This window comes from Brienomyrus brachyistius, chromosome 20, assembly GCF_023856365.1.
Source record: "Brienomyrus brachyistius isolate T26 chromosome 20, BBRACH_0.4, whole genome shotgun sequence".
NCBI classification, from domain to species: Eukaryota; Metazoa; Chordata; class Actinopteri; order Osteoglossiformes; family Mormyridae; genus Brienomyrus; species Brienomyrus brachyistius.
In genome coordinates, this window is record NC_064552.1 from 10,725,242 (window position 1) to 10,931,227 (window position 205,986).

General features: G+C 42.1%; 9 protein-coding genes and 3 long non-coding RNA genes across 18 annotated transcripts; 6 read left to right on the forward strand and 6 right to left on the reverse strand.

The window, feature by feature from the left end:
• Positions 1-48,783: 48,783 nt before the first annotated feature.
• On the reverse strand, positions 48,784-62,330 carry ipmkb (inositol polyphosphate multikinase b). Its single transcript, XM_048987209.1, has 6 exons — positions 61,423-62,330; positions 59,397-59,482; positions 57,702-57,798; positions 56,821-56,993; positions 52,422-52,503; positions 48,784-52,082 (listed from the first exon to the last, which is right to left on the reverse strand). Exons 1-6 carry the CDS (start codon positions 61,631-61,633, stop codon positions 51,484-51,486), a joined length of 1,248 nt encoding a protein of 415 aa, XP_048843166.1. The 5' UTR covers positions 61,634-62,330; the 3' UTR covers positions 48,784-51,483.
• Positions 62,331-65,419: 3,089 nt separating this feature from the next.
• On the reverse strand, positions 65,420-67,878 carry cisd1 (CDGSH iron sulfur domain 1). Of its 2 annotated transcripts, XM_048987211.1 has the most exons (3): positions 67,739-67,878; positions 66,317-66,522; positions 65,420-66,033 (listed from the first exon to the last, which is right to left on the reverse strand). In XM_048987211.1, the coding sequence occupies exons 1-3, from the start codon at positions 67,761-67,763 to the stop codon at positions 65,944-65,946; spliced, it is 321 nt and encodes a 106-aa protein (XP_048843168.1). In that variant the 5' UTR covers positions 67,764-67,878; the 3' UTR covers positions 65,420-65,943. The 2 variants fall into 2 exon arrangements, with proteins under 2 accessions (XP_048843168.1, XP_048843167.1); XM_048987210.1 differs by lacking the exon at positions 67,739-67,878 and having other exon boundaries at positions 66,317-66,568.
• Positions 67,879-68,124: 246 nt separating this feature from the next.
• Positions 68,125-71,891, forward strand: ube2d1b (ubiquitin-conjugating enzyme E2D 1b). The gene is made up of 7 exons (XM_048987971.1): positions 68,125-68,342; positions 69,321-69,384; positions 69,473-69,504; positions 69,912-69,989; positions 70,075-70,180; positions 70,644-70,737; positions 71,489-71,891. Exons 1-7 carry the CDS (start codon positions 68,319-68,321, stop codon positions 71,532-71,534), a joined length of 444 nt encoding a protein of 147 aa, XP_048843928.1. The 5' UTR covers positions 68,125-68,318; the 3' UTR covers positions 71,535-71,891.
• A 1,353-nt stretch (positions 71,892-73,244) lies between these two features.
• LOC125715696 (transcription factor A, mitochondrial-like) lies at positions 73,245-75,991 on the forward strand. Its single transcript, XM_048987535.1, is given in 8 exon segments — positions 73,245-73,746; positions 74,024-74,145; positions 74,273-74,343; positions 74,603-74,752; positions 75,051-75,146; positions 75,241-75,297; positions 75,404-75,527; positions 75,530-75,991. Coding segments are annotated over 8 exon segments (795 nt in total). The 5' UTR covers positions 73,245-73,666; the 3' UTR covers positions 75,625-75,991.
• Positions 75,992-76,477: 486 nt separating this feature from the next.
• On the reverse strand, positions 76,478-77,679 carry LOC125715697 (uncharacterized). The gene is made up of 2 exons (XR_007384147.1): positions 77,547-77,679; positions 76,478-77,373 (listed from the first exon to the last, which is right to left on the reverse strand). It is a non-coding gene; the product is annotated as an uncharacterized LOC125715697 (long non-coding RNA).
• LOC125715695 (transcription factor A, mitochondrial-like) lies at positions 77,068-81,416 on the forward strand. The gene is made up of 7 exons (XM_048987534.1): positions 77,068-77,206; positions 77,530-77,657; positions 78,923-78,993; positions 79,490-79,639; positions 79,849-79,944; positions 80,239-80,295; positions 80,421-81,416. Exons 1-7 carry the CDS (start codon positions 77,124-77,126, stop codon positions 80,685-80,687), a joined length of 852 nt encoding a protein of 283 aa, XP_048843491.1. The 5' UTR covers positions 77,068-77,123; the 3' UTR covers positions 80,688-81,416.
• On the reverse strand, positions 80,964-85,388 carry zgc:171971 (uncharacterized protein LOC569690 homolog). The gene is made up of 9 exons (XM_048987533.1): positions 85,281-85,388; positions 84,671-84,848; positions 84,226-84,272; positions 83,834-83,988; positions 83,232-83,356; positions 82,823-82,928; positions 81,958-82,235; positions 81,619-81,771; positions 80,964-81,354 (listed from the first exon to the last, which is right to left on the reverse strand). Coding segments are annotated over exons 1-9 (1,194 nt in total). The 5' UTR covers positions 85,283-85,388; the 3' UTR covers positions 80,964-81,204.
• A 2,333-nt stretch (positions 85,389-87,721) lies between these two features.
• bicc1b (BicC family RNA binding protein 1b) lies at positions 87,722-151,658 on the forward strand. Of its 2 annotated transcripts, none has more exons than XM_048987116.1 (21): positions 87,722-88,220; positions 106,408-106,454; positions 115,202-115,271; positions 127,315-127,394; positions 129,426-129,584; positions 131,891-131,944; positions 135,496-135,684; positions 136,526-136,777; positions 137,564-137,695; positions 139,092-139,293; positions 139,737-139,925; positions 140,160-140,347; positions 141,545-141,686; positions 142,087-142,246; positions 143,750-143,906; positions 144,702-144,741; positions 145,267-145,421; positions 145,743-145,896; positions 146,649-146,809; positions 147,444-147,543; positions 149,014-151,658. In XM_048987116.1, the coding sequence occupies exons 1-21, from the start codon at positions 88,028-88,030 to the stop codon at positions 149,142-149,144; spliced, it is 2,955 nt and encodes a 984-aa protein (XP_048843073.1). In that variant the 5' UTR covers positions 87,722-88,027; the 3' UTR covers positions 149,145-151,658. The 2 variants fall into 2 exon arrangements, with proteins under 2 accessions (XP_048843073.1, XP_048843074.1); XM_048987117.1 differs by lacking the exon at positions 87,722-88,220 and adding an exon at positions 105,458-105,607.
• Positions 115,567-118,859, forward strand: LOC125715507 (uncharacterized). 2 transcript variants are annotated; one of them, XR_007384086.1, is made up of 3 exons: positions 115,567-116,518; positions 116,675-116,775; positions 117,018-118,859. It is a non-coding gene; the product is annotated as an uncharacterized LOC125715507 (long non-coding RNA). The 2 variants fall into 2 exon arrangements; XR_007384085.1 differs by having other exon boundaries at positions 116,675-118,859.
• Positions 151,573-159,064, reverse strand: LOC125715506 (uncharacterized). Its single transcript, XR_007384084.1, has 4 exons — positions 158,922-159,064; positions 158,688-158,783; positions 151,976-152,054; positions 151,573-151,821 (listed from the first exon to the last, which is right to left on the reverse strand). It is a non-coding gene; the product is annotated as an uncharacterized LOC125715506 (long non-coding RNA).
• Positions 159,065-159,204: 140 nt separating this feature from the next.
• Positions 159,205-192,831, forward strand: phyhiplb (phytanoyl-CoA 2-hydroxylase interacting protein-like b). Of its 4 annotated transcripts, none has more exons than XM_048987127.1 (6): positions 185,629-185,704; positions 185,841-185,921; positions 186,268-186,464; positions 187,958-188,132; positions 189,036-189,153; positions 190,524-192,831. In XM_048987127.1, exons 2-6 carry the CDS (start codon positions 185,873-185,875, stop codon positions 191,056-191,058), a joined length of 1,074 nt encoding a protein of 357 aa, XP_048843084.1. In that variant the 5' UTR covers positions 185,629-185,704; positions 185,841-185,872; the 3' UTR covers positions 191,059-192,831. The 4 variants fall into 4 exon arrangements, with proteins under 4 accessions (XP_048843086.1, XP_048843083.1, XP_048843084.1 ...); XM_048987128.1 differs by having other exon boundaries at positions 185,630-185,704; positions 185,841-185,916; XM_048987129.1 differs by lacking the exons at positions 185,629-185,704; positions 185,841-185,921 and adding an exon at positions 159,205-159,269.
• fam13c (family with sequence similarity 13 member C) lies at positions 192,823-200,347 on the reverse strand. The gene is made up of 10 exons (XM_048987125.1): positions 200,087-200,347; positions 197,985-198,192; positions 197,221-197,362; positions 196,203-196,284; positions 195,572-195,759; positions 195,032-195,115; positions 194,818-194,913; positions 194,246-194,445; positions 193,276-193,377; positions 192,823-192,965 (listed from the first exon to the last, which is right to left on the reverse strand). The coding sequence occupies exons 1-10, from the start codon at positions 200,253-200,255 to the stop codon at positions 192,842-192,844; spliced, it is 1,395 nt and encodes a 464-aa protein (XP_048843082.1). The 5' UTR covers positions 200,256-200,347; the 3' UTR covers positions 192,823-192,841.
• Between the last annotated feature and the right edge of the window lie 5,639 nt (positions 200,348-205,986).

Here is a 205,986-nt window from a genome sequence, read left to right on the forward strand (position 1 = left end):
AAAATACCCATGTACATGGGCCAATACATCTTGTAATTCTTTATCATTTATTTGAGTTTAAAACATCAAAAGTTCTCAAAATAAGTCTTAAATTGGCTAATATAACTTATGCAAGGATGAGCTATTAAAACCTTCCCATTTAAAATCCTTCATCATATAATGTATTTCAATATACTATCATTAAAATATTACTAATATTATAAATATTGGTTAGCTGTTAATGGTATTGTGAGAGATCTATACTGATCAAAAAAAGAGAGATATGGAAGGACTTTAGCATATTATTAATACAATGTGAATTGTGCTGACACACGAAGCCAGTCAAGAGTATCACAGCTTAATGAAAATAAAGCCGTCAGGAGCGTTGAGAATTATTACAGCTCAATTATTAATATATCACTGCCTCTTTAACCAGAACTTCTAATAGGACTGAACTTACAAAGTTCAGCTGCTTGCTTTACCACACCAGAACTTTATATATTCAGGAATGTAAAATGTAAATCAATTCGCATTCCTGGCCTATATCAGTGTTTTAAATTGTTATTTGTATTTTAATTTAAAAATCTGCACAGTCACAATAAAGAAGCTCATCTGCTGGGAAGTATATTTATTACTTTCTCGGTTTTGCAGAAGTTGAACGCTGACTAATGGGCATATTATGAACACAAATCATTGCGTATAAAGTCAGATTCCCTTAAAACCCCGCAACCGAATTATTTTATTCAGCCGCTCTCCTGTTCTTGCTTGCTTGTCCGATTCTCCCCATTATCTGTCCTCTTTCCTATTTTCTCCACATCAATATTTGTCAAAAGAAATATGCATAATTCATAGGTAACAGATTTATGCATTACGCATATATATACAAAATATAGCATAAGCATTTAGCTATGAAGAAAAGCATTAATCTCATAATCGCTGCTATGATTGTCATGGATTACGTTACAGACAGGATCATCTCGTAATGGTTCGAATGCGAGTCAGATACACTCCACTCGCTTTTTTTGGTCTCCTCAGCACTTTCCAGCTTTGTGGGCCAGTCAGTCTTTAGCTACTCATTCCTGGCTGTCTAAGTATTTTATATATCCTCTTCATTTCGCTTCTTTGTATCAACTTCAACCTCAATCAGTTCTCTCGCTGATCGGTATAATGCGCACACACACGCACACACCCACACACACACGCACACACACGCATACACACACAATGTTTAAATTGGCCACAATCATCCCCCCAAAAAACGAAATAAACGATTGTGTTTAAATTATTAATTTGCCCCCCCCCGCCCCTGATCTGTATACAGTATATATTGTCATCCTGTCAAATATATAAAATCTGTCAATTAATACAAATAGTTTACAATAGTTTATTGTATAGACTAACATAAAATGTCATCCTCTTCTGGCATAAAACACTACGGGGTGCAGAATTTCAGCTTTTTTCCATGAATGCAATGAGAAATAAGCCGCTTGACATCAAAGACACAATCCTATCAGTCACTTACTAACTTCACAATGTCATCAGAAGTTAGACTGTGGTTTTCATGTGCTGCCATAACCAGACATTGATTGTGTGGCACCTTGAGGGTCATTCTTATTACTAGATAAGTGAACCAAAGCAATGCTCTTCAAAATGTGCTTTTTTCAAAAACAAAAAAAGCAAATAGATGCTTTGACCAAAAAGTAGTACTTCCTGCCAGTTTATTTTTTATTTCTGTTTTGTTTGCGTTCTGTTTCTCCCCTGGGGGGGGGCGGGGGGGGTATTGAAGCTGAGCATGTGTAAACAAATGTAGTGGATAATGAGATAAAGGTACTTCTACCTACTGCACTTAGAAAGATCTGTAATGGAGGGTTTGGTTCTCCTCCCTTGCTGTGTAAGAAGACGCAGGAGCACCATTAAACATGACATGGGTGCTACTTGTGAACTACAATCTATCTGTTTTCTCTAGCTGCTTAGACAGCCAATCCTGGAAGCTACAGGCACAAGGCAGGGAACAAGCCAGAGTGAGGTGCCCACCCATTGTAGGGTGCAATGAAATGCCTTTCAGATGCATGCAAATGTTTATTTCTTCCAGTTCAAGCTGAGCGTGCACAATCCAGTAGGTCCAATTTACCTTAGCATGTCTTTGGACTTTGGACAACCCCACGACAACACGGTAAGAGCATGCAAGCTCCAAATACATGGAGCAATGGTGGAGACTCAAATCCGGGTCCCAGGGGTCACGGCAACTCCCCCCGAAATGTCATGTCTCCGTTAAAATCACAGCAAAGAAAAATAAAAAATCCGTGAGAAAATCAGACTGGTACTGAACCAATGAAATAACTTCTAGATTTTTTTCCCTCTTCATTTCATTCTCATCCAGTCTCATAAGTGAAATATGGAATTGCATTTCAAAGCAATTAAAATCCAAGTTTGGTCAGTTTTCATATGCATTGATGGCTATAAGGCTTGATAGATTCTCTGCATTTTTTAATAGTTTGTAATTCAAGGATGAAATTGGCTAAGCAGAGTTCAAAGAAATTGCATTCATTAGTCCAAATATTATTTCAGAGAGCATTTCAGTCATTTTTAATGAGATCCATGCTGCATTTCTCAGCTGGGATAAGTATCAATAAAATTAAAGACAAATATGGTAAGACCCAGACTGAGAGCTGGACCGGGACTGAGCACATGTGTGGGATGAATCCGTACTGATCTGAAAAAAGAACCATTGTTTTCTGATAAAAGTCACAGAGTGATGACTAAGATGACACTAGTTTGAGCATACTGTCCTGCTCTTTATGTAGATTTGCTTTACATATCAGGTTTTATAACCACTCCTGGATGGAACCACAATATGCTCTCGTTTGTTAATGGCAAAGCTTGGATATAGTTTACACAGGGAAGTTGTGTACCCGACAAGTCTGGCTTAGGAAGATCTTTGCACTAGCAGAAATTAAACTCAAATATTGAGACTTGCACACAGAATTCTATCTCACTGATTTCCCAGAATCATGGATATTATTTAGTTTGTTTTTCACCCTAACAAATGAAGCTGACATTCATTTTCCAGGCTTGGCCATGCAGTAACATTTTCTTTTTAAAGGTTTATAGACCAGGTTAACAACTCAGAACAATATTTGGTGACGCTTTACATTAACTTCACCTTCATAATGCTTTTATAACGCATTCATAAAACGTTCAGTGCACCTTCATAATGTATTCATTAAGTATTCATAAAACATTCATAAACGTCATGCATGTATACCTTACATCCTCACATCCCTTAACAGCTGTAATATACATTAATAACAAACATTATATAATAATAACAAACATTATAATTGTATAATCATGTAATGTTTGTTATTAATGTATATTAAAGCTGTTAAGGGATGTTAGGATGTTAAGGTGTACTTGCCATGCTGCTTATAAATGTTCTATGAATGCATAATGAATGCATTATGAAGGTGCACTTAATGTAAAGCATTTCCCAATATTTTTGCTCTGCTTGGTCCTTAATGAAATGAAAGTGATTATTGCAATTCAAAGGGAGAAAACGTCAGTGCAGGGGGGCATGCATTCCCCATCCATTGTCCCTACAGTTTTTCCAATACAAAGTGCCAGTTATAGCAATGCAATAATAATAATAATAACAATAATAATAATAGTAAATAATAAAGGATTTTTAAGTTAATTGTGCGAAAAGCAGAAGACATATTTAAAGAGCTTAGTAACCTCGAAGAACTCCAGCATATTATATGCTAATAATTCAGCTACTGATCGATACATTTTCATTGTTAATTTTCATTTTGACATTTTGTTGCCACTTTCACTGGTCAAAGTTTGCATTTAGCCCGACCACATCAGAAAGTTTAAGAGCTACTGTTCATTATCTGAGGGGTTCAGCTTCCTGTGCATACAGGAATGTTACATTTCATAAGGTTTACATCACTGGGAATTTTCTGTGAACACTATTAAGTTCTTAATTTGAAATCATTTTAACTCAAAGGAAATGTATCGCATGTCGTGTGACATTAGGGGCGGTTATACCTGCATTAGGTATTGTTACATGCAGCAAAGAAAGAAGGACCCAAGCATATAAATTCATGGTCAGTGCTATATTTGAAAATAGCAACATTGTATGCATTTTCGTGGGAGTTTGAAAGTAAATAGTATACCACAGTGCATGCAAGGCAGACATTTATTTTGTTCTAGAAAAATAATAACGGTTAATAATGATACAGGATGTGTTTTTTCCACAAGGTAACTATCAAAATGTACTGAAAAATGTTTCTTTTTTTTCCAAAAGTATGTGGGCAGAAAAGCAACTTTACTTTTTTAAATACCAACATGTCGTACAACATCTTTGTTTCCTTTTCACAACTTCCACATTTTAAATTTATATATTTTTTTTGTTTGTTTGCTGGTTTTATTTCATTTTGGATGAGAATGTCTCAATTTATGTAACAACACCGAAAAACAATTGCAATAAATTCCACAGACTATCAGTAGGTTTTTACTTCTAGTTCATATTACAAGTGCTATTTAATACAATGTTATTTTTGACTGCATGGAGGTTAATATTTATGTCCATAGATCAAACAAATGTGCTTATAATCATGCGAATAAATGATAAATATTGCCTATAAATGATACTGCAAAATTAAACTGTCAAAGGCATGCACACTTCTAGAATAATAGCAGGACTTGCACATTCATTAAAGCTTTATAATAAAAATTGTGAAGTAAATTAAATTTGGAAATTAACAGATGCTCCTTGTACTGCTTGTATAGTATTTTGCTTCATAATCCATCAAATCAGAAATGATATCAAACCAGTACTGATAATAGTATTACATACTATGATAATGTATATGTAGTAGGACACATGTTGTGTCTTCTGCCTGTGGACTCATGTGCTTACTGATGGCAGTGGAGAGCATGTGGTGTAACAAATATAACGTGAATGCCAGAGAGACAGAACTGGGCCAGAACTGTAACTGTTTCTCGGGGCTCCTGATGAGCCAGGATGCGGCACACAGGGGACACGCAACTAAGAGGTGGGTTTGATGATATTCCGGCGACGAGGGAAACACCTGTCACGTCGAGCTGACTGTTGCATCATGGGTACGACGCCTTCCCCTGTGTTGTCGCTGCGATGAGGGTAGATCTCCCTCATCACATCGACGCTGCTCGTTGAACTCAGACACGTGGGAAGGAAGGAGAATGAAAAAAAAAAAAAAAACGGCCTGAAGTGTGTTCTTTGGAATGGCTCCAGACGGATCAGGTAACTATAAAACAAGAGAAAAATGATGATGAAATTACATGAAATAACCTCTTCGGTTCTATGTCTACTTCAAAACTGCGTCTCAAAATGCTTTCTGAGGGCTTTGTTAAGGATATGAGTGACTTTTAAATGAACTTAACTATAAAGCTGAGTTAAATTACTGTATGAAATGATAGGGAAGCTGTGTTTTTGTAGTGAACAAATTAAATTCTCCTTTCTTGTATACAGGGCCAGTCAATCCTATAGGCGACATAGGCGACCACCCAGGGTACCGAATTCTGAGGGGGCGCTGACCTGCCAGCCTCTTTCACATGGCCTCGCACTGGGGGGGCAGCGGTGATGCTCACTTAGGTCACTACACTGACTAGGCCCGGTACTGCTTATACAACCTTGACCTTCAAATTCATTAGGTAAAATGAAAGTCATTAGAACATTGTTTTAAATAAAATCTCAATTATTATATTAGTGAGCTAATAATGGTTTGACATACGTCAGCAAAAGCAGAATTTTTGAAGGGCTAAAATTTTTTGTATATTATTGTAATTATTGTAAAATGCTTGAACTTTTTAAAATACATATTGCATACCCTATTCAACTGCAAATATTAAAGTACTAAACTGGGGGTTAAGTACCATAATCTCAGTAAATTCACAAACAAAGAGCTTTGTCCAGTTTGCTCTTGTCCCTTCCCACCTCGGACTGCTGCTCCAAAGGCTTATGAACGATGCTACAAAACCTCTGAAACAGAATCAAAAATCATTTCCAGACTCCTTTCCCATTGCAGTCTTCCTGGTCAACAAAAAAAAACCCTAAAATAATTACAGCCCCTCCGTACTCCCCTAAGCCTCACTTACATTCATTAGATATTCCCCTCTTGCCTGCACTTGTTACTTTGGAACAGACTGTCTGTATTTTTGCATTTTGTTTGTGTTAAATTGTACTAAGCTGTAATTCCATTATATGCATGTTTAGTTAATTGCACTTGTCTGCTTGTCTGAGCACAGTGTGTTGTCTTCACTGTTAATTGCATTGTATTTTAATACTGAGCACCATTAAATGTAAAGTGGCTTATACTGCAAAAAAAGTTTCGTCCTTTAAAAGAGGTAAACTTTTGTTACTGTTTTCTTACCGCCAATCATCCGCTGATCAAACCAAAATCTGAGAAAGGACCCAGATTTCCTTTTTTCAGAGGCTGTCAGAAATATCTTAAAAAGACAACACAGATGCGATTCATTTTCCAGCTCCCGGTTAATAAATGAACGGTAAGAATTTCTCTAAGCGGACATCCGCAAACAACCCTCTCTCAAACTTGCACAAATAAACATTTGCAAAAAGGAAACTCAAGTTTATAGCAAGTAAACAAAACTCCTGCTTTCTCCAGTGATTACTTATGATGCAGTTTTTGCCAGCATAATATTGAATGTTTATGTCCCATCTGACCAGAACTCACCTTCCTCTCGCTATTGTCTTGTGAAGGTCTGAAAAATGAGAAAGTTAGAGACATCATCATCTCTCTCCAGGGTCATTTTTGGATTTTGAGGGCAGATATGAATAAATTATGAAAGGCTTAACAAAGTAATGGCTTTCTTAAAAAATACATCCCGTAAAAGAAAGCTTGTTAGTAATAAATCTTTTTTTTATTGAGTCTATAATAAAGTAACCTGCTATTCAGGCTTGTATGTTCATAACTCTTGAGACTTATGACCACAGATCTTGGGAACTTGTACCATTATCTGTCTTTCACATGACAAAAAAATATATATTATAGGAAACTGGGGTTTAGGGAATCAGAAATTTCACACTGTTAACCTGCTATCCTTCTTTATATTTCTTTATGGGGAATCTCTAATTGAACTTTTTAATTAAGGCCTTATTTCACTTGCAGGCTAACAGTACCCATCTCATTGGTATGAATGAATGTACTATCCTGTTGTAAGTGCAAACTGCGTAGTAAAATACGAAAACTCTGCACACCAGCAACAGTAATCGCAGAGCAAAAAATTGCGATTCTTTCATCGATGTCCGTATGCAGAACACGACACACATGAACAGAAAAACGTACGCGACACTATCAGGAGGACTTCAGGAAATCCTGAAGGAGGCATCAGATTTGCAGCAGACAGGGTGTATTTCAATCGAATGGTTATTTGAGGCCACCTCTCAGATGGGGGGGGGGGGGGCACAATCTGCCCAGGGATTCTTCGAAATTCTTTGAGGATATTCTTCAAAATATCTAGACAGGTGTGAATAATCACACGGGGGCGAGACAAAGGTGGCCGATGAACCTCGCTTGCTTATCATCACCAGATCACTCGATTATAACGGAATATCGTCTATAACAGACGAGGTCCGCTGGTGCCGGCCGTGTGCCTTTAAGAACATGCAGGAAAAGCATTGGATATAGTGGACTCGCATATAACGGAATTCCACTTATAATGGACAAACAATTTGGTCCTGAGGGCCGCTTTTAGCTGTAGTTTTGTTCGCTATAACAGACATGCAGGCTGGCGTGCCAGTGATATCTAGTCGGGATTATTAATAGTCAGGCATTTTGTCAGGTAAACCTGGATTACTACATGTACAATATAATAATACCACAAGTGTGTCTGCTGGGGTGTGGCATGAGTAAATGGTGTCCTGTAGTTGTGTTCTGGGCATACAGCAAACCTGGATATAACGGACTTTGGATATAACGGACTGTTCTGCCAGGGCCCTTCAAGTCCGTTATAACTAGCTTTTACTGTACATTAAAAACAGGCGTGCATGTGAATCTGTGATGTTCTGAATGAACAAAACGATAAACCCCCATGTTTGAAAAGATATATCACGGGGACTGGCTAATATAAAGCTCCAGAGAACATAGTTTACATACTTCAACTAACCTGATTAACTGGTATATGTCCAGATGTGTTCTTCGGTATAATAATGTATCAGTATATCTATCCGTAAACATGTAATCTAGTGCAGGATCGCAGTAAGGCTACAGCCAGTATTTGAAAGCAAAGGGCATAGCCTGTGAATGATCTCCGTCCCTCACAGGGCATAAACATGCACTGTGAATGACCCCAGGTTACCTCAGTTATGTCTTTACGCCGTCAAATGACAGCAGAGCACCAAAGGACAGACCTGCAAACACAAGAACATGCAAACTTCCTAAGTAGGGAAGAGACATCAAACTCGCTACCCTAGAGGCACGAAGCCACAATGCTGCCCCAGCTCAGAAAATCAAACACTGATGTTAAAAAGCCTTGTCCGAGCTCAATCCATTTCCTTTAACCAGATATTTGCTTCTGATATATTGGGTGGGTATTTAAAAGTTTGGTAACACTTTACATTAAGTGCACCTTTATAATGCATTCATAATGCATTCATAGAACATTCAGTGCACCTTCATAATGCATTAATAGACAACACCTTAACATTCTAACACCCAGCATTAATATACATAAATAATAAACATTACATGATTATACAATTATAATGGTTGTAATTAATGTATATTACAGCTGTTAAGGGATGTTAGTATGTAAAGGTATACATGATGTTTATGAATGTTTTATGAATACTTAATGAATACATTACGAAGGTGCACTGAACGTTTCATGAATGCGATATAAAAGCATTATGAAGGTGAAGTTAATGTAAAGCGTTACCAAAAGTTCAAAGTTCCATTGGCCATGCAAATTATTACCCCTGCCCACAAAAGCCTGGGAGCTGGTTACCACACTGCAGAGGAGCTACCTAACAGGAAGCTGGATGGGCTACAAAACAACTTTTCAACTGCTGGATTTCAATGCAAGTTCTTAGCAAGTCAACACTGCCAAATGTATCAAACCACACACGAGGGGATGTGGAGGAAGAGATGTGGAGGAAGAGATGTGCCACCACCCATACACAAACCTCCAAAGCCATCCAAACCCTTACGTACTAAAATGACCCGGAGGCACGAGTAAAAATACCACATTGTGACTTGAAGCAGAGTTTAATCTTTGTAAGAACTTGTACGATTGATTTTTTTTTTTTCCTGCAGACACTCAGTGGCATAAATGCAGTTAACGAGAGCCCTTCAATGAAATGTAAACTGAAAAGGCTGAGCAGCACGACACATGACACCAGTCAAGTGTCCGCCAAGCTTTCAAAGTCCGACTGAATGCTCTTCCCATTTCCATACGGTGACATCACTGCCCGGACACATCGGCTTTCACGGCAGCAGCAAGCCGTTCAATAATCTAATAATCATTCTGTTTCCACACGTATGCAAAGAGTCATCCTTTGCCCTTTTTTGTACATTAAAGTCTATCGAAAAGCTTTTTGCCTTGGAAAAGTTCATATATCCAATAAAGGATGCATCATTTGGGAAGTAATGTGGTAGGAAGGAGTTTGGACTGTTTAAATGTATTTACTTACCAATGGTTACCTGTATTACAGCAATATCTTAGCATTCAGAATTCTCTTACCAGCTGGACATGCAAAATTGTAAATGCACGACAGAAGAGGCTAGAACCTACCACCACAGTAAATGATTCAACTTGTTGTTTTGTTTTTTTTTTTGAAGATGTAAAGTTGCTCATTGCAAATTATAATCCTTTTGAGGTTAGAAAGCCACAAATCTCTTAATACATGGTGAATTTTGTCGGTACATGCACTTCAAAGAAATGCATCACAAAACTGAAAGCTGTTATTTAGACTTTCAGTCCTTGTGCTGTTTTGGTGACTGAGAATTGAATTCTCTTGTATGAGAAGTTTTACTTGCACCACAACTGACACACACATCCCCTGAGAACAGGCAGACATGCTATTAATTGCATAAGTGCTTTGTCTGAATTATAAAGTTATGATTATCATCATTTTCCCCAAACATTTTTTTTTCTCTTGGGGACGGTCACAGTTATGATTGTTATGTGAATGATCAATCTGTTCCTTATGGTAGGTCTCAGACAGAGGTACATCATAATGCAATTAGTGGAGTAAATTATTTTGAAGTTCAAAAGACTGAGTTTTTGCAAAGCGAGCAGACTGCGAGTGTGAGAAAGTAAACACTTAACTGAAGCTTCATCCATCCATCCATCCATTTTCAAACCGCTTATCCTACTGGGTCGCGGGGGGTCCGGAGCCTATCCTGGAAGCAGTGGGTAACTGAAGCTTCAGACTATTGAATTTGGTCAATTTTTCAGCAAAGCTACCCACAGGCACACGAGTCTTAAATTTGAAAAATACAAATGACCTAAGGTGTGATACAGATGTCTAAAGGGGCAGTGGAGGGCTTAGAAAATCGCCGGTGCTCCCCCCAGTTGCTAGGCACCTGCAGTAAATCCTAACATATGGTTTCAACACATTGCTTGGACCGCCACTGTAAAGGGGTCACATGTAATCTATAAACCATTTCACATGAATCATTTGTTTTGTACGTACCTGAAACATGTCATTTATGCATTTCTGAAAAAGTCTCAGCTGAATAACATCAGGTAACCCTACATTGTACCCTGCCGCTGAACACTAACATCTGCGTCTGTCAAACGTGTTTGTGTCCGTCGGATGAGAGTCTCTGCAGGCGGGGATGAAGTGGCAGCTCTGTGGGCTGTGGGAGGTTATGAAGGCGTGTGTCGTGTGTCCTTCTTCAATTCACTGCTCCTCCTCATCCTCTCATTGACAAAGAGAGAAGGGGATAGATCTCTTTAGACTCATCTCAGGTGGGATGTGCGACTCACCAGCCAAAACAATGTTTTATCCCTGAGGGCCTGTCAACGAGTATCTAAAGTCACTCTCACATAGAAAATACTGATTCTGAAGAGCAACTGAAGCCGCAACAAATATTTTTTTTTTTATTCTCATGCTGTACCGATTATTAAGTATCTGTTGTCTATTTTTAGGATTCCGCGGAATGTTACCAAGGTTACCAGCCAGCATTTATGTCATGTGTCACACTTAGACACTCGCTAACTATCGACTTGGCTGGCTAATAAGTAAACATTAGCTTCAATTTGGTATCGACATGTCACCCTTCGGGAAGATGAACCCATAAAACGAAATATTTGACAGAGCATCCAATAATGTTATGGAGCAGAACAGCTATGATGACCCACTAAGCTCTTAAAGCTTCACCTGTCATACAAAGAGAACCCATATCAATGGCTCCACAAAAGGAAAGCGAGGGCAGGTGTAGCTACATAATAAAATACACTATTGATGACACCATTAATCTCCTCACGTTCCCTGCCCCTCCATTTTTGGGTCTTATTCAGCGCTGAAAATGCTGGTCTTGGTTCTCTTGGTTAATTCCTCCCATCTTACCTTAAAGGCAGACATCCTCCCCTCCCTAGAACACGATGACAGATTTTACAAAAGATGTTGCAAAGAAGACAGGACAGAAGTGCCAGGATCATGGGGTAACGTAAAGAGTCAGATCCCACATCCGAGACCGTCCCCTGCCGTGCTCAGCTTAGCCTCTCACCAGCTCACATCTGCTGAAACAGTTTGACAGGCCGACACTCCCAAACTGGGAAAATCCAACTTTGTTGACTTAATTAAATATAGCGAAACAAAGTTTGTTACTTGAACTAATTGTAACTGTTGAACAAATGTAATTGTCGGTGAGGCCCTGAATCTGCCACTCTGTGTTATAGAACAGCTGCCGTGGTAGACGATGGTGCTGGAATGCCAAAGATTTAAAGGGCACTTAGATTCAGATTTCAAAGAGAGGGCAGGTAGTGGGGGAAAAAAACTGACAAACGACGGCTGTGAAGCAGGTCAGCTATCTCCTTTCCTGGTTACACAACAGTCTCCTGTGAACACAGCCTAAGCCATTATGAGGTTGATCGAGATCAAGAGAAACTACTGTTGCCTCAGGCCTCAAGGGTTAGAGACTGGCACCCCTCCCCCAGCCTATGCGGAGTTTGCACCTTCTCCCCATGCTCAGCAAGTTTCCTCTAGCTATTCCAGGTTCCTCCCTCAGCCAAAGATATGAAGCAAGGCTAGAGTGAGTATGTGTGTGTGAGTTTATAGGTATGTTTGCGTCAATGGACTGGCATCCTGTCCCCAGCCTTGTGCCCTGTACTGCTTGGGGTCCACCCCCCCCCCCCCAAGGCCTTACTAGAATAAGCAGTTACTTGATGGATGGATGGATGGATGGATGGATGGATGGATGGATGGATGGATGGATGGATGGATCAAGTATTTTGTCTTCATATACATTCTATTAAAAGCTAAACAAAGTAGCATAGAAAAAAATGTCATCAGACTGGGGGTTTCCTAAAACAAAAAAATAAGTCTCAGAGAAACCCGGCGAATTACTTTTATTCTCATGTTAAAATTCATAGAACATTTCCAGGAGAATAGTATGCATACTGTAGTATGTCAGATCCACCCGAACACAGGATTTATTTAGCCTCCGTGTTCTGTTCTCTGTCGTCACGGTCCAATATTTCGCACTGCCTCGCCTACTGCACTGATGAAGTTCCCCACCTAGAGAATATTCTTGTCTTGCTGGCATAATCAGTGGCTGACAAGAACACACAGAAATGTGGTGACATCTGGAGGAACTGCTGGCAGTGAGGAATGGCCACGGCGGGGTGCGTGACAAGGTCCACGAGAGGAGAGCGTGTGCGGTTGAATCGCTGCCAGTCCGACGCGAAATTCTCGCAGGCGGCAAACGAGAAGTGCGGCACTCAGGAATCGGCCCTGGTGGAGGACTCGGGAAAAGGCACTTCACACTGCCAGAAGCCTTTACGTGCCATTGGCATATTGTGGGATCAGGGCGGCTTCTAGCCAATGAGAAGAAGGAGAGCAGTCAGTCTGATAAGAAGCACAGAATGCTGGAAGTAGCAATAATGGAAATGCTGACAAATGCCCGCAGACTCTGTCTACTATTATAATCAGCATTACTTTGGAATTAGTTTGCTACCCAGTATAAAGAAGTGACTAAGATCCTATTTTTGATAAAGGTGAAGGGACGGAAGAGATGATTCATCAAATAAGACCCGAGTGGGGGGTATTGAAAAGGAAAAGAGAGGCCAGCGGAAAGCAAAAGCAGCCAAAATAGGACTACAGGCAAGGGCAAAGTCAACTCCAGGATACAGAAGTCCTCCATACCGTTAGTATTAATACTGGCAACCACTGTCAACCGTGAAGAATTTTGAGAGCCAGTCTGAGGCAAAGACAAAGTGTCTGTCAATGGGTGAGGAGCAAAGCTGTTGGAATACCAACCAGTTGAGAATTTCCCTGTTCCGTTGTTCCATCCAGAACACAGACATTTTTTTTTCCAAGCGTTGAGTTTTTCTTTTTCAGACGTCTAACACCACAATGTAAGAACACAGCAGTAGAGCTGCAATTGTTATGCTTGGACCTTGCAAAGACACATTCCTCAATGCTCCATAAACTAATGAAGGTTACTGCAAAGGCAGGGAACTTAAACTGGATGACTACGGTAGTTTTAGCCTGATGACTGATGTCGTTTGTAATGTTGGTGTAGCACAAGACTAGAATATGAAATCACCACAACCTGAATCATTTACAAAATCATACTTCCCCTTGCAGATAATAATAATTAAAATTAGCTGCAATGCTATGGGAAGCTACCGGCGACAAGCACACAAGAGCAGCTTATAAAAGCACTCAGAGATGACCATCTACCCCCCCCCCTGACCCAGCTGGAGAAATCCACCATCTCGTCAACATTTCCAGCAGAATTCTGGTCCTCAAAAAGAAGGAAGTCCATTACAGGAGCACAGCGAAAAGCCTTTTCAACAGAAGAGATGAATTCAAAATTCACCATGACAACCAACCAGGACACAGACAACTGGCCAAGTTCATAGGTAAATAACAGTCAGGTGACCTCTCTTAAACGTTCTAAAACCTCTCCTTTTACGAAATTTAAGTTTTAATAGAACACGTGGATTGGCAGGTAATGAATGTGGCATGAGCTGCCGTAAAACCTAAGAAACCACTCCTTGTAGGGCTATTAAGAAGTGAAACATATGTAATCAGTGGACTCCTTCATGAGGGGCGAGCGTGGGGATTTAAGGGTTTCTGGCAATAAGTGCTACAGCGCTGATGAAAAGTTAAAAGCCAAAGGAGCTCTGTACTGTCAGGCTATGACAGATGAAGCTCGACTTAGGGCCAGGTTGCGAGAGGCGCTAAACTGCCAAAACCTGGACAGAAGGCCTCTTTTCATTTTTTGCTGTGGAGATCTTCTTAAGTCATTGTTGTTAACATCACGGTGTCACCTTCCACACCACCCCACAATGCACATTCTGAGGGGATACCCACAGGTTTAGAAAGATGCAAGTCTCTGTGTTCATTTGCTGTATAGGTGAGAGCCATTGTTCGCAGTGCCCACAAAGTACTCCATTTATATATTTTTTTACATTTACTGATATGGCAGCTTTACTCAAAGCTGAGGAAAGGGCTACCATTTATATGCTTTCATCTTGGAATTTGAACCCACAACCTACACGCTGTCAGTGCAATAATCTACTAAAGGAGGCACCTTATGTTATGGACATAAAGGAATAGAAACAAAAGCTCACGTGTGCATTTGCAAAATTTGTGTTTTTAATGTCTGACATGATCGACTCTGTTATTACCGTCTTGCATCATTATGGAATATAAATTTGATTTCAGTCCAAAAGGATGGTACCTTAAGGTATGAGTGCCTGAAGATAAGGGACATTTGTCAGAACCAGGCAGGAAAGCATGAAGCGTGGAAAAAGTCTGCTTTTTCCCAGCTCAGGCCTGGAAATGACTGTGGGAAATCAATAAGCACGACTAAGCACTGCCGTAACCTGGCCTAGCGAGGTAATGGAAAGCCAAATGGCCTACTTAGCCCATCAAACTCCTTCTGTTGCGACAGGTTCAGCTCACCAGCACATCCCCCGCGCCAGAAGAGGAGAACCCTTTAACACATCCATAGCGGTTGTCCGACGGTGCTGGGGCAAGGGTTCGACCATGGGATCCTGAGCCAGGTGCTCAGGACAGCTGCAGGAACATCTGTAAAGGCGTCGACCATAGTGCGCACATTTGGCCGTAAAAACCTTCCTTCTCATCCGAGCCAGGAAGTTACTGCAGTCGACTGTCAAAAACAGGACAGGCCCTTCCATCACAGAGGAGAAAGCTGGGCTGTCTGGTGTGGGCGTCTGATGTCGAAAGAAATGAAAGACCGTAAGACATCAGGTCACTTCGTGGATGATGTGTCAAAGAGCACCCAGACCTCTCATGCATGAATTATCATTTCATGAGATGCGATTTTTTTTTTCCTAATGTCTATTTTTTATATGCATCAGGATATCAACACAAATACATTTTAACACAATAAAAAGGAATTAAATGCAAGAAAAAAATTCTATATACTTTGTCTAAATAAAATCAATGTGAAAATAAGTAGTCCAATAACCATTATACTGGAACTGATTATAATTTTGTTTTCTTACAAAAACCAAACTTATCCTCATGATTTGTAAACCCTTGAGGCCACAAAAAAAAGCTTTCCTTCTACACAGTATGTTCTTTAGATTTTTACAGCACGTCTATTGTGGACCTTAAATGACAAGCACATATAAACATTTCGGGGTTCTGCACCCCAAAATCCCACATGTGGCGCCGTGCAGTGAAATCTCTCATCATCCGTCTGCCTATTGAAAGGCGTTATCAGTTCCGGCTGTCATGCCTTGCCTTCTCATTGCTGACACCTAACCTTCCGGTTTCATCTCTCCGTTTATCTGGGAGCTGCCCTACACCATTATATTACATCCTTGCAGGATATTTTGTCCCTTTACTACGCTCACTGCTTACAGAAATCCAAGAGGTGACCAGTGCAGCCTAAATGTTCTTTGCACTTATTCTTGTTATGTTTAATTGGCTGTCAATAGGTGAATAGACTTACAAAAAAAGAGGGAATTCTGCTTTGGATTTCAAACACACACACATTCTTAGTGATGGTCTCTGCATGAAGGATGAGATCATTTTTCATCTCCGATCGCAAGAATGTGCATTTTTGCTGACAGATAAGTGGCTGTTCCGTATTCCTGGATTATAATAAAAAATAAACAGTTAATATTAAGAAACCTTACAGTTCAGAAGAGGTCTTCCAGACTTTGGAATGCTCCTTCTTTGCAAAAAAAAATGAAACATGATTGGGATGTCAGCTAAATCAGTGATTCTCAAGCCAGTCCTCGAGGACCCCCAGGCAGTCTGCATTTTTGCTCTGGAAGGGAGGCAGGAAGCTGGGGGGTATGGAGCGTCTGGGGGGGTCCCCGAGGACCAGGCTGAGACTCACCGAGCTAAATTCTGACCACGACTGACCAAGAATTTGTTGTTAAGAGTGTTTGTGAATCCTGCGCCGGTGAGAACTCTAAAAGACAGACGGCAAAGTCAATAATTAAGGTACCCGATGGAACAAATCCCACATTGCAAACGGGGGTCCCTGCGACAGAGCCTTCCCACGAACAACAGTTATAATTAAAAAGGGGCGTGACAGTCCTTTGGATGGAATATCAATTCAAAACAATAATTTTTGTTCTTAATAAAGCAACGCTTTTTTATTAATTCAGTGCTCAAGCGTACTACAACGGGGTTACGAACTGTGCAACTACTACATTGGCCATTCGCATTTTTAAACAATGCAACATTGTTTCTTGTATTACCTTAAGAGACTGTATTTATCGTTACAATAAAACAAAACTGTATATGAAGGATTCCTTCTATTTTGTACTACAGATGTTTTTTATGGTGTTCACAGTGAATTATTTCTACCCAAGCCAGTACAGATAAATTTAAGATCAATCAATAAAGCAATTGTAACAAGTACCAATGGTCGCAGCCTAATGCTGTGGCACGAATAATTTATCGCTTAACGAGCAAGTGCCTGCAGGCATCAATTAACATGCCCGATGCACTTCAGCAACCTAAATGAGTCTCAGGTTGATGTTCAGATTGATTACTCCAGTGCACGTTCAAAAGACACCCAGGAGCAAAGAGCTCCGAGTGCATGTGTGGGTGTACTTCAGAGCGTATGTGTGTGATTCACGAACTTGCTATGATTTAATGAACACTGATCAAAGGAGAGCCAGCCACTATATCAGTTTGGTCGCAGTGCCGTTCACAGGAAACAAAGTAGGCTAGGTTAAGGACGTCCCATCAAGATAAGTGGCAGGTTCAGCTCTCAGGATTTGCAACTTACCACGCAAACGTAAAATATAACGTAAAAATAGAACGAGAATGTTCTCTTCTGGCAAGTTTACCTGCTGAAATCTCACTGGTTTGTACAACTGTTTTTTCCTTTGAGCCAGGGCATTGCGTACAGTCATTTTAATTAAGGTACAGACTGCATTATAATTTGACATCTAAATGTCGCAATTAATAAAAGATTAAATCAGAGCAACTTCGATTAAAAAAAAAGAAGACAACTCTGCAGGTTTTCTCAAGCCCGAATCCATGACGAGCAGCACGTTCAGGGGCATGACTGAATTGTTCCTTTTCTCTTTGAAAGCACATTCAGGCACTCTTGCCCACACACAGAAAATCAATATCAGGACCATCTAATAATAAGACTGCACCTCATGGCATGTACTGTCTTAGCGTCTTATAATAGAATTACAAAGATTGCCCTTAACTGTTAGTGTGATCGTAGCCTTATACTCAATGACAAGTTGGATGAAATGAGTATTTGTGTGTGTGTGTTTTTTTTATCTCCAGGTGAAATAAAGGCATGACTGGATGTTACACCTACAGGTTACACTCACCAAAGCACTTCTTCCATCAGAGTGCTTTCAGGAGCACATGGCACTGATGAATCGAGCTAGTGGTTGTTTTCCCTTTGGCCAGTAATTGAAGGCAGCGGAATTACTGCATTTTGGGAGCTTAAATGCGCAAATTAATAAAAAGAACAACTGGAACTGAAATGGCCTATTTGGAAATAATGAGTTTTTCTTTTTTTTGTCCCTGTCTGTGATTTGGCAGTAGAGTCCACAATCATACACATGCAGTACCTTTTACTGCACAAGCAATTAAAGGAAATTGAATGCTTCAAATGATATTTTTTTTATATATATTTTAAGATTGTATGAGGTCTATTAGCAAAATTTGTTCAACGGAATATTGATTAAATATAGCTTTCCCATTACTGCTTTGAAAAGTGTTGGTCCTTGAAATGTGTATTTCTCTGTTGAATAAACTGATTCAGTGAAAGTCAAGTCCCTTGAGTGAAAAACTGAAATCAATAACAAATTACTTTTCATATATATGACAGTTTATTTCTTTTATATATAAATCAGTGTCCTTTCTTCTTCACTGAAGTAAATGTTGATGCAGACCGGGGGTGGCCAATCTTACCCAGAAAGCGCCCTTTCCTATGCAGACTCTCACTGCAACTCCCTAATTAGATTATTAATTAGAGGACTGGTTGGATGAAGAATCCTCACACCTGAACAGCTGACCTAAAGGTGATCTCAGAACCCTAAATACACACTGGCCCTTTGCAGATAAGGTTGCCCACCCCTGTTGCGACCTAACAAGCCGAGAGATAATGGAATACTGTTCTTTGCTGGTTCAAATATGTAATTTAATTCAGCTGAGGGGAATATCGCAAGGGTTCAAGCTTTATTGTAAATCTCTTGTGTTGCTATCATGGGTAATTACCAATTGGGGGCAAATGGGTTACATATTTAATAAAGTCCAGCCTAGCTTAAATTATTTATTATTATGGTTTATTAGAGGGTCAAATTTGTAGCTTGGGTGAGTTTTTTTTTGTTTGTTTTTGGAAGAGAAGAACAACGGAAAGGGTGAAATATGTGTTTCGTCTGTACGCGGTTTATTTAGCTCGTTCTGCCATTTCACTTTGACTTCTCTAATGGCTACTCATCCCCTTCTTGTACCGGAACCCTGCTGTCCCGTGCCTTTGTCCTCTCTGATACAACCTGTCACATTCGTATCCGGCTGGGAAATTCGTCATTCCATTTCAAGCAGTGAATAAACTCCAAGCTGCAGCAGAAAAGAAAGAATGTAGCTGAATATTTGTGAGTTTTGAAAGGGAGGACATATATCTCTTATTATGGAAAGTATTTGTCGAACATATACGTACTGAATAGGGCACTAGGCTCATTGTCATCCTGCAGTGGATTTGCTGCAAGGAAGACAGGTAGATAGATGGATAGAAGATGGGTGTTCCAACTGGAGGTGGAGAGTTACAGATAATCTGCAGAATGTCTAGGACCTGATTTTATAGAATCTATGCATTCTAGATTATTCCATTGCTTATTATTACATTAAATTACTGGTAGAGTTTTTTTGATGACGTTCAGTAGAGATCCAAGTTAGATGGCTATCTTAATAAACTGCATAAACAAGTAAATAAAGGGAGTATTTTTTAAGTGAGGACATCTGTTGCAGATTAATATGCAGGTCAGTTTCTGAACTGTTTAAAAACAGCTTAGCGCAGTGGGCCACATACGTGATTGTGTAAATATTACAAGTAGGGATGCCTGGAAGACTGTTGACCATTGAGTCTTGTTTCTTTCGATAAATTTAAAGGTACATTATTATGCGATGACATGGTGGACGTGGCCTTAAATCAGCATGGCTGACAGGGCTGAGGGGAGTAACTGTGAGAAAGCTGTCAGTAGCTTTTTCTCCTAAGTAATGGACAGCCTGGGGGGGCAGCCGCTCAGCGGGGACTTCTGCCCTCAGACACTGCCGAACCGTGACGCAAGACCTGTACACGGCCGGCTGGAGAACAGACATCCCCTGACTCAGTCACCTACAGACTCCCAAACCAGCAAACCGTGCTCAATTACCCTCGCTGCGCGATCCATCTCGCCCAGAACACTACCTAGGTGTCCCCTACCCAAGCTGATCCCTAAATAAACACCCTTGGCCCAAACCAGACTGTTTTCCCCCCGCAATTTATCTCCTCTAATTTACCGGTTGAAATCACAAAATGGTTTAAAAGGAATCAGATTTACTCCACAGCTACTGTCCTTATCCATCATTTATATTGCATTTTGCTCCGAGGTAATGATAACACACGTCAGCGTTAACCGGAGAATTCCTGAAATGTTACACATAACACCAACTGGACTGTTCGTTACGGCACCAATTATTTTGACATGGCAGCCTCGTTTAATTGACAGGGGTCTGGGATTTTCTTAGCACTTTTATTGCCCCATTGTAAAATGTGGTATCAAAATGTTCAGAAGAAGATTTAATGTCTCAACAATGTGTAGATCTGATGTAAATCCAGTAGTGGTTCGATAATGAACTAAAGTTAATGTTCACGAGGAACGCCATTCACGAGACTGCATGCACTGGTGTAATACCAGCGTGTAAGGAGATCCCTCTCTTCTCTCTGTGCATTTTCAGCTCTCTTCCTCTGATTCTCTGGATGTTTTCCTCAAAAGCGTCCAGTCCTTTCTGGACACAGCGTGCTCTCCTGCCAGAGAGTCTCACTGTGTCATTATCCTCTGGCTGCCACGGGGGCCTCTCCACAGCTCTGGGGGGGGGGGGGGGGGGACAGGCCGCTCAGGCAGAGAAGAGCAACGCTGACAACAGCATTTTAACCGCGTGGGCTCTGCCAGGCAGCCAGAGTTGCACCCTTACAACAATCCATCATTTCTGAAATACAGCCAAGCTCCATCTAGGGCAATGCTATTATAGGGGTCTGGCTCGCGTTTGTTTTCTTAGCGTCTCAGGGCCAGATGTCATTTAAACAAAAAAAATAAATGTGAATTTAGTTGAGGCAACACCCATTCTACAAGATTGCCACCTATTCTGTTTTGCAGCCATTTTTGATAACGGATTTAAAGCAAGTTGTTACACGGGTGGTAATAAAACCAGTATTTCAATTGGATGCTGTTCTATAAGGGTCTGTGCACACACGTCATTCTCTCTTCTTGACAACCATTGTAATAACTATTGGGTCTTTCTTCTGTGTGACAGCTGGACCAGTAGAAATCTTTACAGTTTCTGGGATATTGGATTCTCTTCCTCACGTTATTGTGTTTTGTTTGTTTGTTTGTTTGTTTTTTGAACAAATCAACCCTTTCTTGTAAAGCCTTGAACTTTACCTCTGAAGAAACCGAAAGGATTTGCACAAAATATGCACGACAGCAACAGAGCCAGCTTCATTGATTTGCGATTGTGCTTACAATCGCATTCTTTTGCAGTATCAGCTGAAATTTCAGCAGGCATTGATTTGAAAAATGTCACTATTGTATTCCATAATGGTCTGGAGCATTCCTTTAATATTTTTTGTTGTATTGTTGATCTGAAACTAAAAGAATATTATCAGTTTTTCAAATTTCTCTCTCTGGTTCAGCGTTATTAGTAACATTTTTATGACTTTTTATGACTACATTAATAAAACGAAATTAGTTCGAGAACAGAAAAGATATCCATCAAAACAATTAAGCTGTTTACTTAAATAAACACCTTTATTTAAGTGGGAAAGACATATGGTTGCTACCAAACTTTTCTACGAATGGATTTTCATGTCAGGGTTTCACAAAAGAAAAGGAAAAGAGATATGAGGCAGAATCCCAGCAATATCTCTCTTTGCTGACCAGTATAAGTCGTGCTTCTTTATTTACCCACCTTAGGTTTCCCACTGTGGTAAAATACCGTGCATAAATTAACGACAGAATACGAGACCCCCTGTCTTTATTTCTGGTGACAAATTACCTGATCGGGGAGGTAAACTCCTCCCTCGTTGAATTGCTAGTAGGGAACTGTCACCATTGGCTACCTGGTGTATCTCCTGCCATACAGAAGCCTAAAGAGCAAGATTACATTTACAGGAGCCTGAAAATAAGAAGAAAAAATGCTCAAAGTGGGACATTAGTAATTTAAATGCCATTAGCCAGCATGCTTTGACTCGCTTCACATTTTCCCTGTACGTATCCTAGGAGATAGAGAGTCATAGTCAAGTTTTATGTGATTTTAAACCTGTGTTGCTATCCCAATTTTACTGTATTTCACTATATATGACAATTCATCCATCCATCCATTTTCCAAACCGCTTATCCTACTGGGTCGCGGGGGGTCCGGAGCCTATCCCGGAAGCAATGGGCACGAGGCAGGGAGCAACCTAGGATGGGGGGCCAGCCTCACACTCACACATGCACACCTATGGGCGATTTAGCAACTCCAATTAGCCTCAGCATGTCTTTGGACTGTGGGGGGAAACCGGAGTACCCGGAGGAAACCCCACGACGACACGGGGAGAACATGCAAACTCCACACACATGTGACCCAGACACTCGAACCCGGGTCCCAGAGGTGTGAGGCAACAGTGCTAACCACTGCACCACCATGCCGTCCTTATGACAATTCAATGCACTATATCATATATATATATATATATATATATATATATATATATATATATATATATATATATATATATATATATATATATATATATATATATATAATCATAATTGATTCCCATTATAGCTAATCTCAACTCCTACTATACCGAATATGACAAATGTCTTAGTGCTTCTCGTTTCACTGTAAATGTCCTATGACATAATATCATTCAGTAGTGTTGCACAGCACCAGCTGGAACAATAGTGGCGTACTGATCTCTCCACTAGGTGGAGTCATGAGCTGAATGCAAACAGATCCACACAGTTGCAGCTGTGTGCAGCATCACAAACCAGCGGCCAGTTTGGTAAGTCGCTGAATGCCGTGTATTAAATATCATTCAGGGTTATTTGGCTTTCATCCTTTTCATATTTATTACGCGTTTAATAAGTGGAATTTGAATTGCTGCGTATAACCTTTTATCTAAGTATACGCATTGTTAACCTCAGACGACCATGTGACATGGCTGCCTAAAAGTTTCAATTTGAGCCATACACTCACTAGGTCATGCACAGAGAAAAAAACGGCATCATTCTCTCTCTGGATACTGAATGCACAACATTTATTCTGAGTACGCGATATAGATTTACACAGCCTTGGATTTCCTCCCAGATTTCAGAAGTCTTTGATGCCGCCGTCTGCCTCATTACATCTGAATGTGCGTGAGTGGGATTCCCTTACCAGAGAGGGGGAGCGGTCTATAGTCGCGGATCTCACGTCACATATGATATTCAAGCCCGGCTAAAAACGCACAGCTACTGTCACAGAGCCCCGACCACACAAAGGAGTCATACTGCGCTGGAAATGCTCACTCAGCTGCAACAATTTGACTGCCAGCTTCAATTTGTAGTCAATTTTCTGCCTGCAAAATGCCCGAGAAAATGTTGCTCTTTCATGTGTCAGCTAATTGACAAATTCAACAATCACGGGGTGGGAGAATATGCAACCTGTTAAAAGCTAGTTCTGCTTCTCATGGTAGAGTGTGAGAAAGTCTCCAGAAAAAACGATATTATTTATATTTATATATCTACACGCACATATTATATACATATATACACATATACATATATACACATATACATATATACAAATATATATATGTACAGCTATACACACATATGAACACACATATACAGTATATATAATTAAATGTGTTTTGTGATAGAAGCACCAAATTCGGCACCATGCAGAGAAATCTGGACATTGAACCGTCGTGAATTTCCAACGTGGCGGCCATGACAGTCATTTTTAAAAATGGCTGCCAGCTACAGTTTTCTGAACTGCTTTCAAGTAGATGACGACTGAAATGGCAAAAACTGCATATATCAAGCTAGCTTTATTTGGTATACACAATTCTTGAGAATCATCAGTCGGATAACCCATGCTGCGTACCAGAAATTCAAAATGTCTGCCATTTTTCTCCAAGATGGTGGCCATAGCTGCAAGGTGTCACATATTGATATTTTTCTTTGCCAGTTGTTATTTAAGTTCTTGTCCTATCAAATGACAGTCTAATAGACTGCATACTAGAGCACAGCCAGAGCACACAGGCGACATCACTGCTGTGAAACTCAGCATAGGCTTCATTGTCAGCGGAATGCTCTACACTTGCTTAGCAAAATCCCAGCTAGACTAGAACTTCAAAAGGTCTGTGTGCGTCTGGTGTTCCATGCACTAACAGGCTGTGACACCGTTTCCAGTTTTGCTGGATGGGAGAAAAAGTGTGGGCTGTGTGACCTTCGCAGAGCTTACAGACGCCCCGTTAAGGCTGTCCTCTGCCCCATGACATGCTGCAGAACACCATGAGAGATTTGTCATCCTTCTGTATGACCGGACCAGCACATGCACAGAAGCGGACAAGGCAAGAAGAGAAGTATTTGTGAATGGGCACAGTGTGTAGTCAATTCCTCCAGCGAAAACTATTCACAGTTCACTACCTTTTTCTTGTAAGCAAGGCTGGTCAAAGACATCTAAGGGCCAGAGTGAACCGCTCCGGACAGATCTACCAGATGCAGGCCAGTCCAGCTACAAACTTGTCTCATGCAAATTTAGGAAGGGTTGCGTCTGGTACTGCCAGCGCAAGAAAGCTGATTTAAGCTATACTCCCCTGCTGAACACTCTTCCTTCCCCAAAATCTGACGTGTTTTATACTCTTGTGATATAGTTTTATCTGTCATTGCTGTCCAATGAAAAATGTTTTTCCAAAAATCCATTGCGCCAGGAGCATGAAAAAAATGCACTTCTCCCGCAACTACTTTATAAAATAAACGTAAAACAACGTAATGAGACAGTCTTAGCACCACAAAATAGAAATCTGTCCTTATACAGCTGTCAGTCAATGGTTTAATGTTTTAAATCGACTTCAGTGGACCGTTGTCAGTGCCAATTAGACGCAAACTAATTTCATGTTATATTGACAATTAAAATTTATGTTAGTTAACTAGCTATCTAGCTATCAACATTACGTTGCTAAAATTAGCAATATAAAATAAAATATACATGATCGTCATGAATACAAATGCTAACTAGTACATGCATAAATACTAGATGAGAATGGGCGTATCCCATCTATAGCAAAAAGTCACGATCCCCAAAAAGGGGACATACACGGTTTTCAATGGACAGCAACAGATCAACATTCAATTCTACATACTCAAAAGTACCAAGGTCAGGCTGTTTGAGAGTCAAATGTGTGTTTATTTATAAATAGACACACAGCTAAGTCATAATGCCTTTTTAGAGTCTAACCTTTAAGTTTTGCTGTTGTAAGTCATAAAAAAAGTGTTAATAATTATAGTATAGTTAATAATTGTAGACATGTGTGGCAATAGAGAGATTTTTGGTTTTTATCTCTAGGGGTTTGGCAGTACTTATTTATCAAATCTCCTTGGGTCAGCTTTGATAATTTTGATGGACCTCAAGTTGCAATGTATCCTAAAATAAACTTAGATTATGCTGAAATATGCTCTTTTTGCCATTTTATTTTGCATCTATCTGAAAACAGTTTGGGAAATAACTGTGGCTTGCAGCCATTTTGGAAAATGGCCGTCATGATCGAAATGCTGAAAATTCACGATGGCCCAATATCCACATTCTTTCGTATGCTCAATGGCTATAGACTTGGTGCTTTTATCACAAAATGCACGAACGTTATGGTTCTCTGCCCGGCTATCATGACAGTACAGTATACCACATATAATGCGATTCAAATCACAGGAGGAATTCCTGATCTGTACAGTTCATTTTACATAAACACCAGAAATATTTGTAAAAAAATGAGGAAAGAAGTCTAATGCTCCGCATGCATGTATGTGGATAGATTTTTTTTAATGATTTTGCCTGTCAGAAGAACGAAGTGTACAAACAATAGCATTTCTTTTGCTTGCATCAGAATCAGGAAATTAATATACAAACTGCTGTGATCGTTTTCCACCGGGATTCACTGTTCTTGGATTTCCCAGAATTTATTAGCATTGACTGCGGAAACAGGTTTAAAAAAACATAAGTCAGAGCAAATTAAGCCCTCCATTTGTCTTGTTGTGCAGTGACTGCTTCAAGTAAAAAGATAAAAGGAAGTCATGCCTGAATGTAGAGACAAAGGGGACACCCAAGATACCTGACACTGCTCAGTGGCGCCACCCACTGCCAGACTACGATTTATTCACCGTGATGCTCGGCCAGTTCTTATATTTGCTTCTCGAGTTTGCTTCATACATTATTGATCTGTTGTGCATCATCTACACCCACATCTCCTGTTTTTCCCAGTGTCATCCCAATGATTGTTGACCACAACTGAGATGAGAAGCCTGCAGATCACAGGGCAAGCTTCTTCATGGCTTTAAGGGTGATTCTACCCTCTTCCTTCGGAGGATCTTTGGCAGTATGTCCTTTCCTAGATAAAATGTATGACTGGGCCAGACCATCTCATCCTGCGCAACGTGGCTCTGACTGTGGGGCATTAAAGCCTCTGACTAAGAAATGTTTTTGCAAACATATACAGACTGATGTACCATGGCAGCATGGGGGGGGGCGCGGGTGGTCCTGGGCCCACCCAGATGAAAAACAATGCCGCCCATTCAGTGTTCACAGTGAGCGATACAGCATGATAAAACAATTGTGTCTGACAGTTATATATATATGTGTGTGTGTGTGTGTGTGTGTGTGTGTGTGTGTGTGTGTGTGTGGTTAGATCAATCCGAGGAAATGTGCTGTTGAGAGGCAAATAGATTTTTCTTTCTCTTTGTTTGATCTTAGTAATGCTCCGGATCATTTAAATACTGATATATATGATATATATATATATATATATATACATATATATGTAGCCGAGTCTGTAGTGTGATTTTGTCGCCAAGTGAAATATTATGGGACTGGCCCAGCTGATTTTCTGCCAGCTCACCCACATACGATTTCTGCCTCCGCTATTGAGTCTGATAGGCACCAGCTCTTTGTCAGACGTCTTTTTTTCTGAGAGGTTTCTGGGTACCTTGTGAATTTCAGTCATTCAGATTTAATGCAGGCAAACAGGCTTCACTCCTGGTGACATAGCAGCATATATAAGAGTGCTGACCACTAAAAAAAAAAGATTCTATGAAGAATAACAAAAGCGGGTTAAAACATCGTTTAATAAACGTCACACCACAGACATGTTTTGGCTTGAGCACACTGAGGTATCAACCGAAATGAGTGATGTTCTGTAACATTCAATTAAACAATATTAAGCAAAGCACTGCCTGTTTTTATGATTTTTTTTTTTATATAGTTATTCAAATTTACAATGACTGACACAAATCAGTCTTGATTGTTTACCAGGTATTCAAACAGCAAATACATTAAATGTTAATTAACTGGAAGGATGCCTTCCCCAGTAAACAAATACAAGAAGCATCACACTTTGTTCTTATCTACTATTTATATAGTACCCCGTTTATAAATCATCACAACCCACAAAAGACCTGACCTAAGCGAGTGTGAAAAATGTGAGAAAATGCCAAACCTCAGATGCTGTACAAACACCGTTTCCCAGTAGTTTTAAACCATTATTGGCAAGAATTGTTTGCCATACATAAGAATAAGTTACACTGATTTTTTTTTTTTTTTGTCATTTTTCTGTCCTGGATTAAACCACCTTTAGGAAATTTGGTCATCACATATTCAAAAGTACCGCCAAGCACTGCAAGCTTCCAAAATTTGCTGGATTCTGAGAATCATATGACGAATTCGCAGTGACGGAGTGAATTATTAGATATTTCAAAGATTCCAGTGGTGTGAGTATAAAGACTAAATTTGAATATTCATTGAAATAAACAACACAAACACTCCAAGGACCCTGTCCTAACATCCATCTCGTTATCATGTCACCTTACTGGTTGCTTAGCAGTATTTAAGTACACATGCACAGCCATGCACAGCGTAACAATGTTTTGGTCAATGACAGACTGCATATATAAGAGGTGCCATAAGATTATAATGGAGCTCCTAGTCATGTGTCACTCACATTTTGAATACTCTGTGACTCTTTATGCTCAACTGGTTGATTGAAACGAAATCCCGGTCTGGACTTTTCCTCTTTGGACCTGAAGTACCCAACTCGGTCAAAGAGCAATGGCAAAGCATCCACACAGGATGGCTGGTAGGCAGTTTATTGAGCACAATTAAAACCAAAGGCAGTAACAGGGAGGGAAGGTGGGTGGTGATGAGACACACTGGCCGATGCCATTGTCAGTGTCCAGTCCAAGGCTCGAATTCCAATGGGCAGAGAGGCAGGAATTTGAAATGCCAGAAGAGGGGTTTGTATCGTGAAGCGAGGGATTCTGGGAAGTGTCGTTAAAAACCCAGGATGTCACAGATATTGTAATTCAATCCAAAGTCGCGAACTACCTCTTGAGAAATGAGCCTTCAGCAGTGGTGGGTCTTGCTTATAAGCATATGAATAGGTTCACTGAGCATGCAAAACGGCAGCATGACTGTAAGGAAGGCAATAATGTGATTTCCAACAAGGCAGCTGACATTGCACTGAAACTAAAGACAGTCAGAATGCACAGTACGCAGACACATGGCCAGCTAGAAAACAGGAAGTGATGTGCTATTTTGAACAGCACAACCTCCAGATGTGTCTGTTTAATCAGTGGGAAAATGAGATTTTTATAACCCACATAGCTGACACAGATTTCTTCCTACTTATTTAATAATTAAGCATTCAGACAGCATAACATTAAGCATCGCAACAGAGTGTCTGGCCCGCAAAAGAATTCCAGAAAATCGCATCTTCATCGCAGAAATATGATGCTGCCAAAAAAAGCTGTAAAGTTCTGGTATGGCAATACATAGCTGTGTAAGAATTAGTTATAGCTCGACATGCAGTGCTGACCACAGCTGTTCAGGAAGGGATGACTGCATTAAAATTAGTTCATCAAACACCATAAAACACTGCCCTAAAATAGCAGGAGAGCAGCATTAGAGTGTCAAGCAACCGAAGATGGGCAACATGTTTAGGACCATAGGTAAGGTCAGGCCGGAAAACGAATGTAATTTAACCACCAAAATCATAAATGGGTTGTTATCTGAGGATTACGTTAGATAAACAAGATAATAAAATGAGGCTAATGAATGCAAAACTTGATGTTTTTCTTTTTAGATTTATTATAGGGTCTAGATTAATGTCAGGAAAATTTAGGGATTATAGACATGAAAATGCTGCAAGTAAGTCTACCAAATACAGTACAGCAACAATACTTAAGATCAAATTTCACTCCTCGGATAACGTGGATACTATACTCCTAATTGAAATATTAATGAGAAACTTAATGGTAAAATAATAATCCATTCATCCGTCTTCCAAATGTTTGCGAAGTACAGGGTCACTGGGGTCAAGTAATAATAATAATAAGTTTTATGATAAGAATAAAGTCACCAGCCTGATATAATTGCTGTAATAAATCATTATCACGATAAGTATCATATTATTAGCAATGGCTTTTGGCCTTCTTATTGCACACCACCTTTATACTCGACCAAAATCCGATGCAGCTGTCTGATATCAAGGAGGACACTGGGTCCCGTGTTGATTGTGGTTCATGAAACTAAAGGGGAAGAACAAGGCCTGAACAAAGAAAGAACTGGATCACTGCCAAGATGCATACATTACAATTGAGAAACTGAACCATTTCGTAGTCCTATCTGTATCCCTATCCAGTGAATGAACTAGGAATTGTAAAATAATTGGTTCAGAGAAATAACCAATCAGATTGTAGAAGAGGTGGGTCCAAGCAGCTAGAGGCAGGACCAACCATTCAGATGTCTTGGTCCCACCTCCTCTAGTTGCTTGGACACACCTCCTCTACAATCTGATTGGTTCAGAGAAATAACCGATTATTTTTTCTTCTGCCCTCAGAATATTTTTGTGTAAGAAAATTCCCACGAGTGTAATTTATTTGGTTGGTTGATGGTTTGTTTGTGTGTACAGATATATATGTGGCTGCTGTTAGACATCCTTCACTCCACTAAATAGTTATAAAACTCTTAAATTTACTTTAAAATTAGGAACGTAAAATTTAGAAAACACAGAATGGCAAATAATCCCTCTCTTGTGCCAATAAACATTTTCTTGCCCTTCAGACATGTTGTTCTTCAAATGTCAGTGACTCATATCCATCGGAGAACAAGAGAAATTCCACATATTTAAAAAAATGTAATTAAAAGAAAGACTTATTTTCTTTATTTTACATATAACCTTATAAACCTTCGGAATGTTTTAAAAATGTGTTTTAAATGTGATGTCAGTAGGTCCCTCATTCCTTTCTACAAGGTATTTAAATATTTGATGAAATGATTCTTTTTGAAGTTGGTCGTGTTGGAACCGTTTCATCTCTCTTAAGTATTAAAGTATTTTAAGAGTTTACAATAAACCTAAAAAATTAAAAACATGCAAGGATGATTTTAATATGAAATATGTTTTTAGAAATCATCTTGGAGGAGCACATATCAATAAATGTTTATTTCTTCATTATTTAATGTCCCGTTAGCAAAGATGAAATGGCAAAAACCAAGTGTGAGAAATTCTGATTCTTTTCATACGTTTTTAAAATATTATTGAAATATTTGTTTTTTCCACTGAAACATCAGCTGAAATCAATACACTTTATCTGTGGTCTCAACTGGAGTTAACTGGTCTGTATTACACTAGTGTATCTACAGGTGCTGGTACCAGTACAAGTACAATTTCTGACCCAAATCGTCAGACAAGTTGATAAATGTGTTTCAGGTCTATTGTAGATTGTACAGTTTTCCTGTAGTGTTGCCTTGGGGACTTCAAAGCAAGAAGATGGAAGGAGGGGTCTAAACATTTGTAAGCATCCAGATCATTCAGATGTTCCTAACTGCGGTTATGGGTAAAACTGATGAATGAGCAGTTCTATGTTGTCATTTCTGTGCTTTGTCTGACTAATAAAAACTCATACTTGCGAGTTTGCTCAGTTATGATATAGACTGCAAAAGAATGAAGACAAGCAAAGCACTGTAAGCAAAATGATTTCTGCAACAGTTGCATCTTGGGTTATTTTATAAGCTGAGCCACGGGCGGGGGGGTGCGCTACAGCCGAACTGTGAACCATTTTATCAACCCATATAACGGCAAATTACGACTGTCTGTGGCCTTCATGCATTTTTCATAAAGCTTATGATTGCAAAGGGGCCGTGGGATCCTGCGAGACTATGGATGGGCATTTATGCACTCATGCCAGTAACGGGTAATGAGCTTTGCCGTCAGAGAGGGAACTGTCGGACACGGCCAGAAAAACATAAGTGCACTTTATTGCTGGTATCATCATATACGTCTTATTTTTACTTGCTCTCCCTTAGCTGATGGGATCTTCATAACCCTCATTATACATAAGCATTCTTCCATATAACATGCCTCTTGTTTTCTCACCCGTTATGCCACAGCTCTGACTGCCGGCATAAAGCTAGACAACTTCAGCAACAGCTCTCTTAACAGTTTACTATGCACTATACCAGTCTATAGCCCAGGGCTATTCAAATCATAGCCCTCAGGGGCCCACACACCGCTGTACCCATGACCCAGCTAGGTATGAAGTAATTATTAAACTAAACTACCTGGGTGAAATGAAAACACGGCCTGGATTTGGAATCGTGGACCGGATTTGAATAGCTCTGGTATGGCACCTTTTAAAACGTCTTTAACACTCCATCTCTTCCATGATCAGAAGTAGACGGTCTAAGAAGTGGTGAAAAAGGGGTTAAAAAGAATTGCACCAGATTTTTTGTGTGTGTGTATTTCATAATACATATGCAACCTTTCTGTGTCAGTTTTTAGTCTATAACCACGGAGAATATATGTAGAATAAGTGTAAAACGGCACAGTGAGAGATACTCAAAGTTTATAATAATCTGGAAACAATTATGGTGTATATCTGTGTGTTTGGAGAGGCAGGGTGTAGTTATGTAAAGTTTACGAGTTGGATATAGAGGGTTGAGTTTAGAGTTAAAGCCTTAAAGCGCCTGAGCATCCTAAGCCGCAGTTTAAGGATGGATTTTGTAGTTGCATCCAGATGTTTTGGACACTTGAGCGAAGAGAGGAGCCGAGCTGTCAGCTGATCACCGCCTGGTGGCGAGCTGGATCCGATGGCAGCGGAAGATGTCATACTGACCTGGCAGACCCAAACGCATAGTCAGGGTTTGCTGGGAGCGTCTGGCGGAGGCCCCCGTCCGAGAGATCTTTAACTCACACCTCCGGCAGAACTTATGCCGCATCCCAAAGGAGTCAGGGGACATTAAGAATGAGAGTTCCGAGATTCCATTGCTGAGGCGGCAGTGCGGAGCTGTGGCTGTAAGGTTGCTGGTGCCTGTCGTGATGGAAATCCCCGGTCCCGGTGGTGGACACCAGCAGTAAAAGGAGCTGTCTGGCTGAAGGAGGAGGCCTTCCAAGAGCTCAGGTAGCTTGTGGGTCTCCTGAAGCAGCTGACAAGCACTGGCAGGCCAAGCAGGAAGTGGCTTTGGTGGTTGCCGAGGTAAAAACTCAGGCGTGGGAAGAGTTGGGTGAGGCTGTGGAGAAGGACTTTCTTTCAGCCTCCAAAGGATTCTGGCAAACCATCGGGTGACTGAGGAGAGGGAAGCAGGGATTTGCCCATGATACAGCATGGATGGAGAACTGGTTCCATGAAATGGGGACATAGTCAGGTGGTGGGAGGAATTTCGAAGACTTCTTGATTCCCACTGATACATCATCCTTGAAGGAAGGAAGTAGAGCTAGTAGACTCAGAGGGGCTCTTACCCATCTCTAGGGCTGAGGTCAACTGAAGCAGTAAAAAACAACAACAAAAAAAAAACTCTTTGGTGGCAAGGTAAGGTTTCAGGGTGGGGTGAGACTCCTCCTGAGCTTCTGAAAGATCTTGGGGGCAGAATGGTAGCCTTTTGTCACAGCACTGTTTATATACAGTACAGTTAATATCATAAGTCTGATTTTTTTTATTAAGCACGAGTGGCCTGGAGATATTCAAAACTGAATATTTTCAGAGGCAAGAGAAAATAATATTCCGAACACTGTTGTGCGCCTCTCTGTACAACGTCTTCAAAATTTAATGGCATTTTGAGTTTCTTCTACTTCTGAATTCAATCTAAGGAAGCAGCATCATATGTACAAAGTACAATGAAATTCTCCACAGACTACAGACAATTAACAAGACAGTGCACATTCCAATACAAAAAATATTAAGTAGGGCTGGGTGACGTGTGATATTAATATTGTCATTGCATCACAGCTTGGTTGAGATCAGGCTTATACAAAGTGTACAGACATTATACTGCAGTATAAGGTAAGTATAATAATATAAGGTAATTCAATATAGTTCCAGTACTTAGAATCCTTTAGATAAAATTTGCAGAGAGCAGAGGACTAACATTTCGCTAGAATATTTATATTCTGTTTTAGGAAACAAAACTCAGCATGCTTTGCAATTATAATAATTGTTCATTTTCAGGATTACCTAGTATATATTTGAAATTGGTTTACCACCACTAATTTTGCATATGCTCTGCAAGTGCTCTCCGAGCCAAACATTATCATTTTCATCCTTGCGGTTTAAATAACTCATAAACGCGTTTGTGAGAAATTGATATATTTTGAGCTCCTTTTTGCTTCATTAATATTGTAGTATTTATCACCAAACAATTTACTTTTTTCTGATATCTTGCAGCCATTATATAGCAAATACAAAATACTAACTACAATGATATATATCCAGGCGTGCACACAACTGGCACGCAAATACGCAGTCACCTTTAAGAACGATACGTGCGACAATCGGTTGTTTGTAAAAGCGCAAATGCGTACTCATTTTATGTGCATTTGCGCTGCTATGACAGGAAAATACCTTGCATTTTAACCCGTATACCGCAAATGAAGTCGAGTTAGCATATAAAGATTAAAATACATTATATTTTGTTTTGATGGCAGCGCAAATGCACATACAATAAGAACGCATTTGCGCTTTTACAAACAATCGATTGTCGCACGTAACGTTCTTAAATGTGACTGCGTACCAGTTATGTGCACCCCTGTATATAGCAACATATAGTGTAACATTCAATATGAGGTTGTTAAATGATATGTGGCAGAACAAAGCACCAGTATGAAGTGGAGCAGTGGGTAGAGAATGCAGCAGCAGTATCCCAGAATTAGCATTTTACTGTGGAGGCAGCGAGTGTACAGTCTTCTCGAAACAACCTCATACAAACAAGACCGGAAGCGAAGGAGCCAGCCGAGATGGTTCTCTCGCCCTGTGGTGGACATGACTTTTAACTCTCCAGATTGACGTAAACTATTCGTGCCGCCCCCAAGACCCGACCCCAAATGAGCACCAGATAATGGGTGAGTGATTGACAGAGTTTAGAACTTTTTTCCACTATCATGCCAAGCAGGAGCAAAAGACAAATAAAGCCAAAAGAGACTAAATGTGTGTATTTTTAATTGCAGTTGTAAAATACTGAATCTGGATCCATGTGCTGGTTGTAAAGTGATGAAAAGAGAAACAGCCCCTTTACCGATAAAATTATTGGTGAGGACTGGTCTTATGGGTTAGGGTCATGGAAACTAAATTCTCTCTTTATCCATCTTTGTCAAAATTGCGAGCATAAGAGATGTACTAATGTTATTCATTAAGGTTCTTTGGACGTAGGTGAAACTATGAAACCATGAAGGTAGCTGCTGTCAAAGGATGGTGAGCTTGCCCTGGGGGCCATCTTTGGGCAAGATTTTTGAAGGCCTTAAAACTTCGTTCGTGTTTTGGATTAGTGTTGATATTAGGATTAGAGGTATATGGTTTGGCTTTTAGGGCTGCCATAAGGGTAAGAACTGGGATTAGGGAGGCATTAAGTAGAGCACTTCGTAGTGTACACTAGGTAATGCACACTTCATAGTGTACACTTTGTTGTGTGCACTCGATAAGGCATACTCAGTAGGGTTACAGCTGGATTAGAGGTACCATTAGACTTAGTATTTACATAAGCACTTAGGCTATGTTTAGGCTTAGAGTTAGAGCTTGTGTTAGAGATAAAATAAGGGCCAAGGTTACTGCTATAGTGGTCATAGATCTAGAGCTATGATTAAGGTTGTCATAGGGTTTTGAGATAGGCATAGGTTCAGGGTTATGGTTACATCACAAAGTGTACACTTTAAAGTCTGGTGGCCGTGCCTCCACCCATGGGGTCCAGCCAGGCATAGCCTGAAGGGTAACATGGGTTCACCCTTCTGTGGGCCCACCACCTGCAGGGGGAGCCATGGGGGTCGGATGCAGTGTAGATCGGGTAGCAGTCGAAGGTAGGGACCTCAACGGACCTGTTGTCGGCTACCAAAAACTGGCACGTGACATTTCACTCTGTTCAGCAAGGCTCATCCAATAGGGTTAGAGTTGGGATTGCCATTTGGGTTTGTGTTGCCATTAGTATTGAGATTAGGTTTAGGGTTATTGTTAAGATTTGGGTTAGTGCTACAGTTGCATTACCATAAGGGTTAGAGTTGGGGTTCAGTTTAGAATTTCTGTAAAAGTGAGAGCTTGGGTTAGGCTTACCAAAAAGATTGATTTTAGCTTTATAGATAGGTTTAGGATTAAGATTGCCATTAGTATTACACCAAGTAGTAGGCACTTTGTATTGCCCACTTTGTTGTGCACACTGTGTTGTGAACTCTGGTAAAAATCTAGGGAACACAAAGTAAGGTTTAGAGTTGGGGTTGTGATTAGGGTTAGAGTTCCAGCATGTTGTGGTTAGGTTTGGGATTAGATTTTAGGTTGGTGTCATTTGGCACTCTCATTTGGGCTGTAGTTACATTTTTGGGTTGCTTTTGAGCCAATTGTATGTTTAGCCTTAGTTGGATTTAAGATTATCTTGTAAAGGAGCAATTTATGATTTACAGTATATAACAATATGCACAAAACATACAGTTTGAGTAGTCAGTTTTCTCCAATTTTGTTTATTTTGGAATTAAACACTTACAATCCCTCTAATTTCTGTGTTCAATATTCAGCTCGCAAAGCTTTATTCTATTCTTTTATACATAATTAACCTGTTACTTGTTTTGAACATAGGATTTGTTCAATTTAATCAATCAACAGGTTTTTTTGCTAATTAACCCTACAGACATTTATAACCGTCATATTTTCACTTGCTTGGGTGCATGTGTGGTTCTTGTTTGTTTTCGATTGCAGATTATCAGTTGCAGAGCAGTACAGTCATTTTGACAATTCTGAAACCGTTATTGAAATCCAGAAATATTTTTTTCCCAGTTCCTTTCAATGGAACTTCCCCCAACACGCACCATTCTTCTGAATTAATCCATGACCTTCTTATAAATTACTATTATTGTTAAAAGTAATGTGTTATTTTCATGTTTTGCTTCCATGGAGACTGTAACAATGTCATGTAGTTCTGGAAACATAGAAACCATAAACATTATCAAATATGTAAAGTGTTAATTGAAATCCAAGCATAATGCACTGTAAATGTTTTGCATGCATTTGAATACCTTAACAGCAAGAAAAGACTCTACACCTTGGAAGTGAGATGTTCATTCTTACACTAGAATTACATTTTGGTAAATCTTATTGAAGGAGACACTTTAAAAGCAAATGTACATACAAAATGTGTTTTACTTGTATGATTTCTGTTCAAATTCTCATTGACAACCCAGGTATACAATCATATATTCCGTTCTCTTATGCATTACATGTTTTTAAAGACACTTTGCTATATTATTTAAGCGCACATGGGTCATAATAAAGAACCAGGCACCTGGTGTAAATGTGAAGCATGGATTGTGACATTGGCCTGTGATGGTACTTTTCCCCTAGTGATACTTATAGATGTTCATCTTCACTTCTAGCCTCTATAACCATCATATAATGACACAGCCTTGGTACGCAGAATGACTTGAAAGGCAGACATTTCATCATTACCTTGTGTCATGGCAACGGAGCATGGTGCCCGGCAGGAAAAGATGGCGACCATCCGCTGGCGGCTCCGAGACACAAAAGGGGTTCATTACGGAAACTAAATACACTGCGTACGACTACAAAACAAAAGGACCACAAGGGGTCAAAAAGCAAAATGGGGAAAACAACTAACTACAAGAAATGACAAGGAAACAGGGTCCAGGAACAAGGCAACAATGGAACCGGGACCAGGCAAGGGACCGTAGCACAAACTCATAACACAGCGCAGAGTGACATCTGATACACTGATCCACTCAGGAAATGGACTGAACAAGGAACTTAAATACCCACAGAAAACCAGGGAAAACAAGGGACAGATGTAACTCATAATCAATTAACCAATTGAGGGAGGCGCAGGAACAATGAGGTAATAACTAATGGGAACAGAAACTAGGGAGTTTAACGAACACCAAAAAAACTAGGAGACATCAATTGGGAATATAAAGCAAGGCTATTCAATCAAAAGATACAAAGCAAAACGGAGTGTGAACTAAGTGCCGGAATTAAAGGCATAAAATAAAGAGAGGAACAGAAAACTAACATGTAATAGGTGAGGCGGGTCACTGGGCAGCCCAAACCCACGACATTGCTGAATCAGTATCCAAACCACACACTCAACCTGGTGAGCTAAGTGGCGATCTAGGGAGCAAGGTAAACAGGCAAGGGTTATGAGACAAGGAATGAGCAGACGGGATGGCCAGCGACACCTGCTGGCCAAACGGGGAAGAGGCGCGAAGGGCAGGATCAGACAGGTGCTGACCCTGATACCTTGTTCCTTTTTGGACCCCTCTATGAATCCATACTGGTGATATCTTAAGACAATCCATGACCCGTCTTATAATAAAGAATGACTCCTGACCACAAATAGATCTTTTGTAAAGCTATCTGGACAAATCACACTTGTACTACCCTCGTGCACTATTTTCCGAAACATTTTTTTTTTTGTAATAATAATTTGATGTATGGCCAGGACCATGTTTGGAGACAGGATTTCTGTCTGTGACCGATGAGAAAATGGTACATTTTAGCATAGACCAGTTTGTCAAACCAATTTCAAATGAAATCCCTGCTGATGTTAACACTGGTGGCTCACTGCTGGGAATCATAAACTCAAGTTTAACAAGGTTAATTTTAGAAGAAAACTAATGCACTGTAAGAAACATTCAAGGCCATCTTATTCATTCACATTCGCGCAGCAAGAATATAGTTATTAATTTTGATGTGACATAGTAATATAAATATCATTGACTATTTAATAAGGCTACATGCTGGTCTGCAACTGGAGGTACAATGTCCCAATATGCTTAGCAAATATGAAGGATGTCCCCTGTGTTACATCCCCCTACTTCCGAAAAAATGCTGAAGACTCATTATCAAGCATAAGCAGTTATGGAAAATATATGGGTGTGTGAATGAATTAATACAATTATGTGTATAGTCATGGGTCAAGCATTTAGATGCTTATTTTTTAAATTGTGCATCCTGATATTCGTTTGTTTGTATTCTCATTTACTTGTTTGTTTATAAACTTCCCACTTACCAGACTAAGCAAGTGATATTTGTCACTCACGCAAAACATTTGAAGCTGTACATATTTTAATTACTGCCATTCAGATAATTTTGCAGAACTTGCACTTTGGAATTTGATGGCGATGACAATAAATATTAATTTTACACACACAATCCATATTCCAGGAGAAATTCAATTACATTTTGAAACTAGAACACTTCTTCTGGACCAATAACATTTAATCATTTCAATTAGAGTCGATCTGACGCAGTGTGGTGCCGGTGAATGTAATTATTATACAAAGTTTCAAACTCCCTATTGATATGGAGGAGGAAGAAAATAATATCCCCAATAGTTGAGGAATGACTCGGTAGGGGGCGATAGAGTCCAATCCAGTGACACAGTAAATCAGGACAAGATTGAATTTCCAGGCTAATTCTGTCCATTACCTGTAGCATAAACATTATCTACGTTACCTTTGCACAAAAGTTGCTCCTGAATCAGGACCTCATTGCTTCAACAGAACCTTACTTTTGACTGAGAAAAGCACAAATGGCTTTAGACAAGTAAAGGGTGCAGTCTGGTTGACTCCTCTGAAAGCTATGAAGAAGTGTGCCACGTAAAATGTCAACTCCGATACCTTTATTTCAGAAAAGTGTGCTTGCATGCGCAGTCAGTCTCTGGTTATTGCAAAATGAAGGGGCTCTCTGCCCTGCCTGGACAGCGTCCTAGTCAGTCAGTGTAATGACTTGGAATTAACATTTTGTAGGAATAAATGTTCCCATATGCTGTCAAGCTATAGCATAGAAATACATAAATATCTTCATGAGCCATCATTGGGTGAACTTGGGAAAGAGGCATTGAGCTAAATCCATCCAATTTTCTATACTCAGCTGTTAACAGGCTCAAGGCAGGGAATAACCCAAGCCAGGGTGCCAGCCCTTCACAGGACACACTCACCATTCACACCTACGGACAACTTGTCATCTCCAAGTAACCTCCGCATGTTTTTGGACTGTCGGGGGAAACCGGAGAACCTGGTGGAAGCCCTACAGTGACACAGGAAGAGCATATAAACTCCAAACACACAGGCAGGGTTAGGGAGTTGATGCCACCCACAGTGAACCAAATTATTGGTAAATTAGTAAAAATAAGTCCAATATATAAATATTGACTTGCAGATTTAGCATAAAACAAGCGTTAAAAAGGGAATATAAAAATACAATGTTTATTTCAGGGTTTGATACCAAGTTAGCAATAACATAATGGGAAAGTCCAGGTTGCAATACTGATAGCTAAACAAAGACAAACGATACTGTCTTCTGCCCCGTTGTGCTGGTGGCTATCAGTCATTCCTTCCTTGCCACTTGAGCAGAGTGAGAGCGAACAAACCAGGCAGAGTGAACTCTGCCGCTAATTGGATTATCTGCAGATTGGCATTTGGTTTAAATGAGGAAGCTGCTCCGGGCAGGCGGCCACATATCAACCATGAACATAAACCTGTCCACCAATCAATGGCTTTGTGGGTCCCTGAATATTAATCAGCTGATGGGGGGGGGGGGGCATGGAACCCTTAAAAGGTCCAACTCAGCTATATCAGCACCAAACCTCAGACTGGCAGTTTTTATACTCACATCGATTGTACATTTCCAACCTGAGGTTTTCTTCAAAGGAGGATATCTCTCCACAGGAGACCTGCCTTCTCCGTTAGATCAACAAACTGCTGTGTGTCTTAAATGCTCATACACTGGAGATAAGCTTTATTTAAACAATCAAAGGCAAAGCTCAACCTGACTTCGTTCCCAAAGGACAAGTGTTGACTTTGGCTTGACAAAATAGTCCTATTTTGGCACCTTGGCATCAATTAAAATAAAACAGAAGTTGTTGGTTCAGTGTTGGCCTGTTAGTATGGGGTACGACGACAGTCCAGTTATGGTTTTTTTTATTGCCAATCCATCCATTGTCTGTCACTTATCCAGTGCTGAGCCGCAGGGGCAGCAGGCTAAGCAGGGATGCCCAGACTTCCCTCTCACTGGGGGAATACCAAGGCGTTCCCAGGCCAGCCGAGAGACATAATCTCTCCAGAGTGTCCTGGGTCTGCCCCAGGGTCTCCTCCTCATTGGACATGCCCGAAACACCTCCCCAGGGAGGTGTCCAGGAGGCATCTAGATAGATGACGACATTTTTAAAAAAGCATTTTTATTGCATGTGTTTTTCCTGGCGTGATAGAAACCTGCAGCCCTCTGCCTATCCTTTGAGGCAGAGCGTTCGAAATAATTCTTGAAAATGAAGCATATTCTCACCATTGAGTCCCTGCTTGAATCCTATCGGTGTCAGCATGTTATTTTATAGATTTTCAATTGAATGGCTTGTTGTGGTTAGGTCAGTGAAACAGTCTGGATAAGTAGACTAGGATCCACTTGTTCTCCCCTAAAGGAAGAACCATAAGCATATTTCCTGAATGTAAGTTCCTTTGGATATTGACACCTGGCTCATTAGCATTAGGCAGTATCAGTCCATTTGAGACTGAGGTCTGCTGGTTTTTCTGTTCTGTGCCGTTTGATTGACATTATTACTGGATAGTAAGTTACTTCATTTGACACACTAGACAATAATTATTTCAGATTGAGTGGAAGCTCTAAAAGCTTTGGATCTATGGCCCTTGGGGACGGTAGTCTAATGTAAGATGTGGTTATTCAATTTACATTTATTAATTCTTTGCTGAAGCATCAAGGTCGAGTTCGCACTGCCAGACAGAAGAGGGCTGTAATAATCTGGCCTTGGAGGTGGGAAAACGGTCGAGCACTTTGTACTATGCAGTGGACCTGGGAATTTCCAAACTGGGAAGGGCACTGTGAGTCGTTCGGACTTGAAAGGATTGCTGTATCGTCAAGGATCCCGCCTGCTTTCTCCGTTTGTCTCCTTAGCCAACAGTGAAATGGCTGGAGAGATTTAGCGTTATCAGCAATGAAGAGCTGAGCAGGTTTGGAGCTGCATGGGAGTCTTTGTTGAAGGCTAAGAAAAATCTCAGGCATTCCACGGCTGTGCTACTCAAGTGTTCTCATGGCGTCATGGTGCGAAAACGCAGCCTCCCTTATTAATGTTACCGAGAAAATTGGCAATAAAACACTGGGACTCTCTGCCCAGAATGAAGAGTTCTGCCAAGAAAACACAAGATAAGCAGGGTTTCATACAGATGCAAATATTTCGTCTCATTCGAAAAGCACAACATATTGGGAACTGGTTGCATAGCGAAAACTAGTTTGTCTTTTGGTCTTCTTTTGGTCTTTTGGTGATTGCTTTGTAACTTGCAAATTGAGGATTTTGCTAAAAGATACAAAAGTAGATGCAAAATGCAGGTGAATATACAGTGTATTCATTTTGTAAATGGTCATGTGACATCATGGAGTCAAGAACAGCATTTCATCATACTCTGTGTTCATATGCATCTAATGCAGAGTTTCCTAATCCAATCTGGTTCTTGGGGAACTGCAGACAGTCCACGTTTTTGCTACCTCCCAACTCCCAGTGGGATGCTGCAGTGAATCTCTGTTATGCTGATTCCTGCAATTCAATCAGAGATGATTGTTACATGAGTCATCAGGTCAACACAAGACACATTAATGTAAAGTTATCTTGTCCGAAGGCACAATGGTGAATTATAAACTCTTATTATTAAGAACATAAGAAGCCCTTTTAAAATGAGAATGTTTCACATATTCCTCTATATAATTGCATACTAAGTGGTACGATCCTTTTGCATTAAAAACAATATTAGGTGTGTCGCTGTCTTACACTAAATAATTTCTTGCCATGATTTTAAAGGCGCAAAGTGTTTTGGCGCCATCAAGAGGATAAACTGTACAGTGCATGGCTTTCCTTGAATTGTTTCTGTGCATTTTAATGAAGAAATAAAAACATTAATTAATCAATTAATTCTTACAGAAAATATACCCTATATTCATATTATTTTGGGACAGCAAGGTGGTGAATTCTAGAGATTGCGTGACTAATTTAAGTACAGCTAAATTTGTTTATACCAGGTCTTGAATACTCACTGCTTTATGATGAAATGGATTCTAGGGCAATTAGCCTGTACCTATTCAGCGCACTGAAGTTGATGTTATCCCCAGTGGTGCACTGGATAAAGTAAGGCACGTCTTAACTGCAAAAAGCTGAGTTAATTTCCCAGTGTGCCACATTAGCTTTCCGCAACGATGCCCAGAGAATGAAAATCGGCTGGTATTCCATCAGGTGGCTTAAGCATCTGGGTTCATCTCTCCCTTATCACACTACAGAGACCATCTACCATCTACTGAGCTTACAGGACCATGGGCAGAATCAGGCACTTTCCTTCAAGCGTGTTATGTTGCTTGATGAAGCTTGTAGCCTTTAGAGAGACAAGAATGAGTTGAATAAAACCAGATAAACTAGTGGAGGAGTCTGCTGGTCTCCATCCGCAGGTTGGAATGGATGTCACTTACAACGAGATTAACTGAAAGTTCCAAGCTGAGTATAAAAAAAATGGTAAGGAGGGATTATGGTTTGAGGCAGCATGGTGGTGCAGTGGTTAGCACTGTTGTTTCACACCTCTGGGACCCGGGTTAGAGTCCCCGCCTGGATCACATGTGTGTGGAGTTTGCATGTTCTCCCCATGTCGTTGTGGGGTTTCCTCCGGTTTCCCCCCACAGTCCAAAAACACGCTGAGGCTAATTGGAGTTACTAAATTGCCCGTAGGAGTGCATGTGTGAGTAAATGGTATGTGAGTGTGCCCTGCGATGGGCTGGCCCCCCATCCTGGGTTGTTCCCTGCCTCGTGCCCATTGCTTCCGGGATAGGCTCTGGACCCCCCGCGACCCAGTAGGATAAGCGGTTTGGAAAATGGATGGATGGATTATGGCTTATCACTGTAAATGTCACCTTGCTACTCAGAGTGTAGTTTCTAATGTAAGTGCTTTCTTTATTGGTTTTAAGCATTTAGTTTAGTACTAATGATAAAATGTAGCTAAACGTGACGAGAGAATTTGCGACTAGATTAGAACTGGCTGAAGTAGACATATAAAATATGAGGAGACACAAAGCAAAACCATTGCAAAATATTAAAATGTTTAGAAAACAGAAGCACAACAGAAACGTATAAGTCTTAAGAACTGCAAACAAATTGTCTGTGCCTTTGAATTCAAAGGGAAAGGTTGGACAGTAACAAGAATACTTGTTACAGCTATGTTTTATTGTCTGCAGTAGATTGTACACGTCTGGCTTAAGTTCCAGAGACATAAGCAGAATGGAGATTTAAGAGTGCAAAAGAATAGCACTTCATGTGCTTGGTACGATTATAAGTGATGGCAGGTTGGGAATGTTGGTAACTCCTGCGTGGTGGAACGTTTCATTTGCATGTCTAAATCCTGACACCCACAAAGTGCTCTCTGTTTGTCCTCGTGATGAGGTATTCTTTATTTCTGTACTGCCTGCCTTTGTTTCTTGTCAAAACCCTACAGTGTGCTTCAAAACTGAAAAGCATTTTATGCAGAACTGGGAACGGTGTACATTTTTCATATATTATCCTAAAAAACATGTCATGGTGGGGGGGGGGCAAACCCTATCCCAGTCAGTATAAGGTACAAGGCAAGGCTGCGTCCTGGACAGGACAGCAGATGCATGCAAACACTATTAGCCTCATTCGACCTCAGACACACTGAGGGAACATACGAGCTCTGCAGAAGCAGGCAGCCTGGAGGTGAGAGGCAGCCGCCGAGCCCCACACCCTTTGAGAATATAAATACACTTACCTCACTTTACTTATATACGGCATTAAAGCGCAGCCCTTATAAACATTAAAGTTAATTCCTAGACGTGGACTGTTATGGGAGCTCAGAACAAGTAAAATTTAGTCTTGTTTGCATAAATAATGAAAACGATAAGAAAACTAAAAAAGAAAATTGACAGTGAGAAGAGTGAACGCTGGAGAGAATGATAAAGAAATACACATGAAACATTCAGGAATGAAATAAAATGTGTCTAACTAGCCACAGTCTCTTTCATTTTGCCCTGGAGCGGAGTGACCCTTTCATCCACAATCCTGTATAAGTGCCTTAAAAGTTTGGTTGGCAAAGCATTGGGTAGGCAGACGGTCCATAGCCACGCCCCTGGGAGAGAGGGGCAGAATTTGTTTTACGATGAACTCCATCATTGAAAAAAAAAAAGCATGCAAATAAAATAAATGATGCTCTGGTGTCCTCGGTGGTTGTCGTTTTTGGGGAGGGGGCGGGGGGTTGAACCATTTGCTGTATTTTCTGACACCACTAGATGGTGCTCTTCATTCAAAAAAACAGCTCAGTGCATGCCCCACAGCAATCCAAGAGCGCCATCTAGAGGCGGGGAGGTCAAAAAAATGGCTCCTGAAGCTTCATTTGGCTGTCACTAGCATAGCCCACAAATGCTGCGCCCCCCATTGCCCTGTATGCCTGTACCTACAGATTGTATTGTTGAGGGAAGTTATGCTCAGCCCCAGTACTCTGTTAGCGTCCTGGCATGTGGGAGTAAACCGGGGAGACACGGCCATCTGGATTCCCCTTTTCAGGGGGCATATGGGAACAGGAAATTTGACTACATGACAAAAGTCTTAGGGTTTTGGAAAGAAAAATTGCTGCTTCAGTAGGGTAGGAACTGCTAACCCATGGCATGTACAGACCAGGCAAGAAGAGAGCTTGGGGCCTAGGTGAGCGTTCATGTATTTGAACCCTCCCAGTTCCCACATTTTTGCTGGATTGTCTGTGGGCCCCCGATTAGGAAACGCTGGTGTAGATCAATGGGAATAAGGGGCAGGTATGAACAAATTTACATGAACAACGACAGTCACCTGATTAACCTTCCAAGAAAAACAGCACCCGCCCCTCCGCCCTTTCTTGTCACAGCTAGTTACTGGTTAATTGAGTAGGTGAAGTTTGCTCCTTGGAACAGGTGTTGCTTTGTTGCACGCTGACGTCAATGCTGACTGTCTGTGCTGTGCTGCCCTGCCTTAGCATTCAAAGCTCATGCCAGACTGGGAAGGAAAGCTCATGCACTCAACCATGTAATCCACACTGACCCTTTCCGCCAAGAAATCTCTGTTTCGTCATACAGAGCCCAAGCTGGAAACAACTAACTGAGGAAAAGTGATTTCTGCTGAGATTCATTCTTTACATATTAAAGGGAAACACGGGATTTAAAGAATTTGTCTCTGAAACTTATTCATCCATTTTCCAAACCTATCCCAGAGGCAATGGGCATGAGGCAGGGAACAACCCAGGATGGGGGGCCAGCCCATCGCAGGGCACACTCACACACCATTTACTCACATCTATGGGCAATTTAGCAACTCCAATTAGCTTCAGCATGTTTGTGGACTGTGGGGGGGAAACCGGAGTACCTGGAGGAAACCCTACAACAACATGTGACCCAGGCGGAGATTCAAACCCGGGTCCCAGCGGTGTGAGGCAACAGTGCTAACCACTGCACCACCATGCCACCCCTAAACTTATTCAGTATAAGAAAAATAAGTATCATGATATTTTCCTCATTGGAGACTATGACACCAGACTATTAAATATAACCTTAATATGTTAGTTATCTCTCAGTATCACACATTCAGAGTTTATGTTTATAGAAAGATGTACAAAGTTGAACTATATCAATTGTCAGGTACTAGAAAATTGTCTAATTTTTCTATATTAAAAGTTAGTAAGAATGAAAGATTTGCTACCTGACTACCATTGTCTATAGTGCTAGTGCTGGGGGTGGGGGTGGGGATGCATAAAAAGGCTGTTTACACGGCTGCTGGTGCAGCTTGTGTCTGTCATAAATTTTTCCGCTTTTAATATCTTATGTCTGATTCTCATATAAATCTCTGTTGATCATGCTTTAGTTCTGGGGCACTCTAATAAAATTATTTATTGATGGTTTTTCTTGTGACAGCTTGTAATCGGTTTAATTGGCACATATGTCACTGTTTAGGGCCACTGTATGGAATAAGGAGGTTTTTTCGTTATTAATTTGATAAACGTTGCTAATTATAATCGCTTCTGTCATTGAGTGATCAACCTAAGTTAAGTCCGTATCAGTAATGAAGATTAAGAGTATTAGCTTATTAAGAGTATCTTCTATTTTTCCCAGTTAAAGTTTACCATATCTACAGTATAAGGTGAATATTCTTCATCAATTATACACTATTTGGATCGCATGGATATAATTCCACAGCAGCAAAGGCATCACAAGTTAATTTTGATTAGGTTGCTGTTGGGGGTCAGTTATATTTTTGGGGGTGTGTGCATCACACTATGCATATTCTATTGTTCCGCTTTGAACATAGAATAATGCATATTTAGTTTTTATTATTTTAGTGTGGGGTGGAAACAGCCCCCCCCAGCTACCTCATAGATCTTTTTCACATTCAGTGAAAATTCATGGTTGCCCACATGCATATTTACTACTCACCTTCAGAGCATGACACCTAACCGTCAGCACCGATAGTCATGATCTTAACCAGTGGATGATCTGCATAGCAAAAGCATTTGTTGCATTTTTTTTCATCTACAGCAGACTGACTGATGCTCACCAGACATTTTCTTGCTCCTACCTTGAGGAAGACGGGACACCCAACTTCTTCTTTACCGTTCTGCATCTTTCATCTTCACCTTCAGCTCTCCTCTGCTTACCTCAGGTCCTGCATTTCACCACATTTCGACATGTCCATCTTACAAAGTTTACTTTTTTTTCTGGGCCAGGGTAGTTTTGGGTGTCTTTAATGATTTAAAATGGCACGGTACCACTTTCAGTTTCCAGTAATAGCAATCATGCGAAAGGCAGAACATTTGCATATCCATGCATTTATTTTGGGCACATTAATTATGTTTATTAAGGGACGTTTGCATTATCTGACAATTTTTTTTTTATCTTATTTTCACAACAATACTAACTTCAATGTAGCCTTCATTTTAGAACATGGATAGTTTTTCACTTGAAGAAACATAAAATGATGAAGATGACTGGATACAATCAGAGGCAGACATTTTAGGTCCAGAAAATAAAAATCCAAACCAGGATTTTGTTTCCACCATAAAGAATAAAGAGTCACAGTCACAGAGACTCTGTGACTGTTTATGCTCAACTGGTTGGTTGGAACAAAATCCTGGTTTGGATTTTTACTTTCTGGACCTGAAATGTCTGCCTCTGGGTACAATATATACCAGAATATTGTTTCCCTTCAATTTTTATCTTGAGTATAATTTTTATTTAGATGTGTTCAGCAACAAATTTCATGCATCTGTATCTCACGTACACATAGCACGTCCATGCTTCTCCAGAAAAAAGAACTTCAGATTTTCAGGAGTCATCATACCAAACATTTAGCCAGGACTAATAATAATTTACAGATAATAGGTTTACATTGATTTTGCATGAGTGTTTTTTTTTAAGTTAGCTAAAAGATGTTTACGAGAGTTTAGTGACAGTCCATAATCATTTCGGTCTAGATAACATAGCAAACTATTTTTATACATTATAACTTTTTAATCTACATATTTTTTGTCTAGCAAAACAAAGATTTGCTGCAGGTGAACGCCCATTCCCAAGACACAGTAAGTACGCTCACTCACGGCTTCCTCTTTCCATTCGCAAACAAATACATTTCAAAGTAAATCGTTTCCCTTCTTAGCTCTTAATGGCAGTTGCTTCATGGCGGCTAAACAGCACTATCTAAAGAAGCACCATTATCCTGGAAGTTCTCTGGTAAATCACTGCGTTCTCAGAGCCACATTTGCTATTTCCGCATTCCACATTTCTTTTTCATTTCCCACACACGTGCAGCCGTACACTGCGACGCCGCTGCATTTGATGAGATAAAAAATTTCATTAGTGCGAAGATACAAATGAAATTTGATAGCTACGGACAGTGAAGGGCCAGAGTGAAATTCCCCCAGTGTCTCACTGTAAGGACTTCCTGCAGGAGCAGATGAAAAAACAAATGAAAAGGAAAAAGAAAAAAAACTATCGATGGAGCTTCTAGTAATGTTTTCTCTCAAAGGCACCACAACCCTGTACCAGCTAAGTAGATGGACAGATGCTTCCCTAAGAATACAAAGTGACCCCACACATCATAAATAAAACAGACAAACATTCCATCAGGAGCATATTTTATTAGTAATTTGAATTTGCCAAATATACAGGTATTATCTTTATCTAAATATTATATATATATATATGTATATATTTGATTTACAAAAGTAGTTCCTTTCACGTGATCAGAAGACAGAGCGAGAGAATAAAAGCTACTACACAAGAATCTTCCCCTGCATTTGTACGCATGTATTAAGCCAAATCTGGGACTCACCCTTCACAGTTGCAACAGAGAGACAATAAGCAGGGAAATGGCTCACGTCTGATACCGGGCTGCTTATTCCAGAACACCGAGAAATGGGAGATTCCAAGTCGAAGCCACAAATCGTTGCCAAATACGGTTTGATAACGGAATGAATACAGTTGCGATAACCTAGGTTCAAGCTCACGCAGGGTCATCGGTACAATATGCGAGTCATTGTTCGGCCTTAATGTGCTCAGTTCCTTAGGCGAAATCCAGTCGAGTCCCATGCATTTAAAGTGCCCGGGTCCGTCGCTTTTCATTCTCAGCTACCCGAAAGTCTAAAATCCGACTCCGTCGAACGTTGCCACAAAAAAAAAAAACCGCCACATGGGAGAGGGAAATATCATTGGTCAGTTCACAGCAAGAGGACAAGATTTCACACTTCAGGTTAACTTGATTCAGTGCATTAGAAAACAACAAGAACAGAAATCAGAGGAACACACACCCACCACTTCGCCATAAACATTAGCTTCCTGGACATGAATATTCACTACATTAATACACCTTTAACGAGCAAAATATATATGGAATGTAAACGCGATATTTCAATTATCAATGACATTGCTATAAATCAGCACACAGTTGACCGAAAGTAGCTGCAGTAAATGACCCTGCTTATTTACAGTATTAGGTACTGTATTGTCCCCTTAGCCCCATAAATTAACCTCTTCCACAGCAGTGACTAAGAGCTGCAACAGGAGTTATACAGTACGCAAGCTTTTCAGATACAACCCATCCATTCTTGGAAATTGTTTCATTTCTAGTAGTGTAATTATTAGGTAGATCGAGAAAATGCCTGTCAATTAAAATGGACACTATAACACGGAAGCATGTCACCGCGGATTTAAAAACACTGAGAAAAACACAAATCTCCTCTGTAAGTCCTTTCATCATAAGCAAAGGTTTCTCGAACATTAATGGAATAGTGGCTACGCCGTCTCATTGACTGCAAAGAACGATACACTGCAGTCACAATGTTTCTCATAAAGGAGTTACTTTCGGAGCTTTGCATTGCAAATCAAAATATAAAGAAGTGAAGTGTCTGAGTCATGTATGCATTCCTTCCACGGCTGTGAGGAGGACCCTCAAAATGTCAGAATGTGGAGTGTTCTGGGGTAGGATAGGCTACAGACCCCCATGACCCTGCATAGGACAAGCGGGTACAGAGGATGGATGGATGGATGTTCAAGAGTGCATAGCAGTCTGGAAGCCATTGACTAAAACCAGCTAAGATTTACAATCTTTACAATTTAAACGTTAGATTAAATAACCCTGTAGTGTTTTTTATCCTTTCAAATGTATGCAATATAATTTTTTGGGTAACTGAACTTCGTTTACGAAGTTCCTTAAGAGCAAATGATATTGCCAATAACTCGTTGCACTACACATGTTCATGTCCTAATGAAGGATACAGGAATGAGATAAGGGGCGATAAAACTTCGAAAGGGGGGGGGGGGGGGGGAGAAACATCATGTACAATGAAGAAATGGGATTTAAGGACACTGGTAAGTAAACAGGCATGATTACAATGACAAGTAGTTAAACGTAAAGTTCACATTATTTTTGGAAACAAAAGTTGTCCAGACAAAAAGGCATAAGTCAGGTCTCACATTTTAATTAGTGAATGTGGCCAGTAGCGGCTAGACGAGCAGGACACTGGCCTGGATGCATTCAGCATGGCGAAAGCACTGCTGCCGTACTCAGAGACCTGGATCACATTTACTCATGGTGTGACAGAACCTTCAGACACCTTCCTTAGCTGTATTCCTATAGGTCCTGCTCACATGAGAGCTCCTTTGGCAGAGCAAGTCACCGGGGGCAAAAAAAACATCACCACAAATAAATAAAAACAAGAAAAAAAATAACATCCAACTGTCTGTTATCGCCAAAAACAGCCACCTTGCATAAGATGACGTTCAAACATGTACAGTTTGGTAATTAACCAATAATGTTTTTAAAATAAACCAGTTCTTGAACAAGTAGTGTTACTGACAGCATGTCCTTATGTAAAAAATAAAAACATCTAAAATAAAATACCCTCCATTTAGTGAAAATCTCAGTACACAAATCACCTACACATTAAAAAAAAAAAGATAAAATCAGTAGTTTTAGCCAGTCATCTGGAATCACTTGTATACCATTAAATATTTCTATGAGAATCGCTGTGCAGTATAGAAAACGGGAACAAAAGAATTCCAGATATCGTGCACACGGGCACCTTTCACTGCAACACGCTGCTCTTTTGCGATGACTAACATGAGCATTCATACATTTACCTGAGTAGGATACTTTAAACTTTTACTCGCAGTTTAGAACAAGCCAGCGTAATGCACAAAGAAGTTAGTGCAGATTGCATCGCACGGAGGGGGGGGGGGCACATTTAGAATTGTGATGCCCTCCTTGCCACCCCCCCCCCCCCCCCCAATTCATCACAACAAACTCGATGCCAACGTTGTTTATTCGTTTAGAATCTGCTGCAGTGTAGACAGCAGGTTCTTCAGCCCAAAGATATAGCCGTCGTCACGGGTGGTGCTGGGGAAGACGTGCGCAAAGTCGATCATGCGGACCTGCACCTCACCGCATGCATTCGCCGAGTCGCACTCCAGGGGGCCGTCGTTGGCGTCCGGCCTCGGCTTCGTGCTGTTGCCGTTGGGCTGCTCGGGTGGGGCTTGGCCGGCGCATGTCCACGGGAGGCAGACGTCGACGCGGTGGTCCCGGCCGCAGCCCCTCTGGTGCAGCGCATACATGTTGGAGAGACCCTGATCCAGGGCCGCCGCCACATGCCCATTTTCCCGGGAGCCCACCTCGCCGATGTTGTTGTTGCATTCTGGGATACCCTCCTTCAGGGCAGCCACAGCTGGGAGTGTGCCGTTCCCAGCCAGGCCACCGCCGTCAAACTGGGGCGTACCCTCATACACAAACAGCAGGGAACTTGCATAAAAGTGTAACTGACTCTGGCCTTCAAACCACTGCAGGATCTTCTGAACCTTCTGGATGCTGCCCGCGACGGCGTCCTTCCTCAGGATTTTTCCATTGCGAAAGAATTTGGCGACCCCTACAGGCAGAGAAAGGGAAATGCAACAACAGCTCAGATAAGAAGAGCAAGACGTGCGTGACAAAGGTTAGCCATTTACATACCTCCAGCTACAACTCATTTTTAGTATAAATACCTGAATAAATTACCCCAAAAGGCTTTTAACAGCTCTGCCAACCCCTGACCACCTATCAGCCTCATACTCTCCAAACCACTGACACCACAGTCATTAAATAATAACACAGGTTTCTGCTATCAGGACCGGCCCTGACACCATACACTAAACAGCAGGCCTTTCGCAGGCGATCAGCATCAATCGCTCCGGCCCACGACATTAATATGCCTTGTGGAGATTCTTACCGTCTTTGATGGTGTCCTTCCCGAGACGTCGTCCGTAATATTGGTCGTGAGTGTCATATCGATCAGAGGTTACCTGGTATATCTAGAGGAGGGGGGCATGGAGGGGACAAGGATATCCTGAATTAATTTAGAGCTCTGAGCTTAAAACTATTCAAAGTCAGTTTGAAAAGTGATGAAATGACTGTCCTCAACAGGGGATGAAGAGGAATCCTTCAGCAGGCAGGAAAGGTGAAGGGAACCTTAAGCAGGGAGGTTCACACAGGGGGTAACGGGACGACGAATTGTTCATTTTCATGAGCAAAGTAATGTAACCTCTGACTTCTGAAGAAGCTGCTTTAAGTGAATTGTTTTTTTTTCCCCAACCCCCCCAATCCATAGACCAGTACCAACTTGGGGCTAATATTAGTTGCGAAACGCTGAGGTTTTAGGGAATGGGGCTGGTTAATTTCCGAAAACTATATTTTTTATAAACTATATAAAATCTGTTTGCAGCTTGAGGGGAAAAAATGCCCCATTTGACCAGATTTACTGCCAGCATTGCACCCCTCCCCCCCTGACTGACAAGTATTCCCACCAGCACCATAAGCCTGGTCAGCAAGTTTTACTGATCCATGAACTTGTTGCGCAACGTTTGCCGTCCGCAGGCAGCAAAAGCTTATGACCCCCCTACTCAACAACGTTCCTGCTAGGTCAAAATGTAAATAAGGGACAATAACATGAATACAGAAACCTCTGGAAAGCCGTCGTTGTTACAAAACGATGTTTACGGTGTTTGTTGCGGTTGAATATCAAGGCGGACTGAAATCAAGCTGCTTAGCATCAGAAAAGCTCACTGGAACAAAGACGACGGGCTGCATTCCAGCCGCTATCACGAGAATCAGCACTGCATTTACCAGTAATGAATCACTTTACTCTGTGGCCACACACAGCAAGTCTAAAGTGCAGGGGTGGGGTGAGACTCTCCCATTCTGTCTGCCAGATGCCCCCCCCCCACCCCACCCCCACTGTGGGTAGAGAGAAAGGTTGCACCCAGCGCTGCTTAGTTAGAGACACAACATCAGATACTACACTCCTAGCATGCATCTCAACACCAACGTGACACTGTGACCCCCACCAGGTGTAACTCAGCACCTTACAACAGATGTCAGGCATCCCCTTTGGAGCCATCGCCCCCACCCCCGCAAAAAAAGAGAGAGAGAGAAAAAAACTGCTGAAGTCCCTGGGAAACCTTTATGTCTGCAAAAGAGCGAGAATTCCCTGTTTACTGGCAGTGCAAATCTGCCTCATTTCTTTCCCTTGTTAATAGCAGTCAGCAAGCATTAGTCACACTACAAAAGGACCCGCGAGAGCCCTGGATGAATATGCAAGGACACAGAGAAGCAGAGCCTACAGCTCAGCACAGCCATTTCCCATCTGACTAATGCGAGGAGCCTTCATTTGTCTACAAATGGTGGGAACTCAAGGATGCCAGACTGTCACAGAAATCGTACAGTTAACCCCGTACAATGCATGAGTGAATTAAAACATTTGGCACTGCAGTTGGCTATGATGGACTGGCATCCCATCCAAGGTTGCCCCTAAACAGCCGGTGATAAGCTCATCCATGCCCCTGCTAGGATACGCAGTTGGAAGATAGACTGATGGTTCTTTTAGTGCTTTTCTCATTACCATACGTTAATGACTTATAAAGATATGGAACAGAATGGTTACATCTACAGGTGTCTGACATGACAGATATTAAAAATACTGTGTATACAGAGTGCATTTTTCACCATCACAGAAATGTATCCAATTTAGCATAAAAATTGTGACAGGCGATTTAGCCTAAACATTGTCACTCCAATTTAAAATTTCTATTTAAAATCCCTTTACCCATCAAAAGTTCCAACATATTATTAAAAAGACAGGATATCAGTTGCCAGGAGTGAAGGACAAACAAGGAGAAAAGGAAGAGAGAAAGAAATGAACATCGGAGCAAAACCCAACCACAAATCAGACATTTCCGGGATAAAAGCAGCTTTCTATTTATTCCACAGATTCCGCGGACAAGACAATGTCACATTCGGTTTATTCTGCAAATAAGAAAAATAAATCCGCCACAAATCCCACCGCCGTGAATTACACAGCACCAAGAAAAATCGATGGCGTGTTCTTCAGAGAGACCTGCCACTCGGTGATGTACAGCCAGTACGTTACAGGACGCTATACGGCGAGGGGGCCCACCGGGAAACGCCCCAATACGTACTTGATGGCACTTGATGCAGGCTTGTTTTTCTGTGAATTGCGTTTCTGTTGTCTCAGCACTATACTTTTATGAGTGTATCAGAGCAGGAGATATTGGAAAATGAAAGAAATGCGAGCTGGCAGGAACGACAGAACATTCTAAAGTTGAAAGGATTCACAGAAAAAGAAACCCACTTAAAAGACTAACACAGCCTAAGAGAAGTTGCTCAGTGGCTGAACACACGCCTTCTCAAATGTAGAACACGTCAAACCACTAATATAAATCAATTTAATACTGGATGCCTTATTTTACACTCTGAAATGAGCGTTCGCATTTTAAATGCGTCTGTGTTCTTTGACGTCCGTTTCCAGAGGTACACAACTGATGCCGGTATCGTATAAATGCAGTCTATGAATTAATAAACGATATTGTTACAGGGAACACAAAAAAAAAAAAGAGCTAGCATTTCCTCTGCCTTTTTTGTGAATTAAAATATGAACACATGCCATAGGAAAAGTTCGCAAGTAAACAAAAAACATCATTAATGTATGACCATAATATAGGAGGGCGGCAGATGGTCGGTCTCCACTGCAGCAATATCGACTGCAGAAAAAGCAGAGAGTCTCTGATTGGTGTTAGCAAACCAAGCGATTCCCATTTGGCCTGGGTAAATGCTCTGCTCCGGGATATGACTGGCTTGCCGATAATACAGTTGATACCATACTGGTTACCAATGAGCGATCCTCATTCCCCCAACAGACTTCCTATTCATGATTTAGTGAATCTGAGGACTGAAGGAGACAATCGTTACGCTTCCATGTAGAGATGCTGAGCGACAGTTGCAATGGTGGTTTAGACAGGACATGCCCAAGTAGCAGAGGTGATTGAGATCTCTTAGCCGTGTGACTCATTCGTCTAAAGGACAGTTTACGATTTCATCTTACACACCGGATACATGTCATCAACCCAAAGTAATTCTCAGAAGTTTAAGTCACAATTATTTAAAGAAGAGGTTCTTAACCTTTTTGCACCGCAACCCAAATACACCTCAGTTGCAGCCATATATCAAGTATAGGTCTAAATTAACACTATGAATAAGCATGCAGTGCACTCTGCAATTTACGCCAATCAATTCCTATCGCACAAATCCGATTGGTTGTGCCAGGGATTTTTAAATTAAGTATCTGTGCTTTGGCTTTTTGGATTGGTTGAGTGTCCACTAGTTTGCGCTAAGCATTTACACACCCAAGACCCATGTATATACGTTAATTCTAGGACTGGGGCTGGGAATTCTTGACATGGATCAGCAAAGGAGCTTGTTGGTTTTAAAATGCTTACATTTCCAACTCTGTCTCGTGACCTTTTCAGAACTTGGCATGACCTAAATGTTGGTCGCGACCCATGGGTTTAGAACTGCTGATGTAAAGCATGTCCTACGTATGTTCACCCTTATCGATTTAAAAATTCGCATCAACAGAACACAATTAATTTTAGCTGCACTGCAATAAATATTCAAGATACTTGAAAAAATCTGAATATGAAAAAATAGAAGGATAATCCAAATTCAAAGAAATGAATGAATCAACAAGATCTATTCACAGTTCATATTCTGACGGTGGCGCCAGTACACCTCTACGTGCAAGTAACACATAAGTAAATAAGCAGAAAACATAACGCCACGAGTCAAGATATTCCTCGTAAAATTGCTCAAGAGCACCCAAGAAAAATGGGAACATTTTCAAAATATCGAATTTTGCGATTTTCTGCAAAACCCAAATATGCAAATTTCTGAGCGAAAAATTCAGCCGATTAGTCGATTTCTGAAAATACTTCATAGCTACAGCCCTAGATTTTAGCGACATGCCAGTCTTCCCTTCAGCCAGCTCTCAAAGTACGTGCAATGATTTTTTTCAAAAAAGGTAACACCTCACACCAATTCGAGAAAACCAGTACATGAGCAAGTTATCAAAGAGATCCAGCGTTCAGGCCATCTCTGTTAGAGTACAGTAGTTACAAGAGGGTCAATTACTGATCGCTCTCCATCAAGCAAGGAAAACACAGAAAAAGGGCTAATTGTTACACTTCGTACACAGGTACAGCTTCAGCACCTGTGGTTTATATCAGGTGGGTTTGGGCCAAATGGCACTGAAGATAAAAGCATACGGACACACTTACCCTCATGCCCTGAACCAAGAAGCCAATCTCCTCCATCAGAGGATACTTCTGGATCTGCTGCTCTTTCTTCTCCTTGGAGGCGAACGGGTCATAGCTCCTCTGGCCGATCTTCACATCCATGATGCACGGCTTGTTGAATTTGCACGTCACGTCCTCCAGTTTTAGGTACAGAACTGCAGTGTGGGGGAAAGAATAGGGATCAAATAGGGAAACGGCCGAGAATCACGTCACTGGGGTACTGATGGAGTACTCACGGAGTACTGATGGAGTACTCACGGAGTACTCACGGAGTACTGATGGAGTACTGAGAATGGACCAAGTAAGAACAAAGGACAGAGTGCCTCCAACCCCTCCATAAGCCCCCTGTTCTGTGAGAGTGCTCCATTACTTAGAATGGAAAATTTCATACACAAGACTCAAAATATATCAAGACGACAGATTTTTAACATAACAAGCTAGCAGGCAGCAAAAGGCTCTGAAACATGGAGCCTGCAGCTCTGCCGTCAAAGCACGCCCTTTTCACATTTCCAAAGTGCACATTCAAGTCAGATCGTGTTTTTAAATTACAGCCAACTTCACCCTGACTACGAAAACCCCACCTTACAATGATATATTCATGCATTCAGAGCTGTTTAAGTCAGAAGCTTAAGTGAAAAGAAAATTTAAAAATAGCAAAAAGGTGACTTTTCGTAAGGTGGTGTTCGAGATTTAGAACAGTTTATGAGAGTTTTATTTCCACCGAGCGTATAAATACGTGAAGATGACTGTGGCCAAAAAATGGTCACAAATGAATTATGGTGTGAATGTTTGTCTATTAAGGGATATCATGAAAGGTGGAAAAGGTAAAAGGTTAAGCGAAAATGACGTTAAAATGTTTTTACCCGTTGGAGCATCAGGTGAAGACCAGGTGCCATAGTATTTTGGAAGATAATGCTGCAGGTCCGACAAGAGGAGGTCGTCAGAGTCTTCAGCATATACCTATTAAAGGCAATAAAACGTTCTATGAGATCTACTAATGTTCCATTAGGCTAATGGTGTCCATAGCTAGATCTCAGTGGCTTTTGGTTTGTTTCATTTACTTCGTAAACAAAAAAAAAGGTTTGAATATTTGCGCATTATGTTATGTTAATTACCAATTATTTGAAATTCAGGTATATCCCATGGAATTAAAGTATTTAAAATTTCCTGATTATGTGTCACAGATAAGGGCAAATTAGACAGCCATTATAAAACAGCATAACAGCGGCAAGAGGTCCGTCCAAGTTTATACCCTTCTGGGGCAGCCGTTGGCAAAATCAAAGCTGACCCACGGAGATTTGATAAAATAAAAAACAGTCAAAACCCCAAGAGATAAAAACCACTCGCGCACCTCGGGAACCATCTCTACATGGCCACGCACATCTGCAAATGAATCATTCCCATTTTTTAATTTTAAAATGACAACAGCAGAACTTAAAGGTTGGCCATTATCACCTAGCTGTGTATCTATTTATAACACACGCATCTGACTCTCAAACAGCCTGACCTCAGTGCAAGTTTTAACACATTTAATCAGGTTTGAGAAATGCATTAAACCACTTGCCTATTCCGGTGTTACTGCTTGTTAACACAGAGTTCAGACACATTTAAAAAGCACTTTGAAAAAAGTACTGCTTGCAGACCCTGGATTTTGGCATCTAAAGTTACCTAAAATCTCTGCCCAATGTGTTCAAATTTAATTATTAACATTGTAATGCAATTTTCAGCAAGCACGGTTATGTTATTCAAAAAGTAAAATAATGAAGAACACAGACTGGCAATATGGCATAAAATGCAGAAGTACAGATTCTCTCAACAATGGATTGTTGGACAATCAGAAACTCTGCTGTTAAATGACACATTAAAATTTCTTAAAACTTAACAATGCTCCTATGTGGGGGGGGAATAATTTATGAATGCCTTCTCCTGAGAAAGCACCCTTTTCTTCAAAAATCTGGAAGCGTTTCTTGCCAAATTCAGTTACAGCTGTTACAGCTATACATTTTTTCACATACATACATACATACATACATACATATAGCTGAAAAACATGAATACACCTAAAAATCTACAACTAAAAATTGATCTAACAAAATATAAACACTAGAATTATGATAAAGTCCTTATTATTCATATTTTCATTGACAAAAGGTTCTTAGTGAATCAACAAACTATATTTCAAAATATAATTCAAATATTTTCACTAAAAATGTATGTTTTCAACAATATTTTTTTCTAATTTCTGTTTAAACCTGCATATGAAAATCCATATTTACATTAGAAAAAGAGAAAAGCCTCTTCACTGCAATGTGACTTTAATTTAAAAAAAAATCCATGAAAATCAAGAATAATAAAAAATAAGGTTATATTGATGACGTAAATATTAAGTTTTCTAATTTATGTGAATTGATTTAAATGTCTAACAAATGTAATTTCAATGTCAGCTTCTTCTTTAGACCATCAATCCTCTTGGGAGATCTCGAAAATACTTCCTGCTGATTGTACTTCTCTCTTTCTGAGCGATGAACAAATAAGTAATGAGAATTCTCTGTTCTTACCTTCCTGTAGAACTGCATCTCCCTCTGCCCTCGAGGAGGGGGCTGGAGCTGTTTGAGAACGGTACCATCCGGGTGCTGCAGCATTCCTTTAAGAGACAATAACTTAAGAAACTAAAATATCTGACATACTAATTTCACATGAGTAAATAATGATTTATTTTTTTAAGTCATTTTTTCATTCATTCATTCATTCATTCATTCATTCATGTCATTCATTTTTTCCTAAAAGTTAAAAGGAAAAACAGCTTATTCATACAAGATTGTGGCAGTTATGGATAGATGGATGGATGGATGGTGGTAAAGACTGACTCAGCACCACCTAATTATCACATATCTGGCTTTGATGTATAGCTCCCTTATGCTCGGAATGGCAGCTGAGTGGGAACCTCCACGGTTGAGGGCTATGAATCCTGCTTATGCTGTGTGTGTGCATGAGGGTAGCTATTTGGGTTTCCTCCTGCAGGTCATCAAGTGTGTAACCAAGTCCTGGGCTCCATGCTGCCTGAGATAGACCCCCAGCCACCTTCTCATGACCCTGACTGGGACAAGCAGAGGAAGGATGGCTGGTTGGATGGATGGATGGATTTTGACTTGACAAGGTAAAAATCAGCTGAAAATCATCACCTACGTCAGACACCACTGACAGACCTTCATGGCTCTGCATCACCCCCCCCAAGTCGCCACACTGCTCACCTGTGAAGATTCCTCAGTGCAAAGCAATAATCTATAAAAATGTGTGTCAAATCAAATGCCCTAAGGGGAAATGCTGAGACGATGCCCTTTTTCATGTGTGAAGTCACGGATTCCACAAGATTACTTGCAATGGAAAATGGCCATTCTCACTGTCCCTTCAAAGTTATTGCACAACAGAATTGGCCTCAAATGGCCTAATGTTAGGCTTGAGCAATTATTTTTTTGTCTTCACACATCCTTACACACATTAACCGATAATCTGGAAGCACATTCTTCAGCCTAAGCATTAGCACTTCCATTATTGGAGGCAAAAGAATTTAAAGCAATTAGATACGATTACCGATTATTTGTTGAGTGAACCAATATGTTAATAGGTATGGAGAAGCTATCTGTAAAAAAAAAATAAATAAAACAGCAAACCTTCAACTCGTTAAACCACTGAACACATTCTCTCAGAGTTTCAACACCAAACCACAGACATTAAACACAAAATAAAACCTCTCTTGAGTTGTGCTGAAAACCGACTTCCTCTACTATCCCAGCTTTATATCTGCAAACCGATTAGGTCTATAGAGACGCCCATTTATACAGCTATTTTTATGAAACGCAAGCTGACAGAAGTACGTGTCAGAGTTAGAAGTACATGAACTCTGCACTCGGTTATTTCATCCTGCCTGCAATTAATATTCATAGAATATCATTCGTGCCTTTTCACCTTATATTTAGCTGCTATTTCTGGATTATTGCTTAAAACTGGAAAAAATTCTATCGAGTATATTTAAAATACATAAAATAGATGTTTTATATGGCAAATAAAAGACACAGCATAACCAATCTGGACTTCCAGTGACAGGATTTTATCATTTAAAAACATAACACTGAAAGCTTAATACTGACTGCATGTTTCGGTTTCTTTGGCTACGTAATATTCACTTCGCCCATTTATCAGAGCCACGAACGTCAAACTGCAGGCCCTAACATTAAGATTTGCATGTGCAAAACCTGTAAAAAAGTAAAACTTCATTTTAAACGTCACGGTAAACACGTCACCCGAGACATGCATATCTGTCCTAAAGAAAATCATCGTTCTTACGCATGCAGCTATCACCAGTTTATGAGACCATAAGTCATCTACTAAGTGTCATGCAATGTTATGCAATACGACTTGACTATGTGTTATTTTTGGTCGCATTTTCCTTAAATATATATTTTTTAATTTTGTAGTAAATGAAAATCCGGAAATGGCGAAGGAATACACATTATATATTTTTTTTTTTAAAGAACCAGTATGTCAGTAGAGCAATAAAAATAAAATGAAATAATGAGTACTGACCTGCTTTGTCACGGCCGTACTTATGGCCAGCCACCTGATGGGAGAGCGGCACGCACCCATAGAGGTGCGTCTTCTGTCCAGCTTGCACGTCCTTCTCATTTACGGGTCCGGAAAGGCCATGATCCTGACTCACCGCACCACTTTTTATTTCCAATCTTCCCAGTGATAGAGATGAGTCCATTATCTGGTGCTGAGTTGACATTTTAACCATTGAACTCTAATGGCTCCACTTTAAAAATACACTTAAAACATCCACATCAAAATTCGCATCTTCTCTTCATGCGCCCCATGTGACAACCCCCGGCAGCATTTCAAAGCATGCAGAAAGGAGTCATTTCCTTAGTTCAACGAGGAATCGTCAAGCGCCAGTCTTACTAGCCTACTTAAGGTTACAGTGTAACAGGAATCACAAACCTCCCCTACTAACATTTTCACATCTTAATCCGCAACACGAAACACAAGCCTGGCCACATCCCACTTCCTCAATCAGAGACGTCAAAACTCTCCTGTAGTTGAGATGATAACAGCGCCGAATAGCAAAGATCTAAAAATCTTGATTTCTTTTTTTAAAGCGGCGGGGGCATTCTGCAAACCTGCGATGTTCGCGAACTGCTGCAGCGATATATAACAGATAAATACGGAAACGAAGGGGCTGTTATTTGTTTCCAGTATCTACACATCCCAGCAGGCAAACCCCTGTGACGTCACCCCTGACGCACGGGGCTGTCCATGTCACTCCGGTGTAAAATCGACACGAAAGGAAGACGTGCAGGAAAACTGTAAGCGTGTTAGTGTTATAACGCAGAAGGGAGTCGCGTTCTGGTGCGTCGGCCAATATGGTGACGTTTAATCGAGTTCTGGCGTTATGACCGACTGCCGTCTTCCTATCGCCCGGCTGGCACTTTTGCGGCATTGCCGCTACTGTCGTAACAGCAGCCCACGAAATTCACGCCACTCCGTTTGTCCCGATGCATTTCTATGTAGGTTACTAAAATGGTAGATTATCATAGTCTATTAACCTAATCCGCGTAGACTTGTACGGAAGAAACATGTGCATACTAATATTGAGGGAGTCCCGTGTATGTTTAGGGAGCGGGGGGGTTCGGTCCCTATCAATGTTGATAACAGATCTACGCCCTTGCACGTGGAGAACACATGTTGACACCCGTCCTGCATGCAAAATGGCAGTCTACAAATATCACTCTGGGACATTTCGACGTTGTAACAAATGCAACGTGATTAAACGTGGGGTATCGTTTCTGAGGATGGATTCGTTGTGTTCTGGGAAATCGTGAGATGGATTTCCCCATCGGCCTGGAATTACAAAGAGGAGACATCAAAAATTGCAGTTAATTGGAGATAATATCTTCTTGTAATTGCATCCATAGTTTTTCCTGTGCGCATCCTGTTTCAGAAACTTAATTGCGGCTTGACAATTAGTTAGCTGTAATCTGACATGCAGTTACACCAGCAACGAATTTGACGACGTATCCAATTTTAACGTAAAATGACACTTTACAAATAATCTAACGTGATTTATAGTTGTATCAAATTACATATGTGTTATCCTAAACAGCTTGGTATGAAACTACATTTTTAATAAAACAGTGTCCGTACATTAATCCCAATAATTGTTAAATTATTAAAATATCACTTCCGTGTTTATCAATCCGTGTATATTTGTCATACATCTAGGGCTGTTAGGCTCATCGTATAAAAGCAGCGAAAGCAAAAATGGCGCACAAAAGTAGAAAACGCATAGAAGTAATTAAAAATTCTGTTCTGGCCTCGCCTCGGAAAAAAATCTTATCACGTTATCATGTTAGTTGCCTTATCTAAATATAAAATTGTCTGTTTACAAACAGTTCAATTTCTGGATGGTCTGAGAAAGGTTATTTAAAATAGGAATGGAAACTTGTAACCCCCTCAAGTACCTGGACATGTGACTGACGAACTGCTTTTGAAAATTTCATCTAATCTGTATTTTTAATCTGCTTTCCATGTCTTTGTTTACTGCACAATTTAAGAAATAATTAACTTGGCTTTGAAGTATCATTTCAAAATCCAGTGAATAATTCCTGTTACAGATCAATTATAAGAAGAAATTAAGTACTGCCTTAAAATCAGAAAGATGTACTGTAAAATCAGACGGCATTTTTTTAATGTAAGATGTATATTTCATTGTTAGGAGGAGATAGTAATTGTAAGTTAGTCTTGTTATTGGATTTGTAAAGTGTTCTCCTATTGCCAGTTTTCTCCGCCTTACTTATCAAAGATTTTACATTCAAGCGAACGTACTGAATGAGGGAAGAAGGCATCTTGTGAACCCAACAGCTGAAAACCCTACGACGTGCATATCAAATATAAATAACATTAAGATGGCATACTGCCCTCTGCTGGGAAATTTAATATAGGCAGTCCAGAAATCATTGGAGTTCAGGTGCGTCAACGAGAAAACTAATCAGATTGCATCCGAACTTTGTTTTTCAGGATAGAATTTGTGGCAGCATAACTTGGAGTGGAAAGGCAGCTGCTGAACGGAGATGGGAATGTTCGGATTTTATCATTTACTACACATAAAGTCAATGTAAAATATAAAACATTCACTCAGAGCTCCTCTGTTGACAATAATTGTTTTATATTCATGATTCACACTGCTCCGTGAAGTACAAAAAAGATATTTAGAGAAGATAAATGAAAAACTAAATGAAAAATAATATCCCATAAATTAAGCTGAGTAGAAGACTGAGAAACTAAAATGCATGTTTGCACAAAAGTCTTCACAAGAATCAAATGCAGATGTTATGAGGCTTAAGAATTTATTGACGAGGGTAAGTTTTCACTAAGGTCATCTATATTCCAAAACCCAGTCTTACTTTAAACAATAAATGCATATTATATATATATTTATTTAACTCACCACTTTTAACCATACCAAAACAATGATTTACACATTGTCTTCAGATAGCAACAAGACAACATCCAAAGAAAACATGAAAATAATTAAATGAGAATGCAACTAAAACTTAACCTGGTAGCATGGATAATTATACAAAAACATTTTCTTTATATTTTAATTTCCTGCATGTAACATCCATGAATCTTCTAACTGCTTATCCTAGTTAGTGTTATGGAGCATCTCTGTCTATAATTGCTGTTTTTAGAATTCTGGAGCTCACGGCACAGGGCTGAAGTACACCCTGGACGGGATGCTGGTCCATCACGGGACACAGGGCTGGGGTACACCCTGGACAGGATGCTAGTCTATCGGGCATATAGACAGACACTCTGCATCATCTATGGCTAATTCAACCTTATCGTTGTTAACATACATTTAGCCTTAAATCCAACAAGTTATCCGGCTAATCAAGAAATCCTTCTTTGTGAAACAGGCCCCTGGAGACACCAATTAGCCTAAATGTATATTTTTGGGCTACAGAATGAAACCCACATAACACAGGAAGACTAAGCAAATGCCACACACACACTGAACAGAGGTGGAATTTAAACTCTCGTGATGTGAGTCTATGTACCAACCACTGCATCAATACTTCACAGATTCAGCAAGTCTCTCTTAAAAAATAAAAACTTTACCACCCAACTGCAAGTTTCACAATTACATTTAACTAAACTGAAAATGTATCTAACCACATTATTGAACCTAGTAACAGTAAATTATAGGTATTCCAATACAAGAAGTTAACTTTATTATCAGTTAATAATCAATTATATATTGAACTTAAGGATTTCTGTCAGTTGGCACTTTCGGGGTTTAAGATAAGCAAGAACCCCCCCCCCCCCCCCCCCCAAAAAAAAGTAATTAAATAAATAAATAAATAAATAAATAAATAAATAAAAATAGGCAAACACATTCATGTTTAAGTTATTCAAATGAATTTCAATCATTCTGTGTAGAGAATATCAGTCTCGGTGATGGAGAACCAGGGAAAGTTCAGGTTTTGTCAGCATAAATGAGAATAAGGATGAATGAAGAAAGTTAATTCGAAAACTGCCTTTTTAATATATCAAAAAGGGGATGAGTGTTACAATTCCTGGTTCATTACATTTTTTCCTAATCTGAAATTTCACATTAGCGACGAGATCAGTTCGGCTAGTCGGCTGATCAATGAAATGAAGGCCAGTGTAGATGCAGAGTAGCACAGAATAATATGGTTAATAGGTTAAGCGACTATCAGTGATATTCTCAGTCAAGTAGGCATTTATTCAACATTTCGCCTTAGTGTATATGGTTTTATGTTTTGAGTAAAAGGTACTGTAACTAAACACATACAGATTTCCCACCTATGAACAAAACATACCCAACAAAACAATTGACACACCTCATGTGATGCACTGATATAATGTTCACACATTAGCCGGATATTAATGACACAATCCGTAGAACAGCTTGACAGTCATAGTGTATTAACAAAGAAGAAAAAAACCCAGAAAAACCACACACTTTGGGCAAGCAACAAAACCCAACATCTGCAGCAGCGTTCTTCCGATACAGGTGGATCTTCAAGCCTCTTTCCTCTTGATTATGAGAGGGCCGACATTATCACCAGTCTCTTCATTGTGTTTTGTATGGGAACCATCACACAATGGAAACTGAGAGAGAGAGAGAGCGAGCATTAAAACCAAAGTGAAAATTAATGAGCCTCAGATACTGGAGCGTGGATAATTTAAAATAACTTGAACAAAATGATAAGATAAATCATATTATTTTAAAAAAAATCTCAATGTCATCTTGCTGGGCAAATTGTAAGCCAAGAATCTGCCTTCAGCACATTCATTTCAAGTTTCACTACTCATATTATTCAAGTGGAAAAATCATATATGAAGGAGTAAAGGTGAACATAGATGGAAGGTGATAGCCTTGCATCATCATTACCTTCTTTGACCTCCAGCATCGACAGTACACAGCCTTATCCCCGAGATCCTCTATGTCAAAGGCGTGTACCACTTTGGGGTTGTCCTTCTGCAGATCCAAGTTTACCTTGGATTTGCAGCACTTGTCTTTAGAGAAGAAGGTCTTGTAGACCAGGATACCCACAGCTGTAGTTCCAGCTGCCAAGGAGATTGCTGCGATCCATTCAGCTACAGGGAGGAAAGGGGAGCCCGAGCTCATTTCTATAACTCCAATAACATCATTCTTATCAAGAATGGTTAATTAGTGTTGACGAGAAATATAAACATAGACACAAGACCTCTACATTATTGTCACCTTTAGATCCACCTCAGCCATTAAAGGCAGAAATTAATACCCAGAGATGTAGTAAATGTTATTTTCAAAATTGTATTTAATAAGTAGATGCCAACAAGAATAAGGTGGAAGTGGTGGAAAATACAAGGTGTTGTCTTAATTTGTTATTCCTTGGTTTTACATGAACACCTTGTTTATACAGACACACAGCCTGATAATAACACTATGTATTACACCACAAATACCAGCTCATTGTATATAAACAAAGCAGTATAAGCTTAATATTTTGATAACCTAAATGATCGTGTGTCTTCATATACTAGTTCTTACAGAGCAGAGAGTCCTTTAAAATCTATGGTTTAAATAATGTACTGCTTTATATATATCAAATAAGGTTTCGAAATGGCAAAAAAAAACAGAATTAATGGGGAAGAGCAGAGAAAGGCCAAAATTCCCCTAGGGGGATTAAAGTGTAAATAGTCAGGCCACAACAGGTAAAGGCTTTCCGGTTCTTGTTGACGAAGACCATGGAAGCAACACCATTTAGCGCACCTAGGCGTGGCATCTAAACCAGTATTTCGTAACCTCATAATCAAGTTTATAGTTTCAAAGAACAGGTTTGAGACGTGTTACAGGTGACTAGGCTAGCAAGATAAAATATGTTCTCATCATCTGATGTGGATTATTTAAATGGAAACACGCATCCGATGATCATATTAATTTTCATTATCAATATTCAAGTAATCCGTGCATAATCGTTCAGTAGCCAGGAAGAAATAACCGGATAAATAATAATCCCCAAATATCCGTTGCAAGAGAAAAAATAAAAGCAACGTAACAATGAAACAAAATGTTTACTTTCTTTAGTATAGCCATATAAACACATGCACACAACTATACTTACCTTGTTATATTGTGATATTACATTACAGACAGATCAAAACAATCAAACAGCAGCTGAACATCAGGGTCCAGCACGGCCAGAACCATGACAGGAAACCATTACTTGAAAAACCAGATTCAATCACAAACCCGCTGCAAATTATACTATATTGAAAGTGCAACCAAACTGGAAGTTACTAGATTACTAAGCGGTCAGACCAGCCCTACCTTTCGACATAGAATGTGAGCACATTTTTCCGGTAATGTTCAACTTAGTTGATCACCCTTTTATCCTGACAGTGAGTAAGGTCAGCGGCTCGCGGAAAGACGCATCCGCATACGCCAGGTATCACGTGACCCAAATGCGGCGCACGCTGACGTCAGAGCGAACGCGCAGTGTTGCGATTCTTAAAGGCGCAAGTCAGAATTAGTGGGTACAGATTGCGTTATATAAACGTCTTAATCTTTCCTCAGAGGCTAGACAGAAGTATTGGTTTAACGTAATTAACATAATTATTATTTTATGCTATTTTTTGTAATATTTAATTTAGGAAATATTTATTAACAAGGATAAACGATTGCGGCATTCCCTAAAGAGTTAAGAAGCGTAACTGAAATGTAAAACTTCAAGTCCCAGAATGCACTCGTTTTTACGCTCTTCTGAACAGAAAGCGGAAACAAAGGAAACCAAAATTGTAAAACACACCCTGGCGATCAGTGAAGAGAAATAGAAATCATCGTCTAGCTTTTAACAAAGATTATAGCTGTGCAGTGTATAAAATACGGACATTTGGCTACGTCTGTCGACATGGCTTTGAAAAGAATACAAAAGGTAAGTACATTTAACTACCAATATTAAAACAGAAAGATATTATGTGGCTATAGTTACAGGAGCCAAGAACTGGTATATGGAGGGTCAGATGCTGTTGGTTATAAAACTATGGTGACCTTGCTGCTGTCATATATGTATGGAGGATTACTGTTAATCTGTAAGATAACTGCTGAAGTGTTTAATTATAAGCATTATCCTACCTAATTAAGTGCGCCTTTTGGCCCTGGCATCAATGTATAGCAGGCAGACCAGATATGGAAGAAGGAAATAAACGGCCATTATTATTATTTTCGAATCATCGTGATAATTTACCATTACCACCTTTAATGTGTAGTCGATCGATAAATTGTTTATAATGATTATAGTGTTAACACGGTGCTGTTGGGCTACTTCCGTGTGCCCCATAACCCTCACCGAGATCTGGCGAAATAACAGCTCTATTTTTTCATTGCCACCTCTTGGGATTTCCACACAAAGGCACGTCACGACATTATTGGGTCGTTAGTAGGGATATTTGTGTGCTTATTTCATACAGCTGCATAGACTCTTATATTCTCCCTATTTATGGGCGCAGTCATTTTCAGATGATGTAATCCTGCTGTAGATGAACGCTAACATCCCACGTTAGATGTCCCGTCGCGTGTTCATTATACATTATTATATACTTTTCCCATGTCTGGTTGTTAGTTTTCTCACTTATGGCCAAACGCAACTGCTTTTTTTAGTCTGGTATTTTCCCAGTAAAACTATCTTTGTTTTTTTAAAATACAGTAGGACAAAAACGGTAATGAATAACACGGCTGTGTTTTTAAAGAATAAACCATGCTCAGCTGGCGGGGCATGTTTACGCATGTTTTTAATCTAGTGGTGACGTCTGATCTCTGCAAGCAGAACACATTCTTGCTGAATGAATTTTTTTAGAAAAACCGGAACGATCTGATTTTGTTTTTCAAGTTTATTTGGTCCTTTCCTTTCCAGGAGCTGCATGATTTACAAAGAGATCCGCCTGCCCAGTGTTCGGCAGGTCCAGTCGGAGAGGACTGTAAGCTTCTCATATTTTTTTCTTCTTATTTAAAATGTTATAGTATTTGATTCCCCGATGACAGATTTTCTTTCTCTTTACTGTGTAGTGTTTCACTGGCAAGCAACAATTATGGGGCCGGTAAGTACTGTTGGAATTCACCGTGTAGTTTTAAATCAGAATATAATGACCCAAATTTTAACACTGACCGTGCTTTCAATCGAAGTTAGAAAGCAGAGAATCATTTATTAATTTATAATATCAAGTAATTCTCCCCCTGCCTCGTGCCCATTGCTTCCGGGATAGGCTCCGGATCCCCCGCGACACAGTAGGATAAGCGGTTTGGAAGATGGATGGATGGAGTAATTCTCCTTTTCCAGTTATAGTTATTTATATGATTGCATCAGAAATACTGTGAAAATGCGCTGGTATCAGACTGGGGATGATTTGTCTTCAGAATGCTAGAAAAGATTATATTTAAATTGAGTATGATGCTGTGTGTTTTGCCATTCTACCGTTCAAAAATGCCCGGATGTGTCGTTTTGCAGGGTGACAGTCCATATCAAGGCGGAGTGTTCTTCCTCACAATCCACTTTCCTACAGACTATCCCTTCAAACCACCAAAGGTTAGAAATGTCGAACGCTTCCGAAATGTATCGGCGTTTTCGGCTCCACTGAAACTAACGGCTGACGTTCCTCCCATTTCATTAGGTAGCATTCACGACAAAAATATATCACCCAAACATAAACAGTAATGGAAGTATCTGCCTGGACATTCTGAGGTCACAGTGGTCACCAGCTCTAACAGTATCAAAAGGTAAGTCTTATATTAGCATTGTGTGTTTGTATGTATAACATTATGTTTGCCTAACAAGTACATATTTCAGGCATGGCATATATTGCCTAGTAACATTGAAGTCTTATTTATAAACCCAGCTTTATTCAATTAAATTCAATTTATTTACATTTTTCTATAATGCCTTTCTTGTCAGTGTCACCCCAAGGCGCTTAACAGGAGTGTGTTGTGATACATTGTAACATCATGGATCATTTATTAAATGATCCAACATGACCAACATAAATATATATCAGATTCAAGGCATAAAATATTTAATCTGCTCTCGACTGTCATTGTGACGCTTTGGGCTCCATTTTCAGCTGTTGCATTCAAGTAATGTCATAACCTCAACTGTTTTTTTATGTCTTATGTGCACTTACAAAGAGTATTTTTTTTTTGGGGGGGGGGAAATCTATCATTAACATTTTATCTTTTTTTACAGTTTTACTGTCCATATGTTCGTTGCTCTGCGATCCAAACCCAGATGACCCTTTAGTTCCAGATATAGCACACATCTACAAGTCTGACAAAGAAAAGTGAGTATGGTATTTAAATTTTTAATTATAATTGTTTGTCATACAAAATTGACTGAAAATCTGTTCTGCCTGTGTCACCCCACTGTTGTACGTCAGGGGAAATGAATATACTTACAAATCCTTTTAGTAAACAATTGTACACATAACAATCATTAAATGAAGCCAATTTTCTTATTACTTAGTAGCAACTTTAAACTGCAACAAAGGTGTTTGTTAACATGCACGAGTAATTTAGACTGTTTTGTTAAATCGCATTATTTTGGTAGCAGACAAAGTCTTAATTTTAGCCATCTGACTGTAAACACTGTCAGGTGAAATATTTGCTAGTAGTCTGTCAGACTTCAAGTGACTGCAGACAGGTTTGGGTACATTCTTCCTCAGAATGCCAGCCATCGTATCTACAGCAAAAGCTGTTATGTAATGTTCATTAGTTACCTAATATAATCTAAAATAACTTGACACATCTGATTTCTCCATGCGTGACTGAAATAAACCTTCATAATGCGTCTTACAAATCTTTTGTGCTGATCCAGTGTAGCTGATCACTGCATTGCTCGCTGGACTCATTTAACTGAATTTCCAAGGGGATGCAGAATTGGTTTGAAAAGTACTGTGAAATACTGGAAAGGTTTACTAATTAAAAGTTTAAATATGAAATTGCATCTGAAAGTGTGCTTTTGCTTGCTGTATGTATTATCCCTTTAGGTGTAATATGGTCTTTGTAATTTTTATTTTATTTTTTTGTGTACAGGTACAACAGACTGGCGAGAGAATGGACCCAAAAATATGCAATGTAAAAACTTAGCCAATAATTTCAAGTCACAAAGCACTGTAAATTCTAGAGCCTAAAAGCCCTTAGGTTATACTATTGAACATAATGTACTGTTAACATTTATCATACAAGCAATTTCAGTTGTATAAATTCACAAATGTAACATGTTCCTTTTTTTCCCTTCCCTAGTCATTGGGTCCATTTTTTAATTAAAAAAATAAATAAATTATGCAGTTTTTGCAACAAGCATCCATTAAGATTTTTTTTCTTTCCTTTCTGTGGGTAATTTCTTTTTTTCCATTTAGAAATTTTTATTGTATAGTACAAAACTGTTCTGGATCTATTTTTATTATTTTGCATTAAAAATTGTATAAAAACTGCATATGTAGGTTTGTGTGAACATCTTTTGTGTGAAATGGGAGGGTGCTGTGTGGATCAGGGGGTTAGTCTGAGTCTGTGGTCAGTGGTTCGAATCCCAGGGTCAGCAGAGTGATTCCATTGTGGGGCCCCTGAGTGAGGCCCTTAACGACCAGTTGCTCTTGGGACTGCCTCATCCTGCTGTCTCAAAAAATCTAAATTGTCATTTTCAAAAAAGGGTCGGTCTAATAAATGTAATGTAAAAAGTGTTTGTGGTAAAGGGGGCACTGTTTAAAAAGAGGACAGAGGGGGCAGGGAATACCCATGATACAATGGAGGGAATTTATTTTCTAACTATCTTGGGAATGCCTGTGGACCCACAGAATGTGCTAGAATCCATGGCTTTGGAAAGACGGGTCTGGTCTGATCCGCTTCATGTATTATCACCATAACCATCACCAAGAAATCAGTCTGGAAACCAGTGCATGCATCTTAGACTGTCAGAGGAAGGGTGCAAACCTGCTACAGTTTTGTTCCCCAAGGTACAAGCAACATTAATGTACCACCAATGGCACAAAAATGCTCCTCAGAGTCCAATTCTGTACCTTAGATTAAATTGTACGATTATGTACGGGTACAATTGACAGACCCTTGAGGGTAGAGCCCCAGTGACACGTAACTGTACCCTCAGAAGTAGTTTTGGTACTAAGTTGTACTTTGTCCTGACAGTGTATGGGGAAATATTTTGAAATGCTTGTATCAGAAAATCATCCTTTCTATCTATGTAATCTATCGCTAGCCACCAACTACAGTACATCTTTCTCAAGCTTAACACAAAGCTGATATTTAAAACAAATAATAATTTGGTTTGTTTTAGGTTGACTTTGTAGAAAGATGTTCTAACACTACGGAGACCTATCTCAGTTTATATGTATCTGGCCAGCCTGATTAAAATATTATTATTACATAATATATTATTCATGTTGTGAAGAGTAGTCTGTCAAACCACCCATGTGGTGTGTGTGCGTGACAACTTCAGAATTTGTAAGATCTAACACAGATACCAACAAGAAACAAACTGAGAACGTAAATGCTTTATTATAAATGTATACCTATCATATAGAAATATTACATAGAGGACTGCAAATAAAGTAATAAGTCACAAATACAGCTTCAAAATCGACTGATTTTCATTCAGAAAGAAAAATGAATATAAAAATAGACATACAGCAATGCAGCATTTTAAATGGAAGAGCTGAATATAGCGAAAGTACCAAATGAATCGAAGATCAGTTTACGTTCAGCTCAACCTTTCCCATAAGGCCATTTGATAACAACGCATAGATGTGCGACGGGATGAAGTTTGGGTTATAGAAACCGCGAAGAGTTCAGTTTTTTCATTGGACGTTTCTCAGAAATCATTGAAAAATCATTGGATCTACTGCATGACGTAGGCCAGACGGCGGCCTCTTATGTACATGTTTTGGCAATCTGATGAGTTTAAAGGATTCCTATAGTGGAAATTTCAGTTTGAAATATTCGCAAATACTCGTTTGTCTGGTGATTAGACTGTGTTGTCCACTTTTGTCAGAATGGAGACGTATGAAAGTGCAGGGATATTGGATTCGCAAATAATTTAAAAGACTGGTTCGCGGCTCGTAGACCTTTCTTTGGGACTGGCAGGTGTTTTACGGTCCATGCCGTATCCCGGAGGATGCAGGCGGCTGTACTCAGAACTACAGTCAACCGATCTGACGTTTTCTGAAGTATGTCTGCATAGATATAGGTTTTCAGGAAGACATGGCTCTCCTCGGTTTAGTTTCAGCTTGTAGCGGCTATCTAGTTAGACCTCTAAGTCTTATCTCAAGTGCGTGTTTAAGGTAAGTGGGAAGATGCGTTACGGGTCAAGAAATATTAAAAAGGCGTAGTCAGCACGATTGTGTATGCTGCATTAACGCTAAAGGCCATCGTCAAAGATGTTTAAGTGGTAATGTAAGCAGGAAGCGTTGATGTAAAGCAAATCAGTAGTATACAGTTAAGTGTAATATATGGCCACATTTCCTTGCGAGGTCGATATTTCTACTAGCAGGCCATCCCATTACAGTCTGCTTCGTAATATTATGATGCGTATTTCTGTCTCTCTCGGCATCTTGCAAGATGCATCGCCGTGGTTCCAGTAAAGGGGTTCGGCACTTCAGAGGGGCCTCCAAGAAAACCCATGAACGGGTACATGCTTTTCGCACAACAGCAACGTCCCGTCGTTGTCAGGCAGAACCCAGGTATAGAGTGATGCATTTTAATGTCACGGCTGATCAAAGAATACAAAATAAAGTCGCATAAATAAATGAATAAAGTTTCAATTACGTGTTTCGATGTAAAATTATTTTAATTGCCCTTTTTTTACAGGATTTAAGATCCTCGAGGTAACACAGAAAATTGCAATGCAATGGAGAGAACTTACACCTGAACAGAAAAAGGTAAGATGTTTCCATTTGTTTGCGTTGTTGGATAAACTCGCGAAATATGCGTATTTTGTGCACGCCATTGTTGACACTGGAGTTATCCATTCCTATGGCAAAACTAAGCTCACACCTGTATGTGAACACTACACAGAATGAGAGCAGGTGGAAGAAATCAGAATGACTCTGGTCACTTGGCAGATCCTATTGCCACTAAATAGCTTTGCTATGCATTTGGTTGCCATAACTTGAAGAATACATTACATTTCTTTAAAAGCCATTTGAGGAGGCATCAGCTGCGGCCAGGAAGCAGTATAATGCTGAGATGGAGCGGTACAAGGCCCAGCTCAGTCCATCTCAGGCTGCCGCTCTCAAGGAAGAAAAGAGGCAGAAATTGGCCAAAAAAGAGGCTATCAGGAAAAAGAGGGTGAGTGAATTGAGCGTGTATTCTGTGGAATACTACCCTTTGCTGCTCTTTGTCAAAAATGCTCAGATAAGAGATGAGTTTCAAAACACCTGGTTACTGCTTCATAATGTCTGTAATAGGTACCTAACCTTCATTGCGTTTTTAAAACATCAATCAGGTTAAATGGGTAAAATTGTGAGGTGCTAAGGATGAATATGTCAGCTTAGACAAATGCATAGTATCGTTATCCACAGTCCTCATGGGTGACATTTGTTGGAGGCGTTTTGTACCCGTTTCATTTGCTGCATAACATTTCCAGGAGCTGACGGATCTGGGAAAGCCCAAACGGCCAAGGACTGCTGTCAACATCTTTATGACGGAGCATTTTGAGGAGGCCGAAGGGGAAACGATGGTGGTGAGACGTCGTCTTTTTGTTTGTGTTTGTCATTCTCTATGAGTGACATTTGTGTCGCACTCTTCACATTTAGTTTCGTTTCATTCTTTATTAGGAGAAATCAAAAGCTTTGCTGGACATCTGGAAAAGTCTGAATGCCACACAGAAACAGGTGGATCTCGGCAATCTAACATGAATAATTTGACCAAATTCAGGCAAAGCTTGATATCGGTGATTGACATTGTCTCAATCTACATCTATGCCTTTGTGTTAATAAGGTCTACCAGCGACTAGCAGAGGATGATAAGATCCGCTACAAAGATGAGATGAACTCCTGGGAAGAGCATATGCAGGAGCTTGGGAGAGAGGACCTCATTCGACGAAAAGCTGCAGGAGTGAAACGACAAAAAGAGGGTGGGAAGGGGAATCCAGAGTCAACTCCGCTAAAACCAAGGTGACTGTGAAGCCAGGTGACAGTAAGGAATGGACTGAAATGTGACGAAATCCGTATGATTGAAGGTGAAAATCACTAGGTGCTAAAATGCTAAAGGATTTTTTACAGTCTCTTTTGTAGCCAGTTGTATAATTGTTCTGTTTCAAGTCCTTAGCCATTATAAATGCCAGGGACCTAACAGTAATTGCATATTAGAGGTTAGGAATTATCCACACACCCCAGAAAGGCCAACTTAAATTTGAATCTACACTTCATAGTGTATTTTCTAATTGTCACTAAACAAACTGTACTGTGAAAATGTCTCACAGGCAATATAAAAGTAACAATCATCTGTCCCTGAGTTGTTACAAAAGCCATTTGACATTTATTTTGTACTAATACTGTTTTCATTAAAGATTTTGATTTTACATTATTCAACTTGTACTTTGTTTCATTTTTGCAGTTCCATGGGTGGTAAATGGTATACATGAAATAATTATATCAATCAATTGATAAACATTTTCAGAAGAGCGTCAGAATCTAGGGGATGATGTAGTGTATTTGTAATCTTTCTCAAACAGAATAAATGTCATGACTGTAATGTAACTGGGTGGCATTTTCACAGGCAATATTGACATCTCTCCATCACAATGTTTTTCCATAAAAGACATTTGTTCAGTTTTCAATACTGTCACAAATCATACTGTTTTAGTGCAAGGATGAATTTTTTCTGTGAATCAGCAGTATGGTTCCAATAACAGCTGACACTTTTATATTCTCCTCAGTAAATCAGAAATTAGAAGTGTAAGTCATTTTAGATATGAAATAATCTTACTCTAAATAATGCCTGAACCAAATTTATCCTTAAAATATTTAGAAATGCTTATACTACATTTTATATTAAGGCAGCGTACATGCATTTCGAAACAGATACTATTTTATTGTTGAAATATAAAGATTTATTTAAGTCGTTAAAAACGTTATTGGTTTTATGGTGGAAAAAGTCTTCAAGAAAGTCTTTTCACGGATGTGGTGAACCACTGCAAAGCGTGCGAGATGTTGACAGGCCTTTTTACCTTCCCACAATGCAATTCGTCGAGAACGCGCGGCCTGGCGGTCCCATAAGAGCGCGGGGGGGAACCGCGGCTGCAGCTGCCCTTTGATTGGCCGCGAAACAGCAGGTCCATTTTCAAATCGAAGGCTTTTACAATTTTTATGTAGACCTTATTTACAGCATTTTGTACATTATATCGGGCAGTCGCTGAAAATGTTGAAAAGCCGCGCATATAATGAATTGCGCTGAAGTGCACGGCCCCTTAGACCGCGCCCACAGAGCTACGTCACTCTGAACGTGGAGACGCGGCGCGGTTCCTCGGCTCCCTAAGCGGGACAAGACAACGTTTTGAGCGCCTTTTTTGTTTTTTTTTTACCTCCATGTCTTGTCAAAAACGGTCGTTGGGGGTACAAGTCAACATTTTACCCAGATAAATAACTTTCCCGATTCAGTACATTGCTTTCTTTGTAATCTAGTGGTTGAATAGACGTTTGTTTTGAAGAACCAGAAAATGGTCTCCTTCAGCTTGATGTCAGTAGGGGCCAGCCTCCTGAGCAAGCCGCTGGGTTTCCTCACAGGCGTCTCCGTTTTCAGGTAAGATCCAGCAGACGGTAGCTTAGCTTGCTCTAGGGCTAGGTTGTCAGACCGCGTGGGCGTCTGTTGTATAGAAAAGATGCAATTTCCGAACTGGGGACACGCTCAAATCGTATGTGACACAAGCTGAACTCTGGTGTCATTGAACGCCGTCTTTGTTGGCTCTCCTGAAACAAATATTAAGATCAGGTCTGTTGACATTCAAGAAATGACAATGAGTACAATGCATTGTAATGATATTCAAATGACACTGCGTAGCACACACTGTAATGATTGCATTATTACGTGTTTTCGCTGTTCCCCCCGCCCGCCGGTATTATTAGGATCTCCGCCGCGGTACCTGCGATTAAAAGTTTCAGCAGCACATCGGACGGTCCGCCGAAGAGGCCCAAGACCAGCTACCTGCATTTCACGCAGCAGCAGTGGCCGGTCGTCTCCCGGCAGTATCCAGGTGAAGATGGCTGCTGCAGAGCAGGCCAGACTGGTCTTTAATGCGGAGGATGACGCATGATCTAGTTTTGCTCCAGGGACTTTCTATGCCAATAACAATGTAAAGATCACACCGCGGTAAAGATAGTTTGCATTTACATTGAGTGATGACACGTGAGCAAATGCATTTGGGAACCGTTTCGCAAATCACGTTTCGTCAAAAACAACACATTGTGATTTATGAGGGTATTTTCATTGTTAGTGAGGTTTATGTGTAAAAAAACAGTGTTTTTTCCCCCACCACCTGACCCTACACACTCTGACCTATGACTGACCACATTTGGTTTGGATTCACAAATCAGCCTGGTCAAAATTAGCCTAGTTTGATCCTTCTTGGTCACTTTTTAGGTAATATGCTATTAAATCTCCTTCAATTCCAATTATCCATAGAGCTCAATGAAGTGAAATGTGCAAAAATAAACAGATGTACTAAAACATGTTTGTAACTTTTTTCTACAAATCAGTTTTTTGTCCACTAAATGCTTTTTAATATGACTGACTGTGAGTTTTGGAAATAGGCTATTAACCTCTTCTGCCTCACATGTATCAGTCACTGGCAGACGAACTGGGGACTTCATAAATCAGACTGGTCAGTATGAGCCTGGTTGAACCTGCTTATATGATGAAGTTTTAATATTATTTCCGTTTGAAAATGAGGGCGGCATGGTGGTGCAGTGGTTAGCACTGTTGCCTCACACCTCTGGAACCCAGGTTCGAGTCCCCGCCTGGATCACATGTGTGCGGAGTTTGCATGTTCTCTGCATGTCGTCGTGGGATTTCCTCCGGGTACTCCGGTTTCCCCCCACAGTCCAAAGACATGCTGAGGCTAATTGGAGTTACTAAATTGCCCGTAGGTGTGCATGTGTGAGTACATGCTGTGTGAGTGTGCCCTGCGATGGGCTGGCCCCCCATCCTGGGTTGTTCCCTGCCTCGTGTACCCATTCCTTCCGGGATAGGCTCTGGACCCCCCACGACCCAGTAGGATAAGCGGTTTGGAAAATTAAAAAGCAAAGTATAATATCACCAGATTTCAGGGTGGGGGTGTCGTCATCCGAATTTGCAAATCATGAGTGGCATAATGCAACTCTTTTCCAGTGTACCTCACTGCATAGTCGAGGTAAATCAAGTGGAACCATGAATCACTAACTGCAAACTATCTTTGCTGCGGTAAAATTCCCATGCAATTATTGCCAATCCATAATAGGAATTAAATCTATGTCTCTTCAGATGTGAAAATTGTTGATTTAAGTCGAAAGATCGCACAGCAATGGAGGGAGTTGACACCCGAGCAGAAAAAGGTAAGGCATTTCAATGTGGCAAATTAAGACGATTGAGTGTGTGTGCCCTGTGATGGACTGGTATCAAGGATATGACTTTGGGTTGAGCATTTGGGTTGAGCATGGTTTCCACCCATTTAAGGTGGTTGCATTGTATGGTTTTGATTATTGGGGGAGTTACCATGCTCCCATCTCCCTATAATTTATGTCCGTGACTGGTGTCCTGTCTGGAGTGGGCTCCGAACTAATGCCCTGTGCCACCTGGTATAGGTTCCAGGCCCATCCTCCTGCGACCCTGACCAGAGTGAGCCTTTAGAAAAACATGGATGCATTTTTCATCCATAAATATTCTTTCCATAATTACATTTTTTTTACCCTTAGCCTGAATGTGATCATACAAAAAAAGTTAAAATTCACGAAACAGCAGGTGAAGTATTACCTGCGTAGTATTAAGGATTTGATCCTCTTGCCCTGAGACTATACATAACATTTGTCTCGGTCCATGTCATTCCTGTAGCCCTTCGAGGAGGCGTCAGCTGTCGCCAGGAAGCAGTATAATGCTGAGATGGAGAGGTACAAGGCCCAGCTCAGTCCATCTCAGGCCGCTGCGCTAAAGGAAGCCTGGAGAGTGAAAATGGCAAAGAGGAAAGCTGTCCGCAAGAGGAAGGTGGGGAAAAACTGGCACCTGTGTGGAATTTCGGGTGCAGATAAAGTAGGGAAGTGGTTAGTGCTCTCTGCGTGTGTGTTTGTAATCAAAAAGGTTCATCCGCTGGGAAGCGTGCCTGCTAGCCTGAACATATTTCCCTGAACATTGCAGCTGTGTTGGTTTGCATTCCATTTTTTTTTAAATGTACTTGGTTGCTTTGAAATTTTCAGGAGTTAAAAAGCCTGGGTAAGCCCAAAAGGCCCAAGACCGGCCTCTTCATCTTCATAGCGGCAAAATACGCAGAAACCAAGGGAGCCACAATGCTGGTGAGATTAACCTCACATTACATACATTCATTACATACATTAGGGTAAGTATTGTTAAAATGGGACGCTTTCTGGAAAAATTACCTCATTGTCTTCAATTTCCATTCTAAATACATTAATACCCCTTGAACACTGTTTAGCAAAGTATTACTAAACACACATATTAACTGTGAAGTTTAACTGTCCCATTTTCACAATAATCACCCTTCTATATTACAACCATGTTATAACCATGTGTAATCTTCATAGAATGTACTGTGGTAAATAAAAAAAAAAAAAAACTTCTTTTCTTAGACTAAGACAAAGACATTAATGGAGGAATGGAAGAAGCTGAATACCACACAGAAAGAGGTGGGTCTTGAACAGAGTTTGTGTGTGTGTGTGTGTGTGTGTGTGTGTTTATATGTGTGTGTGGCTTATTTCACAAAGTCACAGATTTGTTTGGGAACATGTCATCCTTGTACGTCCTTCCAAAGGTATACTTGCAGCAAGCTGAGGATGAGAAAATTCGCTACAAAAACGAAATGAAGGCGTGGGAGGAGCACATGCGAGAGATCGGAAGGGAGGACCTGATCCGGGGGTCCGTCAGCCGCGCGAAGAAGACGGCGTCCGCCAAGAGGCCGAAGAAGAAATCCAGAGTGAAAACTGTCAGGACTACGGGGACTGTAAGAACAGCAGGTGCTAAGACTGCAGCCACCTCCATCGCCAGCAAGACGGCGAGGAAAGGTAAAGCTGAAGAGTGACGTCACAGGGGGACATTTTCGGTCCAGAAAGAAAGGTTCCACCCTGAATAAAACCACTCTGCAACGATGTGCTCCTGAGTGTTAGCATGCCTGGCTACATGGCATCTTCACTTTATCTCAACCCATTTGAACCAGTGTCATAACGGATCAGTACACCTGATGCAGATTTGTAAATAATGGCAAATGAAGACTTTTTTTTTTCTTGTACTTCCAGTTGTCAAAAATGCTACAACACAGTATTGTGTAAAATGCGTTCTCTATTGACATAACCAGTATAAAAAAAAAAAAAAAAAACTAATTTAGTAGGTAAATACATTTAGTATGTGTTTGCGGTTAAAACGTCACATTTTTCACGTCTTTCAACGATTTAATAAATAACTATTTTCTACTGAATGCTTTTCACACAAATATTCCCAAACACAATACATTTTTTGCTACTTTTTGTAAATGGCTAGTTGTGTAGGTATCTAGTACAGGTAACCTGCTGACTTCTACAAACTGTGACACCGCTGCATGCCTATCCGTTCCCTGGGCATGCGGCAGAGGAGCGCGCGACGTCCTGCAAAAGCAGCTCAAAGTCCGGAGAGCACACCAACTTGTGCTTCACGTTTCCCAGGACACTCATTTCCCCGGTGAGGCCTTCGGATAAGCGGACAGACACAAGTTGCTGCAAAAATGCCAGAAAGATGTCAGATTCTAAGCTTTACTATAATAAAACTTTATTGTGCATTGTGGTGTTTAAGAAGGTATGTTGTCTCATCTCCTTAAATTGTTAAATGTAACAATTTAAGTGTCTTTGTGAGGTATGCTCTTGATCAGTGTTTCCCAATCCGGTCCACGTTTTTGCTCCCTGCCAGACAGTCCATATTTTTGCTCCCTCCCAGCTCCCGGTATTGGGAAACACTGCTCTTGACAGACCAAGTGCTTGTACCTGCAAAAAGGAAAATGCCGCCCCTTCCGAAACATCCAAGGCGACCTCCCCAAGGAGCAGCTGTACTTTGCCAGATTTTCTAATCTGCAGTTTTCCTACGAGTCCCTCGGAGAAATCCGATAGAACCGGGGGTCCTTCTTTCCCAACTGGGTCCTGTCGAATAGGATAAGGATAGGGTAAGAGAGTATGATTCTGAGTAATAAATGTGAAAATGCAAAACTTGAAAGAAACACAAGTGGTAATATTGGTTAGAGTACTGGTTAACGTTTGTAAAATTAATAGTGTCGGACTGGGCGCTTGGACCTTGGCTTAATGGGCAGGTATGATGGAGAAACTCACTCGCGCCTTTGCCTGAGCGGCTCGTTTCAGATCCTCTGCCTTGCTCTCTTTCTTCGCGGGCTTCTCGGCATTTGCCGCGGGCTGGCCGGGCATGCTGTCCGGAAGCTGGATGAACAGGAGGGCCTCTTCATCGCACACACTGAGCCGCTGGAACAGCTCTGCCACACTGGGCTGCTGAGGGGCCGGGCTGCATTTTGCTGCTGTGGGGGGCTGCTGCCTCTGTGCCTTTGTACCGGCAGCTTTCACGCTTGTACAGTCAAACGATGCTTCTTCTTTAACTGAAGAACAGTGCAAGAAGCACTTTGGTCACTGCAATCATCACCAGTACTGATGCACGTCTGGAGAAAACAGTGATGTGCCCAAATCAAGTAGATTTCGATTTCTTAGTTTTGTTCTATACATTTCAAATGTAAGGTTATTTTTGTGTTAGCAATAGTTTTACAGCACCATAGCTTTTAAGGTACTTAGAATATTCTGGGTTCACTGTTTTGTACTGCAATATATGCACTGTGTGTGGTTCAGTGGGTTAGAGCTCACTGCCCGTCACTGGAAGTTCGCTGCTTTGAGCACGGGCCTCGGCACAATAGCCACATCTTTATTGGGCCCTTGAGCAAGACCCATAATCCCCTGAAATGCTTCAGATGTGCCACATTAATGGCCCGACCCTGAGCTCAGACCCCAAGCTTTGCCCTAACTGTATATGTGTGTGTCTCTTGAAAGACAGCGGGATGTGATCTGTGGAGAAAGAGCATTGCAATGTACCTGTACTTGTGCAAATGGCAAATAAAGGACCTTTTCATTTCACTTACTGCAGGCCAGGATAAAAGGTTGGGAAGATAAGTGGATGAATAGTATGGGAACTTACTATGGGTGGTGGGCTCACTGGCATTGAAAAAATCACTGGACTTATACAGTGGAAGTTGAATTGGTCTGTTCCTTGCATCATTTTTCAGACCTGGGTCATCCAAAAACTATTAAAACGGAAAGGATGGAGTCAGATGGCCAATAATGACACGGGTGTTTAAAATAAATGGTAATTTAAACAGAAGTTAAATACGACAGATACTCCAGTGCTTGTAGCACGAGTGAATTCTGGAACGTCTGAAGCAAAGGTGACAGATGGCATCCGAAATGCAGCTCCTCACATGCTGACACATTTTTCACCGACCAAAGCATTTCGAAAGATTCTGGCGGACAAAACCGCTATTTCAGGTTCCTTATGCCAGGCTAATGGCCTGCAACGCTTGTCTCCTATCACCGCGGCCACGGCTTACATCGTCCCGATGGAGCTTTTGTAAAATCTCGTCCTCGTCATCTTCTGAAGTGCGTTTCTCCTTTTTGATGCATTTCAAGACGGGCGAAAGGCCCGACTCGCTCAATTCTGTTCTTTCCCAACTGCCTGGGGGGAAAAAAAGAGCTCAGTTAGGAACATTCATCAATCCAACTTTCAACCTGGGGCCTGGAGCCTGTCCCAGGCAGCAAGGCAGGGGAGCACCCTGGACGGGATGCCAGTCTATTGCATGGCACATGCACACACACACAGGGTGCACTGGCAACAGAAAGCAGCCTGGGAATTTGCCGTGAAGCGGCCCCATAATTTTGCCAATAACTAGGGGGTGAGGTCCCCCACAGTATAATTTGCTGCCAACTGACGAGGGGGGGGGTCTTCTACATATATAAGCCCAGTGTTGAGACAGAAAAACCTCACCCCACAAGACCAGCCCACTGAGAAATTTCCACCTTCAGGCTTTTGTACATCATGAAAAATCCCACACAAACACCCCTGAGAGTGAGGTTAAGAAAATATAAACTGGATATGCAATACACACTGCCCCAGTCAGACAAAGGCTCATTCTTCACTTCGAAATGTGTTTACCTATTTTCCTAAATGTATCAGCAGGACCTTGTTCAAATATGGAGTGTGACTGAATAGTCTGTGGTCTTTCTCTCCTCCTTCCTCTGTACTCTTTCGATCGCTCTTCCCGCTCTCTCTTTTCCTTCTTCGGCGCTGTGTGAGTTTCTTCCTTCAACCTCCAAATAAGATTAATAACACTTAAAAGCAGTATTTTTCCATGTTTACAAGGCAGTGCTATTTGACATGTACCATAAATATTAATTGAGAATTTTGTTTTTGTCACATAAGCCCAAAAACATCTCCATGTTTGGAGCCAGACTGTTTACTTTAGGGGCTGGAAGGGAACATTTTCCAGTAGGTCTAGTGTGTCATACTGGGATTTTAAAATTTAAGACCCCACAATCCATACTTACTCATCTTTTGTTTTCCTAATGGAATGCACATTTGGGACAAATGTTTTCTACAAGTGAAAAAGGAAAAAATAAAGACTTTAGAAGCAAGAATTAAAAACTATTTACACACAAACAGACGTCTTAGTGCTTATCTATGATTAATACGTTAATATACACTTAACTGAACTGCTTTCAACTTTAACCTATTACTTTTACAAATTTCTACTACATTTCGCAACATTATTTGTACATAATAAAATAAACCTGTCCCACACCACTATAAATAATGCACCCATATGGTGGACATATTTTCGTTATTTATTCCAGTATATTTTCAGTTTCTCTGGCGCGTTTCCTTCTCCAGCTGTAATGACTGACCCTCACGGCTGGAGTTAAGGTTTATCTATCAGCCACAGGAAATGGTGAAATGCGTGCACAAGGATGCTAACCTTCCGGCCAGGCTCACCTTTTTAAACCCGCCCAAGGTCAGGTCTCTGGAGCGCAAGGAGCTCAGTCTGCCTGGGGGGGGAGGAGGGGAGTTCAGGGACGTCCTTCCCGGGAGACTTCGACCCAAAGGGAAGCCCGGTCTGAGGGCGGATGCCGACGTGCTGGGACTGTTATCGCCATCGCGTGGATCGCTCATCCTTAATAAAATATATAAAAATTAAAAAACAATAAAGCTACAAAATAATCCGCGAGCGGATATACTTTGCTTGTAGTCTATAGTGCAGGGGCGCGCGCCTTGAAAGATAGTAGACTACGCCTCATCTTTTGTTCGCAAGGCGATTTTTTATTGCAAACCTAACGCCAAAAAACTACTTCCAACAGCGCAGTTATGCCGTTCTATATGAAATCCGTTCAACGCGGAAAGCAGCATTAATTTAACAAAAAATATAGCTATAGTAAGGTAGCTAGTCTCAACTGTAAACAAGAGCCTCCATTTTGTTCGCGATATATAACAAATGCATTTGCGCCTGCAAGACATTTAACGAGATTTCCCGTCGTCACAGGTACAAGCACGTCAAAATCTGCGCACAAATGTAAATAAAAAGGATATCTGTGCATCCAGTACGTACATAATTCACATTTACATCTGCATTGTGCATTTGCAGCGCCTCTCAGCTGCACTTCCTGAAGTGAACCGGCGATGGCTACGGAGTCTTTACGTAATAGAACTATAATATGACGTCCTGCAGTAACTACATACCAAAATGTGGGGGAGAGAACCGTGCGAGGATGAAACGCAGGTCGACCCTGCTTATGTCTTACGGCAGAAGGACGATCAGATATTACCTTAAGTTATTTCTGTAAAATGTGTTTAAATTAGCCATCATACATTAATTCTTTTTAATAAACCACATGGTGGCAGTATTTGCTAAGGTGCTAAGTCGACATAAAGAAATGGTTACTATTATGAAGTGAAATCGTTTAAAGCATCGCAAGAAATGTTTTCAATCTATAAAAGCTTCAGTTCACGGTCGTAAGTAAATGAATATATTAAATTAATAATTTTTATCTTTTGTTTCAGAAATCTTTAGATGTTTCAGAGTTTTCCGGATAAATTGCTAACGACACATTTAAATGACAACGCCTTAATGCCTGAGGCAGTGCCTAAGAATCAAACCTCTGTCAACAATTCAAATCAACAAGACATACACCTCGTGGAATGCACCATTACCTCTTTATAAGTTTGCATTTAGATATGCAACTGTCAGTTCATTCAGATTGTATGAAACTATATGATGGTAATACTTTCTTTATATAAAATTCTATTAGTAATATCGTCATTGTTTGTTTATGTGGCATATTGCATTGTCTAGGGTCATATCAGGAGCCTAAGTGAAATAAACTTGATAACAAAAGTAAGCTGTAGGATGATAAGACCTTTCAGGAGTAACAACACGGACATGGTACACAGATGGCAAATGGCAAATTTCAGTCCTTTTAAATTTCCAGTACAGGACACTTAGGGTGATTCCAGGGGCCCTGGGTGATAGGGGCCCTAAACATCTGGAACATAACTGGATTGGTCTGGGTTGGGGGCCCGATATGATAACGTTTCCTTCTAAGATTCACATGATCCCATTTTCTTTACATTCGTGGGACGCTGGTTATAAACCCGAATAAACTGAAGGGAGTTTCCCTTTAAAAATATGGGCACTTCATCTGATCCCTTTCTCCACTTCTTCCCATGCATCTCCTGCAACTAACCGATAACTAGTAACTAGGCGATTTTAAATCCTGATCTTATCAGCCAATCCCATTAAATCGCCCAGGCTACCACAGTACTCTCTCATCAGTAGACACTAACCTTGTGTTCAACCTCTGACCAGTTCTCCAAATTAGTGTTATTTTAGTTGTTTGTTCTGGATCTTACATAATTTAGGGCATTACACTTTATCCATTTATACAGCTGGGTACTGCTTTTTCCCACTCAGTTCAGGTTCATTACCTTCCTACAGGGTACAACTGCTGAGTACAACCTGGGCACCAACCTTTTTTAGTGGTTACCAATGGGCCCATCTGCTACCCTGTCACCTTTCTAAATATATACAGTATGTAAAGCCCTGTTGTCCTACAGCAAAAAAAAATCTTCTCCATCTAACTTTTGTCTCTTAATGGTCTTTCTTTATCAGAATGAACGGCCACCATTCGTCTGGATAATCGAGCGTCTTGCCAGATTTTGATGCACGCGGAAGTTTCACAAAACTCATTGTCTGATTCAGATTTGATTTGAAAATCGAGGCTTGCATGCATTTCTGACATGCCTGCATACGGGGCCTGTGTGGGTTTAATAGTGTCCTACGGTATTGTAATATGTGTGATGTCTCTTACTTTCCAAAACACGGTTTTATATATTTTATTACTTTCCATTTTAGATTAGTTATTTTCCAGTCTGGATAGATAATATAAGAAACAGCAGATCCACAAGTAACTATGTTTTCCTTTAATTCTGGCTGTTTTATTCATAATAAAAAAATGTTTCCATATTTTAAATTGAAGCGTACGTGTTCAGACCCTCAGACAAGGTATAAAACTTCTTTGTTGCTTTGTTCCCATTATTATTGTTTACTTTTACATCGTCAAGGGCATATTGCTTCCTCTTTTCCGCAGTTGAACCTCCTATGATTTCCTTAGGTTCCCCCAGAGTCCTCGCCACCGAGAAACATTCAAGGCGCTTTCTGTTTAAACTTCTGAAAGCGTGATAAGGCAGTCTACGCACGTGCCACTTATGATTAATCATAACTGTATCTTTTGGACTTTAGGTACAATAAAATATTAACGCATAGCGGGTTCTTAAGAGGCGTTTGCCTATTTTCTCCGTAACCCAAATAACACAGGCTAAATGTTAACTAAATGTAAAACAAGTCTTGTAAAACAACTTGAAAACTTTTTTTAAAAAATTGCACATGCCTGCAAAACTGTATTTTGTTTAAGCTTATTTTGTTTCAGGTTCATTCAGAATGCAACATCTGCTGCTTGTTTCCCAAAGGGCGCAGAGAAAGAAAAAAAAAAAACCTTGGGAGGAGTGTGGGTGAAGTAAGTTTTGACACATGTGAGAAAGCATTTGGGATGCGTGTCCCAGCTTTACTTCGGGATCTCAGCTGTGTGAAGTGGACTTTTAAGGGCGGCGCTGTACGGACGGACGGACGGATCTGTAGTTGGGAAGAAGCAGTGAATGAAAGATATAAAAAACAATGACTTTCACTTAGTTACAGAGGAATGCGAGGGGGGATGAGGGCGGCTGGTTTCTAAGTTTGGTATAGCTTTAACTCAGTTAGCGAGGAGCCCTGGCTTTTCGTAGCGGTGCTCTGCAGGCGCCATGGCTGCCCATTGCGACACCTTGAGCGGATACATGCAGCAGTCGGACCCGGGCTCGAACAGCGAGCGTAGCACCGATTCCCCGCTCCCCGTGTCTGAGGATGACTCCAGCGGACCGAAAGCCCCGTCCGACCCGGAGTGGACAGAGGAGCGCTTTCGCGTGGACCGCAAGAAACTGGAAGTCATGTTATTAGGTAAATCTGTTCATACATATCGGGTCATTTATTTACAGAAAGTTGCTTGCAAACTTTGGTCATTCGACTGGTCCGTGTTTGCAGGATTTGAACTTTGAAGTGTTGTGGTTTTAATATCTATTGTGTCTTGAATTGTGCATATTAAAAGTTTTAAATTATTTTACATTTAGCTGTAACTGAACGTGTGGGGTAGGAGAGTTATGCGTACTTAGATTTTCTCATAACGAAACGCATCAGTATTCGTCGCCCTGACGCTAAGCTATTCAGAAAAGCCGCACTATAATTACTCTGGAAAAGTCGTTTTTTTAGATAACAGATTGACATGATTTAGTAACTGTGGCTAAAGTTTGGACAGAGAAACTGTTTAACAGTCTCGACACCTAACCGTTTAGTTCTTTTCTATAGACATTTTGTGTTCTTTACTGTTAAGATGATATTTGTAATATAGGCGTTTTCCCCCATTCTTCTATAATTTAAGACTTTTGTTGAATTATTTTTGCTGGTAAAATTCGAATTCAAATTAATGATCCCATCCATCCATCCATCCATCCATCCATCCATCCATCCAGCTAACTTTTGGAGCCTGTCTTAGCCAGCACAAGGAGCAAGCCTGGGTAGACATGACCAATCAATGACGAGCACTTATGTGTGATTTATGTACCCTTATTATTTTAATTCATAGTACATTATGAGAAACATAAATAAGAAAAACATTTGTCAGCTTTTTTGGTGTTTGTCTAAAATGGTTGTTCGTGTATTAACGTCAGCAGGCCTATAATGTGTGGAGAAATGTATTTTATGTCTGCCTTCACAATGCGCTTTTGCAGAGAAAGTGATTTGTGATTTTGGACCAGAAATCCCGAAATTAGGGTCACGGGGTTTAAATTCCTAAAGGGTAATTATTTCTCAGAGTGAAAATAGTATGTATACAATAACTAAACCATGAAAACGGCCTGAGTACTGAAGTGATTGCGGTGTTTTTAGTGATTCTTCTCCAGTACTTATAAAACGGGGAATCGCTTCCTTGACACGTTTTAATGTTATTGTTAGTCGTGGTTAAAGTTAAGTACATTAATTAAATATCTCAGTTATGAGGTTACAGCCGTAGGTGATCATATCTGACATTTTATGTCACGTCTATCCTTATTCCAGTTTTTCACCCTTCCCGTTGACTGCTTGATGATTGATAGAGTAATGCAAGTGGTTGCATCCTTCAAATTCTTCTGTATAACATGAGAATAAGGCAAACGTGGCTGTTGATTACAGATGGCGCGGAAATATCAATTTGTATTATGACCTGACCAGTAGGGGTCCCTGTTGATTCTATAGCGCATGATTTACTCTACCTTTCCGGTAATCAAAAGCAATGCTTGCGGTACACTGTTTCAACTGTTTCATCAACACATTGTAGTAAATTAATATTTTCTTTAAAAATAATTAAATGTCATGACGTTGGAACCTATATTTAATGTAGACAATTCCACGCTGACATCCAAAAATAACTTCACAAAATAGCTTCTAAAATCATAGAATGTCTAGTGATTGGAGAAATGTGGCATTAAAGCCCACGTTATGTGGGAGTATTGTTTGCTTACTGACTGGTTTAAACCACTTTTTTTTGTTTCCTGGTGAAGTCAAACCAAGCGGTGTTTGAGAACACTGTAATTTCACTCACTGAAGGCTTCGAAGTCTTATTCCGTCCAGCGGTACATAGTATACAGGCGTCGTGTGCAGTATAAGCGACTCAGACGTACATACGTGTTTTTAAAGATGCTGGGATTCAGAGGCTCATGAAACACGGCTATTTATTGCTTAAGTCCTGGTTTGTTTTCGCTACTCCGCAGAGAGCGAGAAAAGTGACCTGGCTTTAATGAACTCTGTTGTAATTCATTGGCAGAATCAGAATCTGCATTCTTCTCGAGTGTCTCCATGCCGTGCGTGGGTCAGTGCTGGTGCAGAAACGCTAGTTATTTCTGATGCAAGTATGTGACGATGATGATATCATTATTAATAATAATAATACAAAACTTCCATCAGAAATAAGTGTAGATCGCCAATTTCTTCTTTCTATAGTTAAATGAAACACTGAATTGAACATGGTGCATTCTTTGGATTTGTTATGATAATGAACTCATTCTTAGTGTCATAAGCTTTTCTGTTACGTGAGCATGTAATCTGTATTACGTCATGTTCTTACAGACCTTACAAATCACACACTGTTTACCTTCGGAGAAATATAAGATATTGAAATATAGCTGTTGGGTAGGAGAGTGCAGCGTAGATGTTCGAGGATTTGCACAGTGATAGATGTTGGCCTAGATGTCCCTCAAACTGAAAAGCCCCCAACGTGTCAAATTAGGGTTACACGACATCCTAACTTTGCTTCTAGAAGAGCCGAGCCCTGGTAGAAAGTGCATCTACTGTGGGTGTTTGTCTCAGTTCTTTCTCTGACTCAACACTGTCGAGCCATACGGTATTTGCTTGAAGTGGCTTTTCTCTGCTGGAGGTAAGTTAATCTTCAACGGCTCATATTTTTCTCTCTCAAACTGCCGATCCTCCCTCTGCACATAGCAGAAAAATCTTGTTTGACACCCACTATATTATAGAAGAGGCAATGCTGACGAATATTCCAGTGTAAAGCAGTGGATTTTTTCCCCTTTAAATTCATAGGGTTAATGAATCAGTGTAGATTCAGTCACCTAGGCAAATGACAAAATACATTTTTAAATTGGAGCCTCTTTAAAGCAACGATGTGGCATTAAATTCATAAATTCAAAAGCCACTCTGTTCCATTAAGGTCACTGAATGAATCTACAATAAAGTGCACAGTATATGAGTGTTTTGTCGGTTAAACAATAGCAGTAGTATTTGTGGAACGTTTTTTTTTTTTTTTTTAAATCTAAGTGTAATAGCTTATGTCTGGAGGGGGAAAAATTCTCATTTGAAGGAGTCTCAACCTTTGTGCTTTCGTCCGATCAGATAAAGTATAAAGTAAGTGCATAATAGTTTATTTAGCCTGCTAAGGAATAAGGAAAAGATCAGTCTTTAAGAGTGCTGCAGGGCACTACCACAGCCAGTAAAGGATTAACAACACAAGACATTCTGCTGCTTTTCTCTGGGATGTTATGACAAAAAATTCTCATTAATTTAGTGCAGTGTGTGTTACTTTAAAATATTTGCTTTTTTTTGGACTGGGGTTTTGATTGTTTTTTTTGTGGGTGTGTTTTATATAAACACTTGGTTCATATACTTGCTGTATCTGATCTGTTTTACTTTAATTTCTGTGGTGTCCATCTTTTGCTTGTTTGCAGATGGTTGCGTGAGCGCGTGCACACATTTGCATTCTAAAGTATGACCGTTCTATTATACATTCCTATACCCAGAAGAATTTGTGCAATTTAAACGAAAAACAAATGGGTAAAATGGTCCATTCCAGAGAAGTTTATTGAGCATGCAAGTAAGGCTGTATTTTATTATTTTAATCTTTAATCTCTAGGCTTGAACACAAGCCAAGATATTCCAGCATTCCTAGCCAGCCGTCTTTACATTTTATGTATGTATTTTTGTCTTTTGTGAAGATTTTAACTTTGAGAAATCTGGCAGGTGACACTAAAGCCATACCAAGACATGCACCCAAGGTATTTCACAGATTCAGCATTTTAATCGTCTAGCAGCTGATTCATCCCTGTTGTATCACTGTTTACTCCTGTTCCGAGTACGTGGACATGTAGTAAGAGGGTTTTGCAGGACGTGTGCAGCTTGTGTAAGACCTCCTCTGTAAAGGGGCCTCCTAGTCTTGCTGAATCGTTGCTTCCAAAGGAGGCTGTCAGTTCCTGTTCCTTGAAGAACCCTTGGATAACGTCTAAGCAAAATAAATGTTCCAATCTCAAGGGTTGAAGAGGCACACAATTTTCGTCTGGAATCCTTTTCTTGTGCAATTCGTTTCTCTAAGAGTATCGTATCATTATTTCTTCAGACAGTATACAATGCTAATAGTAATCTGTCAGTTGTTTGTGGTTTGGCAGATTATAGGCTGTTGCTCCTGGTACTGTAGGTTCAATGTGTGGAGTGTGTGGTTGTTGTATGGATGTCCTAGACTGAACACATTTCAGAGTGTGTTCCTGAACCAGGTGACACATTTTCAGAAAGTACCTGAAACTTCCACTTTTGGAAGCTTGAGTGATTTCAGCTGCCGAATGTACCAGTTGAATTGTGGTCATTTGTGGATTAACAAAACATGGTAGGCGGGGCATATTACATTTTGCTATGCCAATTAGTCAGAGCCAGAAGGCCTCATGTTCTAACAAAAGCCTATTTTAAGCTCCAGATTTTTAAACAAGTAGGTGTGAGGGGGGGGGGGAATTCAATAAACTGAAATACATTTTTAATTTCTGAACTTCCTCAGAAACAAATGCATCTTCTGCAGATAACGTGTGACCCTAATGCAAACTACAAAGTAGCTTCCAGCAATTTTCTTTGGTGGACCGGTTTCTAAACTCCAGCTGGACTGAATTAAAATTCCGTTTATCTTTTTCTTCCACTAATGAGATACACTTTTCTATGTTATGACACGTAGTCAGTTTATCGATACATTTATGTATAATAGAATTAAAAAAAAAAAATTTCAACGGTCGACATCGTGCCACATTCCGCTCTTTTGTTTGTCTTTGTGCTTTTTTGTTGCTGGAAAAATCGCTCACTGAGGTGTCGAGTTAGTTTCCTGCATTTTCATCTGCTAAAATTCAGGTATGTTGTTTAGTTGATTGGATAGATTTCTTATTAAAAATGACACCTAATCACTTTAAAATCACATGCCAAAGAGGTGCTAATGTAACACCACCTAATTGTATTTTTAGTTTTCTAGAGGTAAATATAGTAGATAATCAGTCATCTCCCCCTCCTTTAAATGTGGTTCCAGCATGTATATTGCTTGAGAAATCTAGCTGGAATTCCCTCATCCCCCCCTTTCTCTTCCTTGTAAAGCATCTTTGGAAATTTGGGGGAAGCCAAAGTATTTGAGATGGGAGGGTTTTAAGGGAAGTCTAACCAGAGCGCAGGTCCCCGAACGTTAAAACCGCAGAGTTTAATGATGATGTTACCACATGCCCGTGAAGCCATCTCATCTCTTTGCATGGGTGTATTTTGCAACCTATTTCTATGTAAACTATGCTAATCAGTTTTCTTAAAAACCAAATTAGACATGTTTAAATTAAAATGATACCGGGACTGTATACAAGGGAAAGTTACCAAACCTGTAGTCAAGCTCGTCATTATTTACAGTTTGACTTTGTTTTCCTGTTCATACAATGATGCAACAGTCTCCTTGTCAAAGCCACAACAATCGAGCGTTTGTTGAGTCACCGTCTGATGCCTGTTTACATATGTGTTTACTCAGGGCTGTTTTCTATGTTTTGAGTGAAGCCAACAAGCAATTTCCAACATTACAGCTTTCCAAAAAAACGCAAAATAATTTGCCTCTTTCAAATGAGTAATATTTGAATGAAGAAGTGGAATGGAAAATTTTTCCCCTCTGTTTGGAAATGCCGCAGATGGGCTGCTCTGTCGTTCTGTTTCCATGGTGTCATGGATAAACATTATTGCATGGGCTGGGTAAGGCCAGTTTAAAGGTATATTTACATATGATGATGATGATGATGAATAGGGAGGAATATTTTTGTTTTGTTGTACACTTGAGATGCAGGGAGACCGGAGGATGTGCACATTGACCTCTAAATGTCAGATTAAGTTTCCCACCCGCAGTCGCCTGAATTTCAGTACAGATAATCCATCAATTCTCTGAAACTGCTTGTCCAATTCAGGGTCATGGGAGGTCTGGAACCTGTCCCGCAGGCTATGGGTGCAAGGGAGGGAGCAACCCAGGATGGGGCGCCAACCCATCACAGGGCACAAGGCAGGGAGCAACCCAGGATGGGGCGCCAACCCCATCACAGGGCACAAGGCAGGGAGCAACCCAGGATGGGGCGCCAACCCCATCACAGGGCACAAGGCAGGGAACAACCCAGGATGGGGCGCCAACCCATCACAGGGCGCACTCACACACCATTCACACCTACGGGCAATTTGGCAACTCCGGTTAACCTCAGCATGTTTTTGGACTGTGGGAGGAAACTGGAGCACCTGCAGGAAACCCCTCAATGGCACGGGGAGAAAATGCAAACTCCACGGACATGGAACCCTGGCAGAGACCTTAATCTAGGTCCCAGAGGTGTGAGGCAGCGGTGCTAACCAAAGCATCACAGTATCTAGTACATATAATCCAGCTAGTTTAAAGACAAGTGCCATATCAGATTGACTTCATGCCAGTTCATTAAAGACAAACAGAACTCGGATCGTGCACTTAACATAGAAACTTGTAGTGTTATATTATAATAATAATTTTCCAGCAATACAAATCCTTTGGTCACACTTTGGCACGTTGCGAGTTTCTTCGGTGTCGTGAACTCTGCCTTTATGTGAGACAGACGGTGACGTAACCCCAAAGTCATTTTCTGGAAGGAATGAGGGAGCAAATTAAGATAATATACTGTCCTGAATCGCAGGTCATGCAAACCCCGAGAGCTACGCCACCGAATGCAGAGCTGATGCATTTCCCACAAAGGGTAAAATCTCTCCCAGCATAACATTTTAGACTTTAACACATGCATGTATAATATTGGTAGAAGCTGAGTTTTATAGGTCACCTTGAGTCTACCTTGTGTTGGTGTGCACTCATGTCTGTACATATCAAGGGCGTAGGTTTGGTTCCAACATTGGTAGGGACCAATCCAGCCCAGACCCCCCGCCAAAACACACACGATACTCCCTCAGTATTGGTAGTGACATGTCTCTGTTATCCATACCCAAATCGGCGCCCTTGGTGTATACACAACATATTAAAAACCGTGTTTAAAAATGAAATGTAGCCTGTAATTACAGTACATTGCACCACTGTGTTGTGTCATTTTGCAGTCCTGTTTTCATTTTAGATTATTCTGATGACATATTTTATGACAAAGATGCAATTTCCAGAATTAGTCTTGTTGGAAGGAAATTGGAAGGAAGAAGAAATCTGAAATTGTAAGCAATGGACGCTAAAGTGATACACTTTTGAATTCTGGAAATAACGTCTAATCCACCTGCTTTAATGGGGAAAAAGGATAAAATGGCTGCATTTCTCCGCCTTTACATTGGTTCATCTTTAATCCATGGATTACTCATGGATTACTCATTGATTACTCATCGCTAGGCTAGATGTTTTCCCAACCTAAACTGTGAGCAATGATTTACCTAATTCCTTTCTCAGTGACCTTGGTAACTCACAAGATGCAAATTGAGTAATAGTTTTACTCTGTTATGGTCAATTTGCCAAATGTTTTTTTGGCAGTGTCACTGAAAAATATCTCAGGGTTCACGTCTTTCTGCGGTTACTGCCCTGTTGAGGTGTTGAATTTTTTTATTGATGCACGGCAGATGTGACCAAGGTGATTTTGCAACTAAATCTTGATGGGAATCAATGTGTATATAAAGCACATGCATGTTTGTGATTGGACAGTATCTTACTTCAGACTGTTATGTAAATTATGGAAAGTGACTTGTTAGAGGCACAGTACCAAGGAGAACAGTACTGGAACGTCTGTAAGCCTCGATCCAATTGTTTTTGTTATTGAAACTTGAGAACAAGAAGAATGCAGAATTCTCACTGTGGGGTAAAAACATATGCTAAGTAGATTAACTTTTTGGGCAGAAACTTCATCTTATTCAAGGACAAGAGCTCAATGCAAATGCTTGTGCATCTTGTATATGATGCAAAAAAATATCCGTATTTTTCAAAGCCAGCAAATAAGTGGTAAATGAGTGTTTGATTGTAGGAATCGAAATGGACTGGAATTACCTGGAATGCTCACAACCGTCATATCGTCGTCTTCATCCTGCATAAAGGTTACTCTTGTCTCTAGCACAGGCAGGTGGCTTGATTGACAGCCTTCAGCTTGGTTTCCTGTACGGAATTGGCTCGTATGAGCGCCGAACCGAAGACCGGTCTTGACATCTGTTTGGCTATGCCATTTGTCCCTGAGTATTATTAAGAGTGGCTCACGTGCAGGAACGAGAAACGCCCTGGATAAATGTTTTTGAATTTCAGCAGAATGTCCATCTGCGGCATATAACCGCACACACTGCACTATTCACTGAGTCTTTGTCCCCTGCCTGCTGAATAAAAGTACTAGGCAGGAAGTTAATGCTGAGTGGAATGTGCTTTGGGCTGCCTCTCCACTGGATTCGGGCCTAAGGAAACACAACCCGGCCGATCAGAAGTCGGAGCTCCTTGCGCGATGCTCTGTCCGCCCAGCTCCGAAACCCAGTCCGTTCCATGATGTATTTGTCACGGAGTGAATTTTTCTGGGCCTGAAATTGAGAGAGAGGGTTTAACGAAGTGGTTACAGCATGGGGGCACAGTGTGTTATCACTCCGCCAATAACTCTGTGTCCAGAATTTCTCTTTAAGAGATCATGCCGATGTGTTACAGGCAAACAGATTTTTTTTTTTCTTCTTTTTGGGTCGAAACTTTCCTTCATGTGGTAGTAAAGTTGACCTCAAAGTCCAGGAAGCCTTCAGTGCTACAGATCTTGGTCCCACAGAGTCCTGACGAGAAGGGGGGGGGGGGGGGGTTCCCAGCGTTCTCACAGGTTAATTTGCACCAGCTGTTCGAAAGATTCTGGTTTTGAAAAATGCTGGCCAGGAACGGCGGCTTTGTTATGACAAGAGGAAGAATAAGGCATTACACAAGAGGCAGCCGGGGTGCTTGGGAGAAATGTGCTGCTCTCAAAACACAATAGATGTGTGATTATAACGTTTGAATGGAAAATGTAAAGTAAAATGCTTTTGTGTTTTACTTATACCATTTACACACATTCATTCACCAAAATCAACCAAAATGATAAAACACCCATAATACAATGGTTTGTATGTTATTTATATGTTATACATGTGCTTCTTCCCCAAAAAGAAATAAGCTCTTATAATTTGCTGCTTTAGGAATAGAAAATGGAAGAAGTTAATCTTCTTTGGTGTCCTGTTTTGTCTGCCTTGCCAATTAATCAACAATATTTCTGTACTCTCACTCCTCGGTGATCAAAGTTTTAGCAATTTTGTTCACTTCAAAATAAAGATTCTGGTTTAAATAGTTGCACTTTGTTTTTGATTTTTTTTTATACTGAATCAAGCACATCTAGCACACTGTCTGCAGGTTAAAATGAGCTTCTTTTTTGTTGACAAACTGGCTCAGTATATTATGGAGAAAAAAAACATTATTCAACATAAGGTGCATGAAGGAAAATATGTAGAAAATGTTTATCAGGTCGATACTATGCTGCAAATTTCCTGTTGACAGGTTTTCAGCGTTAGATGCAACTCGGTTACGAGATGTTTGGAAAGAGAGCAGCTGCAAGGCCTTTGGGGGGTGCAGGGGAGTGAACCAGTCATGATGTTGTGTTTGTCGTTTAGCCGCTTGGCACATTCCTAGCGGACGCTATTACCCAAATAGACACACACAGCTTACGCCGGGCATTTATACAGCTGGACATGTTATCGAACAGCCCTGGATTCGGTCCTCGCTCCAGCTTCTGCCGTACAGCAGAACTGCTCCTCGCATCGTGAATCTTGCAACGTTTCTACCCTCCCTATTCCACAAATGTACGAAAAGGGGCGGAAATAACAGCCAGGAAATATGCAGAAAGGAAAACAGACGTTACACGCGCTTTTGCCCTGAATTATTACAGCCCCGTAGTCTGTTTCTCGTAGACGTGTGCAGTTACAGCCTGGTTTGTGCCATGCTGTTACAATTAGGAAATTTTGGAGAACGTGCTTACGAATGCGATTCGTGCACATGATTAGGCTCTCAGGAGCATATTATCATCTGGTTTCAAAGTTTTTAAGGGAAACCTGACTTGTAATGCCTAAAAAAATACGCCTGGGATCTGGTTTACCTAGACCAAGCTTACATGGGAGTTTTCATTCATTTTAAATATGGTAAAAGTTTCCATTTATCTTGTTTCAGTGTTTTCACAACGTTCACATGTTATTTAGTCTCTTTCTGGAAGCTTATTGTCATGAGAAATGTTCAGATTGTGCTAAGCGGATATTTATATTTAAGTAGTAGTTTAATGACACCCGGATGGTTTCATTAGGTCATAGTTAAGTGTGAAATAATGTGTGTGTCTAATGTTGTTGGGGCTGAATTCTGATAGGTCAGATAAAAACTGACTTTGAGTAAAAATTTTAGCCTCACAAGTAAATGGGTCATGTATGTAGCACTATTTTCTTTTCTTGCACCCATGTGGTGTAGTTAAATTGAAAAGTGTAAAAATTTGAAAATAAATTGATGAATGACTTGCATACATACTGATTTTTGAGGGTATTAGTCTAGAATTTCTGGTTTTAATCAATTATGACTGAATATTTTGGGGGATGATGACAAAAATGTCAATGTGGTGGTCAGGTATACTTCGGTTTACATGTCAAATGGTATGACCCCAGGAAAACAATTACATTTCATCATAATTAAATGAGTATTTACTTTAAAAATTATGTTTGAAACACACGTGATTAAAGCCATGAAGTTGTCTGTCTGCTACCTTAGAATTTCCAATGAATAAGTGTTTGAGAAAATGTTTAGGCTAAAATATGGGCTTATTCTACATTGAATGACAGTGCCAGTGTGGCTGTTCATGCACATTGGTATTGTTGGAGCCTGTTATCTAAAACTGAAATGAAGACGGATACTAAGTAATTGGTGAACTGGAATAAAAATTAAACTGCATTTACCAACAAATGTGTTTGTTGTGACCCAGGCAGAGAATAATAATTAGGCGACTGCAGGTAACTCGGAATGTGAGCTTCTTTATTTTAACATGCTGTACCAAACATCCAGGAAGCCAAAGACATTCTCCCAAGAGTCACTTCCTATCATTTAATTATGTGATGCTATTAACACTCCACCTAGTGTTTTGGCAGAAAACTACAACTGAGCACGAGCTAGACTTTAAAACATGTTGTGGTTACTGAGCTGTCCCTTTCTTCACCGCTACTTCAGTATTTATCGCTTCCATGGTATACCAAGACAGTCGCATGTGGCGTGCTCCACCAACCGAATATAATAAGCGTAAGGATATGCCTAATTTATACAGAATACTAACTTTTGAACATCACAATAGGCATCTCATTAATATTCTAGGCTACCAATATTCTATACTGCTGATCTGCTTAAACGGTCAATTAGATTTCCTAGAAGAAAATTAATCATTTAGATTAATTGACCAAGTGACCAATAATCGATAGATTAATCCATAGAAAAATAGTTGTGGCAGCCCTAATTTTAATGAGACCGCGATCGTACCGATAAGCACACTACAGTGCGGCACTGACCTCAGAGCAAAGTTTAGAGATAAAATGTAAATCCAGACATGATTGCACAATTTCTGAGAGAGTTACCCTCCTTGCTAGAGTTGTCCAAACAGTTCATGCGGGTAATGTGTCTGTTTTATCTTTGTGAGAAACGTTTTTCTCCACTATGAACTTCAGTGAATCAAAAAGCAGATGCAGGCTGTCTGATGGCCATGTCCAGGGCATTGTCAGAGTGTCCGCTGTGAACTCCCTCAATGCAAATGTTACTCATCTTACCCAGCAGGGGATTTGCCAGCTTCCTGGAAGTAATCGATAAACAAAAACTGACCAAGTCAGAATGTCCTGAATATAGATAATAACTGTATAAATGTAACATTTCAAGTTGAAAAAGATGGGAACAGGTGTGTGTGTGTGTGTGTGTGTGAGAGCAGGTATACCTATCCTTATGGGGACACAATGGCCCCATAATGTGATAAATATTCTTTTTTTTTCCCCTTATGGGGACCGGTTTTCTGGTCCCCATAAGGGAAAACTCTATTTTATAAAAATCAGTGACTGCTATGAAAAAACTAAAAATGCAAAAACTCTTGTATTTTGCTTGGTTACTTATGGTTATGGCTTGGGCAGGGTGGGGATTAAGGTTGTCATAGTTAGCGTTAGCATTTTTCCCATAGAAGTGAATGAGCGGGCCCCATAAGGATAGGAATACCCTACATGTGTGTGTGTGTGCGTGCGTGTGTGTGTGTGTGTGATTTTTCATGTGGCCCCCTTGGAGGAACACCACATGGCCATTGGCCCCCTGGTAATATGAGTTTGAGACTCCTGCTGTAGATAATGTTGTATCTCTCTCTGGTAATTTCAAAGGTCACGTACCAAAGAATATATAAATAAAATATACTTTTTTAAATGTTGTGAACAAACACCAACAGAATGATGTCACGATGGACACCACGCTTTTCATTTTTGTTTATTAATTTGCAATGATTTTTTTTTAAATGTGAATGATAGTTCTCTGTTTTCTTTCAGTACATTCAGGGATGAGGTGTGAATGGTCAGGGCTTTGTGACTCGGAGTATTTCTGTGTTATGATCCTTTCTACTGTTATAACCATCATTGGCGAACATACTTTCTGCTGATGATCGTGTATGATGCATTTAACTGGCTTGTTTGGCGAATTTTAAATCCATAAAGCCATGCGCTTCGCCGAGCAAATTATGAGACATTTCCATTACAACCATAGTAAAACCTGCGAAATATGGTCTCGCACATAAAAAGTCAGCACGCAGATTTTTGTCCTTAGCCGAAGTGGAACATTACACATCTGCAAGTTTGTTTCAGTGTTGCCAGGCAACAGGAGGGCATTCTTTCTCCCGAGTCCCCCAGATCCAGTGAAGCAGGGATCTTCACACCACATGACAGCTGGGAGAGGAAGCAAATCCGAGATGATGATCCCAGTGTAGGCGAACATAAAGGCAGCTCAATTAGCAGCTTCTGTCTTGCATGCAGCGCAACAAATGGGATTTTGGTGAATTTAAAAATTTTTTAAAAAAGCACACGGAGGGACCTGTTGTGACGTCTCTGCACATGCACTTCAAGCTCAGTCCAAAGCAAACCTCCTGGAGGTTCATTGTTCCTGGCAGAAAGACACCAACGACGCCAAGAAGATGGAGACCAAGACAATGATTGAACTTCCATACCACTGCTGTCCCTTGAATAATGCCAAATAATTGCATTGAAAGATCTAGTTGGCTAATATTAAATTCCATCCATCCATCCATTTTCCAAACCACTTTTCCTATTGGGTCGCGGGGGGTCCGGAGCCTATCCCGGAAGCAATGGGCATGAAGCAGGGAACAACCCAGGATGGGTGGCCAGCCTATCGCAGAGCACACTCACACACCAGTCACTCACACATGCATTCCTACAGGCAATTTAGCAAGTCCAATTAGCCTCAGCATGTCTGTGGGGGAAACCGGAGTACCTGGAGGAAACCCCACGACGACATGGGGAGAACATGCAAACTCCACACACATGTGACCCAGGCAGAGACTCGAACCCGGGTCCCAGAGGTGTGAGGCAACAGTGCTAACCACTGCACCACCTTGCTGCCCCATGACACTTCAGTGGACTAGAATTCTATATTTGTTTCTGTATTGGATCCTTTAGCTGATTTATTGATTTAGTATTTCACACCATAGCAGCATTGTTGGCAGGTTTACCCTTGCATGACTCAAAGCATCCGGTGCCAGTATTAACGTCAGGCAGACCCTGCATTGTTGTGTGGGGTGACAATGGGTGTAGTGAGTGGTACGGGAGTTAATCCCATGAAGAGTGAGTCGACAAGACTCAGAGGCAGAGATGGACATTTCAAGTCCAGAAAGTAAAAAAATCCAACCCAGGATTTTGTTTCAGCCAACCAGTTCAGCATAAAGAGTCACAGTCACAGAGTTCTCAAATGGTTGGTTGGAACAAAATCCTGGTTTGGATTTTTACTTACTGGACCTGAAATGATGCAATGAAGAGATCCATCTTGAGGACATTGCATGCATGCCATGTACAGTACCATACTCAGGGAAGCTTTTCCATTTCAGTTTGGATTTTTATGAAAATATCCTATCCAGTTAATTTTTCTTGTGGTGGGTGCTGTAACTCCAGGTATTTGTTGCTGGCTTTGTGAATAGCACAAGTCAAGGAAGAGCAAAGGGGAGACCATAATTTACTTTTAATGCAATCTGTATTTTCAGCTTTTGAGGGAGAAAAGATCCTTTTTTTTCCCCATGCTTGCTGTGGCTTTCAGATTTTATAAAAGTTGACAAGGAAAGGTTGGGGTAAATGGTGACCATACTGTGTTAGCTGTGTGATATTTTAATGTAAACGGTACCAGACTTTTTATGGTAATTCATGCATGCCATAAACTTTTTGAAAAATTCAGATACTTTTCTTTGTATGTGACCTTTAGGTTATTTGGAAGATGCATATCTGTTTTTAAACCCTTTTGGGTGTACAGTTGAAGCATGCATTCATGGGAGCTGCAACAAAACACCCCAATTTAACTAAAAAATGAATAATAATGCAGGCATTCAAACTGTTCTTCATTGGGTGGTGCTGCTGACTGTTGCTGTCGGCAATCAATGAAGGGCAGCCCAGCTAACAGACTGTGCCTGTTTCTCCGTATTTTGTCCAAGGATGGTATCCCATCCCCTAAAGCAGTGTTTCCCAACCTGGTCCATGGGGACCCCCAGGCAGTTCATGTTTTTGCTCCCTCCCAGCTCCTGGTAAGGGGCTGGAAGGGAGCAAAAACGTGTATTGTCTGGCAGGGAACTGGGTGAGAGCAAAAACGTGAACCGCTGGGGGTTCCTGCGGACTGGATTGGGAAACATTGCTGTAAAGCGTTGCTGTCCTTCAGCTCAAATGGTAAACCGATTTTTGCAGAATTGTCGTTATTCTGACTGCTGTGCATGTATGAAATGTGTGTTTGTTTTTGTCGCTGTTTTCAAACAGTGTATATATATGATCTATTTTCTTCAAATGGGCCATATAGGCTGCTTATGACATTTTGCATTTTCACGTTTTTAAAGGAATTTCCTAGAGCTGTGTCGCTGTGTTCAGTCGGCATCCCTCACCAGATGTACCAGTCCATCACTCCGAATGCTCAAATGCAAAGTAAAAATAAAGGGGAAAAAAGACTTTTATTTTACGTCAGTCAGAGTGAGAAGCTGGTTATTGCACTTATATGGAAATGTGACAGCATCTTTGTAAACTTTAAACCCCACCTTTATTTTGGCTTTTTATTGCAGGAGTAAATGATACCAGCTGGTCCTAGATTTGGCTGACCGGGATTTATTGATGGGAAAATGTTCAGGCTTTGGGGAATGCTGTCTTTTTGTGACGACCATGCTGTTTTCGACAGTGATTTCTTTAGTAACCACTGGTGGATCAGTTTGGCAGGGAGAGACATAAATTTGACCTTTTCCAGACAACTTACGTTGCAAACCTTTTTCTGTGAATGGCTTCCAGATCAGAGTGCTTGTGCCAAGCTGGTTGGGATACCATCCATCCATCCATCCATTTTCCAAACCGCTTATCCTATTGGGTCGCGGGGGGTCCGGAGCCTATCCCGGAATCAATGGGCACGAGGCAGGGAACAACCCAGGATGGGGGGCCAGCCCATCGCAGGGCACACTCACACACCATTCACTCACACATGCACACCTATGGGCAATTCAGCAACTCCAATTAGCCTCAGCATGTTTTTGGACTGTGGGGGGAAACCGGAGTACCCGGAGGAAACCCCACGACGACACGGGGAGAACATGCAAACTCCGCACACATGTGACCCAGGCGGAGACTCGAACCCGGGTCCCAGAGGTGTGAGGCGACAGTGCTAACCACTGCACCACCATGCCGCCCCTGGTTGGGATACCATTTCTAGTGAAAATAGACGTATTGGCTGCTTTTGGTACCTGCTGTGAAGTTCTAAATTAAAAACCATACCAAAACTGTAGTTCGATTAATATCTGTATTTCTAATTTTTTGTTTAAGTATTAATTTCATATCCAGACAATGACCTCAAAGATTATTCAGCTGAAACGACATTTCCAGCACTCCACATCCAATATTCAGAGTAATATGATAGTGATAATTATTGCAGAGTATTATTTAATGGGTAACTTTCTCTTTTTATATATCTGGATATTCTGCTTGACTAGTTTTCCGGCTAAAAATGGAATTACTGCTAGCTTTCCTTGCAATATCACAAAAATGTAAAATGTACTTTTGCCTGAATAAACTTTTAAATCTGATTTAATAATTATATATATATATAAACAATGTACACTGTACAGGTATCCATCTCATTGAGTAACGTCCGATTGCATTTATGTCCAAGGTCCACAATAAATAATATTCACTGATCAAAGGATGCTGGAAAGTGGACATAGTTGGACATTGGCGGGTGTATCGCGTAGCGTAACAGTTCCTAGAGAATGGGCAGCACTGCCAGCCATATAATGGCCCCCTTCCCATATCTAACCTGTAATACAGCATGCATAAAGTAATGCATATATCATAGATAACTACAATTAGGCGATACGATGCGAATACACTGCCTGTACCGGGGTATTTTTTTATGTAAAAAAAAGAACTTACTGTAAAAAAAAAATATTTCTCCACAGCTTCCGGTGTCGTCTTCTTTCTCAGATCATGTTCTTTGCTCCTGCACGCATCTTTTGATTTTTGTAGTGCAGTTTATGCCTCTGTAACTATCGAGATGCACCCATATTGACTTTCGTCCGGTGGGTCCGGCCCTAAACACGGATGCAGGTCGGCGAGTATGTGTATTTGGAATTTTCGGTTTATCGGTGCAGATTTGAGGTTGGGCGGCAGTGCAGTGGTTAGCAATGTTGCCTCACGCCTCTGGAACTTCGTGTTCAGTCTCTACCGCGTGTGTGGAGATTTCACGTTCTGCCCGTGCAATCGCGGAATTTCTTTACATGTTATATCTCCACTATCCAAAACGTGCCAAACTGCCTGTGGATGTAAGCGATGTGTTTGTTGTGCGGCCTGCGATAGTTGGATGCCCCTGCCATTGGCCTGTAGCTTCCAGGACAGGCTCTGGACCTGGATATAGAAAATGGATGGATGTTGGAAAGTTCTTTTTGAGATAATATCTGAATATATAATGAAAAATAACTATAAGTAATACAATTCGTTTTCCTGGTGTGAGAACTCGTCACATGACTGACGGCGGATTTTGTCACCCACGTCAGCTTGTCAGCAGGGGGTGTGGAGCGTTTTTTTGCCATTTTAACGCACAGGTAGAGTCGAAGCTTGGCAGCAGACTCCGCTCTGCCGGCGTGTTCTCACGCCAGGTGTGTGGTTGAAGCTGTCAGTTCTGCAGTGAAAACAGTGAAGCTGATATAAGCCCGTGCTGTGTGGAATATTATTTCTTCGGTAAACAGCTTTGAGGAATGTGGAATAGATTTCTGGTAAGGTAATACATTTTAAACACGAATTTAAATGTTCTTCCTATGCCACACATGTGACTGTACTGGGAGTGGTACAGGACCACGTCGTGGACGGCTGCCATGTTCAATCGTCCATATTGTATAGCGTTGGTTCTAAGTTTCAGCTCCCTACTGCTCCTGAGTTATGGAAACATTTCTAGAATTTTCTTCTCTGTTTTTTCAGCTACTTCTTAGTTGTCTTGCTTCCAGTGGGTACATTTGAGCCCATTAATATGGCTAACTGGTCGGCTAATGTATAGGCACGTTCCATTGCAATAACGGTGTTTTTAAGTTTCGCGGCAGTTTGCTCTATGCACTCCAATGCATAACGTCATGTCGAATATGTGACATTCTACTTACAGAAATATGGACGTCACATACAGCGTAACATATTTAGCATTCAGGACATTTATGACCTGAGATGGCCGGGGACCCCGGCCAGGGTCTTCCCCTCCCTCAGCTGCCCTTCGGCTTTTTGCAGCAGACTCCAAACTCACTATGACCCTGCACTGAATTAGTAGTTGGAGGATGGATGTATAAAAAAATAAATGCATGTGTAGTATGGCATCGTGTAAGGTTAGGAATTAAATTAGGAAATGGGTAATACGGAGTCTGTAACAGTTCTAGAACTTAAGACTGCTAATGAAATAGACTGGGAACCTATGAACCAGTCATATACTTCATATAAAGATGAATTGTGTTACAATTATTGCAATCACTGTACTGATTTTTTTGTATGTGTAAGTAATGACCATGTTTCTTAATTGTTATTGTCTTTGCAGCTGCCACAGAAGGAGTGGTCAATGGAGGGGAGGATTTCTTTCAGAAGGTAAGAGTGAAGCATCACTTCTAATGGTTTATGTTGGATGAGCATCGCACTTTATTGGAATCAAGCAGGCATAAATCACCGGCATGCATATTCAAATAGTCAGCCTTGCGGATAAAAGTGAAATTTTATACTCTGCTATTTGTCTAATTTGAGAGAGCTGGCGTTTTGATGGATTTTTTTGGTATGAATGTATAATCCACCCGTCACTGTTTTCTTAGTGTTGTTTAGACACGACATGGCAATCGAATGAAATGAAAGGATGGGCAGTAGTGAAATTGTGATTGCGATGCTCTGTCAGAGCCTGTGTTCGTGCACCGATGTCGGTCCTGACGGCTCGTAGCCCGGAGTGGCACCGGCAGGCGAGAAAGGCTGCGTGAGCGGAGCCTTTATGTCTGTGCCAAGGAAAGCAAGAACCCAACGTGTTTTTACTCCTTTTCTGAGGGCTCCACAAAATGCTCTTAGCTGAAGTCTTTGGGGAGCCTAATTGGCGGAGGGTGGAGAACAACGTCCCGGGGCCTGCGTGTGACGGGCTGTCGCTTTGAGGGAGAGTACGAGGCTGCAATTTAACAGCAGGTCTCCCGTGGAAGCGCGCCGGCGGAAAATCCCTTTAGGATAAATAACCATCCAGAAACGTGCGGACATTTGCACCGAAGTCGTCCTGTTTGCGTAAACCAGAAGCGGATGGGAAAATAAACCGCGGCACGGCAGTGGTCTCAGTAGCGCTTGCCCGGACTGTTTGGTGTTTTAGCAGCAGAAGTGTGAGGGAATGTCGGTCTCGGCTCTTTCAGAAAATAAATCCTCCGTACCGTCATGTGCGCTTATAAATCGCAGCGTAAATTGATAACTCGCGAAAGTGAGGAATGTGCTAAACAGGTCGGCAAAATGATACACTCGAATGCTTATAATTTTAACAGCCTTGTAAACAGTGGCGGGACAGTAGGTCACCCCGGCAAGGCGGACATTGCCAAAGATGTAAAACTATACTTTATTTAATCAGTCGCTTTAAACACCTGACCCTGACTTTTTTTGTAAGCCTGCACCTTCATGTAATTGATGGATTAACGTGACATTCATGTGTTTATGTAGGAAATACCTGCAAGCTAATGCTCTCTAACGAATGTAAAAATAAACTAAAATAAACCGATGCTTAATCTCCAGTGTGGAGAAAAAACATTGTGAATTGATTTCAATATCCAATGTGTCTGGCAATGACAATCTCTTTGTGCAATCAATTTTAACAGTTGTGTAAACTTATTGCATTCTCCATTCCAAAATGTAAATCTCATCCCATCATAAGAAATGGTATATTGTTCACTGCAGCATACGTCCAATCCAACCATCCATCCATTTTGCAAACTACTTTTTTTCCTACGGGGTCGCAGGGAGTCCGGAGCCTATCCCGGAAGCAATGGGTATGAGGCAGGGAACAACCCAGGATGGGGGGGCCAGCCCATCGCAGGGCACACTCACACACTCTTACATGCACACCTATGGGCAATTTAGCAACTCCAATTAGCTTCAGCATGTTTTTGGACTGTGGGAGGAAACCGGAGTACCTGGAGGAAACCCCAGGATGACATGGGGAGAACATGCAAACTCCACACACAGGCGGAGACTTGAACCCGGGTCCCCGAGGTATGAGGCAACAGTGCTAACCACTGCACCACCATGCCGCCCCCCGAAGCTAACCAATGTGTGCTTTATATCATTCATTCATACTTCTAGGCATTTAAGGCCCATGATTTGCAACAATATAATGTAACTTTTCCCCAGTGATTCACCTTAATTAACATGCTTAAGTGAGATTTGTATTTTCCACCAAAGCTTGCATAATCATCCTCCTTATATGTAATGTTGTTGTTGTTTGATTTCCACACTCTCTGGCAGACATTGTTCTGTTTGATGGCTTTTCTGTAGGAAAACTGTTACTTTTTATAGTTTTGTCACTGGGCCATGTAAGCTGTGAACGTGCTGTGATCTATGCAGGAATGCTGCATTCCTCCTTTCGGCTAAGGTCTTCCATGTATTATGACCATGTGTTCATCGCCTCTGATGATTTGCAAACAAACGTTTTTTCGAAACATAATTTGAAACCGGAAGGAAATAATAAAAACTGGTGTTGTTGACATGAATGGTTTTAATCACCCGTTTCATGGGGCTGAATGCAAAGATAAGCCACCTTGCGAAGAGCTGTATTTTATTTGATCCGTTTTCAGATAATTTATTCTGGGGCAGTATACCTGGGTTCTCCAGTTCGTCAGTTCATTTACCCTTGCTCTTACTTATTTAATTCCTATGTTCTGACATTCTAGTCCTGTCTTTTTAATATTCTAATTTTGTATTATTATTATTGTTATTATGTCAAAAACAGTTTCATTATCTGTATAATGTTGCATATTTAGTTATATTTAGATATGAGTTCTAGTAGTTATAGAGTTCCTGATATACCAGTTGTACTAATAGCTAGTAAACCAAAGTTTTACTACCCAGCTCAGCTGCGATATCTTCACTTCTGTTTCTCCAAAACACACAGGTTGCGGAGGATTTTGAATGATACAGTGGTAATTTTTGTGCTTGTCTAGTAGAGTTGTCTGTTCTAGATGCTGCTCTGATTGTGACAGAGGTTCAGAGAGTCATAGTACAGGAAAGTCTTCGATGTTGGGCTCTAATTGTACACATATTCATCACGTATTGTTCAGTACATCATTTTTGGTTCTGTATGCACAATGAAACTAACACATTTACTGGAACGACGGAACCTTAATTTCACAAGTAGATGTTCAATATGGAAAACGATGCTAATTGTGGCTCTGAGCTGGTGACGAGTAATCCTGGTTACAGTCAAAAGTGGCAGTTTTGAAGCATTTTGGTTTCCCTATAAATTACACCAGCATTGGGGAGAGAGAGAGAGAGAGAGAGACCAAGACTGTCTGTTCAGCTCTGCCAGACTGGTATGTTGCTGGAAACACATCTGACATGCTAACTGATTTGAGACGACATCACCTGAGTGTCCGTGTCATCAGAGCTAGAGAGGAACACCTCTGCAAGCTAGTCTTCCTGTGACATCCAAGGCACTTTTGTCAGGAAATTCAGACGGAGCTAAAAAAAAAAAAAGATGTCCTTATCAAACACTTCTACACTGGTGGCTACGAAAATGCGAAAATACTTGGCTGTAGAAAACCCAGGATTTAGACAAGATTCAGTTCATTATAATTGTTATGATGTTAAACTTTTGACTTTTAAAAATGCATTTTGCATATTTATTTTTACAGAGGCGCTGCCAATAGCCTGGTCCTTGATGAAGTGCTGGCATAAAGACAATGGGCCTTTCGGGTTTTGCGTTCTGTGCGTCACGCCCTCCTCCTCACCCTTAATCTTCACTTTGCACACAAATTTGTTGAGATGGCAAGTTTTGAAGTACAAGAGACGCCAAACTGCGATCAGAAACCTATGCCGGTTTGGTTCTGTCCTGGCAAATGCAGTTTTAAGCTTGTTTTCATGAGGTGCCCTGCAGCTGGCTGCGAATCTGGCTCATCTGAGTCTTCATTAGCATGTTGAAATTTAAGTAGCGCACTTTCCTTTAGTCATCATTGATTTCTAACTGTTCTCCATCCAGGTCTGTAATGACTAATCATCTCAGTAGTGCATTTAAAAGCATTTATTTCCACTACCCACTTTCCTGTTAATCATCCATTTTTCTGTAATTCAGACTGACTGCTGTCCAGGATTGAGGGCACCCTTGTACGTTTAAAGGAGCCCTTCCGTCTTTGAGAAGAGCAGGGCTTATTTACGATGGATGAGTGCGTAGAGGACAGACACAGAGACCTTTAGTTAAATTCTTAATAGTAATGTAAATACCCTGCTGTTGTTCCCATAAGATCTTTATTGGAGCAGTTTTGTCTTTTAAAGAGATTAGCGTTTACTTTGTGAATCATGCTGAAATCCATGGCGCATTCATGGAAACATTTATCTGGATGACATCCTGTCCGCCTTCCCACCCACGCACTGGACGCAAGGCAGCGCTCAGATGTAAGTGCCTCATTGTCTCACAGCAGGCGGGGCGCAAACTTTAGCTTTAAACTTAAAGGCACGTGTTTGGGGAATGGGTGCCGTTTAACGAGCAGTGGCAGTGGACACGGTGCGTACTGAAGTATTCGTTTTCAGTTTCGGCTTCTGCCGTTTCGTACCTCTGATCTGTCTGTCTTAGTCACTGTCTGCGAAGCTTCCGCTTAGTCCCGTAATGAACAGCTCTGCCTCTCCGAGTTATTTCTGACCTCTGGTCTTGTACAGTGTGGTTTATAACACAATAGTCAGGGATTTTCCAGAGCCTGAGATGAGGGAATGTAGTTCCTGGGCTGTTTCTTTTTTCTCATCTCTGCTTCCCTCTCTTTCCAGACTTTACTGTGGAAATATTGTTTTAAATTTGTGTGTTTAGTTTTTTTTTCGTGGGGAGCCGAACGCAGCTCTGACTTGCGCGGCGTAGATGCCACTCAGACGGATGCTTCAGGCCTGTGCCTGCCTGTCCGCCATCTTTCCACTGGAACGCGCTGTAAACAATGCCAGTGTGAAAAATGAGCACTGTAGGATCCCTTGGCTTCGGCTTTAGAGAACTTCTTGTCTAAGTTAGGAGTACAATATGGCCTTGTAGGTTTACTAGAGGAAAGGAAAAGTACCCCAAGGTCAGGTTACAGTCTTTTGAAGGCACTTAATTGGAAGAATTTGCAGTTTCTATAACACTTAATGACTTCAAATTGCTGCCAAATTGTCAGTAAGGATAACCGCATCTCCGTAACTATACAATGTTTACATATAGGTTGCGATTCAGAGAACTCTGGTTTGATAAACAGCCATTTTTAAATATTTTCCTATACATGTTTCACCTTAATAAGTTAATGCACATATCTTTATAAATATTTTGACTTTGACTACTCATATATCATTATATATGACATTTATTTCAGTTCTATAAATTATACGCACACTTTTCAACATCCAGTGTTTTGTCTCAGTAGTACTGTAACCTTTTTTAAGCGTTTAGAAATTAAAAGCAGGCACCGGATGATCTAGCGGGAGTTTCACGGTTGCTTCAGTTCACCATAATGATTTCAAGGTGTCGGCACGGTCAGAAGTGATTAATTCTGACAAATGATTTGCATTCCGCTCTGTGATTGGTGGGCCAGTGTTCCACTGTTTCCTGCCTAGAACGTCACTTTCTTGAATGGACGTATTACGTTGTGACACAGAACCTTCTCATTGATTTATCTGTTTGTTTATTGCATCTTGAAGTCATTTGAGGGTTTGCCGAGCTTACTCAATATTTGAAAGATGAGTCTCCTTCAGCAGTCATCTTGGGATAAAAATGGAGATGGTCATTGTGTTCCGGTTTAATGTGGAGCTTTTTGGAGGCTTTCCCCTTTGACCACTTTAGCTGGAAAGGGCAACCTACGTCAGCAAATCTCAACTCTGCTTCTATTCCTGTTCAGACTCCCTAAGGTGATATTTGTGTCGTGCTGTGTCCCTGAGGCTCAGAACCAGTATGAGTTTGCATTACTGGGTTCTGGGGTGCAGTATGTGATTAGTTTCAATTGCTCATTCCTACACATATGTAATCGCATTTTTTTTTAACAACTGGCACAGACAGTGAATTGGCAAAGCAGGGCCCCTATTTCAGTTGAATGTCTCGTGATTTACTGCAAAAATGGAAATTGTGAATCTAGAAAACCTGGACGAGTTATAAAATGTACTAAAGTAATGTGATTACAACTTGATGACTCTGATTCTCAGCTGTGCTTTAAATTGGGGGCTGTCAAACTGTCAAATGCAATTTCACAGTGTGGAGTGTGTGTGTGGGGGGGGGGGGGTGGGACACGCTAGTCTTTACTCCATTCAAATGCATCCTCAACTGGGTTTTTAGCAGAACTGTGAAGTGTGTGTTTTTTAAACCTCTTTTTTTTAAACAAAATAAGTTTGATAATCATGGTTTTCCCAAAAGTCTCCCAGCTTTCTCTTTTATTTCTCAATATTTAGCATGCATGTCAACTTTACGTTTTGGAAGGCTGGTGCCGAATCCATTGCAAAGCTTGTGTGTTTTCATTGTATCCTTGCACATGGTTGATTAAAATTAGAGTCTGGAGAGAAACTCCTAGCCAAGCTTTTTCAGGTGCAAATAATTTGCCAGTTGGGCCTTTTTCAGCCCATTGCTTGTGTTTAACTCCACACCCCATGTCGAGTAAAGACGCGTTTATTGGGAGGGGTGTCAGTCTATCACTGGGAATTCACATGCACATAAGCTTGCTGACAGTGAGGGGAAGTCAGTAGTTCACCTGCATAGTGGGAATGTGGCTGGAAAACCAAAACGCTTGCAATCGGATAACATAAACAGTGGGATTGCAGGCAGACAAAGCTAGGCTGGGTTTGAACCCACAACCCAGAAGCTGGATGGTGCCAGTGTCCACCATTACTGGGATTGTTGTTTTTAATAGTTTCCAAATGCAAAACAATGAAATTCTTTAAAAAAAAAAAAAAAAAGAAAAGAAAAAGAAAGAAAGTAACATTTTTCTGGGGACGAATTTCAAGTTCAAGTGTTTCAAGTCAGAATGTTTTAATTGGAAGTTCACAAATAACATTTGTTACTTTGTGATTCAGATATATCGAAATAGTTTCTGGGTGTATTAAAACATCTGTTTTTTTTTTTAGGGATAGAGTTTTGTAGCAAAAAGCAGGCAGCGCATATGTACTCCTGAGAGCCATGCAGCTGGAAGTGATGAATTTCAGCTAGAAATGTTCCATTAGGGTGTCGGATTTCCAGAAGGTCATTCCGTGTAGTGTGAAGACTTGTGATATCCATTCCAGTTTCATGAAAATGTTTTTGATGTACCCATGAGGCGGAATCTCACGCACACACTTGGCCATCTTCTAGTTTTGCTCAATGTTAATTTATTAGTGTCAAAGAAGAATTTAATTAAAAACGCAGCCCTTTATGAACTTCTTAAACCAGCTTACATTCGTCCAGACCATCATATCGTAATTGAGTTTCTCACTTATCTACTTTTGTCTTAGTGGAAGCCTTTTGCTTAGTATTTAACTCCTTTTGAAGTTGAAACTGAAAGAAAATGTGAACAATCCGAAAGCATTACATCATTGTTGAGGAGACAGTATAATGAAGCAGTTTTTGATTGAAACGGGACTGACAGCCTCCTGTGACAATATCGCCATTAAATTATATACATGGCCTTCAGCAATAATTATCGACATTATGACATAGTGATGTAACTTATTATTGCTTACAGAAAATGAAAGAAACCTCTCCATATTTGCGCACGCTTGTTCACACTCATTTATAATCACAGAATGTCCCCTAAGGCTACAGTATGTCCTTGAAACTGATTTAAAAAGCAGAGCTTCATGTCAAGAAAAAGTGGAGTTAGGGAACTGTAAGCAATTCGATAACAGGCTCTGATATGATCTTCGCAATGTAATATATATATATGTAATATGTATATATTTTAGCTCAGCAGTCACCTTACTCAACTTGAGGGACTTGCTCAAAGACCCTAAGCTGAGCTGGTTGTATGAACTCACATCCTTCATATCATTTGATGTGATGATGACCGCATTCCACTTCGCTGAATGTTTGTGCCTCACTCCAGGACATTAAGACAAATAAGGAAATGGAGAGCGGTGGATTGATTGCGGTCTTTACACAACAGCAGCAGACCCCTAAAAGAAGCCAGATGGTGGATGTTTGCCTCTAGTGGCAGATTTGCGTGGTGCCCTGGTCCATTAACAGGAAGTGGGGGACGGTGAGGCAACTCACGCGAACACGCATGGAATGTGTGTGCGGCAGACAGGCTACATAGCTGCTGTGTTTTGGGTTATGCTGTGCTTTCCTTTCTGTGGCATTCAGCCACATGTTCCATCTACCTTTTGGTGGACATCTCAAGAGTCATTAGAGTGGATGTCTCTCAGATGTTCTGGAGCCTGTAATGTAATCCTTGGAAAACAGGCCAAACAATCATGTTGCCACTGTTTCTTGTAAATGACATCTAGGATAAGTATCAAGGACCAGGTGGTTGTCATTTTTACTTTCTTTTTTCAAATTTGAAACAGGTTGGAACCAAAAACTAATGAATAGGTTCACTACCAATCATCAACAAAAAAAAAACCCATTGAAAAACAGTATTTTTGGCTTGCAATGTTCTCCAAGTTGCCCTTTTCAGTTTAAGGATAAGAAAATAATCGAATCTTGCAAAGAATGCGAATTTTCTTTTGGTGGGATTAGCTAGTCCTTTGGTGGAGTAGTTAGTGGTTCGTTATTAATTATCAACCCATCCTTGCTATTTACCTTCCGCTCAAAATGAATTAAGTGTGATTTGTGCCATGACCTGAAGTACAATGTCTGCTTTCTTTTTTGTCCTTGAAGTTGGGTGTCGTTGACGATCTGAAGGGTTTTTTGTCTGTTTGTCTGTTTGTCTGTTTGTTTGTTTGTTTGGCCAGTAGTTCACCCGTCCATTTAAAGGCCATAATCGTTATCTGATGATCAGGCAATCCAACCATTTTCCATCACTGCCTATCCAGTGCAGGGTCATTTGGAATCTTAAGGGGGGGGCAGAGTCCTTGGGGGGGTGGGGTGGGGAGCCAGGGCAGGAACAGGACCCACAACTTTGGAGGTGTTCAACCAGCCCACCATTGCTGTTCTGTGACATATTTATTTCTAATGATGGTAATGTGTGCTGTTCTGTCTGTAGATTATGGAGGAAACGAAAACCCAGATAGCATGGCCATCGAAGCTGAAGATAGGCGCCAAGTCTAAGAAAGGTAAGCGTGGGCTCTTTTTCCTTTCTGCCATCGCCTTGCTCATCCTCCACTGACGTACGGGCATGTGTGTGTCTTCTAACCCTACCTGGTGCTACTGTGTTAAATTTACCATTCTTTGGGCGTTGATTATTCCTTGAAGTTTTTGTAAGCCTGTGGACATTATCAATAAATTAGATATTTTTGTTCATGTATTAATTTAACGTTAATATTGACTAATAAAACCCAGAGTGTCTTTTATTTTTTGGGGGGGGGGGGGGGGGGCAGCCAGTCTGCTTTTAAAGTGGTGTGGAAGCTGTTACATTTTAATGTTAATGGAGTCTGGAAGCTACAGGTCATACGATTGAGTTTACAGGGCTCGTCAGCGGTGTGTATGTGCTGCTTCTTGTACCAGGCCCTTCCATGCCTTGGGCGGGTGTTAAAGCACCTCGCCGCTGCCAGGTGGTCTGAAATAACGCGCCAAGCCAGCGCGGGCATTACCCTTCCAGGCAGCACCGTTCTGAGTGTACTTGGATCGTTTCGGATGTGTTTATCTCGACGTGATGTCCTGCCACTCTCCACTGAACCGGCCGTCTGGGATTTCTATGCATGTTGGAACATTCTGTTGAAAGAAAAATGTAAATGCTGCAGTATTTATAGTCTTTTGTAAAGAATATCCTTCACGTTTGTTCTTTTTGGGAAGTGATGTTGGACAAGTGCTTGATAAGCTTGGTTTAGATATATTATTTGAGACACCAGCACTGAATAATATATATATGTCTGTGTTTATGTGTGGGTCTTCTATTAAGTGTACCATTTATTGCAGAAAAAAACTATATTTAGATGCTGGCATGACTAAATGACAGCAAGAGCAGCAATGAAGTCTAGATCACTTTGAAGAGTGAGCATAATCTAAGGTCTCAAGTTCATGTTCGCTGCAAAGCTGTTTGCACGTGGTCGGCTCCCGGGGTCAGAGGTTATTTAAATTCCAGCACACTGGTGAATGTGTGCGTGTATTCGTTGGCAGACTGCCTTAAGCAGTGCGTAAACAGAGAAGCGTTGCGTAATCGGTTTCGGTTATCTTATGAGCGTACATCCCAAACATTTCTGCTAATTAAGTATGAGAGGGTTTTTCATTGCTGTCACATATGGGGACCACATGCACTGCATTGCTTGGAATGAGGCTGTTCCTTTGCTTTTAATTACTGCAGCCAGTGCATGGAACTGCTTAGTGTTACTGAACGTTAGTATCGGTCAGGGTTATAATGAGGGTAAGTTATTGAAATTCCTCTTTGGGTGTATGCCTCGTTTTGAGATGCTCCTCTTGATGCTTGATGTTTGATGCATATTTTTCTATTGGATTGAATGTCTTATTAATTAATCTCATCTAATGACAAAGCAAAATGTTTTTTTTGATATATATATAGAGTTTACAACGCCTCTTGTACATGCGGGAACATGCGACGTTGTAGCCCTGCCGTCGCATGTCAGTGCGTGTTTGATGGTTCTTGGCTTTTTCTTCATTAACGTAAGTGACCGTTATAGCTTGATTTAATTTATATTTTTGCCTGTCTGATGGAAAGCTTTCCGAAAATGATTCCACAAGACAAATAACAGCATGTAAATTACGAGCAGATCAGCTGCTACATAATCCTTGATGGTGTATGTGAAGGCATATGGATTGTGAAGTGAGATGGGTTGCATCTGGTGATTTGCTGACTCTTGGTGTTGTGTTTGCCTCACCTTCGGTATTCCTGATATTGCGTGCAGGTCTGAAACTTGGCTACCTTGTTGTTAAATGGGAATCATTCCCACTGATGTCAAAGGGACATGGAGACGTTTCTCCCAACCTTTTGCAGTCTTGTCAAAGTCTGCCCTCTGCTCTGATCCATCAGCTGCTGCCTGCACTGGCTTGATAAAATGATATCCCCCCAACTCTAAAAGGAACAGACATTAACAGTGCCTTGGAGAGGGTCACAGAGGGCACTGTAAACCTGGACACAACAATAACGAAGATCGGAATATTTTAGCAGGTTGTTTTCCGTGCCTGAAGTTGACCTGTGGACTTCATCCTTATCGTTTATTTATGGCATCAAGAAAATCCACGGAATCCAGGTTGACGGCAAGATCCAAAGCCAATTCTATATCCTGCCACCGCAGCCATCTGTAGGCCGTAATTTCTAAGACCCGTGGACCCATCTAATATATCTCCTACAATCCCCTGGCAAATTTAGCTCTGACAAGCAGGGAGTTCCTTCTGCATAATGCTGGCACGGCCTTTGATTTGCCAGTTTTCTGGATAAACAAGCGAAAGTGGGGTTATTTAGACACATGCTTTGAAACGAAGTCGTATCTCTCTTCAGGGTGATCGTCTTCACTGTCATTCTTAGGTCTGTTAGGCTGTGTTTATCTATTTCTGCTCTCTTTTCAATCAGAAAAGCTTTTTACCGTTACTTCATTTGGAAAGTGTGGATGAGAGGTGCTGCAGGGAATGGGCTATAAGAACCAGTGACAAACAGCTGAATGCGAATTGGACGAGACTGTTTATCACACAGCAGTGTAATAATGTACTGCAGAAGATTGTATCAAACTGATGCGTCCTGGACTTTGTGTGCAATCTGAAGTATGAAAAGGTCAAACTATTATCTTCTGTTTTTCTTATATAAATATTACAAGGCATTTAAGAATGTTTTAATTGAGTGTTTTAAAAAAAATCCTTTCTTAAACTTTATGGAACTCTTACATGCAGTTCATGAGCGTCACTGGTAAGATAATTGTAATCAGTGATTAGCTTACTGCAGGACGGAGGTTCCTGGATATACGTCATATAAAGTGCTGAAATACAGCCTTGTTTCAAATTTTACCCTATGTTGCTCTTGCCTTTCAAACATGGATGAAACGTCGTAGATTACCTCTTTCAATAAAGAAACAACTTGTTTTTACAAGCATTAGCATTGTAAGCATTACCAGTATTATAAATGTAAGGAATATTTACTATGTTTATGATTTTACATTACCGTGCATAAGCAGGGTATGAAATTTAATCAAAATTGGGACCTAGCTGTATTCTACATAAACAACGTGGACTAATAAAACAGCCTATATAACCTCACTAGTACCTGGTTATCTGACATCACATCACCATTACTATTCACTTCCTTTTTCACTGACCATTTTGCTGAAGATGTAGCTGTTCACAAGTACAACAAAATGATTGTTTCCACGAACTGGACATTTGGGATTTGGGATTTTACACTGGTACACCAGCAGTGAAGTGGCATAAATATTTCAAGTGAGGTTGCATCTAATAACATATTTATGAGTTTTGAACATCGTGGTCACAAGTACACCACACTATATAGACAAAAGTATTGGGACAAGCTTCTTGATCATTGAATTCAGGTGTTTCGTTCAGATCCACTGCCATAGGTGTATAAAATCAAGCACTTCGCCATGCAGTCAGGCTCACAAATATTTGTGAAAGATTAGGTCATTCTGAAGAGCTCAGGGAACTCAAGTGTGGTGCTGTCATAGGATGCCACCTTTGCAATAAGTCAATTAGTGAAATTTCTCCTCTGCTAGATATTCTACAGTCAACTGTAAGTGGTATTACTGCAAAGTGGAACAACAGAAACTCAGCCACGAAATCGAAAACCACATAAAGTAACAGAGCAGAGTCAATAAGTGCAGAGGGACACGGTGCTTAAAAGTGGCCAACGCTCTGTTGACTCAATAACTGCAGGGTTCCAAACTTCCTCTGGCATTAACACCAGCATGAAAACTGCGCACCGGGGGCTTCATGGAGTGGGGGCTTCCATGGCCGAGCAGCTGCATGCAAGCCTCACATCAAAGTGCAATGGCAAGTGTCAGTTGCAGTGGTGTAAAGCACGCCGCCACTGGACACTGGAGCAGTGGAAATGTGTTCTGTGGAGGGAGGAATCACACTTCTCTGTCTGGCAATGTGATGGACGAGTTTGGGTTCGGCAGATGCCAGGAGAACGTTACCTGTCTGACTGCATTGTGCCAACTGTAAAGTTTGGTGGGGGAGGGATAATGGTGTGGGGTTGTTTTTCAGGGGGTGGGCTGGGCCACTTAGTTCCAATGAAGGGAATTCCTAATGCATCAGCATATCAAGACATTTTGGACAATTCTATGCTTCCAACTTTGTAGGCCCAGCTTGAGGAAGGCCCTTTTCTGATCCAGCATGACTGTGCCCCAGTGCACAAAACAAGGTCCTTAAAGACATGGTTGGGTGAGTTTGGTGTGGAGGAACTTGACTGGCCTGCACAGAGCCCTGACCTCAACCCCATCACACACCTTTGGGATGAACTAGAATGGAGACTGAGAGCCAGGCCTTCACTTCCAACATCAGTGCCTGACCTCACAAATGCTCTTCTAGATGAATGGGCAGAAATTCCCACAGACACACTCCAGAACCTTGTGGAAAGCCGTCCCAGAAGAGTGGCAGCTGCTACAGCTGCAGAAGGGGGACCAGCTCCATATTGGTGCTGCCTATGGATTTACAATGTGATGTCATAAACTTTACTGTAGGTGTAATGGCCCGGTGTCCCAATACTTTTGTCCATATAGTGTACTCCTGTTAAGGCAGGGTAATGGATATAGTCCCTTGGTTATTTTCTGTTGGTCATAACTCAAGTTTCAAATTTTACGACTGCAGCAATGAATGTCTTTTAAGGAGCTTCACACCTACAGAACTTCGATAAACCTGACAGTTTTTTTTTTGTGGAAGATTTTTAAGTTTGTGCAGAACATACACACGTCTTTATTTTCTTATTTTAAGCATATATACTATACGAAATGAGGACTTCACTTTTAAAAATAATTTCATGTTTTTCCACACGAGCGAGACATCTGTCCGACCGCCTCAGGCGGGACGTTGATCTCACCATTTACACGAAAAGCGGGAAAACAAGTTGGCTGACATTTTGTCCTCTTGTTCCCTGGCATCGCTGGCCAATCCAATTTGAGTCCATCAATAAATCTTAAGCCCTTGTAGTGTACTTTGCAAGAGGACAAGAGGCTGGGGTTCTTACTGATGTCTTTACTCTCCGTGAAGTAAAACGCAGCGTGCAGCAGCTGTGAAAACACCGTCTGGCCTCTACCACTGCAGCTTCATCTCTCTCTCCTCACTGCGTGGCAGCTGTGTCTCCATGGAGACCTGCTAGGCAGCTGGGCCGCTCTATCCTCTATGCTCCCGAGTCAAGCGCCCTTTTATGGGCGTTAGGGAATTTAAGGCTCCTCGCTTTTTTGAGGCCCGTGTCCTTGTGTCAGCAGATACTTCTGCGGACGGTGGCATCAAACCTCTGTCTCCAGGGGCTTAAACTGGCCCATCTGACTTTGTTGCAGTTTTAACACGAGGGCTCTGTTAGCCTGCAGAACAACGGGGTGGTCGCCATGGCAACAGAATTGTTGGTGCAGTAATTGCAATTCCCCAGCTACACGGCTAAATAGACCCCTAGGGTACTCTCAGGGGAAAACTGTCTGTAACGTTTCTGAACGATGTCCATTATGACTTCCTCTCGAGGTATAATGGCCCTGTAATGAATATTTAAATAATTTAGAAACGCATTCATTTGCTCGTTTTGGAAACAGAAATATCGTTGGCCTCAGTGCAGGGGTCTGGTTCCTGTAGACAGCGGGTTATAACTTCGGTGCTGGTCTGATTTCCTGATGCTAATCACCGAGGCATGGAGCCATACTCCCCCACTGGAATGTTCTTCACTGGAGAAATCAACAGATAATCTATAAGCTTAGCACACAGCACTTATCAGAGGCAATGCTGTAGAATGGCTGACTTTAGCTCCGCATCTAGAAGTCCCTTGGTGTTGTGATTACTGGTGGTGATGATGATGATGATGATGAGTGGTGGTGATTTTGTGAATCAATTTTATTAGTAGGGGTGGTTCCCTGATGTCCTGACAAAAATTGCCCACTGTTGCCCTATCAAATCATCCCTTATATTTAAATGGTGAAATTAGTAGTTCAACCTTCACTAACTGAATATACTGTTCAGACCTGATACCATTGGGTGAAGGATGTCCATGGACTCTCATTTTCAGCATCTGCAGGCCTTGATTTAATTCAGACTTAGTTCTTAGTTCAAACTTAATGCAAACATATCGAATTTCAAGTCATGTGTCTTTCATATTTAGTTCCTTAGTTGATCTAAATTGACCTTTTCTGGAAAATTATGTTCATCGTTATGAGATGGTTTTGTCTAAAATAACCTCAAGTGAGGATCGGAGAGCAGGATCAGCCAGTCCCTGGAGCAACTGGGGTTAAAGGCCTTGCTCAAGGGTCCAACAATGACATCACTCCAACCACTGGATATGAACCAGCAACCTTCCAGTTAAGAACTGAGTCATAAGCTGCAGAGCCACAAACTGCATATTTTCCTAGCTTTAAGGTATTACAGGAAGGTCCTACCCCAGAATCGAAGCTTTGGAGTATGAGTTCATGTCCTTAACCACAAAACTGGGTCAATATAAATGTACTCTTTTAAACTAGAAAAACTGACTTAAGAATGCTTTTATGTAGATATCACGTTATGTAAATGTAGGTATAAATCAGAATGTCGGAAACCTCAAGCATCCCCTGGTTTTGTACAATTCAAGGGTCAGAATTTATAAGAACGAGTCACAGGGGTTGCATCTGTGTTGCTTGTCTTTCCAGTGCATAAAATCAGCATGTTAACCTTCAGCACCCTAAGATTGTCGATAGTCCACCTCTTCACCCTGATGTGTGGAGCCCGTGTTCCTCCCAGAAGCCCCTGGGGATCCTTAAAATTTGTGCGGGGGCTTTGCTCTGTATGTCCACAAATGGTTGTGCAACAATTTAAAGTATGTAGTAGAAAAACAGATTAGTTTCCTGCTTTGCGCAGAGAGCAGCCAGAATGTGTCTGTAACGATCCTGAGCAATAGGACTCATTCCCATTGCTATTAACTCCCCATCACTGTTAAGATATATATTTTTTTTCGGCTCATCTTTATAATATTTGCTTGAATTCTTCAGCAAAATGCCAGCGTTCTGGTGATCATTAAGGGTTTCTTTTTTACCGCCTACAGCTGCAGGGCTATAAACAGAGCTGTTAAACTCGCGTCATTCTTCCTTTATTTCTGATACTCTTGGCAAAATTCAAAACATTAGAGGATAATAATGTGGCAGTTATATCATTTTAAAAAAGGAGTTGTACAGTAGGTTCATGGGTTCTGTTAAATAATTTTGGGTTCTTGCTATCTTACTATCTTTTGAGGAGTAAAGCACTTTGTCGATGTGGTGTAATGGGAAATAATGCAGACTGCCCCCTTCTGGAAGGGGAGTCGCTGCACGACAGCTCTGCAGCCTTATTCTCCTGATGTCGCAGCATTTCACTGCCTATCTGGACACTTTCCTTTGCACTGTAGTTTCCAGGCCGGACGCCTCCACATTCTGGGGCCTCAGGGCAGCCCCAAGCCACAGCAAGTGATGATGGGCCCTGAGCAGACTTACCGTGGCTCACGGGACTTTTACTTACACCAAAATGTTCTGAGGGCAGCACGAAAAGTGATTGGTTCAGAGAGATAACCAATCACTTCTTGTTCTGCCCTCAGAATATTGTTATGTAGGTAAAACTCCCATGAGCCTGGATAAGGCTGTTCAGGGCCCATCATCACTTGACATAACATATAGCAGATATCTGCCACATCTATGACTCATGCATGTTTCAGACTTGTCGCCACTCTAAGAGCTTTGGCCCCAAACGATATACCGGTTGTATTCGTCCACTGGGCTCACGAGTTTTACTTACACCAAAATGTTCTGAGGGCTGAAGGAAAAATGATTGGTTAGAGAGAGAACCAATCAGATTGTGGAGGAAATGGGTCCAAGCAACTAGAGAAGGCGGGACCAAGACATCTGATTGGTTGGTCCTGCCTCCTCTAGTTGCTGCCACTCATCTCCTCTACAATCTGATTGGTTATCTCTCTGAACCAATCGTTTTTCCTTCTGCCACAGAACATTTTTCTGTAAGTAAAACTCCCCAAACTCACTGGCCGCAGGGTGTTCTGTCTGGGAGTTTCCCCGTTTGTTATTAAGATAACACCCAGCTATTCAAGTAATCAAATAATCTGCCTCCATTCAGCAGGGGAAAATCACGCAACACCGCCGATAACACAGGCAGTAACAGTCGCTGTGTTCCTCAGTGGAATCGGCTGATGGGCACTTTATGGTTTTTGTTAACGTTATAAAAATATGACTCATTAGACACACCCAGATCTGGTTTTAATTCTCTTTTACCGTGTACATTTAGAATTCGCACAAGTAAATTGTTAAGACTTCTATTTGTTTAAACACATGGGTTTTAAAATATAATTTTCTCCCCAAACCAGTCATTAAAAGCTATGCAAACACAGCTGCAAATAAATTTGAATTCCACCAGGTAGATAGAATTGTGCAGAAAGGATTATTTTTGGTGCCATTTTTTGACCATTTTGATGTAAATCTGACTTTGCGAGGCCGCCGATGGCCGCAGGCGCTGCACCCATGGGCTCAGTCCGCCGTTCTGTAAGCGGTGCGTTTGCGAGCTGTATACGCCGCGGTTTAGGAATGTGGGGCGAGGAGGTTAATTTTCACTAGTTCCTGGGAATGGTGGGTGGATTGAGTGTTTGGTTAGGATCCTGCTTGTGTTTAATTTAATATATGGCAAATAAAGCTTAATTTCATTTCAGTTACATTGTATTTAATTTTCATTCTCTTTAATTTCATTTCAGTTAATCCATATTACTGTGGAATAGTGTACTGATATTCCTGTCATAATATATTATTACGTAACCGATTACATTTAACATTTAGTTAATTACCAGTAATGGCTCCTTTTATCCAAATAACAAACACATACATACATACATACAATGTTTCACTGGAGAACTTTATGCGCTTCCACAGAGTTTTTCCCTAAACCTAAACTGATAACCTTCTGTGAGCCTAATGATAACCTAATGAGTACACTGACTACCTTATGATTACACGATTCATCCATTTCTTGCTGCTTATCCAGTAAAGGGGCCCGGTGTGGATGACGTTATTTTTAAGCCGCGTGGTTTTATTGCTGTATTAGTAATGTGTCCTTCCTTACAGTCCTCTGGTGAGTTTGGCTCTAAGTTCGAGTGAAGGAGGAGCCCGTCTCAGGTGACGGGAACTTGCAGATGACGCCAAGCAGTCCTCCCCCCGCTGGGCTGTGGTGTTTCAGACCTCAGCGGAGGGGCTGCGTTCACCGGAGCCATCTGACGCTGCGTGAACTTGAGAGAGTGCCCACCTTTCCTCCCGTGCGAACCGCACGGAATGGGCACAGTCCCTCGCCAACCTGGGATGGCTTTTCCGTAGCGGAGCTGGCCAGCAGGGGGCGTGCTGGTCCATATCCCCATCCATCAGCCCAGTTTCCCCCAGTGATTATTATGTCAATTGTCTATTATTAAAATAGACAGATTGCCGGTGGGTGCTTGAGCAAGACCCTTAACTGCCTAGAAAATGCTCCAGGGTCCCAGACAAATGGTCTGACCATGCGCTCAGACCCCAAGCTCTGCTCTCTCCCTCTCTCCCGTGTGTGTGTGTGTGTGTATGTATGTATGTATGTATATATGTATGTATATATAGATAGATAGATAGATCTATACACACACAGTGCTCAGCATAAATGAGTACACCCCACCAGACTTGTCAGAAAACCTTTAATTACCTTTCAGAATCAACATTTTCTATGGGATACTATACTACAAAATACTCCCACAAATGTAGGCCATTGATAGCAAACAAAATATGTTCATTTGCACACAAAAAAAGATGATTTTCCTGACAAATTCATTCAAGTCTTAGGAGAAAAGTCAAACTGAAGACTTCAAAATTCAAATTAACAGGATTTCAACCGCAGGTGACTGTTTTTGGAACTGATGTCTTCAAAAGGCATCGTAAAGGTGAGGATTTCAAAGAAAAATGCATGGTGCCCACAGTGAAACATGGCGGTGGCAGTGTCCATACGTGGGGCTGCATGAGTGCTGCTGGCGTGGGGGAGCTACATTTCACTGATGGTATCATGAACCCGCAGATGTACTGCTCCATACTGAAAGAGAAGGTGCTACCATCGCTCCGTGCTCTTGGTCGTCATGCACTTTGCCAACACGAAAATGATCCAAAACACACATCTAAAACTACTGCTGCGTTTCTGAAGAAGAGCAGGGTGAAGGTGATTGAATGGCCAAGCATGTCTCCTGATCTGAACCCAATCGATCACCTATGGGGGATTTCTGAAGAGACAAGCTGAGCATCACTCTCCATCCAGCATCCAGGCTCTATAAGAGGCCGTTCTTGAAGAATAGAAAAAGATAGATGTTGCAATATGTCGCCAACTTGTTCATTCCATGCTTAGAAGAGTCCTTAAAAATCATGGTGGTCAAACAAAACACTAGATCTAGTAGTTTTTGTTGCGGGGTATGTTCATTTTTTGCTTCAACTTATTTGACTAAAACAGATTTTGTGATCTAAGTTATAATTATTAACCTTAATTTCATGTTATGGAGTTAATCAAGTGTTCGTTAAAGCCCCTTGTGAAAATTTTGGAAATTGTTATTGTGTTCAATGAGATATCGATTAAAATCTTACTTTTCAAAGGGGCTCTACTCATTTATGCTGTGTGTGTGTGTGTGTGTGTGTGTGTGTGTGTGTGTGTGTGTGTGTGTGTGTGTGTGTGTGTGTGTGTGTGTGTGTGTGTGTGTGTGTGCCTCAAAAGGGGAGCACGATGTGAAAGGAATCATTGTGATGCCTCGTACTTGTACAAATTACAAATAAATGCTCCATGTGTGGAGGGCATGTTCTCCCCGTGTCCACAAGGACTTTCTTCTGGTTACTCCGGTTTCCCCCCTCAGCCCAAAAACATGCTGAGGTGAATTGTAGTTGCCAAATTGTTTGTAGGTGTGAATGGTGTTTGTGTGCCCTGTGATGGGTTGGTGCCCCGTCCTGGGATATTCCCTGCCTTGGACGTGTAGTTTCCAGGATAGACTGCAGACTCCCCCTAACCCTAACCCTAACCCTAACCCCCCCCCCCCGCAACTCTACATAAGACAAATGGGTACAGAAAATGGATGGATGGCTTCACATCATTATTATGATGTTTTATTAAATCCGTACCAGATTCATGATTGAGCAGCTGAAGATCTCATTGACTTAACAATTAATTCTCATTGTCTTTTTCAAACATTGTTACCCCAATGGAAACTACGTAACAAGTCACTGATTATCGGCGATGTACCATGTGGACATTAAGCTTAACTGGCCAAGGTCAGCGGCCTGCAGCTGAGGGAGAGGCAATGCGGCACTGGGTTGTTTTGCGTGCTCCTTGATGTGTATAGTTAAGCCCCCGGATCAGGGTTAGGAAGAGCCTGGTAAAGAGAAATTCCGGGGGAATGGGGTCATGTGGGAGGAAGTTCAGCAGCACAAAGACACAGTGTTACATTTCGGAAGGTGATGGGCAGAGTGCGCTGCGGGAGGGGGAAACGCAGCTTTATGGCCCTTCCTGCTTCTGGGCTTATCAGGTCACGTTTAATAGCCCCTCGGCCTTTCATTCAATCTTTGCATTTTAACCGTCTAATACATAGTTATAGCCGTGTTTATAATACTTTATGAATGCATTATAATGCATTATACATGACTGCTTTAAGTGTTACCTATTTATTAAACTGACTTTCCACGTACAGAGTGAGATGCGTGGCAAATTAATGCTAACGTTGTTACTGTATTTGTGCTTGATGTTTATTTCAGCGAGACGGTGTTTGTGTTTTGACTGTTTTTGGGGTTAGAGTAATTTATGAGTTCTGTGTCGGGATTAGTTGAAGAGCAAATTTCACTGAGTCCACGGGATGGGTGAGAATATTTCTGTGGACTTCAGTGAGTTTTACTTCCTGGTACTGTAATATATGATGAGCAAGTCTGACACAAAAACAACAAAATACGAAATTTCAATTGTGATACGAGTTTGACGGGTGTCTAATGCAGATTTTCCCCAATCTTCTGTTTTAAGATCCTCACATCAAAGTGTGCGGCAAGAAGGACAATGTGAAGGAGGCGAAGGAGAAGATCATGTCCGTCCTGGACACAAAAGTAAGCGCGTCATGTCGCCTTTGTGCTCGCCGCCTGATCCCCGTGCCCCCTAACCCCCTCGCCCGGACTTGGCGCGGCCCAGTCTACTCCTTCCTCCCACCTGTTCTGGATTTGACTCACACGGACTGGAGGAAGTGCAGTGTGTGTTGGGGGGGGTGGAGGGCCCCCCATTTCCCCCTGTTTAAAAAGACCTCATGGATGCCACATGTACCACCCACCATGCTAGTAGGTCTGACCCTTTCAAATTACACACAGTCTGCGTAACTGTAACGACTGTTACCCCCGCCTCACCATATACGCGAGTTATACTACCCCACCACCTGACCTAATAAACAGGGGTGATCCTTAGTTTTTTTTGTAGGTGGGAGCCATAAGAGGAGCCATAATTCATACCGGGGGCAACCTTGTCATTAACCAATGAGATGTTTCGAATCGATGACCGACGGGGAGGGAGCACTCTGGGGGGCCAGTCGGCTTTCAGCCGGGACCAGAGATCTTGCGGCCCCAATACACCCCCTTCCCTAGAAGACCACCACCTCACTCTTGATTGCATACTTACTTTACCAGTCCCTGGAGGGGTCTCTTCTATACATACAGGAGGAGTTTTAAATGTGTTTGTAATGTTGCTAAATCCTTGTTAAGCAACCACACTGGGAAGGGTGCCACGGACGAATGACATTAACTCAGTGGAACCGAGTTACAACACGTTCAAGAAAATGCGGGATAAAACCTGAAGCTAGTGCTTTTTTTAGTACTTTGATCTATAACTGAAGCATTTCTTGGTGTTCGCAAACATGGTTAAAATTTCCGAAGGTTTTAAAAATAAAAGGCAAATTCAAAGAAAAGTCACAAGTGCTGGTCCGTGTACGATGGGTCGGCCTTGTGTCAGGAATCTCGCTACTGCACACTGCAGAGCCGCCTTCAGTGGGGTTCTGTCTAACGTGCCGGGGGGATGATAGGGTGTGGGACCCGCCGACCCGTCGCACGGCTACCCGCAGGTATGGAAAAACAGATCTTAAAATCCGACAGGATTGGAGGCCAGCGCTTGATTAGCGGACTGACCCCCTGTGGTACGAGGCTGAATCCCATCCACCGTCTCCAGCGGGTGGGAACCGCTTTACAAGGCCGAGGGTGGGGCACACGTGTGCGCAATGTGCATCAGTTTGAGCCTTATGAGTTTCATCCACTAATCCGAGCCAAAAGTGTCGCCACTCGCACGAATCATGTAAGACCTGCACGGGAAACTGACTTTTTTTTGCGCCAATGCTCTTGTAAATTTCAAAGTACGAGTAAAACAAGAAAAACACGTAAGTGTGTTTAGGCGACAAAAAAGCTCCGTGAGTGTGTGTGTGTGTGTGTGTTTGTCTATATTTATATTTAACTTTGATGGTACAACTTTTATTTATGTTTTTCTCTCTCCTCCTCAAAATGTTCCAATACAATAAAGCTGCGAAAACATATACTTCAGAAAAAGCATACTTCAAACGGCATGCTTTTAACTAAGATAAATAATTAAATCAAAAACCTAAACCCTTGACAGCTGTTAAATTGCAGGGCTTCAAATGAAAAGTGATGGCTGACTGGATCTGGAGTGTGAACTCGGAGACATGCCATAGAAACGTGGCCGATGGCCTTTCCGAAGTCGTGCCGCGGTTCTTAGGAAGGATCCAGATGGTTTATGACAGCTGGGTTCTACTGCGTAAGCCCTTGGTTAGAATCTGCAAGACCTTTAACCCCCTCCAAAGTGCTCCAGGGGAGCCAGATAAGTGAACTGACCCTGTACTCGGACCCTAAGCTTTTCTCTCAACTGTCTGTGTGTGTGTGTGTGTGTGTGTGTGTGTGTGTGTGTGTGTGTGTGTGTGTGTGTGTGTGTGTGTGAAAGGAGAGCAAGGTGGTATATGCGAGAAACATTCCAATATACTCGTGCAAATGGCAAACAAAGCATCATTTCATTTCTTGTTTCGTTTCATTTCCTATGTGCTGACGGAAGGCGGCCCGCTGACGTCCCTGTCCTGCGTTTTTCCCTTTTAGAGCAACCGCGTGACCCTGAAGATGGACGTGTCGCACACTGAGCACTCTCACGTCATCGGGAAGGGCGGCAGCAACATCAAGAAAGTCATGGAGGACACCGGATGCCACATCCACTTCCCCGACTCGAACCGCAACAACCAGGCGGAGAAAAGCAATCAGGTTAGTGTTCCTTTTAGGGAATTACTTGTCTGTGTACTTCTGCGTACGCACTCATGCACCTGCAAAGACTCCTACGTATATATAAACAATTCAGGTCAAGTTTATTGTCACATTCAGCAGCGCAAGAGAGAGTTTGACATCGGTGGTGGGGGGAAGCACAGTAAATTTAAATCTCAAGGTCTGTTTATTTGGGGGGATGTATGAACCTATATTAAATATTGGAGGGTACAAGACCCCCCACAGTCCCGGCGTTCCTAAAACTCTGCACACATTAAACAAAGCTGGGTAATGATTTACATTAAGTGCACCTTCATATTGCATTCATAATGCATTCATAGAACATTCATAAGCAGCATGTAAGCATGCCTTAACATCCTAACATCCCTTATCAGCTTCAATATACATTAATAACAAACATAATGTGATTATAATGTTTGTTATTAATGTATATTGCAGCTGTCATGTGTTGTTGAAAGTATAATGAATGCAATGCTTTAAGACATGTTAAGGTATACTTACATGCTGCTTATGAATGTTCTATGAATGCATTATGACTGCAATATGAAGGTGCAGTTAGTGTAAAACATTATTCACAATAGCAGTGAACACTGAACAATAAATACTGGATTAAAAAAACACTAAACATAGTACATAGCAATGACACAGTACAAGTGAACAGCACAAGTACAGAGTAGGTATGAGTGTATGTAGAAATAAAAATAAATTAATAAGTAAATTTGCAGGTGAATGATGCAATACAAGGTTAGTGCCAGGGGTTTTTCACTTTAAAGTGTAGTTGTTGTTAGAAAACACTGAGCTATTTGAACGCAGAAAACGGGGGAGGAGAATCTGTTACCGTCAGGCCGCTTAGTGGGATGTAGATCAGCACATGAGCTGTTTCAGGCTTTGACAAAGTGGCAAACGTTCATATCGAGGAATGTCTGGAACTTCTATGTCCGACACCCCCTTCGGTTGGAGGAGAGCTAGAGTACAGACTGTCGGCAGCCCTGACTGGCAATACAAAATGCTTACAACAAAACAGATAAAGCAATGGTTGGTACCAGTCAGTCCTGATACACCAATGAAGTGGGTTGGGGGGGGGTGATGATAAGAATTTGGCTTGGACCATTTCCAGTGATGCCAGTGTGTAATTGTCATGGTTTCATTTGGAAGGGCAGATGAAGACGGAGCTGATTTGTAAGGACTAAAGACTGACTGATTTTCATGGAAGGGCTTCAGCCTGTTAGCGTGGCTCTTCTTTATGCCTTTTTAGAGAAGCTTCTGGTCCTGATGCCATTTTGCTTGTAGATAAAATGTCGTAATACGGCACAAATGCTTCCCTTCTGCCACGCATTGATTCGTCGGTTTGCACACAATGCATGCTGGAAATGGATGAGGGCGTCGCATAAATCGAAGGACCATGTTGTTATGTGGTCGCAGCTGATCCGCTATTGAAAATCGCTGAAGTTGGAAGCGTACTGACTAGCCTTTGTTTAATCGGTAATTTGTTTCAGATGTACATAGTTGAGAAAGAATTGGAATAGAAAGAAAATGGAAGAATGGATTTTAAAATGATGCCGCTTTTGGTCAGAGTGCGTGCATGTGTGTGTGTGTGTGTGTGTGTGTGTGTGTGTGCGTGTGTGTGTGTGTGCGTGCGTGTGTGTGTGTGTGTGTGTGCGTGCGTGTGTGTATGTGTGTGTGCATGTGCGTGTGTGTTTGTGTGGGTGTGTATGTGCATGTGTGTGTGTGTGCATGTGTGTGCGTGTGTGTGTATGTGTGTGTGTGTATGCGAGCGGGAGCGGGTATACCTATCCTTATGGGGACACAATGTCCCCATGGGGGGGGGGGACCACATTAAAACCTGAAATTTCTGGGGATATCTTTTGAGGTCCCCATTTGGATAACCTCAGTTTTATTTATAAAAATCTGTGAATGCAACAAAAAAGTAAAAATGCAAAATTTTGGTTGGTTACTTATGGTTAAGGTCAGGGATGGGTAGAGGTTAAGGATGTCGTGATTGGGATTTGGGGTTTTCCCATAGAAATGAATGGACGGTCCCCATTTAGATAGGTACCCTAACATGTGTGTATGTGTGTGTGTTGATTATGTTGATTAAGTAAAGAATACTGTGGTCGTAGAGGATTCTGTGTGTCTGTGTGTGTGTTGAATAGGTAAAGAATGCTGTGGTTATAAAGGGTACTGTGTGTGTGTGTGTGTCTGTGAGAGAGAGAGAGAGAGAGAGAGAGAGAGAGAAAGAGAGAGAGAGAGGGAGTTTATGAAGTTCATTTCCCATTCCTTCTCCACAGGTGTCCATAGCCGGCCAGCCAGGAGGTGTGGAAGCTGCCAGGGCCAGGATCAGGGTAACAAACCCGCTGTGATCTCCACACAAGGCCTGTCGCGCGCAGATTTGTCAGGGCGCCGTCATACGCCAGTCAGCAGGCACATTTGGGGAGGACCTTAGAGGGAACCAGGGCTGGTGAGGTTGTCTCCCAGGGATTAACGCACAGGAGCTGGAGATGTCCGTTTATTTTACATGTACAGCACTTCCCCTAGTTGCGTTTCCTGGTATGGCATCACCGTGGTTACAGAAGCCTAGACGCAGTGCCCTGCCATCGCTATGCTACCAGTGTAAATGATGCTCATTTAGCATTAATCTGTCGTCTGGTTTGTTAGTGTCCTGCTGTTGTCTGTGGACTCCCAGTTTGGGGCCTCCTGGAACCCAGAAAATGGGGAAAGACCCGGATTCCCATAAGTAACGATGTACTCTGACTTTCCCCATTTTTTGGTAATAATGGTCAAAAAAAGGAGCATGTTTCTACTGCACATGTTTTCCCAGCATCTACCTGAAATTCGGCTAATCAAACTGAGTCTATTTCAGGGAGTGCTGCTTCCTCTGAGCTTAAAGGCGAAGTGTATTTGACATTCGAGTCAACCTTGTAAAGTTCTCCGGCTGAGACGGAGCCCGGCATCCCGACGGTATTCATTTGATGGGGAACACATGGCGCCAATCAGAGGAGCCGCTTAAAAACAATATGAGCCGGAGAGTCATGATATCCCGGGTCGGGTGGGCGTCGCCCTCCGCTCCTCCGCCGCTCGGCTCCATCCAGACGCTCCTAGTGTTTCACCAGCACCAGAACTCCTGCCACGTGCTTCCTCTCCGAGGGGACCAAGAAAAACAAGCCACAGCACACCCCGCAATTCTCCGTATTTGAACAGGCTGCGAAGACGTAATTAGCTCGGCCCTTCTACCCGAAAGTACAGGGGGAGCCCCGACTACTACACCGTTGTTTATGAAGCGATTTGTAAAATAAGCCCCAAAAACCGCACCGCCTCACCATCCCTGCAAAACACGGAGAACGGTACGGATCTAAAGCCCCTCCCCCCTCAGACGCTAGCCCCGCCCAAAGCCTCCATTTTCACTTTAATGGGAGCGAGCACTGGGACACATTCCTTCCCCCCACGTGACCCCCTTTATGGGATCTGCAGGACCAGTAATCAAACACAGTGTATTTCCAAGACAAAGAAAGAACCAGAAAACACTGAGGCTCATTTTCGGTTCCTTCATGTTTTGTGCATCTGCCTTCAAATGTACGACCCGGGGAGTTAATGGCCCTTGTGACTCAAAGAACATTTCCCAGGGCGTAAAGCAAGAGGTTCTGAAAAACTGTGCTTGACTTTTCGTCGACGGTTTGCGCTGACGGCAGTGAGAATGAGCATGTATGATAAATAAGCTTTTACAGAGAGGAGAGTGGCCGCAGCCTTGCTCCTCATTGGGTGTCCGTGAATTTCCGCTCATGCACACATGTGGTTACCACCTTCCCCCACACACAGGAGAGAAAGCCGAGCCATGGGGTTTATTATGGGGCATTTTTTAAAAAAAAAAAAAAAAAAAAAAAACCATTCCACTGGTTCCTTATTTGGAAGAAGGCGCTCATTTCATCCCCCTATGTTAGGGATTCTGAACAGTGACACCTAGTGGGTGTATGAAGAAAGTCTCAGACAGTTACTGGCTACATACGTAAATATGTGACTTCCACCAGTATAAATACAGTAGGCCACGGTCCCACAAAATGCAAACCTGAAATCCGTCATTTACAGAGTCACGTCCATTGAGGATAAATATACCTGTTAAATGCACATGAGTTACTTTGACGAGAGATCAGGGTAATGCCGGGTTGCCATGGCAACACGGCCACTGCTCACTTTCACGTGCTCTACCTGCCCGGATTAATGCGCTATTTCCCAGTATTTCCTTGTCTGCCTCTAGATTTGACCGCAGCTGTGGTGCAACATGAGAAAAGTAACAGTACATGCAGGGCGGTATTTAAAGGTACAGGGCAGCGCTTGAGTACTGTAGCCAGCACTGTAGCCTCACAGTGTACCCATTCCCTCTTGTGGTGTTTCCATCTTGCCATCTTCTCTGATTATAAAGGTTTCTTCAGGTTCTCCTGTAGTCTCTGAATTGCCTGTAGTGTATGAACATGTGCCTTGGAAGCTGACATTACTGCACTTGTATTAAAGTCCAGAATCGTGCAACGTGCCGAGTCTCCCTGAGTTCACATATATTTAAAAAATGTGTTTATAACGATGTGCAAGTTTCCCATTATGCTGAGTAGAAACATGTTGGCATGTTCTCCATGCATCCAAACTAAGATGCACATTGGTGCAAGTCACACTTGATTCTTCCCCAGATTATAGGTTTAAAAATTAGCCACACATTCTGTTGAGGGTGAATTTTCATTCCATTGACCTGAGTCACAACGGGAAATATTCTTCTGGTCTAGTTAATATGTTGTGTATGTAAATAGAGGGAGAAAAAAAAAACAAGTCTTTATACAATTTATTTCCTTAGTCGCTAAAGTTTCAAACGAGAAACATGCGTCTTTGCAAGAGCAATGCAAACATGTCCAGGGAAGCAGAAAAGAACATCGCTACCTGTGTTCATTTGGGCATTTATTTTACGCAGCCATCTTGAGAGTGATATAGAATGTCGGGGAAAACCTTTCCAATCCCCTGAAAATGAGACTGTATGTCAGTTTATACGCAAAACATTAACGTTGGTTTTTGGCGACTGCGGGGAAAAACTCAGATACTATGTTTGCAGTGCACCACCTAAAAATATGCTCAAATTATTATCTCCCCACGAATGTGAACATAAATGTAGGTTCTGGAACATGTGGGACTGATCATGGTTTCATTTTTGGTTACAGTAATTCATGTTGTTTACCATTTCTTGGCAGTGAGGTAACTAAAAGGTCCCCATCAGCAGGAGAGGGGGCGCTGTGCCTGAAGTCTTTCGCGTGGTCAGCTTTTTGATTAACGTGCGTTTTAAAACTGATGTGGCGTTAGCGAGGGCTAATGCTATGTCACTCCTCGTGAAAATCACGTATGGCATTTGTCCCAGGCTGTGGCCACGTAGGGTGAGGGACGTCTCTGGTACGATTACTGAGGTCCGGCAGCTGGATGGCCTGCACGTGGAAGCTGCCAGGCTCTTCCTCAACTGTCCAGCTCCAGTAATAATAAACCCAACAAAAAACTGCATGGCAGACTTATGGCTACTGGGAACAAACCTGCATTTAATGACCATCTCTAGCTATAGACAGATTTACACCTTTGACAGATTTAGCTACTCACCTGCCCGCCAACAAAGCAACAAATTACTGGTTGGAGGTCATTTATAATTCACAGCTGTTTCAAATGTTACACAAGAGTTGTGCTTACCACTGGGCCTTAGAAAAGCTGCTGCGCCGTTCATTACCATATAAAACGGTCGATGTTAATATTGATTGTCGACGGATCTCGCCGCTGCAGGTCTTGCTTCCCGATGAGATGATTCACGGTATGATTTAAGGTGTGTGTCAGGATTAAGGGGCGTTTCGGGGCTGATTTCTGTGAGGTTTCTCTTGCCCAGGAGCTGCTTCCGCTGGTGCTGATGTTCGAGCTACCCATGCTGGTTCAGCTGAACCCGGACCCCAGCTCTCCGGCCATCCAGCACATCTCGCAGACCTACAGCATCTCCGTGTCGTTCAAGCAGCGTTCCAGGCTCTATGGCGCCACTGGGGTGGTCAGAGGCTCGCAGAACAACGCAGCAGCGGTCAAGGTGCGCCGAATCACGTGCGAAGCCAGTGAGGGGTCTGCTTTAAATCACCCCCCCGCCCCGCCCGTCATCTGCATTATATAGAGGGTCCAGATGGATGGATAGATGGATGTTTGGTTTGTAGAGGATTGTGTTTGAGGGTGAAAATGGGCTCATAGCCTACAATCATTCTTGTAAATGAGCAGTTCTAGGGCTTCCAAACTCCCCCCCCCCCCCCCCACCTCCCGCCCCCGTCCTTGGCCCGGCTGCTGCTGACAGTGGGGGAGGCCGTAGCCACTCGTGGTTTTGCAGTATGTGCGGTATGTAGGGGGAGCCATGGCGGAACAGCAGGCGCCAAGATGGCCTCAACGGTGGCAGAGGGGGAGCTCCTGTGGAGCCCTGCCCTCATGTGTTTCGGGGGGGGGGGGGTCACAGCCAATCTGAGAGGCTTGGGCTCACCGGAAACTCGTTGTGTCCAACTGTGGCTCAGATCTCCAGGGTTCCTCCTTGGTTTCCTCTGAGCCCAAAAACGCCTAGTGATGTGACGTTGTAGAGTCCCCTTTTGACCGCGGTATCCTATGAGTAACACGTCTCCATGGGAACGCACCGTCTGTCTCATCCATTGGGGACAGGATCACAGACTGCGGTCCTATGCCGTTGGATTGCTTTTCTCTCAGTGTCAGTTATGCATCGACCATCTTTTTTTGTAATTGCATCATTGCGTATAATATATACTTGCACCTTAAATCTGTACTTCTGATCCGTGATTTGTGTTAATTTGTGTTTAGCAGAAGGATATGTAGAGTAAGAGTCATCGGTCATTGGTTGATCTCGCAGACAATGACCTCGATGTTCTCGCTTCCAGAGGGGCACGGCTTTGCTGCTGGAGCACCTGGCTGGCAGCCTGGCCAGCGCGGTCTCGGTGAGCACGCAGCTGGACATCGCCCCGCAGCACCACCTCTTCATGATGGGCCGCAACGGCAGCAACGTCAAGCACATCATGCAGAAGACAGGGGCCCAGATCCACTTCCCTGACCCCAACAGCCCCCAGAAGAGGTCCACCGTCTACCTCCAGGGCACCATAGACTCGGTCTGCCTGGCGCGCCAGTATCTCATGGTAAACGCTTTCTCATTCCGCCCCCGAAGCCGTAACCGGGCCCGGCCATCCTCTGCTGCCTCTTTTGTCTTGCGTGCTTCCCCTCCAAACAGACATGCTCCGAGCCAAAAATACTGGAAACTTTCAGAAAGGGGGAAAAAAAAAGAAAAACATAAAAAAGAGACTGTATAAACACAGGATCTTCGTCTGGAACACACAAGTTGAGAACATTCTCTATGCTGTATGAAAACAAAGTAATTACGTTGTGGAGATTGCTTACTTCCCCACAGTTATTTATTCCTCACCCAGAAAGCGATCGCTCTGCGATCGCAGGGGCCGGCAGTGATCGTTATATCGCTCCACAGCTTTCATCCCACCACCGCAAGCAGAATCCTGTGGCAGATCTGTATTCTGACGTGAATAAGCAGGACTCGGGTCATTCCGCTTATATCTTGGCCTGAGAGTGGTGCGTTAGTGGACTGGAGGCTGGCGTGTCTTGAAACGGTCGCGGCAACAGCCGAGGATGTTGCCCATGAGTGGCGTTGCCGCGGTGACATATTCTGAAGCTGGAGAAAAAACAGGCGCACCGTCTGTGCCAAGGAGAAGTGGGGGGTGGGTCCACCCCGAACGTGATTAACTGTATTCTGGCACGTTCCACACAAGATGATGGATTATCGCAGCACAGCTCAGGGCTGGCTACGTAGCAAAGCGCAGGGGGCAGGGGGGTCGCCAGGGACGCTGGGGCACGAGTCTGAAGCCACACCATGAGCTTCACGCGCATGTCTGCATCTCCCCCCCCCCCCCCAGGGCTGCCTGCCATTGGTGCTGATGTTCGACATCAAGGAGGACGTGGAGGTGGAGCCCCAGTGCATCACATCCCTGATGGAGCAGCTGGATGTTTTCATCAGCATCAAGCCCAAACCCAAGCAGCCCAGCAAGGTAACATCCCCCCACCCCCCCCCCCCCCCCCACAAGTCACGCTCTTTTAACCAAGTGCAAGAAACTGGAAGTTCTGTCCACTTGGTGGGTTTGCTTTTGCGCTAATCCCACGAGCCCGACGCGGCGGTTCCCAGTTAGACGCATCACTGGCATGAGCTTGGCGGCCCTAGGTGTGTGAATTAAGCTGCTGATTCAAGGCCCGCGAGGGCCTGTGCCATTATACGAGGTACTTAACCTCATCGAACATGAGAGCGGCAATGAAAACTGCCCTATTTGTGCAAGGACATCCAGGAAACCGAGGGGCGTAATAAAAATGATTTAATATAGTTTATTGACATAATTTAGACACGTAGTGGATCATCTGGAGATAAGCTAGAAAGTACACACCTTATTCATTTATTTTTATTCATAATCCCATTGCGATTCATAAGAGATGATGAAGATCACCTTTTAAGGTACATTTGCATTTCATTATGCTTCTGTTCCTCGTAGATGTCCTGCAGGTATTTATAGCACTTAGCGGTGTTGAGTCAGGGGTGTGCATCTGCTTTGTTTGGCAGTCAGTACGTTTCTCCACCTTGATCCCGAAAGGCGCAGCTGTGCGATGACCGAAAGCATCGGCTCTGTTACCACATTGGGTCTTGGTCAGAGGAGGGCGCACTCTCCCGGGTTCTGTTCTCCTGCGGTCTCCCTTAGGGAGCCTCCCGCAGTGCTGCAGAGAAATTCCCCCAATGAAGGACCTTGCGAGCTGCCCTTGCAAATGGCCCGTTTAGTCTAAGATTCCAAAATACTGACTGTTGTAAAGCAGGGTTTCTCAGATCCGGTCCTGCAGAGCCAGTCTGCTTCGCAGTTTGCAGGTTTCCCTGCTCAGACACTGCCCCTTATTCAGCTCATCAGTCAATTGCCAGGTTCAGTACGTGTGTCTGAGCAGGGAAACCTGCAAACTGTGTCACAGACTGGCCCTCCAGGACCAGAATCGGGGAACCCTGTTCTAAAAAGTTATGAAAAGCACCAAAGTACTCAAACAGTATCCAGTAAAAAATAATACTCAATAATGGGTCCACTTTGAAACGAAACTTGAGTCACTCAGCAGTTGAAAGCATGTTTATATCTTCCACTTTATTCATCCTTATGGGGAAACTGGGTACTTTTCACGTAGCCCCTCATGCCCTCCATGAGAAACACAGACACGTATACAGGTAAGTGCACGTTTTTGGCTCAGACAGTAGGGCTAACCAGTATCCAGCTCCCTGGAGCAGTCGAGACTAAGGGACACCACTGTGTCGTCTCCGGATTATGACCTTCCAATCACGGCCACTGAGTCCTATCCTGCAGTCCCTGTGAGCTGGTAGGATGACTAACCTGCCGCTTCTGTGTCCTTCACATGGTGACCCAGTCTGTGATCGTGAAGAGCGTGGAGAGGAACGCCCTGAGTATGTACGAGGCCAGGAAGTTCCTGCTGGGCCTGGAGAACAGCGGCGTGTCTGCTCTCCCTGGCGGAGGTGGTGGCGGCTGTGGGGCCGGGAGTCCCCCTGCAGTCATCTGCCCTGTGGGCCTCGACATTCTGGCCTCAGCAGGTCTGGGGCTCAGCGGCCTGGGTGAGATGGGTGACCGTGACCCTGACCGTGACCGTGACCGTGACCCTGACCGTGACCCTGCGGCTCAGCTGCTCTCCCAGGCAACCGGCTGTAAACTCCAGCCTCGTGTCTGTTTCAACTGCGACAGCTTAAGCCCGGCTAAAACACGTGGCTCTGATCCGTTTCCCGGCCCCCGTGAACCTGCTGCCCCGTTGGGCGATACGTGTACTACCGAGTCCACAGCCCCCAGTAACTGCGGTAGCCTCTTCCAGATTGCAGCCTGCTGCGCCAAAGCAATCCGGGCCTTATTTTTAGATTTAAATGTGCATTTGCTGCCCGCAATCCAGAATTGAGTTTTTTTTTTTTTTGTATCTGTGTGAATATATGAACTGAAAAGCTTGGAGCTGGTAGTGGTATGTAATGTTTTCGGGGGTTAAGACGACATCTGCATGTGTGTTTTAAAGGTCTTCTAGGCCCCACAGCCGCATCCCTGAGCGGTAGCTCCGCCCCCAACACACTGCTGAACGCCCTAAACAGCTCAGTGAGCCCCTTGCAGCCCCCCAGCACTGGAGGCCCCGCCCTCGGCTCTGGAGGCCACACCACCAGCCCGGTTTTGTGGCCAAGCTCACTAGCCAGCCCGTCCAGCGCTCCGGGTGAGAACGCCGTCGCGGGGCTGGGGTCCCGCCGACCCCGTGACTTTGTCCCGTGTGCGGAGTCGCCCTGGAAACACATGAACGCAGTAAGGAGAGCGTAGTTGAGAGCGACACAGGAACAGGAAGCGAGAGCCTCAGGAGAGAAACAGGCAGTGAAGACGCACGGGCAGCTCACATTTTTGGAGCTCGTTTGCTTCTCTAGACATACTCTGACAGGTCCTGTATTTGTCTCAGGATTCTCGTCGCCGCTAATGATTCACCCAGCAACGCAGGCCACCCTCACAAGCATCCTCCTGTCCGGGGTTCAGGGCTACGCCCACAGCACCCCATCTCCGCCCCCGGGGCTGGCCCCCATAGACCCGAAGGTGAACGGGGTCACGGACTGCGGCAAGACGGGCTCCTCCCTCAACGGTCACGTGAAGGTACTCGTGCATCTCTTTCAACGTGCTGCAAGGCTGATGTATTGCTGCTGCTCTTACTGGTTTCTTTATTGTACTGCATCCAAGCGTTATTAACATAAGTGCCCTGATTTCAGGCCAATGTTGATTTTTTTTCGAAAAGAGGAAAACTGGCATTTGCCAGCTACTCACAGAAAAGGAAAAGCCCTTAAGCCTACAGCTGGGGTAAAGTCAGCGCACAGTGGGGTTAAACCAGGTCTTGGTGGGTCTAAGTACTTAACCAGGTTTCAGTGGACATAAGTCCAACCACAGTGGGTCTAAGTCCAACCATAGCAAGTCTAAACCCATCTTACAGTGGGTCTAAGTCCACTAGTCTGGTTAAACCATCTTGCAGCAGGCCTAAGTCTGATGGTAGTGCAGCTAAATCTGATAAACCAGGTCATTACGGGGTTAATCCAGTTCAGACTGGGCCAAAGCTTGATCACAGTGGAGCTAAGCTGTCTCACATTGAGCCGAAGTCTGATCACAGTGGACCAAAGTGAGATCATAGCTGGAGTAACACACAATGTCTCTGTATAATAAGTACATGCGTATAACATAGTGGATATGACAACAAACAGGACATGAATTACCCATGTTCTGCAATAGCTACACCCATCAGGAGAAATAGTTGAGCATCTTGTAGTGCTGTCAAACTTTCCCTTGAACATGAATAATATGATAAAGCAATAAAGTCAATATGGGCTAGGTTAAACTGATCACTGCCTGTTCCACATTATACCTTTCATCGTAATGTTGTGTTGTTCTGCTACTCCTTTAACGACTCTCAGTCCTCGAGTCTCTAGGGAGACCCATTCCCCCCCCACCCCCTGGCATACCTGTTACGAGGGGTACAGCTGGTTTAGTCTTGGTTATATAAACTTTGCAATGCTCAAGGCAGTCACAAAAGGAATCAGCTCACCAGCCTGGGAATATTTTAGGCGTGAATTTTCTCTTGAAGGATTTGGGGGGAGAGAAGCCCGCTTTTTTTGCGTGCTGTTATTTTGCTTGAGGTCACGATCATCTGACTCTCGTCTTTGTCTCAAGAGCTTGGAAAAACAAGAGGGGAGGGGAAGCCCAGAATCCTGGCTGCGTTTTGCGATGCATCCAACAGCATGTTGCTACATTAACCCATGTCTTTCTCTCACTCCCTTCCTCCGACCCACCTGCATGTGCGTGCAGCACCCCAGCTCGGTCTACGGCCGCATGTCGGCCTCATCGCTGGCCGAGAAGGTGCTGAGCGCCAAGCATGGAGATTCCGTGAAGGACGCAGGTGGCCACTGTCCCGCCGAGTCTCTCTCGAGCAAGTCCAGCCCAGACGAAGGTACAGGCCCGTAAAAGATAGCTTAGATTGTCTCCAAAGGTCTGTCTGAATGTCCTAGTGTTTATAAATGATCTCTCTTGTGTTGGGTGTGCCTGTTTTTTAATGCTTTGCCGGTTCTATGAGATGATCAGTCAGACACGTCTCAGCTCCGTCATTCTGCTTGTTTGACTTGGCTCCGCTAGTGTGAGATCGTCAGATGTTCAGGCGAGGAGTTAATCAAACGTGATACCCGGAGAACAGCCTGGCTAGCCAAGGCGGCTTATGCTAAATTCCTTCCCGCTGAGGCGAGAGTCCTGCCCTGCCTGGTTCTGCTGACTTCCCGCCGTTCGCTGTCATTCGTTTACAAATATCTACACGGCCAGAAACCGGCTGAAATGGCCATGCCCGCTTTGCGTTCCAGGGTCCAACGACGCGTTCGTGGAGGTGGGCATGCCGAGGAGCCCCTCCCACTCTGCCAACAGCAGTGACCTCAAGCAAATGCTATCATCCTGCAAGACGCCGTCAGCCGGCAAGCGGCAAGCCGTGGAGCTTCTGCAAGGCACCAAGAACTCCCACCTTCAGTACGTCTCCCTGAGGCCGCCTCAGACCCACCACCAATGAGCTAGACGTTTACGTTCACACTAGTTTTATTTAGCAGATGCTTTTTTCTAGAGCAGTGTGTTCCAATCCGGTCCACGTTCCGGTGTGAGAGTGGTCTAAGCTATTGGAGGTATTGCTGAGTGTCATTTCGGGTCACATAATTATGATTAATACCAATATCCCAGGGTTTTCCGATGTTGCTTCTGTCAAAGCTAGCTGACCGTTGTTCACACCAATTGGACAAGCAAATATGACAAGCAAAAGGCCCATTAAAAATGCATGAGGTGCTAGCCGCCTCAACAGGTTCTCAGTTTATAACCGACAGTATTCATCCTGTATAAATCAGTCTAAATCATCATTAGGCTAGTAACAGTTATTAAATTAACAGCATATTTAATAGCTAATTAAAATGCGAATATCCATGAAAACATTGTTGTTAAATGACAGTCGCAATCTTCCTCCGGGTATTCCGGATTCCCCTCCAAAAGCATGCTGAGGTTAATTGGAGTTATCAAACTGCCCGTAGGTGTGCACCTGCGAGCGTACCCTGCAATGGGTTGGCGCCCATCCTGGGTTGTTCCCTGCCTAGCTTTTTTGCCCTATAGCTGTATATTTTCCCATGATGCATCTGCCTGCTCAGCAATCCCAACTGAAGCCGATCACTGATCTGTACTGCTCATCACAATACTCTTTACTGCCCTTCCTGCCACTGAGCAGTCTGCTTGGCATGAACCGTGCCAGTAAACACCCGGCTGACACAGACGTTTACTAACATCAGTCAGCTTTGCAGCCATTTCCACATTATGCTGCCCGTTCATCAAATTAACAAAACAGAAGTATGATGTCCATCCTCTCTCTTCTTCTGGACGTAGTTCTCCTTATCTCCGTTTCACTTTTTGTTGATCTCTTGGTACAGTAATATTATTTGAATTTGTACACACACAGGAAATGTATGGAATGTTGCCAACAGAGCCAGAAAGCATCAGGACTGTGAGTTAGGGCCTTTATGGGTGTGATTTGTTTACCCAGTTAAGAGACAGGCTGTCAGATCTGAGGGAACGTTATAAGATCCGTGAGAGCCTGGGTGTGGTGCTGTCAGGCCAGCGTGTTCCAGGCTGGACATGAGCTCAGCACTGAGACTGCTTTTCCTTACCTCGCTGGTTCCAGTATGGGCTTTTGTGGCAGTTTCCAGTAAGAGGTCTGGAAAGTTCACTACTCACTCCTTTATATTTTCCAGCAAAGAGGCGGACGTTGTACTGCTCCATTTTAGCTTTTCTGGGATGGAAACAAACATGAGGTGTGTTGGCATGAAGGACGCTTAGTCTTGCTGTTTTGGTTGAAGAAGCTCTGAAAAAAAGATATTTTAGGGGGTTACAGTTTGTTCCTGGAAGGCATGTGGCCGTAAGGCTGCGTAAAGCAGGCCGCTAACACCCAGTGTAGCTTGGGTTCCCACTCAAAGCGCTAACGTTCCATTCTTCCACCAGCTCAGATTGCCTGCTCTCAGATTCAGACTCGAGTGCCTCCGAGGGCCCCGTGGCAGATAAACGGGCCCCGGGCAGCGAGCGGGCAGCTGAGAGGGCGGCCCAGCAGAACTCCGAGAGGATCCGCCTGGCACCGCAAACCTCCTTCGCTAACATGCAGGTACTTTCCATGAGCCGGGTCTCCAATGAAGAAAACTCGTGCATGCAGAAGACACTCACTTAATCCATGGGATACACATTTCTGTCAACTTAGTGAGTGTTAGAAAATTAATGGAAGTCCTTCGTTGGATCGCATGAGGACTGAGTGAGTCTTGGTTCCCACTACTGTAATACATGACGAGAAAGCCTGACTAGGTTATAGGTGGTCTGATCTGAAATACGTCAATCCATCATGTGCTGTGAAAGACTGCTGAGAAGCTTCTACATCTATTGTTTTATGTTATGTTAATTCCGACAGAAAATGGACGAGGGATGTTACCAACAAATCATTTTATTCGTTGTTTTTTTTTTCTCCCCAGAAACTAAAGATTTAGGAATTTGTTGTTATTAATTTATAATCTGTTTATAAGGTTTTTTTTTTTTTGGTCTGTGGTAACCAATCATTTGTCGGAATGAAGTAAGTGGCAATGAACAATGACCAGCAAACACAGAAACGCAGGCTTGTGTGTGTGAGGAACATCCTGTCTCCTCCAGGGAGCCACTCTTACATATTTCAGCTGTTTTTCTCATGACTTCATTCCCAGCCGTTTTGAGGAACACGCGCTGTTCACGCTTTGAGCTTTTACAGGCCAAAACGTCACCAAGGGATGAATATACAAAATAACTGACAGAATTGGACGTGACAGAGATAAGGTTTAGTCTGAATCGCTCGGTGCTGGAAGCAAGAAGCTGTTGCTGATTTCAAAGATCAGGCCCTTTGTACTGTGGAAACATTTCGCTTTCTTTTTTTTTTCAGGCATTTGACTATGAACAGAAAAAGCTGTTGGCAACAAAAGGTAGGAGATTTCACAATATCACAATTCACCCTGCACTTCGAATTCAGCATACTGTCTTCGTGTCACCATTCTAAGAGAATTTTTTCTACCACTTTATTAAAATATCTAAACGGCTAACACGAATGGTAACAAATGATGATATCCAGTGTGTTTAGTTTACTATGTTGGCTACGAATGGGGCAATACTACTGTCCGAAATGAGAAAATCTTGCTTGGCTTGCTTTGGTATGTCATTATCTCTCTATTTCTGATTTACAGTAAACATCAAGCCTATAATAAAAGATTTCCTAACTACTTACTTGTTGCGGCTTCTAACTTTCTCACTGCCCGATTCAGCCAATGAGCTTGCTGATGAAAACCTATTATTAGACAACCCAGATCAAAGATGTAGCATGAGATGCCGGGACAGACTTGCTTACTTGGCAGTATTGCCAGGCTGTACTTGCCAAGGGCTCGGATTGTGTTACTATGTATCTGCGATTTTATGTCTGGCTTATTCAGATTGGATGGTTGTGTTCTTTTCAGCCATGCTGAAGAAGCCGGTGGTGACCGAGGTCCGGACGCCCACCAACACGTGGAGTGGACTTGGCTTCTCCAAATCCATGCCGGCGGAGACCATCAAAGAGCTCCGGCGAGCCAACCACGTGGCCTACAAGCCGACCATGTCCACCACCTATGAGGTGAACCGCCAAGCTTAGCCAGCTTTGGCTGTTACTTGCGTTTATCTGGTGCATTTTGCATAGTGTAACATTTTGCACTTTGCTCCTGATATGTGTTTATTTTATTTATGCAACCAATTAAAAGGGAATACATTTCGTTTAGAGGTACAACATTGTACGATCTGTGAAGTGTAATGAAATGACAGCAGAACGAGGGCCGTCAGCAGTTCCCTAAATGATATGTTGCCTACTGACCAGAGTTCTGCGGATTTTATACCGAGCCTCCTGTTATACGCGGCCTGCCCCCAGACCACTTTCTTAAGGTGTTCTTCATTATTCTAGGGCTCCTCTCTGTCCCTCTCCCGCTCCAACAGCCGCGAGGGCATCTGCAGCGGCAGCGACTCGGACAACTGGAGGGAGAGGAACGGCGGAGGCCTTCCCGGTCCTTCCGAGTTCTCTCCAGCCATCAGTCCCAAAAGGAAGCAAAATAAATCAGGTTCCTCCTCTCCCGCCTCCCCCCCCCCCCCCCTTGTTGTCTGCCAGTTTCTCTGCTTGCCGTCTGTGTAAATGTCGCCCTGCTTTCATCATATCTGTCTGGGTGCCGGGCTGCTGATGTCACTCCCGGCGTGTCCTCTGCCTACCTCCCTAAGCGTCCGCTCGCCTGTCTCCTCGCTCGTCTCTGTGACTGCCTCCCTGTCTTATCTCTCTCCCTGTTATATCTCCTTTGCCCGCCTGCCCATCTGTCTGCCAACCTGCCCATCACTGTCTCCCTGTCTGCTTATCGGCATCAGCTGAGACAGGCCCCTCCCATCCACTGGCTCCGCGGTACTGTTATTACATCCTTCATAACACCTGTAAAATGGCACAGAATTCCAACAAATTTACGAACTGAATTGCCAGGGGGCTTCATTATGTCTGCTTGCTTTTAACTGGGATCATTTTTTTATTAATTCACCTCTGAGCCATAAAAGAAACCACGTCAGTAGGCTTTGGCTGATCAATCTTTTCGGGACACAGTATTATAATGCAGAAATGATCCTGCAGCGGTCTCTTAATAAAAACTCTGCATGTGAAGTTAGCTCTCTCTGGGTGGAACTGCAGGCGGTGCAGGAGACTGCTGCAGTCAGCAGACCGAGCTGGAGGAGGATGAAAGTCCGGCGAGCCGATACCTCCGTCCGCGCGGGTGGAGGAGGTCTGAAATACCACAGTCGTAAATCCAACTCTGTGCTCGTCTATTTTGCCTTACAGTGGAGCACTATCTAAGCAGCAGTAACTACATGGACTGTATATCATCGATGACGGGCAGCAACGGGTGCAACCTCAACATCTCCTTCAAAGGCTCGGACCTCCCCGAGCTCTTCAGCAAGCTGGGACTGGGGAAGTACACTGACGTTTTCCAACAGCAGGAGGTACGTTTATTACGGTATTGACACCAGGATGGATGGAATCGTACTGGAATCGTACTGCATAAGGAGCACGGAGTCTCCCTGCCATTTGGAACCTTTATAATGTCTTTCACATCAGCAAGATTCTCATCTGTTATCCCAACAAATGGTGTTACCTGATGGTATCATTTATTAAAAAAAAAAGTATATTTATGCTTTAGAATAATGAACTGTAAGAAAAGGCAACACTTCCCCTCACCATCTGTCTCAGTTATGTTTACTGAAGATATTTCCACAGTATGAACTCTAGAGATGAGTTAACCTCTTAACGACTGATCCTAATTTGAACCTGTCTTGTATACCATGATATATATGCTATATTTCAGGGCTATTCAAATGATGGTCCTCAAGGGCTGAGCACTGTCAATATTCCAGCCGCTTTTCATCCATGAGCCAGGCGTGAAACCACTGTGGCCAATCAGAATTAGCAATTATTTAACTTCCTGGGAGAACTAAAACCAAGATCTGGATGTGGAATTGATGACCTGATTCAAAGAGCCCTGCATATGATATAGCAAGCAACTCCCTTCGTCTTTTACACCAAGGTGTTCTTTTCAAATGATGCTCTTTTATCAAAGGAAATTAATTCTTGGTACAGATTGACCTGCAGACGTTCCTCACCCTGACGGACCAGGACCTGAAGGAGCTTGGCATTACCACGTTCGGAGCCCGGAGGAAAATGCTCTTGGCCATCTCAGGTGATTCCCTCCCAGCTTTCCCAGTCGCTTAGCCTACCCTGCTGTCTTTGATGTTGGCTCATCTGGGTCGCATGATACTATGCTACTGCCAGACAAGAAGTGAGCCAGTATGAAAACCGCTTAAGCCGTCATCATCCTATGGTGGAGTAGGGTGCCTGACTGTCCATGTCGTGGGGCGTACTTCCTGATCCTGATCCAGCAATGTAAGCTCCTGCAGTTTCCATGGTTTTTCACCGCACAGAGCTGTTTCTCATAGCTCCATCGTGTGACCGTGTAGACGTCGAGTTCACAAGCAGCTTGAAAAAGCTCCTATCCGCTGTGCTTCCTCCAGAATCGTTTAAGCAAATCTGCATAGCTCTCTAACCAGCATCGTCGGGAATTCAAAAACTACACTTCTGCAGGTTAACTCGGGTCTAATTTTTTTTTGTGTGTGTGTGTTTGTTTAAAGTGTGCTATTGGTCTCTGTTTGCATTTTCACCGAACAAATGTTCCGCATGCACTGCACTCTGCATACACCATGGGGGTGCAGGCCGGAAACGGATGAGACCACATGTTTATTCCTCTAGCACACTAATCTCCTGTAATCTTTACAGATGGAATCTGGACCTCCGAAATCGGAATACCATCCCCCACCCCACCGTCTTCATAAAAACACACAGAAATGTCCACCCCACTTAATTCAAATCTGCTTTCTGTACTTTTTCCAAAACGTAGACTTTAATAAACACAGGACTGCCCTTCTCAAATGCAAACCCCTTTAAAACTCTAATAGAATCTCATATCGTATTTATTCTGGCAAGGTTTGAAGCTCATGCTTAAGACCTGCCAGAAGAAAGATACAGACATCCTGTGATTAATACTGGAGGGATTATAATACATTTTCTCCTGGTTTTTAGCAGGCTGCGCATCGAGTTTCCAGTTCATTTTGTTCCACTTGCCCGCAGTCACTTATGCTTGCTGATGGATGGCTCATCAGTAGCTTCCGAGAATTTCCTTTGGAACGTCTGTCAGTTGTCAAGCAGAGGTGCTCAGTGATGTCAACAAACTTAGAACTGGGGTTATATAAGACCGAGATAAGACTATGGGAGTTTATCAATACCAAGAACATATGTTCTTGGCAAGAGCATTCTTGCTAACTTGCATCCCAAAAACGAACTTAGGACGAAATGAATCATGGGATTGTTCCCGCTGGCGTAGATGCAACCGGTGCAGCCTTGATATTTTGGGCAAGAAAGACATTGGGGGTTTTTTATATATATTTTTTTTTACTGTCCTTTGTACTTCTGTTCTTGAGTACTGGAACTGTATTTCGGCAATGGAAGATGACGACAAACAAGTACGCGAGAATACAAGAATGGTCTAGTATGCATGTTGATAAACATCCGATATCTTGTTGTTTAAGAATTCGCGGTAAAGCTACGGGGGAGATAAGATTATTAAAAAATTTCTGTCTCATTATTTATTTTTTAGAGCTGAATAAGAACAGAAGAAAACTTTTCGAGCCGCCAAACATCCGTTCCTCCTTCCTGGAGGGCGGAGCCAGCGGGCGTCTGCCTCGCCAGTACCACTCGGACATTGCCAGCGTGAGCGGCCGGTGGTAGGTCCCCGGGCAGGGAGCGGGGTGTAGGGAGGATGGAAGGGAGGACCAGTGCAGAGGTCCTTCTCCTCCTGAGCCCCCGAGGACAACCCCTGCCTGTATCAGAAACCACTCGCTCAAAGTCAGGAATACATGGACCAAAGCCAAAAGTGCCAAACAGAAAAGTGGCAGCGCCTAAGCCTGTCATTCATGAAAAGCGACCATGGTTCCCTGTCTGAGACTGTCCCTCGTCTACAGAAGCTTCAGCTGTTGTGAAGGAATAAAAGAATCCGTGCACTGTCGTATCTTTGAAGGAATAGGCAGATTGCTTAGTGAAAAATCTTTTTGATACTATTTATGTGTAATCTTAGTTTGTTGTATCATTCCTGTGCACTTTAAGAATGCTATATTCTTTTGCCTGTGGATGCATATTTTTGTAATCTGCATACCTATGTACATGTATACATTCAGCACTTACTTGGGTACCAAGCCAAAATGTAAGCACATTGTGTGGTTAAAAGGTGAAGATGAAGAAGATGATGATGATGATGAGTGGGGTGAAGCAGCATCACGAGTAGGTGAGCAGGGACATGATTATATGAGCGAATTGTTTCCTGTGGTTCGTGGAACTGACCCGATGTTTGGTCCTTCGCTTACGTCACGTGTGCTGCGTCGTATGCTCTCCGTGTATAATTTTAAAAGCCTAATCTTGTTTTCTCCCTATTTTTTTAACCTCAGTGTAACCTCCATTCATTTTTATTAATATTTTTCATTCTTTGTTTCCACTTGTGTCCTTTAATAATTGCAGCAGGCAGATTTCTTAAAATCCAGCAAAGTGCTGGGGGGGGGGGGAGTGACCCATCCTGTTTCCGGGGTCTGACCACCGCTGCATTACTGCAGCCCTCTGGTTCTCTCTCACACACACACACACACACACACACACACACACATACTTCTTTTGTGGTTTACATAGATGGACTGGAATTCTATATCCTGAGGAAAAATAAAATAGGGCCAAAAGTTGTTCTCCTTGAAGGCTTTTCGTTGCCTTGTGTTGTGCAAACCTTTTCGCCTCGTTTTTTTTTTTTTATTTGTTGCTTTTTGTTTTTTTTTTCCACGACACAGTCTTCCAGCTGAGTGTGAAAACTGCGTTTAACAGTGCCCCCCAGAGAGCCACAAGCTCAGTGCGGCAGTTAAACGCGACGCGTGCAGATCGACTGAAAAAGCACCATGTGCTTCTCCCCGGGGAAAGAAACTAAACAAATTTACAACTGATACATTTACGAAGGATGTTGATATTAAACTGTGAACGATACTAACGGGGCTGTTTTCCAGTCGAAGGCCACGGAGTGTGTATCTTTGATAATTTGGCAGTGGTGAGCTCTGTAGCTTTCTCAAAGGCAGACGTCAGAGGAAAAGTAAACTTTGTTGCAGTCAAAAAGGGGTAACATTTTTAGTTTTATGTAAACTATTCAAGAACTGATACTTGCTACTAGCATATGCAATATTCCTGTACATGTAGTATAACCATGTGTATATTAAAATGTTGAATTTGTCCTTTTTGTGTAAGAGGTACGTACAGTTTTGTAATAATTGCACAACAAAGGAAGAATGACATATTAGCATTATTTTTTTCTAGTTTTGTTATTCAGTTTGAAAGGACAGATATTCTGCCGTAAATGGTCCAGTTTTTCTCTCGTAGGTGATCTTTTCTGGTACTCCCGTGTTATATGTGTTGTGTTTGTAATGAAGGGCACCGGACAACATGCAACAGATCCTCCCCATGGTGTGTGGGGCCCAGGATATGTCAATGGAATCATTTCAGTGCAATGGACTATGCAAGAAAATAAATGCAACCTTTACCACGCAATTTAATGTAAAAGTCTGCGATGACACATTTACATGTCTTGGGAACATCAACTCCAACATTCTTTAGTAACTGTTCTCCTGCCGCATTTCCACAGGTTTTGTTCGACCTTTAAAATGGTCTGTTGAGTATGAAAATTGTCCACGTTCCCGCCGGTTATGAACAGGGAGCTGTGATTTCTTTCGTACACTTCATGATTCCCAGGAAGAAGAAAGAGAAGAAGAAAAAAAAACCTTTTTGTCTTTTTTTAGACATGGCCTTTTGTTACACCTAGCAGTATTGTCAGTAGGTTAGACGCAACCGACGAAGGACTTCCCGTTAACAGAGGAACAGGTTGAGGTACAGGGCTGTAGAAAAGGAAACACTGGAAATGACAAATTCCTATGTTGACTAAATGGAATATGGCAACGTTAATTCTCATTATTGCCTTTGAAAATTGATTATGCACAATACAGCGTTGGAATCAGTAGCGAAGCAAGCATTAGTTGGCCAGTGCCTTATGAATGATTTTTTTTTTAATCTGTATATGTAACACAGACAAAAAGCTGTATTTTGTGGTGTCTGTACTTTTAAAATGAAGACGACATTTTGTGTAATAAGCAAAAATCTGTTTAATGCATTCTATACCAATCGGAGGCCTTGTTACAGAATAATAAATATATGTAAACACTAGACCCCGCTCTCCCTTGTCTTGCTGTGTCTTTTCCTTACATGTCTGTTGACTTCCCAGAATGCACTGAATTGGTTCTCTGTGGCAGCCTCATTACTGAAAATGTGCTGTGCTTCTTCATACTGTTTATTACGCCCTATATTAGACAGGAAGTGGTATGTGCACCTACCATTCAAAAGAGAAAAAAGAATCAGCTATCCCCCCCAACCGTTTGTATTATTTCAGGCGTAGCTAATTTTACACACCACTCAGTCATACATCTTCATAACGTGAGACAAAGTCAATCCTTAACAATAAAGTTTTGCATTATAAACCTGACCCTGTAATCATTGCTCCGTCTGCTTGCCACTGTGAGTCCGAGCAGCCTGTTGGAATCATCTGAAGATGGTTTTCCAGCACTGGATCAGGGAAGAGAGGACAAGGTGGATCTTGAGTGCTTTCTGTATAGACTGAAATTTAAAATTTAATTGATCACAATAGATTTTTTGCAGTGCAAAATATAAATGTCACAGGAAATCATTCATTTCTGCCAAGACTATGATTACACACAAGGATGTCTACCTAGTACAATAGGTTTATCTCAAAATATATTGTTTGTAGATTTTTTCCTTACAGAAACTGTTTAGCAATTCAGTTACTTAAATTTCAAATTTAAGTTATATCTTTCTGTGGATGTTGAGGAACTAATATGAAGGTCATAAAATGTTTTTCTTTGCGCTTGTGAAATTTTATCAGTTTGATTATCATTCCGTAGAAGCATCAGGACTTTGCATGTTGGTAAAATGACAGTTTCGTGCATTTGGAAAACACTTGGGTTATTCAGAATAATCACTTGAAATGTCAGTCCAAAGCCAACATATCCGCTAATCTTGCATTTCTCAAATTCTCAAGTCCCCGGCAAAGGAATCCACTGGAACTGTTTTTGGAGAGTTGCATTTCATCATTATATTTTACTGAATTTTGGTGGCAGCCTCCATTAAATGCATTTTAGGCTTAAATGAGATTAACTGGAATTCTAGCCTAAATGAACATTACATAAAATGGACGATATACTTTTTAGAGTTCCCATATTACTTGTGTTTTTCGTGGTTATCTTCATTTATTTAATGAATCATATTAATAATTTCCAAAGATACTTCTTTTGAAAAATGGACCATTTTAGCGTGTGTGTGTGTTTGCATAGATCACATTTGGGAACAATTTGGTCCTCAAAAAGTGTAGTAAAGCCAGAAATTTTTATACCTTTGGGGACATCTTTTGAGGTGCCCATTTGGATATCCTCAGTTTTATTAAAAAAAATTTGTAAATGCAATCAAAAAAGTAAAAGTGCCAAAAGTCTTGTATTTGAGGTGGTTACTTATGGTTAAGGTTAGGGATTGGTAGAGGTTAAGGGTGTTGTGATTGGGATTAGGGTTTGTCCCATGGAAATGAATGGATGGTCCCCATATTGATAGGTACACCAACTTGTGTCTTTGTGTGTGTGTGTGTGTGTGTGTGTCTTTCCTGCAATGGACTGGCATTCCATCCAGGATGCTCACCTGCCCTGTACCATGTGCTGAGATAGGCTCAACTCCTCTCCATGACCCTGTACTAAATAAGTGGATGGCTGGATGATTCATTATGAAGCGGTCTTGTAAGGGGGCTGGGAGACAACCCTCTAGCAATGGTAGAGGTGAATAACAAAATACAGTACTTACTGAAAATCTACATTCAGTTAAAATAAAAAATAGAAAAAAGTACAGTGGCATGCCTACTTTTCACAATCAGTAACAGTAAGTAGTTAATAGATGCAATTTTTTTCTATGTTTCTGTGACGGATTATTAGACAAAGTTTTGCCCATCAATGAAAACCAATCAAAATAAAAAATACCTTTCCAGATAAAAATTTTTTTTTTTTGGTATGTGTACCGGTAACTGACAGAATCGCATCTTGTACTTCATATTATATGCTGTTTATGTCATACCTCCAAATCATACCGAACAACAAATTTTTTCAGCTCCTTTTGCCTTTTCAATTTGTTTACTGTGTAAAGCCTGAAACAATCAAACTTTTTTTCCCACAAAATCTTTCCAAGCTTATACGTCTGTTTTCCTGGGCTGTATAGATTGAAAATGAGGTTCTTTGACCAGCGTTGTGGCTTGCGGTGAATGCTGAAAAAAATATTTTAAAGAATGCAATAACTTACATTTTTCCTGTTTTATTTTTCCCCTCATGAGCCCCTGCCTCTTTCGAGTTTTTGTAGAACTGCCACATTTTCAGGCCTAGAGGCGCTTAGACGTGGAACGCACCATATGGCCTGCAAGGTCAGCGCTCTGAGTCAAATGCTTTGGTAGAAACTTAAGATTGAGTCCGGGGAAGTCTGGGACATGATTTGGATGGTTATAGCCGCTAATTGTTGGGAAGGTAACGGTCTATGCGTCTAGAAAGTCTGAAATATGTATTTCCCTGCTTTTTTGTCGAATCTGTTTGACATTATGAAACAACCGGCTCAGTCTAACGAAAACAGCCGATTTATTGAGTGCGGGAATACAGTTTTATTCCTGTGTCTTCATGCAGAGGAAACCAGCCTCTTGCCAATAACTATTTAAACTGTTGAACTTTCCTATGAATAAATGAGCTGTGTTACTGTCTCAACCAGAAGTTTTATTATTTTAGGGTAATAATTATACCTAGAGTCATTTCGGCCACCTTGACCCTGTACTGGGTAAGTGGTTATGGAAAATTGATGGATGGACAGTTAATGCAACAGTGTAAATCAACCTGCTGGTATCGCTCCAATTGTAGGTCACCAAGGGGTTTGGGGTGGTCCTTATTTCAGTCGTAAATTTGTGTACCCAAAGGGTAGGGGAAAACTGCCCGATCCCTTCACAGGGAGTTGTCTCAGTGTAAAGTATTGTTTAAATCAATTAGGTCTTGACTGAATCGTGTGCCGTGCTCTCTGCTAGCTTACACTGTTCGTACCAATGGCGATTAACTTTATTCATTGTGCTGGGCTATCATCGCGTGCCATGATTGGTAGAAAAGCACAGGAAAGCCAGGGCTCATCAGAGAAGCAGCATACCATTCTATCTGAGCGACTCCTATTTTGGAGAGAGCCTCATTGAGGTTTACAGAGCAGCCACCCTATCCAGCTGGCTGATTTTTGTCATTTATACCTATATTTCATGTTGGACTTGCTACAGGTGTCCATGGACGAGGGGCAACAGTGTGAATTGTACCCCCTCACTGTCTCTGAACCGTCCACATGGACACACATTCCACAGTGGGCATCTCCATAAAAATAGCTGTGTATTTTTACTGGTGGCATCACAGCTGGGACTTACCAACATCCCAGCACTACACTACCTGCATTCGGCACCTGCTTCATGCCCATTGCTTCCGGGATAGGCTCCAGACCCCCTGCGACCCAGTAGGATAAGCGGTTTGGAAAATGGATGGATGGATATCAAATATAAACAATGTGTACATTTTATACCCTAATATACAGCTCTGGGAAAAAAATTAAGAGACCACAGCAACAATTTAAATTTTAATAATTTCTCAATTTATGGGTATGCATCTGTTTAAAATATACATTTCTTTAGAAACTCCAGCCTGGCTCTTACCTGCTTGTCACTGAGGAACAGCTTCTTCCTTGCTGTATGGGTCTTCAGTCCTGCTTCTAGGAACCTGTTATGAATTGTTTTAGCAGTGCATTTCACACCACTCTTTGAATGTCACTTGATGTCATCCTCCAATTCATGAGACACTATTGGGTAAGTTGACGGTCATCTCTGGCATTAGAAAACTTCCTTCTGCCCTCTATAAAATATGAACTGGTCTCTTAATTTTTTTCCAGAGCTGTATATGATCAATAGATAATAAAATACTGTAAATTATTATGTTCACGTTATAGTAAACTACCAAAAGAGTTCATTAATCTTTTACATTTTGGCTTCTACATATATTTGGAGGTGGATGTCTTTCACTATGACTGTAATCCAGCTCAGAGGAAACATCCATCCATCCATTTTCCAAACCGCTTTTCCTACTGGGTTGCAGGGCGTCCGGAGCCTTTCCCGGAAGCAATGGACATGAGGCAGGGAACAACCCAGGATGGGGGGCCAGCCCATCGCAGGGCACACTCATACACCATTCACTCACACATGCACACCTAGGGGCAATTTAGAAACTCCAATTAGCCTCAGCATGTTTTTGGACTGTGGAGGGAAACCGGAGGAAACCCCACGATGACATGGGGAGAACATGCAAACTCCACACGCATGTGACGCAGGCGTAGACTTGAACCCGGGTCCCAGAGGTGTGAGGCAACAGCGCTAACCACTGCACCACCATGCCGCCCTCAAAGGAAACATGCTGTGAATAAATGATTTGAGAAACACGGAGAACGAGTCAGTTGAAAACAGCTTAGTAATTTCAGGCAAATCTGCACTATTTCGCTCCTCTAAACAGAACGGCATCCCCTGACATTTTCTTTTGGCCAGAGCCAAGAGATGGACGAAAATGCTCATAATCCAGAGGAAACAAGCTGTCAATTAATGGTTTTTGGAACATGAGGACACGGTTATCCGTCTTTCATGGTTGTTCCAAACACCAGACCCCAAACCTATTTGGTATGAATTCCTTGTGGGAGAGTGCTACAAGATTCCCGTAGAATTCAGATTGCTGATCCCAAGCTTCATTGTATTAATCATATCCAAGCCACAAATACTGGCTAAGGACACTAATATTTAATGCAATTGCCGTCACTCTGAATGCCACAATGCATGGTGTGAGAACTCTGAAACAGAATTAATTAATAGTAAGAAACCCCCTGGTACTAAGACATTAAAGCAGGCGCCTTGAAGATTAGGATACAAGTATACTTTCCAGCTTTCCAGTATTACTGTAAACAAGGGCAACTATAGATTTCTTTTTAAAAATTTTGCTGAACTAATCTGGAATCCAAGAAAAATAAATACGTGGCTTTGAAATACTTTGAAGATAAAATTCTGAAGATCTGGAATTAGATTCAAGATGTTTTCCAAGCTATTACACATAAAACACCTGCCACTAATGTTGTGCCTATTTATAGTAAACATGTTGGTTCTCTTTTGCACTTTTTGTGCACAATGAACTGACTAGACTAGCTGCAAGCTCCAAACTACACTTTGTTTACTAGGTTTCCTGTCTAACAAAGCTATCGAAGCAGCTTCTGCATGTTTTGGAAAGTCCACATAGACATTATAATATGATAAATTCATCTATTGCATATGTTCCAGAGGCTCAAAGCAATCGCAATATAACTTGTATTCAAGTACCTGCATACAAATAATCCAATTTATTTACAATTAAACATATCTATCAGTCTGGGCTCAGACAGCAACTACTGTAGCAGTTAAACTAAAGTAAAAATAGCTTCTTTCTCTCTTCTGACTAGAATTCAGACACTTTCCATTGTAGATTTAAGTAAAAACCAAATTATTTATTCTATTGTTTGATAATAATGTTAAAATGAATTTCGATCACAGTGATATCTGTGTATTAAGCAGTGAGTTCTGACACACTGATATTTGTATTTATTTATTCAAAATAACAATATTCAAGAATATACAAGTGAGGAAAGTTCAAGGGCTCGTTTAACTCCCATTCACTGGCACAAATACCCAACCTGTACAGCTACACAACCTACCAACTCATCAATGTAATTTTACCTACTAACAATGCCACTCCATGCATATTCTTTGCCTCAATTTTTTTTTATTATACTACTATATATCACTGTTGCTATTCTTTGTTGTGCTTGTTAGCTTTACTTTTGTTTAACCAATTAATCAACAAAATACATGTCCATTTTTCTGCTTTCCCTTCTGCTTCCCGCTTGGAGCTATCTGGCCCTGAGCTAACAAATCATCAAATGGACCGAGAGGCTCAGCTTGCTGTAAGGTCTAAAGAAAGAAACAACGTATTGATCTGCTGTACTGATACATTCGTCTGCATTGGGCTCACAGACCCCTGCTTCCAGACACTAGGTCACCGTGATTATTCACCCCCCCCCCCTCCCCCCAGTGATGCTGTCAGTCATACTTTGTATCTATTATTTGTATAAAGATGCTTTTTGTTTGTGCTTGTATACACACTCATTGTTATCGGTGCTCTTTAAATACATCAACCAATACACATTTGTTCCTTTTTCTATTAGCATTAAAAAAATAATAATAATTCCCTCTGGTCTAGTGTGAATCACTGCTATGTGTTTTGTAGCAACTTTCTGGTAAAAATGCGCCATAAAAATGTTTGATTGATCAGCTCTATTAGGGTTTCCATTTTGTTTTCGCGTAGACGATGATGCAATTCTTTGTTTTGTTTGTAAATGTCACTAGGGGGCACTAAAGTACAAATACAACCACCGCGTTGCCTTATATTTAGGCTCGCTTTCTGTCTAAGCTTATACATTATTTAGTATTCCTTAAAGTTTATTAATAGAATGCTCATTCAGTAAAGGATTTCAGATAGAAAGGTTCTTGGTGTCACCCTGATAGCGTCTACCGTGTGCTTCGATACGGCCTCCTAGTGATTGGACAAATTACGTAAACTGCCAGCGGTTTTTACTGCGCCAGCTAAAGTATATTCTTAATTTCACTATATTTTTCGACATGATGTTTTTAATTATTGCCCATTGTAAATAATCACAGTACAAAAATTCTACTGCAAAAAAACACATTATTTAGTATCCATAAAATTCACAAAATGCTAAATTTCCAGTTGTTTCATAAACTCCCATGATAACATGCTGATTATATCCCACTGTCAACTTAATTTATTCTGTGATATTATAAATTGGCTCTACATAGCAACCAGTGAATACTTTCTATATTAGCCTAATACACTTCTCTGTATATCAGCCAGCTCGGACTTTCTGCAGTAACCTGTTGAACCAACGGAAACTCTATAATATTCCATTATAAACCTAAAATTAACCACATCAAAAGCATTGGGGTAGTCTGCAAACTCTACAAACTATTTACAAGGTAATGAAACTGTTACATACATGTAAATGCGTGTGCAGACTTGTCTCGAATTGAAAATCTCCTGACCAAAGTTGACAGGTGCCGCAGAATGAAAATTTGACTTTATCTCGATATATCTGAAAAAGGAGAGTTCGGTACATGGAAATGATATACAGTAAAATCCAGTTATAACGGACTTGAAGGGACCAGACGGAACAGTCCGTTATATCCAGGGTTGATGTATGCCCAGAACACAACTACAGGACACCATTTACCGATGCTTTTTCTGCATGTTCTTAAAGATGCACGGCCGGGAACAGCGGACCTCGTCCGTTATTGACGACATTCCGTTATAAGCGAGTCCACTATAACAGGATTTTACTGTACCGCGAATCTCAAACACTGTTGTTCCCTCAAATAGAAGTTACTGAATATGTAAAAGAAAGACGTTAAACGATTTTGAAATTCCTAGACTGTTACGTAACAGTCTTAGCCACGCCCCCAAAGTAACGTATGCCAGGCCACTTTCAAGCTCAATGGACATGCGCATTCGGACTTCAATAGTTCTGCAGGTTTTACGAAGAACGAAGCAGTGAAAACAGAGGAAGTGGCGGGCTGTGCGCGTAAGTGTGCCGTTCGAGGCTGTGACTGGGATGTCGGCACTTTTCGTACCCTTCCCAAACCGAAATGTCAACAGGCATGGGTGATGTTTAACAGGTCAGTCAGTGGTTCGTTTGCCAAATGCTCCCCAACTTACATAGTTGGAACCGTTCAGTTGAATAGTTCTAATTTTGTACTGTAACTTGCCAACGTTGCTAGCAACTATGCTTTTGGGGAAACGTACCCTAGTTTAGCAGATGTAGCAAACATTACGAGGTCTGTGATACTGACACTGGTAAGATGCTTCTGTACTTCCCGTAACCTACTTTTCGTTAGCTACACAAATATCGATAAAAATCGATACTGCAGTACGACAGAAAATAAAAATAGAGTTCTGACTTCACTACTAACAACACATTTACCAGCTGCTCAGCTGGTTGTTTCGAGACCTTTCGTAAAACTTGCGTGAAGTAGCTCGCATCCTAAAGTCATTTGTTGCGTGAGATTAAAAATAATCTGCTTTCAGCATTGTAACAAGAACACAAAGTATTGATTTTGCTAACGTGGCTAGGGTGAAACGTAACTACTACAGTTAATGTTTCCAGGAAACATTAAATGACAAAACTTGCCACTCAGAAACATTCATTTGCAATCTCCAAGCAACCGGCTGCTCCTCAACATCTAATTCCTCTGATACAAGTTCAAACAAATATAGTTGGATGCCTAAATGTTCTATGTTTTATCTCACCTATGGTGGTCTATGTTGGATCTGTGTAAGCTATAGCAGTACCTCACAGTAAATGAGCCAATCAAAGCACAGCTCATGAACATATTAATGAGTGTCCCATTATTTGGCAAACAGCCTCGTCCTATCAACAGTTTCATCCTAGGGCCAAATTATACCATTGTTAAATGGACAATTAAAAAAACGATGCATTCTATGGCACCTTTAAGACGCATCTTTTCTAGAATGGTCTGAAAAGAGGACCCATTGCACCTTTAATGAGAATGTGGCTTTCCTCATAACGGAAGGCACCGTGCCATCTCTGACAGTGGCGGTTTGTTGATTTTGCAGATGAACTCCAAGCTCCAAATGTCTGATGTGAGATCTTCCCATGTCATGAAGCACAATTTCACAAACGCTTCTATGACAGCAGCACGGCTTTGTACCAAGGCATCATGCTGAGCAGCAGGGACCCAAAGCGCCTATTTCCCATTTGTTTATGTTTGCGTTGCTTTGCTAATAGGAGCGCTGGCCAAATATGCAGTGTGACTGGCGAAGTATGAGTCATTCCTGATCAAGGAAACGTAAAAACAGCTGTGAGCCACGTGGGCTCTATAAGCAGAATTTTATCATGTGTTGTCTCACAAAATCGCCGTGTCAGGGGTCATGTGATAAGAATTTCAAGTTGCTGTACCTCTCTTTTGGATGGCAGAATTTTACCGTCGGAAATGTAACATTTTCACCTAGATATCTCTGCAGATGTATTTTTTTCAGCCTAGTTTAAAATGATGGTACTGGAAGATCAAGTTCAACAGGCATTACTGGTGCTAAGCAAGACTTCTTTACTATGATTTAGCTTCTTTCCTAATACTAAAAGTTAACATAATTCAACTCCGGGGCTAAGTTAATGTCATTGTTGGAGCCCTATATACAGCATCAAATAATACTGTAACAACCAGAAAATATTAGGATTGCCCTACAACTCAGGATCTTGGGCTACAGCCCTGGTTACCCCAAATCCAGCCTTATCAACAACACTTCAAAAATCCCGCCAGTGTCCACACAACACCTCAGACTCAGACAGTACCTCAACCAATCCAATTAGAGAAATCAAACCAGTGAACTAGACAAATAAGGAATTACAGGTGGATAGTTCAGTTCCAGAAAGTAAAAATTCAGACCAAGATTTTGTTTCAACCAACCACTTGAGTATAAAGAGTACCTAATCGATCAGACACCTGGTACCTGCCGCATCAAAATCAAGCAAAAGTGAATTTCCATATGTATTTAATTCTTATAACCAGCCAACCAAAATAACTTAACTGTGCTTATGTAAACCAAAAAGTTATAATCTAAACCATTAATACTTCAGGAATTAACATAGTGGTGGGATGAATTTGTAAACCCATTTAAGCTCACTAGTGAGTTTGGCCTCCAGGTCATTGATATATTGCACCTGCATATAAATTGGGTTTTAATTAATTTCACCATTTGCAATGTACCTAATTTAGTTAGGACTCTTTAGTAGTCTTTAATAGTACTTTTTAGTATTTGTTTTGATTTGCAATCAAGATATAATTTTTCATTTGAAAGTTGGAAATGTTGATTGAAAGACATACTGTATTTCTGTTTGGTTATTTTGGATTGCCTACATTGTGTTATAAACCTAAAGTTTTAGATAAATATTGTAACATTTGCTGTATTCTGGGCCTTCGCTCTTATTTATACTGCGATGGATTGGTGGCCCAACCTGGGTTGTTCCCTACCTTGCATGTGTAGCCTCCAGGGGTGCGTTTCCCAAAAGCATAGCTGCTAACTACATTAACCATGCATTTTAACCATGCAATGTTATGGGTCCAACTATTGAAGTTGTTAAAGGGAGCTTCTGGGAAATGCACCCCTGGATAGGATAGGATAGGATAGGGCTGTTATTTATAGAATATTGAGGGTTACCGGAAACATATAGCATGTAAACATTAACGCATTTATGTCCTTTATAGCATGAGTTTAACAGCCAAAGCAATACAATGTCTTACGCCAGCTTGTATCATCACTACCCTCCGCCTTCATGGTTGACATTCTTACGCAACCTTGTCCTTCTAGGGAGATAATCTGGCATGTCCGTGAGAGTGTGTAATCAAGGCATCGTTTCACAAAGCTGCAACACAGTGAAATCGTCTGTTATGCAACACAATAACCCAGCCTGTCTGGCAAGCATTCCACAGCCCCGATAGCCTGACGTTTTCCAGCACTGAGCTCAGAGAAGGTCACGATCCGAATAATTTCGTCCACTGCAGCTCCGGTCTGGTGCCGAAGGAGTTAAAAAAAAGCACAATTGCTGTACATCAGGGCTGGTGCTATGAAATGGACCTCTCCCAAGGCTCTCTAGGGCCGACCAGAAATGCCAGAATATATAAATATACTGAAGCCATCTGAGTTTCATCTGATCTGTGTTCCAAGAACATGTGTTTCCGTGTAATAAATTATTGACACATCATCTAGATAGGTGGGAATTCATTTTTTAAACCTGGAATACCCAAACTGCTACACTTAAAAGGCAGGGCTTGTTTTAATTCAAAAGCGAGCTCCTATGTCTGTCTGGCACGTCTCAGAATCACTAAAGAGCCCCGGATGTGTAATCAGTGGGTGTGACCTCTTTAGATTTCTATCAAACAAACACAGTTTTGTTCTTGAAATCTGTGAAAAGGCTCTAGAAGGGACTGGATACTCAGGATGAAAATGGCAGCCGCGTCCGGTTGGCCCGGGGAATTGGGAAGGATAGCGTGGGCTGCACCACGCCCCTTGCCAGCAGCTGCCCAGGCAGGCAGATTAGCATGAGGGATGGGCATTTAATCAGCTTCTTAAATGAGATGGGGGGGTGGGGGCTGCAGTCTGGTATACACACACACAGACGCACGCACACACGTGACTGCCCGAGCTGTGTCGCAGCAGTGCAGCGTGAGGCTGTCAGCATTCTCAACGACATTATGGCATTGCGTGTATTTCCTCACAAAGGGCCCACACCTCTTTGGCAGTTACGGTGTGAGGCTTGCTTATGAATCTGTTCACGCGGGTTGTTTTGCAACAGATTGGTTTTTTTCCTGTGGTGGTGTTTTTTGCTCCCCCCCCAGCAAACCTACAGCCATCTGCTGCTTTCAGTTCAAACTGGAGCCGGGAAGCCATAGTGGAGGGAGAGGGTACTGATATGAGAAAATTACCAGTGGAGCGCATTAGGATGCAATCACGTGCACGTTGAGTTGAAGCAGTAGAGGGAGGCAGTGGGGAGGAGGGGGAGTCATGCAGTAGACAGGAGAGAGATGGAAAAGCAGCAGACTAACATGGACAGGCCAGCCTGCCGTGCAGCGTCATTAGTCTCAGGGGGATTTGGCTGAAGGTCTCGTCCTGGGAGGCGGGGATTGCAGAAGCGGCCCATGACTCCACACTTTTCATCTGAACAGCAGCATCTCCGGTGACAGTGCATGACACTGACTATATGGCCATTTGCCGTAAAATAATGTGTGGTGCGCCGATTATGTAGAGTTTTCTTATATCAACGTTTAATGCTGACACGGTATCCTTAATATGAGATTCAGTGCAAAAGATATATTAACATATTCCATTATATGTGTTTAAACTCTGCCCGAATATGGAATTCTGTTTATATCAAATCTGGGCAGTTTTAATAATTGAGCTTGATAGATACCCGAAATAAATATGACAAACTCATCTTTTGTGGTCTTAAGTTTGTCTCTGAAAACAACCTCTTCCTTTTTCATCATCAGTCGTATGGATGAACTCCGAATGAACTTGGTATTCTTGCTCAATAAAACATCAGGTTTCAAGGCAAATGATACACAATTCAAATGTCTCCACAAGGTTAAGGAATAGCATGTTTAAATTATGTATAGACCACAACAAAAAAAAATCTCAGATGTTAGGCGTATTAATAGTAAGTGAGAGACTGAAATCCATACCTGACTAATGTGGCCTTTTATGCATAAAATGTGTGTCTTGATTTGTAGCCCCTTTCACTTGGAAACATGAAAGCATAAGGAATATATATTTGGACAAAAATGGAAAATGATTTTGACAGAGCATAATTGGTGGATGTGCAACTGGGCATCAATCTACATTTTGCAAAAATCCGAAGCATAGTTTTATTGTGCAGATTATTGGGTTTAAGTGGAGGTGATGTTCTCTTTATTATACACTAGATAGTAAATATTAAAGGGACATTAAAAATCCAGTACCTTGTTACCACGATCTCAGGTAGCAAGGAAATTAACCTTGGACACTGATTCCATAAGGTCACTCTGGGAACATGAATGATGCATGTCTCAGCCAGGGTAGCACCATCACATCACGCTTCCGGGGTTAAAGGCCTGACTTCACCCTCACTGTGTGCATTATTGTGTATGCGGGGTTTCCAGCCTCAGTCCAAAAATACGCATCTTGGCAAATTGATATTTCTCATAGTGTGCGCCCTGTGGTGGACTGGTATGATTTTCAGAGGTGTTTACCTGCCTTGTGTGCTGGAGTAGCTTCCAGTCACACTGGAAACCTATTCGGATTAGCAATTGAAAATGGTGAGCTCAGAAGGTCAGATAATACAAACAGAAAATACATAAAATAGGAAAATGGGCAAATGGCAGTTTGTAGAGAATAATTTGGCAAAAGATTAGCACATTCTATGTGATTTACTTTTCTGTAAACACTGGTTTTAAATTTTGTTTGAAATTCTTGGTATTTTCCCATGTTCAGATGCTATACTTCAGTCACCAAGATTTTGTAAGAAAAAATTCAACCGGTATAATATATATTTCCAAAAAATTTGTCAGAAAGCACTTTATAAGTGTTTTTCCCATGGTGAATAGAAACAGTGAAAAATTAAAACCAAATGAAATACTAGTCTCTTGTAAGAAAGTTGATTCAGAATTGTTCTCAAATATATTGGCTATAAATTTTTAAATCATACACCGCATTGTTAAGACAAATCAATACCTATTTATCACACCCACGATCCTAGTAGTTGAGGCTTGAGGACCATGGTTGTGTAATTCTGTTTTCTGTGGATATTTGGAAGAAGTTGAATGTAGAAGATTAAATCAGGATGAGGGGTTGGATCATCTCCGGATACTGTCGCCATGCCAGTGTCTGCCTGTGGTACCATTGAGGGTCTTTGAGATCAGGACCAGATGGCCCAAAGCGGGAGATAGAATAGACAAAGCAATGTGAATGGTCAGGCATTTCAGCACTTATGTTGTGAAACCGTAATAAAAATAAAACCAAAGGTGTGAACATTAGCAAGCATGAGAATCTTGTATGTTGTTTAACATAGCATGAAGATAAACAAAATTCTTACTCAGGAAGCAACTAACATATGAGTTATTTAACATATGATTGTGTAGTTTAGAAGACCAAAGCTTCATAACTGACCATGCTGTTCAATGTTTTTCTATTTATATAATACTCTGAAAGATTGTTCTATACTTTGACTCACCCGGGTATTCAGATTTGCGTCACCTGAAGTCTCCGTGAACAGCACTGAGCCCAAAGAGAAGCTTTTGTAGGCTAAGAAAATGTTCTATGTGTAACAGAAGAACACCAAAACAAATCCCAGCGTGTTTCTGTCTCAAAAATGCACAGTACACCTTTCTAACCTTCCGGTTTTCACCAACCAAATGTCTAGCTCATATTCAGTGAAAATGTCACTTAAGGACTTTTAATTTACTGGATCTCTTCAAGCAAATAAAATGGAAAACCCCCTGTTTTATTTGATCCACCCACCCATTTTCTTTAACCACTTATTTTAGGTTATTGTGTTCCTGGAAAGCAAATAGAGCATGGTGGATTACATTCTGGACTGACTTGGCTTCAGCTGATATTGTAAATTAACTTTACGGGTGACATAGATAAGTGTTCTGTCTATCAACGTGGCATTGCAATAAACAAGCTGATTTAATAACACTGGCAAAAATCTCTGGGCAGTGCCATTCTGAGAATGACTTGGAGAGTATAAGATGGACTGCGGCTGCAAGAAACCCACCTCATTTTCCCGAACTTTGGTGAACACAGCTAAAGAAGACATTCTTTGTCGAGTTGTACCTATTAGATATGTTTTCTGTGACATGACTTGCCAATGGAACTGCATTTCCACATGAATGCCTTGAATACCTTGATTTGTAATACTACTCAAAGTATTTTAGGATGTATAAATTGCAAATTTCTTATATAGTATTGATGAATAAGTCAATAATAAAATACACCTACCTGGCACTCAAAAAATTTGTAATTCTTTGATTTCATGACACCATTTCTGTTAAATGTATTTCCAAAGACATGGATCACAAAAGCATGCATTTTATGTATCATATAATTTAAGATATAAAGGTATTAACAGTTATTTCAGGAACATTAGTTACTGAATGGACTGAAGCAGCAAAGAAAATATGTAAATTATATTTTTAAAAAAAAAGCTTTTATCAGAAGATGTTTCTCCAGAAGATCGGGGCCAGCATGACCATATTGGCAGAACTAATTGACTGTGGGTAATTTAAGCAACCTGTAACTGACCCAGATGTATTGATACAAACCACTGGCCTTTTTTCAGCATTCTGAACAGCAGGTGTATTTACGAAGCCAAAGTATTGTATTTTTTGCTGGATTCTCCCAACATGTGGAAATGGGTGGAGTCAGAAGAGAACAACAGGAAACAGGTGAAAACAGGCTGAAGTTATACAACCACCTCAGACCTTTGTGTGAGTGCGTCTGTGAAAATTAAATATTAAATTAATTACAATGTATTTCGAGATAGTATCTCCGCTCCAAAAAATATAATATAATAAAATAACCATTCAAGGGTTGGGCGGGAGGTTACTTATCTTGTATAAAATTCACAATAAAAGGAGATATTACCCATAATATGCAGTACCCAGGGCAGTGTCTGCTTTTGCCGCCACGCTCGATTTCAAAGAAAACCCACGTCTGAGATTTACGATGGATTCGTCGAACGAAATCAAAAGAACCACCAAAAAAATGAACGGGGCGTTAAATTGGTAATGAAATATGCCGGGTAATCTCGTTATATAACAATTCGTTTAATTCAGTGTTTATTCGCTGATAATCCATTAACCACGCTAGCTGATTATCGCGCGGCATTACAGACACTTGTGGCTCGCCTAAGAGACTGGCACTCATTAATATATAAACGCCCAATAGAAAAGAAGAAGGAGCCGTCCACCCTGCATTGCTTTAAACTGAATGCGATTCGGCTGCCGCACGTTTCCACTCTGCCTCGCCCGTCTCGTCGGCAAATCGGCGGAGTGCCCTGCGCCCGTGACGAGCCGCTGACTCTGCCGCCCCGACCGCACCACTGAGAGAGACCCGATAAGAAAAGAGAGAGGAGGAATAAAACAGCCCCACAGAGCGGAGCACCCGTTCAAGGTGACGCCTCATCCGGCGGCACGCGCTCAGCATCCCATTCGGCGTTACGGAGACAGGCGCGAGGCTGGGAAAATGGAGGTTCCGCGCACGGGACACAGCGCGAGCAGCCCGACGAGCCCGTGCGAGGACATGATCAAGAACCTGAGTCTGGAAGCCATTCAGCTCTGCGACAGGGAAGGTAGGGTCGCCAGCCCCACGCCGGGGCCACTTTGCCGTCAAATCGGCGTCGGTCATTCATGGCCATGGTGGACAGTCCCTGGGTAAAAATCTATACGTAGAGCTGCAAGTGCCTCGTATTCATTTCACTGAAAAAAATTATGCGCTTATGGAAAAAAATACGCGTTTTTGCCTCTTTTGGGAAAAACATATTTTGTATCAATTACGTTATTTGCGATCGGGTTTTTTCCGAAACGACCAGTGATGCATGATCAGATAGATACTTATGGAATTGATTTAATTTCGGATTAAATGTGAATAATTAACATAATCGTTTTTTAGTTTAGGTGATGAAAATGAAATGTGTTCCCATGAGAATCGCGCATTTTAAAATTCATCATCACTTTTTAATCATCAATTACTGATATTGCTATCGTTGCTGAGAGCGCCGGGGCGCTGTGTTCAGCACCATGGACACAGACGTGACTCTAAGGGTGCTTACGGGCAGTGCCTTTGTTGAATCATCTTGTAAAATTTAATTGATTAAAAGAGTTGGCGTAGTATTTTTATGGCGTCCATGGGTAAAATAAAGATGGTTATTAGTATGCGTAAAATTAGGTAATTACTTTGGAAAGCATGAGGTTTTTGATTTTTTTTCTTTTTTTGCCGATGACATAGCAGATTTAAATTATTTCGCAGAAACCCATTTTACCGAAAAAACGGCGTCATTCGCTTAATAACGTCGGCCAAGTATGGAGTTGGATCTTGTCCTGGTTTTGAATTTTAGTCTGAAGTGCGCCCATTGTGCTAGACTGACAATAGTTAAAAGAAAAACTTGCACATATCTAGCTGTTTTTTGCATCGATGAAAGTTATATCAGTCATCGATATATGTGGAGCAGAAAACAGAACTTGCTATTTGTGCATTTTGTGCTTTTTGTCCTTAAACATTGTACTTTTCAGAAAGTAATCTTTAATATCCACTAGTTACTTAAGAAAAAAAACATCCAAATGGTTTAAAAGGCCAGAAATTGTATTTATGTCTGTGAAACACAGTTTCTTGCATAGCATGACAATAAGCATGCCTTTGGGCTGTCCCCAGAGATCGCTGCAGCCATCAATGGAAGGTGTGCACCTACAATCCACACCCTTTTGTGCCGTCAGTAATCAGGTCTTGTGTTTTTTTGTTTTGTGTGTGTGCGGTGTGGTGGGATGGATGGGGGGAGGGAGAGAGGGGGGGCAGAAAGGACAGATTGTTCTGCTCCTCAGCCCCACAGAGTTGCATGCTTGTTTCCTCAGCGCTGCGACGTGTATGGCTACGAGTGTGTAGCCAAAACAGAAAACACCATGCCTGGGTTGGGTTGGGTTGGAGGGGGGGGGGGCACATTTGCAAAACTGTTACTCCCCTCTCACTCACGCAGTGTCTGACTTTTAACACTTTAGCAGTCGTATAGGTGATATACAAATACAGTTAATATGAACTTATGGAATCCGGTGCATATAGTGACCTAAGCAAAGTGATGGTGGCTGAACGCAAATTAAGTGCGTTTTAAATTAATACAGAATGACACATATGGGTAAATGCTTTTAAAAGTTGTTATTTCTAGGAGCCTGTTTGTATAGCTACTCATCCAAATGAGCTGCATGAAGATGCATGATGTGCTCAGTGTGCAGCTCGGCCCATCGTACGGCATAAAAATCTCCATCCTTCAGTAAACTTCCATGTCCTTCCTGTTTTATTTACACAGCCCACAGCTTTTATTATTAGATTTAGTATAAAACATATGGCAGCTACAGTATTTGGCTGAACAAGCTTTTATAAACTGTCTGAGGAGCTGAGATATCTTCAGTGGTCAAGTAAGTGACGTTTTGTTTTTGACTCATCTCTTCCCTCCATGTGCCTGTTTTTATTAACCGCTTATCCAGCTCAGGGTCACAGTCTGTCTGGAGCTTATCCAGGGAGGCATTGGGCACGAAGTAAGGTACACCCAGGACAGGAACACAAGCAGTGGACCGTTTAGCGTTAACCTCTGTTAATTCAAATAGATTTCCTTGTTTGCGTCATTGGTTGGGGGTATTATGGTGATGCAGTGTTCAGGACATAACCCAGTCGACCAATCCGTTGGATTGTTTGGGAAACATAATAACGATGAGCACAGTGACTCGGCAAGGAAGCCGGAATTCTGGCTAGTACTTTTGCAGCAAAAAATTATACTGTGTATTTTTGGATCACTTGAATACTTGTGCTATTTATGTTCATCAACTTCCATGTCAATTGTAATCATTGATTTCCCGTCAGTCTGTGATGATGTGCTGTGTGTGGGCTATGACACTGCTTCCTCAAAGGGAGAATTTACACGAGACCTAACAGCAGAGTTTTGTTATCTTTCATTTAAATTTGGCAAACTACTGAATGAATAAAATGAAAGGCAGTATTTTATATTAAATAGAGGCTAAACAATTAGCAGCGCTACGGGTGATGTTTTTATATGTGTCGCGTCACTTATGTTCTCCTGACTGCAAAAAAAAAACGGACTGAAACATAAGTATGAGTCACTTGAAATGTTCTTCAGTAACAGCAGTCACTTTATTCACACCCACAGTCTTGTCAAATCAAAGGCAATGGAGTCTCCCGTTTTTACCGCCGTCAACTACTTGACTCACTATTCCCTTAAAATATGGAAGATTTGTGAGAGACATATTTGTTTTTAATTTCATCACTCGCAGACGTCTGTTTCCACCTGCCCATTTCTAATATTCATTCGGGATTCTTAACGTCTCTGCATGTCGGCAAAGAGACGGCGAGTTAGATCAAAACACCAGACAGTAGGCTAGTGGGGGGTTGGGGGGGGGTGGCAGGTCGGAAGGCCGCCCCCTTTTCTGCTGTGCGGGTGCCGTGTTTGGCAAAGTGACGTTCGGGCCGCCGGGATGAATGTGCAGTTTTGAGTCCTTCGTCCAGCTGTGCTGGGTTTGTGTGAGGCGTCCAGCCCACCATCTGTCCGAGCCACTGCACTGCAAGGCAGCTCTGAGAGTGGATGAAAGGAGCGATTTAACACGGACCATCAATTTACAAATTGTATACAGCCACCCCACCCCACCCACCAAAAGAAAAAAGAAATTCAAGGAAAAAATAAGGGGTTCGATTCATTATTACTACTCAAAGGAAAAACGTCAGACTCAACACGTCAACACAGGACACATTTCTTCTGAGCAGATGCCCTGTGCGTGCATGTGGAATCGGGATTCGGGAGACGGACTGGCCATGCTAATCACGCTTCTGTCCTTCCCGGCTTGATGATAAAGCCAGTTCCTGGGGACAAGCACCTCCCAGAGGACTGACTTGCCTTTTTATTCCCGTGAAAGCGCAGACAAAGAGCGCAGACATTTGTATGCTTAGTTGTGTTGGACTGCAAATCAGGGAAAAAAGGGCAGTCAAATACTAAATTTTTGTATATAAGAATTGTTTGTTTATTTGGTTGCCTAAACAAACAAACAAACAGTTAAAATTCTTTTTAAACTTTAGCATAACTTATAAATGGTGCATATTATGGAAGGAGTATCCATAATAACTTAACAAATTATCTGGGTAACCAAATAACTTTGAAATTAGAAGATGAACCATGAAATGATGTCTCTGCATGATCAAAGTATTGAACGCCATTTCATTTGCTATTTCTGCAGTGGGCAGTCACGTTTTACGCAATCCCCAGTTTCGCAGAAATCAATTTAGAGAACGCTAGGTCTTCGTTACATGTCCGAAGCGAGATTTTCCTAATGCATTTATTGAATAGTCATCTATTACTCATCGTTCCCATCTGGTCCTGGTCTTCCCTCAAATATTGGAACCTGACAGCCCCAGTTTGTTACGCATTTGCTCAAAATCTGTTTTCTCTTTTGATCTGTTACATAATGCGTAACATGCCCATTTATAATACATCAGTTGTGTATAGTGTGAATTTTAATCAGTACTCTGATATCATGATGTTAACTGCACATTCAGATACAGCATGCGATTCTCATGTCTGAATAATCAAACATAGCAATAAATCTGGTATACATATATACACTTTTAATATTAATCGAATCATTTCTGAGCCTGCTCTTTGCTGACTTAGAAAATCTTTCTGCTATCTCTCTTTGAGAAGTTCCTACAGGCTCCCAAGTTCCAACAGGCTCGCGCTTCAGGTTAATTTAAATTATATGCAAATGACGGCTGCAAAACTGGCTCTGCGTGAAATATGATTACTGACGCATTTAGACGACGCTGCAGTAGTCTCGATACAGCCAACTTTGTTCTCCAGGTGATTTACCTCAAAATGTTGAAGAAAGCATGTTGTTTGGCAGTCACTAATGGACAAACCGGCATGGACATTCCTGAAACATCCATTTACCTCGTGCCTATTAGTACAAGTGCATCCTTCTCTTCCAGCAAATAGATAGATTTCTCATTCTGCACATTTATATTTAGTTGGTACTATTGGCTGCCCCTGAGAGAGTTGGGCTTAGTCAAATGTAAGACCCTTGAAATACTACTTTTTCTGTCCACACATGTGTGATTCAGTGGATGAGGGAGACACTTAGTTCCCTCAATCTCAATGCGGACTCTGTTTGCGTAGTGCATGGGTGCATCTGGGATCGAGGCAGCGGTTAGACTCATTTCTGTAACATTTTTTTTTGACCATACATGTATGTATTTTCCATACAGTGATCAGTGGGACTGAACTCCTGCGTATCCTTCCATTGTGCTCATCGCGTTGGCAGGTAGCCTTCGCCCCCCAAGCCGCAGTACAGGCGGCGAAGCCTGAATGGTGTCCCAACCCATGGCAGTTGGCTATCCATTATCCAGCTCCAGAGGGCTGAGTCATCAGTGCAAACTGCCAGGCTCTTAACGTCCAACAGCAAGCGGCGGCGTCCAGCGCAGAAAACCCATTGGGCGGCAGGCAACACATTATACTGCACGCCTCTCCGGGCGACTCGCTGCGAGAGATGTGGCAGAGTGGTGAAGAGGCTTTAGAAGGTTGCATGTGGATATCTGGGAGGATGATAGCTGTTTTAGCTGTAACCCTCCCACACATGCTTGTAATTTTCATCCTCGAGGGGGCACATCCAACTAGGACTCTAAACTTCGTCACTTGGAAGAAAAATTTAAGAGCACTAGAAAACCAAAAAAGAGAAGCATAAGGCAAACTATTGATGTATGTTCCAGACTCTTCATGCTCAAAGTGATCGGCCTCCGTGGTGAAGAGCACATGTCCAGCTCCTTCTCCACAGCGCCACCTACAGGCATCGGTACACACAGTGCAGTTTTACCATATAGAAATTTAACCACTAGCAACCAGAAATGAACAGTGAGAAGAAGTGTGAAGATCAGAGATTTAGTCAACATTACACACCACGAACTGGAACATTCCGCATAACGGAACATAACTACAAAAAATGGAATGTTAATTATTTTTTAAATAATGCTCTTAGTTTTTTAATATTTATAACACTCTCGTACGTAAAATTTGACACAGATACAATTAACATACAATTAACACATCCTCTGGAAGAACACAGATTGAGATCCACGCCCTGGCACGTAGGCAAGCTGGCCAATCATACTGAAATTTTTAGGTTCGTAGTCCTTCCCATGGGTGCCCCCCCCCCAGAACCCACAGGATCAGCCCCTATGTCCTCAGCTACCCTCTCAGTCATTCCTTGGCGAACAAATAGCTGTTTTTTCCCTGTGTTTTCATTCTTTATGTTTTCAATTGTGTTGTAGTTTGTCCTCCACTGAGAAGTGTTTGGGGAAAAAAATCTGGTGTTGATCTCTTTATTTTCAGCCAAACAGGTATTTCGGTTCTCAGTTAGCTGACAACAGTTGGTAGCAAACATCCATTTATTTTTCCTCTTGGTTTCAGTGTGTTGCAGGCAGTGTATCCATTTTGGTTCCCTGAACTAATGATGAAATCAAGCGCCAATTTTACTTGTTGATCCAGATTCCAATTAGATCGTTGTCATCACCAGCAATCTGTACAGATCAATAAAATGACAAAATGCAGGCAAATATGTTACTTCAGCTTGGTTGCTATAATTGTCAGTCACATGGGTGCAACCAGCTACAATTATGCTGATAAAATTACTAATATTGCAACTGGGAAAGGAAAGATTAGTGTTAAATGACTGATATTTGTTTTTCTATGTGGCTTATTGATTGGCGTGAAGCAGTTAAATTGTGTTTTAATTTGATGAATTTCGATTCTGATTTAGGCTGTATTACAAGGGAAGAGAGACGACCTGCTTAATGAGGTTCTGTCTGTCACAGGTGACTTTGGCTGCGAAAGGAAACCAAAAGGGATTTGATTGTCTATTGGATGCCTGCTAAAATAGTGCCTGAAGTGCACAGCCTGGTCAGTGGGCTGATGTCTCTACAGATAGTTCGAGAGAGGGATAGTGCAGTGGGGTTCACTGTGCACGAATGAGCGTACGAAGACAGTGGTGTCAAGTGTAGACAAGTATAGTGTGCACTTTGGGTTTTTAGCTGATTGGCTTAAATTATGGTGGGCATTGGCTGTGTGGGTTTCACTGCTTTTATAGCTAACGTTGGAACGCCATGAGATTTTTTAGGATGGGAGGGAATTTTTTAGGATGTGTGTGGATTCTGCGTTGGGGGGGGGGGTGCAGATATTGTGAGGTTATCTTTGGCCTTGAAACCACTGAAGGCATGGTACCTGGACATCGGGCGAACATTCATGACCCTTCGGACATAAACCGGGAGGCACGTGTTTGTAGAGCTGCGTATGCCATGAGAATAAAAAACGTCTTCGCTGCGTTTGAGTTTTTTATTTTTGTTTCGCTAGGCGAGAACGAAAACGTGATCCTTTTTGATCCGTATGAAAATGTAAATCTGCATATATCACATGTAGCTTAAATATATTTTGGTGCTGCAGATGTTACATAATTAGGAATTAACTGTTAAACCACAGTATCCACTGACAGCCGTAGTCTCCACTGTAGAAGGGAATGTTTATTTCTTGCTGGTATTTGCTAGAGCAGATTGAATTTAGTTGCCTTGTAAAGCCAGTGAGTAAACTATGAGTTGTAATTGCGATGATCACCTTGATTTTATTAGAATAATTGAATTTATCAAGCAGTTAAAGGACGCTTCAAACAAACAAGGACGAAAATATGCAAACATTAATCTAATCTGACAAGAATGCTCATATCACAGCTTGTGTAAAAACTGCAACAGCCTCTAACTGGATTTTAGACAGGACTATTCATATTAATTAAATTTTTAAAAAACTGGTGTGTTATAGAGAGTAGATTCACAAACGGCACAATACTCTTTCCATTGTATAGAGTTAAGTTATAGTCAAACTTCAATGATGTAGACCTCGTGATATAAATGTTGATATCGCCTTTCATGTGTCTAAATCCACAATACCTTCTAGTTCCAAAGTTAATACAGAATCAACATTAACACGATTACTGGAACTGCCAGCGCTCCTGGGAACTAAAGTCAATGAAAACAACATACCACCATTGAATAGATGGCATTGAGAGAATATTTTGTAAGATAGAAATGTAAGTGTTTCTTGAGTAATGTCAGATGAATGCTTGAAAAATTACAACAGAAAGTATTTCCTAATACAGTCTATTATTCAAGGTTCCTCTTCAGGAGAAATATGTGAGAAGGTAGAATTAAACCTTCAGAACATTCTCCTCAAACATGCCTCTTGGCCAAAGCTGCATTTTTCCCCAAGTTCCCCTGCCTACAGGGATTATTCCAGAAACTGCAGTGAGCCAAGGCTGCGTGTTTTTAATACGATCCAGCTTCACGCTTGGGACTGCCGGAGCGGTGTTTAAAAATGTAATCACAGTCCCAGCCATCTAGAGGATTCATTACAATAGTTCGCTTAATCACAGCTGATGAAGACCATGGGAATCTCAGTGATATTCACTGAGTTGCGCTCAGCTGAACAGATCTCAGGTAGAGCTAATCCTATTCTACTCTTACCCTCAGAGAATTCCTCCTCTGTCTTTGTAAGAAATTAGCTATTTTACAACTGTGGGTTTTTAACGGCAGCTTGTAATTGGCTAACAGTATAAATTATGGTGGAAATGTTGCTAGTGGTTAAGATACTTAACATCTAACTAGACTAGTTAGATAAAACTAAAACTACACCTGGTTCTGGCGGTTCCCATTTAACTTCACATAGTATAATGCAACTGATTGTTGTCATTTAGCCAAGTCACCTGCAGCATTACAGTGTATGTGTGTACTGTATATATTCCTGAATATCACCATTTAGAGTTAAAAGTAGGATTATTCAACGATTAGTTCTAAGTCACTTGCAATCAATATATATAATAAAATGGCTTTATAGTAACTGAGCAGAATTATTAAATCCTGTAATGCAAATGTACTAAATGTTCTGTTTGGCCTTTCGTCAAGGGCAGGGTTTTGTTTTCTTATGTTGGACTCACACTGTCAAATGTGGAAACGCTGGAAAACTGGGTAGCCTGGACTGTGGCAGCTGGAAATGTGGATTTCCCCGGGAAGCGGGAAGCGCTGCGACGTAGCAGTGCAGTGCAGTGCAGTGCAGTGCAGTCCCAGTGCCGCAGTGACAGATACACCTTGACGTCTCTCCCCATTGATGCATCAAAGTAATGTCCATGACACTAGCATCTATATATTTTTTTTAAATAAATGAGTCATATCCGTAAAATGTTTATGTTTTCCCAGAAGAAGCAGTGCCCCCCTGTTTGGTGGAGATTGTGCTGCGTAAACTGCAGAGTGCTGCGTAAACAGAGGTAACTGGGGAACAAATTGGGTGCTGATACAGGCAGCCACTGTGATTGTAGCTGTTAACATTTGAGCTTAAAGGTGACATTTTTTTGTTCCCTATGCAATGGAGGGAGTAGGGTGGGGGGGGGGCGGCTGTTTCTTGTGTTGATTAACTCCACTTGATCTTCGATCATGTGTAAGAGCCATATAGATCAATGTACGTTGCTCTTTCTTGGGCAGGTAAATCCTTTCTCATTCCTGTCGCTGTTTATTTGTAGCACGACGCAAACACTCTGATTTTTCTCTTTTACTTCCATGGGCATTTAACGTTCCTTTTTGTTCACCCTATTATGCTGACCCAGTCTTTGCCTCACCCATGTAAATCGTGAAGAGGAGTCATGACCCCCTCCCACGAGCAGTCGCATATCCTACGGTTCTCCTGAATGCTAGGAGACTTTTACACAGATCTTTTGAGACCTAACAAAGTCCATCCATCCATTTTCCAAACCGCTTATCCTACTGGGTCGTGGGGGATCTGGAGGCAGGGAACAACCCAGGATGGGGGGCCAGCCCATCGCAGGGCACACTCACACACCATTCACACACCATTCACACACACATGCACTCCTATGGGCCATTTAGAAACTCCAATTAGCCTCAGCATGTCTTTGGACTGTGGGGGGAAACCGGAGTACCTGGAGGAAACCCCACGACGACATGGGGAGAACATGCAAACTCCACACACATGTGATCCAGGCGGAGACTCGAACCCGGGTTCCAGAGGTGTGAGGCAACAGTGCTAACCACTGCACCACCATGCCACCCCGAAGTCATATCCAATTAAGTATTTTATATGTAGCAGAAATACACATATGGACATCTGCTAGCCTAGTTAAAAAATAAATATTTATTTATGGTACATAAAACTTTAATCGTTATTAGCAGTTTATGAGCATGCATTTTATCGAATCATTCATCAGCGTTCATCAACAGCTAGTTCTAAATAGTTTTAAATATTCAAAATTGAGTCATTCCTAGCAGGTCCTTATAAGATTCTAAGGTCATTCATTTTTATTGATTTGATGAGCTAAATTCATAAACCTTCTCCTTTGTGTTTGTAATTGACTACAATAGAATTTGGAATTTACCTAACAGCTTGTGGGTGTAAGAGGCCTCCTAATTGGTCTGGTATATTTGTACAAAGGTATTGTGGGGAATTGAGTCCTGGGAGTGTAGCAGCCATTTTCTCCAGTAGTCCATTTGCTCTGCATCAGCAGCTATGGATAGATTCATGGTTTGTACTTGATGCAAACTTCCTACGGATAGGTCAATAATAGTCATATCACTAGACATCACAACAAACGCAGACTAAAATTAAATATACAATTTAGTGACTTCTAGGTCAATTTGTATTTCACATTTGTGTATTCAAACATGCTGGGAAAAATACATTTAAAAATCCTGTTCTTTTCCTTACTTGTGGTCTGTCACACTATCAGGGCTGTGAGACGTTCCCAGTTAGGGCCTGTTTTTAGCGCCGTCATGCATCCAGCCTTGCAGTTAGTCTCATATCTCATGCTAATTAATGTCATTTTCGGCATTGTCAATGACTGATGGAGTTTTCTTTAGGGACGCCGGGTTTGCTTTGTGCAGTTCTTTCTGGAATATGGCATTTATGCTTTCAGGAACATTCAGAATAAAAAAAAATTGCTTTGACTGAGTTTTGAAGAAGAAGGTTCAACCACTGTACCATTATGTAAAAAAAAAATACTTGAACAGTATTTGTGGTAATGATTGTATGCATTTAACTTTTTCATGTCATTGTTTTTTTCTTTATATGAGTATATCTGATGAGAGTGACTAGTCTTTGGAGCCGTAATAATCATGTCTGTCAATTACATGGATTTTTTAAGGGAGGGATTTCTGTGTCTGCTAATGGTCGATGACTGTAGGGTCGGGCGGCTAACAGATAATCTCTCTGTATTACATATTCGTCCCCTTCATGTGATCTGTAACCCGCGCAGGACGGACACCGTGGGCAGAGGGGACGGCCGATACAATCTCAGCTGCCCCCATGTGCCCTTTGCCATGTGCGGTAAACAAACAGCTCAGGCCTGGCATGCCCATTCCGAGAGCACGGCTCCAACATTCCCCCTCCGCCGGAGTTTATTATTACGTGGGGGTCAAATTTATACATAGCCGCACTGTGCGTGCCCACATCCTGGCGCCACGCTTCTCAGATGTAACTTTGCCTTAGCCGAAGACAGTGTTTGTCCTCAGCCTCCGTGGAGAGCTCGGCATCGTGGGCCGGTAAGTACGCCGCCTCCTCCCCTGCTTGCAAGCTTTCGCAGCCAGAGTCTCTTGCATCACTGGTCACCGTGGATTCAAGGCAAAGACAAACCAGGCAGGGGGGGGGATGGAAAGGTCTAGAGGAAGCCAGAAGGATGTTTGAAATGGCCCCTCTTGGGGAAAGAGTGTGGAGGGAGGGGGAGCTTTGGTTTAAACGGTTGACGGTGCGTGATTAGACTGCAAGGAGCTGGCGGCCAGGTGGAAAAAGCAGCCCCACAGGAAGGAGGCGGGGGGTGACAGCGGGTCCCGGCTAGAGTGCGTGCCGGTGAATAATGAGAGCTCGTTTCTGTTCCCCTTGCCGGCAGCCGCGGCCCCGTTCGCCCTGGCCCGTGGGACCCTGCGCCGTGCCTCGCGTGAGCCCCTCCTTGACTTCCTCACCGCGCGCTCAGGGTTTCGGTGCCGCCTCCCGCAGACGAGGCACGCCGCGAGCGCCTTCCCGCGCCTTCCCGCGCCTGCTAATTAGCTGGCATTCATGCCCGCGATGCCTGTGATAGCGGAGGCTTTTCCGCGAGCATCCTCGCCATCGAACACTTGCGAGGAATACGACGTGCCGACTGACTTTTTGTTCCGCAAGGAGAAATTTTTATTGCTTCGTGTTCCAGCGGTTTTTGAAACGTGAATTTCGATTCACTGCTCTGTGGCTTTGTTCCGGGGGATGTTTATTTTCTGGGGGGCAGGACCTAAAAAAAAATCCTATGTGATCTAATTTGTGTAAGGAAAGATTATTAGATGTAGGATGTGTGGTAATTAAATATCAGCACTCTCATTAAAAAGATAATTAGCTATCAAAAAGCATGAAGACCGCCTATGTCCGTCTTCCTCAGCCAGTGATCTGTAAAACACTTCGTCAATGCTAAAACCGTGTAATTGCATGCCAGTTGCCATCACGTTTTTAAAACAGAGCCAGTCTAAGATTGTTTTGTTAACCTCCTTTCCCGTTCCGTCCGCTCTGCCACACCTTTTTATTGTGCGCGGTCTTTACTCCATCGCTACACACGCCAGTGCTGGCTTTAGCCACGTCTGTTATATCTGCTTCCTGCAGTGCTGATGCATTTCAGTTCTAACGGCCCTGCAGGTTAATTAAGGCAAGGGGGAAGGTACGGCTCCTTCGGTGCGGTCACGCCATGGAGGAACGCTGAGGTGTGAAAACCACGACGACCCGACCGCTCTGCGGCTTTAGCTAGGCTGCCTCGTAAACACTTTCATTTGTTAACGTCGGACTCCGAGTGCACAAAACCATGCATGAAGCCCGTGTAAACTGTAATCAATTTTTACTTGACTTGATTTAATCAAAAAAGGCAAAGAATGGGCCCCAGTAAGTGAAATGGAGTCACACAGTGTTCCATACTCCTTTCATTCTTTCGTTTTCCGTGTTTTAGAATGTAATGCTTTTCTGGCTACATCAGAGTTCATTTACATTTTAATATACCCTCTTCTGCAAGTATTATGCAGCTCAAAACCTTAACTGACCCAATTTGTTTATCGATTGAAATTCTGTCTGCCGGGAGGGGTGTGCATCTGGACATAAAAGGCGTCACTTTAAGCTTTCCCGTTATCTGATTGCATAAGGGCGCCTGAGCTCACCTCGGATTAGGGATTACGTGAGAACGAAATGTCATTAAACGGGATATTTTTACTCTAAATATGAAATCGCTATTTAAACTGTATATCTTGGCACCCTACCAGCAGAATGTGCCTAGAAATTATTCTGTTGTAACGTGATTTTATTGATTCGCTTAAAAAATATAATTTGCACATTTTCTTAGCTTGTAAAAGAAGATGTTCGGAGTCTCACATAATGTTTATGGCTTTTTCCAGCCATTCTAAGACTTATTTAGAGGTTGTATTATATTTGCCGTGTATGTTGTTCTTATATATTTTTAACATATGGTGGTATACAGAGTGACTTTTCAAGCTAGTACAATTTGCACATTAATAGACTGTTGACTATATAATTCAGTGATCAAGTGGCTTTTCTAACAGTAATGCCAGGCCTCCCTTGTCGGCATTTAATTGCAGCTTTTATGTCATGGCTCAACATCCCGGACCACAGTGCTACCTGCGTCACATGCCGTTTTCCGTCCAGGCAGACGGGCGCTAAATGCCGTGCAATCCACAGCTTCGGCGAGCGGCGCAGCTGTTCCGCTTTCAGTCCCTGAAGCTTCCAAATGAATCACTTAGCTTACTCACACCAGAGGCGACACATCACTCTGAAACCGGGGTATCGGGAGGGGGCCATTTTCTCACTGGCTGTAACAGATTGATCAACATGTTTTCCCATTTTCCCTCTGTGGCATCTTCTACCGACTGGGGCCCGCTGTCATTCTCTCATTCCCAGTGGAGCCGTACAGAAGTAACCAGTTACCTTGGTGGCAGTATCAGCTGCTGCAAACACACTGAACAGCAGGTCGAGACGATATAGTCCACGGAGGTTTGTACTTCCTTTATCTCCGCATGTCTGATTCTGACGCGAAAAGTCACTTGGAATATTTGTAATAGTGATGAAATTCAGTATTCAAATGAAGGTCATCACATCAGCCTTGTGAGACTTCCTGAGTTGGGGTTGGGAGGAGGGAGGGCTGCTGGAGCCCATCCCAGACTGCCAGGGTACAGCATGGACAGGATGCTTGTCCAATGCAGGACACACACACACACACACATCCATACTCTTTGGGTAATTTACGGACATCAGTTAGCCTAAGTGCTTTGTCTTTGGACTGCAGGAAGTCACCAGAACACAGGGAGCCAATGCAAACTGCGCTCACAGGCCAAAGGCGTATGCAGGCCGTCCCCGGGTCACAAAGGAGATCCGTTGCCTAAGGCTCTCTTTAAGCCGGATTTGTAGGCAATTCGGAACAATAACAACACAGGGCGTAATATCAACAATAAAAGCCATAGGCCTACAGTGATTTTTTTTTTTTTTAAAAAAAAGTAACTATATACTGTACTGAACCTCAAACCACGCCAATGTTTTATATAGATATATATATATATATAGATATAATATACACACACAAACCCTGACATATATATGAAGGTGTATGATTGCAGTTTAGCTTCATCTCATTGATCTCAGAAGGTAAATTCAATAGTCCTAATAATAGACAGGGCTTTAATGAACTGTAAGCACATACTGCATATTCAAGCATAGACGGCAACATGATGATCCTGCAGAAACGAAAGGATGCCGTTTAAAAATAACCCGAGCCAATGTCTACATATGTGAAGACTGTACGCGACGCATTCAAGCTGCACGTTCCCATATCTGGATTCGCATCTTGGCGCAGGAGTGTGATGCAGTGTTTGGCATCACGACTCGATATGTTGTGCTCTATTAGAGATCACACGTGTTGGTTACTCACTTATGAATTTGTTAAGGCACCGCAGTGCCTGTTAGTCAACAGTTACTGATTCATTCTGGGAGTCTGTTTATTTTTCCTCCACTTCGCTGTTAAAGGTGTTTGATTTCTCTTCCATTTTCTTCGCGTAATATCCGATCAAATGAGCCACTTTGTTTTGATGACATCTACTGCCACGTCACTGTTTGTGGACCAAGTACTGCAAGTGTTAGTGTCCAACATGGGCTCGTGTTGTTTTGCAGAAACGGGGCAACGTGAAACTTCTCTGGCTTCATCCACCGAACACACAACACAAAGTACTGTCCACATAACGTTGCGGTTAGATAATGCGCTGGCGGATGAATGATTTCTGTTTATTTTCTTTGCGTAGGAGTGGCACTGTGTATTAGTCAAACCTCTTCTTGTGAGACTGTAAGTAACTTGCATAATTAACCAGATGCATAAACCACTTTTAATAGAGATGCAATTATTAAAATCCTTGTTTTGTGTCGGTCACCAGCATGAAATGTACGTGTATAAAGCAGAGGGAACCAAGACAGCATTGTGTACTGTGTACGAATACAAAGACGACATTCTCAATAGAGAAGAATCGTGTTGCAGTATTAATGGCCTTTCTAAATAAGACACTTTCTTCTACGATCCATTCACCATTTGTAATTGTTATTTCTCAATAGATGTATATTTTTTCTCTATTTATCTTTTTAAGATTATAAGCAAGCAAGTGAAGAAAATTCTTCCTTTCCAGCTAAGTGCACGTTCGTACAGAATCGCTAATATCGCCTCGTAGATGTTGACTTTGGCGAGACGTTGTTAATGGACAACTTCATTATCCAGCATTACTATGGAAACTGTTCATTCTACCTTTTTTCCAAGACTTCCCGTTAAAAGCGGGAGCCTTGAAAGGAAGCAGCTTTTCACCCATTCTGGGCTGATGGCAGCGGGGGATGCGTGGTTAACTCAAATGAGGGTTCGCGGTATTGTTTCGCTTCACGTTCGGAAGTGTGCTGCACGTTGGTGTTGAAGCGGAGAGACAACATGGAATTAGCAGGCTGTAAGAAGCCTTTGTCGTCGCTGTACACTCGTCGTTCTCGCCTTCTGTGGAAAGCTTGGCCGGAATTGCGAGCCTCCTCAAGCAGGAAGTCTTACGTTAGCTTAAATCGACCCCTCAAACGGACCACCCAGTAATGCATTAAATAGCCTTCTTTTAAAAGGACTTTAAATAATATTTAGCAACTGGTGATATAACTGATATATTACATTTAGATACACGTGTCTCCACAGGGTTTGAGTTACATTAACTGGAGACCATACTGGCATACAAAGACTTATGGATTGGTGGCAAAAGTGTCTAGTACAAAAATCTGAGACGTGAGCTTTGGCTTGTCACATGAGAAATGGCTCTTGCTATGAAGAGACACCCGAAATGCTTGGAAAGGGGTGGGAGAATGTGGGTGAACCCGATGCCAATGTGCTTTACTGGAAGGAGAAAGAAAAACCACGAAGACTGGAGCACTTAGTGCCTGGGACAATTTTTACAGCTCAGCATCGGTGCAAAACTGCCAAAAATGCTTTTACTCGTCAAACACCCGCAGCATGTGCCTGTGCCCCGCGTGTCCAGGACAATCGAAAGCATATGTCTGTGCTCAGAAGACTGAAGTGCTCTGCCGTAATCTGCAGATGCACGACTCCTTTGCTATAGGTGCGATGTACTGTTTGCTCAGTGTACTGAACACGTGATACCACGTGGCTGTTAGATCATGCCTGTGTACTTTACTACATTTCTGCCACTTGTGAACAAAACCCTGTTCCCTGATCACACATGAGAGCCAATGTCCATTCCGATGTTTAGGAGTGTATGATCCCCCACCCAACCTCATGCAGTACTTATATTAAATATATTAATCTTAACTTGACATTGTGCTTGAAATTGACTGTCCATCATGTAATGGAGTACTTCTATGGAAATCATTAATAATACGACTGCCTTTTAATAAACCCTCATACTGTTAAACTCATAAATTGAAAATTAAGTATATGTACTTATTACGAACTGTAAGACAGCTAGCTGAAATATCTATTTGTAAATCGTACATTTAATAATTAGTTGCTGAATGATACGGTGTGGACAGTTGTATTACCAGGCACCACTGACTTATGCAAAGGTATCGCCCCCAGTCAAGCTTGCTGCATTACTGCATAAGGGAAAATGCGTCATGAGGTTTAACATTTTGACTCTGCTTGAGAAATGAAATTCAGTGCCTCCAGAGCGTTTATATATCATGGAACATTTGTTTCTTAGAAACAGGAAGAAAAACATTTGTTAGAATTTTGCATGTATATTTAATATTGTATTTTTCTCTTAAATGGGCTTCAATGCAATGTAATTATCATTTTTGAATTGTGTGCTATAAACTGCCTAAACCTTTGGATGGAAAGCGAATCAACAAGGATTTCATCATTTTCTGTAAAATGAATTGGAAAAACCTAACCGATGTCTGGTGTGAGCGATTTTTTTTGCAATCCTCTACCATCCTTTCATAGCTATGTCAGGTGGTGTGTCGCTCCCCGGGTTATGAGTCTCGTAATTGGAAGGTCTTGGGTTCAAATCCTGTTTCTGCCGCAGTGATACCACTGTAAGACCCATAGGCAAGACCCTTAATCCCAACTTTTTTTTGAAGTTTTGAAAGCTATAAGGTACTATAAAGTTAGTAAAGGGAATCGGCCGTAGGTACGATCCCAGAAAACAGGGATCTACTTTTTCCACACTTTCACTTCACTTCCTTGTTTGACCGGAATATTCCGAGGATCGTCTTCTCACACCCGTAATGAGCAAAACCTTCCCTTCGTCTTGAGATACGTTTTATTTAATGTCATACCGCATGCGACGGTTTGGTAAACAGTTCTCATTTAGCGAGTATTCTCTTCCCCTCGATTGCCCGTCTCATCAAGTTAATTATCCTCACTTGATTACTGTGTTTCTTTAGTCCTTTCAATCAGCAAACAAGATAGTTGTAGATTGAGGTTTTTTTTTGTTTTGTTTTTTGTTTTTTTAAAAAAAAAACATTAGAAAGTAGAAGCATTAACTTTCCTGACGGTTTCCACCAATGTAAATAGTATCATAAATCTCATCATTTCGTCAATCAGTAAGCTGCAGAAAAGACATTTTTGCAAACCGGTTGATTTATCTGCCCTTTCTCTGCCTTGCTGCTGTATGCACTAGAATTTCCCCTAGGATCAATCAAGCCTATCTTATCTTATCTTATCTTAAACCACCAGAACTACCACATACATCAGAAACATGCTATTCCCAAGTTGCTGACGGAAAGTACCGAAAAATAAACAACTCCGTAATAATGTTTTTAATAACATTATTTTCCTTATTGCTTCCAGACAGATCTACGTTTTATATTAATAGGAGATGTGGAGTGTGGGTCCCTTCTGATTTGGCTCTTCTCACTTAGCTTAAGGACTCCATGGTACGGATAATTTCGCCACTCTTTGTTTATTGATCATTGTCTATTCAGATTCCTCCCTACATTTGGACTGAACGCTAGTATGCGTCATTCGAATGCCAAGCACGCCCACATCTGTAACCGCGTTACCTGTTTGTCACGTATCTTTGAGACCGTGTAAGGCCACGGACGGATACGCGGAAGTGAGTTTCCTCATCTAAAAAATAGGCTGTGCTGTTTATAGCTACAAAGTGCAAGTGGCTGGTGCTGATTATATTAAACTGAATGCCGCAGGGAACTGTTGTATGTGACACTTGGCATTTTCGTCCAAACATCTAGCTGTCGTCGGCTCCTCGGAGACATGTCCTTAGATGTGGCATCTTCTAACCATTTATCCTGATCAGGCTTATGGGAGGTGCGGTATGTGCAAATCCTGGACATCACAGGGGCACGTACATATACACATTACTACTAGTTACCCTAACTACAAGTCTTTGGACTGCAGGAAGAAACTTGCACAATTTGGGTAGAATTGTTCAAGAGTTACAAAGAGAAATTCCTGGGTTGGGACCGCTGTTGCTATGGTAATAACAATTCAAACTGTCAGTTCCACACCAAGTGAGAATCAAGCTGCTGGTGGCTGATGTAAATGAGTTTTTCTCTGACTAATGCTTCATTGACCTCGATGGCAAGAGTTAAACCTGCTTTCGAAGGCGCTCTGTTGCACAGAGATGATATATGACCATTCGGTCTCCTTCTCCTGCAGGAAATAAATCACAGGATAGCGGAATTGCAGAGATGGAAGAGCTTCCTGTCCCACAGAATATCAAAATAAACAACATCACGTGTGACTCCTTCAAGATATCCTGGGACATGGACTCTAAAGCCAAGGAGCGCATCACGCATTACTTCATCGATCTCAACAAGAAGGAGAACAAGAACTCAAATAAATTCAAACACAAGGTAGGCACCTTCGGAGGGAATTTCAGGATGGATACCTTGACTTAATCGGTGACGTTCATACCAGTTGTTTGACTTGTGTCTGAGTTTTTAAAAGCAGCTCAAAATTTTATTCATACGACTGGGTATTTACCTAATGCAGAACATCATTACTGTAAATATTTGGTTTAAAAACTATAGAGACTTAGAAAGAGAAAATAAATGACAAAAGTTATTGAAAGATTCTGCCTTTTTTCTTAAAAAGACATTCACAATGCATTGGTCTGCGAGTGCATAATGCAGATATCTGTAAGATTTTTAGACTGCTTTTATTCAAATACAGTATGTAATCATTATAGGTTATAGTAGATCATAGTCTACTTCTTCCTCTAGATGAAAAGTAGGAGTTAGAAACAGAGAAATGCAAATTTAAAATTTTTTTAAATCTGCGCCTTCAAAGGACACAACAGAAAGTAATTTTCATAAGGCTGCTCTTCTCTCCTGACTAAAAGCTACGGAAGAACTCTCTGTACCATAATGCATTTTCAACACACAGACTTAAATCTACAGTCTGCACTTTGTACACATTATGAAGTTATTTTTTGGAAATAAGTATCTTCCGAGACTCATTGCAATCACCTGATTAATATAAATGAGATGCAATTGGACATCATATTTCTGTAAATAAAAAAGTAAATTCTGTGGAATATAAATAATATGAATTTAAAAGTACTGAAAATTCATGCATAGTTTATGTATGAATTCTGTTATCTATGGAAACAAGATGGAAACTGGACTGGGGAAAAAAAAAAAAACGTAAAATTAACCAGAACGTAAAAAATGTTTGAAAAGAAAAATTTTCAGTCAAATGCTAATGGGACAAAATGAGCGAGAGAAACTCCCAACGAAGACAGAAGATGTTTCAGTAGCGAATAGAGAAATTGCCGTTATCAAGGTTTACTGAAAACTGTTCTCCAGAAACATTACTTAAACAGGCATAACGAAGAGCTCAAAAACACGCCAAGGTAATTAGCCTGTCAACTTCCAACTTAATTCGTTTAATGTTTTTTTTTCCTCTGATTTGAAGACAGATCCTCGAACCACTCAGCCTTGATTCCCTGCCTAGCTATACAAGCAATTATTTTACTTGTGTGACTCCTGGTTCCGAACATGTTTTCTCTGTCTGTCTGTGAGCGTGGTTTAGAATTAGAAAACAGTAGCGTGTTCTGAGACGATTAATTCACGTAGCTTTTCGTCACCATCTGCGTGCACCCTGCTTTGTGGCATTATACTCTCCTTTGTGGCAGGTGGTGGCTTATTAAAATGATGTTAGCTTAATCAGTGTCCCCCTAATGCGGGAACGGTGCCACAAATTCTTAAGCCTGAATAAAAAAAATGAAGGAAGAAGGTTCTAGATTTTTAAAGGTGTCTTTAGTGGCCCCTACAGGTCTGGCAGAATCGCACAACACAGTAGCGTTGAGCCGGCCCGGCCTTCACCGCCTGTCCCCTCTTCGTAGGACGTCCCGACGAAGCTAGTGGCCAAGGCCGTCCCTCTTCCTATGACCGTCCGGGGGCATTGGTTCCTGAGCCCACGCACCGAGTACACTGTGGCCGTCCAGACGGCCGCCAAGCAGAGCGACGGAGACTACGCTGTGTCGGAGTGGAGTGAGATCATTGAGTTCTGCACTGCCGGTGAGGGGTGGGCTCCATGCAGGCTGGACATATGCCAGAGGGATGGTGGCAAAAGGCAGGATGTAGCGTTTAAATCAGAAGTGCCAAATAAAGCCCGTAGAGTAGAGTACAGCGGCTTTCGCTCGAACACCCGCTGTAAATCGGCTCTTCTGGGCTGATATTTTTACATTTTTTTTAAAATGACAGACAGCATCCAATAAAACCCAGTGATCTTTCATGCGCGCACTGGGGTAGCTAGGCAGACCTGCCGCACAAGCAGCATAATTTAGAATCAGAGTAGCTAAGCCAGGGAAATCGGCTGGAGTGAAAACAACATACACACACTGTCCATCCAAGAACAGAGCATAACAGCACGTGGTTTTAATCATGTGCTGGCAGAAAGTGTGTCAGCCAGACCAAACCCAGGTAAAGGTCTACCATTCAAATTCACCTCTCCCACAACTAAACGATACTACAATGCAAACTGTATTTTAACTGTATTTTTTTGTCCTATGTCTTATACCCATGTCTTAATATGTCACGTTTGATTGTCTTATGATGTTTATCATCTTTATCGGTAACACTTTACTCGAGGAAGCACAATGCAGTAGACTATACTCCTACTTAATACATTAATTAACCGAAAAACTAAATGTTAATTTATGTACTGATCTCATGTTTGTTTGTCATCAGTCAGTCATAACGGTTCATGTATTTCAGTCAGTTGTATTTGTTTATGATTTGTGCTTGAGTAGTGCGTTATTACGTTACTTGTGCCCCCTCAAATACAGTAATATTTATTAATCTCTTCATTTCTTGTGTGAACCCATGTGCTGTAGAGTTGAAGATGCCAGTGAAGACGCTTAACTTTCAACTCAAGTCCGTTCTGGGAAACGCCTAAAATATGGTTCTCTCTGTTGGCAGATTACTCCACGGTCCATCTCACGCAGTTGCTAGAGAAAGCTGAGGTGATCGCGGGGAGGATGCTGAAGTTCTCGGTCTTTTATCGCAACCAGCAGAAGGAGTACTTTGACCATGCCAGGTGGGCCGTCCTACAGGACCGTTGGGGAACAGTGTGTAGGGCTGTCTTTCAATTTGGGGAAATGTTCCCCTGCTTATTGATGTTCGCTCTTAAGCATCGGCCAGGGATCTGATGAAATGTAATTTAGCCCTCAAGGCCAGTCGCAGATATGGGGTTATTTGATTACTCAGTGTGCTATACAAGGGCGGTGGTGCAAGCTCGGCCAAGTGATTCTGCTTCATTTCGCTAATCCTCTGTCTGATTACATTAATTAAACAGATACTGTGATTACCGGGATCACTGCGACTCTGGTATTGCAGAGGACATAAGAAGGAAAAACGACAGTCAGCACAGCGCTATAAATCACCGCTGATCATCAAAATAGAACGTCCGAGCAAAAAAATAATTTCATTTCTGTATATTATAAGGAAATATGAACCTCATAAAACATTGTTTCGTAACAACAAACTTCCATATGTTCTTAGTCACTTGGCTTTTTCCGGCACAAATCAGCTGCTTCTTGCGTAGACAGGATGTTTTCAGATCTGCACGAAACTGTCTGGGGGAAAAAAAAAATAGCAAGCGGGTTCTCATGACAAGACAGAATAGTCAGGCTCCTTATACGTGAATCTTGGAAAGCAAGCCAGGGTTACAGCACTAGGAAGCTAATATCTGCCGGGGAAGATTTTTATTCACTGATGTAGTTTTCCTTCCCAAAACACACACAATTCTCTAGTCTGACTGTTCCCTGTCACAGCTCACAAGGTAAATGAATGTTGGATAGGAGGTCACACCAAATGCTGAAGGAACGAAATTAATCCATGTTTTACAGGAGTTGCATGAGTGTCTTGAAAGACCAGCTTCACATTTCTCTGAATCTTTTATATCACTGGAATGTTTGGATCTGATCTTTAAACAGCTTTGTCCTTGCAGTTCCCAGGAACATTAGGAACGGAGAGGATAGAAGTGTGATATTTCTGTAATTACCTTTTTATCCTCAGCTGAGTAATTGACAGTGAGAAAGTTAGCTGTAAATACCTGTGTTGCACATTTTGAATGATGTGAATTTCTGGAAATCCAAGGACAAGGACATTGAGAGCACTGAGGCTCACAGGAGTCTGTGTCGGTGATCAGAAGGTCCCTGACTCGAATCACAGAGCGATGTCACCATTGGGCCCTTCAGCGAGGCCCTTAACACACAGTCACTCCAGGGACCGTCTGATCCTGCTTTTCGTTTGTAGGTCACTTTGGATAAAAGTGTCTGCTAATTAAATACAATGTAACACTCAGTGAAAGCACCAAAGATTGTACTTCAAAGCATGGCAGAAACGTGTGTAGCGGAGTGAATGACTACCGTCCACCGTGAACCACACTTTGCTTTGTTGCTATAGGCAGGCCCAAAACAACAAGATGCTCCCATCCGTGAAGGACAACAGCGGCAGTCACGGTTCTCCCATAAGCGGCAAGCTGGAGGGCATCTTCTTCAGCTGCAACACCGAGTTCAACACCGGCAAGCCTCCGCAGGATTCCCCCTATGGGAGGTACCGCTTCGAGGTGCAGGCTGAAGTCCTGTTCAACCCAAAGACCAACCTGTACTTCGGGGACTTCTACTGCATGTACACGGCCTACCACTACGTCATCCTGGTGCTGGCCCCTGAGGGTTCGCCGGGCGACGAGTTCTGCAAGCAGCGGCTGCCCGCACTGGACATCGCCGACAACAGGTTCCTGACCTGCACTGAGGAAGATGGCCAGCTGGTGTTCCACCACGCCCAGGACGTCATCCTGGAGGTCATCTACACCGACCCGGTGCACCTGTCCCTGGGGACTGTCGCCGAGATCAGCGGGCACCAGCTCATGAGCTTATCCACGGTCAACGCCAAGAAAGATCCCAGCTGCAAGACCTGCAACATCAGCGTGGGCCGCTAACCCACCCCCCACCCCGCCGAACCGTCACCCTTGGAAAACACCCTCCAGAGATTGTCTAACCCCTTTAATGTCCGGTTGGCCCCGACTTCATAAACAGCATGCATTCACAGCTTTCAACCAAACAGCCGTCTTTTCATTTGCCTGTTTTATTTTGCTTCTTTTTTCCTTTTCATTTAACGAACACCTGTTCTGGCTAAATGTGTTCCTATTTTTCTATCTTTTATGGAGGTATTTGTGAAGTCCCTGCCAAGTCAGACAGTAACTCCGCTTTTTCCTCCCCGGCTAAGATGCTTATAACAGAAAATACTGCGAAACTTGAGCTGCGATGTAATGTTTGCCAAGGGTAATAAAAACTGATCAAACCGCTGTAGTAAAGCAATGGTAACAGCTTCTAAAAGGAATTACACAAATCCGTATTAACTATCTTGTGATTAAATTATAATTACCGGATAATATTTGAGCATGATAGGTTGTACCTGCAGCATGATTTCAACAAACAAAACCTAGAAATGTGACAACCTCCGCCATGTTTTTCGGCAGTGTTAAATGTTATTTATTCTAGAAACCATATACTGTGTTAAAACATAATAAATGTGATATAAAAATATTTATTTTTACTGTTGTATACAAAACAGAGAAACCGGAAGGAGAGAGAGGAAAGCAGGGGATAGGCCGATGGGGAGGAACGGCAGCAGCAGGCACAATTTGCGGTAAAGTAAAGAAATAAGCTACCGCTAACGTTAATAAACTAGCTAAACGCTAACATTCCTTTTCAGCAGATGTGACCGTAAAGCAACACAATCCAGACGGTGGCCGATCTAATATCGCATTTCGTACAGTTGCAGCACAGTAGACTCGAATAGCCTTGAACTGGACGGCATGCAGAAACGATAACATGGCTCGCAGTTATTCGACTTAAAAACAAAAACAACATCTCACGGCTGTGTACATTTCAAAGACGAGTTTGCGAGTGCGCTTGGCGCAGTGTTTCCCGAAAGGAATCACGACCAAGGCAAAGTTTTACTGGGAAATTCACGGAACGGTGACCACTTTTCAGTCCACGGTTGAAGGACGGATTGCATTATTAGGGTTTAAAACCTTTTTGTTTTGTTTTGTTGTGTGTTGGGCTCACTTCTTCATCCCATACGCCTGTTTCATGTCATTTGTACATTTCTCTCAAGTTGAAAATGGCTTCGCACGCCCCGAAGTCCACGTGCATGATATATGTAGGCTTTTTTGGAAACTGTAGCAGAAGGATGTTGTAGAATTGTGATGACTGGAGGTTGTCTCCACTGCAGAAGAGCTTAAAGAGTGGTCTGCATACTGAATTTCAAACACTGTAAGTATCAGTCTTAGTCACTGGTCCCAGAAACACTGTAAGTATCAGTCTTAGTCACTGGTCCCAGAAACACTGTAAAACCCAAAACCAGACATGAGAAAAACTGCATATTATTCTGACTTTGGTTTAAAAAAATCTCTTCGGTAAATATAAAGTGCCATATTTTAGCATAGAATTGACTTTCCCTAATATCTGTTTCTGTCTCTAAAATCTTTGTTTTTCCAAATAAAATAGCGTTAAACAACAATACTTACAGTAGCTGTGGTAGTGCACTATATGTTGCATCTTTGTCAAATGATGTAATTTTGTCAACCAAGGTGAATGTCATAAAGTGCATCGCAGTTGTCAGTATGGCACAAACAAGTCCGATACGAAACGTCTCTTTGTTCAAAGGTGTTGAGCAGTTTGTTCAAAAATAAATCTTAAACGAACAACGTCTTTCTCTCAGATAGTCTTTGAAACGTCCTGTTTACTCAGAAGGACTTCCAGTAATCTGAGTTTAGCTTTCAGGTTCTTGTACTCCTGATACTCTTCAGCCATGGGAATACGGTCATCCTTCTGAACGGCCCTAGTGGGGAAGAGAATGAAATGGGACAAGCTTGAACAAGTTAGAACAAGCTAGAACAAAGTAGAACAGGGTAGTCTGCATCAACTTAGTTTAGTGCATTGCTGGATATGAAATGATCTGAATATTAATTTAATGCATTTACAGAAATGGTTAAACAACCTACTTTCTCTCAGAAGATGCAGTGAGAGTATTCTCGAGGTAATTTTTCTGGCCAAGCCATCGCTCTCATGGGTGGTTATTTACTGTTATTTACTGCTAAGCACAACATTTTGTTATAGTAAGATCAGAGGTTGCCCTCGAGGAGACTTACCTCCCCATTTGTCTGAAAAACTGCAGCTCAAACTCTCGGAGTGCCTTGCGACGCCTCTTCTTCTCCACTCGGGTTTCCCGGAGGGACTCCAGGAGCTCTGACCTGGAATGGCGCCCCCCCCAGCAAAGAGCACAACATGGGATTTCCATCCACCAACTGTACAAACCAGATTTCCTTGTCAAACAACTTAAAATAGTGACAAAGAGATTTCCGGTTTATGTCAGCAGGATTTATGGGTCATGTTAATTCTAATGGCTGCATGTCCAGACATAACTAATTATAATTCTTTATAGAGTCAATTATTATAATCCGCTCTAGCATCTTCATCCGTTTTCTGTCATGCTAGGCCGTCGTTTCCCACATGATACAACTGAACAAACATTTTGCAAGTGTCAGCGACCAACCTGAAGCTGCTGCACCAGATGGAACATGAATAAACAGCTGCAATTAAATTTACATTCTTTAGCAGCCATTAAGTGCTAGGTGTAAGCCCCCCCCCCCCCCCCCCCCCCCGCCTTAACATTCTTGCTAACTGTTCCCTTTATCTGCATCCAACATTTAGGCTTGGCTGACTGATTGGAAAAATTCATTTCTTTTCTTCGTAGTGCAGCATTTACATTTAGTTTGCTTTCACTTCCAAGTAATTATGTCTTTTAACGAGCTGAAAACAAAATAAAATTAGGATTGGCGTATTGGAACGGGCTTGTCTTTTATCCCACCCTCCCCAAAATCTCACAAGCTAAAATTCAACAGGGCCGTACCCAGAGAAGCAGGTTCTGAAAATGGATGGAAGGATTTTTGAAGTTCTAACATTTAGTTTAATAGGATTTTTTTACTTGTGTTGTTTAGCACCCATTAATTTATCATGGTTCATCAACAATACTGATCGCTTCAGTTAGCTTAATTAAGGGATCTGGGCTGCTTTAGGTCCGTCTGTTCAGTGAAGAATCCTCAAGGCGTTTCCTGTTACCTGGAGGCCTCGTGCAGGTTGGACATGGTGACGCCCGGCTGACGCACGGCTTTGACCTCATCCAGCGGGGACACAAAGGCTGTGTCGCTGTCCTCTTCCTGTGTCCCTGGCGACTTATCAGTCGGGGGTGGGCGCTCCGACCGACAGGGCTGTACGGGGCATTGCGGCACGCACTCCTCATCTGACCCCTCCTCTTCCTCCTGTACAGAAGCCCAGACCCCCATCACCCACCACGACCTCACCATTCATCCACCTTTTTCCAACAATATGCATATTGTAGGGGATGATGAAATAAATGCACGGCACGCTAACAATCCCTGTGTGTCTGGCCATATCCCACTTTATAATTATAATATGCCAGTTAACCAGCGTCTGAATCTGAAGCTATTTACACAGGGTATATTTTGCATTCTTTCCGCTTAACAAAAATAACTAACCCTACATGCTGTAGCCACAAGGGTCTCAACACATCGAGTTATCACATTCCTTGTAAGGCCAAGAGAACACGCACCACCTGAAGTTAGAGGAGATGCAAAGACACCAGACAGTTAAAGATCTGAAAGGTTACTGACTATGGTGGTGATGGTAGGAGTGGCGCAGAGCAACTGCTTGATCATCTGGTATCTGTCGTACAACGGCTTCACAAGGCTCCTCTCCTGCTTCGAGTCCTGAGATCACATGAGGCTGGTTACCATGGCAGCACGCGTGAACAGGAAGCAATTTATCATGGTGTCATCGCTGGCACGGGATCCAGCACACTGATATTTAACAGAAGAAAGGTCTTACTGGTCGGCCATGGAGACTCTCGAAGTACAGCAAGCATTTCTGCAGAGTAATTTTTTCCAGGGCCATCTGTTTTTGGGTCATTTCCTGGATAAACGAAAAAGCGAGGAGAACAATTTATTCCGCAATTTAGTTTTATTTACCTTTCACATTTTGGGGGTGATCTTGAGCACCCCCCAGCCAGCCGTTACATTCCGCGTAGGGGGCTATTTGTCACGTTGTGGGTGACCTGATGCCACTCGGGGCCATGCTAAGCGAGGCGCCTGTCAGCACCCGAATCCATCACACTGGCGGGAGCTACAAGCCAGCATTCCACAGGCACAACGGTGGCAGTTATGAGACACACTTAGCATTTGTTTGAGTTATACGATTCAGCCCTGGGCTCAGCATTTTACTAGTAGCGGCACTACAGAAACCAATGTTATATATCTTTTTTTTCCAGCAACCAGTTTTAAAACTATACCAGCTGCAAAACACAAGCCTAAACAGGTAAAGAACACACTGTCACCTGGACGGGGACATAATCTCCAGCAATGGCTTTACCTTCATATTGTCTGGGAGGCCAAGGGCCTGTCGCTTCTCCCTAAGTCTTTTCAGCAGGGCGTCTACCGTCTCCTCCAAGGAGGGCTTATGCTGTGACTCTGTCGCCCCCTGCAGGTCACTGTTGTACTTGCATATTTCTGTGTCCTTCTGCTCTCTCAGCTCCTCCACAGATTGTTTCAATTTGAGGTCTATGGAATAAAAGAAATTCAAATCAGTTTTTTTTTTAATTTGGGGGTGGGGGAGGGAGGTTGAATTCATATATTTCCAGTCTTAACCAAGACAGATAGTGTTCTCCTTATTTTAATTTTTATTTTCATTATTCTGCAGTAACCTCAGATTCCTTCACCAGCAGCAAATTGTTAATTGGATGCTGTTCTCACCAACCATAACATTCTACTGCGCTATATGCATTTTATTCATTCATTCAGGGGGAAATGTTTCATGGCTTAAAGAAAGACCAGGGCGGTGTTCCTCAAAGTAGGATTTCGCAGTTAGCTGGGTTAACTTAAGCCAGAAGCCATGATCATTTAATAAGAGTTTAGGTGAGAAGCATTCCTCCTCAGTCATGACTTCTAGCTTAAGTTAACCCAGATAACTGAGAAATCCACCGGAAGGTGGAGCAAGTTCCTACCTTTAAGCTGCTTGCGAGACTTGGCAAGCTCATTCATGAGCTTGGACATCTCTGGATTTGCCGTTTTATCGTTGTGTGAGGGCTGGGAGAAGGAACAAAGCACATAATCAAAGAAAAGGTGACGCAGAATTAAAATAAAATGCAAAACTAAATCCGACCTGCAGAGGGCGACATTTCCCATACTTGTCACTGCTCTCTCCGATGAGAATAATGCAGGACTGTTAGCCGTTATCCCTGGACTGGTCCTCAGTAAGTTGAATTAGCATATGCTTCATCATAATAACTCATATAATAACTGATTTGTGCTAGACATAACCAGTAAAGCTTGGCTTTGAGGTATGAAAGAAAACTATTGTTGAATTTTGGGAACTTCTTATACTTCCAGATAGGAGAGCGTTTCCCAGAAAGGTCGAATATATCCGGTCCAACGATATGCTGCCACAGCTGCTGTGTTTTAAGTGTAGAAAATCAGGCATTTAGAAGCAGAGACGTGTTTTTTCATTCTTTTACATTTAATATTGCAATTCCACTCGTTAATATTCAGAACGAAAACAACAGGTATCCAGCAGCCACGCTTCTTGGACCCCTAAAAAGGGGAATTCCATCCATCCAGTTTTCATAAGGACGTTCAACATCAAATTACTTCCAGTGCATTTTGGAGGATATTGCAGCAAATGAAGAAAGATGTGCATCTTTCTGTGCTTCACAAATAACTAATTTGAATGTTATTTTTCTTTTTGCACTGAAGTCAATAACAGACGATCATGATTCAATTGACTTTGGAAAAATGTAAAACTTACGTCTTATATAGTTATATTAAATGGGAGGGCTTTCCTAGACGAATGTGTGGTGCTGTTAAAATTTGATGAGTACTCCCGTGCGTGGGCAGATGTTCACAATAGGTAAGCAATGTGATATTCAGAGCAGATTTGTACTTAATAGTCAAGAGTACCATATGGTAACTAATGGAATTATTCTGGAGTTCCCCTTCCCCGACCAACATGGATGTTGCACATACCATGTACTTCTTCTCCTGTTCAAACCTTTCTTCGAACTTGCGAATTTTCCTCTTGAGGGTCTGGGTGTGTTTCGTGAGAAAGGCGATCGACAGCGTGTCTTTGGCGCCCTCTGGAGGTTCACTTCTGTCAATGCCGCGAGCCCTGAGGCAGGCAGGACTTGCGTTACCACAGAGAGTCAGGTTCATTCACACGGAGACAAGGGCACGTACACGTGCAAAGTAACGATGCTGAAAATACAAAATGTACATTTCATGCAAAAATAAGCATGCACATCATTTTATAACTAAAATATCACGATTTAACTATTTGATAAGTATAATACAAATATTTCACAAGTGCTTGTGTCTCTCGAGGACTGTTATATTTATATTATATTCTAGGAAAATGAATCTCTATGAAATGTAAACAGAAGATACAAATGAACCAGGAACCAACAGAGGCTAAAATAAACAGGCCAAGGTACCAGATGTCAATTTAGGAGGGTTCAGGGAGTGGACGTGTTACCTTATGCCGTCAGGCTATGGGTGTGGGGAACTGGGATGCAGTGGGTGTGCTGGAGATGGTGTTTGGGAAAGGGATAGAAACTCAGTCAACTCCCAAAAACCCACGGTCAGATGACTTATTTTTCCAGTAATTCATACCATTCTGGGCTAATGTGGTGCGCGGGTCTCTGTGACACTGGGTGGTTTTCCCAGCACTCAGAAACCCGGACTGAGTGCACAGAAGGAGGTGCCGACTCATGCAGCGTATGTTGCCATCTTACATGATGAACTGCTGGGAGCAGGGGGGCGATGGCGCCGCCTCCGGGTCCGTGTTGAAGCGCAGGCTCTGGCTGAAGCTCGGACAGCGTGGCGATGGGAGGGGGCTCCCGTCGTCCATGATGTGGTGCAGGAGGCGGCTGGGCCCCGGTGACGACTGGCTCTCGCAACCCTCCCCCTCCAGAATCAGGGCTCTGACGGCTGACCTGGGGTCTGTTATGGGCGACATACAGTTAAACAGGGGGATCCCAGGCTCCACTTCCTGCTGAATGACTGCTTTCTAAAACGTTCTAATAAACCTCCATAACACACACTATATGAAAAAAGAGTAGCAGTTTGTACCTTTGCTTGTCACTGAGGATGCCCTCAAGGCTAAATGTACCTTTTAAGGTAGAGAAATGGAGTATAAGGAACATTTTTGTACCATTGGGGGTACCTTAAGGTTGTTTGTACCTTAGGGATGTCGCTCAGAGTCCATTTCTGTACTTAAAAGGTACATTTATCTACAGCTAAGGGTACAATAGGCAGACCCTTGTGGGTACAGCAGCACTGACAAGCAAAGGTACAAACTGGTGCTCTTTTTTTCTGACAGTGCAGATACTTAATGAAATATTTCAGCCCTATTTCTATGTATTTGAACTTTATAGCTATATTATGAACGATTTTGTATAAGGCTAAATCATATGAAATGTATTTCTATGGAGCTCTTCTACATCTTTAAAACCTTCCCAGTGGAAAATGCTAACTTGCCGGGACAGTCGCAGACATTTGTTATCAGGAAAGGTCCATTACCCAGTGGCACTTCTGAATCTACCGCTCCTCATTATGAAGCTCATACATTATTTATCTGCCCAGCAGGCTTTTATTTCCCTATGGCCTGGATTACCAAGACTGAGACCAAGATTTGTCTGTGCGTACGGCGAAATGTTTGCTGAAACGACACCCCTGCACCGGCTCCCCTTTTGAAAGGTGACCTGCGGCCGAAAAGTTCAAAGCTCGCGTTTCAAAGTTGCCCCCTGCGGCTTCTGAACAGCGACACAGCAGTCTTCACCCCAGTCACCTGACGGTTCAGAAGCAGAGGTACGTCAGCACCTCCAGCACCCTGCGTGCCTCGCTCTCCTCCTCTCGCTCTCCTCCTCACGCTCCCTCTCCTTCCCTCCACGTCACTTTTCCAGAAAAACCTATTTTCCTCTCCAGCCACTAAATCGACTCAAACCTTTGAATACGTCATGGGTCTAAAGAAGTACAAGTTAGATAAAAGTAGAACAAAATCAGCCTTAATTGCTGACAGTAGTAACTGTAATAGTATTATTATTAGCTAGTAATAATATACAGCAATGCTGACAGGCGTCCGGATGGCAACTTCCCTTTAAGAACAGGTAAGAGTACAGAAAAGCTGCTCTCTGACCCACTGACCCGCATCCCCTTTTATATACGGCTGATTAAAATACAGACACTTTCTTGGCACTTATGGGCAAAAGTGCAAGCAGCAGCCAGCACACACCCCCTGTAGTGTCTCGTGCGAACCCAGAATAATTGGGATATACCCGGGGGGGGGGGGGGGGGTGTCGAAAATGGGTGGGAGGGGGAACGGGATAAGAGGGGAGGAAGAGATCCTCGGGAGAGCTGCGAGCGTGACTCTCCCCGGCTCGTGCAGCGAGCAGCCCCCAGACCCGCAGAGGTGTGCAGAGGGGACACCTGAAACCTTCTGCAGAGTGGCTGCTTTCAGCCATATCCCCGGGACGCCTGCTCCCCGGCGAGGAGCTATTCTTAGAAGCGGAGCTTTCAGCCGGATTCCTGACACCGCACATTTATCATGCAGCAAAAACGATTCGGCAAAAAAAAGCGCGACTGCCAGCCCCGGAATTCGTATCACAGGCAGCGGGAATTTCATGCTGCCGCGCGGCTCTGAGCTGGGGACCCCTCTGCGGCGGCGGCGGAGTCTGTCACGTAGGACACGCGCATTGACTTCACTACACGATCTGACGGAGAGCCCCCTTGCCCCGTGTGACGCGGCAGCGTTTGCCAGGCGGGAGCATGCAGAGCCCCTGGGAGGGGCGAGGGGGGGGATGAGACGCAGGGGGGGCCCGCTGGCCCGCTCGCTTACCGCCAGGGCTGGTCTCCTCGCTGCGGCTGCCCCGCACCGGGGTCTGGCTCTGCTCCTTGGTGCCCGGCGTCGGTGCTGTGTCCTCCGGCGACGGCCTGAGGGAGGAGCCGGCCTCGGCATCCAGTGCCTGCAGCTTCAGGAAGGAACTCTGCCAACAGAAGCAGAACATGCTGCTTCTCGTGGAAGCGGAGCGGCCGTGTCCGACCGCCGGTCTCCGTCACCGAAAGGATGCCGTCGGAGAGCAGGCGTGTGGGTGTGATGGGGGGGGGGGAGGGGGGTCTGGGTTCTCCTGTCTTCCTGGGGAGTCTCTCAGATGCAGCAGCGCACCGCCTCCTCCACACAGCCCTGTCGGCAGATGCGCTTGTGCCTGCGCTCGCTTGCCGACCGCTGCAGGAGTCCCCGTCCGTGTGGAGCGTGCATGCCTTACCGCCGTATCTGTAGTGGAGGGAGCCGGTGGACGGGTGGGTGGGTGAGTTAGCGAGCTGTCGTCAGCAGCGGTAATTTCCTAAGCTCGGCGTGTCTGATATGTGAGCAGGTATGGGTGGGGGGGTGGGAAGAGAGCTTATGCGTGGGGGCGGATGCTTGCGCGTGCGTGCATGCGTGCGTGTGTGTGTGTGCGTGCGTGTTTCAGGAAAGTGGGGGGGCGGGTTCGCTGCGCCCTGGGATACAGTATAGCAGCCTCTCCTGCGTTTACGGGGCCGATGTTTCATTCAGCACACTGACATCACGATCTGGTGAGGAGGTGGCCCCTCCCAGCCTCTCGCCCCCCTCCATTCATAAAAGCAGCAGCCTGCAGAGGAGCAGAGTCTCCCTCCGTTACGTGCGCATGGGCACATACAGACGCCAAGCGCCTCCTGCATGCTGGGAGGCGCCGCTGCTGAGGGGGTAGGTGACACTTTGGGGGGGGGGGGGAGAGGAGGTATGGAGGTGCAGATTGCCGGAACATTCTCACACGCCGATTTGGTGCCATCTCCAGCAGAGCTGCGGCAGCCACCGCCCCTTCCCCCCCCCCCATGCTGGGGGATGCTCGCGGAGGCAGCAGGCTGACACTGCTTATGGTGGGGGGGGACAGCACTGGCTATAGTCGTGCTCTACTCACTGTAATGGGTGAGTCACTGATGGCTACTCCCCCCTCCCCCACCCCCGCTTGGCCCCATGCTCCTAGGGGAACAGTATCCTTCGGCATGCGCATAAACTTCAGCTCGTAGCACACGCAAGATATGTGTCAAGTTGTCAGCAGGCCGGGACCCCCCTGCCCCTGCGGTAACCACAAGAGAACAGAAAACGTGCATGAAAATATTCAGAAATACACTTACATTATTAAATGTCATTATACACAACGTATCTGTATGCCTAATAAACATGAACATTTACATTGATAAAATGATACATTTAGAAAGATGAAGAAATGATCACATGCTTAAAAATACAGAAACTACTGATTAAAATCAACACTTAAAAATAACACCCTCCACAACGGTTTTTTGTATAAATTTGGAAGTTCAACTGGCATACGGAAAGCTTTTCTCATTTTCATGAATTCATCAACTCGATAAATTGTTTAGGGATTAAGGGACAATTTGTGTACAAGGATTGGACTAAGATTACAAAGAGAGGCCACCATCCTGCCTCCAGGAAGAAGGTGAACGACCTTACTGAATGGTGCCACGATTACAACATCTCCCTCAACATTAACTAGACAAAGGAGATCATCGTCGACTTCAGACAGACCAGAGGCCTCCACTCCCCAGTTTTCATTGATGGATCTCCATTGAAACCATCAGCAGCTTCACGTTCCTGGGCATCCAGATCACCGACTCCCTCTTGTAGTCTCCAAACACCAGGTACATCCTCAGGAATGGTCAGCAGAGTCGGTTCTCCCTGAGCAAAGAACTTTGGGTTGAGAACCAAAACCCTGGTGATCATTTCCTGCTGCACCATTGGGAGCATCCTGACTGGATAGCGCCTAAGACTGCTCAAAGGTCTGTCTCGATCAACAACCTTCCATAGCTCCAATCGATCTACTTCTCCTTCAGCCAGAAGTGCTCGTGGGAGTTTTACTTACACAAAAATGTTCTGAGGCCAGAAAGAAAAATGATTGGTTCAAAGAGATAACCAATCAGATTGCAGAGGAGGCGGGACCAAGATATTTCCCACGAGCAGCAAGAACTAAGATTACAAAGGGAGGCCTCCTTCCTGCAAGGACCACATGCATCATCAGGGATTCCAGTCACCCAGCTCACGCTCTCACACTCCTGCCCTCAGGAAAGCGTTACAGGTCCCTGACCCACCAGCCCCTCCCAGCTCAGAGCGTTCCATACTATTATATTGTTAAACCAGTCACCTGCCTCTATGCCCCCATTGCTTTATATTGCCATTGCTAATATTCCACATCTGTACTTCATCTTTAGTTTTCCATACTGTGGTCCCATTGCACAAATTGCCCTGCTGTTTCCCCAAACCTGCCGGCCACTGACCCATACAAATTTCACGGCGTTCCTCAGAACACGTGAGAATAAAACTCGAAACGTTTGTATCTCTGCCTTTCTGCTGTTCACTAGTCATTATTATCACTGTAAAACGGAGAAAAAGGGAATAGAAGTTTATGTGTACGATGCTGACAATCCTAACTGCAACCACAAACTGAAAATTGTTAATGAATAGAGCATGTACCTTACTCCAGGGAACGAAAGACAGGGTACATGCTGGATTAGATGGGCCGGTCCATCACAGGGCCCTGTGATGCCAAATGAAGCTACATGAACCACTTGCTGTATTTTCTGACTCCACTAGATGGTGGTCTCTGTTCAAAAAAAGGACTCAAAGCAAGCCCCAAAGCAAGCCAAGAGCACCATCTAGTGGGGTCAAAAAATACAGCAAATGGGTCATGAAGCTTCATTTGACCATCACTAGCTGGTGATGGTACTTCCTCTTTGGGTAGATGCAGAATCCCAAATGAAGAGGTCAGCTACAGTAAAAATTCACAACCAATGGCCTGTGGGGGGGGAGCACTTCCCGGTATCAGAATTATAATGGAAATCGGACCTACTGAACTGAGAAGTGCTGGCAACACCAAACATCTGGTTAGAGCCAATTGTGCTTTTACCAAAGTCACTGGTAACGTTAATGCTTACTAGTGACCTGCTAAACCCTCCAGGAGTAAAAGCAAATCTGGAAAAGTCTGCTTTGACTTGAGAATTCTAGGTATGGTCAAGGTAACTGCCCTATTACACTTATCCACCATAACCAAAACGGAAAGCAAAGATGCCATGTAAGAATCAACATTCGAAATGGGGGATACAGGGAAGGATAAGGTTCATCTAGACACCAAGCAACAAAAAGACTCAAGACCCCAAAAGCCCTCATGCAGTAGAGTGCTCATTAATTAGACAACCCATTAGGCACGACTATTCAGTGAGTCAGGCCACCTCTAAATGGTTTGACCTCTGGTACCTTCAGCAAATCGAAGGCTCTTCGAATGCATTACGGCCATCTACTGATTTGTCTAAAGTGGTGCTGTAGGTACACTTAATTTAAACGCTCGTACAAGAATTAATCAATTTGCTTCCTGAGAGATCAGCTGAAGCTTCACTGGTTTCCTACCACCATTTCCTCCCCAGTTAAGACTGTAGTCTTCAAAGCTTTCATAAATGTCTCTTACACTCATTTTATAACGAGGGTATAGAAATTTATACCACACTGATGTCAAGATATACAGTGATGTTCATGTTTATCTAGACATGTATATTTAATATAACATAGCTATTAGTATGCAAAACATCAGCATTAATCCACAAATAAAGGATGGCCTCTCGTGTATTTTGATTTTTAAACTGCATCAACACAATCCAGAAAAAGATCATATATAGGTCACACAGAATGTGCAGTTTGATTTTACTGTTTGCAAGGCATTCTTGGGTGCCTTGAAGATGCCTATAAATAAAATTTATTTATTATTATCTAATTCTATTATTTTTCCACCAAAATGGAAGAACAATTAGGGCACAAGTATCACTGAATGACAAATTCGATTAAACCAATTTCCTTAGTATGGGACTGATTATAATTTCAACTAGGAATGTTAGTACATTCCAAAATGATTAATCTCAGTAACCTTAACCTACACGGTGGGGGGGGTGGGTGGAGGCACAGTATTACAAGTGGCCATTAATTTGGAATTCACACAACTGAGGACTTGATTCCCAGTACACATAGTGAAGTATCATGCGACTGGGCTGAACAGAGTACCTACTGTAAATGGAGGGATTCGAGCATACAGTTTCTTACAAGCCAAAGAGGAAACTGACAATCTAAACATCTCCAAACCATGATTTGTAAATCCAAAAACCGAGACAGCCCTCAAATACGGGGTAAATGCCCCAATATGATGACCATTTATGGTATGACACCAGCTGGCACATACAATCCTGGAGGGTTTCTAATTTGCTTTAAGCAGGGAAAAGAAGAATTTCTTGAAGACTTTAGATGCTTTACTTAAATGCATTTTTACACCATTATAAAATACTTTTGGTCAGTTGCATGTCAAAGATGTGGTTTCCATCCAAGTAAGCCAGACAGAGGGGGGGAAAAAAGTCAGTATATCAAGACATGCATTTGGAATTGCATCAGATCTTCCATCAGATCATGCAGAAAATGGGCCGAGGAATTCTTTCAGAAACATAGAACTTTTATTTACCTTCTAGTTATCAGATGCTTGGTATGCATTTCACTGGAAAGAAAGGAAGCTGTTATTTGAGAATTTGGGCAGCAATGATATAAAATTAAGCACCAATTTTACCCTTCGCCAGGGCCCGGTTTTGGAACAAACTGTACATGAAGATGTATTATATTACCTAAGTTATACCTTCTGGGCAGCACTTCTTACTCAGGCAGATGCACGGCTGCCAAGGGCAGGTGGGAAGCTCCGGGTTGGTTGCAAGTTGACTTGAAGACAATGGGGGTCGTTTTGGGTGTCGTTGTAGGTGTGGTTCTGGCCTCCAGGGTAGGCTGACAACCACTGATGGGGCATTAGCGTCACTGTCCTGGCTCACAGATCGGCAGCAGGGGGCACCCCCAGTAATTGTTGATTCAAGAATTAGAGAAAGAGGGACATTCATTCTGGGATGGGCCATAGCCATGGACAATTAATTTTGTAGCCCCAGGTACAAAGCTGTGGAGGACTATCCCAGTCAGAGTGGAGCCACAGCTGCTGAGGACAGGATGTGTAGCCGGAGGGGGGGGGGGGAGGGGGGGGGGAGTCATAACATCACCAAGGGTGACACTACAAAAGAAATATAAAAAGTTAAACTGAGCATATTGAAAGCTGGGTGTCCTAAAGGTCATTCAGCTTAGGCTTTAAAGACAGGAACAACCCCCCCCCCCTTGCATGAATAAATTCCATCTCAATCTGAAAACCCTATTTCTGTCCATCGCCAAAATAGCCAACAGCACACCAGCCACTGACCACAGCTTCTAGCTCAGGCAGTCACTATCAAGTTAGCAACTAACAATAAGCAAAAGGTGTCGCATTTACAAACTGCAGGATCAGCCAGTTTTGAAGCATTGCTTTAACTTGCTCATGTTCATTGCCTTCGGCCAATTACAGGCCGACACGTTTGTTAGAGCACCGAAGAGAACTCAGATGTTATTAATTAAGGAAATTCCTCCACCGAGGATTAACTGAGGATTTTACCAGCATACGTGCCTGCTTGGGAGTTTTCTGCTTAATTAAAAAGTTTATACAGGGCCGGGATGTATATAAAACTGCCATTTAATTCCCTGTTCTGACAGATGGTGGTTTATATGTAATAGAGTTGGTATTTTTTATGTCCAAAATCAACCATACATTTTAATTTTAGTTAGTGTACTTGTCAGATATTGGTCTGTGACAAATTGTCCAG

What these genes read in the sequence shown, in the direction of transcription:
- zgc:171971 (XM_048987533.1), bottom strand. An exon ending in AAAAGCTCCATCGGGACGAT is followed by an intron (nt 82,929 to 83,231) that starts GTAAGCCGTGGC and finishes CCGTTTTAATAG; the next exon opens with TTTTTGGATGACCCAGGTCT. An exon ending in CGGCATTTTCCTTTTTGCAG is followed by an intron (nt 81,355 to 81,618) that starts GTACAAGCACTT and finishes GCATTTTTGCAG; the next exon opens with CAACTTGTGTCTGTCCGCTT.
- ube2d1b (XM_048987971.1), top strand. Translation starts at nt 68,319, where the DNA reads ATGGCTTTGAAAAGAATACAAAAG. An exon ending in ATCCCTTCAAACCACCAAAG is followed by an intron (nt 69,990 to 70,074) that starts GTTAGAAATGTC and finishes CCATTTCATTAG; the next exon opens with GTAGCATTCACGACAAAAAT. An exon ending in TACAAGTCTGACAAAGAAAA is followed by an intron (nt 70,738 to 71,488) that starts GTGAGTATGGTA and finishes TTTTGTGTACAG; the next exon opens with GTACAACAGACTGGCGAGAG.
- ipmkb (XM_048987209.1), bottom strand. Translation starts at nt 61,633, where the DNA reads ATGGTTAAAATGTCAACTCAGCACCAGATAATGGACTCATCTCTATCA. An exon ending in TCTTGGTTCAGGGCATGAGG is followed by an intron (nt 52,504 to 56,820) that starts GTAAGTGTGTCC and finishes CCCCTCCTCTAG; the next exon opens with ATATACCAGGTAACCTCTGA. An exon ending in GAAGGACACCATCAAAGACG is followed by an intron (nt 52,083 to 52,421) that starts GTAAGAATCTCC and finishes CTCTGCCTGTAG; the next exon opens with GGGTCGCCAAATTCTTTCGC.
- fam13c (XM_048987125.1), bottom strand. Translation starts at nt 200,255, where the DNA reads ATGTTCTGCTTCTGTTGGCAGAGTTCCTTCCTGAAGCTGCAGGCACTG. An exon ending in GCCTCCCAGACAATATGAAG is followed by an intron (nt 195,116 to 195,571) that starts GTAAAGCCATTG and finishes TCGTTTATCCAG; the next exon opens with GAAATGACCCAAAAACAGAT. An exon ending in AACCTGCACGAGGCCTCCAG is followed by an intron (nt 193,378 to 194,245) that starts GTAACAGGAAAC and finishes GCGCCATTCCAG; the next exon opens with GTCAGAGCTCCTGGAGTCCC.
- LOC125715695 (XM_048987534.1), top strand. Translation starts at nt 77,124, where the DNA reads ATGGTCTCCTTCAGCTTGATGTCAGTAGGGGCCAGCCTCCTGAGCAAG. An exon ending in CGTCTCCCGGCAGTATCCAG is followed by an intron (nt 77,658 to 78,922) that starts GTGAAGATGGCT and finishes ATGTCTCTTCAG; the next exon opens with ATGTGAAAATTGTTGATTTA. An exon ending in CCAAGGGAGCCACAATGCTG is followed by an intron (nt 79,945 to 80,238) that starts GTGAGATTAACC and finishes TTCTTTTCTTAG; the next exon opens with ACTAAGACAAAGACATTAAT.
- cisd1 (XM_048987210.1), bottom strand. Translation starts at nt 66,553, where the DNA reads ATGAGCTCGGGCTCCCCTTTCCTCCCTGTAGCTGAATGGATCGCAGCA. An exon ending in GATGCTGGAGGTCAAAGAAG is followed by an intron (nt 66,034 to 66,316) that starts GTAATGATGATG and finishes TCTCTCTCTCAG; the next exon opens with TTTCCATTGTGTGATGGTTC.
- phyhiplb (XM_048987126.1), top strand. Translation starts at nt 167,486, where the DNA reads ATGGAGGTTCCGCGCACGGGACACAGCGCGAGCAGCCCGACGAGCCCG. An exon ending in CAAATAAATTCAAACACAAG is followed by an intron (nt 186,465 to 187,957) that starts GTAGGCACCTTC and finishes CCCTCTTCGTAG; the next exon opens with GACGTCCCGACGAAGCTAGT. An exon ending in CATTGAGTTCTGCACTGCCG is followed by an intron (nt 188,133 to 189,035) that starts GTGAGGGGTGGG and finishes CTCTGTTGGCAG; the next exon opens with ATTACTCCACGGTCCATCTC.
- bicc1b (XM_048987116.1), top strand. Translation starts at nt 88,028, where the DNA reads ATGGCTGCCCATTGCGACACCTTGAGCGGATACATGCAGCAGTCGGAC. An exon ending in TGGCGCGCCAGTATCTCATG is followed by an intron (nt 136,778 to 137,563) that starts GTAAACGCTTTC and finishes CCCCCCCCCCAG; the next exon opens with GGCTGCCTGCCATTGGTGCT. An exon ending in AAAGCTGTTGGCAACAAAAG is followed by an intron (nt 144,742 to 145,266) that starts GTAGGAGATTTC and finishes TGTTCTTTTCAG; the next exon opens with CCATGCTGAAGAAGCCGGTG.